Source organism: Pseudopodoces humilis, chromosome 5, assembly GCF_049639895.1.
Source record: "Pseudopodoces humilis isolate 2021_Gansu_Grassland_sample_001 chromosome 5, ASM4963989v1, whole genome shotgun sequence".
NCBI lineage: Eukaryota > Metazoa > Chordata > Aves > Passeriformes > Paridae > Pseudopodoces > Pseudopodoces humilis.
In genome coordinates, this window is record NC_142204.1 from 43,764,062 (window position 1) to 44,007,854 (window position 243,793).

At 39.1% G+C, this 243,793-nt stretch overlaps 3 protein-coding genes across 3 annotated transcripts; 2 read left to right on the forward strand and 1 right to left on the reverse strand.

Moving 5' to 3' along the window:
* The first annotated feature begins 31,335 nt into the window (after nucleotides 1-31,335).
* DBX2 (developing brain homeobox 2) lies at nucleotides 31,336-51,492 on the forward strand. The gene is made up of 4 exons (XM_005519295.2): nucleotides 31,336-31,882; nucleotides 43,795-43,890; nucleotides 48,450-48,637; nucleotides 51,025-51,492. Exons 1-4 carry the CDS (start codon nucleotides 31,549-31,551, stop codon nucleotides 51,346-51,348), a joined length of 942 nt encoding a protein of 313 aa, XP_005519352.1. The 5' UTR covers nucleotides 31,336-31,548; the 3' UTR covers nucleotides 51,349-51,492.
* Nucleotides 51,493-59,474: 7,982 nt separating this feature from the next.
* Nucleotides 59,475-63,115, reverse strand: LOC102100779 (prolactin-like). Its single transcript, XM_005519527.2, has 5 exons — nucleotides 63,079-63,115; nucleotides 62,802-62,953; nucleotides 62,548-62,655; nucleotides 61,341-61,520; nucleotides 59,475-59,669 (listed from the first exon to the last, which is right to left on the reverse strand). The coding sequence occupies exons 1-5, from the start codon at nucleotides 63,113-63,115 to the stop codon at nucleotides 59,475-59,477; spliced, it is 672 nt and encodes a 223-aa protein (XP_005519584.2).
* A 43,641-nt stretch (nucleotides 63,116-106,756) lies between these two features.
* NELL2 (neural EGFL like 2) lies at nucleotides 106,757-242,954 on the forward strand. Its single transcript, XM_005519293.3, has 20 exons — nucleotides 106,757-106,949; nucleotides 107,124-107,252; nucleotides 126,043-126,193; nucleotides 137,234-137,407; nucleotides 137,515-137,611; nucleotides 139,355-139,427; nucleotides 139,584-139,666; nucleotides 140,680-140,808; nucleotides 142,055-142,157; nucleotides 160,954-161,045; nucleotides 163,812-163,914; nucleotides 166,900-167,028; nucleotides 180,855-180,980; nucleotides 203,710-203,832; nucleotides 206,291-206,386; nucleotides 226,794-226,934; nucleotides 235,790-235,983; nucleotides 236,971-237,147; nucleotides 239,262-239,486; nucleotides 242,151-242,954. Exons 1-20 carry the CDS (start codon nucleotides 106,895-106,897, stop codon nucleotides 242,199-242,201), a joined length of 2,451 nt encoding a protein of 816 aa, XP_005519350.1. The 5' UTR covers nucleotides 106,757-106,894; the 3' UTR covers nucleotides 242,202-242,954.
* The last annotated feature ends 839 nt before the right edge of the window (nucleotides 242,955-243,793 follow it).

A 243,793-nucleotide genomic window follows, 5' to 3' on the forward strand; every position in this document is an offset into this window, starting at 1 on the left:
GTCAAACTATTTGTCACTCTTTCTAAAATGACATTAAAAATAATTAAACATGAAATGGCTGTGATTTTAATTGAGAAAAATTTAGGAAATGCCAAATATTGGCTGTCTGCACTTTCTTAGTGGGTTTACACAGTGTACAACAGCACATAATTATTATGTGGACAAAATGGTCTACATAACACCTAGAGTTCTCAGGAATGGAGCCTTAGCTAGTAAAAAAGAAAATAATATTAGAGCCCTACCTTGGGAAGCCTTAAGAATAAGTGTTTGTGACAGATTCACTTCAGAGGAGAAGTGTCAGATCAGAGCTCCAGGAAGGTAAGTTGAACACAGCACATGGACCACAGTAGATGCAAGATAGTGTGACTAAAGTAAAACACTGAACAATTTCTTCTCTGAACAGGTTCCAAGCAAAGGTCCTGTGGTAAAAATAGCACTTTTTAATGCAACTGCAGTTAGTGTCAAAATGTAGAAGTTTTTTCAGCAGCAGCCTTTGTGCATGTGCAATGCAAACAAATCTATACCATCTTTCAGTATTTACACTATTTACAATAGAGAACGAAACTTCTATAAAATAATTTCCCTGATAATTTCTGTCAGTGATGCATCTCTGCCACTGATTATATTGTATCTGTTCCTGAAAAATCATCTTTGCATGTTTCTGATGTTTCTGCCCTTGGAGACACAAATCTCCTGGTCCCACAGACAGTCCTAAACATACTTTTCCCCAGATATTTCTGGGGAAATTCCTCTTGGTGTGGCCTTCAAGGGATAAGGTGCTGTGATGCTCTGTGGCATGCAAGAGACATCCAAGTATGCAGATGAGATGCAGAGGACATCAGAGAGCACTGCTGTTTAAAATGACAGCGAGGCATGCCTGGCTGTGAGCTGAGACTGATGTGCTGATGGGTTGGTTCCTGGAGGAAGAAGCCCAGTTTAAGATGAGTCTCTGTGGTCATGACGGGAACAAGCCAAGCTGCTGAACTACCCCCAGCTCAATGTTTCTCCTTCTTTGGTGGGTTTCTTGCCTGTACAGGAGCTTGGGCTTCCTTTAGGAATGCTTTTTCCTTCATAATCTGCAAAGCTTCCTCATAGCATCATCAAAAGACAAAAATCTTCCTTTCCTGTGAGATCAAAGGGCCAGCACCCACAGAGCATCCCTTTGACTAAAATGGTCTAAGTTTAAGGAGATTCCTTACACCATGATATGCAAGAAAAGAAAGGATGGTTGTAGCAGAAAGCCTTTGGAGGTTTGTGCAGACAAAATGAGTCAAGGGAAGTTGTGTATTGTACTGAAAGCAGGTAGAAAGCTCAAGCCTGGAAGCACAGACTAGCAGCTCCTGTGGAGTTTGTTTGTGCATTTGTCAGCTTGAGCCTTGTGGGACTACTTAGTTCTTTAGTGAATTTCCATCTCCTAGAGTTCTTTGAAACTTTCTGTAGTTGAACACATCCCTGAAAATCCAGGCTAGGCTTAGTATTTAAAATGTGTTCATCATTTCTGAAATGCAGAACATGGGAAGAGGCTGCTGACACCCATAGGGTATAGAGAAAAAATAAAGCAAAATGATGATTTTCAAGCATATGCTTCCATTAAGAATGAATTACCAGATGGTTCTGGCTGCTTTGGTTATGGCCAGTGATACAATGCTCCCACAAACTCAAAAAAGATAGCTGCTACCTCCTGTGAATAGAACAGCTTAGTATAGGAGATAGTCTCAGAACACATACCAGCAGTACAAAAGAATAAAAGACTGCCTACAAGGAGCTAATAAAACTTGAAAATTGTTTTAAAGAAAATAGAGTGTTCCTTGAAATCTCCCTTTTTGATATAGGTATGGCCAAATAAATGTTACGGGCTTTGAATATCTGGACATCAAGAAGTTGCCTCTTCCTCATCCAGGAGAGGTGCCTGTCAAGTAAGCCAAACTTCTGGGATCTGTCCAACTTTTGGGAAGGATGGAGGAAGGCAGGGCTATGGGCAGAGGTAAATCGTGTGTTCTGGCTTCCTTTGGGTGCTTGGGACCCTTCAGCTGTGCCTGCCAGCACATAGGAACTTCATGCAGTTTTCCCCATTTTCCGCTGCCAGGCTCAGCATTCAGTGAAGGAGTCAAGTGTCTGCCTGGTACCATGGATATCTGAGTGTTTTAAGATGAAACATACTGCTAATCAGAACTAAAGATAAGCCCTTTCCCCAGCCATATCTGGGCTGGCTTTTCATGGAAACAGGTAATCTATCACTAGTGTTCACTAGGAGCTATAAACCAGTGTGTGTTGTGATGGTACTGAGATGGTCAGTGGGAAGGTGGCACTTGTAAGCTGCTGCATCCTATAGTGTCAGTCACCACTCTCAGAAGGAAGCTGTTACTAGAAAGCCTCAGCAGACATTATTGCATTATCCAGCAGAAGAGATGCCATTAGTTATTTTGGCTGGAGGGAAACGCCATTATGCTTCAGGACTCCTTTCCAGTCCCACGTAGGTTAAAAATTCATGATAATTATTTAGTTTATCTTGAACTAAGGATTACAAGGCACAGCAAAGCTAAGACATTCTCAGGACCACATGACAGATCATTGATAGACCAAGGAAAAGCAATGGAAAGAATCCAGGCTCACAGCCCGGCAAAGGTGAGTTTGTTTAATTTACGGACTGCTCGTCATAATTGCTTGTGTCTGCCTGTAGAAATGGATCTTTATGGAAAAGGTTACCTGAATAGTCCAGGACTGAGTAGTTAGTTTCTCTAAGGGAAAAAAAAACAAACAAAAAACCTTCTAATTAGCTTTGGATACTATATTGTCTTTATATTTAATTTTTCCCACAAAAAACATCAAGTAAACTATCAGAGACTGCAAGGGCAACTGTAATGCTAGCATTTCTACAGAGGCATTCTTAGAGAAAGCTCCTCAAGTGATTCATACTGAGGTAGCTCAAATAACTCCAATTGCATTAGGTGACTTACACCTACCCAATATACATGTGTGTGTCTGTAATCTAGAAAAATACTTAAATTGCTATTAAAAGTGACTGAAAAAAATTCCTAAACCTAATATACTGCTTTGGTGGTAAGATAAATTATATCAAGTTGTTATGATCCTTTATGAAAGAGTACAGAGTTATTTCATCTGGGCACTTGGTTTCCTGATTGTTTTGAAAGAGTCACCACTGGCATGGAGTGATTTCCACTGCTGTACTTGGCAGCGTGCTGCAGTCACGTTAGTGCAATTAAACACACATTTACTCCTGCATACCCAGCGCAGGCACTAACAGACACTTAACTGAAGTCACTTTCAGCCAGCATTTATCCGCAGCCCTGGGGCAGCTCATTAGCTCTCTCTCACCGCTGTTTGTACAGCCAGGAGCTTTGTCAGAGAGCCGGGGATTGTTGTCAGCTACCCTCGGAGCAGTGCCGGGGAGGAGCCGGAGGAGCCCGGAGGAGCCCAGGCAGCCTCCTGGGGGCAGCACGGTCCCACGGACCGCCTGCCCCCCCGCCCAGGAGGGCATGCAGGCACCCAGGGGGGATGGAAAAGGGGAAAACCCCCCCCCAAACCCAACCAAACCCCACCCCAAACCAAACAACAACAACAACAAAAAATAAAAACAAAACCAACCCAAAAGCAGAACCTAAAAACCCCGAAAAACCAAAAAAACCCACCAAACCCAAACCCAAAAAACAAACCAAACCACAAGCAAACAAACAAAAAAACCCAAAAAACAACAACAAAAACCCACAAAAAAGCCCCACAAACCAAACAAACACAAAAACAAACAAAAACTCTCCCCCCCAAAGAAAGGAAAATAGAGAAGACAGTAGGAAAGACAGAAAAGGGGGGGGGAGGGAAGAGAGGAAAATAAGAAAGAAAAATAGAAAAAAAGAAAGAAAAGAAGAAAAGCAGAAAGAGGGAAAATAGAGGATAAAGAGGAGGAGAAAAGGGAAAAGTAAAGAGAAAGGAGAAAACAAAGCAAAGAGAAAAATAGAGGAAAAAGAAAGAAAAGGAAAGAAGTGCAAATAAAAATTTAGGAAAGAAAGAAGAAGATGAAAAGAAAAAATATATATAATCTTGTTGGTATGACAGGTTGGAGTTCGGAAATGACTTAAGCAGAAAATATTAGGTGATGTCTCTAGGAAAGTAAAAATGCATTTAATTATTCATTTGAACCTCTGGAGACATTTAAACAATTCAAAAGTATTAGACATTTGTTGACATTTTGATGTAGATTTTACCACACACAATGTAAAGATGGAAGCATTTTGTATGGTTTATGTACTCTGTATTTGAATATACTAATTTATTTCCCCTGTACATAAATTCCTGTAATAAATAGGATTTAACTCATAACTTACACTAAGAATGATTTGGTATTTTTAACCATGCAAAGGATTAATACATAAGAAAATACACAAGTGCTGCTCAGATTTCACCTCCCAGTTACTTGTTTTAGTCCCTAGTAGACAATTTTTCAAAATAAAGCCTCACTTGCAGAAAATATCTTATTAAATTTAGGTTTGCCAACCCAGCAGAGGGGGTGCAACAAGGAACAGCAGTTCTGTGCACCACACAAGGATCTGAGAAACAAACCCGTGGAAAATTAATCCCCAAAACAGATGATGTTGGCCCTTTCTTGACTTCTGCATACTGGAAGAAAAATTGCAACTAGGAATGTAGTAGTGCAGTGTACTAATAGAGCTTCCATCAATTTCTCCTCCAGATCCTCATACCAAGAATTAAAAAAGAATCTCTGAATTCAACCAAGAGAAAATAGAGTGAAATCCTGAACATTTCAGTCAACTGCAACCTTTTTTTTTATTTTTATTTTTTTTCAGATTTACCTTCTTTCCTTTCCAAACCTTACCCACTGAAACCACCCCACCAAAGAGAAATGTCCCATATTGTCCTGTTGAGGTCTGTCTGGAGGTCACATAGGCAGAACCCCAAAGTTGTGAAATTCCAGTTGTTCTCAGTGCCTGGAGAGCTCCTTTCTTGACCCCATCTCCTGCTGCTTACCAAGGAAACCCCAGCCACAGACACACAAGAAGTGGCTTTCACCAGTTGGATCTCAATGTAGGTTGATTTTACAGAGAAGGAAGAACGTCCAGAAAATTTAAGTTTTGGCAGAGGAGCTCCTGTGGAACTTCCCTTTAGTAGCAGATAGGGAAGCAGGACTACACATGCTCACTGTTTTCTCTTCAAATGAAAAGCCTTGTCCTGACCATAAGTTCTGTGTGCTGGATAATAACATACTTTTGTATTGACTGGCATGTAGAGGTTGTGTGTTCACTACATTTTCATTTTAACATATCTTCCTCTGTCTCTGTCTGCAAGGGGAGCTATTTCCCCCCCAGAAAATAGCAATCCAAATGCAGGTTATTTTTGCCAAACGCTTCAGTAACAGCAGCTCCTTTAATTAACAGAGGAAATGGTCCTATAGGTCTCTATAGGACCCCATTTGGCTGTGGAATTTATTTCATGTTCAGTGTGCTGGAGTAAAGGAACTTTATTCAGAGTGTTTGTATTTTAAAGCTTTTTTTCTCTGCTCTCAGGTACTCAAAAATGTGTTATCTCTGTTTTCAGTGTGACAGACTGGTACTTAATCTACCTCGCAAGACACAAGACTGCAAATCTTTTTGTAAATAAAAGGAATTCAGACTGGATGCAACCATTATACAGGAATGATTCAGATATTTGATTTTTCCTACAAGAGAAATTATGTCTCATGGACTATAAAAAATGGAGGAAAGTTAGTGGTGCTGTCTCTCACAGTCCTGGCAAGACTTTCCTCTAACACAACACAATTCAGGGAAGATATTGAAGTGATTCTGCTCCAAGTGTAGAAGTAAGAGACCTTTGTGCAATTTAATGAATGGGAAAATATTTACTGTTACACATTTTGCACCTTCATGCTAGGAAGAGAAGATGCATTATTTTGATCATTTCAATGTAAAGTTTTGAGGATACGAATATGCTTGAAATGGAAGTATCTATATTTCACTTTGCCACTGCTTTTTATTCTGTGTAAGCAAATAATTGTCAGTTTACAAATATTGAAGAGACAATCTAAGCCCAGGATACTGACTATTGAAGAGGCAGGCTTTCCTTACAGGTTACCCATAGTCTTGGAAACCTTTTGTGGGCAGAGGTTTTGCTACCATTGGTACACATAAAAACAGTGTGGTTTTTTTTCATGATGAAAAAACAGACTCTGGATTTCCAGGAAAGGAATGGTACTGCTGCTTCCAGCTTTTACACTATAACTTTCAGTAGATTCAAGCCTTTTAGTTTGGGGTCACACCTCCTGGACTATTAAGAGGTGAGTTCAGAGTAAGTTGAGTTAGCCATACCATACCCATTCTTCTCCACCTGGAAGCTGCAGCCCAGGATTTTGGTGGCAGCTGTGTGAGAAAACCTGCCCACAGCCCTGAATGATTGTTTGGCAGCTGTCTTTTCTGCTGGCATTAGTGTGCAGCCCTGTCCAAAAGCTGTTCCTGGAAATGCATTTACTGAGTTCCCTTGTTGCAAAGGAATATAACAGCATAACAAGTTATAGCTATATTTTTCTTCAGTCATCTTTGTCAGGCAGAAGATTGGACTCTGTTTGCTGTCAGACTGTTACAAACTGGTATACATTACTCATCTAAGTGTATTGATATGAGAACACATATTAGACACTACATCATGCCAAAGGAAAGCTTCCTACAATGCTAGAATTCTGTGTGCTTTTGGCTTTTGCATCCCGTTTCTGTCCTCTTCATCACCAGAAGTGAGACACATCACCCCTGATAAAGTCTGTCTGGGCTCTCTGAGCAGTTATCGCGCTTCCTTGACTGCTGACAGTGAGAAATACTTCAGCCAAAATTTGAATATATTTTTGGAATTAAAATTTACAATGTAGGTAAAAGAGACACTGAAATCCAGGATATTAAGCAGCAAGGCTTAACCTGGAGAGTTTGCAGAGTTTAAAGCTGGAGAGTTGTTCAGAGTCTTTAAGCTCTCCCTTATTTATTTGTAACAGTGAAAACTGAGGAAAACAATAAGTTGGGTTTTTAAAAAAATTATTTACAGGAAAGCAAAGTAGAGCAGCAACTGCCTAAGTGACTATTTTACTAATACTAGTAGTTAGAATATAACTCAGAAGTCACATATTCCTTGTGTACAAATGTGATGTTCTGTTCTGTAAGAAACTCTGTGCGTGTTTACACTCCTGTTCTCCAGACCCCTGCATTATATAGAAGATCTTCAAAATAACTAGTTCCTTTTCAAAATTTGCATAGACACATAGGTCAAGCCCTCATGTCTAGCTGAAGAGATATACACTGGAATAAAACTCACATGTATAAACTTCCAATTCCTGTATTTTTCAAGGTTTATTATTTTTTCTAAATATGTTGTATAGCTCATATATATAAGAAATATATATGTGCAGATTGCTCTTATTCCTTAGAAGAGATTTTTATTATAGAAAATCTGTGAGACAGACAAAAAAGTATCTGCAGTCACTAATTCTGGAGTGGATTTTTATATTCTTAATGTCAGTCTACTGCATGCTAGACTGGTGTCCAGTCAAGTATGTGCCACTGGGTATGGACTGGTCTTTCTCATTGAGGTAGGAAACTTGGCACATATGGTTTTCTCTGGAAAACACCAGTTTCTTCAGGCCAAATGAGAACAAGAAGTCACATAACATACTACCCTGAGGAGTCTTGTGATTAAAGTAAATTGCATGGTATAAATTAGCAAAGAGGAATGAAATTGGCTGATTACAGCTCTAACCCTCATGCTCCAAAGACCATGCCATCTGAAGATGTTAGCTTTTCCCTTAACTACCAAATCATTTACACCAGACTTCAGACATCTGGTCTGAGCCAGACCATATAAATAAGAGCAGCACATCTCAAATCCTAACTGAAATTGTTCCTGAAATGGGATCTAGAAGACTTAAATTATGAGCACAAAGCTATCTAAGGGTAGCCAGTGGAAAATACAAGACAAAAAAAGCCAAAACTCACTACTTTTCTCTTTTGTTGATGTATATTCCATATATTCATATATATTCATATTTCAATACTTCATATACCACAGTTCAAGAACTAAGAGCATATTTCAAGCCCTCTGAGTGTGTTACATATATTCATGATTTAAAGCACATAGTGTTTCCTTGATGATTTCACCCACTGCTCAAAATAGTTTCTGACTTCATAACATTTTATTTATACAATTACTTTGATTCACATTGTTTGAATCATAACTGTATTGTTCCATTGTAGTTAGTTTTCCTACAATTGGAACAGTTATGTTCAGATTTTAATTGACTTTGAATTGCTAACTTCATAAATTTCTAATAAAAGGCTAAAATCCTGCAGAGTTGTTGTTTATGTTCAAGGCTGCAATATATGTTCACCAATCATGGATAATATGAAGTAACCTTAGATGATAAAGTCTCTTTGTTCTCCGTATGATCTGATAGTCTCTGGTCACTTTGCTCACATTGAAGTGGTGAAAAAGACAGCTACAATCCTGGATATTTGAATCTCTCCTCACTTACAGATAAAGCAAGCCCAAGTCAAATTCAAAATGGAGCAGAGTTCCATGTCAGAGAAGAGGTTACTTTTATTTTACTCAGTACAGATAAAATTTAAACTCAAAATTAATGCAGACATGCATATTCCTGCACTAGAGCTGCATTGTCACTAAGAATCCTTGACTATAATTTTGGTGTCTTTGGTCTTAAGGTAAGTTCCTAGTGGCGCTGCTACTGAAAAGTGCCAGCATCAACCTTAATTGGCTTCTCCACACAAGCCTAAAGCTTTGAGCTGTACCAAAGCTTGGGAAATTATATTGGAATACATGAGGAGTTCAATGTGCTTTCCTTCCCTATTAATGAAAATTGAATTAAAATTTTTAAAACACAGAGAACCATATTTCTCAAAATAACTTAAGAAAAATATTTTAATATAAATTATTATTGTAGGTTTTTATATTTTAATGATTAAATGAAAATGTTGAACCACTAACTTTCAAAAATGGAAGATGAATACCTAATATCATTGTGAGAGGCAGCAAATGGTGAAATCAGTAATAACTTTGGCAATTTTTTTGGTTTCCCATCTTTCTCTAGCAGTCACAACAGAGATGTCAGTGAAGCAATTTGTCTCTGCTTTTCATGGCCACCTCCTCCATTGTACTGCCTGGCTTGCTGTCCAGGCTTGAGCAGTCTGGAAATGTGGATGAGATCATCAGCTGGCTTTAGCAGCACCACTGTGGTGGGCTCAGTTTTTATGCTGGGCAGGGAGGTCTCCACCTGAGTCCTGCAGCGAGACAGCCACAGTTTAGTGCAGTTTATGTTGCCAGATGTGGATGTTGGACCAAGCCAGACCAGTTCCATAGCTCCCACCATCTCCCTGGCCAACCCATGGCCAGCCCATGGCCAGCCTACATGAGCTGCATATGAGTTTCTATACAAAGTCTCTGGGAAGAAAGACATGCTGGGAAGAGGTTCCTGTTCTCCATCTACCGATCAGTCTTTAATTAACCTCAGAAGGACGAAGAAAATCATAATTTAGGAAACCTGTTTGCAACTGTCCTAAGGCAGAAAAGCAGTCAATGCTGCTCCATTGCTTTCATTTGCTCACCAAGAGTAGAGACCAGCCCTTCTGTCCCCCTGGAGTCCCCAGGCAGGTCAGGGTCATTCTTTGTTCCCATCACCTGCAAGCACATACTGGTAAACATCTGAATGATGTCATTCATCACACATGGGAAATTTTCCTTTTTTCCAAAGTAGAAAGAATTTTTTATTTCTACAAAGTTAAATAAAATTACTAACTTTATCAGTATTTATTTTGACTAATTTTTCTGTTACCCATTTCAACCATCTGTGTGAAGCTGTATTTCAAAGTGACAACACACACATCTTGCAGGGTAGCTTCTTTTCAAATTATTTTATTGGAAAGCATATAGTTTAGTCATTAAAAGAGAAGTAAACTCTGCCCATTGAAATAAAGGGGTTCTTTTTAGAAATGTGTTTTTGCCACTTTCAGAAAGCTCATCAAATCGCTATTTATATCTACATTTTATTCTTCTAATGGTACAAAATGCAGACAATAATAAAAGCTCCTTACTTACAAATAAAGTTTAATATAGAGATATTTCAAATGCAGTGTTCTGGGTTTACAACTGTAAGCCTATGAAAAGAAATTAAACAATTATTAAATAAGCTGTTGAGTTGTTGATACCTGACCCCATATTGGTTCATAATTTACACTGAATTATGAATTAACTTCATCAGTCAGACAAAACATTAATTACACAAATAAATATTTCAGGGCTCAAATGAGAATGAGAAATCTCATTCACTTTCCAATAAAATCGTTGATCTCTCAGTACTGGAATCTCAGCCACTGAATGAATAAACTCTTTGCTTCTCATATGCAAATATTCTCTTTCTGTGATCTAATAGATTAGAGAGGTTTTCTTATACGTAGGTTTTCCAAGGTCAAAGATTAATGACAAGTTATGATAAATATTATTAGCTAGATATGACATTTAACACACATTAATGTAATTAATCTTTTAGGACACGTAGGTAAATTGTGGTGTTTATTATACAAGGATGCATTGCAAAGTTATTTCATACATGAGGGATTTTCAAAGTCCCACATGATGACATTGATATAGTGCTACTACTCTGTTATAATCTTTGTATATTATTTAAGTGTAACAAATACTTCATTCACTGCCTGCCCTAAACTTTGCATTTGATGACATTCTTGCTGCTGTGTTAATATCAGGTCTATTAAGCTGGACCTCATGGTCCATTACCCTTTCTTTAGGCCTGACCCCATGAAGTTTAAGGGTCTTGAGCACAGTGTGAAAAAGCAAAGGGTTTCACTCTCACCCAAGAAGCTCATTAGGACTTTATAGAAACACAAAAAATACTCACACAGTACCAACATTTGCACTGAGGGGTACTCACCAGACAAACAGCCTGGTGTCAGGAGGTGTTCATTGTTCTCTTTTTCCAGGACTGCACACCAATTTAGCAGGCTAACTAAAGGGATCACTCATTTGTAATCCCCCATTTCAGCCTTTGTAGCAGAGATTCATTTGCCAGCATCTTTTAACTCTGCTTCCTTGAAATTTCCATTTCACTTAGGACAGTGTATTTGAAATCAACTGAAATACACTGGCTAGGATTACACTTGCCAAATGCTACAGTGGGATTTGGAGGCTGTCTTTGTTTGCTGCCTCAAGGCAAGCAAACAGTGATTCACAGTACATCTTTAAAAGACCTTTTTGCAAATCATTTACTGACAGAGGGCCAGGTTCTGCTTTGTTTACCTGCGTTGAATAATGCTCCCTTTTTCCTAGATTGTAGCTGATTTACTGAAGGAGTAAGGAACTACATAAACTGCAGAGGGCTGTCAGAATCTGACCCTAACCAAGATAAGAATAAGGAACTGCTCTCTCTTCTGCCACTAACAAAACAAGTTTTTTGCTTCTTGGGCTAGAGTCCGTCTGTGCACCTGTCTCCACAAAGCTCAGCATCTTTGGCAAATATGCTGTGTGCTGTTAGCGGCTGATAGCACAGTTCACTATGGCTTTGGGTGCAGTGTAAAACATCTCCCTAATGATCAATAGATCATTAAAGCTTTTGCAGTATTCAGTCTCTGAGCACAATGATGTAGGTTGTGTCTCAACCATATTTTAAAGGGGTTTTCTTTTATTTTTAAGACTCTGACATGAAACCCCAAAGTACTGATTTTTAAATCATTCCCGTTTTTTTTTAAATTGATGCTCATTGCCTTGGACAGCAGCAGCCAGCTGTCTGGGTGGTAACCTTTGGTATACTTTTCAGAATTTCCACACCTCCCGTAAACACAGGAACAACAGATCTGCAGACCAAAGAAACTCACTTTACACCAAATCCAAAGGGCTTTTTCTTTCTGGCAAACAGAAAAATTGTGTAGATAATTTCTTGTGGCAAAAAAATTCCTTTCAATATATTACAATAAAGTATCTTTACATCAGGAGAAGTAATTTAACATCCTAGCCATTTCTCACATTCTTTGTGAGATGTTTTGCTCTAAGAAAGGGAAACTGACATTAAAATAACTACAGCTTTGGGTTTGGCCATGTGTGAAATCTGAAGAAAGGAAATTGATTGCACATAAATAGCATTTAGGTGGGTATTACTACTATTCCCTCATGTTGATATATGTTACACTATGAAATCAGTGGAGAAACATACAGCAATAATTTGTTAATTAGTTTCAATTAAAAACAACAGAAAAGTAGCACTGCATGACATCTGTATATTTTGGTTATGAGCAAAACTAGTTTTGTTTGTCCATGTATAATTTTAATTTTTCTGCTTCAGAAAGAGCTACCATGTAAGGCAATTTGGTGCCATCAGTGGATATGATGTAAAAGAAATACAAACAAAACAGTCTGCTAAAGAAATATCATATCCCTTCACATTCACCAGAATGGATTTGGGTCACTGTTACAGTTCAGGAATGCCGTACATTTTCTGACAAATAAGTTCACATTTAGTTCTTGGTCATTGAGCCCTGCCTGGAGTATTATGTGGGATTTATTCCCTACTACAACCTAGTATAGAAAAGTTTGCTTGTCAGACATTACAAAGCTAAATCCTCAAATCTCTATGGCCACAGTTTGGTTACTTTTTAGTTGCTGTGCCATCTCTGTGTCATTTTCTTGACCCATAAATTTACATATCTGGGAGCTTCTTAGCCCCAGCCCAAAACTGTTTCATCTCAGTTTACCATTAACTAAAATAGTGAATATAATATTGAAAGGCATTACTGAAAGGGGGAGATGAAAAGGCCAATGAAAAATTCTGCACCTCATTCAAAGGCAATCCAAAGGCTAAGTGGAAATGTTGAAAAGGATACAATCAGATGAGGTAGAAAAGGGAAGGAATCACCGGTCATCTGGGTCACAGGTAGACTAAATGGTGATTTTTGGAAGACAGCAGCCATCTACGCTTTTTCAGTACCTTCAGCAAGTGACAGGGCCAAAGGACAAAACACGAAACCAGTCAACAGCAATTTCAGCATAGTCTGTAACAACAGCATGTCCAAAATGGCTCATGTGAAGACTCATTTTGTCTTCATTGCAAAGTCACCGAGTTTATCCTAACAGCTTTTCACAGACAACTAGATTGATCTGATACTACTGATATTTGGATTCAGGAATTTGCAGAGCCAGTTACACAATTGATTTTGGCATCTCTGAATTGGGCATGCAGAGATGGGAGCTTGAAGGGCCACTGTCATTTCCACAGTGAATGTCTGACTGTTGCCTAGTACTTTGGCCTTTGGCCTCCAAATTTATTTAATCTGAGACATGGACAAGACACTGTAAACAGGAAGGCTCCTGAAGCTATCACATCAATAATCTGTAAATTTCACTTTGTTCTCTCACAAGCAAAACAAACAAACAAATGTAAAAGCCATTCTTCCAGCTGATGTTGTTCCTAAATACAATGCAGAGGAAGAGTTAAGTCAGCAGTTAATTGAACGGAGTCCAGTAAAAACCATTGCTTTTTAATAGCAAATTTATACTGCTTGAAGGCTTGGTAGATAAAGTGTAGCATAATAATCAACTATAGGTCATTGACAATTTTAATATTTCCTGTATGGATTTGTTTGCATTCTTACACAGGCAGAGGCTGTATGTAACATAATCTTGCAACATTTTTCAGGACAGTATTTGTATTTTAGATGAAATAATTTCTTGAAATAAGTGGCATCTTTACTTTGTGTCCTATTGTGTTCACCAGAATTTCATGCCGAGGTGCCTGGGGCCAAGTCCTAGGTGAGGTGGGAGAAGCTAAAAAAATAGCTCTATCTGATAAGTAGTGCTCAACTTGAAAGTTTTTGTTCAGACTTACTTGAAAGTAAGGCCAAGGCCCACATGGAATTAAATCTGGCCAAAGATGTCAAGGACAACAAGAAGGGCTTCTTCAAATACATCAATAACAAAAGGAAACCAAAGGATAATGTGGACCTATTACTAAGGGCAGGGGAGGGCCTGGTAACAGAGGACACAGAGAAGGCCAATGGGATCCTGGGCTGCATTAGGAAGAGCATTGCCAGCAGGGCACAGGAGGTGATCCTGCCCCTCCACTCAGCCCTGGGGAGACACATCTGGAGTGCTGTGTCCTGTTCTGGGCTCCTGAGTGCAAGAGAGACATGGAGCTCCTGGAGTGGGTCCCACAGAGGGTGACAGAGATGATCAGGGGAATGGAGCATCTCTCTTATGGGGAAAGGCTGAGGGAGCTGTGCCTATTCAGCCTCCAGAAGAAACAATGGAGAGGGGACTTTATCAATGTCTATCAATATCTGAAGGGAGGGTGTCAAGAGGACGGAGCTTAAGTCTTCTTAGTGGTGCCAAGCAATAGGACAAGAGGCACCATAAGGAAGAACTTCTTTACTGTGCTAGAACACACAGTAGGCTAGTGTGCTAGAACAGATTGTCCAGAGAGGTTGTGGAGTCTCCCTGCAGATATTCAAGATACTGTCTGGATGCCATTCTGTGCAATGTGCTCCAGGATGGAGGTTGGACTAATGACCCACTGTAGTCCCTTCCAATCTTACCCATTCTATGATTCTGTGAAATTGAGGTTTCTAAGCACTCTCAATGAATAGTTATAATGTACCTATGGCTAAATATAACTCATACTGACTTTTATGTCTGCATATATAGCTCTTTGTACAATGGACCATAACTAGCCAAACTCTTGACATTCCAATTATATTAACACCAAAAATGTAAAAGTAATATGGTATAGTAAGAATTATATAACAGTGCTTAGGATAACTAATAGGGCAACCAGAGTAACACTTTCCAGTGTTAATTTTGTAAAAAATAAACCAGATGTGCAGCACCTATAAAAGCTCATATATGGATCATATATGAAATTCAACAGAACCTCAAACAATGGTATGGTCTCATTCAACTATATAGGAGTAGTGGATATTCTAGTGTGGTATCAAATGGCAAAAACATCACAAAGGCAGGTTTAGATAAGAACAAAGAAAAGGATGCTCACATGAGATTTCATGTAATTTCAAGTGAAGAAATTAATGTATGAGGTGCAAAGATTGGGCTAAAGTCTAACAAGGGCGAATGATGCTGGGATGTTACAAATGCATCTTCAGGATGAGTTACTATGCAAAAATACAGCTATGGGTTTGATATCTAGGATAAAATCAGAGAGGTAACTGGACTTTGAACCAAAACAGCATAATATTTTTTAAGTTGGACACAATAATAAAAACACCCATGCTGCCAGCAGCTGATAGGTGTCGAAGAAAAGCCTGTAAGTGACAAAGAGAAAATCCTGTAGGAGTGACTGGCAAAAATGTATTTCAAGTAGCTTGAAAATAAAATGCCCTCCTGTTAAAGATGGCATGAGAACAGTCAGAAAACCACAGAGTCATAAATTCTGAAAGTGACCTATTTTGTGATCACTTCTAACCTTCAGAAATGGCATTCCAAATTGGAACACTATCAGTTCCTATGCAGGGAAATTTCAGGGGAGTACTTCCCCTGGAATGTGTAGATGATTTTACTGTTTCACACTGATTAGTGTGAAACTTGGTATTTTAGCATCAAATCAAGTGACGATAGTAACATAATACAAGTTTTCAGTTTTGTTAAAGAACTTCTAGGCAAAAAATGATTGTGGTATTTTCAAGAGAGTGTTTTCCAACTAAAACCATTTTGTCAGCAAGTGTTTGACTAGCTGTAATGACTCTTATATGGCACCATTAAGATGTTATTTTGTTCTTCAGAGTACAAAGTTAGATGTTTAAATGACATGCGTGTTTGGCAAAGAAAGAAGAAGTAATTGTATACAAAGGAATAGGTGCTATGCAAATACCTGGCTAGATTACAATCTACCTTAATTGAGTAATTGATCACATCCTTTTGACTTCTGTTTCAATGGGTTGAGAAGAGAGTTTAAATAGAGGTTGCCGGGTGCAGTAATTTTCTTATAGGTAGTTAATGCAGAATCAAAGTTTATGTGCATAGGACTGACAGAATGACAAACAGTGATAGGTTAAATAGCACATGGTAAAGATGTCAGAGTGCTTTTCCCCAGCAGCAACATTTTTTTGTAACATTAATATAGATCTCCTAAACAATTTCTTCTTGTTGGCTCAGTGTTTCAGTTAAGCGATCTCCCAAACACGTGCTACCTAGGTATAATTTGTTTTATTAAAGAAAAACCCAGAAAACAACAAAAATTGTTTCAGGAATTACTTAGAAAGATAACTGGCAAACATGAACACACTAGTCAATATGGATATAAAGGAAAATTGTGTTTAACTAACACGATTCACTTCTTCATGGGAAAGACAATGAAAACTGACCGGTGTGAAGTAGGAGACATCCTAAGTTGACAATGAGGAGGCATTTTGATTTAGCATCACATAAAAGATTGATATGTATCATAAGTAAATGTGGTATTGATGGTGGCATCTTACACTGGGGAAAAATGGTTCCCTAAATGAGATAAGAGAACAATATATATAAGTAATAAATGGATATAAATGTAGGGATGGCATAAGAATCGTAATGAGAATTATGTTTAGAATTTCCTTCAGTAATATATACTCCTTGAAAAATGCACACTTGTGCAAACTGGAAAAAAATATAAGCTTGAATTCTAGTGAAAAGAAAGAAAAATAATGTTTGAAATATAGATATTTTAAAATAATGAATCTTATGCCATATTTATTGTCAAAATTTATTTTTGCATTTCTGAAAAAATAATTAGAGAAAAGTTTTTTTAAAGTAATAACAGACACTCAAATAAAATACTTGATACCTGTAAACATTTGGGAAAGGAAATATCTTCTTTGCTATTTGTTTTCTTGAAGATCAAAATGTAAATGAACAGCTAGAGTTTGATATGTTAATTTGGCCTTAATTCAAAAGCAGACAGGCAAAGAATGCAAAAGACACAGAGCACAGGTAGTAACACAGAGAATCTCATATATGAGGACCTTCTAATCTACAGAAAAGACAACTCTTTCTGTAGCAGCCTGCAAGGAATAAAAAGAAAATAGGGTCTCTTATATACAGACCTGTATTTTCACCATAGCATAGCTTACACTTACAGCCCTGCACCTCATGATACTCAGAATCTCATCACTCTTAAAAAATTTAAGGTACAATCTTAAATGAAATCTTACCTGTATTAACATATGCTTGAAATAAGGGTCCATGTCAGAAAAAAGACATCAGTACACCAAGACAGTGAATGCTATTCTTATTTGAAAATTATTCCTAAAATATATAATGATCTTTTCACTAATTTTGACTTATGAATTTTCTAAGTGAAATTCCCAAATTGGGCAAGACCCATAACAGAGATTAGACAGAGATTTCATTTCTATATTTGTCTTCATTAAGCCTGCGTAACTGTATGGTTAGGACAAAAAGTAGCGATGCTGGTTCACACGGCTTATAAAACAGTTAATTTCCAAGGAAAAAAGTGACTATATTAGTTTTTGCCATTATTAGTTTGAGCAGAAATCCTTGGAAGCTTTAATCATACAGTTTCAGCCAGATCCTTCCTTACCAGATACAACCTTTGAAGCATGCTTATACACCCCTCTGTGTATGGCACTGACCCAAACAAATTTCTCACCAGCTTCAGGGCAACTACAAAACATGTATTTTCATGATTTAAACACCTCATGGACTCTAAGTTCTCATAGACTATGGGAGTCTGTCACCCCAAGGCAGAGGTTGGCACCCCAATGTCTGTCACAGGCCTAAGCCTTCACTGGAGCACACATGTAGGATTTGCTTCACCAAAATTTCTGTAAGCGTCCTTTTTGTTCAACAGAATCCAGGTATGTATAATGGATGGAAAACCAGATTAAACACAGTAGTTAGGGCCTCCTTTAGCCAAAAGACATCCAGTTACAAGATGATACCCATTTTTATGCTTTAGCCAGGTGTACAGCTAGTCAGCCTCAGGTCAGCTAATGCTAAACCTAGAAGCAATCCCACAGCAGAATGTGAGGAGTCACCCCCAGATCACAGAGTGGGGCTTTTCTTAATGCCTTCTCCCTTGCCCCACAGACCTCCTAGTCCTCACTGTGCTCATCTTAAATGTCATGGTATGTGATACACAAAATAAAAAAAAATTAAAAAAGAGTATTTTGGTTTAAAAAGGGTTATCTGTAAAAATATAAATCTATATTTTTTACCTAGAAGATGCCCAAATACACAAGGACTAGAGGTTTTGTGGATACTTGTCTTATCATAGTACAGGGACACAAAAGTAAAGGCTGTACAGAAAGATCTAGAAATATTGTTTCTTCACTACCTTCTCTCAGCTCAGGAAACTTTCTCTTGAGGTCCAATACATACTGTAAAGCCTGTTATATGAAATACTCACAATTATAACATGATTAAAAATTGATTTGTTGTTGCAGCACAGTTTACACAGACTTGTCATCAGGAACTTTGTTCCTGAACACTAGAATGATCTCATAGGATAATTCAGGTTGGAAAGGCCTCAGGATAGGTCCAATAGTCAATAGTCCAATCTCCTGTTCATAGCAAGGTCACTTCTGAGTTCAGACCAGATTGCTCACAGTTTTATCTGTAGGTCTTAAAAATCTCTGGGGATGGAGACTGCACAGTCTCAGTAGTTTCTACCACTTCCCAATTTCCCTCATGGGAAATTTTTTTCTTTCTATTCAGTCTGAATTCCTTGTTTCAACTTACGCCTGTTGTCTCCTGTTCTCTCCACACTCTGCTGTGAAGAGCCTGACTCTATCTTATTGCTAACTTCCCCAGAGGTACTGGAGGGCTGTTGGTTGCCCCCTGAGGCCATCTGTTTCCAGCTGAACAAGCCCTTCAGTTTCTGCTCACTGGGAAAGTGCTTCAGACCCCAGTCAGCTTGGGGACAATGCTGAACTCACTCCTGTTTATCAATCTCTTTCTTGCATTGGTGTGCTCAAAATTGGATGCAGTACCTAGATGTAGTCTAACAAGCATGGAAGAATGGGGAATAAATCCCTTCACATACCCCAAAGGCTTCATCCCTACTCACACCTAAGGCAGCCTGGCTGTCCTTGCTGGGCCTCCAGAGTGGGCCATTTTCCTGCAGACCTGTTCCCCAAGCTGGGCTGCTGCAGGGGTGCTTCACTCCCGGGGACAGCACTTCAACTTTTCCCTTGCTGAATCTCACAAGGTCCTGTTAACTCTTGTAGTTTCCCAGACTGTCCTTCTGGGGGGATGGTTGCAACATTTGCCTTTCTTGACCTTCTCCAGTTGTTAGGGGCCTTTAAATCTCTAGGACCTTCCAAAGACAACAGATAATAGAGAATCATGTTTTAAAGATGAGGACATAGTTAAATGTAATTTGCTCCTATTTGTTCCAGAAGAAAAAAAAAAAAAAATTAACAATTTTAGGAAGACATCATTTTGTTAAAAGACCTCAAATGCAGTGGGTGAAATCTAGGCTCTCTAGAAGCCTCTGACAAAGATCTTGTTGCCTCCAGACGGAAATGTAATGGCATTTATAGTTTGGTTAGGGCTTGGGTTTCCTTGCTCTGAAATTTCAAAGTAAATGAAAGCAACTTTCATTTTTTGAAAGGTACCTCTGCTTGCTCCAAGCATAACTCAAAACCCTGACAATGGAAAGACTACTTCATTTAGGTTAGATTAGATCAGATCAGATATTTAATATGAACATTTCTGTAATTAATTAACTCTGTTAATCAAGGGAAAAATAAAAAATCTGCAGGGAGCTTCTTGCTGCTGTACAAAGTTAGGAATGTGTGTACTGTGTCTTTGCTATTAGGTATTATTTTAATGGCAAGAACAGAGGAAATTTTCAGGAGAGATTAAAATGATGCAACAAGTCCTTTTTTTCTAATTAATCTCAGAAAACTATGCATATTTTACTGCTGCAGGAACACTCGGGCAAAGTGTATTTATTTAACTTAGTCTAAATCTAAAAGTTACTTTATCTAAAATTGTCTTTCTACCTGACAATCAAAGAATTTGTGTGTTCCTGTAGGGATTAAGTCAGGAAGCAGTTTTCAACAACAACAAATTGAAACGTTTACACAAGGAAGTGTTGCTTTTATAAGTGATGGGAAACTTCAAATTTGATTACAAGCAACCTTTGGCTTCCTATCTGTTCAACAATAGGCCATGTTGTTAAGGGCAATTTCCATGCACAGCATGTGGGTCCCATTTTTTCATCCTTAGACATGGTTGTTTACTGTTCAGAACTGTTTATGCATTTTAATCAGGCTTATTCAGCAGCCCTTAATAAATCACCACTAAGTGAATGTACCAAAACAAGAACTATTATACAGGATTTGTTCCCCTTATGCAGTATTTGTTGCCCTCAGGTTCCACTGGATATAAAAATAGAGAGTAAATGGGTAATTGAGTCAAAAGAATAATTATGAGACATATGATTTTAATGCCTTTTGCTGAGAAGTTGCCTCCAGCAACTTCCGTTAGCTACAGGAGCCTGCCTTTAAATTCAGCTCGGGCCAGAATGACTTAACAATTGGAACCTGCCTTCATCTCATGGCACTGGAAGGCTTTTTGACGGGATGAAGCCCAGTTCCTTCCTGGCAGACGTTTACATGAGACAAGGCAAAAGTCACAGAGATAAGTGCTTAAACATTCAGGTACCTTGGGGTCTGCAAACAACAGAGGAAAACACTGTTAGTAAGACACTGTTACAAAGAAATAGATCATTTTGGTTATTCCTATAAGAAACACCCAGAGAAGAATTCTTTTTGCACAGTCTGGTGGGCAAAAACTTTCCAAAAGAATTTCAATAAATAGTAATGGTTGCATTAATAAATGCTTTCTGTGATAGCTTTACTGCATAAATAGAAATATTTTCCAGGAATGAAGTTATTTAATTTTCAAAAAAGGCATATTTAATCTTGAAAGAATTTTCCAATCCTGCTTTTACTGGATTTCACTGGATTACTATCCCTTCCTGTGACAATCAGGGGAATTTTATAGGCATAGATCACGTGCAGGAAAGATGTGACACACATGGCATGGTGCCCTACATATGTCAAAAAGAAATGTCTGGGAAAAACAAAGTAAAATACAAGGACAAAAAGGGTTTGTACTATGTAGGGCAGAGCTTCTCAGAAACTACCGTTGAAATGCAAAATATAATTTTGGAGATTATTTTGCAGGTTACTGGCCTTGATCTGTAAGTTTGCCCTGCTGAGGCCACTAGGACAAATGAGGGTGGGTAAATTTGGGCTCTATTTCTCTTATTTGCAGAAACCCTGCTTTCCTTTGTTTCAGAGTTCTTGGTCAGGCTGTCCAGTCTCAATGCTGCTCGTAGCTATAAAAACTTTGTCTAGCAGCCATGCAGGACTTCTCACCTATTCTCCTGCTGGATCATAACCCCTACTTGTAGCTTTGCAGACCTTTTCTCCTCTCCCCCAGCCTCCCAAATTGTTTGTGTAGCACTTAGGCTGGTTTCCTAAGAAGCAGGATATTTGGGGTTTTTGCTTCAATCTGTTATTGCTACCATGATAATGAACATTTGTGAGCAGAAAGATTGCCACAACATAACAAAACTCTGATAGCTAAATAGCGAGATTTGCTTTGGGAAATTATACAGCTCAGTGTTCCATAAGCCTAACTAATATAAATTATCATCTTGACTTTAGTGGTGCTCAGTTATCATGATCAGCATGGAATCTAACTTTTCAGCTAGCTGGATAAAGGAAGCTCAAACCTTTCAAGAATACCACACTGAAACACCGTTTTCTTCATTAACACCTTGGCTAGGCCTACACAAAAGATGGTCCTCGAACTGTGCAGGCAAAGTGCTCAGTTACTAATACCAAACTGGCAATAGTGCCATTCTTCCTTTGAAAACAGGTTGCAGTCATTTCAACTGCAGAAAGAGAAAATACCTTGTCCTTTGATAAATTAATAACTACTCAACAATAAGGCTGTCTTATTAAATTGTTTGTTCTTAGGCAAAATGTGGCCAAACCTGTTTCTTGTACATAATTTTCAAACAATGCCCAGCTCAGATCATGTTGGGCTCTTAGCTCTGAATTGAGATTTCTTTTTGTTATTCTAGTAACAGCCTTGCTCCCTCAGTGAAATAAGCAGAGTTTCCATTACTCTATGCTGGTATGCAGTAAAGAGAAGCTGTCAAAGGAAACCAGTCCACTATGTTTCATGTAGTGTTACCTGAGTGGGACTTTTAGTTGACTAATGGACCTTGTAATTGTATTGTAATTGTTAGGTTGAGACCTAGCTGTATAGATTTTACTTCTTTCACAACTGCACAAACTATATGTGGTTTTTTTTGCCTTGAAATTTCATTATATTACCTAACACTTCAGTTAGGAAGTGCCATGTTTATTCAAGTCAGCCATTTGGGACCTAACCAAATTGTGAACCTTCACCTCAATAAAATACTTCTAAATGCAGTAACTCACCTCACATGCTCCCCTGCATTATGTTACAAAGTGTAAAAGAATTTAATTATGTCAATAAGTGAGCAAATATTCTTTTTTTCACACATATAACTGCACTTGAAACCCTGCTGTTTTTTGGTAAACAAGTATTTCTAATGTTTAAGGACAATGTTTAAAAAAATCACTGAAATCTCTCTTTTCAAAGGAAGCATGAAGAGAGTATGCACGCTCTGATAATATGATGGTGACTGATTTGTCTCCTAACAGCCTTATCCGCATGTATCTTATTGAAGGGCCCTTCTAGGTACAGCAAAGAAACCAGTACAGTAATAGAAATATATATAGGGAATAGAAAAAGACTGTCCATCTGTCCCAGTTACTTTGAGACAGACTCACCTGAGCTGGAGCAGTGCAGCAGCATGCTGTGCCCTTTGACCTGAAGATGTTAAAGCTTTGGAAACTGTGACAGCAGCTGTAAAATAGGAAATATGGGATAGATGGGCCATATGAGAGAATGGACAGAGGAAGCTGGCAGGAAAGGGAGGAGCAATAGAGAAAACTGTTACTCTCTCACCTTCTTTAAACTACTGAAATCTATAAATTGTTAGAAGAACATTTAATAATTAAGTCTTTTGCAAAACTGTAGCTTGGAACTATGATATGCAAGAGGACCACAGTGCTCTGATCACATAGGTAGCTGATACTTCTGACCACTATGTGGATTTCAGCTGGTTAATCCAAAATTTAAAAACTTTCCTTAAATCAATTGCACAAGTTTCTAACACCATCAGTATCCCCAGAGGACAAAGGTACACAATAGAAGTTGTGTGAAATACCCAAGACACTCAGAAAACACCTTGCTCTGATTTTTGTATCACCAGATACCTGAAGTATTAACACTGCTGTAAATCAGTATATGTAAATCAGTATGCCAAAGTATACAAAACAGTACTGGACAGACTACTGGATAAGCTCTGCATTTCATATCAGAAGAGTTGTAAATATGACTTATTCTTAGGAATATAAATCATCTTCTGAGAAATCACTGTATGTTTTAGATACTTTTTCTGGAATCCTTTGTACCAGAGTGGGGACAATAGATCGTGCTACTGTCTAATTTAATATGAATTACAAGTTCCTTTATATAAACTCTCTCACACGCTTTGTGTTATTCCTGATATGTCACAAAGGTGAAAAAAAAAATCCAAACCATGAAAATGAAATTTCTAAATAAAGTCCTGTAGGACTGAAGCATTCCATGTGTGGTTTCCGGAGGAAGAAGCATAGTTAAAAAAGTTTAGTCACATCCATATATCTAGCTTTCAACATGTGTTAAAATCATGCACAAAAGTCAGGGTGCATGCTGCAGTAAGATTTTGTGCACATCTGCAACATAACTTGACAGGGAATCAATTTCTTTTCACACTTCAATATTTCACTTCAGTGTATTTCTTTGCAACTTTCTGAGCTCTAATGCCAAGCCAGATTTGACGGAAATTACTTCAGTCATTTGAAACTGAGCTCTTGAAGCTTTTTATGGAACTGGATTGAAAGAATGCTAATTCCATCTGTGTTTGTTCAGAATGATGGTGACTCCTAAGCACAGCAGTTTCCTGGTGAATGGTTAAGTTCAGCCATGAGTGCTGTGAAATTCTTTAGCTAAATCTAGATTTCTCAAAAGCCTGACTAACCTGGCAAAGTTTACATTGCTTTCAGGATGTCAGGACTGTAAAAAAAGAAAACAGCAGGAGGTAGGAAGAGAACTAAGTGTCAAGGCAAACTGCCTCCTAAGAAATTAAGATGGCAACAACAGGGCGCCCCAAATCTTCTAATGTGGGCAGGATGCCAGTTTTGCTTCTCCCTCATAAGGCAGCTGTGGCTTGCAAGAATTGTGAGGCTTGCAAGTGGCTTGTGTGGGCAGCTAGAGCGGAAGCCAGTATCCAACACAAGCCCACCCAGGCTCTCCTTGAGTCTGCCCCTTGCTGCTGCAGGCAGAACAAGACAGCAGTGTAGTTTCCTACTCTGATTTCTGAATACGGACTATGTCTCCTGATGCACAGAAAATATTTACAAGGCAAATGGAGAAAATACTGAGCTGTGACAGGACTCAAGCCTGGACAGAGTGCAGAAATTTAATTTTCCTCTCCTTTCACATCCTTCCTTTTCCTTGAAAGGTAGACTGAAGGTTTCCCCAGGCCACCTATGGTACACCCAGTCTTAAAGTGGTGCAGGTAACACTCATATACCAAAACTTGCACACTGCAAGTCACCACAACATTTTTTGGTGCCAGCTTTGTTAAGAAGTTAGCTTATAACAGGTTCATGCCCCACATGAGGCAGCTGTCATACCTTGAACTGTGTCCTAAGCTTCATGGTAAACAAAGCAGCAGGTATAAGCCAGAATACTTTGGGGATGGTACAAGAATGTAGAAATTAAACATGTAGTCAAAACTTAAATCCCTCCTGCAAGCTGGAGTTTGCTCCTAGTTTGCTGAGTATTACTTCTACCATTGTTGTTCTGAGGTATCTCTGAGTTGGAGCTAACCTGAGTGGTTTGCATCCAGGTTAGCATAACCTGACAGTGAGTTACTTTCTTGGAACAGGACATCCACCAAATGATCATCACCAAAATGTCAAGGGAGCATTTTTGAATGGGGAAATTTAGAGCAAAATCTGCCTAAAAGTCTGCAGCAGCTCTGCAGTGATGACATAACAGAGGCTCAGATTGCCAAACTTGGTAATACTTTGAAGAACATACTTTAAAGACTGCTGTCTAACATGCTCAGGTTAGACAAAACAGTGTGAGACAATTATCTCCAAGAATGTAGAAAAGCCATCTAACTTGGAAAATGGCAGATAGCTATGTTATTACAAATACATTTCAATGTGTAAGTCCAAAGCATTTTTTGCCAGAGAAATTCAGGATCAATCTCAAAAAATGCTTTGATAGGATTCATGTATAATTCCTTTGGCTAGAATGTATCACTCCAAAGCTTATAACCAGAAATGTAGAGATAATGGCATTTTTTTTACTGGAAAAGCAAAATTGGAAATAATTAATGAGTTCAAACAGATGCTTCCAAAGTGTTGTACACAGAGTCCAGCAAAATTATGACTGGGTTGAGCTGCCTTTAGCACATCTAAGCAAAGACAGACTCAGAAAAGACATGTATTCCATTACCTCATCTATGTCTCCTGCAAGTGCATCTGTTTCTATATAAAGATCCTTGTTCTTGGCTTCATGGAAGCTATATGGCTTCCATAAACTTTGAGCATCTCAGGCTGCCAGAGAGGAACACAGTGTGGATGCATGGAGGCAGATGGCTCACACCATGTCAAGTCTTCACAACAGAAGACATGGCAGGTATGCTGAAGTTTTTGCATATCTGATTTTAATAGAAGGTAAATGGTATTTAAATGAACAATTTATCTTCTTATATAAATTTTAGGCATTTTATCCATGCTGATTTGAGGTGCCTTTGGAAAAACTTGTAGTCAGGAAAAACAGAGTGTGAACTTGCCCTGGGCCAGGTAGGACTTTTCCCCTATTTACATGGTTCTTTTGAATTACAAGGTTTTTCAGCTGCTGCTGTTACAAGGTTCTGGAAAATATCTTTCCTCCTGGGACACCTATGCTACCAGTTTCCAGCATTGGTTATGCAGTAAAGCAGCATCTCCATCATCCTTTGGATACTTTGGAGTAATGTAATTGAATCACAGAATCATTCAGGTTGCAAAAAGAGCTATAAGATCATTGAGTTCAACCATTAACCCAGCACTGCCCACTTCACCACTAAACCATTCCCTCAGCACCATATGTGCACGTCTTTTAAATACCTCCAGGGCTGGTTGACTCAATCACTTCCCTGGGCAGCCTGTCACAATGCTCAACAACCCTTTCACTGAAAAACTTTTTTCTAATATCCAATCCAAACCTCCCTTTGCACAACTTCAGGCCAATTTCTCTTCTCCTATTGCTTGCTACTTGGAAGAGACTGACCAACACTTTGCTATAGCCTCCTTTCAGGCAGTTGTATAGAGTGGTAAGATCTGAGCCCCCTTCTCTCCAGGATAAACACCCCCAGCTCCCTCAGCCTCCTCATAAGAATTGAGTTTCAGCCTCTTCACCAGCTCTGTTGCCCCTCTCTGGATATGCTCCAGCACCTCAATGTCCTTCTTGTGAGGGGCCTAGAACTGGAAAAAACTCTTGAAGTGTGACCTCATCAGTCCCAAGTACAGGGGGACAATCGCTGCCCTGGCCCTGCTGGTCACACTCTTGCTGATACTGGCCAGGATGCCACTGGCCTTGCTGGCCACCTGGGCACACTGCTGGCTCATGTTTACCAAGATGTTGAACAGCACCCCCAGGTCCTTTTCTGTCAGGCAGCTTCCCACATCCTGTTCCCCCAAGTGTGTAGTGTTGCATGTGCTTGTTGTGACCCACATACAATACCCAGCACTTTGTGCCTCATTGAACTTCATACAGTTGACTTTAGCCCATCAATGCAACCTGTCCAGATCCCTTTGCAGAGCCTTCATGCCCTCAACCAGACCAACACTTCCATCCAATTTGGTGTCATTTGGAATGTGACTCGATTTCCTTGTACAGATCACTGATAGAGATACTAAACAGGACTGGCCCCAATACTGAGCCCTGGGAAACCCTCTAGTGACTGGCCACCAGTTGGCCTCCATTGAACACCACTCTCTGGGCCTGACCATCCAGCCCCCATTTTACCACACAAACACTGTACCTGTCCAAGCCAAAAGCAGCTCAGCGCCTTTGGGTGGATCCCATACAGCCCGAAAGGCTTATGTCTGTCTAAGTGGTGTAGCAGGTCACTGCCCATTTCCCCTTGGATTACAAGGGCTTCATTCTGCTCCCTGCCCCTGTCTCCCAGCTCAGGGGGCTGGGTTCTCAGAGAACTTAGTCTTACTAATAAAGACTGAGGCAAAAAAGGCATTGAGTACCTCAGGCTCTTCCTCATCCTTTGTTACTGTGTTTCCTCTCCCATCCAACAAAGGATGGAGAGCCTCTACAGCCCTTCCTTTGTTTGCCACAAAGGTATTTATTGAAACATTATTACTGTCTTTTATGCAGTAGCCAGGTTAAATTCTAGTTGGGTTTTGGTCTTTCCAATTTTCTCCCTGCAAAACCTCATGGCATCCCTGCAGTCCTGCTGAGCTGCCTGGCCCATATTCCAAAGATCATCAACTCTCCTTTTCTTCCTGAGTTCCAGACAAAGCTCACTTTTCAGCCATGCCAATCTTTCAGCACCTGGGGACAGCCTGCTTCAGTGTCTTTAGAAGACCCTTCTTGAAGAACAACCAGCTTTCCTGTAATCCTTTGCCCTTCAGGACTGCTTCCAAAGGGACTATACCAGCGAGGCTCCTAAAAAAGACAAAGCCTGACTTTTAGAAGTCCAAGACAGCAATTCTGCTTAGCCCCTTCCTTAGTTTTCCAAGAATAGAAAATTCTATAATTTAATGACTGCTGTGTCCAAGACTGCTGCTAACCACGATATCACCCACATCACTCTGTTCACAAACAGCAGGTCCAGCAGGGCAGCTTCCCCAGCTGGCACACTCACCAGCTGTGTGGGGGGAGTTATCTTCCATGCGGTCCAGGAACATCCTTGAGTTTCCTCTATGCTGTTTTGCATTTCAAGCAGACATCTGATAGCTGAAGTTCACCATGAGGACAAAGGCCAGAGATGGGGATTTACTGGAGTGCAGACCTAAATGTTAACTGTTCAAACCTTAAAAAAAAAAAAAAAAAAAAATTGAGAGAGAGCAAGCTTGCATAAAAATCATATGTATGTAAATCTCTAAATCTCACAAAAAAAAAATGTAGATGCTGCTAATATGCATCCTTCCTATTAAGAATCAGAAAGGTTTGTAAAAAAAGTAATGGCAGGATTCAGCTTCATGGGAATTGTTCCAGGGAAGGAGTTGCAAGAGAGAAATCCCTCGGTCAAGGATGGAAATGCCTGAGGAAGGGAAGAGCTGATGTAGAAGAAGGATCATTAGGGAGACTTTGATGTAGTTGCACAGATCTTGTGCTTGGTATGTTACCTAAATTGTCTGCCCTGTCAGTAAGACTGTACTCTGGACTGAGTAGGGAAGGCTTAACTGAGTGCTGAGAAGTTCATGTATGTTCTATGTATCCCATTTTTTAAGTTTTGCAACCTGAGAAGTGTATCTTCATGTTTTTCAAACACCTGATACAAACCAAGACAGCCAGTGCAGACAAACTTTCTTCTCTTTTGGTCTGATTAAGGTAAATTAATAAATTGACAAAATCCAAATGGAGAGCAAGTACTTTCCAAGTTTGCATAATCAAATGAAAAAAAAAAATGTTATTCACCATGTGAATACCATGTGAATGTCATCGCTTCTTTCTGAATGTGTCTGGATAATACACATCCAACAACTTTTCAGGTCCATGGCTAAGGATCTATTAGTCATGCAATTCCAGGCTGCATTCACCAGAAAGGATCTGTATTTTAGGGATGCCACTTGTTTTACCCTCAAATCATTCCATACTCCAGATCTGAACAAAGAATCAGTATTTCCTGCGCTCTGCTCTCCAGCTTTTGACAGGTTACAAATCTTGGGCCTGACTGTACTCAATTATCACATGCCCAGAGGACAGATGGAATTTGGTAGCTACTGCTCAGTAGAGCTGCAGATGTGTGTGTCCCAGAGACCAAGTGCTCAGAGGCTGTCCTGGTTTAATGAGCTCATTTCGCTACTCTGCTCTACCACCCTTACTTAACATCACACAACCAGTTTGAGGTCTCCACTGGGAATCTCTTGAAAAATTGTATTTCCTGTCTTATTTAAAACCTGAGTCCTGTGAATTGTTCACAGTGTTTTTTTAGTACAGCTATGATGGCAAAGTCAGAAAAAGGGTGAGAGGCCATTGATAGATGAAAATCAGAGAGAAGAAAGGGATTGCTTAAACACACATTGTGAGGCAGGGGTTAAACCCTGGAAATAGAGATGCAACCTGACATGAATTGTTAACTCATCATGTGGTCGATCACTCTTTTCCGTGCAGTCAAATGTTACATTTTTGGGTCACTTCCAACTCAGAATTGCATTGTGTTGTATTTCAGTGTGTTGTGCTTACATCTCACAGAAACATGCAACTTGCTAATCATACTCTGCTGAACTACACAGCTGAGATGAACACATTAATAGCCATTCTGGCATCAAAAGTAGCCTTGGAGAAAACCAAACCCCAGGTCTGTCTTTGAAGGCTATGGTCTTTGACAACCATCATTTCCTTGGTGAATACCTTTTATTCAGGCAGCACAGCTGGATGGACTAACTACACTTCCCAAGTGTTGAATTATGGTTTTCAGTGTCTTGGGCCCTTGGGAGTTCTCTGAGAATTTGATCAGTGAAATGAAAGACAAAATAAATCCTTAAGTGTGAATAAATTTACGAGGCGTAATTGGAAAGGCAGCTACTTGCAATACTCAGACGTGGGTGCCCTCCTGGGAAGACTTGTTTCTTTCCCTTAGAAACATAATTTCTGCACCTTATACTACAACAATGCACAGTAGCTTCAGATGTAGTCTGGGATACAACAGCTTGGATCCTGTCCATTCTACAGCGAGAGTCTCAAAATGCTCACAAGTAAAATACTTCCATGAATATATTTTGATGAAAGCCTTCAGATTTGCAAATACAAGTGCTCAAGCTGTGGAAACTGTTTAAGCTGAGAACAGTTATGGGAATGTATCAGGACAAAACTATCAGACTCATCTTGGACTTCCTGCTAACAGCCACTGCTTTAAGACAGGTCAGAATACATAGGTCTCTGGCATGAAGCAGCTTTATCAACTCTTAGGCTCCCATTCACCACATCATAGTATCAAAGGAGTTAAGTGCCAAAACTCTAGCAAGGCCAACCCACCCAAAGATATAAAGGAAAGCTTCAGACATGTGAGCATCTAATTTAAATTCCCCAAGTTATTACTTAGTACCACAGCAGTTAAGACATCCTTCCCATTTCTCATCTGAGGGCACAGAGGATTCCACCAGTCCAGCTGGTTTTAGCTTTGAACCACACCAATGTCCAAGGGTTATGCCTCTGTTGCTATACAAAAATAAGGGATGCATCTCCTCCAGAGGATTTTGCAGGGAATATTGTCAAGATTAGATTGGCGAACAGCTGCTTTGAAATAAAAGGATTTCTCTGCAAAACAGGGAGGTGCTTTCAGGACTTTGGAACAGCATCCAATTTTAACTTTCTGCACGCATGTTTGAACTGCAAAATGAGACATCTTTGCCACATTACGTGATTTGTAAGCAAATAAAGAATACATGCAAGGAAGTAAAAATGGACTACGCTATTCCGGACAAAGAATGTTTATGCCCACACAAAGCTTTGTCCAATATCTCGAGAAAAACATGATTAACAGTACCGTGTTGATCTTAATCAGATTTATTAAGACAAATGTTGAAAATCCAGCGTGCATGTTCTGTGTGGGTAACTAAAGGAAAAAAAAAAAAAAAAAGGCCAGATAAAAATGCCCAGAGGGAGTGAGCTAATGACTATCTTCCCATTACCTCATGGGATCATTAGGTCGACATGATCTCTCCGCGGCCAGCACCGGAGCCACTTCCCCGCCGGGACGGAGGCCAGCGGCCTTGTCCTTCCCCTGCCGCCGCCTCGCACAGGTGCACCCCTGGGCGGGAGGCGCGACCCGCCGCCATGTCGGGGCGGGCACGGAGGGACAGCCACCTCGGCTCCCGCCCTGCCCCCTCCCCGGGGGGCTGCCGGGCAGGGCGGCATTGTTGGCCGCGTCCATCACTCCTCGTCCCCGGCTGACATAATGAATGCGCTTGGACACACCTTCCAGCCCGGCGGAGAGACGCCGCGTCTCCACGGACAGCTTCGCCGAGCTCTCCGCTCCGCTCCCCACAGCCCTCGGGGAGGCGCCCCGCCAGCCCGCCCGGCCCCATAGCCCGGCTCCCCGTCCCAGCCCAGTGAGGGGCCGCGGCGGCCGGGCCGGGCTGGGCAGGGCAGGGCAGGGCGAGGAGGGTAGAAGCCCTCGCTATGCTGCCCAGCGCCCTTTACTGGGACCTGGTGGGCTCCTCGGCTCTCCTCAACCTGCCGGCGGCGCCGGGCTTCGGCAACCTGGGCAAAAGTTTTCTCATCGAGAACTTGCTGCGGGCCGGGGCGCCGAGCCCTGCCCAGCTCCGTCCCCTCCCCGCCAACCCCGTGCCCCTCAAGCTGTGCCCCGCGGCGGAACAAATCAACCCCTCAGGGGGTCCCTTCCCGGCAAGATGGGCTTTCCAAGTGCTCAACCCCTCTGCGGCGGACGGCGGCCGCCCGCCAGCGCGGGCCGCGGCGGCGGAGAGAGCCGGCATCTTCCCGCCGGCAGCCACAGGTGAGCGCGGCCCCCTCCCCGCGTCCCGCCGCCGAAGAGACGGCACCGAGGGGCTTTCCGAGGGCTCGGCCCCGTGCTCCGCACGGCGGAGACGGCGGCGGGAGAGGCGCGGCCGCTCCGAGGAGCCCGCAGGCGGCGGCGGGACGCCGAGCCCGCTGGGTTCCGTACCGCCGGGGTGCGGCGGGGGCTGCCCCGGGCTCCGGCCGAGGGTCTCGCCCTACCGCTGGCAGCGGGACGCCGAGGAGCGGGCGGGGCCGGTGGTGGGGGCCGCCGGGCGGCGGCTTCCGAGTGCGGCCGGGCGGCGCACCTGTGGGTGCGGAGAGCGCGGCAGAGCACTGCGATGGCCGCGTCGGGTGCTGTTAAATGCCCCTGATCGCGGTTCTTTCGAGTCTTGACGTCCCGCAGCCTCAAGGGGTGGTAAAAGCTTCGTCGCCAACAGGCGCTCCGGGAAAGTCTGAAATGCCAAGTTTTGGGAGGAAGGCGAACGGTCCCATCTTCCTAAGCAGCGATAGCTCGGGAGGCAGCAGCCCCTTTCTCCGCACGCCCTGCCTTGCGGGACACCAAGGCGTGGAGGACCCTGCCAAAAGGAGAATTCAGCCATGTAGAACAGTTAATTTTCTGGAAGTTTTGACAAAACCAGGGACGGGGGTAAAAAAAGAAAAGTTTTAAAGCGGTGTAAATGTGCGTTATCAGCCGCTCGGCCCGCTGTCACAGTGAGAGCCAGCGCCCCGCAGAGTGGTGGGGACCAGCTCGCGGCCGCCGGGGCCCGCAGGAACCCGTGCCATGGAATTGGAAACAATCAGGTTTACAGAACCCATTCTGATTCTTGAATGTGCCGATTTTCGTATAAATACATTTTGTCTACGCATGAGCAACATATTTTAAGAAATATGTAGTTCTATTAGTCATGGAACTGATTGAAGTTGCATTCAATTAATTTAATTCAGTATTAGACTATCTATATTGTATTTTGCTTTTCTGTTAGAAGGCATAAATTTATTCCAATATGCGGTATTTTAAAAATTTTTATTTATGGTCACGAAGTTTTAAATGCATTTAAAATGAAAGTCATACAAGCAGAATTGTATTTATTGAATTAAGTCTTTGAGATGTGAAACCAAAATATTTGTTTCGAAAACAGAAGTAATTGTTTTCTTTTCTTTTCATAATTTTGTTTCAATTAAATCGTGCAAACTCTTCTTCAAAATCCAAAGCAGTATTTGATCCTTTAGCATTATGTTCTTTCAAGGTAGGCAGGAGAGAGTCAAAGTGTACATTAACGTTTCTGAATGTTCCTGACCTCTCAGGTAGGTGTTATCTTAAGCATATCAGTTACTTAAACATGTTTGTTTTAACTAACTATAGGCCAGGGAACAGGACAAGTATCATCTTCCTGCAATTCGATGAACATTATCCCTGCCTGCCCTTTGCCCTTACCCTGAAAAAAAGAGTTCTAGAGAAAATGCTATATTTATTTGTGAAAATAGAAACAGCTGATGCCCCAGCACTCTTATTTGCTAGAGGTAAAGGTGTTTTTTGGGTTTTATTTGTTGTTGTTAGTTTGTTCATCTGGAGTTTTGTTTGTTTGTTTTAAAAGGCTGTAGGTAAATTACTGCAGAAGGTCACAAATATCACGTTTTGCAAACGCTTGCTTCCAGGATTATTTCTTTTTTTGATTGACCCATAGTAGTAGTTGTGATTTTAGTGTGGTAGGTCTGCCTAGTGACTTGGAGTCCAGTCCTATTCTTCTTCTGATTCCACAGATCTTAGCAAAAGCACCAGGCTCTCAGATTTGAGCAGGGAGAAATACTAGTGTTTCCTCATTTGTTGTGCACCCACAAGAAAATTCTTCTGTGACTGTACACTTGCGACAATGACTTTTCTTTTCTAACAGGGATCTGTTGATTCTGATCTGACTTGTATGTCTTAAGGTGATGAGGACGCTTAGTTGTCTCAACGTTCATAAATTTGAATTAGATTGGAACTGTCTTGCTGGAACAGTTTGTGGTTTCTAAGGAGTCTCTTGTCTCTAGTGTAGGCATATACTGAGGAAACTGTTCAGTCAGACACTCCATTTGTGAGTAAGGCTGGGGTGGTCAGGCTGTGTGTAATTCTTGTTTATACAGTGATAGGGCAAAGGAGTATTTTGGCAGAACAAGAATTTTAGGCTTCAGGGACTAGTGAAGATATTTTAACTAAAGAATTTGTGCTACGTAGGTTTTTTTAATTTCCTGAGGTTTTTTTAAGAATAAACGCCTAATTGAAACCTCCAAATCACGTGGCATTTTGGAAAAATCTTTTTTGAAGTCTTCAGTAAGACTGTTGAAAATTATAAAGCAAGTTGTTTTCAAAAAATCTTTCTGAACTAGCAAGTGCTTTATAGATCAAGCAGGGACTCAAAGTCCCCTAATAAACTAGGTTGGCATAAGCCAAGTTTTCTTTTATTTTTTAATTAAAAAAAAAAACAAAGACAATTGAAAAAGTACCAGACCTTTTGGAAACAGTAATCTATATTACCCATAAAGTCCCAAATTCTGGTGAGGTCGCCGAAAGTTCTTAAAAAGAAGGAAGTGTAAAATCACACCAGGGGCTGAACTGAATAAGCTGAACTTTTTTATATGTATCCACATTACCTACAAAGGAAAGACATGAAGAAAGCACTCCATTTTAGGGTACCTTTTAACACTCCATAAAAGTGCTAAAGAATGTAAATCCTTTATTCTTTCTGTAAATTGAAAAACTCTTATCCATGGTGGCAAAGAAGACCAGGTGGGGTGGCTTTCTTGATCTGGACTATCTGGTCATGGTAATTTTTCCTTTTGTAACTCCTCAGCAACTGAGTTGTATCAGCAAGTTTCCTTCCCATAATTTATAGGCTTCAAAGTATTAGTTGGACTGTTTCAGGTGCTTGTCTGCATCTGTATTTTATTTATATTTCCTACAAAACTATTGTGAATAAAAAACTGAACAAGTCCTCAGAAAGTGTCACACCCTAAATATTACATCATCTAATGAGCATGATAGAAATAAATATATTTGTCTGTAAAAATTTAAATAATCACTTCCCATTGTTACATACATTTAAAAAAATTAAATCATCATAGGTGTTTGAAATGAGTTTGGTTTCATTTAAGAAGAACATGAAGAAAGAGCATGTTATATAAGACTTAGGAAGGAAAAGCAGAGGGAGCGTTACTGCAATACAATAAACTCATGAGCCTTCTGCAGTGGTATGCCAATTTATACTGGCTTGGCATTCCCACAGGCTTTCTTGCACTTTGCTTGAAGCCCCTTTGCTCTTTGCTGTCCTCAATTTCTTGCTAATCTGGGTTCTAGTCCCTTGACTCCAAGCCTATTGTTGTCTTCTGGATAAATTAGAAGACTTGACAGCTTTCTTCAGTGTTTTCTGACATATAAAAATTGTCCAGATGATGCTGAGATGCTGTGCCTTGTAGCACAGGTGCTGTAAAGAGGTCCACTCCACATATTTATTTCCTCATGACTTAGTTTCCAGAAATATTGGCTGGCACTAGAGCTGAGTGACCTTCTTAGGAAATATGAAGTTACTCTGCTACCTGGAATAATTTTTCTGAATATTTCTGCTCTTCTTAAGTAATTTGCCCTGGAGGAGGTTGACAGTAAGTGCTTTACAACCTGAATATGTTCATGTGGAAGGAATCTGTCTTTCTGCTTTAATTTTGGCATTTTTATAGATTAACTGAGAAAGGAGATTGCAAAATGCAAGAAAACCAACTGTGAGATAATTCCATTGTAAAACCTGCTGAGAAATTTATCTTAGGGGATTTTTACCTAAAGCATCAGAATACATAGAGCAGAATGAAGGACAGCACATGTAACACAAAAGAAATTGGAAGAACTATACAGTAAATATAAGTTTGACTTACAGTAAGCATCTGTACATGTACTTTATGCATATCCAGATACATTTGTGCTATATATTGTGCTATTTGTGCATTCTTTCTGTAACATTTGGGTACTTTACATTTTGATGAAGTTATCATCACAGTGTGCCAGTGAGACAAGAGAAATTTCTACTGTGTAGAGGAGAAGCTGGAGCAAAAAGAAATGAGGTGACTTACCTAAGATAATACAGAAAACTGGAAGGAAATTAATTGCAAGGAAATTAATCTAAGTCTTTCGCAGGCTAAGTCTCTGGAAAATTATGTCAGTTTTTTCCTTCTCAGGTAATGACAACAGTTCTATCCTGTATTACTTACTTGAATCGAACATACTTTATTTCCCATATTTAATAAACTGTCTTGTGTTTCTTTATGGCAACCAGGAGATAATTAAATTACTGAAATTTAAGTGATATTTTTTACTTTCCTTTTGGACCTCTTCTTAGTGAATTAATGCATATTAATTATTGATTTTGAGCCAACTGGCAGCCAGGGAGTGTCCTCAAGCGACATGTAACACTAGCTTTCAGTAAAATAAAAGACAGGAAAGAGCCCAGTGTTTTGTCTTGACTCCCTCTAACTCAGGCAACAACTTGACTGACAAGTGTTAGGATTTTCTTGTTTTGTTGGTGTTTTTTTGGAGATAGAAAGCTTCTTTAAGGAGGGGAGATCTATTTGGCATATTTTCTTATTCCCTGATTGCCAGGAACACTGAGACACCGTAATTGTTTTGAAAGTTTTTCTTTGGAAGCAAAGAAGTTTTTGTAACTATTAGAAATCACATACTCTGTCCAGCACGTTTCCTGTTTCCAGTTAACTTCGTGAGCCATTTAATAGAATTGGTCTGGAATTCCCAGCATATCTTAAGAGTGGCTGCAAAATGGCTTTTAAAGGACAAACTGTTGTCCTCATTGTGAGGTTGCCAGAGCTAGACTAGTGCCAGCTACTCTCCAACCCAGCCACTAGTCTGGCAGTCTGTGAGCTCAGTGAGGAATATGAGCACTGGCTGGACACTGCTTCTTCCTTTGGCTACTCTCATGATGCCATCTCCTAAAAGGAAGAGGATCCTGACTTTGGTCCTTAGCAAGATTTAGATACTGCCAGAAGATCTCAGAGCTGCACCAGGAAGACAAGTGATGGAGTTTGTAGAAAAGAAATTGACTGAGGGGAAACCATGGAATCAGTCATGCCTGCAGTTAGTAAATTAACTTCTGTAAAATGTATTTTGTACAGCAGAAAGAGCTGGTCTTCTGAAATCCTGTAGTATATTGCTCACGATTTTAGAAAACACATGACTGTGGTAAGGATTAATCTCATCAGTAAACTCAAGCACAGATTTCAGGTTTTATTGTACTGTCTTTTCTGTTAAGAAATCCTCTTAAATTTTGAAAGGCAAGTTCTTTGCTTCCATTGCCCTCTGAAGGTGTTTTGCATTATTTTATAAAGCAGCTCTGCAAAATAGCTGATGTTTTACATAGTACTTTTGCAGTCAATCATGATCCCATAGCAGAAAGAGGAGGTATTTTTTTCAAAATGAAAACAACTGCAGGTGGACAGTAGGAGGTTATTTCAAATGTTAGGTATGTAGACCCTGATATTTATAAAATTATGCATCTAAATATTTTCAGTAACCTGGACAGTGTTTCTTCGAGGTGACTTGTCACTTTGGAGAAGTGGCCTTTGCTTTGTGCTGAAAAGCTTATGAAAATTTTTCATGAGAGGCTGCTTTTGTCTGCAGTTGTAGCACATAATTCTCTTGAAGTATTCTGAGTGTGTGTTGACAATGTTACCTCCTTGTGACCATGTGAATATCTCAACTTTCAACTTGAAAAAGTATTTCCTTGTACAAATGTAATAATGCTAAACCCCTTGTGTTAAGAAAAAAAGAATTAACCATGTGTTATTTTTTATTCTAACACTGTTTATATTATCTTGAGACTTTTGTCTGTTTGGAGCTAGCAATACTGCAAAAAGTAAAGACTGCTCCAGGTAAAAAATTTTGGCTAATCAGTGCATACCACAGGAATAAATAGGCATTTTGGCCTATTGTAAGATTTTGAATTAGGGCTGCAGCAATGAAATACCAGTGAAATGTTCTCTTACAGCAGCTGACCTTAATTTTGCCATGCTTGAGGAAATAATTTCTAAAGAAATTGCAATATGTTGAAAGTCAAAGAAAATAACTAATGTCTTTCTAGCTGAATTTTTACATTTTTTAGAGTCTTTATGGCTGTACAGATGATAATACTCTTTTGATGTTACCTATGAAGGATATGAAGAATGTCATAGTAATTCAGCTGTTTAATAAAAAGTAGGAATCTTGTCTAATCTGTAGTCAATACAGAGATGCCTCCAGAGGATGAGACACTTTCTGTGTCTGTTTTAAAGTGATTAATTGTTACGTAGAGCTACTTATCCCTTCTGTACAGGACTGTACAGGAGGCCAAGACAAGGAGCTTGGGCAAGACATGGAACTTTCAGACAGAGAACTGACAGTGATGCCTGTTTTGACAAGAACTGGTAATCATAAAGTGCTGAGGCACACTAGTACATGGGCATCCTGAGGAAGGACAATGCCAGAAAAAAAGCAGGTAAATCCCCAGGTAGATTCCCATCTTCTCAATAGCAAGGCTATGTATGAGGCATGGAGAGGATAGAAGCTACAGTTACTCCTGACACCAGGGTACCCATGGAGTCTGTGGCGAACATTGTGGAGATTGGTTGTTGCTTTGAGTTGTAGAGGTGAGATCTGACAATGCATTGTCACCTGCCTCTGGCTGCTGTATTTCCTCAGGCAGTGAAAATCATGTACAACAACTTACAACATAATAATTAGGCATGTGAATGATGCCTCTGAAAACTGACATTGATTAATGTGGCTTCAGATAATCTAGTGTGATGCTCCTGGCCATTGCATTGCTGTAGATGTGGTGATTATGCTGTTAACACATTTCAAGCCTGTTTTAGGGGCTGCTCTGCCCATTTTTCAAAGCCCCACCATGACCCGACATATAAATGCAAGCCCATTTCTTGCATCCATGTTTTGTGTAGGATTTAAAAATATGTATATTTAGGACTTTAAAACCCTTTCCATGAATATTTGACAATTTTTTAAAACTGATCTGTGTATGCTACTCTGCTTTTCCTTTTTGGCTTGACTTCCTTTGAGCATTCATGTGGCTGTGTTTTCCAGGAATAAATAGGAAGCAAATGGTAATTTGAGAGTGCAGCTAAGCCAATTTTGAGGGGTCTTGCACCACAGGCTCTTGCAGTAAGTTTTTCCAGTTCCCTGTGATGGCAGTCGCTTTTGGGTGAGATATGGCAGTGGCTGCTGCTTTGTTCTCGCAGCTGGAGGCTCCTCTTCAGCTGGTTGAAATGCTTTGGGGGTGCACAACTGCTGCTGGAACATTGCACTCTAAAGACAGTAACTGCTAGGGAAAGAACCATGACTCATCATGAGGTCCAGGGCTTGTGGTTCAGGAGTGGAAATGCAGCTCAGCTGGATCACTAAGCTGGCAGAGCTGCTGCTGGACTGCTTTTCAGGGAGCTGTTCATGACATGAAACTTCCCTGCAGCTTTGGCCTGCTTTAAACGTTGCCAAGAATGATACAGGTAGGAAATCACAGTTGTGCTCATGTTATGGGCACAAACCATCCAAGGTTCTCAGATGAAATGTGATAATTTTACTGATGATATATTGAAGGGTCCTGCCAGGGCTGGATCCTTGACATCAAGGTGGAAAGCAGTTCATGTAGATTTAGCAATATTTGGAGAATTTAAGTGTTCATGCAGCTTGAGGTCTCTCTGGTCCTGTTCTTAGTTTTGTTATCTGGCTCTGGGCAGTTTTCTGAATGATTTTTTTTGAGGTGTTCCGGCTCTCTTCACAGGTTGATACCACATTTTTATCAGTTATCTTTAAAACCCCACAGCAAACTAGCAGCATGTGCCCTGAAGGAGCCTGTATAATAACAGAAGTCCAGAAGTTTACCACCAGTTTCACCTTCCCTCAATAGCCATTTTTCTTTCACTCCTTCCCACTTTCCCAATGGCTGATAGCCTTAGAATTAGGAAGAGTAAACAGTGTCCTTAATAACTTATAATAACCTAATAACTGAACTGGACTGTATTTGGGAACCTTACTCTCAAAATGATGGATAGTTGGAAGGAAAACTTCTGATCCCATTGTCAGTATGACTTTATAATGGAAGGGCTTTTGAATTTAGAATATTTTCAGAGCAGGCAGTGTATTTTAAAATACTTGTATCTGAACTCCTTTTTGAATTTTAGCACTAGATAAGCTTGAGGTTTAGTATAATACATGTTTAGTATTATTTTATTGTCTGTAAAATGATTTCTATTCACAGAGGTAAATGTAGTGCACATTATTATTAAAATTTTGCATGCAACACCAGTGTCAAAAGAATTTGTTTTGTGAAAAAAAACCAAAAAACAAAACCACAACACCTAGGTATTTAATACTTTTGTATGTATGATCCAATACATTTTCTTTTAAGGCATATAGTACAGTTTTTGAAGTACCAAAAGGCACTTACATCATACTTCAATGCTTTTCATGCATGTGTGAAGCTAAACTTGTAAAGACTGGCTTTTGTGAAACACTTAGTTCCACACAGTCTCAGTTTTTATGAAATGAAGATGTAAAGCGGGAAAAGACTTAAGTGTCCTGAACACAAATTATCAGGGTTTGGCCCCTGCTTTAAGTTCCTATACATATTTGGGAGCAATGGCTGCCTTTTTGGTTACTGTGTACCTCATTCTGAACAAAAATTGGCAGATTAATATTCTCACTTCTCAGCAATTTTCATCCTTATGTGAACAGCAAGGATTGTTTGCTTTAGGTCTCTTGATCAACAGATATTGATAGAGTTGCTGTGATATATGTGGAAAGAAAATAATAGGTAGTGCTTCCTCTATATTGTTCTCAAAACTGATAGGTATTATGTCATTTCTACAGGTACAATTCCAGTATAATTCTGAAATACAGTTATAACAAATATTTTTCTCTGGACAATTTTAATTCTGTTAATGGAGTTACATGCAGCTAGTGGAAGCCATTTATTGTGATGAACTGTGTTGTTTTTATCAAAGATAAAAAATATACTTGGATACATTATGTTGAAGCAGTAACATTTTTCTCTATGTAGAGCTCCCACAACAGAGTTGAGTATCCCTTGAGTATCACATTTTTTTTTACTGATGTAACTCTGCAAAACTGCTGCATGTTGGAGTGCAACAGCTGTAGTAGATGTAGGGATGTACTTTCATGTACATAATGTAAAATTCATCTGTGCATCAGTATGGCTGCAGCACATTAAAAAAGGCTATTTTTATACATAAATAGCCTTTAAAAAAGGCTATGGACATACATGTTGGCTACAGGTCTAGAGACATCGTGGCATTGTTTATTCCCCAGAATCTAGACTAAATCTGGAGAAGTGAGCTCAGGAACCTCTTTGTTCAGAGTTACGTGAGGATATCACATGCATCTTATTTCTTAAGCAAATATTCTGCTTCAGAGAGATATGTGCCCTGCAGGCAGAAAAAGCAGCAGCTGGTTGAAAGAATTAAGTAAAATACCTAGGAAAGCCAGGCTCAAGATTTCCATCAACTTGAGCAGAATTAGGGTCAAGATCTCTTCTGTTTGCATTGTGGTACTGTGCTAGTGTATTAAATCATTGTCAGCAACTTCCATGAAAATGTATTTCTTCTTTGGAGTTTGCTTAAACAAGGAGTTCACATAAGTTTTCACACTGATCCATCTTCAGACCTTTATGTATGCAGCTTACTTGTTGAGAGACATAGTGAATGGAGGAAACTGTCCTTTCCTATTCCTGTCATTACTTGCAGGAGCATGCTGTCTATCTAAATCAATAGCTTGTTCCATTCTGATTTATCCAGGTGTCTCTGCTTTTATCACATATCATTATGAACCCCACATTACCAAAACAGAGAGAGGAACTGGACAGAGTTAAGAAACTACAAGAGGGAATATCAAGGACAGGACAACAAGTCTGACCAAAATTGCATGTCTGAATAAGGTGCTGGAGCAATGATTGGAGGGAATAGGACATTATGGCTGCCAAGACATTAAAGACATTTAAGAAGAAAGCAAAGGAATGGAGTGTGGTATCTTCTGTATTCTAAGTTATATTTTCAGAAGTGGGGAGTTTTACCTGACTGTAAGGGAAATTTGATAAAAGCATGAGGAATGTGCCTCCTAAGGAAGGGAGGAAAAGCTCCTTCACATGGGATTCTGGGAATTGCAGAGCATAAAACATACTGTCAATGACGAGCTCTCATGTCCAGGAGCTTGGCTGATATTTATCTTCTACAGCTCCTGTGCTTCTTGACTTAGTCAAATCCTTTCCAGCTTACACACTTCCTCAGTTGCATTGAAACCCTTTGGATACATGGGATAGGTAGTATTTGCCTGCATGTTCTTATTATTTTAAGTTTCTAAGGATGTGATTCCACATTTCATAGTCTTGTGTGGTAAAGAAGCTTTAGAATACTAATGCCTAGTGTACATAATTTTTTTTTGGTAAAGTTTTTCAAGTATGTGCCTCAAAACCAGGAAATTAATTTGTATTTCATTAGAAACAGCAACATTTCCATAGAAAGCTGTTCCAGCAAAATGATTATCAATCAGCAATTGCAAGCTAATACTTAAAAAAATGTTTTGAGTTAGACCTGTACAACAATAGTATTTTTGCTCAGGGATAACAGCAAATTTAAGGCTCAGAAAACTTATTTTGAGGTCCTAATACATACTGAACAACCTAATTTTGAGTGATCTTTATTTTTAATTCCAGTTGAAAAGCTTTTAAAAATTAGAAGCATGGCTTAGATACATTTATCTATTTAACTTCCATTGTGATTATTGATTTTTTTTTACCTAAGTGTGCAGTAACTTTTTTTTTTTTTTACTTTTTTTTTTTACTTTTTTTTTTCTGGATATTTGTACAACTACAGTACTGGCTCTCGAAGCACTTACTTTCTGCCTAAACCAAAACAAGAAAGTGACAGAGGTGTTTTGATGCTGGCCACATTTTACAAGTGTAGAGTTCTAGCAAGCATGATGTATCTTTTTTCAAAACCAAAAAGTATTCCAGGTTTCATAGTTCACTAGTACAAGCAGAAATTGATAGGTAATTAATGGAAAAGCCCATGAGCCTTATAGAAAAAAATTAAGGGATAAATAGATAATTAAGACATTTCCATGATTTGGAAGCACTTTTTAGATATGAGAGACTTAGATTAAAAAAAAAAATCCTTAGAAAATTTACCAAATATTACCTAATCCTGTGAGTTGATTTTAAAGATTTATTTTTTATTTTTTTTTATCAAGCAGAGCCTTCAGCAAGTGGTTTATTTAAATTTACAGCACTTTTCCAGAAAGACTTAAGTTGACAGAATAACAGAATCAGGTCCTTTAGTATGTGCCGTTAGAGCTGAGCTGTTTCATCTCATGGCATTTTATAAAGTTTATTAATAAAGGTTTCTTGTTGAGGATGTCACTGGTTTGAGTGCTGTTAACAGCAGTTGAGTACCAGCTGATTTTTTTTTCTAAGATTACATGCTTACTAGAGTTATTTTAAATAACTTTCAGATTCATTATACTCATTATTTCAACAACACATTATTGAAACAATGTGTTCAATGCCAGTATTTAGGAAAACCCCCATAATTACAGCAATTACAGAGGGAAAGTTCTAGTCTGCAGAGCTTTATTCTCATACATGTAGGGAGAGTTTTACACATTATAGCTAAGCTACACATGTAAAATAACCTTGCTAAATTAAGGAGCAATTACTTGGTTTATCATTGTTTGCCTTAAAAATATCACCATCTTGAAAAAAGGAAAAAGAACTTGTGGGGCAGGACTTTACACACTGACTTTTTGGAGGACTGTTGTTATGAATATCACCTAAGCTCAATGGATAATCAATTAGATCTATGCTTTCTTTGCAGCTCTTTCCAAACACTTTTTTCTCCGAGCCCCGCCATTCTACTCGGCATGCTGTGGTGGGTCCTGTCAGCACCCTGCATCCCCCACTGCTTTTCCAAGTAAGTTTTTATGCTTCATCAGTAATGCTTGAGTTATTCTGTAAACCAAAGCAGCAGGATTTAATGTGTTCTGGAAAACTAATTGGTGATGCAATGGCAGCAGCTAATTCCTTAGTAAAATCACAGCAATCCTATTCAGAGGGTTTCCAAAGATTTATCAAACTTAAGTACACTGAGCAATTGTGAGAGTTTCTAATGGCATTGAGACACCCAGACAGAGCTAACCTAGGAAAGTGCCTTGTTTTCACTTTGCTAGAAACAATTCTTTAAAATCAGTAACTCTTAAAAATCAGTGTCAATAAACATTTGCAAATAAAATAGCTGGAGGATTGTAAAATGTGTGCTGCATTTTAATGTTTGTTAGGGGTAAATTATGATTCAGGAAGCCTTAGGATTATTTAAATACAACAGTCATTCTTTTTGTAGCAGTCAAATGTGTGCACATTTAATTTGTTTCTCTTTCTTTAATCATAATGTAAAAAATTGAAGAAGTATGTTGAAGAGAATTTTGTCCACTGTACACGTTCTATTCAGGATTAAGAACTGTAACACACTTCCATTTAATCCAAAACTAAATTTAACCTTGATTGGGAAGATTGCATGAAATAGTTTAAGAATGGACAGTCATTCATGATTTTGTGTTTATGGCTCAGGAATGCAAACAGAAGGAGCATTTCTTTTTTCTTCAAAACAGAAAAAAAGCACAAATTGCTTGTCAAATCCAAATGAAAATTGGAGTTTATGTATGCTCTGGCATATACTTTTTTATCACAGTTGCATTCAAACCATTCCTGACTAAAGTGCATGCTTTTTATGAATGTTTCAGAAGGGCAGTTGCTAAGTTGAATGATTCTTGACAAGTGAGGCAGCAAATGCTGGCAGTTTAATGAGCTGCAAGTTTCTGAGCACCTCTTTAGGGGGCTGACACTTTCCCACAGAGCGTTTTACATGGCCTAGGCTCTCCCACAATGGCTGACAGCACCATGACCAATCACCACTTTCACTTTACTCATCCACACGCGACCTCACCACAATTTTTCACTGTGCAGATGAACTTTAGGAACCATTTCACATTGAAAAGGCCTGGGCAAGGGTCAGTTGCCCTTTTGTATGGCCATAAAGCAATACTCTATGTGCCAGTCTTTTCTCCTGTCTCACATTCCAAGAGATTTTCTGGACACCATTTAAAGCACTTGACTGAAAAATAAAGCAGTGAATGAAACTGACTTTTATAGACTCATTCTAGCTCATCTTCCCATATAACCCTGTCTACCTGAAAAGGGATTTAGTGGATGAGCTGAGTGTATACAGGGACTTGCTGAATACATAGGCCCATTATCAACTGTGGGGATTGTTTATTAACCAGGACTGATACACTACTATTTTGGAAGTGACCTATTAATTGTCCATTTAACTAGAATGTATTGAATTCTAATGAAAAAATGGAAACCATGACTAAAGCTTTTACTTGCTCCTTCAAGGTGGTCTCTGCCATGAAGGCAAATGAAGATTGTTCCACAGATTAAGAGGACATTTATCACTATATATTAGGATACAAAGGGAAGACTTAACAAAAATCAAATCAGCAACCTAGGAAATAGTTGGTCACATTTATCTCAGCAGCACACTAAACCTTCTGTTGCACGTTCAGAATGATGAGCTGCAAGCTGACATATTTAATTTTGCTGGAATCGTTGAAATGTGTAAATAACTGCCTATCCCACTGCACTGAAAAATCCTATAATCCACAAACTGAAATTTAGTTTTTGTATAACAGTTGGAATGCATTCTAGAAAATGGCTTATTTTTAAAGAAATTCTTTAGGCTACTCATTTGGTGGTAGGTTTCAGATTTTTGACCCCTGTGCTGCTTGTTAATGCTTCTGAACATTCTGCTCAATATTACATTTTGTTTAGTTAATCTTTTAAAATCCATCACATATTGTGCCTTAGAGTGTAAAGATGCCTCACTATTAAGTTGGTCTAATATAGGCGTTAAACTGGACCCTACATACTGACTGTAGAGGAATTAATTGGTGCCTCAGGGCTCCAGCAGGAGGTTGTTTCCTTGCTGATTGACTGTTAACAACCAGCCAGGCAAGACAAATTTTAAGGGGTCACATAATTTGGTGTCCTCTGTCCTTGGCTGACAACTCCATTGTGGAATGGAGGCAGGGAGGCAAGGACCAGCCCTGTTACGCCTCTTCACTTGCTGGTGTCTCTCATCCCCCAGTGGGGATGAGAGAAGGTACCAGTTCTGCTTCTGCTGGACTGTACCTTCCAGTAAACCTCAGAATAGCTGACAATTCAGCTGAAACTAATAAGAGGCTACCTGGAAAAAGGTACCTAAATTCACTAAGTTTGAGCAAGGAAGAGAGAAAACATGCCTGAGGAAGGAAGGCTCTCAGCTTGCCCCCAGTTTTGTGGCCACGATTGGAGTATGTAGTGGGGGTTATGAAGAGACTCGGCAGTCCCCAGAGAGATATCAACCTGGCTTGCCCCTTGTGGAAACCTCCATTGTGATATTTTGACTTTTGCTTGGTTTTTTATTTTATTTTTATTTTGTTTTTGTTTGTATGGTTTTGGATGAAGTATGACTGTGTATCACAGAGTAATAAATATGAGGAAATTAACCAATAGTATGATTTTTGTATCTGGTCTTAGATATAATTTTGAAAATTGAAATACATCTGTGTAAATTAAAGGTTATTTATACTGTAACATTGTAAATCATAATAATTCTTTTTTACCACACACTGTTATGAGGGACATATATAAAGATCTTGAAAAGTACAAGAAAAAGTACAAGAAAAGAATTGGCAGAATGCAGTGGCCTCTAAAACAGTAATGTTTCACAGGGGTAATCTTATTTTAGGGAATAATCATTGTACACTTGCTCAGCTTCTGGTACTCTACTGGTCAGAGCTGGAAGCAGGATGCAGGGGTAATGTATGTAATATCAAACCGGTAACACATAGCTACAAAAGTATTTAGTCAACTCTCCAAGACATACAGATACACACTTCAGTGTCACATCATTATACTACAGTATCCTCAGTATATGTGTGTTTGTTTTTCTGTGGGTGTTTAAAGATACATATACCCATGTGTATATATATATACTATTCAGAAGTTGAAATGTGGTGTAGCCCCAAGGAACAGTTTGTGGAAACTGCATCTGGATTTCATTAATATTTTCAAGAGCACTATATCAATTGAAAAAATGTATTTCATTTTCCCCCCCCAGCCCATTACAGCTGAATAGAATTGATATAATTTTTCACCAAAAAAAATGTTTAGTATTTTAGAGAATCTGCTTTTCAGGGGGAATTTGCCTTTTGCTTCGATATGAAAATTATCAGATCTGTTGTAGGAATTGAGCAGCAGCACACCTTTGCAGCTGCTATAACTATAAGCTGGGAGGGCAGTCTAGGCCTTGGATGTATGAAGGTGGAGAGCAGGAGGGCAGCTTGCATCTCCTACAGCAAGACTGAGAATTGCAACTCCTACAGCAAGACTGTAGGTTTCAGTGGCTGTACAGCCATGGCACAGGTCTCTGAGCCAAAGTGCAGCTGTTTCCTGGCCTGCTTGCATCTCCCTAGTTATCACATGCCTCCTTGATGATGGGCCCTATTCAACTCGTCCCTGCTCCTGCTTCATGTATGAGTATTTGAGGAAGCTGGGAACACTGGAAGCATATGAAACTTCACCAAGGACTGTTTCTCCTACACCATATCTTTCTAGGGGAGAGGGAGCATGGCAAAGCTCTAAGGCTTTAGGTTTTACTGAGTGTGAGGAGCATGAGAGATTTATCTTGCGGTTCTGTGATCTTTGTGTGACCACTTCTACTTCACTGCAACTCTGTCCCCCAGTTTTGAGGCTGTTTTCCAGGGTAGGGCTCCCTCTAGCATACATTAAGGGGATGTGACTGGATTCACTGAAAACTGTCCTCCCAGGACTTACTATGAAATGTCAAGGGATTAGAAACCAGGCTAAAAGGAATAAGTCCAAGTACTCTCCAAATCCTCTAATAAAGAAATTGCTGCAGTTTCTAGACTAAGTGAATGACCAGGGATTTTCTGAGAAATAGTTCACTCTGAAAGCTTTTCCTTAGGAAAAAAAAAAAAAAAAAAAAAAAGAAGAAAAAAAGGAAGGCCTACTTAGTTTCTTTGAATCAATACCACTTTTATCTAATTTTACACAAGGAGTAAGTAAACTCATAGGAAAACTTGTTGCAGTTTATTCAGTGGCGAGCACAGGCAAAGAAAAGTGAAGTTCCTCCCTGACTGTATTTGAATTTTGCAGTAGAATGGGCTCTGTCCTAATATTCCTCTTTGAACTCATCTGATTTACTTTGCACCATGTCAGAGGGAGACTCTTGAGTACTGACTCTAGATCCAAGTGAGAATTTAATCCTTAATGAACATAACTGAAGCATTACAACACACTTATAACACCAACAAATCCAAAGTGGGGCAAGAGTCTGCAAGCATTGAACAGCACTTAATATTCTCTGGTATGTGCTAGATGTTACGGGAAACTCTCATCTATTTCCACTAGGGGAGGAAAGTGTGCTGCCTCTTCTGACCCAGGAATCTAACTCCAAATCCCGGAGAGGCATATTAAGAAGAGCTGTCTTTTCTGAAGACCAGAGGAAAGCTTTGGAGAAAATGTTCCAGAAGCAGAAGTATATTAGTAAAACAGACAGGAAGAAACTGGCCCTTAACCTGGGTCTAAAGGAGTCTCAGGTAAGGAATTTTTCCCTTTTGGGGAAAAATCTTTAAAATGGCTTTGAAGGAGGAAAAATGAACAGTTCAGGGGCAGCCCTGAGCTCCTCTACCTGCAAAGACCTCAGTAAATCAATGGTAGTTTAAACCAGGGAATACTTTAACAGTTTCCTGTATGTATACATTCAAAAATTGATCACTCCAGTTTCACACAAAGAGACATGACCTCTGCATTTCATTTTCAACTCCCTTTTTTTGCTGTCTGACAGAGCCCCCATGGAAGCTTTGGTGTAGGGAACTATGCTCCATCCCACTACTCTAAAGGCAGTGGAAAAAAACATGAGAGCATAGATCCTTCATTCCACTGAGCACCCTTTGCACTCACAGATGAACGACTAGGGATAAGGCAGTCAACAGCACTTCCTTTGGAATTGGTCTGCCCCAAGAGACAGGCAGCCATTCCTATGGAGAGACACTTGACTGCACAAAGAAAGAGATTTTCAAGCTGAGAGATACCTTAGGGAGAAAAACCTTGCAGGATGACCTTCTAAAACACTCCCATTTTACTTACCAATTCACATTTTATGGGATTTTTTGCTTGAGTCTGAGTTGGTTTGCAGGATTTAGAGTTTAGCTGAGGATCTAATACCTCCACTGAGCTGTTCTGACTGAACAACTACATTAATGGTGGTGCTGAGCAGCAGTAGCCCAGTCTGGAATCCTGGGGGTCTCATCTATCTGCAGATAAAAACAATGGAAAAGAGCCTGGCTTGAAGAGCACAAAATCTGAAAGAAACTGTGAAAAAAAAAAGTTTGTGAGGGCATGTAACAGCTGAAAATTAACACGGTAGTTGCTGACAGGTAGGATTCTGAAGGAGCTGGAGTAGATGCAGCCCTCTAGATTGCAGCTGAAAATACTGAGAGGTCACAGTACAATTTTGTTTCTTCGCATGCAGTAGGAGTGAAAGTGGTTAAGATATGAGTGCAGAAGCTGTCTAGGGGACAGAAAAGCCCGGGAATGGTGGTGAGAGCTCTCATCATCTTTATCTTGGAGATTTTCAGAACTTGAAAAGGCTCTCAACAATTTGATCAAACTTTGCAGTTGGCTCCAGTTTGCACAGGAGTTTAGATCTGGTGGTCTGTGGTGGTTCCTTGCAACCTGATGACTGACACCATTGCAAGCACTGCAACAATAAACAAAAATAAGCAGTGTGGTGTTTCTCAGTGTGATGTACAGAACTGTAATCTCTGCAGGAAAACTATTTCAATGGAAATGTGTAATTGCATTCACCAGTGTGCTGCCTAAAAAATTTCCCCAATTGTAATTCTTAATATTACAGTTATTTCCTCGAGATTATTTTCTGTGCTCATGTAATTCAAGAGAGCTTGGGGTTGTAAAAAATAGTGTAATGATACATAGATAACAACTACTACTCCAAGAATATAATTTCACGACAGTGACAGACCAGATGATATTCGTCTCTTTTTTTTTTATTCCCCTCATGAGAGGAAGAGAAGTTGCTGTGAAGGTTACTTTTTAAATTTTCTGACCAGTTGTGCTGGGGGAACAATGCCTGTCATCTAAGACAATGATTCTCAAACCTTTGAAACCATAGCCCCTTTGTCTTCATACCAAGTATCTGAATACTACACCTAAAAGCAAATGTTCAAGGGAAAAAGAGAACACAGTCTGAATAATTTGATTGATCACTCTCATTTTTTGTCTCTTCATGTAAAACCAGTTCCTGGTTGTATATTCCCTCAAGCTTTCCCCAGCATTTCATAAATGCCTTTGAATGCCTGTGTTTAAGAGTTGCAACTTAAAGTTTTTGAAAAGTTGATTTTATCTCAAAATCATATGGGTTCTAGACAACTCCTTAAAAAATGTAGTCAGGCAGACAAAATGTCTTTAAATCCTCAATCCTGTGTCCTACAACACATTTTTCAAAGCTGTATGGCCAAGGTGATTTTAGCTATGTTTGTGGAAGGTACAGTCATGCTTCTTCGTACACCCTGTGTTTAATAGAGGCCTTCACACCACCAGTAATATCACTTAGTTTTCTTAATAATGATACTAATTTTCTCTGGGAGTTCTCTTCTGTCTAGAAGGATGTTGCTATAGGAAGCTCTTCTATCCCTAGCTATTGGGCTGTCCATTTTCCAGTCTAAGCTAAGTAATCACCTGTTGTAGAGCGTGAAAGTCAAGGAGAATATTTGTTCCAGGTGTAATAAATAGTGATGGGAAAATCCTCAGATAATGTCAGTCAGCTGGCTTCACTGGTTCTCTACTGTAACAATGAATAAGGAAGGAATATGAAACTGAGAGGATGGAAAGAGAAAAAGCACTTGTTAGGGCAAAGTTGTTTAAAGCAAAGAATGATAATTAACTCTCATTAACTTGCAAACAGGTGAAAATTTGGTTTCAGAATCGAAGGATGAAATGGCGAAACTCCAAAGAAAAAGAAGTGCTTTCTAACAGATGCCTCCAAGAAGAAGGTCTTCAGGAGAACTACCTCTCACGATCCACCATGAATTTTACCTCCCCATGCCCATCTGTGTGGGAAATGTCTGAAGAGCGGGCAAGTCCAAGGTGGAGAGAGCATTCTCCAGGAAATTCTGAAAGACTGACTAGTACACAACCACCTCCAAGAGCAAATTCATTGCAGAGCCCACTCTATTTGTATCCTGACCAAGACACTGCAAACAAGTCATCATCAAGTGTGAGGGAGTAGGGGCAGTTTGTAAATGGAGCGGGAGAGTGCAGGCTTCAAATGAGCAGTCTTTTAAGATTAACAATATTTGAACATTGTAAAGTTAACTAGTTTATGCTTCAAAAATATGCTGAAGTCTAACACATTAAAATTGCAAACAACTAATGATTTAAGAAGTATTCGTCAATATTCAATCTTTTCTTGTGTCTTTTCCAGTGTTATACTGACCTTTAAGTAAAATAGGAACTGATGGTAAGTAAAATGAAGTGAAGAGCATGAAGCTGAATTTGTGCTCTGATTTATACATCTGCACTGTATGTGATGCTCATTAAAACACACACTAATAGAGAGTCACTTTTATTTCTCATTGTAGTCAGACCAATTAATTTCTTCTGTGCATGAGATAAGAGTTCTGTTTCTCTCAAGACAGTAAGTGGTTTTGGGTTCTTTTAGAAATTCATTAACACAATAGATTCATATGGACAAATATAAGCATTTTTGGTGTGTTTTCTCCATCTGTCCTCCCCTATGTCGGTATTCAATTAGCTTTATTATGATCACAGGTCAACTGATAACTTTGGTAAAGTATGCAATATTAAAAGGCAACCAACCTACTCTATAAATACTCTGTGTTTAAGGAACTCAGATGAGAGTGTGTATTGAAAAGTGCAATTCATTGACTTCTGTCTTTTTGCCCATGCATGAATCTACTAGCATTGTTAACACTGCAGCTTCTTTTTTTGGGATGTTGGCACAATCTTTTGTATTTCAAAACTGTAATGACAGTGTGCAGAATTGTAGTCAAAATGCTCTAAGCAACAGACCCGTAACTGGAAAAATTGCTACTACAGCTAATTCAGAAAATTACTTATGGAGATGACATACCATAGTAGCATTATTCCTGACTTACTGCTGTTTAAACTTGTGCCAGTAAGGACACATTAGCATGTATCTGTATCAAAGACAGAACAGTATTCTGTGTAATACAAGTAGCTTCGAATATTATTAAAGCTACTTAAAATTATTTGCTTGCTTAATCCAATTGAAGAAGATCTTAATGAAGGAATCTGTGAATTTAGGTGTATCTTTCTTTGTTTTATTTGCAAATCTTTATAGTTTAAAATGGGAGCATAACATTAATTTTCATACATTTATGGATGCCTTTGTTGAGAAGAGGGACTAAAGATATTTTATGTTACAGGCAAAACCTTTTGGAGAACATTATGGTTTTATAGGGACTATTTTCTTTCTGGCATTCATACATTTTATAGGTGAAAGATTATGATAATCTAGTCTGGCTTTTCTTATCATATATACCTTGAATGTTTCTGATTATTCTTGCCTAGAGCTCCAAATCCTTTGAACTGTATTGTACAGCTTTGAAAAAGCAGTGCAATTGTTGTGGAGTAAATTGTTATTTAATGTTTTACCTTTTGATAGAGGATCTACTATTCCCCTTGTTACATTGTATTATCTGGGAGGTGAAGTTTAGATATATTTGCAGCTAAAAAACTTTGATTTTTTACATTGAGATTGCAATGATGATGCTTGTATCATAATATTTATGCACGATCAGGTGAGTTTTGTATCTTGCCTTGTGCATATCTTGCCTTCTCAGTGTCCAAATATGCAGTCCTAGTCTTGCATTATGTGGCATCCCTTGCATGTGATTTCTTCTGCTTGATTTAAAGAAAAAAACAAATCACAGAAGAATTAAGATTTATAAATTAAGATAAATTATCTCTTCCTGCATTTACAAGTCTTCATTCGTGTAAGTTGCCTCAATACCTACCCTCAGAAAGTCCTTGAACATGTGTTATATACTGGTCAGTAATGAGTTTATTCCTGTCTTGCAATTGAAATCCTGGAACCAGCTCAGAATCTGTGAGAAGCCTTTGGGGGTGGGTGGGAACAGACAGATTGTGTACACATGGGGGTGAATTTGGTGTTGAAGTCCTGCTGTGTTTGACCAGCTCCTGCCTGAAAGACCAGCAAGGGTTAGTAGCCCAGATAACATGTATTCATCAGTGCTTCCTGTTTTGGAGGAAATCTGTATGGTAGGGGTGGTGCGTTTTTTTAATCTCACCTTTAATGGAAAGGGAGCCTTCCCAGCTGCTCATACTCTTTTACTACAAGCCAGTGAAGCATCAGTGTTACAGGCAACACTTTTGGAGATGGGAGATGCAATTCAGAATGCTCCTTGGGAAATTCTTGCAGTTCATGGTGTTGCAAGCACAAAATGTGAGCTACTGTCAAAACTGTGAGCTGATGAACAGAATTCATCTGAAGGCTATCTCACAGAGGCAAAGATCAAGCAAAGCTCATTCAAAATTGGTTTCACAGTTGTAGTATTACAGGTATTTTAAATTCAACAAGTTACAGCTTCACTGTAGTTTCACTGTGCCAGATAAAACATTCTTTACCTGAAAATGCTGATCAAGCTTTTTAAAAAAACCCTAAATGCATACATGCAATTCTTGAATTATATCTAAAATAGTCTGATTAAATTAAGATTTAGGCCCATGAGACGTACAACCTTGATTCCTCTGATTTTGTGCTACATAAAGGATATGTTTCCCTTCAGCCTATACTGTGAAAACTTGGTAAATGAGAAAAAGCATCCTGTACAAATAATATATTTAGGGTGCCAATCTTTCTTTGTAAAGGAACAAGTAGTATTGGGTTTGTTCAAATACGGTATGCATACTAGTTTTAAAAAGAACAGAGAGGGCACAAGTATGCAAAATGCCCAGCAGATATTTGAACTGCTTCATAACAGACAGTGCAGAGGTGAAAGGTGTAGTGCAGCTGGTATAGGGGAGTGACATGATAGATACAATTGACACCTAGGTTAAAATCAGCAGTGTGATACTTGGACTTCAAAGATTTGACCTGATAGATGATCTTGGTTGTAGGCTATCAGAGGTATTTCCTGTGTGTAGCATTTTGAGACTATAGTTACTGGCTGTGGAGTATTATGAAGGACATTTATTGGGATCCTGGGACTGAGGAGAGTCTGGGTACCTCAAATTGCAAACCACAGTTAAAAACCTCATCTCTTCAGAGGCCACAAACAAAGCAGATACTTATACTTGCTGGGCACTTCTCTGTTGGTTCTGGCAACTTATCAATGCTAATGTAATACAGAATACAACGCGGAAAGGGAGGAAAGGCTGAGACTCAGTACTCGCTTTGTTAACTGAGCTGCAGACGTCCATGCTCTCAGGCTGCACTGCTGACACAGAGATCTCTACCCAAACCAGCAGCCTCAGGAACAGAAGAGGCTTTTCTCATCCCACCTATTGAAGATCCTCCGTATGGGTCTGAATGTGCATCTTGAAAGTATGTTCTTAACATCAGGCAGAGGAGCTTCCATGATACCTAAGAAGCTGATTTCCTTTTAGACCTGGCTGTTGAACTTTAAAAATGTGTCGTAATACAGATTTTTGCAGTCTGTATCAGGCACAGCCACAGTCATATTTTACTGCGTGTGATGACTGAGAACCTGTGAACATGAGAGGACAGCAAGCTCCTCCATGGACCTCATAGAACCTTGTTAAAAGCTGGATTTGCTAACCGCAGCTATGTCAGCATTTAAACTTTGGTTGTACAGATTTACAGTATAAAATGATTTTCTGAAAGTTATCTTGTTTTTATTGATCCTTTGCCAAACAGGAAATAAGTGTTATGATCTTCTGAGGAGAACAGGGTTGCTTTAAGGCACAAAATCGTATTATTAGCTTCAGTGTCAGAACAGTAGTACAAAGGTCAAATGTCACTCCTGAGCTGCAGTAATACATCAGATTTGTTTTATCTGCTGTGATTTACTAGTACTGGGTTTTAAATACCAGTTGCCATCACTGTAGCCACACAGCTCTTCTGACGAATGTATGTTCTGCAGTCAAAAGACTGACATAAATTAAATACATTCACGTGCTTCAGCACCCTCTACCATCTAGACTCTTCCTGATTTTCACATACTAGAAGGAAAGACAAACCAATTTCATGATGATAGCTGTAAATTCAGTGCCTTTAGAAAGGAACAGAGAGAGTTCAATTAACTTGAGACTCAGCTTTGAACCAGGGAAGACCAAAAAATCCCTAAAGAGAAAGGTTCACAGTGAATGAAATTGTCATGGACTGAAGAAGTCTTTAAATGAGCGTGCTTCTAAGCCATGTACCTGGTAACTGCTGCTCACCTTTACTGTAAGGTAAACTGGGATAGTTAAACCTGAGTCTGATTTGCTCCCATGCAGACTTGCACCCAAATTCATGGCCAGAAAATGGCAACTCCTTGTTTTTATATTAGTTGTAATTCTGAGCGCTGAAGCTGGGCATGGTGAGCAGGGGTGTCAGCAGGTAACATCTCTATAGTGATCTTCCAGTGCTTGCTAAAGCACATAGAAATGCCACTTTTTATAAGCATCCAATCCTTCAGGAATTCTTCAATTTTTCCAAATAAATTTTATTTACAGGTCAATATTTGAATGTGGGTAGCTGAACATGGGTGTATTGTGTAAAGAAGACTGTTTCAATTTGTTTCTGTTTTGCTGTCATATGGGTTTAGATAAGAGCTAAACTACGAGTGACATTAGCCACTTAATCTACCATGGAAACATCAGCATATACAAGATTCAGTCTAAATTTAAGATACGCCATCAAAACCATTTAGCACATTATGAAATGAACAAAATTAATTTTCAGTCACTGGGAGTGTGTCTGTTGCATCCTTCATCATTCTGAATAAATGGGAAATATCTAATAATTGAAAAAGAATAATTTGACTGTACAAAAATGGCAGTGTTCTGGGATTATCCTGCAGTGCTTCATGGAATAAGGTCTGAAGAACAATGGAGATGCTTTTAATTCTTAAATTTATTTGGTTTACAAGAAAGTTTAATGGAAACAGATTGTTTCACAAATGGAAATTATACCATTACTTACCTATTTTGTTGCACATGATGCCAGTGCTTAACTGGAAGCCAGTCCTGATTTTCTGATTTTCCATTAATTTACAGAATTGTTTCTCCTAAAGTAATATTCTGATATAAAAGCGATGAATTCTCAAACTCCGAAGCATTTGCTAGTAGCACGCGATTTTGCATTATTAAATTCTGCTAACCGGTTATGCTGCTGTCTTGGAGGAAATCATGCAGGAGATGAAGTATTCCCCTGTGCAGAAAGCAACCATCACTGTATTTCTGTTTGAGGCATCGGTGGCCACAGAGCAGAGCATGGCCTTTTCAGCCCACTGCTCAGTTGTTTCCTCAGTCACAAGAGGAGGCGAGGCAATGCTAGCAATATAGGAAGGCTTTTGTTTTACCGACGTGCCTCGCTTCAGCCAAAGGCAAAACTGAAATATAACGCTAATGAGTATGAATGACTGTGGATAACACATCGGTGCGCTGTTGTTCCTCGTGTGCCGCCCACTATCTCATTTTCTGTTTTCACATTTCTGTACAACAGTTCCCAGGGTTTAGCACTTTGGCGGAGATGAGAGTTTTTTGTATGACCTGCTCCGTTTGCGACGTTTACCTCCTGATCCTCAGCTGCACCCTTCGGGAGGTGCTGCGGGTACGGCTGATTTCTGAGTCACCTTGCAATTACTTGTCACCAAGCAGGACCAAGGGGGTCACGGCCACCTCCCGTGGCAACACGGCCACCCCTCACCCTGTGGCGGCGCGGGGCCACAGCCAGTCCGGAGGGAGCTTCCTCCTGGACCCCGCCCGTGTGTGTGACCCCTCGCCTCTGACGCAGGGTGGCTGCCGTGCCTTTGCCGGTACGCGGTGGCACTACCCTGGCACCGCTTGTCTCCTCAGTGAGGGCGTTTGGGAGCCAGCAGTGACCCCTCGCTGGCACGGGAGGCACACACCGCCAGCGGGCTGCTGTACTCCGGGACTGAGGCTGCACAGATGGCCGCAATGCTACAGCTGTTAATGGCTACATCTTCTGTGATCACAGGTAGATGCAGACAGTGTGGGCATCCCCCTCTGGTTGTGTCTGCTTGCTCAGAGGAGTCTTCCTTTGCTCTCTTTGGAGCTGTGTTTTGTTTCCTCAGAATTTCCTCAAAATCTGCCATGAATGCTTCTATTTCATTATGTGTTTGTGGTATGTTAGTGCATAAGGAACTGCAGCTAGTAACTTCAGAGCAAGCACAGTGTAACCCATTGCCTTTCTACTACACCTGGAGTAGCAGGGACCAGACATGACTTGCGATCACTCACAGCTTCTAGCTGCAAAAGTATGGCATCCATCTACCAGATAGGAGATATCTGAGGATATTTTCAGTTATGAGGATGAAACTTAAATTGTTGTTTCTCTGGTCTGCATAAATGTTTCTTTGACAACTTTCTCTGCTAAGTTTCTCAAGCCCAAATTCAGTTTCATTATTAAATAATCATCAGCATTTTACTCCTTGTTCTTGCTTGGCTGACCTCCTGCTACTGTCAGCAACCATCAAGATCATGGAAGGCCAGAAAAGAGCATTTAGTGGTAAAAGAGTCAAGAATATTAAAGATAAATCCGTGTTGTTAAATCTACTTGTTCAAATGTCTCAGGCTCTGAATGCAAGGAAGTTTTGTTGTATGCACAGCCAGCAGCACCACCCTGCTGCTAGGAAAATGTGATTTCCATAAAATAACTGACAGCTTTCATATTTTTATTTGCAATGGAGTTTGTCATCATTACTGTAAAACCCAAGTCCTGTCCTATGTCAGCATGTGGAATGAGAAAGAGACTTATTGCTACTCCCTGCTCAGCCCTTAGACTGAAATGCTACTTGGACCAGAATTCTGACTTACTTTTCACAAACTTTTTCTTTAGGAGTTTCTACTGAAATCAGTGAAGCCATTACAGATAGAAAAGAGCATTCAAAATGAATAAAAATACTAGATTTTATGGGACACATATGAAAGCCCTCAGAAATCAGTAAAAGGTATGACATGAACATAGAAGTCTGGTATAGGCCCTGCAGTTAAATGAGCTAATCAACATCAATGCCACTCTTCTGTGTTAAGCAATACTCTACAGGTAGGTATGTATGTAGAAATGGGGGGAAACATTTTCTTTATGTAAAAATACACTTTATTGATAGTATACAGATATAGCAGGGTTTAACAAATTGAATCTTACTTTCAACTATGTTGTAACTATGTTATGTTTCAACTTCTCTAAGGCTTTCCACAGGGTCCCACTTGACACCCTTATTTCCAAATTGGAGAGACATGGGTTTGAAGGCTGGACTGGTGGTTAAGGAATTGGCTGGTTGGATGCAGCCAGGGAATTGTGAGCAGTGGCTCTTAGGTCCAGGGGGAGGCCAGTGACAAATGGTGTCCCTCAAGGTTCTGTCTTGGGACTGGTGCTCTTCAGATCTTCCTCAATGACACAGGGAGTGGCATGGAGAGCATCCTCAGCAAGTTTGCAGATACGAAGCTGAGCAATGCAGCTGACAAAACAGAAGGAGGGGATGTCAGCCAGGGGAACCTGGACAAGCTTAAGAAGTGGGCCCATAAGAACCTCACGAAGGCAGGTTGAGAGAATTGGCATCGTTTAGCCTATAGAAGAGAAGGCACCAGGGAAATCTCATTGCAGCCTTACAAGACTTAAAGATTGTCAAAGCAATCATAAAAAAGGGGGACAGCAGCTTTGTACATGGATAAAGAGTGATAGGATAAGGGGAAATTATTTTAAAACAAAATAGGAGAGATTTAAATTAGATGTCAGGAAGAAGTTCTTTATTCAAGTGCATGGTCCCTCACCAACCTGGATGGCATCCCTGCCAATGGTGGAATGGGGGCTGGAACTTGATGATCAATAAGGTCCCTTTCAACCCAAGACATTCTGTAATTCTGTATATACATATATACCTAAACTGTGTGAATCAGCCATAGTATAGTCTGCCACAGTGTAACATTCAAGAACATTTATTTATCTAATGCTAGACCACTCCTTTTTATTGGTGCATTAACTGACATACACACATGAGGCTTTATTTAGTATTTCATCTGCATTGCTCAACTGTGTCAGCTTCCAAAGGATTTCAAAAACATTTTCCTATTAAAATTACTATGAAAGTTATATTTAAGAAGTTCTATTTTTTAAATCTTTATAAGCAACATGCTGAAGACTACTTGTCAGGGGATTACAATTTAGCAACTATTTTCTGGCATAATCCTACATTTGAGAATTTTTAAGTAGCTTTGTACTTTATTGGAATCTCTCCTAAAACAGTGAATGAAGTCAGAGTCACTCATCATGTTTGCTTCATTACTAATTGATAAACCAGTGCCTTCAGATGATGCTATTCCATTTAATGAATTGCTGATGATCCCCATTGACTGCATCTGTATTGAAAACAAGAGAAGTACAACTTGTAACTACACATACAACAAATCTTGAAAATACTACTGCAAAAGACAACTGAGATGTAACTACATTAGGCTATGCTACTCCAGATCTTTCACCTACTTACGAAGTTACATGTAAAGTTCCTTACATAGAATAACATTGTCTTTTTTATCCTTATGGTATCACTGCAACTTTTAAACTAGACTGAAATTTCTTGATACACTAGTAATGAATACTTCATCTAAACGGATGAACCCCTGTTTGGTAATCCTTATTTCCTCTTGAAGTATTATAGCAAACCAGTCCTGAGACATTTTTAGCCATTTATTTTAATGTTTTCTGTGAAGGGAAGCTTCTAACATGAGTATCCACCAGTGCTGTTTATTTAACCTGGTGAATTCTGCAGACTGTGATCACTTCTCAGAGTAGGTGCTTCACAAGAAAAGCAAGTTTAGAATTTTCCTGTTTCAACAGAAAAACACAGATGCAAAATATGGAATGCATTAATTTTTGCAGTTATATTTCTACCCTGTGGTAGGTATATCCATGGTACAGAGAAGTAAATACTTCAAAGATTTCCCTCTTAGTAATACTTTCAAAGGTGTTTTAGAAAAAATAAAGCAGGTGAATATACCAAAAGTGTGTAGCTAGTTCAGAGTTTGCTTCAGCTACAAAATGAAACAAAGGTCAAGCTTTGAGGTTGAACACTTCTGAACTTTAAGGCCATTTTAACCCAGAACCGTGGCTGCATTTGGATGATAGATTTTCCATTTGTAACTCTGAGTCACTCTAACCAGGACTATGTTTTATTGTAGGGTACAATTCGGCCTATTCTAGTGATGAGCTGCTTACCATTTTAAAACTTGTATTCCCCAGCTGTGTTCATAAAGTTGAAAGGTGATCTACTGGTGTAAGATACTAGTTTATTAATCACTTTTTTAGTGACACGGACACCCTCGCAGCGTAGCCATTTTAGAGAATGGGCTCACAGATTTCATTTCTTCCAAAACCACAGTTAATTTTAGATATAAATGCAAAAAAATGAAAGGGTCAGGACTTTCAGCTAGTACTGAGAAGACTATGGAAATAACAAATAATTTCATCTAATGATTTGTATATGATGTGGCATAATTTCTAATGGAGTTTTGAAATGTTTTTTTGTCTGACACCAGACTTAAGGAATGTCACTGTTGTCTTCAAGAATTTATCCCAGCAGAAAAGGATTCCTTGCCTTAGGAAGGAGCTCTTTGCATCAGACAGCAGTGATACTTGAATTACTTAGAATGTAAATCCAAATAAAACAACACAATTATTAAGTATTTATCATGGTCTACCCACATCTTTTCTACTGGCCTAGAAAACTCAAGTTATTACTCATCTATGAAGCTATGAAAGGCTCTAGTCTTTGTACTCTTGCATGTTGTTCATATATTTCATATTAATAAAATACTGCCTCACATGTATGGACTCCTATAATGCCATCTACATATCTGCCAGTCTATAACTAAGTCACATCCTCTGACAGAAAGATTGCTGTATCTGAAACAAAATCCTGCATTTTGCTGAATAAGAGCCTCCAAACCCAAATGGGAGCAGACATTGCCCCCTCCCTAAAGTCACCCATACAACATAACTGGTATAAATAGAAGCTACATCAAAAATCTTACCTTTTCTGTTACTTTCTCAACTCCAGTCTTCAGCTCACGTACCATATTGCTGATTTGCTTAGCTTTGCTAAGGCTGTCATCAGGTAGCTGTTGATGGTGCTCAATATGTTGGTTAAAGTGGGAAAGTGGTTCTTTCCAGGCTTGCAAAAGTTTCAGTATCACATGAGTTAGTTCTTCTCTCTTATAAATTGAAATAGCAGAGAATGTCTCTGTTGCTTTGCAGCAGATCATATGAATACTCAGTCTCATTGTGAAATCTCAGTGGGATTAAGATTTACATCTGCAATTCACTACTTGAACACCACTCTGATTATTTTTATATATATAATAACACCCAGAAGTTGTATTTGTTGTGTTTTCAGCTAACAAAAGCAGGGCCTCATCTCCCATTGCCCTTCCAGGGGACCTTCTAGAAGGATGTCCTGGGGGAAGCTCCTTACTCCATCACAACCAAAAACCAAAACGGTAACATTTGTCTTTGTCTGTCTCCTAGAGACAAAAGTTTCTCTCACTAGTGTATCCCCAACATCACAATTTGCTTTTTCTCTGTGTGAACAAACTCTTCCTACTCTTCTCTGAACTAATAATGATTTTTTTCTCTTTGCCATCACATCTGTGATTTAAACAAATTTGCTGTTTCCCCCCCTTACCTAACTACTGATTCAGAGATGACTGTTACTTCTTTCTCCCGATTGCTTTTTGTACTTTGCAGTGATACTGATTGATTTAACTTCTTTGCCACACACATAAGTTTCTAAGTTTCTGTTCCACAGAGTTTACCTCAACAAAATCAAAGGGTGTCTGTCAGTCATTCTGACAAAGTACTACTGCAGTATCCTTATTATAACCAGTATATACGATCCAAGTATAGGTAACCGCATACAGATTTAAAATTAAACTGATTTAAAATTCGTATGCAATACCTCTGATGTGCACCTGTTTGGGGTCAAAACTTAGAAACCTCTTTCGTCTAGATTGTTGAAGCTGTGGAAGCATAAAAACCTCTCTGCCTGTCTCCAGCCCGACTGGAGTGGGGGACCATTACAGCATGATGAGACATTTCGGAGTTCTGACAGGAAAGGAGGTACATTTCCCTTTTGCCAGGGGGGAAGAAGAAGGCGATGTGATCCGCAGAGTCCCCTTCCCGTCCCCCAACCCTCGCGGTACCCCCTTCTGTCCTGTCTCTGCCCGCCGCCGTTGCTCTTACCGGGATTTTTTGGGCGTATTCTTTGCCGTTGGGGGTCAGCATCCCCGACGTGTGGCACTTCCGAGCGGGCCTTCCCAGCTCGTTGTCACGGGGAGGAAAGTGTTTTTGCTACGGGGGAACAACACCTAAACGTACACCTAGAGCACCACCACTACCCTACATCCTCCCACCTTTTTTCCTATCCCGTCCGTCGGCAGCCGCTCCCAGGGCGGAACAGCCCAGCTCCGCGGCGGCGGGGCCGGTCCGGCACTCACCAGCTCGGCGTAGAGCGCCGTGGAGAGGCTGTGGATCCTGCCCGAGTGCCGGATCACCCGGTCGAAGAGATCAGCCACGGTCAGGGGGTGACAGCCGCCGTCCCCCGGAGCGCAGACCAGCAGCCACAGCAGCGCCAGCGCCGCAACCGCACCTGCGGAGAGGGCGGCGGCGTCGGGGCGCGGAATGTCGGGTGTGCTCTCTCCCGCTGTGCCCCCGCCCTCAGTGCCCCTGCCCGCTGTGCCCCCGCCCGGTGAGCCCCCGCCGCCCGCCCCTCACCTGCTCGCTCCCCAGCCCGGCTGAGGGCCACGGCCATGGCGCTGCGGAGCCCGTGCCCGGCACGGAGCGGCTGCGATCGGCCGGCGATGCCCCCGCATCTCCTATATATGCCGGCATCTCACGGTGATGACGGGTGTCTCCCCTGACGTGCTCAGCCCGAGGCCACCGTGAGCCAGCCCGCCCGGAGCGTCCCTGGCACCGGCGGGACCGACTCCGCTCGGCAGCCCGGCAGAAATGGGTCTCCTGGGCTCGGTGGTGGGGCTGCTACCGACCCCCACAGCCGCCCGCCCGTCACAGCCCTCCCGTGGGCAGAGCGGGGGGCGGCTCCGGCCCCCGCACAGAAGCGGCGTGGTCAGGTCCGTCCCAGCACGCCCACGGCCGTCCGAGGGGGTAAGGGCGGGAGAAAGGAGACCAGGAGAATAAATTGCTTATGTCCGTGGTAAAGGGGTTTACAAAAGGGCAGGAAAGGTCAAAATGAGGGGCAGGAGAGAAGCCTGGTCTGATAACATTCATCTTTTAGCCATCTCTTCAAATCACACTGTTAAGATCATATCTGCTTTTCCTGCTCCATTACAGGTGATGAGGGCTAAGACTGCTGAAGGTGTAAGAGCAGGTGACTACACGTTTGGTGGTGCAAATATACCTCAGGGTGGCTGGTCCCATGAGGCCAAATGCTCAGGGGGCAGAGCAGCAAAGGACTTAGATCAGGGTCCCTAAAGGGGTGCAAGTCCTGTGGACATGGTTGGTGTCCTCTGTTTCGGGGCATGAGATCCTGACCGACCCCAGGACATGTAACCAAAGTTGAGATGCTGGTCATGAGGAAAATTAGTTGACTCTGCCCTTCTTCTGGGGTTTTTCACTGCAAAGGGAAAAGTCTACTTAGGAAGGAGGATACATGTGAAATGAAATTTTTATCTTTTCTCCCCAGCCATTATGCCAGAGTTATGTATCTGTTTTCTAGCCCCTGAATCCTGATTTCACTTATGGAAAATGAAAGGAATATACCTCTGCCAGAATGATGAAGATCATCCCTCTCCCCACCTTTTAAGGGCAGCTGGGTGACCAGAACTCATTCTGGAGGCAGAAGACATGAGTTTGACTAGTTCTTGGCCAAGGTAAAGTGGAACTCTGTCACCTATACTCTGTGTGGATACTTAAAAAACTGATAGAAAACAAATAGAGGTAGCTAATTCTCTAGCCAGATCTTAGAAGTAATTGTCTGCCACTGCTTCTGCAGAAAGTCAAGAGGCATTTCCAGAGGACTCACATTTTGAAAGCTTGATAGCCCAATGGGTCTATAGGATATTTTTAACCCCTTATTTTTTATAACTTCTAAAATTAATTTTAAAAACAGTTTACTAAAATGTGCCTAATGATCTGCAACATCCAGCAGTTCTCATTCTCTTACCTCTGCAGTGTCTCTAATGAATAAAACTGCAGTTAATTTCAGTGTTTAGTGCTGCTGAGCCAGTTCTTAATAGGGACCACACCAGTATGGCAATAGCTCTGAGCTCTTTGCTAGCTGATAAACTGATTAATGGCTTGAGGTCCAGCTGAAGGCTTGGAATATTAATACTAATTAATTCTAATAATTGTCAGAAAACAAGCAATCATGCATATGACAGGATCTGAAAAACATTGGACAAACTGCATATAGGAAACACATGGATCAATGACTTATTTTTATTGGCCAATAGTAATTTTCTTTTATTTTTCATGTTCTTGAAGAAATCCTGATATAATCATATCTTTAAAAGTTTCCTTAAAATATTAAATTTTTAAGTTTTGAAGGAGCAATGAACTTTAACTGTGGAAAACATAAATTACTTGAACAGCAACTCTGCCCCTTCCAGCTTGACAAAGATTTGTAGTGCAAGATAACTGGAGTCCATTATGTATTCAAGCATCACTCCTGAATTTACATCATGAAGGAGAAAAGGTGTGTTTCAACCAAATACTGTCTACTATTGATTTGAACCTTTTCCTATAACAACAGAGCCCAAGATGGGAATGTCACACACTTCTGCTCTGAAAGTTGATAATACAAGCTCTTGAAAAAACAGGATTAAAATTATGTAATCTGGATCTTAAAAGGGAAATGAAAAGAGTTGGCTACCTGCTTAAAGGAGTAAACCACTTTCTGAAAGCTGGATCTCAGATCTGTGTTTTATCTGAGTTCTGTAAGCAGAATCAATTAATGTGGAAGTGTTTGACTTTTCTTACTCTTTTCTCTTCTTTCTCTTCTCTATGGAAAGAGCTGTCCAATTCATGTCTCCCTGCTTTTGTATAGTAATCACTAAACTGGCTGATTTTGTCTTGATTTTTGTTGCTTTTTGATTGTTGCAATCTTGAGACTTCAAAGACACAAACAATACAATGTAAGTAAAAACACATGGTATTTTTCATTAGAGCTATTGATATAGCTTGGAAAATGGAAACAATGTTTTTAGGCAATGTGAACTTTTTCAGAGTGAAGCTGAAAAACTGTTTGCTTGATCAACTATCCATGTTTAAAAAAAATCTATTGTTTGCAAACCTCATCTTGCTCTGGGTTGTATATTTCTTGCCTTTATATTTTTCTACTTCTCCTTCCTCTCACTCTACACATTATAAACAATTTTTAGTCCACTCATCTTAAAGCAACTGGTTCTTGTCTCCAGTTGTCACTCTGGGCAAAATCCTTCCCTACCCTCCATCTCATTAAATAACTTCATTCACTGAGAAGTTGCTTCCATACACTAATTCACTAATCTCTGCATGGTGGTGCATGGTTTTGCCTGACTGTAGACTGAGGTAGGGCAGAGAAATCTCATTTTCTGTTTGCAAATGTAGTCCAGGAGCTGAGGGAGCAGGTGCTTGACACATCAAATGGAACAGGTGCGCTGCTTCTTTTTCTACTCCTCTGCTGGACAGCCTTGTACAGACATTGCATTTTTGCCTCCCTTGGGGCTATAGAGATGTGTACTCTTTGTGACTGTGATTGTGGCACACAAGTAGAAAGAAACATGTTTTGGAAACATCTGCTCTACTCCAACCCTCTGGAGAAGGATAGTTCCTTACCTTGTGTGCTGGCTACTCATGAGAATGAATTTCTGTGCTATTTTAGGCAAGACCTGTATGCGCACAAAGATTATGTAAAACTGAAGATACAGATCCAGTTTCAAATGCAGGTACTTCAAGTTCTGGAATCCTTCATTATTATTATAATGTGTTCTTTTACATCCTGCTAAAGTGGTGGAATCAATTGGGTAAGGACAGATTGCAGTCTATGTGGAGTGCCTGAGCAGAATATTGCCATGCTAAAAAGATATTCCTATAAATCAGTGATTTTCACCATACTAAGCATCGTGAAAGTCAAGTGGGAAAATCAATGTCTTAATGCTTTATTTATGATTTTTTAAGGATATTGTTTCAATTTATTTTTTAAGAGGAAACATTTCTGTTCTCAACTCTGTTGGCCTCAGTGGGCTTGCTTGTATGTGTGAATTTAGATCTATCTGATAGAAGATTTACTTAATATTGATTTATAAGACAAGCCAAATCACAGGAAAATAGGTGAAAATTCTGATCTTCACTGAAACTTGAAAAGGTAATACACCCTATGAAATCTTAACTTGGAATTTTAGGTCCTTTTCTACACAAATTTTTGTTTGTGAAATTTAATTATTTCAAATTTACATTATATATTTTACGTAAGATTTTGTATTTTTCAGTTTTGCAATTGGTCTTGGATGCAGCCTGGAGAAACAAACTGGATTCCAACATGAAAGGTAGAATCTATAATTAAAATATTTAATACTATTTAGACAATGAATCTTTAAGAGAAAAAAGGTTCTGCATTCAATTCCATTGAAGAATGCTCTTATAAATGCAAAATATTTCTAAAAAATATTTTAAAAAATATTTTAAAAAAGAGAAAGACATGAATCCTGCTACTTGAATATTTACAGTGTTCTTACTGTCTTAACATTACTGAGAAGGATGAGGTGTCATATTTTACCAGCTGCAGATTTTGGGAAATCCTACAATGGAATTTCCTATTCCTCTAAATCACTATAAAGGAAACCAGTCTTCTGAAATGAAGCTGCGCCCTAGTTATAAACATGCATCATCATCCTTTCTACTTCTTACAGTGTTCATAAAGGATAGTCTACATAGTGTCTCTGATGTGCTGAAATAATACTAAGTATTCCAAGCCTACCTGTATTCCTCCTGATAAGAAGTGTGTAATTTCTGTGCCAGGAGGATCTGTAGTAACATAATAAAAAGATGTGTTTAATTTTAGAGAAGATGGGCTTGTATTTGGACAATCATTTTTTTGGTAGAGAAAAATAAAATTATGTATTTAATGTTTGGAAATACATCAAGCAAAAATACATTCTTTAGCTCATGATCAGAAATTGCCTGGAGATAATTTCAGGCAAAGTCATTACCACAGTTCTGAAAATTTTAAGGAAATATAGATATCTCTGTCACACAAAGGTGGCAATTTGAAGGCCATGTTCCAGTGTCCACTCAAATTTCTCATCAGCTTTGGCTGACTTTAATAAACACTGGGTTAGACTATCATGCTGGTGTAGCTCCACTAACTTCAGTGTATTTACTTTTGGTTCACTGATGTCACAAAGATGAGGTTCGGGTCCCGAGTCTATATTACTGAAAAGCATCTGCAGCTGAAAATGGTCTGCATTACCCTGCATCCCAGGGTTAATTCTGTAATACCCATCTGGAAGGAATACATTCTCTGTTTAGGAAATCAAATTGTTTAGAGCATTTAGTGAAGTAGGGAAGAAGACACTATGGCTGTCCACAGATTTGAAATTATGCTTCATTTAAATTGTAACTTCCCATCTGCCACCATATTGAAGTCATCATTGTAGAACAGAATCTTGTCAGAGGTACCAAAGGTCCAAGTTCTTTATGAGGGTAGTATGGACATAACCTAACTGCAGTTAATTTAACATCTGGCTAGTTTCAAGTGTTGCCAAGATGTGCCTTCCTCACTGACATAATAATATTTTACAGGATAGACCAGTTGGCAATATCTCAAGATTTTCTTTTTTCATAGCAGGACTAACAGGAAAAATGACATAAATATATAAATCCTCCACTATTTAAAATACTTTGTAATTTCTGCTACATTCTTTTCATATTCTCAAATATTATCAAGGCATTTGTTATTATGAAATGCTCCTGGCTGAAGCTGGAAATACTAACTATGCAATGGAATCTTCCTTTACCCTATTAGCATAAAAGCTAACATGTTTAATGACGTGACTGAATGGTAATTTTTCTCATGGTTTCTACTTTGGCTTATTCAACTGAGTAAGTGGCCATTGAATTTTGGTTTTCTCCTGTTTTTCACTGTATGCTCTCATGCCTTCTTTACCACCCACTGTTCCAACCCATTCTGAATGCATAATCACCTTCCTTTTGGAATCTCTCTATTGCCCTCAAATACACGTCTGTTCACACACATTAGTTAATTTATTATCCCAGCATATTCCTGAGGTGGATGGATGCTATCATGCACATTTTGAGGATAAGTGAAGATGCACAGTGAAATTACATACTCATTTGGATAGTCAGCTTGCCATTCAAAGGATATGAATAGTACTTGAAGAAAAGCCTCACATCAGATTATGAAAAGCTTCATATATAAGTAATTTCTTTACTGAATTTAGATATAAAAGTCTTTTGTTTAGGTCCCAGCTCTACTCTTCTGAAGATACTTCCCTCACCACAACCACAGGGGAAAAATAGGTAATTTCACCCAGCTCTGCTTGGAACCCTGAGGCCTATTTTCATTTTTTTTTTTTTTAAGGCAAGAAGTAGATAGCAGTGGTAAATAATTATTCATCCCTGGGGAAAGGGGGAATTTTGCTGACACTAAGGTTGCACTAAGTGACACCTGGGAACATTTTGTTCCATCTCAAGCTGTAAAGGGGCTGTGCTGTAGTTAGACAGAACTGTCATTCTCGTCTCCAGTACTGAGACACTGATACATGGCAGGTATTCCCTTCACCAAATATTCCTAGTATGTGGATATTTTCTCCAGTTCTCCCCTGCCTTCTTGTTTTGAGATACCTATTCAACCTGTTGCATACTTTTTCCTATGTCTTTTAGAAGTCTTTCTCTTCAGACTTAGTTATCCTATCTGCCTCATTAATACCTAATCTATATTCTCTTCCTTGCACCAGACTTTTTTGCCCCCTTCTATTTGCTTTCTCACTAGTCAGGCCTGAAGCTTGAGAGAACATACCTGCAGTTCGGAAGGAAAATTCAAGTCTTGGCTCCTCTACCTGTGCTTCTCAAACTGCTCTACATGAGACTGGTGCACATCCTCTCTGTATTTGAATTGGGAAAATTCTTCTTTCAGGGTTTCAGAGCACAGCATGGAAACAGAGGCAATGCAGATGAGATTGTGCGTACTCTGAATTAAGTGTCATTGCCAAGATCTTTTATCCCCTGGTAGTTTAGAGCTGCATCATCCCTGGGATGAAGGATGCTGAGTGGAGTGGGGATTGCTTAGAAAGTTTCCAGCTAATACCAAGAAGGTTATGTTGCATGTATACAGTGTTTTCCTTTTCCATAAGGCTACAAATCAACAATAACAGGGTGAATTTGTACAAGGATAGAAAGTACCTATCTGAGCTTATAGTTTATAGTTGAGCTGTACCTGGCTTTTGTGGAACAAATCCTGTCTCCTTAACTTAAACACTTCTCTAGTTCCTGCCCACCCCACCCACAGCACTCAGGGGGTGAGCAGGCAGTGAACCAGATCTCACTCCCAGGAAGTACTAACGGTGTGCACTACCCCACTTACAGGTTTGGAGGTGTGTTTCAGTCATTTACAGAAGGAAGAAGCACCTGAGTGGAAAAGTGACTCTTCCAAGATGGTGCAAGGAGTCCTCCTGGCTGGGAGAAACCCCCATGTCTTTCAGTTCTGTGCTCTAACCTCAGGAATCCTTCCCTGGACAGGCTAGGTGCTCCATGCTGAGGAAAGACTAGTGCACATGCTTTTGACATTTACGTTACAATAAATATTGTATAAAGTGACAAATTATTCAGAATCAGGAGAGAAAAATTTCTCCTTCTTGTTCCCCAGAGGTTATTTTTTTTGTGTGTGTGTCTTTCCAAATCACTGACTTTTACTTCCATTTATATTCACATGCTTATAGACTTTATTCTTGTGTCATCCCCTGACTGTGGCCATGTGACAGCCTAGTGATAGGGAGAAACCCTGCAGGTTTTCTTACTAAACTGCTGCAAACCATTTAATAGATTGGAATAAGTGGCTAACCTTCCACTTTCTTATGTAAGATGATGAACATAGATATTTATAGAGGCTGCTGTCTCTAAATTTGTTTACTGTCACATGGAATGTGTGTCTGTCTTTCACGTGTCTCTGTCAAACTCCTTAGAAAAAATAAATCTACTACCAAATGTAAAGAGCCCACTGGTCTTGTTGTGTGTTATAGTTGACAAGGATGAAATATGACATACTTATAATAAGACTAATTGGAATGAGTAATGTGTATATATATATAATTATCATGCTCATATGTTGACATCTAACTCTTGCCAAAGGAAATAATGAAATAACAAATTACTGTAATGTAACTTAAGGCTTTATTCCAGCATTTTCTAATAATCCTTATTGTTCCCAGGACAAGAATTATTTAAAATGGGTGGCCAGAATATCCTTTCGAAAGGGAGAAGCATTCATGCAAATTCAAATTTACTTTCCCCTGTGTATTTGCTCTAACTGATCTTTGTGTGAAAGAAGTGCAGAGAAATAAAAATCCTCCTACCCTGAGCCAGGCATAAGCAGCCAGGAGTACAAGACCCCTCCAGTGTGCTCTCCTCATCTTCTCATCTTTCTGAGAAAATAAAGACTTACATTCCATACTGGAACATGGATCTGCAGGGTTCTGCTGGACTGTGCTGCAGTGTGTCACTTGCCAAGGTCTCCACAGCTCCTGGGAGCAGCCCTTCTTGCTTCAGCCAAGCCCAGGAGCAAGGGAAGCTGGAGGCCAAGCACTGCTCTTTCTTGTGCACTGGTCCTCATGTTCCATGGGTGCTGTGGCTCTGTGCTTATCAGTGTGCTCAGCTTGTCAGGGGACAGTGCTGTTTGAATGGCAGGCTTTAAATCACAAGTGATGGGAAGAGTCCTTACCCTGACAGTGTTTCTGAAAATGCCTGATGATGTTCATGATTTATATACCAGACACCCCATCACCTCTTAGTATACATCTGCTGCCGAGGATGTGTTGTTCCAGCTACAGGTAGGCAGGGGAGAGCCTGCCAGAAGAAAGGGAAATTGAATCTTTAAGCAGACCAAAGCCAAGTGCAACGCTCTTACAGAGACTTCTGCTCCCCCTGACTCCTGTCTGATCTCCCTGATCACAAATGGAAAAGAAGAAAAAACATGAGTAGAGAAAAAGGGACCATGGAAAGGCCTGTTATGGGGAAAAAGGATTTGTGTTTCTGATTAAATCCATGAAGTTTTAAGACTCCAAGCCTAACCAGTCTTGTGGTGTGGCATGAGGTCAAACTCCTCCATTCAACTTTATCCCTTCCCCAGGGGTTAGACAGACATAAATCTGTCTAAGGTGTAGATGACTGGCTGTTCACTAGCCCTAAGACATATAATAACAACATTCAGCTCTTATTGGCAAATCCAACAAGGTAAAGTCTATGGTATTGAAAAAAGGAAAAAAAAAATAGAAGAAAATTTCTGGAAAAAATAGGCTTGTGCTAAGAGAAAATCTGAGAAGGAAAAAGTAAACAGTGTTACAAAAAACATAATCCCAGCCAGAAGGAACTAATAACCGTTCCTGCAAAAAACATATCTGATTGCTTTTCCCTGAAATGACCAATGCAGTGAAGCTTGGAAAGAACGAATTCTTCCCTATTGGAAGGGAAGGCAGTTTGAGGCTAGTAAACCTGGTGAAAGGAGGAAGATCCCAGATGGCAAAAAATGTTCATCATCTCAAGCTCACTGCCTGGACTGGTCTGTCACTCAGCAAATGAGAAGAATGAGCAAACTTTTCCTCACCTCTGACACAGGCTAGAGAAACCTTTGTGTTCCCATCCATTCTGATTTAAGTTTCCCATTTACTTGACAAGAGACAACAGTATAGTTTTGTTGGGGATTTTTTTGAATGTCAGTAGAAAAAAATCAGTAGGAAATAGAATGATAAAATCTATCACTGTACTTATGGATATGTTATTGGTCCTTTCAGCTGTTCTTAGGTATGCAGGTGTTTTAGTTGATGTTTGTATAAAAATGAATGAACCATCACATGGTCAAATGCAAAACTGTATCTGGCATTAAGAAATAAATTATAATTGTGCATCACCAGCTATCAATGATCTTCAGGAAATGACAATTGCTATCAGTGAAAACTTGTCCTAGGCTTTGTAGTGGACCATGTGAACCCTGAAGGAACCATTACAGGCAGACTCATCAGCAAATTCTTCTTTCTTTAAACTACAGACAGAATATGTTGACAGTGAAACTTAATTGCCAAGAATTTTTTTGATTTAGAATTACTGAACCAAATATGTTGTCACATCATCTTTCTTGTTTATTTGGGGCCATTAATCATGCTACAAACCTAAGACTTAGCGAGAACAGTTCTGGTGGGTTTTTTAATGTGTATAGGTTTTGATCTATAGCTATTTCCTCATTCTTCTCTCCTGATGCGACAGTAATATTTTCCCCTCTGTCTCCCACTGTCAAGCCTATTGTGTAAATAGATGTAAATATACAAGTCATTACATTAAGTAGCCATATGAAGTTATAGTAACTATTTGTTTGAATAGCAATATAAGCCTGAAATAATGTAATTAAAATGTCATGGTTGTCTATTTCTTTGTCAGTGGCAGAGTATGCCTTTAGAAGGGAAAATCTGTCAGAGAAAATGAGTATAAAGACATCGTCTCTGCAGAGTATGTGTGGCTATAAATGTCTGCTAGCTGGACTGAGCAGTCTGACAGCTGCAGGATACTTGAAGTTACCCCTGAGTACCTCTTGGAATTCAAGCCTGAAATCTTAAGGGTTATATCCAGATAAGAACTTCTGCATCTGTGGAGAATCCTGGCCCAGTAGGGTGGTCTGAGGAGCTGACAGCAGCAAGGAAGTCCTGAAAAACCACCTCTGATGTTTTTGAAGATGGTAGCTGAAATTAAATTGTCTCAGTTGCCGTTTGCCATTGTAGTTGGGATTCTCATTCACATCCAGCACTAATGCAAAACTAACTCCAGGCAAGATTTAAAATAAACTCTTCATTTGAAATAAAGACTATTAATAATCCCAGTGATGTGACAAATTATATAAATTACAATGAGGATTTTTGAAGTCTGCAGTGATAGTGAATAGGCTGATTTCCAGTTTTCCCTGTAATGTGCATTGTATGCCATTTAATGTGAGAGAACTGTGCTTTGGAGTCACATTGTTATCTAAGTAGTCTGACATTTATCAGATGTTTTTTCAAAGGGACAAAAAAAGAGAACAGCAAAGAGATGGGAAAGTCAGTGCAAGCTCAAGTCAGGGTCTTTTAAAATGTTATCTTTAATTTAGTGTTTTTTAGGTAATATATAAATATTGTCTGAGAAGCTCAGTCTATTGTTTAACAAGTTAATATTTTGTCTTTGCCCATTAGCAAATATTTGACTCATACAATTCAAATCATTAAAAGTGTGCTTCAAGCATGAGCACGTGTGGAACTAATTTTTGTCTGGTGTCCTTATCATGTGGTAGATTTTCAATGATTAGGAGACATTGAATGAGTCACTTCATAATGCAAGGTCAAATGAGGATGCTCTTGACCAGGGCTTTTACTGTCTTGAAGGGGAGGAGGTCACAGTACAGCTTTTTCTCCATTATTCTATAAGTTTACCTTAATTTTGACCTGCAGAAGTAGCCTCTAGTTAGGCAATGGGGAATTTTGGTTTTATACTTAATTAATTTTTAGTCATACTTTGTCATTGGATGCTGGCCTCACTTTTTTTTATTGTAATTTGTGGCATTTGTCAGTTACATGACAAAGTGAAGTTAATATGAACTAAAGGCTACCAAAGGCCACTAAAGTCAAGTCAATCATAAGCAATAAATCCAAAGATGGTACAGCAGTAGTGGTTTATTTTGTAACTAGATCTTTTTTCCAACAGCAAACATGTTTCTTATCTATTGCACATGGCATGTGTTGCCTTTACTGTCCAGTTTTTATCATTGTTATTTGACACAGTACTACGGGGCTGTGTCTGCTTAATAGCAGTGGATCTTCCAACTCTGACAGGAAGATTTGATAATTTGCCTTGTGGATTACAGCTTCATTTTCTTTCCTACAGATAACTACTCCAAACCACTTCTGAAGAGAGAAAATCGAGACCAGCAAACTGAGAGCTGGGTGTTGGATAGCAGAAGCAGGGCAAGGATGGATATTAGACAGCAGCTAATCTTTAGCTGTGATCCTTTACATCCACCTTTACTCACACCCTAGTCAGCCCTTGACTCAAGTCAAAGAGTGATGGCGTAGTGTTTTGCACTCAGTTTGAAGACCTTAAGGAGGATCAATGACAAGGATGCAAGTCTGGAGGTGATGACAAAGTGTCTCTGATGAATCACGAACTAGTACTGAGCAACATCATGAATATGGTGACACCAAAGCTGATGAAACACAGCTTCAAGGGGAACAAGAATAAGGAGATGGAAAAAACTGTAGTGGGAATGTGAAGATGGGATGGCCAAGTGTAACCTGCCCTGAGGAACAGTGTGACTGTCTGTCCTGTGGCATTGTCAAATACCAGGATACCCTGACACAGGGCAGGAGTACAGACATCCTCAGCAGGGCCTCTGGGAAGCAGATGGAAGTGACACAATAAAATGGAAATTCAGAGGGGAAAGATGAGGCCATTCAGTCAATTTACTTAGATATTTGTTGACCAAGTTGGAGAGAAGAGCACTATTAAATGGAGAAGTGGAGAGTCATCTCACTTATGAGAAAAGTGGGTCACTGGTGGTGGCAGAATTACTGGAGGTGGACAGATAATGTTTGTTTTGGCTTGCTGAAGTCAATAGGCCACCTGCTCTGATAAAAGTTGCATAACATTTTAGCACAAGTTAAAAGGTAGCTGAAATTACATGGAATTCAAAAGCTGAAAGCAGATTAATTTTTGAGTCCTTCTGGGAAGAGTAACTCAAACCCAAATGAAAGTGGTAGTTTCCAGGTGCAAAGGAAAGACTTAGTCACTATGATGTCTACACAACCAAACATTCATCTGGCTGAAGCAAAAAGCCATTCAAACAACGTTTCCTCAATTGAATGCAAACATGCCAAGGCTCTGTGATACTTGGAGATGTTTTGATTTAATGTGTATATGTATTCCCTTTTCTTACACAGAAATGTAAAAGATACAAAGGGAAGAATCACTTCTAAACACTTTCACTGTTAGAAGAGTTTAGCATTTATTCAATTATGAAAAATATATAAAATCATATTTACAGCCATAAGGCCATAACAGAAGAAGACATTTTGCAGCTTCCTAAAAACGTCACCAGAGTCCACACTTTCTTCCCTTATCAATTACATCATCTGTCATTTACTAGAAAATGGATTAGATTTTGGGTGGTAGATTTTCCAGCAGAGTATTTAATATGGAAAATAACAAGAAACACATTAAAGCTTTTGCAGACATTGTTATTACAAGCTGTAAATTGTGTGAAATATTTCTAGAGAAAAAAAAAAAATCTTAAACAGTTCCACTGTCTTTTTTTCTTTCAGCCAAATGGCAAAAGGGAGAGCATTTTTGTATCTGACTCCCCATTGTGGTGACAGGCAACACTTGTGTTTGCAATCAAGGAGCTAAATGTCAGCATACTGCTTTTTATTCAGACATGAATTCAGAGGTGCTGGTGAGGGCTCTTCAGATATTGACCTACATGTCTAGTGTGTTACTGATAATAGATTTTTAGAGACAGAAAGCCAAAGGAGAAATTGAGATTCAGACCTACCTACAGCAGTTAAAGCAAAATGGTTGATGGGAAAAGGGTCATGGCTTCAGCAGTTGTTTCACTGCAAATTTACAAATTTTGTCTGTAAATACAGGTAGATAGTTAACAGAGGATTTGCAAAAGTACAATGTAATTCAGAATAAAGAAAAAAATCCCAGTCTCCTGAACAGGAAAACACTTTTTTTAAAAAAATTGTTGCATATTTTTATTTTTGCCAAGACTGGTACTGAAGAGTTTGAACTTCATTTCCATTTCACTCATTCTTTCCCTAAAAATGACACAAAAAAAAAAAAAGGGAGAAAGGTTATTCTTAAATTTGAAAGAAAAACTCCAGAAAATTTAGTGTGTTTTTTTTTTCCCCTCAAAAAAGTTGTATTTGCATTGAGATATTCAGTTTTATATACTTTGGTCTGAAAGTTGTCCCCTTGAAACATGCAAAGTATTAGGGATATACATAAGTACTTAAATGGCTGGAACTATACTTATTGTCTTTGATTTCTTTTGGAGCCACTAGATATGAAAGCACAATTCTTTAGATAAGTGTTGATTATGAAAAAATATACAGTGAAAGAAAACTTCTTGGGAGAACTCTCACCCTTGTTATTACTTTGTTTATACACCTGTTCTTTCAAAAAAATTCAGTTTTACTGTTTTTGTTGGGGTTTTTTTCTATTTTTTTCTTTCTAAAACTGTTTTTGTCTCTAACAGGTTTCCTGTATTGCTGATCTTTCAATTATGATCTTTTAATTATATGTACTCAAGGCATTCATTAATAATACTGTACTTCTGTTCCATGACCAGAAGATATGTCCTATGTCTCCCAAGAAAATGGTTATGGCTGTCATAAGGTATTAGCGATTTTATCCTCTCCCAATCCATAGTGCTCTAATCCTGCAATGTTACATTTAATTTTTACATTTTTCATTTTACACCTCTGTTTCTTTTCTTCTTCCTTTTTTTCCATTTAGTTTTCTGGTATTAGAGGGTGGTTGGGCCTTGGAATAGGCTCCTCAGGGAAGTGGTCGCAGCACCAAGTCTGACAGTTCAAGAATTTGGACACTGCTCTCAGGCACCATACTGTGACTCTTGGGGTGCCCTGTGCATGACCAGGAGTTGATGATCCTTGCGGGTCCTTTTCAAATCAGCTTATTTTGTGATCCTGTGAAGCCATTGCATGTATCTGCATCTGTGTGAAAAAGAAAGATGGGGGAAGGATGGGGTCAAGGTGTGAAGACCAGATGGTGTCAGGATCACCACACAGAAAAGGATGCTGTGGAATTTCTGGGCTGATGTGAAGGAAAAGGTATCAAGTGTTGACACATAGCACTGCTGATGGGTCTCTGAAAGTAGCCAGGCTTTCCAAGAGTGCAGTGGATGCCAAAAGCACCCTGAAGATGTGAAGCTGGGACTGTTTGCTTAGAGGATGGTACCTCAAGCTGCCAATATTGTCAAGAAGTTTGTGTGTTTCCACTGTTTAAAGTATTGAAGACCTTTTATTGATGGGTTTGACATCACAACTCAATGGAAGAATCTCTTACCAAGAAGAGACCACTTTCAACCACTTGCGAAACCCTTGCAGGAAATGTGATGAAGGGTTGAGAAAATTATTATCTTCTATCCCTTATTAATAAAACCTCTACTACGGGATATTTATTCCATAATTAATTTAATTTAGGCTTTTTGCTTAATTTCTGTCTCAACCGCAATCAGTACTCGATTTAAAATGGCTTTTCTTGCCACAAGATGGCAGTGCAATCCTTTAGATAACAACACGGGCGGGCAGCAAACTTTCTAGAGACAAACTTTCAGGACAAAACACCACTTTGAGGAGACAGTTTCCAGGAGATTTATAGTTTAAGGGAAAAGGTCATGATAATTGTTTTAACTGCTGTTATTCCTAATTCTGGCCGAAATAATTCACCTGATGTCTGAACAGGCACCACTGCTGTTTAATTATTGGACAAAGAAAACTAGTTCCATTAAATAGATTTGTACAGCAAAAGGAGGATTTTGTGTGATACATTTTATATGCATCCCAGATGGTTGCAATATATGGATGGCTTATTTTAGTACATTTCTTTTGCATGTACCAAAATGCAATCTCCTGCTGCCTGGAAGAAAGTTGGATCTCAGAGTATGCCTAACTGTTTTGTGGAATCAAGATACAAGACCACTTTAAAGCTTGACATCTGGCACTTCCTTGGCTTCCCCAACCTCCCTGCTGAAATGTAAAAATAACTGCAAGACCATTGTTGGGTTTTATTTTTCTTTTGTCAATGGCCCAGAAGTTTCCATCTAGATACCAGCTGGGATCAGCTTGGGGGGGAAAAAAAAAAGAAAAAAAAAAAAAATCACATCTCTGGAAATGATCCAAAAGCAGCAAGGTAACAAAATGAGTCCAGAACCACAGTGCACTCCTTCAAATACTTCCTTCATAGAGCTCTGGTAAGCTATATGAATTTAAAGTTCCTTGAAGGAGCTTTCCATACTTTTTAAATACAGCCAAAGACACAAAAGATAGTTTGAAAGGTGAACTTAAAAACCTGCTTTCTTGTTAAGAATTTAAAACACAATGCCTGTCATCAGCATATAATCGGCATATAATAAAGGCAATTAGGCAGACGCAATTCTATCTAATTAAGTATAATAAGATATGTCAAAATGTCTAATTTTGTTGTTGCATTGATTCGTAAAAGCTTCTTTAGGTAGAGTACGGTTGAAGCTTGGGCTTAGCACACTGAAGCAGCTGAGTGTAATTCTGTTCACTGGCATGATTCCACGCGACCTTGGTGTCAAGGAGATGAAGAGAAAAACAGGGAGAGTGGTTTTTCTCTCAGTGTGTCAGTCTTCATCTCTGAAAGGAGAATTACAGTTCATCCCTACTTTCTCATTTGGATATCTCATCTATTTTGAACATAAGTGCTTTAAATGCCGTTGTTTCTGTACTTTTGCAAAATTAACTCAGCTAAATTGCATCTTCCAGCAGTATGACAATACTGCGAACGTTGTAATTAAATGCACTGTCATTGTAAGAATTAAACTTGGATGTGACTTAGCAATCTTGGTTTAGAGAAGGCATTTTCTCATGTATTTATTATACCAGTTCAGTGTTACACGCTGTCCTTAGGTGCTTGCTGGAATGGCAATTTTTTTTAACTCAGAAGACTTCAGTTCTCCATTTTCTTCTAACAACAGCACATTTTTCTGGCAGTATAAAATGTTACAAACGGGTCTCTTATTTAGCTGAATTATCGACAGTCAGGACAGGCGTAAGTGAGGTTAACAGGAGACACACTGACCTGCACAGAGGATTACAGTCTACTACTTGCCCTATGATTTGTAAAACAGTTCCATCTTTTGGGAATTGCTTTCATAAAGTTTATCCTTGTTCATAAAAACCACACACTGTTGATGCATGAGAAGCATGTTTATTTTCTAGTTTAAACCTTTCTAGGCAAGCAGGCTACAAAGTTTCCTTTAGTGGCTGGCAAGGGTCAGATAGCACAGTCCCTGCCCCATTCTCTGCCTCCATCTCCTGGACATACAGAATCATTTAGGTTGTAAAAGGCCTCCAAGATCATTGAGTCCAGTCTTTGACTGATCACCACTATCAACGTGGTATGGTCAACTAGACATATTCCACAGGATAATCTACAGCTGTGCAGCACTCACTGCTCCTGCATCCCCTGGAGGTGCCTGCAGATAAACCCTAGCTGCTGCCATGAGGCTGACCCAGGCAGACAGCAGTGGCCTGTTAGTTACAAAATAATCAGAGTTCCTTCCCAGCCCACTAGTTTGGGCAGGTCAGGGCCACTGGATGGTTCAGCTGCACCTTCCTGGGGACCCCATTCCACAACAGGAGATGGATGAGATATGGAGCAGCCAAGCCTCAGGAGAGACAGTGACCCAGTGCCACCTCAGAATGAAGTGTTTACTCTGGGACTGTTGCTGGGGAGCACTCAAGAAGGGTCTGGAAGAAGGAGGGATGTGGGTTCTTGTGGGGGTTTGAAACCAGCAGGAGAAATTAACTCCACACAAATACCTTGCAAGAGATTTCAAGACAGAAATTATAATTTAATATAAAGATTACAGTAATTTCAATAATACAGAAAAACTGGCTTAAATACACAAAGTCAGACTACAGCCTGGCCCCTGTCACTCAGGGTGGTGGTCATGGTCCAGTTAAACTGTGTTTGTAGTCCTGTTAAAGCGGTAGTTGCAGTCCTGTCAAAAGCAGCAGTCTGTGGAAGGTCTGGTCCTCCTGTGGAAGCTCCTGTCCTTCTCTGGATGTCCAGTGGTGGTAGTGGACGGAGCCCACAGATTATATCTCCTCAAATCCAGGCAGGAATGTTCAGTACCTCCCCCAGGAGTTTCACAATGGGGCTGAGTCATTGGTGTGAAGAAAAAGAAACATTACCCTGCCTTGAAGGGTTGCCTCTTTTCCCTTGATGCAAAACCCAGCTCATAGCCTGAGAGGTGGGCTGTTCTCTGGGCAGCTGTTGCAAATTACCCACCATTAACAGTTCACCAGGAATCATGTAGACGGGTGTAGAAGACATAGTTTGGTTACTCCTGTATTGGCACTCTTCCTCCTGTAACCAGGACAGCCCAGGACATTCTGGGTTAGTTGTTTGGTTGGTTGCAGGCTGACCACCTCCATCATAATGAAATTGCTAAATTGGGAATGGTTTGTAAATAGAAGCAAAAAGTTTTCAGGCCTATGAGTAATGAGTCATGTCTCCTTTTTTCTTAACATTACCTTGTCCCCTTTCCTTGCACTGTAGGAGGAAGAGCATGAATGCATGAGACCTAATTAGAAAGAGCTGAGTTAGTGTCAAGTACACCTACACTTGTTAATGGAGCATGAAATAAAACCATGTATTGCAGCAAAAGAAAATTAATATTGGCCATGAAACTTTCTGTTTTATAAATTGGAATAAGTGTATCTGGCACAGTATATCACTTTCAATAGATTGCTTTGCTTCAGTAATCTTAGAGAAGTGACTCTTCAGTATACTTGGGGCCTGGAGCACAAAACCTGTCTGATTGTGAAAGACCATTTTAACCAATTTTTATGACCAAGTTAAAGACTGTTCTGTTTGAAGTTTTCCATCCTGAGATTAAAGCCTCTCATCAAAATTATTTTAACAGTTTTGGCTAAAGCAGCCTAGCCAAGCACTGAGAAAGAGATTGTTTTGCCTACCAAGATGGGGAAGGAGAGTAGGGAGTAAGAAAAGACATGATGAAAAGTTTGGATGATTCTAATATGAATACTGAGACTGGGTATTTCTTTGCAGGAAGAGACAGACTGGAGAGAGATTGAAGAAAGGAATAAATTCTTCTGTAAGTAAAACCAAGTAAAAGAAAGCACTGAGACAAGAAACTTGAGATATGGAAATAGAGTTTTTCTGTAAAAGAAAACATAATTGTACTGAATGGAGAGGAAAGAGACTGGCAAATTTGAGAGAAAACTAGAGCTACAGGAATAGCAAGAGCACTTTTTAGTCAAGAGTGGGTGAAGAAATAGCCTCAGGGCAAGGACAAGTCAGCAATAAGAAGCAAGTTTGGAGGAAATGGTCAAGGAATAGCCCTCTACTGGAAAGAGAATTCTAAGACTGACAGCAAAGATCTTTAGTATGTCACCCAAAACTTGTTACCAATTTTATAATGTACAAAACTTCATTGCACAATGTTTATTTCCCTCTTGTGCTTTTCTTAAAAGAGGAACGTATCTACCAGACTCCAAAGGAAAAGTTTTTGAGATTAGTGAAGGAATTAATCAGGGAGAGAGAAATGTATACATGCAGATGGGTCTAATTTCCTACACACTCTGAATCCTCTTAGACAATAAATTTTCATTTCCATCTTGATTTTTATTAACACATTAAAACATCCCATATATGCAAAACAATCTTCACAAAAGTCCCATGAGATAGAGTAATCAGGATACTATTCCTCAGATGAAGACTATAAGCTTGAAAATGTAATGAAAAAGTACCCACTGGTTCTGAACAGTTTAGGAACTGGTTTTCAGAGCCAAAGGTCTTTTCATAGCACTCTGACCAGCAGCTTCCACTCCAGAATCTGCCTTATGTTTTGGCTGGGGAATAAAGAAGTTCTCTAATAGCCCTAACTTTTATCTAGCTTACTTCATGAAACACATCCTGGCCATATCAGAACTAGAAACTTTATTCTTTAGTGACCCCACTCATCATCATACCTGACAGAAGAGGAAAATATCGGATCCAAGCTCCAAGAGTCTGACCCAAAGGTATGAGGTTGTTCGTGTTGTTTCCTCCCTCATATTTGTAACTCTCTACAGGTACTCTGACTTTTCCTCTCCTGAAGTATTAGTTGATATAAATCAGTGCAAGATGGTGTTTCCTGTGTTTTCTCAGTGTTGTTTCCCCTTTCCGACATTTTCTTCTGCAGGATTTGTCAGATGCACACAGCAGTGCAGGAGGCATACGAACTGCCCATGGATGTTTGGCTGGACCTCTCACCCCCTCAACTAACCCAAAGTTCCTTGTCAGGCACTTGAATAAACATCCAAGCATTCCAAATATACCTCTTCTCAGGTTGCTCTGTGATTTTTCCAGAAACCCCCTGTGTGTATATGTTGTATGCAGAGGATCAAGTCTAAGTAGGTGTAAAGAGCTGTCATATTCAGAAATGCACTGAGATTTGAAAATACCTGTTTACTGTGCATGAAAACACCCACAGAGAAGAGCATTAGATATAAATTATGTGCATTTGTTTCCACTAATGACTTCCCATACGCTTCTAGTGAATGCTTATTAAGCAATAATGGTAAATTCACCAGGACCCAGACCACCACCACACACCTGCTATGATGATCTTTACTCTTTACTGGGCTTTTGCCTTCCCCTTCACTGGCCAGCCCAGTCTGATGTCACCTGTCAAACAACATCCTCTTTCAACAGGGTTCTGTGTCACCCAGGCCATGCACCTTAAGAGGAATCTGCAAAGCTCTCATTCCATTTTGGTTTTCGTCAACATCTACTTAAAAAAACAAAACAACCCATAGTTTCTAAACCCTAAGCCTACGTTAAACAAGGTTATTCTGCCTAGAGGCTAAAACTTCACATTTACTGACTTAGGTTGTTATTGTTTCTCTCACCTGTGAGCATGTTCCACACTAGCTGATGAACTTTTTTTGCAGGAACTTCTAGTGCTATGATATAAACTTGCAGAGAGTTAGTAAAGGTTTCTGAAATTGCTAGATTGTTTTCTTGTGCATCCAGTCATGAAATGGCTTCAGCAATTAATGGCTGCATTGACATAATTTGGAGAGATTTTGCAGGAAATGGATAAGTCTTGGTTTAATTTTTCCTTGTATTGTTTCTGATTAGGACCAGGAAGGTCATTAATTCAGCGTAGCCAATTAAATTCTGAGGAATTGCATTTTTCCTTTCTGAATGAGAGTAATTATGCTGCTGCTCCACTGGCTCTAGTCTCTCATGGTAATAAAAGCCTGGAAAACAAAGCCACAAAATCCCGGTTGATTATACAATATTTTTTTTAATAGGAGGGAATTATAGAGAAGGTGTATTGACCATATTCACCAGCATAACAGAGAAACACATACTGAGTTCTGCTCTGTTTTGCTGAAGCTAGTGGAAAAAAAACAACTCCCAAATCTATGAGCCCTGCCCCTACATCAGGGCAGCAGAACAAAACTAGGTTCATGATTAACCATTGGAATGATTTAAGGCAAAAGCTGATCACTTCACTTTTCCTTTTCTGTACCACTTCACGGTTTCTTTTCTTCAGCCACTCTCTTCCTTCATCTCCATTTGGGATATATTGGGAAAGACATTAAAAAAACCCCATAAAACACAAAATTACTGAAATGAGCACAAGTATAGAAAGAAAAGGCAGCTGCAAGAGGAGAAAACAGTCAAAGTAAATACACCATAAAGAAAAAATCCAAAGAGCATATTAGAAATAATGACATGAATTCAGCTGACATGTAATTTGTCATTTGGGACATTTTACCATTGCAGCTGAAAGCTCTTCATAGAATGAATTCTAAGTGTTTGGGTACACCATTTCTAAAGGAAAGGAGGTCTGAAAATAAGTTTAGTTAGTTCACAGCTGATATTTTCACTAGAATAAAAATAGCTGGTGTGGGGGAAGGGATCATGGAGAGTGGCAAAAAGCAATGGCTAGTGGGTGTAAGCCTAAAGGACTGTTGGAGAAGTTGCTCTCTCTGCTGCAGCAACCTCCTTCCAAGGTGAACATATGCTGTGCAGCCTCAAAAAAAGCAAACAGTTTGTGGGAGGTTGTTTATAAATCACATTAAAAGAAGCTTTAGCAACCCCCTTCCCTATCAACAGCAGAGTGCACAACCTCCCTGTTGGTTTGTGGCCCAAAACGCTCATCAGTGAATTACCACCTGGGATTAAAAAAAAGGTGCATGCTCTGGCTGAGGCTTCAGCAGGCTGGGTTGGAGGAAAGTGAGGTGTCCAAATGACCTTTCTCTAAAATGTGGTGTGAATGTTGAGTGTACTCAACATTCAATTTTCTCACCTCCTCTTCTTTGATTCCATCTCTGACACGCCCTTTGCCATCTACAATTTCTTATTTTTTTCTTAGAGGATTTTGGAAATGTTGAGCTTTTGGAGATTTATCAGTGTCTAGTAAGAGATATCTAGTTTTGCTTTATCCTCTCTAGAGCTTTAGGGACTTAAATAATTTAGATTGCCTGGAAAACCTGGGAAATTTTATGGTAAGAAAATTGGTTGGTTTCACCAATGTAATTGTCCTGCAGAAGTTGACTGTCCAGATCATGGGGCATAACTGAACAGAGTAAGTTCTCCTACAGTATCTTTTTGAACTATTGCTTAATAGTCAGACTTCAGAGAGAGAGACAAAGTTGATACTTGGAAACTGGACTTAGTATTATAGACTTCATGTTCACCTCAGTTTAAGGAGACACCATTTCTTAAGATAATGCAGTGTGGTTGGTAAGGTTATTGGTTATTGATGAGGTTAAGACCCTTAAAATTACTCAGTCATTCAGAAGAGACCCATACATCTCTGGCAAGTACAGATGTCTCATTGCATAAGGAAAATGTGGTGGTAGAACTTGGATCCATTTTATAACTTGTTCTATGCTGTGAAAAGTTGCTCTTCCTGATGATAGACTGGGACACATCTAGGCCTGAGCTGGTGTTGTGGTTTAACCCCAGGCATCAGCCAAGCCCCATACAGCTGCTTGCACACTTCCCCACCAGCAGGATCAGGGAGAGAACTGGAAGGATAAAAGTTAGAAACTCATGGGTTGAGATAAAGAATAAGAAAAGCAAAAGCTGCACATAAGCAAAACAAAGCAAGGGATTAATTCACTACTTCCCATGGGCAGGCAGGTGCTCAGCCAGCTCCAGGAGAGCAGAGCCCCATCACATGTAATGGTTACTGGGGAAGACAAACCCCATCACTCCAAATGTTCCCCTCTCCCTCCTCCTTCCCCACACTGTATCCACTGAGCATGATGTCACACGGTCTGGGATCTCCCTGTGGTCAGTTTGGGTCACCTGTCCTGGCTGTGTCTCCTCCAAACCCCCCAGGCACCCCCAGTCTCCTCCCCAGAGTGGCAGTTCAAAGAACAGGAAAGGCCTTGGCTCTGTGTAAGCCCTGCTCAGCAAAAACAAAAACATCTCTATATTATTAACCCTGAGTTTAGCACAAAGCCAAAACACAGCCCCACACCAGCCACTGTGAAGACAATTCATTCATCCCCAGCCAAACCTAGCACAGCTGGTCATCTAGACTTCTTTTATAAAGAGAAATTGGGTCTTCTGTGCTATTATCATCTCACCCTGAAGCCAACTTCTAAAGTGGGTCAGATGACTCAAAACCTAGAAGTGCCTCCTCCAGAGGAAGGGAACTTAGTGTGATAAGCTCAGATGGAAGCACTTGTACTGCAAATGTCTCAGATTAGGGGAAATGAATATACCTATCTACCTTTTTCCTGGGTTATTTTGCAGAAGATGGAGAAGTTTTCTCTAGAATTCAATCCTTAATTTCTTTCTAATTTCTTTAGTACTATTGGACCATATTTCCTAAACTGTCTGGCTGAGATAGATTGTTGTGAATAAGATCTGAATTCCCTAGAGTGCTCAAATCCCAGTTATATCAAATTATTTTCTGCAGTGATCATGATACAGTTTATCTTGAACAATGTTTTGTTGCATTCCTAATGTTGATCCATGTTAACAAAAAATTATTCACTTTATCAGCTCTTCTGTGACAAGAGAATATTGAAAAAAAATTTGAATGTTTTCCTCCAAAGAAAGATAAGGCTGCAACCCAATCAAATGCAAACAGGAAGGTTGTGTTATATGACAAGGTCTTATGCCCTAGGATGAGAGGCATAAGTGCTGTAGCAGGTCATGGTGATGGTGAAGTAGGGTGGTTACAGTCCCTCTGAACTTCCCCTTCTTTCCATCTGATAAATCTGTACCTGCTCTATGCTCGTCAATGGAAAGTCCATGCCAACGAGAGCTGGTATAAAAACACAGTGTTCTGTTCATCAATTGCACTGGGGGAAATACTCCTTCTTTAGGGGAAGGCACAATGTCTATCACCCACTGGCCCTTATATATTACCTATTCACCCCAAACTCATACAAATGAAGTGTCAATCTACCTGTCTCATCTTCCAAAGTGTCCCACTGTGGCACTCCACTACCTGACACCCCACTGCATGCAGTGATCATAATATGATATGAAATATTATAATCTTCCACAAAAATACTAACTTTCCCCCCAGGTTTTTAATCAGTTCTGTGTCATGTTCCAAGGCACGCACTTATTCTCTTTTCTCACAGCAGCATTTGTATGACACAGAAGTCTAAGCAGGTAGAAAGCTGGCACAAACAATGGTAATTGCAGAGACACTTAGCTGTCAGGCAGGAAATCTAAAATGCAAAACTCTGGCCATTCAGTTGATACTGTGATGTGGTTTTCTTAATATTTTTAGAAACAAGTGTGCACCATGTAGAATATATACTAGATGGTGAAATACAGATCCATCTTCCTGAAGAAAATAGAACTCATGTAGAAAGTTTTTCTTTTTTTTTTTTTTTTTTTCTTGTCTGCAAAGGAAAATAGAGCTTTTTTTCCCCCTGCTCTCTTAAAAGATTGATGAAAACAATGCACGACGTGCACATCAGGAAAATGTACCCTGACATTTTTGCACAGGATATGAATTGCATGTTGAGAGATTTTTGCTATAAAACTGACAGTTTTGGTGCAAGCTGTTCCTGCCATAACCTTCCCATAACAGGGAATGGTGTGCAAAAGGGAAAAGTATGATTTACACTATACACATTTGAAATGAACCTGACAGGCTACAAGGTGGCTCGTGTAAAGGTACCAGAAGGTATCTAAAACTAGTTCCCATGCCTTTTATAGAACAGCATCCCTAAATATTGTACTTGCAATGCAGTGAACTGATTACAGTAAAATCACATGTCTCTTTACAGATTTTTACATGTATTATAAAAGTACTGGTGTGGACCAGTGAATTCAAGGCTTTTCGAAATTCCACTTCTTTCCTCAAACACTCATAGAACAAAAGCAAATTTCCTTTAACAAATTTACATGAAAGAAGACTGCTTGTTTATGAAAAGATTAACAAAGGTGGCCATGCTGTGTCTGCACAGTTCTGAAGACCTTTTACAAGAAATAAAAATGGTGGCAGCACTTGTAGCAAATTAAACATTTGGCTGCACAGAATATATATCTATCAATTTTAAATGAGACTACATAAAAATATTTCTTGTTGTATAAAGGTTATCATCTAAGCTATAATATATTCAAATTCAATACAAAATGTCATTTTAGTAATAAATTCCTTATGCTTTGAAATTTCAAAGAAGTGAAAAGATCTTTAAAAAGCAGGGATTAAATATGCAGATACAAGCCTTTCAGCCTTTTTTTTAGAGAGATGTACCTTTTAGAAAACTATTTATCTGAAGAGAAATCTTACTTTTTTTTCTCATTTTTCTTCTCTGACTCTTCCATTTTTAATGATGGATTGCTGTACAGTAGGATGAATACCACACAACTTCAGTCTTCCCTATTAATTTAATCTAGGGAGAGCATTAGATTTCTAATCTTGGACAGTCTCACTTCCATTCCCTCATTGCTTGAGGGCCCACCTGCAGTCACCTCAAGCTAAATCCTTCTCATTTATTCACATGAACCACCAACTTCCATGAGAATGCCAAAATAAATAAGAGCAGCAGGATATGGCCCCATATTTATTTCAATGACTGATTTCTTCAGTGTAACTGCTACACCGAATGACAGTAGGGCTCTGCTCCTCACACCCAGTAGATTCTAGGAGAACAACTGGATTTTTGTTTTCTTACAGCATGGACTATTTAGTAAAGTTGTAAGAAATGTGTAAGTTGGGCATGTCTTCCAAACCCAACTCAATATTTGTTTTCCTTGGTATTATGGTCCACTGCTATTCTGCTCAGTACCTCCTGGGGCTCTCTTTTTCTCCTTTTGACTTTTATTTGCCTGATCTAATTTGCCTCCTTCCTAGAGGTCTTGCTATAGCTCATGTTTAGAAAGATTGACAGAGCTACTCTGATGAACCAGTGACTCAAGACAGAAATTTTACAGCTCGCTCAGAAGGTGAACGACTATGACCAAAAAGAAGCTAAATAAGAATAAGAAGAGGAAGACAAAGAAGGAAAGGAAGAAGGATCCTTCACAGTCAGAGAAGCTGCTGCACATCAGTTGGAGCTGGATACCCACAGAGGAGCTGGAGCTCAGTCGCATCCTTTGGCATTTATCCTACCAGAGTTCAGGAAGTGAGTCCTTGATTACACAGAAGAAAGATGGGACAAGAACCATAAAGTGATTTAAATGCCCCTGTAGCAGCTTGGAATCCTCTTGCAATCTTTTTATTGGACCCCAAACTGTATGTCTACTACTCTACTAATCTAGAAGTTCTTCTGCACCTTGGTGGCTCAGCAGGCCACTACAGACAAGATTGCAACCAGCAGCATTGGAAGTAGTGACGTACTTGACATTAAATCTGGCCACCTTTCCCTTCAAAAATATAGTCTGAATAGTAAAGGAAGCTACTGCCCAGGGCATGAGAGAAGGCTCTGGGCAGAGAAGTACTCTGGATCAAACAACAGCAGAGTGTCTTGGCAAACCATCTGGTTGCTTTGCTTAATCACAGAGGAGTGGTTCTCTGGTTTACTTACAGAGCCCATACAGGATCTGTCTTCTCTCCTTACTGGAGACACAGGTTACAATCAGTCTTCCAATGCTTTCTCTCCCTCCCTTCCCTTTGTGCTTTACTGGAGCTGCTGTGCTGAGTGTCCCAGTACTGATGCTGCCTCCCTGTACCTCCAGCACAGTCAACAGCAGCAGGTCTGGGCTGCAAGGCAGTGACCCATGAGGGGAGGGAGGAGAGAGGGATTCAGCACAGCTGGTCCAGAGTGTGTGGGGAGAGACACTGAGCAAAAGGCACTGACCTACGCCTTTTCCTAATGCACCTGGTCAAGACACACAGTGTTGCATCTTGTTAAAAGGCAGCAGTAGGGCTAGAAAAGCTGCTGTTGCTGCCTATCTCCATTTCTACATTTGGTGTTATCTCAAGTGAGACCCTCTACTAAGGGAGCTACTGCTAGCTTTGTAAAACCAGCAGCAGTGGGAATGTAAAGTCTCTTCCAGTCTATATCTCTTCCACAGGAAGTGATACAATTTGAGGGCAGCTAAATCTTTAGATTTGCCATCTGCTTCTGCAGAGCTGTAAGAAGTAGACTATTGCAGGTCAAAACCAGAGGAGACAGACCAGTATAAGACAGAAATGTGCTGTGCAATGCAAAAGAACATGAATTTCTTTCCTAAAACCAGATTGCAATAATGATTCTGAAGAAGTCAAGACTGTGTAGTAAGTTGTTCAAAAATTATATTTTGAATGATGTTGAAGTATGGGATAATTATGTGTTGGAGAACTAGAAGTTATTCCTCACTTTTTTGAGCTCAGTCATTACAGTAGCTTCATCTTGGCCACCTGCTCCAACAGGACTAGGGACTGTCCAGGCCACCTACATCATGTCACCCAGAGAGCAGAGTTACCATTTCTCATAGGCTGGTTTCCAAAAGCATCTACAGGAAGCTACTGAGTTTTTGCAGAGCAATTATGAATGCCACTCAGGAGATGGCAGGAAGAAGTAGGAGGGGAGAGGAGAGAAAGAAGTAATACTTATTGTCATGGAAACATTTCTCCGCTGTATTGTTGCCCAGCACTGACAGATGTGGCTTACCAAATAGTGGCAGAATCCATCAGCGCTGGCACATGAGACCCAATGTTATGGTTTAATCCCAGACAGCAACTAGGTACCATGCAGCTGCTCCCCAACTCCCAACCTCAATGCAACAGGGAGGAGAACTGGAAAAAGTTAAAATTCATGGGTTGAAATAAAAATGGTTTTATAACTGAAATAAAGTAAAATATAATATAATTAATATAATTAATATAATTAATATAATATAATATAATATAATATAATATAATATAATATAATATAATAAATCCTGTAGTAATATCAGTAATGAAAAGGGGGAGGGGATGAGACAGAGAGAGAGACAAAGAAAGAGAGGAGGGAATAAAACCCAAGAAAAACAAGTGATGTGCAGTGTAAGTGCTCACTACTCAGTGACCAGTGCCCAGCCCATCCCAAGCAGTGATTGGCAGCTAACAGCAAACTCCCCCCTAGTTTATAGACTACAGTATGGAATATCCCTTTGGCCTGGCCATGCTCCCTCATGGCTTCTTGTGCAGCTCCTCACTGGCAGAACATGGAAAACAAAAAAGTCTTTGACTTGGGCTAGGCACTGATTAGGAAAAGTTAAAGCATCAATGCGTTATCAACATTATTCTCATACTAAATCCAAACCACAGCACTGTACCAGCTATTCAGGAGAAAATTAGCTCTATCCCAGCTAAAACCAGAACAGTATGCAGCTTTTATTCCATAATATCTTTGTCATGCCAGGTACCAGGCTTTACAATTTGTTGGAGCTAACATCATCACACTTCCAGTCCTTTGAGACATATATATCTATATACAAACCACACACACACACACACACACACACACGCACACACATATATATATATATATATATATATACATACAGACAATATTCCCTTAGGAACAGATCATCCCTATTAGAGTTTGTTGAGTTCATTTAGTCTGTGACTTTGGGGTCTAGCTGGGTGTCTGCAGTTTTGCCACTATTTCATAGCATGTATATTGCAATCAATAAACTACTTGATCCCAGAACTCCAAGACACTTGCAGTAACTTGTACTTCACTGCTGATGAAGACAAATGTAGGATATCTTCAGACAACAAAATCTGCTGTGGGGCTGTTCTACATTCTAATGGTTGATTCTAAGCAATGTATTTTCTGACCTTGAGCTCTGCATTTGTTTTTGAAGAAGCTTGAGAATCAGTTTCAAATTATTGGAAGCATAGTTGTAATCTCCATTTTCTTACAAGCACATTGCTTTCAATTTCCATCTGTCCTTTCAGACACTTCCTCTATTAAATGGTCACAGAAGATGAATAACAGTAGTGTGAATTCTTCAAAATGGCATTACATGTTATTCTGCTATTTATTAATGTTCTGTGTTCTTTTATTTACGATAGCCTTGTGAACATTACAGTAAGATAGCATCCACATGGTCTTTACATCCAGCTGAAAAATGACACAAGTGTATCATTAACATCCAGGGATGGGGAAACCAATAAAAAGTGGGAGAAGAGAAAGTATGTTTTAGGTGAGAAATGAAAGGAAGACTATTATTACTATTTTTTTTGGGATGAGCTCTTTCTTAGTTGTCCAGTTTTAAAATCTAGTTGTGTAATTAACGCAATTGTCAGAAGTTTATGGACTTTGCTTGTAACACCTATTTTATGCTAATCTGCCTTTTCCAGTTGATTTATGTTCAGACACTTAATACACACAAAAATGAACACTGCAAAATGTGTATTGCCTTTACTGGTTCCAAGCACAGTGTATCACAGAGAGCTTTGAGATCAAGGGAAGAGAGGTTTTGCTTCTATGTATTTTCTTCATATATTGGAGTGTTGCAGCATTTGCACCATTAGGATGATGTGTTTCTTATTTGGGGTATCTTAACAGTATGGTAAACTTTCCCTAAATAAGGAGCACACAGTAGTTGATTGAACCATTTTCTACATCACTGCACCTGTAATAAAATATTTCAAAGTCTATTACATGTGAAACTGTGTTCTGTACCACTTTCCTGGCTTCTTTAAAAGACTTTCAGGTCACGAAACCTGCTTCACCTCATGGTTTCTGGTGCTAATGATAGAAGATAATTTGTAATTTTAATACAAGGATTGTGATCATTCAGATCACTTCCGTGCACAGGTTCACCTCTCCCTTTCCACACTGCACACAGGCATTGAGCCGGCGTCAGTTGTCTCTCCCTCCATCTATCATGGTATTGCCCCCAGGTTCAACTCTTTAAAACCATGGCTCAGTCTCCAAATCTCTTGACAGTGCTCATGCTGGCCTTTAAGAAAAAAATAATTTCAGGTATCTCCTCATTTCATTTCTTCAGACAAAGATGCTTCAGAGTTTTCAGCTGCATCTGAGTCATATTTTCCAAGCTTTTATCTACAAATATAAGTGACAAACACATTTTTTGTTTTCTTTTTTAAAAACATTTCCTTTAATGAAAGCTAGTAGTCTCATGCAATTGCTTGCTGTTAGCTGTGGCCTTCAGAAAAACAGCAAACATCCCAGGAGTCAAAGTAAAATATGAGTGCTGCTGAGATAGCCATCAACACGTCTCTGCTTTTTAAACATTTTTTTTTTTATGGGGGAACTGTATAATCATGAAGGGCAAGAAAAGGTGCTACTAAGTCGTGCAGGGCTTTATGGTGGGAATAAGGTACAGGAACAGAAGCTTTGTGATGAACAGAAGGCACAGAGAAGAAAATATGTTTCTGTCAGAGCCATCTGTTGTGGATCTCCCCAGGCTCAGCTGTGGATATGGGTGGAGATCTCTGTAAGATGATGGAAGAATTATCTGTTGGTGGGAGTTTTTAACTTATACATCTAGTCTGGGAAGTTATGATACCAGAAATTGTAAAGTCCTGGTATTTTTGGATTATAAGGTCTGCATGTTCTGCTATAAGGTCACTATACCAACCAGAGGTGATCCTGCTTTAAACTCAGAATCTTACAGAGTTGCAAAGGAACTGGCTGTCAAAAATCATCTTTGATCAGGTGATTGTAATACAGTTGAAACAGGTCAGCAACTAAGGTTTTGAATTCAGAATGGCAATTTTTGTGTGCATGTGAAATAAGGCTCAGTAGAGTTCAGAGCTCCAAAATTTTAATGTGAAGGCTCAGTGGAGTTAAATTAAGTCAGTGTATTATTTAAGAGTTTTCTTGTATATTGCAGGCACAAGGGGAAAATGGTAGGAAAGGAAAGTTGACCTGCCTGGCAAAAATAAGCACCCTCCAAAAGTATTTAAGGGGAAAAAAACCTGCCTCTAATGGAAAAGGAACAAAAAGTTGGGATAGCTGGGTCTCAAAGGTCAGAAAATGCAGAGGTAAACCAAAAAACATTCAAAAGCTTTGCTGAGCTGCACCTTATGATGAAAACTAAAGAAAAAAAAAAATAGCAGGAGATACTATATCTTGTTAAATAGAAAGAGAACAAGAAGAGCTGCTGACTGACAGATAGAAATGAAAGGTTAATCCCAGGTATGGCCAAATAGTAAAAGAATCCCATTCCCAGGGTCTGGGATAGAGGTAGCACTGGGATGTGAATGAGGATGGCAGGGTGATGGCAGTAATCCCTTCCTGAGGCAAAGCCAACAGAGGGCACGTTGACACAATATGCTGCCATCAGGTGAGAATATGCTGCTGTGGCTCGGCCAGGTGGAAGGCAGCTGTGAAGTGGGCTCTGCTGGGCTGCACCACTGAGGCTGCAGAAGAGTAAACCTTGATTTCACGCACCCCCTCGCCCTGTGCTGCCTGGCAGCTGGAGAGGCTCCACCCAATTTTGAGGTATCCTTAGTGAAAACCTGAAGTAAGGCTGGCTTCACCACCCACTTGGAAATTTGGGAATCTTAGTTCCAGCCCAGGCAAGCAGCAAGTGACACTTCCCCACCTCCAAGCTCTAAGTTGGGCAGACGGCCTTGAGCAAACAGAAACTTCATTGTAGGGTATGAACATATTGAAAGGGGAAACCTGAGCAATCTGCCATGGGCAGGGCAAATATTTAAAATAATTTGCTGGCATTCATCTTGACTACATCTTCTCCACTGCTGTGCCAGGTGAGGTGAGAAGTGTTTGCTGGCTGCCAGGTTGATAATTATACTGGGGCAGTGAGAGGCTTGGAGAGTTGATGCTGCTCTAACCTATACAAACTAAGGCAGCTCTATATATATAGAACACTCAGCTAGTCCTGAGCCGTCGGAGCCCTGCACGTGCATCTGAAAGGCAACCCAGTTGACTCCCAGATCCAGATGAGGAGCTGGTGGATGTGGGAACTGGTCCCTTTGAGCTTCTTCTGCTCTTTTTTTGGGGGACAAGCATATCTGTTGTCATTGCTCAGCAGTCCTGTCTTCGCTTCCCTCTCAGGCTGCAGTTTCATCCTGCTTTCGGCATGGCTTGGCCTTCAGCCCTGCCTTTCCCAAGCATCTTCTCCTCTATGCTCCATCATTCTTTCACTTCAGAAAAGCTGCAAGGATCTATATGGAGTCCTTGCCAGTACAGGGAGCTTTTCCTGAACTCTTTTTTCCTTCAGGAAGAGTCTCGGGTTCTTTGAAAGAAATACCCCCAATAATATTGAACCTGAATGTTTGTAAAACCTATTAAAGATTTAGTGAAAAAGAAAAAAAACAACAACACAAAAGTAGGGTTGGGTGATGGCCTAAGCATTACTTCTATCTGTCCTGACACTTGGACAGTGTCCAAGCTACCTGATCAGTAGCTTCTTTACTCCCCAGGAGGTGGTGGCAGAGTTCTTGTCCTCTGCTGGTGCCATCCCTAGTGAGAAACATGCTGCTTCATGACAAGAGCAAATGAAAAAAGAAAGGAGTGTTTCAAGGAGATAATCACAAATCCTATTTGAACACCAGAGAAGATCTTAGGGAAAAAATATGGAAGATAAAAGCAAATAAAAAGTGGAATGAATCTCTCTAGCCTTAAGGAGAGCATTGAGACTGGGTGTGCTTCACAGGAACTAATATTTGTGTAAGAAACGACAGAATTCTGACCTTGTAGAATAGAGGAGGCTGCTGGATAACAGGAGTGCAGAGCAATAGTTATGTTGCATGTGAGGGCAGCCTTGGGCCCAGTCTGGCTCATTGTTTTCCTTCGTGACCTTGGTCTAAGAACTAGACATGCACTCACAAAATCTGCCAATGGCACAAAGCTGGTATGTACAGCTAATACAGTCCAGAGGAAGACTTGATTATTATGCAGGAAAAATTAGATGACCTTGTGGAACAGCAGAACAGAAACAGCATGAAATTTAATAATCCAAAGTGCAAAATCATGCCCTTGAAGACTAATCACCAGAACTTCTGCTGCAGGAAAGGGGTTCCTGAACTGGAGGAAGGAGAGATGAACAAGCTGATTGACCATAGGATGGCTATAAGATCCCCTGTGCAATATGGAGATGAAAACAGCTAAAGATGATGCTCCAACATGTACCTGGTGAGAATATGCATCAGGGTAGTGAAGGAATTAGTATCAGGGTAAAAGGTATTGAGCTCAGATCATATACATGTCTGCTCATCTGTGTTCAAAAGATACTTTAAAGTATAATAAATGCAGGGAAAGGCAGGTATGTTCAAGCAAGAAAGGTCAGTGGGGTAGCAGTGATTACCATTTCTATGTTGTGTGCCCTTTATTTTCCTCCCTCCCCTCAAGCTCTCATAAAAGGTTTGCTGCTCTGGGTTAATGTTTTCCCTATTGAGTTATTCTCATCCCCTAAGGAATACTTCAGTCAACAGGCAAAGAAGTGAATTACCTTTTCCACTGATGTATAACTTCATGATAGGGATGAGAAAATGTTTACCTTTATTTCATTTGTTAAAGCATGGCGACAGTAGGATATTAAGGCAAGAATGTAGAGTCTTATAGTCCTGGGAAATCAGACCATGCCTGTCAGCTGTATCCCCCTTCTACTCAGGATTGAACAGGCTTGAGCAGGACAGATGGACATGCCAGCAGCACCCATGTTGAGGGACTGGGTGCTGGCAATGACAGGACCCAAGTGCTGCTCTCTCTCCCAGCCCTGCACTGCTGGACTTTGTGGTGTGACTCCATATTTACATTAGGGCAAGGAGAAGAGGCTTGAACCTAGAAAAAGGTTTTCAGTGCAAGTGCACCTCTGGAATTTTCCTCCTCTTTCTTCTTCCTTTCATGTTTTCTGGAGTCACTTGGGGTCAGAAAATAGGAAGGAAATTCTTCAGTGTGTTGGCCAAGAGGAGCTCCCAGCAAAGCCCCTTCCAACAGCACTGTAATCTGTGAAAAATATCTTGCCATATGGAAAGGCTGTTCATTTTTTTCCCTCTGTGCACAGTTTGGCTTGCCCCACGTTAGCAGAGGCTATCTTTAGCATGTCGTCGGTGTTTTTTATGAAGAGATATAAAAACTCCCACAGCAGGAGTCCTCTGGCTCTGAGACTGGGTGATGGAAGGAGGCTATGACAGACTGCTTAGCTGGCCCCACTGTTCAGAACCATCTGCTTGCCAAGGTTTCTCAGCTATGAAGAGAGGCAGATACTGCCCTTCTCAGCGGTGGTATGTCACTGTGAGTATGGAGTACCACTCGAGAGTAGGAAAGATTCAGACAAAATTAAATCCAAACTATTTAAAGAGACAAACAGGAGATGTTTTGTATTATTTTCTATTGTAAAATAGTCCCTGTAGCTGTAAATAAGAAAGAAAATATAGTAGTTCTCTCTTACATGCAATTCAGCAATGCTCTCCCATAATTCTTTCAGACCCCATTAATGAGTATAAACAGTTTTAGCAGTTTGTTTAATAGCCATATCTTTGCAGTTGCTTATGCTGAACATAATTTCCTTTCCTGTTGCAAGCTTTGTAACAAGTCACAGGAGTTATTTACAGACACCTTAGTTTTATCTAATTTAACAGCTTTGTGTTGTCAGCAGTTTTGCCATCTCAATGTATTCCCTCTCTTCCTGGTCATTAATAAATAGATGGGGCTGGAGAAAGAGTGGAATTAATGCCAGCAGTGATCCTCTGGCACAGTCCCTGTGGCATCACACTCTTACCATCTTTTCATCCCAGTTATCTGCATTTATCACCATCCTTTTCTCTCTTTTAACCCATAAAAAACCTTATCTCCTACCCCAGGGCTACTGAGTTTCCTTAAAAGCCTTATAGTGAATGATATTATCAAATGTCTCTGTAAATGCATATCTTGTGATTCTCTTTTAGTCAATATTTTGCTACTACTTTGTAACATTTGAACTTGTTAGAAAAGCACAATTTATCCTCACTGATAAGTATATCAATTTATCTCTGCTGAGCAGTGCTGGCTTGCAATTTATTCATCTTGATTTTCTTTCTCTCTCCTACATATCACCTGTAGCCGTTTTATAAGTATTTTAAATGATTTTCTCAGCTATTTTGCCAATTAATGAATTAAGCTTTTTTAGATTTCTGATATGAGGGTCATTCTTAAGAGCTATTTTAAAGATTGCTACGGTGTTGGCCATTTTCCAGTTACCCAGAAGAGTGGCTGTTTTAATGATGAATTACATATTTTTTAATGATAAATTATGGTAGGCTGAAACTGTGCTCCATTCTTAGGATTTCCTCAGAGTCTCCACTGAATTCCATTTGGTACTATGAGTTATTGGAACATATATTTCTGACGTTACACCAGTGATAATTTAAACATCTTTTACCCAACAGGGTTTTCACACCATTATATGTAACTTCGGAGTAAAGATTCCCTCTCAGCCCTTCTCTTCTGACACCCAAATGAATCATTTACCTTCCCTGCAATATTTCCTTACCCTGTGATTTAATTCTTTACACTTAGCAGTCCAGTAAACCTACACAGTTTCCATATGTGATTTGCTTGCGTTGCTTCTTTGTCATCATGCCTTTGACTGGTTTTGTGTACTCTTCCTGAGGTTCAACTTGCTGTGTGAGTTGTATCTTGCCTGTCAAATATTCCATTTTATTTGCTAAGCTTTAACTGAGTATCCTTTCCTGAAGGATGCTTTGGGGATAAAAATTAATCCTGGAATTTTACCATTTAGTTATCCTATGCTTTCCCTTGTTTCTTTGTTCTGAACTGTGGAGATCTGCTAAAGCACAGGTTATAAATAACTTCCCCTCTAAAGTTATGAATAATGTTTTTAAAAAATAATTATTTCTCTGGAAGAAAAAGACCGGGTTCAAATGCTGATATTTTATCTTAAAATGCTGATATTTTACTCAAGTTATTGATCTTGAATATGAGCTTATTCACCCAGACTTGTAATTCTATCAGTTTCAAGTTAAACATTCATGTAAATCAATCATAATTATTCTCATCATAATTATTGTACTTGGGACCATACTCTCTGAAACAAATCCAGTAGTTAAAGAACTCCATTACACATAGTACTTCATGCTTAATAATTTTGATTCATGGTATGTGCTGTGTTTACAGCACTGGATTTGTTTTTTTCAGATCTAGAATTTGTGTGTTAAGAGTCAGTTTCTTGTACACACATTGAATTCTGTTCAGTAGTTTAGGTAGCACATTTTAACTCTTGTGTTTATCTTCCTCTAAACAAACTAATCATTGAACATCTTTTGATGTTCCCTTCTAATAAGAGTTTCTTATTCACAGCTGCTTCATTTCTTCCCAGCTTAGTACTGGTTTCTCAACCATCAATAACCCTCCCCTTCTGTATCTCTGTACCTTTATGTTATTTACACACCTGTAAATACTACTCCCCTCATCCAAGAAGATGGTATTTTACATGTCTAATTTATTTCTCAAGATTATACGATTTTTAGAACTCAAATCCAAGAAGGCAAGGAATTTCCAGCTTCTAAAGTTGTTTTTCCATCAGTGGTTGTGTACTGAAGACATTGACCACCAGCTGTCCCAATTAACAGTCTGCCTCCCGTACCCAAACCTGTTAAAATACATGATCTCAAGATTTGTATCTGCTTGAATAAGTAATGAGTAAAACTACAACTGATGTTCATGAGAAATGCCTAGTGCTCAGACTTTTGAAAAACAGACCACTTAGGTTAGGACCAATCAAGTGTTTCATGGTGAAACAACTTTCTGCTAGAAGTAACTCAAGAGTTAGGTGCTCATAGCAATAGACACAAACCAGGATGAAGAATAAGTTATAATCAGATGAAGCAGGTACTTGAATGTGGTCATCCTAGCCCTACATGCACTTTTGCTATTAAAGGGACAAGGAGTAGGATCTAAAACCTGTGTCTATGGACATACGTTTTTAAAAACATGCAGGCACAAATATTTTCCTTTTTTTCTTCAAAAATTTAAATAATGGAATTTATTTAGTATCATATTCAGTAATGATTTTGCTATATGAATAAAGAATTTCAATTTTGTGGCTTAAAAAGCAATGCCAAAATAATGTAATATTTACACTGTAGAATTTTGTATCAAATTCATTGCCAGACTGTTCTGGCTCTTTGGAATTGGGGTTTCTTTTATCCCTGTAGGACTAACCCAGGAAGTGTGGGCTGAGGTACAGCGTGCATTTATTCTTCCTAACGATGCAAGTCAGGGCTGCAGGGAGATTTGGCGAGTCTGGGACTGGGCATGTTTAGTCTCTGCAGTGACACAGGGTTCAGAAATCTCCAGGCACTGCCAGAGTGCTGTGCTCTTCTAAAGTACCTCCCACTGCCTGGCAGCCACCCAGCAAGTCCCAGCGCTGCAGGACCTGAGCTGACATGGCTTGAGAGGTCTCCTAGCAGGAGAGCCAGATGTGGCTCAGGTGTCTGCACCGGAGTGAAAACACATCCCTCACTACCCAACTTGCTCCCTCTCTTCTACGTATTTCTCTTTAGGCAGGAGAAATACAAAGTCCTTTCAGAATTGGAGTTCAATAATGTTACTGCTACTACACAATACCGCACCATTTGAAGGCCTTCTTAATTATTTGATAGACTGGTAGAATCACTGAAACTATTCCCTTTTGCCTGATATATATGTAACTCTGGGTGTGAAAACTGTATAGATCAAGTTTGACAAGCCTATTATTTGTCAGGCAGTTTAAGAGATCCTGTGATACTTTCTCTCCTGATACTGCAGAAGCAATGAGACTATATTAGGAGAAGTAAAATTTGTAAATTTAAGGTCACAACCATGTTTTAAACTATTTTTTCCCCTCTCTCTACATGCAAGAGCCAAAATCTAGCTCAGCTTAACTGGAAACTAAATGGATCGTGACTGTTCCACGACAGTCTCATCCAGGACACACCAGGCAGACTGGGTTTTTTTAAACTATCAGTGTTAGATTTGGCAAATTTGTTGTTATGGCAGGCTGAGCATATGGAAAGGGGAGCCCAGCATGACAAGTGTCTGTTGTTCTTTCTGAGTGAGTGGGGGGTCTGGGGATGGGGTTGGAGTCTTGGGACAGGGTCTGGATTTGGTCCCTGATCCAAAGTTGCCTGAAATCTCTCCACTGACTCTGACCATGACTTAATGGTGTAAAAAAATCCCCCAGTGGGTATGTGTCAAACACAAACCTGTGTTCTCTAAAATGGCATTTTCTTTTAACGGCAATAAACCTGGAGAATTACTTGAGCCTCTTGCTGCAGTCATTAAAAATTCTTCTGTCAAGTATGAATTTGTTCTAATTTGATTCTCAGATACTATATAGTGTTTTCCCTTTGTTTTCTACAGAAAGTCTTCTATTACCAGGAATTCTGCCTCTATTTTAGTACTTGCAGATAGAATTATCTTATTATATTAGGTGGTGGAATAAAATTACACCCACTTTCTTTTAGGGACTTGTACTCCAACCAGTGTCTGGCTGTAGTGAGGGCTGCATAGATTTTTTTTCTCTATTACAGGAATAAAACATACAAGAATAAAGTATTTTCATGACAGCTTTGTTATCAAAAATATCTCTGATGGATATGCTGATTCATTTTTCAATACGGGATAATACTTCAGATGAGAAAATGATCAAAACACAGAGCACAGTTAGGTCAAGGTAATTTAACTCTAATCTTGCCTAATTGTCATTGTGATCTGGACAGACAGAACTGACATAATTAAATCTTGATCATGAGCTATCCTCTTCTTATTTCATATGGTTCCATGCACCAAATACAATGCCAGCAATCTTATCTGACATTTTCTGTGAAAAGACATTTTTAGGCATCATAATGTGTGAAGGCTGCCAGCAGGGCAGTCTATCACTTCTACCTTACATCAAAGGGATGTTCACTCTCTTGGAGGAAGAAAATAAAGCTAGTACAAAAAACAAGACTTTAGCAAGGAAGGTTAATGTGGGGACCTCACAACTTGGAAGATTCTAAGTTCAAATTTGGGAAAAAGACAGCACAACCAGCACTTTCAGATTTTCTTCCTTGCCCTTGAATCAAATGAGAATCTTTGGGAAAACTCTGAAAAATACCTTAATCCCTACCTGTCATTAATGTGATTGCCTCCATTTCTCTTTTTGCACTCAGAAGAATGCGGCTGTACAACAACCTTGTGATTTCCACCATGCCTAGTGCTGCTTCTCCACTGCTGCCTGCACCAGTCTGCTTGCCAAAGCTGCAAACTTAGGCTCAGGATGTGAAGCATAATCAAGATGGTATAAAACATCAGGAAGACATGAAGCATTCAGAAACTTAAGGTGTGTTCCTTAAATAGCTGTAGTCTTTGTTTCACAGCTCTATTTTCTGATAGCAAGTAAATTTTGCAATTACAAGTGGGGCAATATCAAATCAGTATGAAACATTCATAACTGTAGCTAAAATTGGGTGATGTCTCCTCAGCTGATGCATGCTCGAGAGTGATGTCTTTGATGCCAAAGCTTTTTAACAGAGCTGATAATGTCATCGTTGGGTATGTAGCTTACTCAGTTTGTCAGTCTCTGCTGGGGCTTTGCCAAGTGCTGGATTTAAATCCCAAATTCTCCTGGTCAGAAAGGCAGAGTGTAGCCTGCAGTGTGCAGGATGCTAATACTGGTACCAGCTCTTACCTCGGGGAGGCTGCAAGACTAACAAATTAAAGGGAGAAGATGAGCAAAGGAGTTGCTGTGCACGCAAGTTTGTGTGTGAGAAGGAGGGAAAGAGAAAGCACCTGTGTGAGAAGACTTTGCTAAAGGGCAGAAAGCATCTGGGGAATTGTGAACAGAAGACTGTGCACAGTCTTCTGTGCTTTGCAGATACAAATATAGGGGCATATGTGCTGAAGGGAGAGGGTACCACAAAGGAAGTTCACAGATCTGGTCAGGAAGTTGGCAAGATAAAACTATCTGATAAACAACTGGGGATTATTGAAAAACAGCATCTAAGCTTTGTTCTTCACTCTTGAAGCCATCATTTAGAAAATGAGTGAAAATGGGTATGGTGACCTCACTTTAGTCCGTCATGGCATTTTACACACCACCCATCAACTATACAGTTTTTTACATATGTCTGTTTTCATAGACAGAAAATATGGATCAAAATGATACAATGGTGAAGACAGAAGTCCGCATTGAAGGGTACTAACAGAATGTGCTGCAATGTAATTTGCCTCCTGCATTTTCCCTGACTGTAACTAATAAAAAGTCCTCATCCCCAGAAGTATCAAATTTACTCAAATTAAAAAGCTGCTTCTCTGTGACAACAGACTATTCTTCTTGTTCCACTTCAAAAAGTATTAATTAGGGAACATCATGTTTTACAAGTATTTTTTTTTATAAAAGCTGCATTAAAGCACTATTATAGTGTTGAGTAAACAACTCTGTGTGATTTGCAATACACTCTCAGAAAAAAGTTGCATCAGTGTTTTATAAGTAGGTCAGTGACAATTCTTTATGTATTTCTTAAACTCACATGGACTATCCAGATTCCAGCATAGAAATACATGGATAAAACTACTGTGAATAAAATATTGATGTTTTTCTTTAAAAATAAATAGACTCACATGAGCTGCAGTAAGAGAGGTAATGCTTTCCTGGTGCAGGATTGTCTTCTGCATGCTTTAAGGGCTTTACTTGGTTCAGTTTATTGCCATATAATTAATGTGTGTAATTAATATGAGTGTAATTAATATAAGTGTAATTAATACAACTGTAATTAATATGACTGTAATTAATATGTGCATAATAAATATGAAATTCCCTTTGCAATGAAATCAGTAATGAGTTTGGAAATCATTACACATCCCTTATTTCTTCATTTGATATGAGAATTGTTGTGAATATTAGATCTGGTGACTGATTCCAGGACTGTCTCCTCAAGAAGCCTTTTTGCTTATACTTAGACAAAAGATGTTTGTGTTATTGTTGACATGTCCATCACTATGGAATTACAGGATGCCATTTCATCCAAGAGGTTTTGTAAAGAGAAGGTGGTTTTACTGTAGGTGTAATAGTATCTACAATGCTATTAGCAATAGTAGTACCTGTGACCAGGTGGTATTTCAAAGAAAGCCCCAGGAGAAGAATAGCAAGTGCAAAAGATTACTCTTGTCTTCTACAGACGTTTCCTTGAGTAATCTCACCTCTTGCATTTGTAGGGGTAAAAACCAAACCAACCAAACCAACCAAAAACCCAAACCAGCACAAAAACCCCCTCATCAACCAACCAACCAAAAATCCCCCCAGACCAAACAAAACTCAAACTACCTCTGAGACCTCTCCTAGTCTCTAGAGAGCCTTGAAAATTGCTGAGACATGTAAAGGTTAGTATCTGAAATGGACTTCTTTAGACAAAAACTTCACTTCACACAGAAAACACTTTCATTGAGGAATGGTTATTAGAGAGATGTGCTGCACCGTTTTCGTAGGTCTGTTGCCCTGTCCATGTGTGAAGTAGATTATGAGAGCCTCGGGATGTAGTGCTTGCAGTTCTCTTGGCTAAAACACATAGTTTCCATCAAAAATAACAGCATTCCAGCCATCTGAAAGAATAAAAGCCATTTTCTTTCAGGTATTTCCATAACATTCAAATTTAAGAAGGGACATGCCGCAAAAAGGCTGTGAAACTGTATGTTTTCAGAGTGCTCAGAAAGTGATTCCATGGTTACACAAGTATTTCAAACATTTAATCATCAATAGAATATTCCTTGTGTTGCGAGAAATCCTTCTATTTCTGTTCACTAACTTCTTGGTTAGCTGAATACTGTCACTATTGACATTTCACATAGGAGAAACACAGCTCCATGTAATGTGTATAATGTCTGCCCTGGGCTCCACATAGACTGGGGGAATAGATAAAGCAGGTTGGATGGTGTTTTGAGTGGTTTTTCATGTATGTGCATATGAGTGGCCACTCCTTGGAGATCTTTTGAGAAAGAAGTAGATTATTAAAGGGATGGACTTCCCCGATTTACATGCTTATGTTGCTTTGGCAGCCTCAGCAAATGGAAAATGTCACTGTCTGCTGGCAGCTGCAAAGGACTTAGGGCAGATGTTTGCCTCTTTTGGTTTGTTCACTTGTATGCCTGACCCAACTGGCAGCGGGCTCATTATGCACCATTATTGTTTTAGATATTGAACCTATTTCTTCTCAAATTAATTGCTTCTGGCTGACTTATCTGTAACCAATGTGATTGCAATAGCATGAAAACAATCAGTGATATGTGGCTGTCGCTTGTTAACTCTCCAAGGAAACCTTTAGGGCTGCTTTGGCAGCCAATGTATTTCATGAGTTCGGAAGCACAGTGCCATGTCAGCAACAGGCTGGAGACAAAGCTTTGGGGCAGAAGAGGTGCTAGGCTGATTGGCATGGGGGTGGGATGTCCCTGACGACTATGACTGTGCAAGGTACAGCATCAGAGATGCTGTGTGACCAGTTACACGGGTGGTACCAGCAGCATGGTTCCTTTAATTTTTGTTCGTTTTCAGACAAGTTGAAATGTGAAGTGGCTGTACTGGCTCCACCAACTGGAGACGAAGTCTGTAGCTCTTCTGAGGGTGACATACACACTGGAATTGAACCTAACACCTGTGCTCTGGATTTGGGTTGAGGGATGGATTGCATTTCCCACTTCCACATATAGACATTCTTCTCTCTCTCTCTCTCATATTATTTTTTTTTCTTTCTTATAAGAAAAAGGATGTTTGCTTTGTATGGTGCTTAGTATCTCAACGGGTTAATATAGTCCAGAAAGGAGATTTACCATGGACTCCCATGGTTGTCTTGGGGGAGGAAAAAAAACCGAAGGAAAAAACAGCTTTCCCTTTCAGCCTTCATAGTTATTGTTGAGAAATATGTGAAAGGTTACTTTTAAAGATTCTATTATTTGAAAAGACCAGTGAGGATGAACTTGGGAGAGGTCAATAAACAATACTGGAATCACCAGGTGACATCAGGGTCTTACTCACATGCATGTGAAATTAGGGGAAAAAAATAAATTAACCTCCCAATCCTTTATCCTGCAGAATTTGACAAACTGGCAACAAGACATTTCTGCCCTGCACATTGGGAGTCTGTGAAAGGGAAGGGAAGAATAAGGCTATTCTTAGCCCCCTTTATAGGCACACAAAGTACGGCACAGAAATGTCACTTGCTGGGGCGGGAGGAGGGTTTGTTAAAGAGGACAGGATCGCTCTGTAGAATCCTTTTTTACGACAGGGCAAATGAACCTGCCGTTCTCAGCCCCGCACCAGCTCTGCACGTTCCCATCTCAGTCAGCTACTGCAAAAGTCCTGATTTCTTCCCTTCCCCCCCGCCTTTCCTAAATTCTTTTTATTCACGCTCAAAGATCAGGCGGAGGTTGTGCCAGACCCTGGACGGCACCACCTCGGGACGGGAACCGAGCGGTGACTTCAGCACAGGGAGAGGAGAGCTGCCGAGAGGCAGGAGTGCGCCCCGAGGGTCACTGCCAGCACCGATCGCCCGCTGCCAGCCGCGGCCTCCCGGGCACCCCGGCTGTCCCCGCCGCTTCCCCGCGGAGTTCCCAGCGGACCCCGTACAGCGGACCCCGTACAGCGGATCCGCTCCCCGGCGGACGGGGCGCCTCCCCCGGCCCTGCCCAGCCCTGCCCGGCCCGGCCCGGCGGAGGCGGTGGGCGGCTCCTGTGGCCGTGGCATAAACCGGCGGCCCCTCCCGCCGGTGCCGCTGTCCCCGCTGGACGGCAGGGAGGAGAGGCGCTGCCCTGCCATCCGGGCGGAGGCTGCGGCGGCTGCTGCTCTCCAGCGGAGCGGCTGCGCCCGGCGGCGGCGGCGGGCCGGGAGCTGCGGGGCACGGGCGCGCCGCCCCCGGCTGCCCCGGCCTCGCTCGCAGGGCGGCAGCGGCGGGAGGCTCCGCCGGGCTTCCCCATTGTCTGCCCGCGGGCGGAGAGCTGCGCTGCCCGCACGCCCCCCGCCCTCGCCTTTGTGTGCTCCGGCCGGCGGCGGCGCGGCGCGGCGCCCGCCGTGATGCGCGCTGCGGGGCGGCGCAGGGTCCGTGCCGCTCGCTGAGAGGCGGGGAGGGACCCAGCCCGTGCCCCGGAGGCTTTTCGCCCGCAGCAGCCGGAGGAGGGGGACTATGGACTGAGCGCATCGCTCTGCCATGGAGTCGGGCATCCGCTTGAGCACGCTCTGCCTTCTCCTGTGCCTGGGACCAGGTAGGCGGATGCCGGACCCGCCGGGGGAGTACGCGGGAGCGGGGCCGCTGGAGCTTCGCAGCGGCGATGCTCTGGCCGCCGGGCAGCCGTAGGTGCGGAGAGCGGCGGAGGAGCTGGGTGGGGGCTCGGCAAGTTGCGGCGTCGGCTGGTGGGTGACGGCACTTTTTGGGTCAGTTTCAGGCTTTGGCGTGGACCCCTCGCTGCAGATCGACGTGCTGTCCGAGCTACAGCTGGGAGGCTCCACGGAGGGCGTGCGCCAGGTGCCGGGGCTGCACAACGGGAGCAAAGCCTTCCTCTTCCCAGGTACGGCCGCCCCGGCCCCGCAACTCCGGCCGTGGCCGTGGGGCCCCGGCGCTGCGCACCCCCAAGTCACCCCAACGCCAGAGGTGTGCTCGCTCTGAGACCTCGGCATCCCGTCCCTTCCCTTCCTGCTCGCTTTTCTTCTACTCTTCTTTACAGCTCCCCTCCCATTATTTTATAATTTTTTTTCTCTCTCACCCCATTTTTTATTTTTCTTTGACTGGTAGACGCTTAATTAAAGTACAGCAGGAATGGGGATGGCAGATGGCATGTTTTGTGAGTCGTGGGGTGCGGTGATGAATAATAGCACCACCCACTCTACTGCTTTACTTGGGAAACGCTAAACATATCCCAGTTCCAGCTAAGGAAAACCTCACTGAAAGTTTTATGTGAATCGAGCAAAATGCTGAAATGAAGTGCCCCGGAGGAGGGAGGCAGATGGCTGGAAATAAGAACACCCTTTTTTTTTGCTAGAGGGAAGTGGCCTTTTGGAGCTTCTGTGACATAACCCTCCTGAGAAACAATGAATGAGTTTTGGTTTCTTTAGTACTTGTGATTGTTTCTTTGTTAATACTGGGAATAGAAATAAAATAGTAGTCTTCTATCTTCCAAAAATACATTTAGGAGTTTTACTAAAGATTATTAAAATTTATTAAAATTTCTTATATTGTAATTCATAAAAGACTGTAAAATAACTCTTGATATCTCATTGAATATATTGGCATTGGTTACATTCCATACATTTGCTTATTATCAATGCGTTTTTGAATTACACTTTAATAAGATACTGATATGTTAAATGAAGCTTAAATCAACAATATTTTTTGGAAAAAACCACCAAGTCTATCTTAACAAAAAAAAAAAACCAAACAAAAAAACCCCACTTTAAACTGGCCTTTAGAAGCAAGTCTCTTATCTGAAAGACTATTAAATGCTCCTTATAATCTATGACTAAACAAGAAGAAGGAATGTGGCTCACCATCTGATAAAAAACAAGCAAATCTCCACATCAGCTTGCACTTATAAGATAGGAGAACTTAATTGTTGGCTTCTTGTGTCATGCCGGGAGTTTAGCTTGGATCTGAACAGATTTGTAGTGCAACAGGCAAGAGGCTGTGTTTCACGTACTGAAGAGTTATGATTCAAGGGAGATAAGGTCTGGAAAGGGAATTTCTCTTTCATGTTTGCATTAATGAGATAATTTATCAGGAAGCTAATAGTTGCCAAAGGCGTCTTCTTTTTTTTTTTTATTTTTTTAAGGTGACCTCTGTAGCGGTGTTCTTCCCTGGAACCGCCAGCATGTGTCACTATGGACATAAATGTGGAGACGCATGGGCATATGCATTCAGCAACACTGGCACATGTTGGCTTTAAACATCTGTGGCTTGTGGCTGCAGAGCAGAGACCTCCGTGAAGGGGGTGACTGCTTAGAGTGGCAATGCATTTGTGTGTCAGTGGGATTGGTGTCCTAAAATAGGTGTAATTTTTAAGGTATGGTTCTGAGTTGAAGCCCCATTGTGCTATAGGGGATTGGGGTGAGGGAGTGGGAGGAAGGTAAAACTCACTGCCTTCACTGGTAACAGAATTCAAGGTTTGGAAGAATAAGACTCTCTGGTATATTTTCCCAGGATCAGGACAAAAAAATTACTGAGTTACTGAAGAATTTTTTTTTTCAAGTTTTTCCCTCTTTCTTTGCAATTATGAGTGCGCATTGTCCCCACGTGGGTTAGCGGTTTATTTGTAGCAAAAGAAGACAGGAGTTTTAAATTTTCACAGCAGCCTTTTTATTTTGTTGAGAACAATTGGAGGAAAAACAAGGATGAAAACACTTGTGTCTAAATGATGGTTGAAGTCTCTGTGTCCCTTAGGAAGCCTTTCATGCCCTGCAGGACTGGAGATAATTTTCCCTGCTACTGCATAAGAGGACTACTGATTTTCTTATAGTAAATGGGGTCCTTACTGAGCAGAGAGATTTTAATTTCTGAGCTTGCATTTAGAAATAGAGAAATTTCCTTCCTTGATCAGACCACTGGGTCCACTTAGTCATTTTTGTTTTGCTCTTAGAACTCACACTTTGGGAACACTGCTGCAGTGTGTGCCTCCTAATGTATGTATTTGCAGTGTGTGAATTTCAAATACATGTGTGTACATTGCCTTGAAATTTGGCTTTCCTTATTCCAGCTAAAGCCTTAGTCCTAGACAGAAAAGATTTTGTGAGAATGATTGTCCTGGTTTAGGGCAAAATTTGGGAGAAAACCTCCAGTGGGGCTCCCCCTGGAAAGCAAACCCACGTGGCCCTTTTTTTCCCACCCCCCAACCGGTTCGGGAAGAGATTTCTCTGAGAGAAGTGGAAAAAACCTGTTTATTTCACAGGCACAGCACTACCCAGCACAAAAATGAACGATATCAAATTACAAAACCTCTCGCCCTTCAGAAGAGATGACAAACTTCAGAGGGTCTCTTTCCTGTAGGTGTTCGCTCTGTTATCAGTCCCTCTGGCGCTGGAAAATGCCACTGCCCAGGCTGGGCTCCCGGTAGTCCACAGGTGCAAGCTCCCGGTGCTCCCCCGAGTCCCCAGTCCAGAGCAGGTTTGATTCGTTTCAAAAAAGGGAAAGAAGACAGTCCAGGAAGACCTCTCTGCTCTGGCTAGTTGGAAAGCCAAGGCGATCTGTGTCTTGTTGTCTGTCTGTGCTGTAGTCAAAACTCCCGATGCGGGGGGAGCAAGTACAGTCTCTGATAACAGACTGGGTGCTTCTTTTCCACTCACTTCTACTCTGAGATGGAATTTTAAGAATACAAAACCTGTGTCTGGGTTAGGTGGACGAATGGGGATACAATTTAACATCATAATCAACCCAGGACAATGATGTAAATTACTTTAATTGATCTGCGAACTTACTCTGAGAGCTCCAACTTATGATCCTTTGCCTCTCTATTTCTTCAGATAGTCAATCTTTTCTTGTATCATACACATATTTACAACACTTAAGCATGTTGCCTTTTTGATAGACCATATTCTCAACTGATGTAAAGCCTTACTTTACTTAAACTTAAAGCATTCAGAAGTCCCAAACGCTGTTCTATATTTTATAAGGAAATTATGAATGTGGCATGTTGAACTGCTAACAGGTAATAGACAATTAGAAGATATATGATGGGAAAATTATACAGCTAGTTAAAGCAGAATAGTCTCTTTACTTCAGTTTCTAGGCAAAAAAGTCAGTTTTGACTGCTTAATTAGATGTAGCATCAATTTTCAGTGTAGGGATTTAGCATCTGATTGGCTGTTCTGGCAAATCCTCTCTTGTGTAATTGACTTTTCAAAGGTACTTGTATTCCTAGGCCATATAGAACAACAAGCAGTTACTCTCTAAAGGTAGTTTTAGTCTGGCACTGTCCAGTCAAGATAATTTAAATTATACTCCTTATACAGTTCCTGATTTAGAAATAATGTTAGCCATTTGAAATTTGCTGTTACTTGGACTTTTTTTTTTAATTTTTTTTTTTTTGTGTGTGTGTGTGTGTGTGTATTTGACTTCAGGAGATTCAGGTGCTTGATTCTAAAACTTTTTAGGTGTCTGATGCTCCTTGGTTGTCATGAGTGGTAGCAACAGAATGCCACTGTAACCTGAATCTAGTTAGTTGCAGGGACTTCTTTTTCTGGAAATATGATTTGCAAAGTAATTATAAAACGTTCCAGTGTAGCTTGTGGGAAGATACAATTATGAATGGAAAACAGGAGGAAGTCTTCAGAAATGTTAGTGTTGCTGTATGTGAACATCTGCCTGCACTTTCTAGCCAACAGCAGATAGTATTATGTCAAAATATGTTGAGAAGAAAATTATTCCTCTGCTGGTCAGAGCAGCAGAAGTCAGAATATGTCCTAAATATCTCTCTGTTGGCAACTGTTGACATAAGTCAGTGAAATTTTCAACACCTTTGTTCTTCCCTTTGTAAAACAGGGATGACACTTGGGTAAAGCCCAAACCAGATGGGTGGACTGAAGTGTAATTAATGTAGTTAAAGAAAGCTTTTGGAGAAATACACATTGTCATTTTTATAATTCTTTTTTTGTAAGTATACTGCATTAATGCGATTTGAGGAGATGGGTGAAAATAAAAGTCCAATGTATCTATTTTCCTATGCAAATATGGAAATCATATTGCTTCAAGAGGACATGTTGCATATATAACTGCAGGCGAGTTTGAAGAAGTAGACAAAACCACAGCTAGGGATGCTGAAGGATGATGAGGATTTTGGATGACTGACTCAAGTCTGTGCTAGGAGATACAATATTAAGCTCATGCAAGGTACCAGTGAAGCCAGGTTTTTCAGCTGGAAATGGTGTTCTGAGGTGTGACAGTCTAAAGAAGGACTGCAAGAGTAACTTGGTCTCCTCTGGCATTTCACTAGGCAATAACATTTTGTCACCCTCCCTTTAAATTCTGTATTATATGTACTTTATAGTTATTTTGACAGTCTTCCTGGGTCTCTCTTGTTGAGAGCAGGTACTATTCATCAGACTGTCCAAAGAGAGTGTGTGTGTGTGTGGAGTAATTGAGACACCTTCCAACTGCCTCTAGCACCAGTGGAGAGTACACTGTAAATCAAGGAAGGAGAGGCTACAAAAATGAAAGCCGGGTGATGTGTAAGGACAATATATGCCCATCAAAAGATGTATATTCTGCTCAAAGGGAAGGCTAAAAGGTGGACAGAAGAGTGCAGTTGGATGGTTACAAACACAGAAACATGCATTTAAGGAAAAGGTAAAAAAGGACATGTCAATTATGAAAATGTGAGAGCTTATGTCTCTGAAGGCAGAATTTGGAATTTATTCAGGGGAAAGACAATTTTAGAGGCAAAATATGGTGGGTATATTATAAAATATTCTGATGGGGATCAAGATGTGCTATAAACCATCAAAAAATAATTTAATCTGTCAGTGGGTTGAATGAAAGGACTTGGCAGTATTGTCCTTTGAATTGGTGCTGGCTGACCCAAAATGCAGGCAGAAAAAAGCCCCCTAAAACAGGCTTCTTGGTAAAAGTGATGTGTTACCTGTTGTTGTATGAACGGATCATTACTGTGTTATATTAAAATACTAGCAAGACAATATTACTCTATCTTGTATCCCTTTGGAAAGTTCACTCTATCTCATGATGTCATCTCTGGGCGTTTGCTAAATAAAGAAGCTAAAAATAAAGCCTTAAAAGCAGAGGTGAGTAAACTTTTTGTCACAGAAACAGGATTTACATTGCCTGTGCACTTCACACACACTGCTTTTTCCTTGCCACCTGTCATTGAAACTATGGACAGATGTTTTCTCCAGGTTCCAGCTGAGCCTGCTGAAAATATTACAGTTCCCAGCTGCTCAGCACTGCCCAGAAGCTAGAGGTTACTGTCCCCACAACTCTTCCAAAGCAAGAGATTATATGAGTGTTCCCATGTCTGCTGATGGCAAAACCAGCCAGCTTGAGGAGTGAACCTGGCTGACTGCAGTGACATGGATTAGAGAGTCCTGTAAAATCCCCTTTCTCCAGCTGTACCCATCTCCCAGAGGAGTGGTAACAGACAGCTGGGAATGAGGATGTTAATGTTGCCAACTGGCTTAGCTGACTGCAGAGTGAACACCTAGCTGCAACTTCTCTTTTGTCTTGAATGCAAACTGGTTTCTCTCAAACGCACCGAATCGTCAAAATGTGAGACCTCCATCGTAGAGGTTGTCTGGATAACAAAAGTTTTAATCCAAGTTTAATTTTAGTAGGCACTAGCATGTTTTTTTGATGTTAGAAATGCCTAATGTAAGCAATTGCTCTATGACAATGTAGTAGCCAGAAAGGTTTTGGTATATCTGGAATAACAGGATAAGCTTTCCCTTTTCTGCCTTCCACTTCTGAAACTTTCTGAAGTCGCCTCTGCACCTGTGCAAACAGTAACCACTGTGGCAGGGCACTGCCAGGATTGTGATTTATGCTGCTGGGGAGCCAGGCTGGGTGCAGAAGGAGAGCAGGAGAGCCCTGAAAAGCTGGACTGCTTTTGCTGGTCCAGCTGCTCCTCCGAGACATACCCTTGCTCCAGAAGAACTTAATATTCAGCAACCTCTTCTGGGAAAAAGTAATTGTAGCAAGAGGTGGTGTTTGTGAAGTGTCTGCTGCTTGAGGACCCCGCCCAAAAAAGGAGATAGGATGTAAAGATCCTGCATCAATTTTCCATCCTAAACCATGAATTTCAATGCATGGAGATCTATGATGCATTTACCCCTACATATTCATGAATATTCCCAGAACTGGAGATTGTGTTGCTTGCTAACTGGTTGTGCTGGTTTATCTGTAAAATAAAGGGGAAAAAGTTATGGGAAAAACACTTACATATCTTGAGCTTTTGATTGATGCTTGTAATTGTACAGTGGAGGGTAGGGCTGAGAAATGGGAAATGAATGGGAACCTAATGTATGGCGGATACAGAAACTGAGAGCAGAAAGTTTGTAATCCCTGAATGTAGTCATTAGTGCAGAGCTGATACAAAGTAATGTTACAGAATGACATAAAACTTGGCCTGTGGCATTTGGGATTTGCAACTGTTTTATGCTGAAAGTTTCTAATAAATACTGTGCCTGGGAGTGTGTATGGGGCATTAGTATCATGGAAGTATAAGTGGCAAGCAACAAGGTTGTTTTACATTCAGCTCTAAAAGTAGTCATTATTCATCCCGAGGAAAGGTACTTTATACAAAGTGCTGTTTTGTTGTCCTTTTTTCATTTTGTTTTGTTTTCTTTTGATTTTCTGAAGTGGGCTTTTTCTGAGGAGGGAAAGGTAATAATCTCAGAGATTAAATATTCCATTTAGAGCCTTTAGGGTTGCTGTTTTTGGGGTTTTTTTTTTGGTTTTGTTTTTAGTTTACAATTTGTTGGGGTTTTGTTTGTTTTTGTCTTTTTTCTTGCATCTCTTTCCATGTGTCTTCATATGGGCTTTTGTCATTTTCAGTCTGTTAAATTCTAGCATGACTTTGGTGGCTTTGCCTGGGCTTGGTAGGACAGTTAATGTCTCCAGTCTCTGATACTTCAGCCTTTGGAGTGAATTAATACCTGCATTTATTTATCAGCAGGGTATGACTCCATTTAAAGCAATGTTGTGTTTTACTGTGTTCTTGTGGACTTGAGCCTGTGCTTTTCATAGCCAGGTTCTAGCTGATACCTGGAACAAATTGAAGTCCCTGGGACAATGATGAATCTCCAATTTTTTTTTTAATGAGTGTCTGGTTGTTCAGGTTAATGCAAATAACCATGAATTGTTTATGCATTCAATATTGCCCCAAACAATTCATACTGATTAACAGCAGACAGAATTATATTTGCTTCTTCCTGCCTTTACAATGAGGCCTCTTCTAGAATATTGCAACTACAAAATCCTTGTTGAGGCTTGTATTATCTCAGTGCTCAGCCTGGCATTTTTGTTGGAAATCTGAAGATGAGTATGATGCACATCAACTCTAAGGCGGTATGAAAGGGGAATACATTAAGATAGTGTTGGTGTGGGCATGTGGGGCAGAACCCTGGTGGGTGAGAAGAGACCTGATGGTTGGAGGAGTGGGGCCAAAGAGCCTCTCTCCATGTTGATGTCCCCATCAAGAGCAGGCAGGTGCAGATGGCTGCTCACCTGGCAGCCTCTCCTGGTGGTGTGGCAGGGGGCAATGGTGTTGGCTGAAGTTAAAAGATGTGATGTTGACAGCAGGACAGCATCTGTCCTGTGTGCCAGAGAGAACCCAGCACACCCAGCACATGTGCCCTGAGAGAGAGGACAGTGACCCTTCTAGGTAGCTGTCAAGTGCATCTTTCAGTATTGCTGGGGGAGGATTGCATTAGCAAGAGGAAGTGACAGAGGGAAATGAGGTCTCTCTACCCTTATGTAATTACTTTTGCTCTGGCATAGTTCTGTAGTCACAAAGTGTGCCTGAGACTTGCTAGGTTAATCTTTTTTTTATGGTTTCTTCCCCCACTGCAGCATGGCTCATTCTCCAGTGAGATGTCACAAAGGACAGCAGCATTTCCTACGCATCCCTTTTAGATCAATCGCAATGTCTGTTTTTCCCCTACTTCTTGCTTATAAGATGTGGGAAATAGGTTTTCTACTCTCCCCTCCTCCCCAGCTTATGTTCTTCTAGTCTGTATCCTCCAGGGTATACAGGTGCTACCTTGGAAAAATAACTCCAAGTATGGTTAACTTCACTGTTTCCACTGAGACTTAAGGGAGGTTCAGGACTGAGTTCGTAAGTTATTCAAAAGGGTTGGATAGGGGTTGGAAATTTTATATAGCTGTCATGGAACACTTTACTTCTTTGTAGTGACTCTTCCCTATATTTCATCCTGTTTGGTTTTGTGCCAAGGTGCAGGTCCACTAAGCAGCTGTATTCTCCTGCCCTATTGCTAAGTTATAGCTGAATGAAAGGTGAAAAAGGATTTTTCACAGTTAGGTTTTCTTTCTTTTCTGTCCATGTATTTTGCCTAAATTCCTCTATATTTTGTCTCAATGTTTAAGAAATTATATATTTTTTCATCTTGGCATTGTCCAAATGATTTCCTCTCAGGAAAATCTGAGGAGAAATATAAGAAAGGGTATTTTAGTTTTTAATTTTTTTTTTGCCTGGACATGTTTCCCACAATAAACACCTTCTATGAATGTTCACTTAGATATTTTAGATAGAAAAAATAATTTCTCGTAGCCATTTTCAACATGGGAGAATTTTACAGCAAAATATTTCTTATTGTTAACTTTTTATTTGCTTTTCTTTTTTGGTGCATACTTTGTTTTTGGGGGTGTTTGTGATGCTGATGACTTCAGAGAGACACACAAACTTAGAAAATTGACTTTTAGCTTGAGTCATCTCATGAGCTGCTGCTTGCAGCTCTGGGCTGTTGCAAGGTGTTAAAGCAATGGGCATAAATGTTCTAAAAGGACCAGCAGACCGAAAAGAGACTTCCAAAGACACAATGTCCAAAAGGCTTTTAGCAGATTAACATATTTGCTGCAGCACCAACTTTGCTATGATAGACTGTAATGTTTCCAAGGGAGCCATTACAATCAATATTGCTAGCGATCCATAACTGAGAACTCTTTTAGTGGAATTTGAGTGGCTATTTCCTTCTTTGAAAACAGGGAGTATAATAAGAAAAAGACCTCCAATTGTAGAGTTAGAGCAATGTTTATACAGTTTCCCCAGCATAAATGCTTATTTAAGTATAATTAGATTGTGGTAACATCTGTAGTGTTTATCCTAAAAGAGAAGATGACATGTTCCAGCCTTGAGTCTGTCTGAAAGTCCACCAGTCTCTAGATACAGCTGTGTAATGATCCAGAAGGGTTCCAAAGGATCTTTTCTAGTTTTGAGGTCAATAATCTGTGTTTTAATAGCTCCCTAAGCATGCATTTGATTATTGTGCCCCAGCTGTTCCAAAGGCACTCTTAAGATTTTCTGTAACATTAAGTAATATGCCTCAAAATTGAAATAGTTCCTAGATTTGCTCAGCTCTCATTCAAGGAAGAGGGCAGACTTTAGGAAAACCTTGTGTACCTTGTGTTCAGTGTTGCTCTGATTAGGAATCCCTGCATACACAATTAACATAAGGAAAGCATAAGGCAGTAAGAGATCTGGGAGGTTGAATTTTAAAAAAATACTGTGTCTGGGTTATTGAATTCACTCTGGGTCTCTGCATTTCAGAAAAATATCAATGAATTGCAGAGACTGAAGAGAAAAACAGCAAACCTGATTATACAGTAACAAAAGGACTGGCTTAGTAAGAAAGTTTTTGAAAGAACTTGAGCACGTACAGATTGTCCAAGAAATGACAAAAGTGTTGCATGATAAGTGTTTAGTATTAGAAGATTCTTAGAGGTTTAAAATGAAGGAATTATTTATTATTCAAAGAGCTAGAGGTAAGAGTAATGTAATGATACTACAAATTGAGAGGATTTAAGATAAAAGGTGATGTTCACAGAGAACTAGTTTAGATTGAGGAATAGCTGCTGAAGAGAAGTGGTGGAAATCTCCATACTTTTGACTTTTTTTAGATGATAGTATGAAATAAAATGTCTAGGAAACATTAGCTGTGTTGTAGTCATTGTACATAATTGTTCAGGTAATAGGCTAAGGAATGGGCGGATGACCCTTTAAGTCTTTCTGTACTCTGGAGAGTGGGGATGTTGGTGAAACTGATCTAGTATAGGAAGAGTTTTGCAAAGACAGAAAGTAGCATCAAACACCAGGTACACAATTATCAGAACAGTGTCTTTGTCTTCTCCTGAAACTTGTTCTTTGGTGCACTTACATCTATTTTGATGATGCCTGACTCCAATAAACCTAGAAGAGAAAAATAAAGCCTGGAAACATTTTATAATTTTAACTCATCCAAGCTTATAAATTGGGCATGAGTTTAAATCTGTAGCTGATTCATCAGGGGTAGTGGGCACATTCATAGAAGCATGGACTCCACTAATACCTGACTTAAATAAGAACTTTTGGAGAATCTGAACTCTGGTCTTTCCCAGCTTTCTTGAAATCTCTGGTAATGGTTGGTTTGAGTCTTCCAGGTATTTTCTACCTGTCTGCACTGCTCACAGCTGAGCTGTGTATACGGTATCCCTTGGTATCTCTCCTCTTTGATGTTCCCAATTCAAAACCCTAATCTTTCCTTTTTCTGGCATCAGAACCGACATCCTGTGAGTGGAGATTTTTCCAAGTATGCCAGTATGGTTGGTGTTATTGGCGTCCTACCTCTACCCTCAGGTGTGGTCTCTCTGCCGCTTCCTGTTTCTGCTCAAATTCTATTTACAGTTCAGTCTCCTGCCTTTCCCCCCATCTGCTGCTGTTTGCTCAGCCTGCTGCTGGAGACCTGTGGCTAGCAACAGAGGTGTTGGATGTGTCCATATTCAGATACAGTTTTTTGCAGTGGTTGCCTCCCTCCCCCTGGCCTGCCCTATTTTTGCTGTTAGGAAACAAATTTAAGCTTTCTGGCACTTTCTATCTGTGTCAGTGACTGTTGGCTATTCTCTTGGGTCAGAAGTTAAGATGCAAAAGTTTGCATCTTTCATGCAAACTGCGTGGTTGTGGTCATCTGCAAAATGATCTCGTATGGTAAGCTTTCTTAAACTCACCATTGTGTTGTGTGAAAAGAAATCAGCACTTAAATTCTTGACACACAGAGTTTTGGTTAGCTGAAGACAATTAACCCTAATGTGGGCAAAACCAGGTATACCCTAGAAAGCCAGAGATGAAGGAAAGCTAGGATGAGAGATCCAAATCACTACCAAGAGAGAGAAACAGATTCTTCATAGAGAAAAAGAGGTAAACCTTCTAGGTCACAAATGATTACAGTTGGGCTAGATGATCTCAAGAGGTCCTTTCCAGCCTAAATGAATCTGTGAAACACAGGCTGTAGGAGTTAGGTCCTCAGGAGCTGCATACTTGTCACAGCAAATGGAGTTTTTGAGAGAAAATGACTGAGCAGAGAGCATGAGTAAGTCTTACTGACACTTGCACAGTGAGAACCAAGTGAGGGGGAGATGTGGTGTGCTGCTGAGAGGGTGTTGGATTGCCTACACCAAGCATGATCCTAATTCATAGGTGCCATGGTGGGTGCTGATCTTATACAGTCTGCCACTGTATGATAGTTCACCACTGGAATATGATATATTTGAGAATCTGAGTTGTCACATCTTCAGAGAGAAGGGTAGGGTATGTAATGCAGCTTGATCTTTATCTAGAATAATCTGCTTCCATGATTTATTATTGCCATTAATTTTATACTTGATTGTTTTTAATTGATTAGGCTTTGTTTACCTTTGGTAGCCTGCCTTTTCATTTGGAAAAGGCTGGCAACACTATCTCCTCCTCCTCCTTCTGTCCTCCCCTTTTGCCTTGAATTGAATACCTGTTAAAATCCTGGCCATGCTATATACAATGAGGAACTGAAAATAAAATCAGTGTTTTAGCAGTTCTCATATGTGTCATGCCCTTATTACAGTACTGGTAGGGCTGGAAGACATTGCATTGTTTTTCTTCTGCTCTTCAATGTCCCAGTGTTAACAGCATTTCTTGGTGTGATATTTCTGTTTGTTGTTAGGTCAGTTTGACACAAAGTGCTCATGTGACAGTAGGCAACCAAGCATAACTAGGTGCATATGCCACAGATGGCAGCTGCAAGGAAAACAAGGCAGGCTTGATTTTCTCCACAGGTTTCAAGGTGTTCTCAAAGCAGCTTCTAAAAAGCTGTTTTGTGCCTAAAGGGAGTTCTTATTTATATACACATATGCATTTATAAAGCTATAGTACCTGTAACCTTTTAGATATTGAAATGAAGAAACAAAAGAAGTCCCACTCTGTGCTACATCAGTGTCCTTGTTCAAACATAATAGGTTTTATAACAGTATTGGCTGTGAAAAACCTAAACAACATAATTCTAAGTAGCAGTATGTGATTCTACCTATGAGGGAGCACATACAAAAAAATCAAATCAAAAAAGCATCTTTAAAACTTAAAAAGGATTTAAGAATAGTGTTGGAGTATAGGCTAGGAAAAACTGGTAATCAAAAAGCCTATTGCATCATATAATTGATAACCTGGAACCTATAAATCACCAGAAAGCATTACAATAATAAATACATGGTGTGGAGCATACCATGCAGCACACATTTTAATTTCCTAGCAGTGGAATTTCAGTAACTAGAACAGAAGTATTTTATCTTCATTATTTTGCTGTCATGTAATAGGTTCCCAGTGAGTAGCACCCTCTCTCCTGATGATAGTGTCTAGCATGATGACGGCTTCTCTGAAAGGGGTAGTATTTCTGGGGTACAAGGGACAGAAGTTTTCTGTATCATGTATGCCTTTAAAAATCCCTGATAGTACTTTTGTATGTATGGCGCTTCCCCGTGTGTTGATCTATACATTTGTAAAATTCCTTTCAGAGATGTTCAGGAGAGAACATTTTCTGTGGCAGTTCAGTAGGAGTTGTTTTATTAACAATCTAGTGTGGCAGGATCTGTATTGCTTATTAGTAAATCAGCTATTTCAGCCTCCTGTGCTGGGAATACAGATTTCTAATCTGGAATCCTACATATTCAAAGTTCAGGTTTGCCTGTGATAAGAAACCTAAGTTTCTTATCCTGTCATTTGCAAAAGGTTGGGAAAATTGTCAGAAATATGCTATTACACTAGCAATCACTAGAACCTTTTCCATAACTATTTATCTTTTATTTATTTTTTTGCTTTCTGAGTCCAATAGTCATGAAATTCTTCTTTGTGGACCTGACATTTTTGAGGAGCATGCCTGACTTTTTGCAGTGCAGCTGGACTGCTTTACATTACAGGAAATTCTTCCCTCTTGTAGTCCTGGTGCAAATTCCCTCCTTGCTGAAGGGACAACAGCCCAAGGAAAGATGAAAGATGTGTAAATGTCTCAGCATTGTGCTCTGGCAGGTTAAGACTGAGATTGAGAGAGCCGTGGTACTGAGTCCATCGCAGAACGATTCAGTCACGTCTGACTTGCCTCGGTTTCTAGAAGCAGCTGGTTAGTGTATAAGCTCAGAGGCTTAACCCAGCCACTAGAATAAACACCCCCAAACTTGTTTTGTACCATCTCTTGCAGAATGCTTCTAGGCAGATTTCAGTGCTATTATTGTCAGTTCACAGGGAATGTGTGTTATATTACAGCTGTCGTTTTCCACAGAGAGTCATGGATTTTCGAAGTCTATCCTAATTGTCCCTGTTCAAGCCTAGCTGTCCAGACTCTCAGTAGCCTTCTCTCCTCTTGTCCCACAGTAATTTGTGTTCTCAGCTGTGCCAAAATGACTTTAAACATCAAAGTATGTAGCATATAGGTGAGACAGAGTTTTGGCCAGTAGTGATATGGTTACTGTTTTTTAAGGATATAAGAATGAACAACCAATATAATGGGGAAAAAGGTGTACAGAAGCAGGTCTTCTAGTCTTTTGTGTTAGTCCATTGTGACTCGTGGGATTTTGCATATGGTTTGAGCTGGAGGAAAGCCCTTGCTGGATGACATGCCAATGTAGTTGACATTCAGAACAGAGGAAGCTACAAAGCAAAAGCAGTTGGAACCTCCCCAAATGCTTCAAGAACAAACGGTGACATTTTCCCCCTTGTTTTTATTTGATTTAATGATTTGGCTTCAAGTCAGTTTTTGTTTCGATTGTTTAGTTTCAGCTGAAGAGCATTTTGCCCTCTTCCTTTTCTCCTTCTCATCCACTGCATTTCTATCTGCATGCATCCTTGCTGAAGTGTTTCTTTAGTGGAAATAAGGCAGACACACCACACTATGGGGGTGTCAAAACTGCAAGGGCTGTTTGTGGGCTATGTCCCTAAACGGTCTGTGAGGTATCCCAAGGTCCTGATCATGCCACTTGGGAAATTAATTACTAGAGTCCTTGTTTCTGGCATTTGTGAGTGTTTGTGCTGGGGACACCAGGCTGGATCCAGTTTACAGGGCGTGCTTGTGTGCACAGAGCTCTGGATCACCTGGTGGTATCCTGACTGCATTTCAATTGTAGTCCTGGAACTCACCCAGGCTTGGGAATTAGGCAGTGCTCCTGAGCCCTTGGGAATGGCCCCAGTGGGAATCTTACAGGGCTAGTGTTTACCCCACTGCAATCTTTTAAACTTCAGGTAGAGCTGCAACACCTTCCCCCAAACCCTTGCAGAGCCCCTTCCTACAGCCTTGGGGAATCCAACAAAGGTTCATTTGGGTTTGGAAAACTACAGCTGCTTTTTCTGCTCTTCTCTCTGAAACAACTGGGAATCTTTGAGATGGGAATAGAAAAATTTATAGATAAAGTAGCTCAAAATGTTTTATGAGCTGATCTTATATATCAGTTTAAATTGCAAAACAACCAGCCTTTCTACTGAAGGATTTAATTCATATCACGTCTAGCAAGGCTTTGGTCTAATAAAGGTTATTTTACTTTATATCTTCATTTTTTATTAGAGGAATGCACCTCCTAAATTTGAATGCACTGTGCTCCACTTAAAAGCCTGCTGTGCTCTGTCAGCCCTGTAAAGATTCTGCTTTTGGAGTGGCTTTGCATGCTTCCCCATTGGCTGGGTGCAGTTTAGTTTTTATTTGTTACCTAAATGAAAGAACCATATAAAGTAAACAGTTGTCCTTTGAAGGCTGTGTGAAATCCCTAGTTATGAAAATATTAACCAAAAACTTGAATATGGGAAAGTGACAGGATGTGAATATGTGCCTGTGACACTCATCCCTACTAGTGTAGGAAACTGAAACAAAAATTGAGCCAATTATATTTTTCAGCTTCATTTTAGCCTTCAGCCCTCTTTCTTCTCACGAAGCACTAGAATTTAATTTGGATAGTTCAGCAGAGCTACAGTCAGATGCAGAATTGATTTATAGATGCTGCTATTAAAAGCTGATTATGTGCCCATGAAACAAACTGTGGAGCTCAATTAGTTAGAATGCCTCCTTCAAAGACTATTCTGCAGGAATTGTTTTATAATTCAGTTGTACTGTATGTTTACTTTGAGATGCTCTTCAAAAATTTGAGACCACCCTTTGCTAGGAAAATTTATGCATTCTATTTAATAACTGTTTTCTTTTATTGTGGACTGGAAAGGAATGGTAATGAATGGCTTGTCCTAAGTCTCTCCACTGTGTGATTTGGTATGCTGCTGGTGCTGTGTATGGAAATTTTCCTGCTTACCTCTCATAACTTGTTTGTGGCTGCTTCCAGCACTTTTTTTTTTTTTTGGTGATGAGGCATGGTTGGACTAGTTAAGAGTGGATCAGTTGCCTCCAATAGTTCCTCTTCTGTTTTTATGAATGCAGTTATCACCACAAGGTTGATGAGACCAGTAAAAGGCTGGTGATCACAAAGGATAAAACTGCTTCTTTCTCCAATACCCATTTGGACTGGTGGAAGTCCTTTGGACTTGTGGAGTGAGTCTTGGTGGTAGTTACTTACTATCTTTGTTAAAGTGCAGTTATTATCTCATGTGCATGACTGAAATGACAGTGTCTGTCTGCTCTTGACATCTCCAGGAAACACTGGTGTGGTACTGGTGTTTGCTGCAGAGCTCTGACTGCAGATTGTCTCTGAGAGGGGAAAATGTCTCCTATTAGTGAGGGTTTTTGGGAGCACAGGCAGCTGCTAAGCTTGTCTCCTGAAGGGCTCAGTTCCTGCAGGTCTTAGGGTCAGTGGTTTTCTTCACTGGGCTTCCAGACTGCTTTGCAATGTTAGATATTAAAGGATCTAGCCTGAACAAGGAGTGAGACATGATTTGAGTTTGGATTTTTGATTCTTTAATTGTCACTTTCATGTTTTTGTAAGTTAAAGATGGACTGATGACACTATGGATTTGTGATTTGTTGTGGTGTGGTCAAACCAAACACATGGAATATTCTAGGAAAATAAACCCAAAACATCATGGTTAGAGATAAATTTCTCATTCAAACTAATAATTCTCTCCTTATTTCTGCACTCTAAGTTGAAAAGATTTATGCCTTTGGTTTTGTGTATTAGAAATGTTCACAGTGTGAGGTTTTTATGTAACTATTGAGGAACTGCAAATTATTGTCTGAGATATACCAGTTTGATTTTTCCAAGCTATTATGGAAGAACTCCAGTTCCAGTAAAGTATTTCTGTTGGGTCTTAAACTGATTACTAGGAGCCAAATATCAAGAAGAAGCCTGAAGCAATATTTATTGAGCACAGCTGGTGATCTATCAAGCACCTACTGCTAGTTTTCAAAGGCAATTGGAAGGAGGGATTTGCACTCTTGTGTTAGTGTGAAAAGAATGGATCTGACAGATCAAGGACTTTTCAGTCATCTTGCTTTTAAAAGTTCCACCTGGTGCCTGCCCTGAGCAAAGAGTGTTGTGCATCATAAGAGTAGTAATAATTCAAAAGGCTGTGTAGCTTTTTAGAGCAGCAAGTATGATCTGACCTATTTGCAGTACCAAAACTGAGTGGCCATGTGTTTTGGCAATGTAACATTCCAGCAGTTAGTGTGATGGCAATCTTAGTGTATAGGCTGCCAGCATGGTGCAATCAGGTCTTGATGCTATTGTCTGTGTGCAAGAAGGTTATCTGAGGCAACAATGAATGATTATAGGGTACCCAGGTAAGGTTTTATAGAATAAAGGATGGAAAATTCTCATCTGGTGTAGTGATCAGGTAATGATTCAGGGTGACATGAAGAGACCTCATCAATTATTCCTGCCTTGTGGGTGTTGTGGCAGCTCTGTGTTTCCTGTGCCTGTCACACAGTGGTGAGGACTGGGGTGGTTCTGGAGAGCTCCATGTGATGGTGAGGGCTTGTTTCCTTGTGAAAGCACATGCCATCTGTAGCGCAGTCTTTGCATCCCAATAGCTCTAGTTGGAATAAAAGGGCCTGTAGAAGATGGGGATAGTTATAAACTTATGGGCTGGCCTTCTTTAAGGGTGGGGGTGTTAAACATATGCTTTCTTTCATCAGTTGCTTATGAAGGCATCACAGAAATTTGGTAGAAATTAACTTTTCCTTTTTTTCCCTTTTGGGTTCCCCTTTGTGAAAAACGGAATTCAACCAGCTGTGACATTGTTCAGGAACTTGGTTAGGACTTCACAGTTGCACAGGTTGTTGCATTTCCTAAACAGATATTAAAAAATTCCTGATCCAAAAGCCAAAATAAACTGTTGTTATTAATGGAGAGCAGCATCTTCATAGTTCCAATTTAAGGAATAAAACTGTTTCAAGAACAGTGGTGTAAGCTGAGAGTGATTTACTTGAGAGCTCAGCTCCAGTGTTGCTGAAAGAAAATCACCAGTTCTATTGCTTAGCTCTCTACTGCTGCTCCTGAGCTAGTGTTCCCAAGTAGAGCAGAATGGTCAAATTGCTGTGACAAGAAGCTTGTGAATTGATTTGATTCTTACACAGCTGGTTACACATGCTAATGAATTGATTTTGTGCATTAAAAATGTATATTAATTTTTTTCTTGTATAATGTATTCTGGAGATTGGGAATTACTTTTCCAGCATTTGACATCTTATTTTGTAAATTATCTCTCTAGACATCTTAAGCTTGAGCCTTTTTTATTTTCTATGCATGTTATGTGCAAATTCAGTAGAAATATTTCATTGGTCTAGGCATTGTGTTGGTTTCTAAAAGTAAAATCTTTATTGTATGTTTGCCACTACTCTAACAAATGTTCATGACATACTGTGCAAGAAGCAGCAGGAAAATTCCATCCAACTGGAGTATAGAGCAATGAAATAGTGATAAAATATTTTGAAATTTCATGGATTTTTAAACTATTACTTAAAGCTGAGTAAATTTGTTTGGGTTTTTTTTAAATTAGTTTATTTATTTGTGTATTTATGCTATTAGGCATAAGATATTTTAGAAGTCATTAAAAAGTTGCTCAGGTCACGTGTCCGGATTTAGGCTCACGTCTAGTGTTGTCACTGTGCTTCACTGCTAGTGAGCCCAAACTTTGGATGGGATATTAAAGGTACCATCTGGCCATCCCTGAGGAAAGTAAGAGTTATGACCCTGGATCAAAACAAAACGCCATTGCTCCCAGAATAGAATAGGTGTCCTAGAAAATGTGTTCTCTTTCAATGAAATGACTCCCATTGCATGCAAAACTAATGTTTTAAATACTTTGGCCCTGACTTTTGCCTGTCTGTTCAGTTGTGCTTCTCAGAAATAGCCTGTTATTTTAAATGAGGAGGTAAAGTAACATGAGATTTTATACTGAGTGTTTTTTCTTATGTTTATTTTAGATACTTCAAGAAATGTGAAGGCATCTCCAGAAACAGCTGAAATCTTTTTTCAGAAGTTAAGAAATAAAGGTGAATTCACAATTCTGGTGACCTTAAAACAAGCCCATTTGAATTCAGGGGTTATTCTCTCTATTCACCATTTAGATCACAGGTAAGTACTGATACCTGTCTGCTGGCTAATGAAAGCATATGAATTCACGCATTAAAAGTTTGAACATAAATTAGAACAAAATTGTTGTGTAGCAGATAATTCTTAAATATTTACTGTGTTTGGATAGGCACATTGTGCAGGTTCATAAAAAGTCACAAGGGAAGGGCAAGAGGGGTTTTTCTTTACACATCTCTTACCACCGAGGGCATGGAAAGCCAGTTCTCTATTGTTCATAACCACAAGGACCAGATTCTCAGCTGGTGTAAAACTGTCATGTCACTATAGCTACACTGATTGGCAAAGCCTGGCCTTGTAAATCCAGCTCTTCATTGTTTTTAACAATATAAGCAGTCTTAAAAAGAAAATAAATCCTCCAGTTATGAGTTTACATCTTCCCATGAATGGCAGAGCACTCTACTCAAAATGTTGTCAGCCTTGAAAAATTAAAGTGAATGACACATAGCATTGATGGATTATCATTTTGATAGAATAAAGACTGCTAGAGATACAAGATACTTTTTATACAGCTGTTTGAGTAATAGCTATTAAAGATAACTGCCCTATGATTCTCTGACAGAATAAAATGGAGTTTTCAAATGTGCACTTTCTAAACTGTCATTAGCATGAGAAACAGGTGATCTCTGCTTTAGGTTCCTAGTTATTTTTATTTTCTTGTGTACAGTCCTATAATTCTTTCTTGACAGTCTCACTGCAAAATAACAAAAAAAAAAAAAAAGAAAAAAGAGACATTTCAAGCACAGCAAAATGTCTGTTCCTTTTACATGAGTGTACAAATTTTCATTAGCAAGCATGGTGACAATTATTTTGTGCTGGAAGATGCTCCAAGTCAATCTTTATTCTGTTTCTCAGAGGCCCCATCTTCTGCAATTTAGCTGCTTGTAAAAAAACAAACAAAAAGACCAACCAAAACACAAACCACAAAACAAGAAGAGGGAGAACATTCCCAAGGATCATTATGCCAAGTTTATAAAAGGATTTTCAAACTTGTAATGGGGTAGTTGAATGTCTCCTGGATGGCATTAGAGGTGCCCTTAAGCTTTTAATAAACACATTCAGGTCTCTTCTGTGCTAGGATGTGTGGGGAGATGTCTGTGTGCCAGAGTAGTGTTTGTTCAGTTTAACAGTGCTAAAGTGAGGGCTGACCTAGGTGTGGGTAATACTGCAACCAGACAAGCATCTTGTGTAGTTTCTCCTATGGTTTTGATGTTTTATGATGAATGACAGTAAAGACAAGAGAAAGTAGATGTTAAAAGGAGGCATTTGGATGGCTTATATTAAATAGTTGCTTCTTCAGTGCTGGAGCTCCATCTCTGACCTTGCCCACCTCTGACCAGGGACTTGGCTGTAACAGTTCTTCCAGTTCTTAAACAACTTCTTGGAAAATTTCTGTCACAGCAGTCATCATAGTTAGTGGGAAAAGGAGCAACGCCAGACCTGACTTCACTCCTTTGCACTAGCTTTAGCCTTTTATCACACTGATGTCAAAAAACTTTGCACTAGCATTGAACTGCTGCCTTGCAGCTATATTCCTAATTTACAGAGGTCAGTATTAGCTCTTATGTTTCTGCAGTGAGGAGCTGAACGTTGGTGAGGAAGGCAGAAGGTGGCAGTAATTGAAGGATGTAATTAATTATCACACAGTAATTTTTAATGTGCTTTATTTTACAGAGCTTTCAAGGCAACTAATGGTTCTAGGGTAAAATCATTTCTATGGTACAAGAAAATAAAAATGTTTAAAAAGTGGGAAAAGGTGCATTTATTCATACTTTGTTCTTTTGGAAATAAATCGGTGTAAAAACTCATCCTGTCTTTGCATGGGTCTAGGGACATTGGTGCAAATATGTGAATTTACATCAAGGGCATTTCCAAAATTGTAGGATTTTTAAAATTTTATAATTTTGTTTATAAACTTAAAATAATTTATGTGATTCAGAGTTTACTGATTCAGTCTGTGTTGTCTAGTTTTATGTAGTTGTTGTTTTTGTTCCTTTTTGCTGGCTCCCTTTTGAGAATCATAAAAAATGAATACTTGCACTGAGACATGGTCATGTAACTATTTAAGGCTTTGAGTCTTAAGAAGATGACAGATCTGGTCTCACAATGTCATGTCATGTGTTGAATGCTGTGCTTGGTCTATCAAAGAGATTCTCCACATAAGTCTCAGGCCTGGGCATTTGCTGAGGCTGGGCTGTTGCTGTCACCACAAAAAAATGTTCGCAGAAATTATCTACTGAAAATACAGTCATCTTCTCATACTCTCTTAATTGCTTTTTTCTTTTTCTGATTGAATATGAAAGTTGACTTCCCCTCTTATAATGATTATGCATTTCTCTAGTATTAATTATATTAAAATATTTTTAAATTAATCTTAAAGTGAAAGTATCTGAAACATTACCTGTAACTGTCCTTTCCTAACTTACCCACACATTTCCACAGGCATCCTTTTTTTCCCCCACTGATTAGAGCAGCCAAGGAGTTCAGGCAGTGGTAGTTTTGGGCAAAGTGTGGAGGTGATAATTTCAGAAAAAATTCTTGTGGTGTCAGGGAATTCAAATTACACATCAGTAATTGTTCAGATGAATCTCAAGCAGGTGAACATGTCTTTTAAATATGGCAGATTTATATCACATATGTCTGAAAGACAGAAGTTATAAATGTCTTCTTAACTTCAGGGTTTTACCTTGACCACAGACAGTGCCTTGCCTAAAATATGTTGTACTTCATGGTAACAAGGTAAATATTTTTAATTGTGTTAATGAAGGGATACCTTAAATCTGAGTAGAAACACTGTTAAACACTGATTGCTCTTTGTTTCATCTCTGTTTAAGCTGTATTATCCTCCTCGCTTCTGAATTTGTCTCACTTTCTTCTTGATGGAAGAGTCAGCAGAGAGAGGATTTTACTCTGTGATAGGGTTTTTATATATATTTGGTCTTGCTATTCCATCATATATTGTTATTTAATCATCAGCAGAGGAGCTGATAATAATAAAGCTTTTTCCTCCTTTTGTGGTTTTGTGGCTTTTGTGGTTTTGTGGCTTTAAGTAACCAATCTTACATTCATATCTCTTGAGATACTGCATATTAGGCCCTTAAAGGATGAAACTGCTAGGTTGTAGTTTAACGATTCTTTCCTTTGGTTAGTGCTTTTTATATCCTGGAGCAGAGAACTGCAATCAATAGTATATTACAGACAGGCACTTCCTACCCTTAATTTGTGTCTCTACTAATTTATTCAATTTCTGCCTTCCTTAGTATTTGTTTTCACAGCAGTTGGTGTCTTGTGATTATCTGCCGTCAAATGGGCTGTACTGAACCACAGTTTCAAACCTCTTTCAGTATGTAGGAGGAAGTTATCTGTGACATTTTCTCTCATGCTGTTTTATGCTACAAGGAGATAAGTTACAAGAGGTGAATTCCCGATGCATGAATTTTGTTCTCTCATTTGACCATTGTATTAAAATAGAGGTGGAACTGTACGTTCCCTGCTTTTGATGTATGAGTGCCAGTGTTTCTGTACTGCAGTGTGAAGTGTCCTCTCTGACACCACAAAATCTGCTGCAAAACTCTTACACTGAGAACAGCTTCCAGTATTTACCACTGAAACCAATATTTGCAGAGCAGGTGTTAGGTAATATGGGATTAATTTTCAAAGCTGTATATGAATGTATATGTGTATACATAAATACATAGCTTTATATGTATATAAAGCTGCATATGGCTGTTCCCTGTGCCAAAAGAGGTAGTAGCTTACTTCTTCTGTTTAGAACAGTCCATGACTTTTTTGTTGGAAGAGTGGATGTTTATATTGTTCAGTTTTTTTTTTTTATTGTTTTTGATAATAATTATTAACCCTCTACAATTTGTTCATAACAGCACTTTTGAATTCCTCTAGTGGTTTTAAACTTCTCGGGTGTCAGCTTTCTATTCTTTTGATGAAGTTTGCATGTTTCATCAAAGGTGTCAAAAAAAAGGTATATTCATTCATTCATTCATTCATTCACTGCTTTTCCAGTGCGTGAGAAGATTCTGTGGGACAAAGGATTCTCTGTGTAAACACTGACAGCTTGACCAGGCTCTTTATCCCAAAAGAAAAAAGTTCCTTGTTTATATTGGTTTGGGAGATTTAATGTCTATCCCTCAGTATGGGATTGGATGGAAATATTTGTAAAGCAGCCGTTTTGTGTTATACTCTGTTTAATGCCTTCGTGGTGTTAGCAATCACCTGTTTCTTTAAGTGTTGGCTATAAAGGTTATCATAAAATTGATTGACACCATGTCACTCTTGCTTGGATTTGTTTTTTTTGTTGTTTTTTTGGGTTTTTTTTACTTCAGTTAGTTTATACTCTGTGACCAAAAAGAAGAAACAAAAGGGAGTAGGATGTAAATTCCTATAGTTCATGCACCTTACTATTCCATAACTTTGGTTAAATTAAGTGAGGCCAGCCTGTCCAGTGAAAATCATTGCAGTACCAGTTAATCCAGGGTGAATTGTGTGAGCACATCTCACAGAATGCTTATATGAACCTGGAACCTATTGAATTGAGACTAGTGACAGGCCTTCTTGAATAAGAGACAAAAGATTTTTTTCCTTCCTATGACGTTGAAAACCCCCACTGAAATAGCTGAAATGTGAGTTTTGACAGATTTTGTTATTCTTCCAATGTTGTTTATAATACTTTCTATGAGTAAACAAATAACAAAGAAATCTGTATTCTTTTGGGGTAGGAAATGGAAACAGTTATGTTGAAACTGCCTTTTTCTTTTACTAATGCATCTACTAGAAAGTTGTTTATTGTATTTGCAGTCCTCTTGCTCTCCTTGGAGAAACTTTGTCAAGAAAAGGGAATGAGGCATGGTTTACGCCGTTTGTTTTTACAGTGTTTGAGTTGAGAAAGTTCTTCCCTTGTTGATTTTTAGTAGAATAGGAAGCTTCAGGCAGATGAGATTGATATTCCTGGGACTATGTGTTACTGAGAACAAAATGAAAATAAATATATTGATAAATGGGGTTAGTGAGAGAGATGAGGGGAATGAGAGCAATTGCTCAAAGACATGAGTTAGTGTTTCAAAATTATTTCATAATTTGTGAATTTGATTTCATATCCATGGCTCACATAGGAATGGCATGGGCAATGTGCTGTAATATTGGGGTTGAATTTTTCCAAGCCAACATCATTTTGCAAGAATAGTTTTCCTTGGTGAGCTTTGAAGAGCTTGGTGAGACCTCAGTTCCTGCTTCTGGCTCCTTCGAAGCTCCCATAAGCATTGTGGAAAGGTTATCTGGGAGCCTTGCCTTGTCATCAGCACTAACATTGGATGAGCTGGAGTGTCTTGCTCTTGTGATGGCCATGGGCTCTTGGATCATAGCATTAAACCCAGCAGAAGCTGTGTAGACTGCAGTGGGGGTAAGGCAGGATTTTGCCTCCCTGATTTGGTTGATCTCACATTTTGGGAGGTAAGCAGAGAGGTCTCTCAGGCAAGAGGCAAGATCTTGACTTCAAAGCCTTCCAGAGCAAAGGCTTCCAGACCACAGCAGTCCCACTGAAATCAGATGAGGGGCTGCAAGGAGTGGATAAGAACAATATCCTATTGACATACATTTTTTTTCCCCACCTGCTTTATTAGTTTGAATCGGGTACAGACACTGAGTGGCACAGTGATGGAAAGGATTTGAGCAGCTTCACTTGTTTGTTTCCTAACCCCCACTTCCACATCAGGGTATTGCAAACTCACTGTCCTAGCTGCTACCTTGTGCTGTGGCTTCTTTCTGTCTAGAGAGAAGCTGTGCAGTAGTAGTTTGTGCAGGTGTGTGGATGATGCCTCTGCCCTGTCAGTTGTCTCTTGCCTGGCTGTTCTGTCCCATGAGCATCCCAACAAGGATGTTCCTCCACGCGTGTCCCAGCACTGGGCTCTATCACCTGAGCACGTCATGAATACACCTTCCTCCTCCACTGCTGTTCTCTATAGTTATGTGGTGCAAGGAGCAGTGCTGTGGTGAAACAAAACTGCAGTGATTGACTGTTTTTGTGGTGGAAGAAAATAAACAAGAGAAGTGTAAATGCCAGAATGATCAGTATGTGTCTGACTGGGGTGTTTCAGAGGCAATTTCCCCACACAGTTAATTTCTACTCTGCCTGATTTGGAGCAGGAAGTTGAACCTGTTTTGTTTTTTTCCCACCTGAGACAAGTGCCCTGAGGAATGTCATTCTCTTTTTTTTTCCCCTACACTTGATGCAGTGGTGATGCAGATTTGTTGGCAGTGCCAGGCAAGGGCTTGCTTAGTAAACCAAACAGTGCCCAGGCTGGAGTACTGGCCTGCTGTTGTCCATTTTGCATAGTTGTTAGCATCTTCTTGGCATGCTTTTGTCTCCTGCAGTTAGTACCCTTGCAGATGATGTCAGGGCAGTCTGTGAAGCAGCATTGGCCCAGGCCTGTTCCCACCAGTCAGTGTGGAAAAGCCCACCAGTTTCAGGGAAAAAGTGTGAGAGGTCACCAAGATGCCTAGGAGTTGGAGTGGGGCACCAGTGTTATAATATAAATTTGAGACGATGGTTTTGCTGTCCTGCTGTTTATACACTCTGTGTTGATATGGGTAATACCCTCTTCTAATTTTTGAGTTCTCTTCACCTGGGATATCTGCTTTCATATAGGTAATAATCATGGCATTAAAGATATTTGAAAAAGATATTTCAGAGGATCTTATATTTGATCTGTCTCTCTCTCTCCCATTTAAGCAAGCATGTCATCCTAGACCCCACAAGCTTTGCTGTGAGGTTTTGTTAATGTTTCAGAACACTTAGTGTTACTTCCAAATGAAGTCTTCTGAAACATAGAAAAATAAAGCTCACGCTTCTGGCCACCCAGTCATGATACCATGGAAAATAGCAAATAATGCATTGCTGAATGTGGAAGTGGTACTGCATGATTTGCTTTTATACCTTCATAATCTACACCTAGCAGAATTGCTTGCTGCTATTGTGAAATGAATAAGGTCTACTGAGTAGGACCCCCATTTTTTTTAATGTTTTATTAAAGCTAACAAAAAAGCTAACAAAAAAGGCAGAACTTAGATAGCAAAAATTTTCAGATAAAGATTTTTTTTATAAGTAACGGAGATAAGGATTTTTTTTAAGTACATATTGCTCTTTAATTTTATTGATTTGCCTTTTTTTCAGTGTAGATCAAAGAACCATGAATACATATTTTAGCATTATACCTGTAAATGTGAGTAGGAAAAGTTAAAAAATTCCACCACCCTGTAATAAATTCATAAGCAGCTTCTGAAATACTTGTCTACATGCTGTAAATTGAAGTTGAAATTATTAGCTGCTTGGAGTAAGTGTGTGCATTTGTTGTGTGAGAAAGGATGCCAAATGGACGAGTGAGCCATCAAAGACCTGGAGTTGCCAGCACTGCCTGTTAGCTGGAGTGGCCATACCTCCCTCTTCTCAAAGACAAAGTGTGTGCACTGGGACCATCTGGTGTTTCACCTCCTAAATCTCTAACTTTTTGCTGTACATCCTGACTTCTACTGCCAGTCTCCCTCGTGCTAGTCTGTCACCTCCCAAAGAGCAGGTCTTGCCCAGGCTGGCGTGACCACATGCCCTTTGCCAGGATGGTCATTAGAGCTCCAGAGGGAGCAGATCTGCTGACTCCCACCTCTTACCTAGAAGTTACAGCAGATCAGTGCTGAGCAGCAGAGCAAACATCACTGTTTTCTGTCTCAGATTCCTCCAGGGCATTTGAAACAAATTTCTTCCTGTTACAAAGACAGGCTCATCCTTAGTCAGTACATTAGGGATCGCTGTCTGGCTGGTTTCCAAGCAGAGCAGCTGATCTGTGGCCTTGGCTGTTGCCTTTGCAATGATTATGCACGCACAGGGTGGTCTGCAGAGATGTAGCGGCCTTTTATTCCAGGTTGGCATTTTCTTCTCCACATGTCGAACACAGAAAAACCTAAGTACATATCATCTTCCTGTGAAGTAAATCCAAGTTTAACCCAAGGTGGGTGTGGTTTTTTGGGGGGTTAAGATCAAGTAGGCTGGTATTGATAAAACAACCACAGAGACTATGGATGTTAGAAAGAGAGGTGCAGCTTCTGCTGTTGCATTGGGTTTCTCATTGTGGTTTATTTTTCACTCTAATAGTCATTTGCCTTCTGCAGCACAGAACACCTTGGAGCTGTTGGGAGAAGCATTAGCGATGTTTAAAATGGGATATCTTTGGCTGCTGCTCTCCCTGCAATGAGTGGGCTAGGCTAGGCTGATGTGGACAAGGAACTGGTGACTCAGCTGATGAGGTTCCTGGAGCTTTTCAGTAATGAGATTCTTGGCTAGGACAAGACTGCAGTACAATGCAGTTACTCTTTCCTTTGGGAGCAAGTCCTTCAGGAGTTAAAAGCACTGTTCTTTTTCTCTAAAATGATTAGCAATTCTGAACGTACAGAGAAGTATAGAGTGGTTTTGTCATCAGACATGAATTTCTAAAATGCAGGTCTATTTGTTAATGCTTAGCATATTTTCTGAAGGACTCTTCCAAAGCTTTGGAAACCATGCACCCAAGTGTCACAGCCTCACAGATGTTATGAGAAGCCTCACTGTGGGCAGACTTTGCATTTTCACCCATATGTGTTTGTCATTGCTGAGTCTTGTCCTATCTCCTGAAACTCATGAGGCTGAGAGAGAGCCGTGTAAATCCAGGCAGTTAAACAAATGTACAAAGGGGGAATAGCAAGCACAGCATTTTGTAAAAAATGGAGTGGAAATGATTTACTTTCACTTCTGTGTTTCAGTATCATGGCATTTGCTCAAACTGAAAGCAATATTGCTTTGGCTGTCATTTCACTTGCTTTTCTAATTGTGTTTTGCTGCTGCCTCTACAGATTATTAATAAACCATAAATTATTTTCCTAATAATTCTCCTAATGGCTGTTATTTTCTTTTTCATTTCGATTCATGTTTTCTCCTTTCAAAGGTAGTTATATTTGTTAGTTTACCAAATGGAAGAACAAAAGATATTGTCTGTGAATGTCAAAACAGTGTGTTAATCACCATTAAAACAAAACCACAAGTGTCCACAGTTTCTGTGCAGCTTTGTGTAGAAAAATTTCTTTGCTTATTACAGCGTCACCAATTGTCTTCATCCTCTCTCAGCAGTTCTTAATTCATGAAATTTGTACAGCAATGTCTTATTTTTATTGGCAAATCCATGATTCATCTGAAAAGGTTTCATTATCTTACATGCATAAGGGCAACACGAGTGTTTGTTTTATACCTTCTGTAGTGACTGTATGTCTAATAGTGTAATTTGTTCCCTGCCTGCCTGCATCTTTGTGTGCTGCCATCAGTTCTGCTATTGACTTGGAATGAAGGAGAGCTCTTAATTCTACCAGGATGTAAAGCTTCAACATATTCATGCCTTTTGTTTTCCATTTATTTTCTGCAGCTGGGTGGAGACAATTAAAAGTTGCTGGAGGAGCCAAGATCTCTAGTGTTTCCCTTCTCATTTGGGTTGAGAGTAACCTTATTTTTATCCTAGAAGCTTGAGTTAGGAAGGAGGTTATTAAGTTGAGTGATATCCTGCCACTATTGTACAATTTTTCCAGCCAGGTCTTCAATTAGTTTCCACTTCTTGCCAATGTAAAAATTATTTTTGAGCCATGAGGAGGTAAATTGATTACAAAATTGATATCTGATCTAGTTAACTGCTTTCCTAATAATGGGGAGGAAGAAAAAATTGTCCTTTGCTAGTTTTGCAAAAATCTAGTTGTTTTTGTGCTGTACTAGGTATGTTCCACTGTGGAACACCCTGAATGAAACACTGGTGTGCAGTAAGCCCAGCCTTCTCCTAGAGATGATGATTGTACAAGATAGTTTTGATTTGGTCTCATTTTTACTCTTCAAAACCACAATCATTGTCTTTTCTATTCCTTAATATAGATAGCCTGTTAAAGCAAATGACATCACCCAGGAACACATTGTACACTCAGGTTATAAGCCACTGTTATGTCTGATTGCAGATGTAGCAGAAAAATTAGAAAAAAAGTGAATTGTCCATTCTCCCAGTTTTTGTGTATCTTGCCTCATCTGTTATTTTCCTTGCTCTTTAGGTTGCATATGATTATTAGAGAATTTCTATTTCTGTTCCTTTTTCCTCTGTAAAAATAATTTTCTTGGGGAATTTAAAAATAAGAAACTTGTTACTTTAAAAAGACAAATGGTTAGTCTGGCTTTTTCCCAAAAGATGTCCAACATGTGAGAGACAGCCTGTCTAAGAACCGAGTTTGGTTATGGAGTGCTTTTTAAATTGAACAGCTGGAATTTCACTATCAAAGCTTGTGTTTGCAATCTGCTAGGTTCACTTAGCACAGCTGCACTGCTGGGTTTTTGCTATAAAGATATGTCCATATTTACATATATATGTCCATACACATATAGATGTGTGTATATATGTGTGCATACACCCAGCCTGCAAATGCACATATATAAGTTGTTCTGAAGAGTTGGCATTTCTTGATTATATATATATATATTTTTGGAGAAATTTTATTGCAGAAAATGAAAGAATATGTAACAGTACATATAAAAGCAAACAAAGTAGTGTTCAGTCTCAGTCCTTACTTCCCTTGGTAATTACTAATGATGTCCCTATTGCAATACTTGGGGTTGTCTTTTGTGCATTCATGCCTTCAGGGTATCCCTATTGTGCTTTACTTGTATAAGGCAATTATTTATAATAATGCAATTCAGATCATGTTATGGAAAATCGTTTTGTTAGAGGAAAACATATTTGGCTTGAAATCTTGCGTAGTTACATGAAAGTTTGAACCTGCTATTATTTGTCACTGAGAAGAGAGACACAGTGGAAATCTGAAAGGGTCTACTTTTGACTTTGTATCTGCTTGGGTTTTTTTTTCTCTTTTAAATAGTTCTTGCATGATGATGAGAAGATGTCTTATGTAAAATGTTGCTGTGCTGATGAGAATGGTTCATGACATGATGATGCATTTATGGTACAGGTACCTGGAGCTGGAAAGCAGCGGTCATCGAAATGAAATCAGGTTGCATTATCGTTCAGGCAGTCATCGCTCCCACACAGAAGTGTTCCCATACATTTTGGCAGATGATAAATGGCACAGACTTTCCTTAGCAATCAGTGCCTCTCACTTGATTTTACATGTGGACTGCAATAAGTAAGTAGTGTTGTTTCGTAAGAATTTGTCACATTTGGAATATTTAAGCTCTGAGTAAATTAAATAATAATAACAACTTGGGATTCTGTTTTCCCCTTCCTTTTCAGAATTTATGAAAGAGTTGTGGAGAAGCCTTTCATGGACTTACCTTTGGGTACCACCTTTTGGCTGGGACAGAGGAATACTGCGCACGGTTATTTTAAGGTTTGCATTCCCTGAAGGATAAAGAGTGAATTGATTAAGGGATTGAATCATCTTTCTTATGATGAAAGGCTGAGAGATTTGGAATTGTTCAGCCTGGAGAAGAGAAGGCTCAGGAGGTATTGGAAGGATCTCATCAATGTGGATAAATACCTGAATTGTGAGGGGAATGAAGATGAGGTATCCAGACTTTTCTCACTAGAGTCCACTGACAGGCCAAGAAGCAATGGGCAAAACCTGAAACACCTGAAATTCCATCTGAACATAAGAAAACAATGCTACTATGAGGTTTGTCAGAGAAAGACGACTATGGAGATAGTCAAAAGCTGTTTGGACACAGTCTTAGGCTATCTGCTGTGGCTGGTCCTACTTGAGCAGGGATCTCAGGAGCTGCCTCCCAACCTCAATCAGTTTGAGCTTCTGTAATCATAAAACAGCTCTTGGACTGCTTTGAAATTGCTCTTTGACCTTTGCTATTGGAGAGTAGGACACTGAGTACTAATTATATCTTAACTAAGCATGTAAGATCTGCCTGCAAGCATGGGATCTCTTCTTCTGCGTGAAACCATCCCTTTCCAGACATCATAGTTGAATTTCATGCTGAAATTTCCCCAAGTTCTTAACTACATGCAGCTCTGCAGCTGTGTAACAGACATGTAGCTTCTCAGCATTTTGCAAGCTTTATGGAAGGATCCCCATCAGAAATTGTCGTGCTTTAACACCAGCTGGCACCACCTAGCCACTTGCTCACTTCCCTCCATTGTAGAATAGGGAGAGAATTGGAAGGGTAAAAGCTAGAAAACTTATGGTTTGAAATAGTTTAATAGGTAAAGCAAAGCCACACAAGCAAAACAAAACAAGGAATTAATTCACCACATTCCATGTTCAGCCATCCCCAGAAAGGCTCTGTCACCTGTAAGGGCTACTTCGGAAGACAAATGGCACTACTCCAAATGTTTCTTGTTTTCTTCTTCTTGCCCCAGCTTTAAATGCTGTGCATGATGCCCTGTGGTCTCTGATATGACCCCTTCTTTGGTCACTTGGGGCCAGGTGTCCTGGCTGTGTCTCTCCCAACTCCTTGTGCACCCCCAGGCTCCTCGCTGTTGGGGTGGTAGGACGAGCAGAAAAGGCCTTGCTGCTGTGTAATTTCTGTAACATCCCTGTGTTATCAGCACTGTTTCCAGCAGAAATCCTAAACACAGCCTCATGCCAGCTACTTTTCTGTGAAGCAAATTAACTCTACTCCAGCCAAAAACAGCACAAACTCATTAAGGGTTTGCATTAATGTATTTTTTTTACTCTAGTTCCTTTATTCTTCAAGTCTATTTAAGAGTTATATCTTGTAAAAAATTTGCATTTTCTTTAAAAGAGTATTTCTAAGTAACTGAAACTGCAGCTGTTTTCAAATTACTTTTTAAAGGTCATTTCCAAGCTTTTCTGCAGTGACTAACTAAAAATAACAATGAATTCAAAACCACCAAACTCTTGCCACATAATTATATCTTGACATTTAATCTTCAGTCCTTAAAAATTATTCAGTATGCCTGTACATCTATCTATTTTTATTTCTGTTTGTTCTTCTATCACTGAATTCAGTCCAGGCAAGAAGCTGTTTATTCATAACTGTTCTTTTTATCAGGTAGTTTTTCCTGTATGGGCTTTAATGTTTTATATGGTGAATGGAAAAACATGATTTTGACAGGTAAAAATAATGTATCCTTTTGTTTTCTCTCCACTTACACATAGGGCATAATGCAAGATGTGCAACTGCTTGTCATGCCTCAAGGATTTATTTCTCAGTGCCCAGATCTTAATCGCAGTAAGTCTATTAATTCTTATATCATAAGGCGTGCTTTTTACCTTCTTGCCGTCCTACAAGCTCTATAAAACCTTGAATTTAAGTATATTGTTTGTCAACTTGGCATGATTGAACCTATTGTGAATTAATTTGTTAACAGATATTTTATTATTCCAGCATGCCCAACTTGTAATGACTTCCATGGACTTGTGCAGAAAATTATGGAACTGCAAGACATTTTAGCAAAAACATCAGCTAAGGTAATGTTTACTAGGGCTCTAGTCATAGGAGAAATGAGGACTGTCAGTCTTTATTTGCTGTGTTTTTAGATTTTTCATGCTTGTATGGGGTTGTGCACGTGGCTGTGTGCAGAACATCCCTTCATGGTATGTTTACATCTTTATACACCTGTGCCTAATTTATATATACAAATTCTCAGTTCAGAGAATTTTATTGTGTTTAAATACTTCTGTATGTATTTTAATAGTAAAGAGCATCCAAATCCCTGAGCAAGGAAAGTGCTTATAGATATCCAAACTCTATCTATAAGGCTAATAAATCAATAACTTAGAATAAAATAGGGAATTATGCTTATAGTGCTTATTGCAGCAAGACTTACCAAGACTTTGGAAGACCTGAGCTGCCAAAGGCACGTTCAGACAAAATACATGCAAGACAAGGAACTAAGAATCCAAACCAGGACTACTAAGAATCCAAACCAGGACTTTCTTCTTTCTTTCCTTTAGAATATTGCACCCAAAGCATTAATGTCTGCTGTGAAAATAGACTATTCTTTAGATATCTGCAGGAATGCTGTTACCTAGCTGATTTGATACACTAATGTTAAAAATGCCTTGGCTGAAGTGCAGAAAAAATTGCTGATGTTGGTTTTGAGCTTTACTTTCATTTGGCCTTTCTCTCTGCGAGTGTTTTATGTGGAGCAAGATTGTTGATCAGTTCGCACATACAAAGACGAGAAATCAAGGGCTGTACTCATTTTGACCTGCTTATTTAGTTTCATGATGTCCCTGATGTCATGATGATAAGAAAGATGAAATGCATTCTGTCTTGCTTCTCAGTTTCCATCTCTGAATGACTGGTGGTTTAATCATGCTGTATTTAATAATAATTGTTTTATTGTCCCTGACTGTGTTTTCCTAAATGTATTCTCTCATCTGTGTACTTGATGATAAGGGGGGAAGTTTGAGTTGTGTTTTAACTAGTGTAGAGACCACTTAAAAATTCAAAACGTTTTTGTGAACTGTGAATACAGTTGTCCCAAGCTGAGCAGAGGATGAACAAGTTGGATCAGTGCTACTGTGAGAGAACCTGCACAATGAAGGGCACAACCTACAGAGAGTTTGAATCCTGGACGGATGGCTGTAAGAACTGCACTTGCATGGTATGGCTATGGGTTGAGTGGAGAGTCAGGAACTCCAGTGTTTCCTCTGACTAGTTTTATTGAGGCAAATAGTCAGAACTTCCAGATGATGTGTGCTAGGTACTAGTGAAGAACTTTAAAATCTGTTCCAAAATCTAAGGAATAGTACCAATAAATATGTTTTCCTATATTTTCAGCATTACTAGCATGTGTAGCTCCTCTATTTTGTCACCATATGCAGGTGCTAGGCAATATACTTAGCTAGCATGTTATTCCCTTGCACTGAGTTGTGAACAGTTCCTCTGGAATTCTGATTCCTTGATTTTTGTCACTACAAACACTGCCTTTTTCTTAGCAAATGATTTAGTATCTCCCTTGTGACCGATTTCCTTTGGTTGCCTTTCATTACATCTCAATAAGTAATAAAAAATAAAATGTCAGGGTCATTTGCCAGCTTTGTCATATTAGAAATGGAAAAGATTTGCTGGATGGAAGATTCCCAAAAGTATCACAAGTCTAGATGTGATTGCAAGTATCCTTTCAGGTACCAAACTAGGGTGTCTGTATTATTGCCCATTCATATAAAACTCTTTCATTCCATTTGAGCTCATTAAATGCTTAATCCAAAGGCCATTAGAAACCAGTGAAAAGGCTGTTGTTGTCTGTACTACACCTTAGATTGAATTGCTGCTATCTATAATTGGCTAAATGGGTCACTTTAAGCTTAGTATTTTTTTATCTTTGTATATCTGGAGGGATATTAGTTTTTCTTTTAGTATTTTACGGTATCAAATCTGGCTGATAAATGTTTAAAATTCTTTGAATTTAGAATTAAATACATTACATATTTTTGTCTTGGATTTTTCTCACAGCTATAATATTGCTACCTTTTAGAAATATATTGTCTCTAACATGAAATCGGAAGGTAGAGTATTGTTCTGTGCTATTGTCATTTCACAATAATCTGTCAGGTTTTTTTTGCTGATTGGCAGAATGTTTTGCCTCCAAATAGATTTGCCTCTAAAAAAAAAATAGATCATTATCATCTGAAAGAGCACATCATTCATGTTAAAAGATTGTATGTTTGACATTCTGAAGGTATGGTTTCTGTTCCTGTAGTTATTAAAAGACCTGCGTTAAACTGTCTTTTTTGGATGTTGTTAGAAAGTTCACTGCATTTAAAAATAGATTTTCAAGTTCCTGTGTTTGAGAACATCTCTGCTATTGCTAAAGAAAACCACCAGTTAAGCACCTTTTGTTCTCCTAGAACGGTACTGTGCAGTGCGAGGCTTTGATTTGCCCCCTTGCTGACTGCCCACTTAACTCTGCCCTGGCCTATGTGGATGGCAAGTGCTGCAAGGAATGTCAATGTAAGTTCTACTCTTGTGCCTCTTGCTAATGAATGCTTTGAAATCTTAAATAATGTCAACCTTTCTGTAAGTATGTCAGTTAAAGAACTGGTCATTAAATAGCTGGATTGAGGAATCAGGGAACTTGGACTTCTCTGAAGTGTTCTGGGAAACTGATAATCAGAAGGTTTTAATATTTCACGTGGGATATTTTGTTTCATTTTAGTTATTTTTTTTTTTAATTTAGCACAAATATATATATTATCAAAATTTAAAAAGAAAAAAAGTTACTTATAAAGGTTTCTGCAGACTTCCATTATCTATGTTTTGGATTAAACTGCTGGAAATTCAAGAACAATTTCCTGGTGTTTGGTTTTATCACACGAAGAGTGTACTATCAACCTCATGTTACTGAGCTTAGAAATGGAGGTTCAGATTTGATTCTTCTTAGTTACGAGAAGAGAAAACGAGAAGCCTGCAAAACCCAGACACCCAGAAATGTAATTTCACAAGAGGTCATAAAAGAATTAAAGGAAAAATGGAAAAAGGTGATTTAATATTGTCATTTAGGACTGGATACATGATTAACTTTAGGTTTTATAGTATTCTGGTTTTGTTGTAACCAGAGGCCAGAGAAGGGGAATTTCAGGTTAATCACTATCTAGATGGACTATATTTAGTATTTCAGATGGAGTATGTATGTGTATTCCATATGTGATGGTCAGTTATTTCAGACTATGGTAGAGTCCATTCTTGAAATTGAGCATGAGATGCACACGCTTCTTTATTTATCTGTAGATATTGAGATTTTTCTGTGTGGTTTCATCACTGTTCTACTGCTGTATAAAACCTGTTACAGAGTACAGGGAAATACATAACTGGTTAAAGTGACATGTTGTAAGATAAAACTCAGGAAGACGTTTTGTACTCTTTGATCTGGCTCCCACCGAAGTTTATTAATATTTAATTGTGTTAGAAGTTACACAAACCATCCCTTTTTATGAAACCTTATTAACTTACTCAAGTAGATTAATTCTAATTAAGAGGAAATAAGAATTCAAATACTTTTTTAAACCAGCTACACAGAATCTCCATGCATATTAGATGACTTAGGGTAATTGGTAATTCAGGAATGTGGGATGTGTGGCATTCAAGTCTCTGTTAGAGGCCATTTGAATCTCTGACCATGTTGTTAGAATTTGAAAACCTGATCCTCTGAAGCATGTTTTTGTAATGTTTTACCTGTAAATTGAGTTGAGAATTCTCTATCCAGGTGTCAGTGGGAAAGCACTCACATCATGTGACTTCTTCCAAAGTTGTTTTTATTGGGACTCTTGACAAAAGTTAAGAAATGTGAATAAGCATATGGACATTGACCTTGTTGTAGGGCATTGATTCTACTTTGAATTAAGATGCGGTTCTGGTACAGCACACTGATATTTACTCTGATAGTTCCTGTTTGATATTCTTAATATTATCAAAGTGTCTTGGTTTCAGTGTTGCTAATTTGATGCCAGTACATAATTCAATTTATAACTAACATGCACGCATGCTACTTTCTTGACAAACTATCAGAGAAAATAATTAGATCAGAAAATATAAATTAAAATTGCTTTTGATTTTTTTTTCCTACTCCCATCTAGGTTATTTAAAGTGACTTTTAAAATAAATCATGCTATTTTTTAAAGTGGCTAAATTCTGGGAGCCAAAGGACAAAGAATGTAAATTGGAGTCTCATTGACAGGGTAGTTAAATTCCAGTGAAAGAGTAGAAGTTAGAGGCAATGGAGGCTACAAGACTCTCACTTATTCTCCAGGCCACTTTGTTGGAAATGCCAAGTTGTCTCTGAGTTCATACATACGTGCCAGCTGTATTCTGTCTTGGTGTCTCTGGGTCTCTGAGCTGATTGAGGTCAGTGTGCTTGTTGAACTTAGTTCTTGCTGGAGGGGTTCAAAGCTGAGCTGCTCCATCTGGACAGGTTCTGAGAATAACTTAATTGTTCTCTGTGCTCAGGACAACAGCAAGGGATATAGCTTCTGACTAGATAATACAGAGCAAACACAGATGGCTTGTAATTGGGAAAACAGCTAATCAGGGGTCTTGCTCATGGAGCCATATCCTTGGTTTTGGACAAGCAATCATAAGTGCTGAGAAAAAAATGATGCCTGATAGACTATTCTTTAGCTGGATTTAGTATCTGTTTCAGGATAGAGCATATATGGATATTGATGTTTCCTTTCTGGTATTTGTTTTCTCATACCAGATGATGGGTAGTTCTGCCAGACTGTTGTTTGAGTAGAAGTGCCCAGGCAGTGACAGCTGCTGGAACCTTTTGGCTGTGTCTCACTCCCCCAGGGCTGAGTGCTTCCCTCCACACTTCTTCCTTTCTTCTGCTGGTGTTAAAACAATGCCACCAAAAATCAAAAGAGTGAGATTGGATTTAATGACAGCTGGCAGAGAAGAGTTAAGAGCACAGGTTTTTCAGTGACCAGCAAGGAGGCTTTTTGGGATTTTTTTTTTTCTTGGTTGGGGTTGTTTTTTTGGTTTTTTTTACCCCTCAGTGACTGAGAATGGAGTCATTCTTCACGGCTTTAGGCATGTAGAATTTGGGAATACAATCTGAAGTGACTTCACTTATGCTACTAAATAAAATACAGGGCAGGCACAGTCCTGGGGCACTTGTGGCTCACATGGCTAAAGCCTCTTCCCCTTTCCCACCCCCAGCAGATTATCTGCATCCAAATGGTTGACTGGGAATGGCCTCTGATCAGCCCTGTGCCCTCAGCTTGTGCCTGGCACTGCTTCAGAGCATCTTGGCTGGTACAGCTGACATGGTGCCATGATGTGTGCTAACACTCAGACTGCAGGGAGTTACACACTGTAACCAAACATTTTCAAGCCTGCTGTCATTTGCTGTTTCATTTACCTGTTGTGTTTCATTTACTAGTTGTGGGCATCACCAGTTTGGCTCCCTTGATAACCAGCTGCAGAGACTGGCACCTCCAGAAGGCACTTGGTGCAGAGAGGGGCTGGAAGGGGTGGGATTAGCTGTCTTCTGGAAATGGACATCTCCTTCCATGGCTTGTGTACAGAGCCCAGGTGATTAGATCAGACACTGAACTTTTAGACAGCTGAAGTTGTGAGACTAATCTTACATCAATTACTGCTATGTATATTGGGTGTGTAAGATAGGAATGTAAAGTGCTGGATTTTTAAGCCTGATTCTGGCATTAAACTGTTATGCTAACAGACTTTCCCACGCTGCCAAATCCTAGGAATTAAATTTCAGCCCAGTCCAGCATTTACGTTTTGGACAGTGAAGCTTTGTTTTGTCTTGTTCTATGACATTTTCAACACTTAGGAAATTTCAGCACAACTGATTCTTCATGTTTTTTTTAATGTTTTGTTCAGGGAAGAACACTTAGTGAGGAATGGTTTAGATATTTTTTTTTAAACCAATATTTCTTTGACTTTGGTTCTTTTTGTGAGCCAAAAGAAAAAAAGCCACAAAACAAACAAAAACCAAACCCTGACCTTCTCTCCTAACTTCATACCTTTGTTTCAGGCCATTCAGACAACTTGTACTGTTTTGTCTTGTGTGAAGGTCGATGCTGGTAGCATGAGGAATGGCAATGAATGCAAATTATCACTGTGTTTTCTATTAGCTGAAATGGGCTAAAAGAAGCAGTAATCTTCCAGGGCAGATGAATGGGCCAGTGTGTTGGATATATGTTTCAGCTGTAGACAATGTAAAATTCAGTCCAGCTACCATAGCATACATCTCAGCTCAGTGGAGCTTTCTGTGGAGAACTGTTTGGAGCTGGAAGCCAGAGACTACTTTTTTCTATGCTTAATGCAATTTAGAAGAATTCTGAGAAGGAATGTGCAAAAGATCATTAATTTTTTTTTTTTTCTGCAAAGGCAATTGCTTTGTGTGGTGATAGGCACCAATAGAAATTGTGGAGAGATTAAGGTTGCCTACTGACCACATAAATATTGCTTTAGACCACAGGCTTGGCTTAAGAAGTACCAAGGACAAGTTCATTTATTTTAAGTGAATTGTGGAAGGACTGCCAATGTCTTAGCAGCTGAGAGAATTGATGCATAGTCAGCAGATCTTATTATGGTAATGTTTTTATTAGTCGATGTATTAACACCAAGGCATCACCTCCAAAAGCTATACGCACTCTTTATTTTTTTTAAATGGAACTAGTGTATTTTAAACAAACTAACTGATTTTTATTTTTTTTTTACAAGACCAGAAGTGATATTTGTGCCAGTGTCTGGTGCAGTAATAATTCCCATCACCACAACTGATTTCCAGGAAGCAAGTGCTCTCTTCTCATCACTCTCTTCCTGCCAGTGATGCTGCAGATACATACTGACCTAGTAGAAAACTATTAAAATCCATCCCAACAGATTCCAGTATAGGTTAAAATCTGAGCCATTATGGTCAAATCTGCAGGCTGTGATTTTTCCATATACCTGTTTGCTTGTTTTTCTGCTGAGACAGGATATTTGATGGGTTTCTGGTGCATCTTAGCCAAATCTACAGTCTAACACAAGTATTTTAAGCAACTGTGAGAAGCATAGGGTTGTACTGGATCAGCTCACAGTTCTGGTGCTAGCAGGTGTGGAGAGAGAGTGTGTAAAGGGGGATTTATAACTTGGGAAGGATTTTTAAACCAAATAATTGAAACACAAATATGGACATTGTAGCTCTTATTAACATGTGTGGGTTTCTCATGCAGTGATCTGTCTTGATATCTTGTAGAAACTTTTAATGTTATGATTAAAATTAAAGGGATTTACCTACCATCTTGCTTGTCATAATTCACCCATATTTTTTCCTCTAAAGCTAGACACTTCTGCCAACTCCAGCACTTATAGCCTACTGACAGAGAGAGAAGGAGCTGTGAAAGCCCACCTGCTTCTTTGTGGCAGCAACTGACCATCAGCAAGAGCATTAACATTTGTATCTAGAAACTTAAGGAATATTGGTTAAACTTACTCTGAAACTCAAAATTAATCCAGGTGGTTTGAAGCATTGTGGACTTAAGCCTGTGCTGTTTATTGAGGTCCATATTTTTATAAAATTGCCACTTTCTCCCTGGGCTTTTATCCTCCAGCCTTAGGTGACTTCCATCAGCAGCAAAGTGGGATGCCAGCCCCCTGCCTTGTTCAGCCAAGGGCTGGAGAAGCTTCTGCATTCAGTGTGGCACAGAGAAGAGGCTGTAGCTTGGAGAAGTGATTAGTCACTGCCTGAACAGGTCATCTTATCCTTGCAGTAAATCAGAAGAAGGGAAATGGAAGAGCATCTCCAGCAGGCTGGCTGGAACACAGCATGAATCTGAGGGCTGAGGGCAGCCAGCAGACTCGGGGTGTCAGAGCAGGCAGCAGTACTGGAGGAAGAAGAAGCAGTTTTTATCAGTAAAACAAAGATTTCTCATTTATCATAGTTCTTTAAAAAATGCACACTTTAGAATATAGAGGAAAAGCAACATTCTGGCTAATACAAAAAAATAGTTGCTTTTTGATTTTAAATATAGTTGCTTTTTGATTTTAAATACTTGTGTGGCTTTTGAAAGAACATAAGTGCAAATAGAGCATAAATTTTGTTCTTCTGAGATTTCTTTTTAATATGAAAATTCAGATAAATTAGCCTACTTCAGAATAGTATTAAAAGATATCTTGAATATAGCCAACACTTGATTGTTTCATAGAGCTGTATTATTTACTATAACCTCATGTAGTCAGCATGCAGAACTTCTGAATGTTATTTAGCAGAATAGTGTACATTCAGCCTCTACTTTTTGGATTTTCTGTGCTGAAATGTCTCACATCAGCCTTGTTTTTCAGGCTTTTGAATTACATATAATGACAGTAACACATTGGGATGACAGATAAAAAGCATTATAGACCCACTTGTACTACTGAGATGAATTACATTGTACTTTACCAACTGTTTAAACCATTTTATTACTTCTCATGACTTCAAAAGAAAGTCAGTATTCATATTAATTTAGAAATAGGACATAAATAATTTTTCTAATTAAATAATTTTACAAGAGGAAAAACCATGTCCTTGAGCTCGTGTAAGTCAGTAAAATCAGTGGAGATGTTTTAGATTTACAAAGCTGTAATAGGAAAACATACTTGATGCACCTGTCATTTGTGAATCCAGCACAGCTCCTAGAATGTCAGTCTCACAAAAGGGCTGAGGTTGGAAGGGATCTCTGGAGATCTGGTCCAGTCCTCCTGCTCAGGCAGGGTCATCTCGAGCAGGCTGCCCAGGACTGTGGCTAGATGGCTTTTGAGTATCTACACAGATATTTGGGATATGTGGGACTCCACAACCTCCCTGGGCAACCTGTGCCAGTGCTCAGTCACCCTCACAGAGACAAAGTATTTTCTTCAGTCCAAATTTTTTTTATGTGTTCTGATCTGTGCCTGGTGCCTCTTGTCCTGTTACTGGGCACCACTGAGAGCAGCCTGTCTTTCTCTTCTTCATTCCCTTCCATCAGGAGTACACACACTTTGGGAAGATCTCCTCAGAGACTTCACTTTTCTGGGATGTGTAACATCTCAGGAAGCTGAGACACTCTAAGAATGTTTTGGTGCCTTTCCTGTGCTGAACTCAAAGACAGCTGAAGACAATGGAAGGATTCCCTTGGCTTTGGTAGGCAGGGCCAGTCTGACCCCAGACCCAAGGTGCTCAGTCTCTGCTCTATTTTCCATTGTAAAGCTATAGAAATTTTCAAATTACTCTTACACCACAGCAATATCTGGTTTATCTCTGTTAAATAGCCAATGACAGAATTGTTAGGGGATTTTTGCTGCTGAGCATGTAGTCTCTCATGGCTTTTCTAATTTGTAAGCTGGCCAGTATTTCTCATCAGAAGGAAAACGGAATCTTTTGACTTGCAATTTCTCTCTGAGCAGGAAACCCATTCCTTCTATGTCTTTTGTTCTCTATAAATTAAAATATAGCTTATAGTAAATTGAAATACAGCTTACAGTATTTGGACTTCGCAAAATATTTTGTTCCTATTTTGTTTCCTTTCCCACTTCCCCATGTGCTTTGAATTTCGTTGTTCCTTGTTAGCAATGGAGAACTGGAGCAGTCAGTGCCTGTGCCTGTCTCAGATTTTCATGCCTCAAAGTGTGGCTTCCTCCTAGCTGAGTGGCATTTTAGCTGTTCTGGACCCCATGCATTATGGAGCTCCACTAGAAGACTCTAGATATAGAGACAATGTATCAGTAGATGAGGAGAACTCCAGTTAATGGTAAAATTATCTGGTTTTAGTCTTACTGTGTGCCTGAGGAGTGAATGCTAAAATAAAGTATGCTTAAGAAAATCCTTATTCATTAAAATACATTACACTGGATATACAGCAATCTGCACTAAAGAAGAAATTGGAAACATAATATTGGTAATTTTATTGGTAGAGAATTAAAAATATTTTTTTACATGGAGAATTTTGCTGTAGGCCATGCTCTGCTCTCCTTATAACCTATTTTGTCGAGGTTGTGTAGGAAAAGAGCTAATCTTTTCCATTCCTTTTTCATTATATTCTTACCAAGGAGTTCATAAAATACAAAATACCTGCAGCATATTATTATTTTAGTTTATCTTCAGTGCAAATAAAACATTAACATATGCTAGATATGAATATATTTGCTTTCAGACAGCTGGGAGAGGACAGATTGGCTATGTTCCAGCTTCTAATAAGTTGGTACCCTAGCTTTAGTAATGCTGATTTCACCAGAATTTACTTAGGTAGCTATGAAATAATAATTTATAAACATCTGGTTCTATTTATAATTACAAAAATCATCTAGAATATGTAAGTATTCACATGCATGTGTGCTGATTTCAATGTTTGTTCTCAGCAGTGATGTGCTTATGTCACTGTATATGCATTGTTGGTATACGAGGTTCTTTATTGTTTGATTTGTTTTTTGGGGGGCTGTGGTGGGTTTTTTTTTGCTTTGTTTTAGGTTTTTTCTGGGAGGGATTTTTTGTTGGGGTTTGTTTTTTTTTGTCCCATAACCAGAAGCACATTGCCAAATCAGCAGCTTGTAGCTGTTATCCTAGTTTTTGCCTGAACCCTTTATTCTGTAAATCTTGTTAATACCTATCAAAATAGGTATTATTTTTATATTTATCAGTATTATCAGTAGCAAGCATCTTCAGTGGGTATGTGCTGTGGAAAAAAGAATAAATTTGCCTTAGCTGAAAACCCTAGAACTACAGGTTTTGGACAAGGTCCTAGAAATGTTAGAAGTGGGAGCCAGAGAGTACTGATGGAGTCAAGGCTCTACAAAATCCAGCCAACCAACTGAATGAGATTCCTGGCTTGTACAATTTTGCAAAGACCAGTTTGCACTTGACATACTCGTGTTCAGAACAGGGTTGCCACATTGACAAGGATTGTTTGGATGGAAAGCTGGCCTGGGGGAGACACTGGCAGGAGATATGGGAGTGTAGAAGAAGGCACACATACAGTTTTTTGACAGTGCCTATGTCTGTGAAATGAAACAAATGGGAAGGTTGTGAAAGCTGAAACTCAATAAATAAATTATTGGAAGGAAATCCACCACAAAACTGTCAATAAATGTGATCTTATTTCCCCTGGAAGGGATGGTAAAATATGAATGAAGTTGATTCAGTGAGATTAATATAAAATGATGCTCACTGTTATCCTTTATTTGTCTTTTTATGAAGATAATGATTTAAACCCATGGCTTTCAGTCTCTTGGACTGCAGAAGTTTGACATTTTTTCAGTGGAAACATGTAGTGAATTAAAGCATCTACTTCTTGGTTTACTTCTCTTAACTACTGCTTGCAGATATCTGAAGTGTGATGTATAGACCTCCAGGCTGTTATTGATTGCTGTTTCTACATCTGTCAGCTCGTAAAATACATCCAGCTTCAAATAATGGTCACTTAGTCCCATGTGAAACACAACTTTAAAATGAAAATCTTGGCTGATATGGTGTAACAGACCTTTATCCTGCTTTCCTCTTCTGCTGCCTTCAAAAACATCATTGCAATCCTCTTTATTTGAAGAGTTTCTGCAATTTGCTTTTGTCACTGTACCAGGACTGTGTCAATGATGTTTCTGTAACTTTGTTCTGCCTCTCTGCCACTTCAGAGAATTTTTACTAATTTTTGCCTTTTTGGGGATTTTTATTTGTTATCAGTTTCCAGTAAGAAGAAAACCTTGTTCATTTGTTTGTGAGGGTGTTTGACCGTCCTAAGCCTTTTTCTGCAGGGTGGCTGACTAGTTTATTTTCATCTTCTACTCACTGAAATTATTTGTGTAATTTTCTGATTGTAAATGAAAATTCTGGTTTCCCCTTCTTGCTTTAAATTATTTTCAAGTATAATTTTGACTGTTTCCTCAATTTCATTTTAATTCATGACATTTGGTTAAAATCCCTTGACATTATTTTACATCTAGAACTTTTTTTCCCCAACAGATGAAAAAAATTGAAGTTATTATTACGTTTGCTTTTTTGTTCTGGTCCAGTGTATACATATATAGTGGTGTTAGAATTACAGTGACATTAGTGTTTGATGCAATAAATTGGTTCAGAAAACACCTGGTTTCAGTTGGAAGTTTTTTTCCTGCCCCCCATCCTGAAATCAAAGCAAGTAAATATGCTTGACTCATCTGGAAAACAGGCACATAACCTGTTTTTTCTAGTAAGAATACTTTGAATACTTTGAAGGTTGGGAAGATGAACAGCCATGCTTCTCTCTATGTTGTTATTACTTTGACAAGGACATGTAAATTTAGGTATTGTTTCCTTAAGATGTCTCTTTAGGTTATATGCATACTGACTAAAGTGCAGTATTTTTCTCTGGGCAAATTTCATAGGCTTGTAAAGGGGGGGTTTGTAGATGTTTTCATCTTGTTTTATCTAGAAACCTTGTAGATCCTCAAGGCATCTAAAAGAGCAATCAAATCTGAGTATAGCATAGAGGAGATAACAATCTTGCATATGGTTGTTGTGAATTTCTCGGGCAGGCTTCTTAATAGTAGTAGTGTATGACTTCAAGATGCTTAAATGTTGTCCATTGTCTTCTGTGACTCTTGATGAATAGAGTTGGTAGTACAATGTAAGCCTGTAACCACATGCTTTTCATTTTACTTATTTTGCAGTATTCTGGTGGTGAGTTTCTGTGAAGAAACATGGGAATAAATGAAGACATTTTAGAAGTAGAAAGTTAAAATAGACATACAAATTAATAAGGGAATCACATCCTTGGGGAATCACTGGTTCTATCAGTGCTAGTCATTTTTTAAACACCCTCTCTCAAAAGCACAGGAGCAGGCAATTCCAAAATGTTGGAAGTCAAGTAGATGAGGCAGAAGGTCAGCTTGACTGAAAAGGGATCTTCTTTTGGATGAAGCTAAGGCAAAGAAGGAGGGTATATGCCCAGTGGAAGCAAGGTCAGCTGACATGGGAGGAATACAGAGATGCTGCTTGCCACTGCAGGGAGAAAATTGCTGCACCTGGAGTTGAATACAACTCCATACAGAGAAGCAGACTTAATTGCACAGTGTGTGAAGTCTGTCTAATGTATGGAAAGGTCCTTCTAAGGACAGTAGGAGTATTAATAGATATGATTCTTTTTTTAAAAAATTATCAGTGACTGTAAAGCTTTCTTTCACTAATGTAGTTCCCAAAGACAAAAGGAGTAGTTATGTTAACAGTTGTTATGAACTCCAGTTTACTGGTTTTCCGTGATGAATCAGCATATCAATAGATACAGTTGGGAGAAATTAGCTGTGACATAGCAGAATCTGTGAACATCTGCTCCAGCTGCTTTTAAAATTTTAATTATTTCAAATCCTGAACTGACTTTAGGCATGAAGAATTGTATTGTTTGGGAATGTACAATGGATAATAGTTATTTCTAGCCTTGAGTAACAGCATGTTAGATGTACATTGGTTTCTTTTAAAAGTTGTCTTTTGAAAATTTCCAAAACTATTGGTAATATCTGATTTTTTTTTTTAATGTTAGTTTTTGGCTAAATATTATTAGATAATGAACATTGGGAGTGAGTAATAAAATAATTAGAAAGCCAGTTCATGTAGCCAATTTTAATCAAGATTTCCAAAAATGTATTTACACTGCTGTCTGCGTTAAAAACCTTTTGCTGAACTAATGCTAAAGACTTAGCTTAAGAATGTTAAATACAGTTATCTGGAGTGTTTGTGATTATGCCAACTAATCCTGTCATTCTGGCTGAAGGGAGGGATGGAAGGATTGGCAGATTCCTTATGTGGGAACAGAAGTGGATGGAAGAAGAGTTGGGAGCATGAAACCCTGTCAGTTGCTGTACAGAGCTAGATGCAGGTCCTTTGAAAGTGAGATCTAACAACAGCAATGGATGTGGTGCTCCACTCCTGGGAATGTCTGAGCACATTAGACTGGCCTGCACCAAGAAGGCAAACGTGAGTATTGCTGAAACAGCCAACTTAACCAGGGGCTGCTGTTCACAGGAGAAGGGAAAGCACATGGATCTGAGAGGAAAGTAGATACAGTGAGATGGATGCCAGGTCACAGGATGCTGTGCCTTCACTAGGGAGGTGTGTGCAGCGAAGTCACAGTGCAGAATTTCTAGCTAAAACATCTGTGGAAACTGTTCTGGAGATTCTGATTGAGAGTGGAAGCATCTGTAGGGTCCCTGATAGTTGCTTAAATATGACTTTAGTCTGTGAGTACTTGATATGGCAAGCTGTTGGTAAGAAACCTCCAAACTGTTGGAGGTAGCAGTGAATTTCTGGAACAGAAGCTGTGTGGAACCTTTGACTTGGGAGCGTGGAAACTAAACATCACTTCCAAGTTTTTCTACCCTAATAAATGCCTGAATAGATGATGGTGGAGCTTGTATTTGCATAGGATATTTTTTAGTGCTGTCAAATTAAACTGTCTAAATCTGGGAAAATTCTGTTGCTCAGAGGCACTTGCCTTTTCCTGAACATGTTCATGTGACCTGTGTCCACAAAGATGCAGAAAGCCACGGTCTCAGTAGTCACGTGCAAAAATTGTGTCTTTTAAAATTATGCATGATTGGTGCCCTCTCTTTTTCTTTATGGAAAATATGGGCAAATATCCTAATGAATAAAATGTATTGTTTCCCATTTGAAGTCCCTGGGGAGCAGAGTAGCAGTAACACCCTGTAAGTACAGCTGTAGCAGTAGGTGTGTGTCTTCCTATCCATGTCATGTCCATGGATGGTTTCATCTTATGGCAATGGAGAACACAAGGCTCTTTTTATGTAGTAAATTAATGCTGCGTGGTGATATCTGTTTAGCTCTCACAGATTTCAAAATACTGACTCAAAAGTGTGCAAGTCTTTAGCAGTTTTTAATTAATTTCATAAATTCTTAATACTCAATCTGAATCAGTTAATTTAATTTCATCTTGCATGTGAATGCCTGTGACTTGAGGCATTCTGATGGGTGTATGGGTGAATTTAAGCATGTCTTGAAGCATAAGGTGCTCTAGGGAGGTGTTTAGTTTTCCAGCTCTGCTATTTTTCTCCTAACAAAGTTTTCAGAAAAATATCTTTTACAACTTGCCCAGCAGTCCAGCTGAGAAAAGATGGAACAAAGTACAAATTTCCCTGTCAGCATTTGATAAAGTATCTATTTGCACCTTCACTAAATATAGCTATGTCATTGGTGTTGCAGGTAGCTGACATAAAGAATGTATCAGATAATGTCTAATCCCATCTTTATGGGGATTAAGCAGACCTGTAATATTTGCATTGGAGTTCTCTTGGTCTGTCAGACTGTTATCCTATTTCTAAACCTTTAATATAACTTTAATACAGTTGTCATTTAATTAATATTAAGCTCAATTGCTTTTCTTCTCTTGACACCCTCTAAGGCTTTTGTCTAAGATGTTTGATTTTATAGTTTGATGTTTTGCTGTGAAAATTATTTGAGTATTGTATTGTCAACACAGTGAATTTTTCATAAAATGGGTGGGCATTTTGTTCACATTAGGCAAGCCCAAGCTTTTAAAATACTATGTAGGCCAAAATATTTCAGTTCTCTTTAACAAGCAGAAAGAATATGGTCCATTGCACTAAAGCAAAAATTTTTCGTGTCGTTCAGTAGAACTGTTTTGGCTGCTCTGTTTAACCAAGCCGAAGTTGCATTGTGAATAGCAGTAATGCCCTTTTTAGGGGAAGCTGGCATCAAACACATGGTCCAGTTTGGATCTTTGCTTACCAAGAGATACCTCGATTTGTGCAATTAGTGTCCCTTGTCTTTGACTGGCTGTAGGCTCTTTCCCAGACTCCCCTGTCTGACAGCCTACTTACAAGTTTTACTCATCTGTTAGGTCTATTTGTCTCAGCTGAACAGCTGTCAATAGAGTTTTTAGTCATGTTTTCACTGCTTTTTCAGTGCTCAGACTACCTCTTTAGTCTTTAAGGATGACTCAAGGAGCCTGTATTCCAGGATTCAGATGAATTCTATAGAACACTTCTCAACACCACCGCATAGGTTAGATGAATTATGCAATTTCCTGGTAGCAGTTGATGGAAATATAAGGAACACAAGAGGCAGGGGAAGGAATTTAGGATTTCAGATTGTCTTCTTGCCAGTGTGACTAAACAGCCTGTTAGTGTTGGAGGTGCTTCACACTATAGATACTCTTAAGTTATTCTAAGACTAGTGTAGAAAAATGACTTTGTGTTTTAAATGTAATAGAAACATTTAGCTTTTCCAGCTAATGAGAAGACATGAATTGTAATTGATTCCTTGTCACGATAAAATTTCAAATGCATTTTTCTTTTTTTTTAGCTGAGGAAGCAGAAGCAGATATATGCAGCTTTTCAGCAGTGATTGACTGGAAAAAATTGCAATATATTTTTCAGCTTGAAATTTGGAATAATTTTGAATTGTTGAGGGAGATGGCATGAAATGAAGTAAGTCTGTAGCCTCACTGACTGCAGTAACAGAGGAGTTTGTGCTTTCCAGAAAATGAGCAAAGGAGAAGTAATGTTCAAATCCCTGCAAAGATAAATGAGAAAGGGGTGAGAGCCATGCCTAGTAATGACGTGGCTGTCAAAAGAAAGAAATTCAGGGAAGGTGACGATCATCTCTGTGTGTACTTCTAAGGATAAAACCACACTGTGGTTTTGCACTATGTATGCTTGCAAAGTAGGATTAATGGGATTTACACAATGCCTAGGCCTTAATCTCTGAACAGTAGAAAATGTAATCAAAGAGATTCCAAAGAGGAGGTAGGAAAACTAAGTGAATGAGACAGGTTTGAGGTTTTATTTGTGTGAAATAATTTTTGGGTGAGTTTCCTCCCTGCCAACTGACCAACATAAGTGAACAAATAATGAGGCAACTTAGGCTTAATTACCAGTTTTTAGGTTGTCCACTCATAATTACTGACAAAATTCACAAAACTGCAAGTTGTAGCTCATTGGGCAGTCGTGAATACAAGAAATTAAAGTGGTTAGAGGAGTTGACCGATGTGCTAAACTTTCTGCTTTCCCTTGGTGATAAGTCTGAATCCAAACTAGCTGAGATACCACAGGGAAGTGTACATGCAAGTGTACATTCCTCAGGGGGAAGGCATGTGCAATCTAGACAGTGAAGTGATAAATGCAGAAATGAGAAAATGTACTACTTGGGATCCTGAGAACTCAGTGAATGGAAGGCAGGAGTTCACTGATTCATGCATTTTGCATCGACAGTTATAATAATACAAAAGGAAAGTATCATTTGGAGGCCAGTGGGAAGAAGAATGGATTGTGGAAGAGAAGGGATGGTTTAACAAACTGTTGATAATTCATTGAACAAACACAACAGCAAGTGGGCTCCTGAAAGATTCCTTCTGCTAGAGGAACATGGAGAAGATTCCATGTCATCACAATGTGTTAAATAATACTAAAGGGTAGTTGCATTATTAATACAGCTATGTAAATATAAGCAGGCCTTGCTAATAATTATTTTCACGGATGCTTACCAATGTAATATTTGATCACTTTATGCATACAAATACATCAAGAGTAGTCAAACTTGTAAGTGGTTTTGTAGGCTTCCCATTTCTTCTTCTTAGAAACCTGTGTTCTGAACAATATATATTATTTTAGGTACTGGGGGAATGTGGAAGTTGGATGGGAAGAGGAAGTGGTTGATGTAATTCAGCTGTAGATGAAATCCTACATAGGCAATAACTATCAAGATCTGGAACAGCTAATCATCGGGTAATGTCTTGACTGTGACTCAGTCTATTGAATGAAAGGATTTAGGAAGATGAAGGATGATACACTTCCCCAGAGAGATACCAATCACAAACTAATCAAAATATCCTGGGAAGCATCTAGCCAAGCAGAAATTAAATCTTCACTGGACTTTTCCAATTACACAGTACTAGTCCAGATGTTCATGTTGCTGAAACATTTTTATTTCTGAAGGAAAATAAAGACAGGAATCACCAGCATCATGGGATGTTTACTGGCTGTGACAGTTGCTGTCAGGAGGCAGGAGGAACATTCTGTTCCACATTGCCTGGGATCTGGGTGCCAATGTCTTAGGATGAAAGGCGTGCAGAAAAAAGTTAGTAGATTTGTCTTTCTAGAAATCTTTCCATGTGTGCTTAATATTCATCTAACCAGACAAAGTTTTTAGAAGCCTCCAGGTAGCCTGGTGCAGATCTGCCTTTTACTGTTTGTCAGGATTCTTCCTCAGTAGGCAGCGGGAGTGGGCTGGCAAGAGAGTGGGCAAAAGACGCATTTGTGGCAGCACTGGGAGAAGAAAAGTCAGTGTGCACTGGCAAACTTATACCATTGCTGAACCCACCAGTGCCTGCCATGATAAGTAAACACAGAGCCAGTGGTGCTGGTGTGGATGAAGTGCCTGTGTGTTTTTGGCATGGTTGAGAAGAAAAAAAAAACAAATGGTAGTACTCCAAATTAGAGCTTCAGTGCATCCTTTGGAAGGAGATGCCCAAATATGACAGGATCATTCATGTATTAGAGAACACTAGTAGGAAAGTATTACTGTTTGATGATTTTAAGAAGAAATATCCCTTTTGAATGTTGTCAGTGAGAGCAGCAGTCCATAAGAAGACATGCTTAAGCTTGTGCTTAGATTATTCAGTTTAACAGGTTTTTAATTCAGTTTCAATTAATTCTTTTTGACTGGGCAGTTGTTTGTTGGATTTTCTCTCTTTTCTCATAGTTTGATCATCCTATATAGACAGGTCCCTGATACCTGGAAGCATTATAACCTTGCTGACAAGGCTGCAGCAAAATGCTTGGATTGTTTATTTAGGGGAGCTCAATGGATGAGAGATAATTTTCTTAGCTGCATGATGGCCAAGTGTTGTGGTTGTGGAGGTGGGCATGTGAACTGTACTTGAAATTTCTGGCACCCACACAGGCTTTAAACATACACTCTGCTGCCATGTTCTAACCTTTGAGGAACAATCTTTGGGTGCGTGAAGATACATGGGAAAGGGTCAAGGGCCATCTGGGCAGAGCCATCTCTCACAGACCCAGAATTTCTAAGTTTTTCTTGTTTCCAAGACTTTATGGAGAAGAGCTGATTTTCTTGTTGAAAGCAAGTATTTGTGATACAGTGTCACTGATTAGAATGGTTTCATATGCAAAGACTTCCAAAGCCTGTTGGTGAAATTAAAAATTGGCTTTATGATTTCACACTAGATTGATGTGTCCTTTTGATGCTGCTTCTGTGTACGTTATTTTCTATGTTTCTTTGAAGAATCAATTTTGTTGCCATTAATAAGGAGACTGGATTTAGTGGACATATTTTCTTCTAAGATAGAATGACAGCGATTTTGATGTCTTTTGCCATTTCTGTGAACAGTCATAGTCTGCCTGTTGGGAACATGAGGATGTGTTAACAGTTCATTGCCATTGTGTGATCCTCAGGCATTGCTATACTGCATTTTTTCCTGTCACGTGTAGTTCTTAGGAACTTGAAATATATGGGGCAAGGGAAGGGCTGAATATTTGAATATTTCAGTTTTGTGTCGTGGCCTGTAATGCACAGGAGGTGATATGTATGACTGGATGATTGACTTGTCTTGCCTAGAGTTAAGATCTGCTAGTCCCTGGTAAAGAAGTATATAGAATTATTTCATGTACTTCCTTCTAGAAGAGCTTGTTTTGGGGAGAGGAAAGAGACACAGTGTTGAGCTTTTATGACTCTGTGAGTCACACACTCTGGGTGTAGTGGGATGACCCTGGCTGGACTCCAGGCACCCCCCAAAGCTGCTCTCTCACTCCCCTCCACAGCTGTACTGGGAAGAGAAAATGTAACAAAGGATATGTGAGTTGAGATAAGGACTGGGAGAACACTTTGGATGCTTGTATCACACAAGATAGTTTATATTTTATAACATAATAACTAATATTTCTGAATTTCAAAAACCCCATTTTTGTTGCTATACCCATTACTTATTTTTCATCAGTTCCAAGACTTTTTACATGCTGACCAAGTAATAAGAAGGAGCTACAAGTTAAAAATGAAAATTAAAGTAGAAATGAAAATAAAAGGAATAATTCATATAAGTCATTCAAACTAAAAAATAAATAAAATTAAAAGTCTTGTACTTTTAGATATTTTTATGTTGTCTACAAATTATGGTCTATTTAAACAGAATAGATAAATCTCTCTGTGAAAGGATAATTGATTTGCATCTCTAAATCAATGATTAGCAAATTAGACCTCTTACATATAATCTGGAACTTGAAAGTTGTAACCTACTCCTGTTATTTCATGATTATGCTTACTTGATGAGCCTTGACTATGTCCTAAGCAACAGAGACAGACATCTGATTTTCTGTACCTAGCAGTTATGTTACTCAGCCTTTATACTTTGCATAATGTAATTGCAGTAATGGAACCATTAAATAAAAAAAAAAAAGGCAAGACAGTTTGCTGTGAAGATGTTTTATGTAAGTCTTAAACACTGAATAGGAGCTTTAGTGAGCAATCCAGTACGAGCTGTGTCAGCATGCTGTTGTAAAACCTGGTGCTGCCAGGGGGCAGGAATGGCACCAAGGCCATGGTACGACAAACACTGATCCTAGTGACATCCATCTGTCATTTGATCATTGGAGACTTGATCCTGTTTTTGTTGGGGGATAAAAAAATATACAGTCATGAAAAGTCAGTTACTTAAATGTCAGTACAATGAAATTCATATACTTGAATATGTCTCAGCAGTAATGATAAAGAACTGGGATAATCAAGATTAAACAAATCCATAATGTTTAAACAACCGTGTGAGGTGATGAAACATCAAAGGACTGTGATAACAAATAAACATGTGTCTTCAGTGATCACCCTTCATCATGCAACGTTCCTCTTCAAGAAACTAATTATGTATTAATGCCACTGGTGCTGCTCTCACAGCTCCATTTTCCTGTGCACACCTGAAGTGTGTTGCAGGCAGTCTTTCTGCCTTACACTTTCTTGGTGTAACTCTTCTGTACTCTTCTGCCATCTCAGTAGCTATCTGTACTTCATATTGCTTCAACATGCTTCACCTTTCTACTTACGTGTGCTTTTTTGGGTAGTTTGTGGGTTTTTTCTCCTCTAATTTATTTTCTTATGATAACCAAGAGTCCTGTAGATGGGTTTAGAATATGCTTGCAGTATTCTCTATACTGAATCAGTATTTTAATTTTGAAATGGTGTTCTCTTTAAGAAAACGTATCAATTCTATAAGCAGTGTGCCGACACATTTATACAAAATCACTGTGTTGTGTTTTGTTTTGTTTTTTCCCTCTGAAGCGGTGTGTGTATTTGAAGGCAGAACCTACTTTGAAGGACAAAGAGAAACTGTGTATTCAAGCTCAGGGGACTGTGTTCTGTTTGAGTGCAAGGTAAGAATACTCTTGATGGAATAAAAATTCTTGCATGTTAGAAATATCAAAGTCATGCTGAAAGAAACTTTTGAAATACAGACAGGTGTTCCTTAGGAAGTGACTGAAAATGCATCTAATAGGTCCTGTGTTTATTTTGTCTGAGTTCCACATCAAATTTTTGCAAATAGATTTACTTTGCATAGCTGCTAGCTTTGATGATACAGCTTGACAATCAAGCAGCATTCTTTCTTCCCTAGGTGTCGTCCCCACCATCAGTAATGAAACAGCAGCAGATTACCTTATGTTTCCATCTGCAGTGTTATTGTTCAAAATTATGTGTTCAGGTGTAAGAGATACATGAATGTGATGGGGACATAGTTTGGAATTCTGGATCATTCTTAGAGGAAAAAGAAGGAAAAAAGCTGGTACACTGGTATCTGGTATTTCTAGGGATGGAAATGGGGTAGGATTGGGGTTTTTATTTGTAAACAGAACATACCTGATGCTGAGTCAGTTTTGCCCTGCTGCATGAGTAGAGCTGCTCTTCAGGACACAAATACACTTTAAGGGCAAAATATACCCCAGGGACAGCTGTGGGTTAAGAATTACACAAACTGATGCAGAGAGTTGTGGGGTGTCTCTCCAGGGGAGGGATGGGGAAAAAAAACCTGTCTGGTTAGAGCTGCAGGCTGTGGGTTGGAGTTGAAAACCTGAACACACGTTTCTAGGGAAGAGAAAAAGAGATGAGCAACTCCTCTTGCCATGCAGCTGTCCATCAGACCAGTTTCTGGAAATCCCAGACATTTCCATACAATTGTTAAAAAGCTGATCTTACAAAGAAAAACTGTGAACTCTTGTCTAGCTCCTGTTGTTTTTAATCTTTATGAGCTTAATTCCTGCAGTAGGGGCTTTGAAACCCTTTTGAGAATGGAAAGGAGAAGCTGATCAGAAATAATTTTTGATTCAGCTGTAGATGCTTTTTAGTGCTATGAGCTTTTATTTTCAACATGGCACCCAGGACATAAACACTATGAGTAGTCAATGGATATAATTAACAACAATCAAAAGCTACATGACGTTGCCTTGTGTTCCTTGCTGCTGACAGTTGTGATACTGTATTGAAAAAAAAGCCTCTGTTGGCTGGGCTAGTCTGTGTTTTGTTGATTTGAATTGTTTTCTGGTAGGCTGCCTCACTGTCTTGGTAGAAATAGTAAGCAGCAACTTCAGCTGACTGAAGTGTTGCTTTTTCAAGGACTGAAGTAAAGACAGTTTCTGCTGAACAGTGAATGATAATTCAGAGCATGAAATCCATATACTGTCACCTTTGTTGGTCAGTTAGGAATTCATAGATGGGCATTAATTTTATTATTATTACCAGAGTTCTCATAAAAGGATATAATTAATGACTTTAAGTCAAGAGGAATTAATAGGAATGGCACAGGTACTGGTTTCATGCTTGATAACAATGATGTTATCAAGGCAATGTATGGAATTTTTTCATTTTGTATGGATGTAATTAAAAGTGCCATGTTTTGTTTTATTGTCTGCTGCAGTTGTGCATGCTGTAGGCATGCACTTCTCTGAATATTATAAATAAGTAAATGAAAAATTATCTTCCAAATTAGAGTTTATAAAAGATTAAAGTGAAATTTTGGTGATAAAACATTAAAGTGAATTTAAAGTGACTACCCTAATTGATGTTACTTCTATCAAAGGTTAATTTAGCTTATGGGATTGTTTGGTTTTGTTTGTTCTGGTGTACAGCACATCTCTGTCTGATTTGCTTTATTGTATTATAAGATTAAAGCTGGTTCCTCTCTCAAGATTGTTTAAGGGAAACTTTGAGCAGTAATTTTAATATTGGCCATTGTGTACATGTTTCATCTTTATATTTCATGCTTAAAGAGGATTTAAAATTAAATGCAAGATGAATAATAATAGTAGTACTCACATACATGCAATGGTATATGGATTGTTTTAGTCACTTTTCTTGCATGCAGAAGTGTAAGGGTCCTGAGTTCATTGATGTCATATTTTAACCACATTGCTTATTTTGCGGCAGATGCCTCTGAGGAACATGCTGCTGTTTGCCTTGTTTTCTTTCTGTGCCCTATCATAACTAGAGCACTGCAAGATAGATTATTTATGGCCCGAGGGAGCCTAAAGGTGCTGTACCCATGGTAGCCAGGTTGCTAAGGCAAGCATTTCGTGTGCCATACTGCAGCCACCTCATGTGACCTGCTGAAGATACTTAGATACCATCTCGTAGTATTGTACCCTTCCTGATGCCTGATCCAAACTTAGCTGGGAAACCCTCTCTTTCCTCACAGGGACTCAGTGCCAGTTGCTTTCAGTGTTACTGCCACAGCAGTGAAATCCAGAGATGTTCAAGCTGGATTTTACGTTCTGTACATATAACGAGCTTCTTTAGGGAATTCATTATGGGCACCCTTGACTCTGGAATCTGCTGCCTCAGTTTTTGAGAAATAATTGTAACACTTTGAGGCATAATGCTAAGAGAAACTTCTAAGGCAAATTACTTGACAGCTAGGATAAGAGAAGAATGAGAATTTTTGCCATACTTCTGCTTGCTTGAAAAGGTTTGGGTATAGGAGAGTTCCTGATGCTTCTATTGTGCTGTGTTGTCCTCTCAAATGGTTTTTGAGGCTACCTGGATTTTGGCCTAGGCATGGGTTTTTTGTACATTATTATGCTGAAACTCCACTAAAGTTAGAACTTCCTTTATTTCCTATCTCACAGTAATCAATTACCTCAATTTAACAGGACCACAAAATGCAGAGAATTCCAAAAGACAGCTGTACAGCTTTGAACTGCCCAGAATCTCAACAGATCCCCTTATCTCACAGTTGCTGCAAAGTCTGTAAAGGTAAGGTAATAGCAGGATATATGTATAAGCTCAGTGTAATCTTTCATTCTTATAGATTACAAATAGACTTTTTTTTTTCCTGATAATTTTGAATAGGACAGTCCTATGCACAATGATCACTGTAGATCTTTGGAAGCTGAATAAGTAACAACTGCACTGTGACATCTGAAAATTTTTTGTAAAATGTTTAGTAATGTGAATTCTGTGAAACAAGATTTTGTGTTTTATTCCAGCCAAAATTTTGGTGGAAAGTCTAAGAAATAATATATATATATATTTAGTGATTTTTCTGCCCTTCACTCTCTCCAGTGTCCAAATTAAATAGACTGGAGAAATATTCATGTTTGCCAGCATCTTTCTGGGGTGCTTTGAGAAATCTCTCTCAGACAACTGTTTGTGCTATGCAGTTGTTCAAGTACTTGGGTAACTTGTTCACCTCTCTGGGGTTGAACATTGTCTACATCTATAAGCAGAAACTTTGGGAAATATTTTTGTATGTTGTGCACTTTTGCATGTTGCACCCAGTCTGATCCTTGCCAAAGGAGATGTAGGAAGTGCTCTGAATCCTTGGCCCACCCTTTTGATCTGGACTAACACTGGTACCTTCAAAGCTATTAACATTTGCATCTTCAAGCAGCTACATCTGTTTCTTCTACAGCTAAATAAGATAAATTGATACTGGCATAGAGGAATGTGTTGATACTTGGCATGAAGGAATGTGTTAGGCTCTTGGACTGATTTCAGGTAGACATCAGCGATGATTGCAGCTCTGGCTATTTCTGTGCTGCTCAGCACAAACATGAAGGATATGATTAATGGCATCAAGCAGAGCGATAAGAAAGTAGAAGAAAAGAACTTAAGACAGGTCTTCAAGTCTGTCACAGCCCAAAAGGATTTTTTAATGATAATTTTCTATAAAATCTTCACTAGCTTAGAGAAAAGGATTCTATGTTTCTTGTGCCTGTTATACCTAGAAGATTTTAATATATGTCAGTTGGTTGCTTTCTGAATATTTTCAATCGTCCCTGAACTATGCTAGCTTGGCTTCTCATGAGGTGAGGAGCTTATTCTTTAAACAAGAAGCTGCTGTAGGCTATTATTCAGTAGCATATGTTTTGTTTACTAATACAGCTGCTGTATGAGTGTTGCAATCTTAACAATAATAATCAGTATGAAAGCCCTCATGCCTTCTGGATGACATGTATTTTAGTTGTTAATGTCAAAATCTGATGCAATCCAATACAGGCCAGGAAATCCAGAAGTAAGCCTCTTGCTTTTCCATGAACTCAGGATTCAATGAGGGCAGCAAAAAGGCAAAAAGTAGATGTTGCCATGGCCAGAGGTTGCTCTTGACGCACATGGTTCTGCTGACATCAAGGAGTGTTGGAGACCCTTTAGCACAGTCAAAGTGTAGAAAGTTTTGCTCCATAATGTCCTGTGTTAGATGTCATCACTGTGGTAGCTGTGGTGAATGATAATATCTAAGTAACATTACCTAAGTATATCTTTAGGTTAGAGAAACGACCCACAGCAGGAGGAAGAAAAACATTAGTCTGTCATATCACAACAGGTTTGTGATGTTTCTATCATAAACATGTCACTGGGTCTCAGTACTAAAACATTTTGTCTTTATGGGATATTGTGCTTCCTTGTCTTTTGCTTCATCCCTGTTGCTTTATACTGTTCCTGAGCTGTCCAGGTACAAAATACTTCTTTGACATGACCTCCAGCATCTCTGCTGCCACTGTCCTGCTTGGGGTCCTTGTTTAACTAAGCTTCTGTGAGGTTAGGGTTAGAAGCTCTTTTATGGCAAAATATGAATTGGAGACCAGGTGGAATGATGAAACTAATAATCTTTACTGCCAAAAAATACTTCTTTTGCTATTTTGCAAGAGGCTTGTGTTGCAGCCTGATGCCAGCTTGCATTCTGGAGCTGTTGCTGTTACACCAGTCCTGGTTCCCTGAGCCTGGCCCACGTTCCCAAGGTCTCCTGTGGTTTTGAGAGAAGAAAATAATTATTGGAAAACACTACTGCTGCTTGATCAATTAATACTTCAGTGAAAGAAGGAAACTTGAAACAAACAGAATTAATGAGAAAAAAGGGAAGGAGACAAGCTCCACACCTTTACATACAGATCTGGGAACTGTGGAAGCTTCAAGTCAGTTTCTAGAACCAGCCAATGTTGTTCAACAATGTCAAATCATTACATTTCATGAGAGAAAACAGAAAAAAATTAAATAGAAACATACAGAGTTGAAAGGTTCAATCTAAATTTTACAGCCTGGAAAAGAACTTCATTACCTTAAAAATTTATAATTAGGGTGCAAAATGGCCACACTCAGGAAAAATGGAAAAGAAAAAATTAGGAAATTTGGATGCTAACAGGTGAGATTTAAAAATAAAATTCTCTGTAATGGAAAGAATGATGCAATAAGGGAAGAGTATTCACTTAGTGGAGGAAGGGATGAGATAAGGGGAGAGGAAAGGAAAACAAGTCAATGTTAATCAAAGACTTTTGGTTAAATATAGAAGGATTTTATAAATACACCTGGGAACAAAAAGTGCTAAAAGTAATATCACTAGTAAATAAGATGCTGAATGTCTAAGCTGTTAAGCTCTTTTATAAATGTACAAACAAACAAAAAAGAAAATGACAAGAACTATACAATTAAGACATGTCCTGTAAAAGTAATTAACAATGACAAGGAGACAGTAAGGGGATTTAAGCAAGCCTCCTATCCAGCTGCTTCAGATCAGTGCTATAACCTGAAATTGAATTGAAGACCCAAAGACTGTCTGGTCTGGTGGCCTTTACTACTCCTCTCATCCATTTCATGCTTGGTACAATTTATTTTTCTGTATCTCACAGACAATAGAAAGGTATTCTTTGACCTAACTGAGAAAAAGATAGGACTGTCTTTGACAGGTATGTTTTGTAATCCCTGGATTCTTTTTAACCCTCAATCATGCTTGTTTCTGTACAGGCCATGACTTTTGCACTGAAGGACATAACTGTATGGAGCATTCTGTCTGCCGAAACCTAGAGGACAGAGCAGTCTGTAGCTGCCGGGATGGCTTCCGAGCCCTTCGAGAGGACAATGCTTACTGTGAAGGTGATGCCTTGTACACAGGCTTAGCACTTCTGTATAAATTGTTTATGATGTGTATCACCTGTGGGCTGAGTGAGTTCATTGTATCGAATGTCTATCCATTTATGAATCAATACAATGTGCAGCATGTTGATCAACTAAAATAATAACTCAAATTAAGTTCTTTAAAAGAAAATTTTAAAAAAATCTGATCAGCATGGAGGTGACCAGTTAATATGGCTGAGATCTTGAATTAGAAGCAGGCTTCCATAGGAAAATTTGCCTTTTTTTTCATGGTATTTAGATACTTGGGCAATCTAAATTCAACCATTTTAAAAATATATTAGTGTAACATTTAGTTTCTCTTTTCACTGCTGCATGTTCCTATTCTTTCTCTCCAGAAAGTAGGAAATGCTATAGACTAGATTTTAGCATTGTTAATCACACTGAGTAAAGATTTGAGTTGCTCTATTGGTACAACAAGATACTTAATCAGAAGAGAATCATCTATACAATCTAGCATCATCAGGTGAAAGGAACCAGCTCCAGCAGTGAAAGCCAAAGTCCTCTGCAGTCTCAGTGTTTGTGCTAACTGTTGCTCTGCCTCAGGAAAACCCCGATTCTGTCAACACAAAACACCAGTTTGCTGTCAGGCCACTCTTACCCTAAAGCTTAAGTGTTGGCAGCAGGATGGACTTTGACTAATAAGCAGTTCTGTTCAGATTACATTGAAAGTCAAGCACCTGTGAGTAGATGTAGTTTAAGGTACTCTGCAGTCCCACCTAATACCTGCATTATTCTCTGGTGATGCACAATAAATGGGATAAATTGAGGCCTTTTAAGATTGTTCCTTTGGCTGGACTCAGCCAAAGTTAATGCCTGCAGCTTGCTTGAGTTAGTAGCTGCATTAGTGTCAGTGGGAATGCTCATCTGTAGACTTGCCTTTGAGAATTTGTGGCTGTTTTCAGGAAAGGAGCATATAATTCATTCAGCTTTATATACATCTCTACTTAATTTTTATGGTAAGCCCCCTGATGTAAGCTGATTTTGAGAAGAAGAACTAAAAATCTTACAGAAGTAAATCCCTTGTCCCTCATCATGTTCCAGGAGGTATCTGACATCAGGACCTGCTGTGAAACTTGTAGTATCAACCACTTTTTATCTCACAGTCCCTGGAGACTGCTGTGGCTTAGGATGTGGATCTGTGTTTCTGGGAACTCATCAGCCATTCCCTATCTGAGGGAGTCACTGGAGCAATGGAGTTATCATGAATTTAGAGGCTTTAAGAGTTGTTTTTTTTTCTGCAGCTCTATTGTCACTCTGCCAAATGAAAGCAAAAAAAACAAATTACACTTTCTTAGTGATCTCCATGTCTCTCACATTAGAGTCTGTTGCTTTATATGTAATTTTTCAGGCATGCCATAAGCAAAAAAAGGAAAAACTTTATTATCAGCATTGTGGGTGAAATGTTTGATGAGGACACAGTAGATTATCATATGTGAAGCCGATGCATTCTTATTATAAGAGGATTTACTAGTTTGTGCAGTACCTGATTTCAATATCACAATTTTTGGAGCAGATTTCTTGGCCCAATTGTTTCTGCATGGGCAAATTACATTGGTTCTGGGTGGTAATTATGAATCTGCTTAACTTCTTTCAGAGAACATGCGTAAGTGAATAAAAGATTGGGACATGGTATTTACATAAAAATATTAATTTTGCTTATTACATTTGAAGGCGTTGAATTGTTACTTGACATTCCTGATACAGGAACATTTGCTCATGTTGAAGGTCATGGGAGCAAGTTACACCAGGAAGATGTGCCCACATGAGCAAAGCTGAGGAGATTGGGTCACTTCCCAAGAGATTCTCCCTGCCAGAGGTGAAGCTGCCTCAACAGGCAAACCAGCCTGGCTTTGCTGCTGGTGCTGTGCTGTAGCTGCAGTGCTGGCACCACGTTTGAGCACAGCTCCAGACCTGGTCCTGGCTGTCCATCCCTGACTGACTGTGAGGGTCATGTGCTGGAAGGATGGGAAGTAAGGCTACAGATTAAAACATTAGGATTGTTTTTGTGCAACGGACAGGGGACTAAAATACCCATGTTTCTTCGGTGTTGTACTTTTATTACTTTATCCTTTTTCCAGTTCAAATGTCTCTTTGAGCAGAGGTTTTTATTTCTGGAAAGAAACTCTTCCTTTATATACTAAACTAACAGCAAAAGGCACAATATCAATAGCGTAACACCAAGTCTTTTCAGAGTCCTGTGCCTCATCTTGAAAGGCTGGAATGGTCCCAAGCTCCCTTTCTCAGTGGATGCCCTTTCTTCACTCTGCTATTATTCTGTCTTTAATTGCAAGCAATGCCAGGCATAGAAATGTTGAGTTAACACAAAGCCTTGCAGAGAAGGCTTTTTGTAATGGCTAGAGACATAGATATGAGAGCTGTTTGTGTGTTTGCAATGCACAAACTTCAGATATACTGCAAAATTGGATGTCATTGGCTCTGTGTTAGAGACAAGTTTCACTAAACACAATCCTGATTTGTGCTCTAGCACTATCAAAATTGAAAGAACAAACAGAAGTAATGATGCTCCCATTTGCAGAACTTCTCCTTAAGGAGAAGAACAAAAATAAAATCACTTAAATCTGGTTTCAGTGTGGGTCTGGAAAAGCTGCATAAATTTTACCTGAATGATGGAAGAGTTTGGTTTCTGTCCTAGAATGCACCACTGTTTTTCCAAAGCTATGTGTTGTCTCTAGATACTTTTATGGTGGATAACTTCCTGCTATATTATAATAATATTTGTTAATATTTACATCACATTTAGCTTTCCCTCAGAGTACTGTGTAAAGCAATACTTAAAGAATTGGTATTTCTTAATCTGCATGCTATACATGGAAGCCTTCCATGGGACATATTCCAAATTCTTTTAAATCTGTTTTCTGCCTCAGGCTATTATGCAGATTGAGATACTTTGTGGGCAGGTTGTGTATGGATTATGCTGTGCTGTCCAGGTGTAGGTGCTTTTAATACAGCATCCTACCTAACATCAACAGCTTACTAAAACAGGTGTTCTGGTGACGTGGAATTAGTTTTTCCCAAGGCCACGTCTGCAGTACTCTCAAATTGAAGATTACCCTCTGGAATATATTTCAAAGAGTGTTCAATACCCAGTGTTTTTATGATGGTGGAGTTATGCTGAAAAGGCTTTTCAGGATAAAGGTTGTGACTCTTGGCTACCAAGGTAATCTGATGCATCTAGAGGAGCATATTTTAACTATCTCTGTGCAAAATCTGATTTCAGTTCAGAAGTACTGCCAAGGATTGCTGATTAAATAGAGAGCAGAGGAAAAAAAGAAAAAAAGACAGGAGAATACAGTAATCTTTGTGGAGATCAAGAGAGAACATGACCTGAGAAAACTGTGTTATTTACTTCTTTATCAAGAGGATTTTGCCTGATGCAGAGACTATTGTACATCACATATCTATCTTGGCTGTGATAATTTCTTTTGTAAATTTCTTTGTAGCAGCCTATGTGGTGCTGTGGTTTAGGTTTGTGATGTTATTCTCAGTAGTGAAAACAGGAGTACAGTGTGGCTGTTTCTCAGAGATTGATTGGACATCAGTCTGCTGGAAAGCGTTTTGATTTCTTTTTTTCCCCTATCTCCCTTCACTTATTAAATGGTCTTTATATCATCTCATGAGTGTTTTTTCTCACTTTTGCTCTTTTCATTAATCCCTCCATCCCACTGAAGGGTTGAGCAAGAAAGTAATTGCTGGGTGCTAAATTGCTGACCAGGTTCAGCCCTCTACACATCACAAATTTATGTTATGGGTATGTGGGTAGTAAAGTTTGTTTTTTGATATTTGGAAATTTAGTTGTGCTATTTACACAGTATACAACATAGCTAACTTAGAACAATTTTTTTGTGAAGCAATTTTCCATTTATATTCTAATTCATTCTTTTTCCTCAGTAACTCTTCTACTTTCTCTGCTGTTGTCATGTTTGTCCCAGTTTCAACTGTAGCAGATTAAATTAGACCAAAGACTGAATGACTTTGTCTGGATTTGAGAATTACATCAGCTTCACTGATGATTGTCCCTTGAGGGGAGAAGGTTTTCAGTTGAAAAATCTGCTTTTGAATGAGCTGTCTTGATTTGGAATCATTGTCAGTGGAGGGGGAAGTAAGCAGTCTTAGACAAAAAATTGCCTCTTTCCAGAGATTTCTGAAGCATGTCAGAAATGACACTTGGTTAGATCTTACGAGGTGTCCTTTAGCTCACTGTTGTGTTATTATTCTGTTTGGAAAGATTTACTAATTTGTCCCTGTGTATGCTTAAAAATACTGATGCGTTATTTAAGCCTCTTCCCCAACAATATGAATATTGCACTTTTTCACATACCTGATTAGTACAATCTGTTGTTAACCTTCTTGTTAATCTTGTTGGTTTGAACTACTGGATTACAAATTAAGTACATTTTCAAAATTAATCTGACTTCCATGGATTGTAATGAGGAGAAGAAATCCTATAAAGGATAAATAGTGATAATCAAATTGCAATGGGATACGTGTTAAATTGTACTGGCCAAGTACAGTTATCAACAACATATTTTTTTTCTTAAGTGTAATATTGGGAGAGTGTAAGTAAGAGACTTCCATAATGGAAATAAACCTCAGAGTATTAGAATATATTCTGTTAAGCCCTCTGGCTTTTTAATAGACAGTACTGGGCTATTTGCTAGCTTTGCTGTCTTCATGGCATGCACCATTTTTTTGTGTGTAAGAGTCCTACTTAAAAGCTGTACAGTACTGTCAGCTTTGTGAACCTGGGAAGGCTACTCATACTTCCCTCTTCAAAGAAAAAGTATTTTTTGAAAGTGAAAAGTGTCAATAGTATCACTATTGAAAGCTAAGAAATAAAGATTTCCATCTCCATCAGCTGGCAGTGTTTGAGTCAGTATCTAGTCATTTGGAGCTGGATTGGGAAACCAATAAAAGAGAAAGAAAAACTTTCACTCCAAGAGGGCAGAATGTTATTTCCAAATTTCTATTAAAAACTAATTAAATTGTATTAATAGTAAAAGGAAATATTAAATAGTATTAATATATTATCAATTATTAATTTTTTATCATCAAAAGCACTAAATGACATCTTATTTCCATTGTTATGCTAGTAAGAAATCTTAATATGAAGAATTAGAAAAGCAGTTTTAATGTGTGTTGGAGTAGGACCAATCCTCCTTGTCTGGTATAGCTTTAATTGAAGAAAATAATAAAGTTTATTTCTAACTTAAAGTGCACAAACAGTATCCCTGACATCAGTTCATAAATTGTGGTTCATACTGAGATACAGATTTTGCCACCACTTTTAGCAGTGGGATAGTTTGTGTGTGTACAAATTGTAGGGTGAGATTCAGTGTTACTTGATGTTATTTACTGCAACATTTATTATGTTCAGAATGATTCTATCATCCAGCCATAGCCAGAACTGAAAATGATGTTACTGCAATTAATAAAAACCAAACAGCTGAAACTAATCATATAAAGGGAGCTTCTTGAAAACTCTTTTAAACTTTTCTACTAGTATCTGGTAAGGAGAGGTTTTATTGCACTGAGAGCAGCCCTTTTCCACTAGCAATAAAAACATAGGATGTAATTTGTCTTCAGATAAGAAACTGAGGTGAAAGTTTCTGTATAAATTAAGTAGACCTGCAGGCGAAAGAGAAAAGAAAATAAAACCCTAGTTTTGTTCTTATTTTACTTTTTGTCCAGTTCTCACTGTTAGCTGAGAGGTGACTACTGAAAAGATTAGGTGCTTTCACTGTGAAAAGTACCCACAGCCAAATGGTTGGGTTTCTTTTGTAACTTTTAAAACCTCAGTCTAAAAGTGTGACACGTCTTAACAATGCATAAAGGCTGGATTCCCAAGAGTTGTAACAAAGAAATGCCTTGCATTAAGGCAAACTGAATTTAAAATAAATATTCTTTCATGAAGAGTGCAAAGCAATAGCAGCCACAGTATTTGTGTCTGTTATGGTACTCATAACCAGTTTGGCACAGTTTGAGAGACACCTGAGTTGTGATACCAGCACTTTTCTGTGAAAGAGGCAGTAATCTACTGGGTAGCTCACAGGAATATGCTGCATGGTTTAGACCCAAATACAGTCTAACACACACAGGGGGCTTTACCACTGCTTACAGGTACTGTCTTTACTGTCTTCCAATAGGGAGTTTTAAAATACATCGGTGCAATACAATCTGTGCTGTGTCTTCTTGAGAAGAACCCAAGAGATATTTGTAGTCACTGTATAAACATATTAATGCTCCTTATTACCCTTTTAAAATAGGGTACAAAACAACAAAAACATGATGAGTGGCAAGTATTTGAAATTCTTGACATTCACAGCTCAAAATGATGAGAAATTGTCATGCTTAGATAAGAAAGGAAAAATATTATTTTACCATTCAGATTTAAAGACCTATTTCTAACTAAGTGCAGTGCTGAAGAGGGTTGGATCATGAGCTGGAGTGCCAGTAAGTTGTTCTGATTTTCAGAATTGACTAATTAGTCATATACAACATCCTTTTTATTCTCAGTATGCAACTGTATCAGACTAGTTATTTAGAGCCTAAGGAAAGGCCCCCTGGGATGCTTTCATGTCTGACAAATAACTGTGTATAATTACTTGTTTTGTCACATATACACAACTATATGAATTAATTATAAGATATTAAATAGTAAGAAGATGCAGTTTTCCAAGTAAAATATTCCGTGATTGCAGACAGTATTTGTTTTCAAAATTGTCCTGTGATATGTATTTTTAAATCTACATCATGTGTGTGGAGTCCAGTGATGTTTTCATAAGACCTAGATAAAGACTTCAATTCCTTCCAGGAGTCTCACATTCACGAGTAGCTGTTGAACAGTATCTCCTCCTGCATGTTTTAACAAGGACAGTTTTATCTCAACAGTCTGTCTTCCTTTCCAAAAACTGGGGCAAGTTGAAATAAAAACAACTCTTTGTACTGTTAAAAATGATATTTCTGAAATGCTGTAATGTTGAATTTTGTCCTTGCAAAGCTATATAGAACTTTTGTCAAGGAATGTAGACCTTGAGTGCTTGGCTTTTATTTCAAGTATTTTTTGTCCTGATGGCCTCCTCACAGGCTGCAGAAGATGGACAGAGAAATCATGAACTTAAGCAAAGATCAGAGATTTCAAATAGAATGAAGGGAAAAGCACCAAGATGTGTACAATATGTGTTATCTGTGCAGTTTAGTTATGGGCTAGTAAAGAGCACACCCTGTGTGAAGAACCAACAGTTCAAATTTATTTTTAGTCTAATTGATGCTTTACCAGTCTAGTCAAATTATGAAAACATCTTACTTTATTTACAAGAGTGCTAGCTGACAGTGATAATCCAATTCACCCAGTTTCTCTACAGGTCTATGAATAATTCAATAAAAATCAATATACACTGCCCAATTCTTCTTACCCTCCCTATGCATTGCTACATGACTTGCTAGTGTCCAAGTTCTTTTTTGGGATCAGCATCGTGGGTATAATGGAAAGTTATTTTACTCTTTTCTTCTTGGTCTTTGTGTATGCTTGAGGTAATTTTTGTATGCTTTAATTCAGTATGAGGGGTATGTTCTTATAGTTGATTCACAGGGCTAGATTAATTGTGACTCCTTAGATTGTAGTGCTTTTCTCTGTGGGGGAGGAGAGACACACAGGTCTAGAAAGACAGACAAAAATAAAAATAATAAAACTCTCCAAGAGCAAAAAACAATTTTGGACATAGATTGTATACATGTTACCTCTTGATAATTTTGCTGTTGGAGCCAGGCTTTTTACTGGTTGTTGGTAGCACCAAAGGCACAGGATATAAAGAGAAGAAAAAGTTGAAAATTATCTATAGAGGGTAAGTGTGATAACAACTATGGTGGTGCTGTCAGCTGGAATAAATAACGTGGGGCACTGTGAAAAAATACACAATTTTGACTGAAGTTGAAGATTATATCCTTTGTGGAATATGTCAGTTGGAGAAACTGCTGCAGTGGATTTGATAGAACAAAACAAACAAAAGTGCAGTGATTGTTTTGTGACTGACTGGAGGTAACAGCAGTAGTTAAACCATAGACTTGACAGGTGATGGAGAGTCTAGAAATAGTAGTTGGAGGAGGAGGAGCAAGGGCTGTGCCAGGGCCCCAAGATATTTTGTCATCTTAGACAGCAAGTGAGAAAGGGTTTACACAGAAAGAGATACATAGAAGATGATGTTATGGAAACCAAAACACACAAGATATTGAAACCAGGCTGTAGGTGAAAATGAAGGGAAGCTGAAGAGAATAGGAGCTTGGAAACAGTTAAGGAAGTGTGAGCGACCCTACTGGGAATGTTTTTATTAGAGCAATGAGCCAGGAAGTTTTAGCATACTAAACATTTGAGCAGCTGGGAAGGTAGTGTTTGGTGGTGGAAATAAAAAAGCCCGATACTTTCACAGATGGGTAAGCTGGTGGGATCTTGCTTCAAAGTTATGTTCTGTTCTTTTTTTTTAAGGAGTAAGAGCTGATGGGTGAAGGGATGAATTGAGTACAGGAGGACTGAGCAACACCTGAAGGCAGGACTAAACTTGGGTAGAAAGTGGTTGCAGGAGGAAAACAGCAGAAAAGCTTGATGTCAGAGGTAGAAAGTGAGAAAAGTAGGACTTCTTGGTGGAGGGATGACAAGAGAAAGTAAATGGGCAGAACTTCTTTTACTTTGTGATCCTGTTCCAGGTGCAGAAGAGGTTATGTTTGTTCTAAAGGTTTTAAATCCTCATTTACCTTTTTAATGGTATTGATTGCTGTGATTGGTCACTGTTCATTTTCATAATCCCTTAATTGTTGAGTAGCATCTGCTGACTTTGTGATGCCCTTTTTCTAGGTCAGGGTCCAGAGAAGAGTCTCAATCTTTCCCTGCTTGTCTTTCTATATGAGTCAGGTTGCTAGTGATAAAGCTAAGGGCCTGAAAGGCCTATGTTGTGCTCACTGTTACTGGTATCCATCCTTGGGATTCTCAGTGGAGAGGCTCAGGATTCACAGGAATAGAGGGTGGTGATGCCCTTGCTCTTACCAGTGCAGCCCTCAGAATCAGGATGGAGGTGTGCTGATGAAGTTGTGCGAGAGGTGAAAAAACATTAGCCTCTTGAACAGGTAAATGTGGTGCTTGATATTTATAGGCTGTGGAGACATATTTTATTAACATAAAACCCATGGGAGTTCTATTTGTTTTATTTTATATTGTAGGTCTAACCTACTCTGCTCTTCTATTCAGGGTAATTTTTAATGTGTTTATGAAATAGGTGTTTTTATAAATCAAGCTTTTTGTGTTCCTGTTCCCTTTCTTCCTGTGTAGTTAATGTTATTTGTTGCAAAAAATCCTGCAAGAGTCCCAGCACTTCCCAGAAGATTCGATAGTGTCTAACACCAGTGATCTGCCTGGCTACCATATACCTCTCTAAGTGTGACCAGGGAGATCTCTGGTGGTAGACACTATCCATAAAGGATCCTCAATTCTGGGAGTAGCCTCTTCTCCTAACAGCTGATAATTACTGACTTAGTAGCAGACTCATTTGTTCTGGCAGGCTTTTGTGGTGGATAAGGGCAGTGATGCATAGGGAGGCCTAAGGAGAGGCTTTGTTTGTTAGTCCGAGGCTTTGGTCAACAATGATTTATAGATTGCAGGTCAAGTTCTCCTTGTATTAATGGGATTGTGAAACATAACTGGGAATTTTACTCTGGGGAAGCAAACACTTTAGGGTGCAGGAGGAAGGGATACAGGGAACGTTTTCTTCAGTTATGTATTTTGCATAAATTTTGACTGCTTGGGGGAATAAAGAAAGGCAGGTTTTTCAGGTTTTTTCTTTTTTCCTGTTTTTGATGTTTTTTGCAAGTATAAATAAATCATTGAAGTGCAGATTCCAAACACTGTTGCACTAACCAGTTTTCCCAGAGGTGCCCCTTTTATCTGTTCCACTGGGAATAGAGCAGGTTGATGATCTCCATGACTACACTGTTGTCAGTACATCACAGCTGGTGGCTCAGTATCACATCACAGACTTCAAGCACACAAGTCTTTATTGTTGAATGTGTCGAGCCATTGGAGTTGTGCATTCATCCTATTGAACTGACTTCAGTATCTTACTGGCTGAACAGTAAGACCTGAATATGCATTAATATGCTAACTAGGCTTTTTGGCAGAAGGAAATAAGGATAAACGTTCTTAGATATGGAAATGCACAAGATTTTCTGTTGTGCATTTCTATCTAAAGGTGGCATGCTTGTTTTGGCTGGGGTAGTGTTAATTTTCTTCACAGTGGCTAGTACAGACCTGTGTTTTGGACTTTTGCTGAACATGGTGATAATAAAGATGTTTTTGTTTTTGCTGAGCAGGGCTTACACAGAGCCAAGGCCTTTCCTGTTCTTTGAACTGCCACTCTGGGGAGGAGACTGGGGGTGCCTGGGGGGTTTGGAGGAGACACAGCCAGGACAGGTGACCCAAACTGACCACAGGGAGATCCCAGACCGTGTGACATCATGCTCAGTGGATCCAGTGTGGGGAAGGAGGAGGGAGAGGGGAACATTTGGAGTGATGGGGTTTGTCTTCCCCAGTAACCATTACATGTGATGGGGCTCTGCTCTCCTGGAGCTGGCTGAGCACCTGCCTGCCATTGCAGGGAGTTAACCCCTGGTTTTGCTTTGCTTGTGTGTGCTCCGCTTTTGCTTTCCCTATTAAAGTGTCCTTATCTCAACCCACAAGTTTTCTACCTTTTATCCTTCTGATTCTCTCTGTGATCCCACTGGTTGGAGAGTGAGCAAGTGGCTGCCTATGGCTTGGCTGCTGACTGGGCTTACACCATGACAAGTGAATAAAAGGCTACATCATTGTTTTCAACCAGTAAACAGGTTGAAAAGGCTTTTATTTTGGTAGCTTTGAAAGCCAACAGATGTTGGGCTCATTCCCTGCCCTAGTTCAATGCTCCTTAATCTGTAATACCTTAACCTAATGTACATGAAGCTCACATGTGGAATGCCAAAGGGGGAATGGAATTGCAGGGTTTTAGTATGGTCAATCCCTGTGTGACTAGTTGTCATTTGACTGATCTTTTGCCCTTGTTTGTATTAATTATCTTTATTTAGTATTAAAGTTGCAAATTGTTTGTAAAAGCATCTTCTTATCTGCTCTGTGTCCATGGTGTAGAGGGTCTTTAGGTGCCAATGTAATATAATCTTGTGATAGTAACAACAGAGTTGGGTGGGAGTTTTAATTTCTAGTGAACATTTAAAAAATGTGAGCAATATCTTTGCAAATTGGCTTGAAAAAAACAGTACATCAGATTTGTCCAAATGAACACTTCAAAGTTAACCTGAACAGTTTTTGTATCAGTTGAACTAGCAAGGTTTGGAAAAAAAAGACGATTATAAATAAAACATTTTTCAAAATCTCAATATGTGGTATGTTGGCAAAGTGAAAGCTTTTATTTAGAGCACTTCTAAATTAGGAGGTTTGAATCAAAGGAGCTTTAAGTTTTTCCCTGCAAAATGAAAACCATTGGCATTTTGGGTCTCCTGTGGCTATTTACCTGACAAAGCAATCATCATTATAGTTTTCAGAAAGTCCTATTTAATGGTTCTGAAGCACTGATTTTTAAGTAGAATTTTACGAGGGTGCCAGAGCTGGATTCTAGGCAGTCTGTTGATTCTGAGAACATAGGATCTCTAATTACTTGAAGACTGATGTTGTTACTTAAATATGAATCAACACAATTAATTTAATGTGTAGTTAACTGGCATTATGAAAGACACAAGTTGCATCATTTGTTGTAGAGGCTGAGTCATATGTTGTAACTGCTGGCTGCTTTTGTGAACTGCATACATGTGTTTCTGCAGAACATCTGTAAGTCAGGAGATCTGTGCCCTATTTCACTCTCTGTGTAAAACCAGCTGTGGTAGTCTTATGATGGTTTAAGGGTTTTTTTGATCATCACTCTTAGATGGAGTTCCAAAAAGGTGTTTGGAGCCTTAGTGTGCTCACTGTGTTCTCTGTAAATACACACTCATTTGTGCAATTACACATGTACATAGAAGTTGCAAGATTAGCTTTTCCAAGCTAGCACTTTAATACACCTGCATGAGTTTACATGGCTGTAGAATTCACAGGGTAAAGGGAAGGAAACCAGCCAAAATATATCATCCATGAAATTCTTTTGCAGTGGACACCTTCATGTTTGGTAGCCAACTACCCTCAGCTTCTCCAGCAGAATCCAATACATAGAGGATCTGTGGAAAATTCTTTTTTTTAAAACTGAATGGAATTAGGAACTTACTACAGAATCACTAATATTCAGCGTGTCAAACTGCTTTGTACAGGAAGGCAAATTTCCTTCTAAAAGTGCAAAGGGGGGAAAAAAGGACCAGTCAGTGAATGCAGTTAGTAAATTCCTGTTCATTTAAAGACACAGGGAAGATAAGAAATGAGGGATAAGCATACAACCTAAGCAGGAGCGAAGTACAGGAGTTAAGAATGTTGACGTTTAGCACCACAGCATTAAGAAATTAACTCTGATTTCAGTTTAGATATACAATCTTTTGTCTTGAGCCATCATTAGCCTCTGCAACAATATGCTTTTCCATACAGAGATTTTATTTTCAACACTGAAAGCCATAAACATCATTGAAAACAAGAAAGAAATCAAAACTGATGAGCAGGAAAGAAAACAAGCCAACAATCCGCCCATTTGATTTTCAGCTTACTTTGGTATCAAGGTTCAGTGACACATTGCATGACAATATAAATAGGTGTACTGAGCATCTCAGTAATGATGTCTTTATCATTACTATTACAGGAACAGTGTGCTACTGAGCACTTCCAAATTAATACAGCTTTTCTTTTATGCAATATAATAATATTATGCAGAAGGTCTTTTGTTATCTGTAGTGCGTTCTCTGTCTTCCCATTGAATTATAACCTGATACAAGAAATATGTCTAATTTTGAAGCCCAAGAGAATACCAAAACTAATTAGGTTTTAAATTCCATGCCTACAGTCATTTATGTGGGGAGTTTGCTCTAGGACCTTATACTGCAACAGGTGTTCTGCCCCAACAAGTATTTTATCAAGTTGCATTTTGTTCTGTCAGAGCAGATCTTTATATGAATGAGATTCTTACAGGTTCCTTTCCTGTGTTTATATGTGTCTATATACATATGTATGTAGATATTTGCAGATACAGATACATGTTTTTATTAAAAATACTGATCGACTACTTTATTGTTCTAAGAGAAATTGATACTAAATTTCAGAGTATTTTCAGATCTTACCATGTTCCTTACAGTTTCTTTCTAGACAATAGTTTCTGTTAGCTCAAAGGCATGTGGTGTGCATATAGTTGTGTGTTATGTGCACTGATGACTGAGGTGACTGCACAGGGTGCAGTGATGGATGCCACTGTAGTGCTGAGGCTGTTGATCAGTTGTTTAGGCCTCTGGTTTGTTTTTTGTTCTGTTCTATTTAAATCATAGGAATAACATCAGAAGCACTTCAAAAGGAAAGATGTAAGCTGGTGTAATCTTCTTTGTAACTCCACTAACAGCTGTTCACAGAAACTCGTGGTGCTTCTCTTGTTTGAATATTTCAAACAGTTTTTTTAAAAGGACAAAGCCAAAAAGCTTTCCAAAATGCACTGGTATTTAAATAACTCTTTAGTCTAGCCCACTACTGATGGAAGTGAACAGCAGTACACTGAGAGACTGCAAGAAATACTGCTGAATTTGACTTGTGTTCCTCTTTGCCTTGTTCACAGATATTGATGAGTGTGCTGAAGGGCGGCACTACTGTCGTGAGAACACCATGTGTGTAAATACACCAGGATCCTTCATGTGTGTCTGCAAAACAGGATATATACGCATTGATGATTATTCGTGTACAGGTAAGAGCTGTGTACTTCTGGAAGGAAATAACAGGATGCTGGTATTTAGGAATACTAATGATTCTGCTAAAGTTAATCTTTGTTGGAGCTGCAGAATATCTAAATGAAATGTTGAACAGAATAAACACCAAAATCTGGTCAAGAAAAGTTAATGCATTTTACAGATTATGTGTAGGATGTATTGTTTGCCTGAAACTGTAAAGTAGGCTGGATTGTCTTATGGTCTGTTTTGGGTGCTGATTAAAAAGGCAAAGGGAGGAGACTGACGACGAAAATAAGAGAGCAAGAATAGTACTGTTTTCCTTGGTTTTCGTGTTCCATACCAGTACAACTTCTCTTGGAGTATAGCTACTCTTCTGCAAACTTAGGGTGGAGTTAGATTTTCTCCATATTAAGAGTGGCTGTGCCCTCATTCTGAACTCTCCAGGCTCAGTTCTCCCGAGTTCAGAGCGCAGGAGTTCTACTTGCCTTGAACCGCTGGACAACATGGTCAGTCTTGCATCTGTATCTTCCCTTTTTGCTCTACTGCCAGTGGATGTGTTTGGTTCATAGTGACTTTGTCTTCTACTCTTCTTTTATTGCAAGGTAATTTAGGGTTATGGAATGCTAAAAACAGCCTTTGGTATCAGGCCCAGGCTGACCCTAAGTGTTTCTGTATTTTTTCCTACAACATAGATAAAGAAAATATGAATCAATGATGAATCAATGATCAGTGGACAAAGTACTATACCCATTTTGTGTGCACAGGGTAAAAAATTAGCTTTTTCTATAAAAGGCTACATTTTTTCAGTAAAGCTTTCTTTCATTCATATTATCTAACAGAAATTGGCTATAAATGTATGAGAGTATTCGAAATGTGAAGGTAGCTTTGTGAAGTTCATTTCTAATTTTGTTCTGTCCATTTCATCTTGGCATTTTTAACATAAATGATATGTCTTGATACAGAAACAGCTTCTTCATGAACTGGCATGCTTTTCCTTGGCTGACCATGCACAACACTCAGGGACATGGAATTCAAATCATATACATGTGATTTTTGTGAATACTGTCTTACCTGTATTGTCATTCCTCTCGTACATTGGCAAGCACTGTTTTACTGCAGTAAATCCACTTCTTGAAGGCCCAAGTTATAAAGCCTGCCCACAGCAGGTCCTTTCTGAAGCAACCAGTATGTTTCTGATCATTCTCTTACATTTTCTACGCTCTCTGTTGAGTAAAGAAATTGTTTCACTACCTCCTGAGTGTGAATATTGGGATTATTTTAGGACTGACTGTATCTAAATCTGTGTGATACTTTTTCTGCTTGGCTTCCCTTAGCTTGCTGTTCTGATTGAACTTTGCAAATGGTAAACCATCACCAACTTTGCAGGGGCACTGGGTGCCTATAAATATGATAAAAGTAGTTCTGGAGACTCCTCACGTTGCATTCTTCATACTTGCTGAAACATACTGTTATAAAATACAGAGTAGTTAAGAGCTTTAGACAGTCATACTTCTATAAGAGGTGTTGGAAATCCATTTTAGATCTCACACTCCAAGCTGAATGTGGTTCCACATTTGTAAATCATAGTTTCCTGTGAAATCAGCCTGCTAGGTGGCAAAATGAACTATTTCTTTTCCACCTTTGTCTTGATCAAACGGAGAAAAGTCAATGCTAAAAAAAGGGAATTAGATGAAAAAGTTTTGTAAGATTTAAGACCTGATAGGCCATCTGAACTGTAAGTCATGCTGTGTATGCATGTCAAAGACTTTGTACGTATGAGCAATGCCACTTACTATTATTTGGGACCTGGAGTTTTTCTGGAGTTACATCTTAGTGAATTTTGGATACAGGCAACCATGAGGATTCAGTCCCTGCTGGATAACAGAATTTCAGTGAATGGCAACCCAATACCATAAATTGTATATGTCACAAAATAACTGCATTATTTTTTCTAGTTCCACAACTATTGTGTGAGCACCTCTGGTGGAGGCACTGGTTCATTAATTAATATGTATCCAGGACTATGTTGGTGGGGTGTATAATATGCACTTCTGTCCAGATCTCTCAGTACTCATATAGAGTCCAGTGCACTTTGAATTTTGTCAATATCTGCAAAAAAATGTAGTCATTCAACCCTCTTTTTCCCTCTGCAGAGTTGAAAGTTCTTAGCAAGTCTCTATTTGCCATATTGGCAATTCTGGGTTTAACTTACCAGCTGAAGTATCAAGGAAACTGAGGAGGAGGCTGTTTTTTAATCCGGTTCAGGAATGACAAGAATAGGGCAAACAAGCAACAATTGACCCTTTGTGTTACTAAGTGTTAAATTTTTAAAATGTATTTCAGGTCACAGTTTCTTGTAATGCTTCTTGTAATGTAATGTTTCTTGTAATTGAATCAGTTTATGGAATTGTAGTTGTGTGTAAAATAGCTGACACTGTAAACTGGAGAGGAAGCTCTGGTAGCACATCCTCTGGAATATTACTAAGCAGGAAAAAAATGTTCTGTAGCTTGGTATTAATATGTCATTGTTTGCGCAGGATAGCTGAAGCCCAGGAAGATGTTGAAAGATTATATGTGAACCTTGATTAGACAGATTATGATGTAAGTGATGTCCACAACTTGCTGGCAGACTAACATACCTTATTGTTCCATCCCATGAACATACATATAATTTAGCAGTCATTGATCAAAATAGAAAAGAGCCATAAAATCAGTGACATTGAAGAGTTTTTCTCCTGCACAAGACATTTGAAAAGAAATCTGTGCTATCTATCTCTGTCAGAGTCATGCACACAAAAGACTGATTTAGACAGCCTATAGCTGCTTCCAAAACAGCTCCAGTTGCTTTTGTCCTGGCATGTTTATTTCAAGTTTTACAATATATCTGAATTACATTTTTTATTTTCACAACAAAGGATGTAATGAAGGCATCAATTTGAGAAATTGTTATTTGTATTCATATGGGAACCAAGATTCTCAGGGTTAGACTGAGTTAGTCACAACCATATTTGCACAGAAATCTGTTGTTCATGACTGATTTTTATGTTCAGAAATCAATCATAGCTATGAGAAGGAGAGATGACTTCCATATGCCAAATGGATGCACAAACTGCAAATTAAAGGCATGAAAATATGCCCTGGGCTACCATGCTTTGGTATCCTACAATGATATTGTCTCATTCCCCTTCCACTTTGCTTTCCAGAACCTGGAATGTAATGATGTTGTGCCAGGGGAAGGAAGGTAGATAATGGTATGAGTCTCTGCTGGGGTAGTTTTATATGTGCACTAGTATGCTGCTGCACCATCATTGTTAGCTGGGATCAAATCAGAATGCTTTAATTATTTTCTGAAATAATATCACTCACGTCTTTACTTTGCATGGGATTACAGAAGTGCATGGGCTGTTTTCTTGGCTTTAAAAAATGAAAGTTTTGCTTCTGGAAACAAGGAAGAGCCCAGTGTCACCTCCAGTCTCTCAGGCTGCTTTGTAATTCGCAGCTGGTAGCATTGCTCTGAGCAGCATGGTGGATGTCCTTTTCCTCCACAGTTTGTTATGGGAGCAGTTAGGAAACGAGAGATGAAATCTCTTTTTCACACTTGGCTCTAACAGTGAAGAGTTCATAGCAGCAATACTGAATGGTTAATCATGTTTAGTCTCAACAATTGTCTTTAGTTTTCTGCATAGGGACCACCCACCTGACTGAGTAACCCAACAAGAATTGAACAAAAGATACAAGACCCTTGGAGACTTAGTGCATCCTCCATAGACCATATTAAGGCAGAGGAAGGTGCATTCCCTGATATAAAGGAATGGATTTTCTGAGCCCTATATGACTTTTAAGGCTCTGTTTCTGTGCAAAATCACAGGCCACCTTTTATTTATTTTTTGCTCTCTATTTGGCATAAAAGGTGGAAATAGCTCTGATGGAAGTACTGGTGGTGTGCTTTGCCTCTCCTGTGGTTTGGAGTCACTGAGATGATGTGGGGGAGGTAATGCAGCTGATGTTATCCTCTTAGAGACTTCCTCCCATGTTTCACATTTGGTGGTACTGCAGGGGCAGGTGTGGGTGCTCCCAGGAATACCTTAGGACAGTATATTCAGTTCTCCCTGTGTGTGTGTGGTCTGGGCAAGATGATAAGTGACTGACTGCAAGAAGCAAATATGAAGTATTAGTATATAAGCCAGAATCTTTGAATTAATGTTTGTATATTCTGCCGTCTGGGGGTTATGAAATTGTGTATTACATATTTCTGGTGGGTTTTTTTTCTGTTTGTGGTTTGCTAGGGTTTGGTTTTGGGTTTTCTTTTTTGAGATGAGTAATCTACAGCTTTGTAGCCAGACAGCAGTGAGACTTTACAATTGTGCTGTACTTTGGCAGAAAATACATGTGAATTCCTAACTTATTAATTATTAAAAGCACACAAGGCATGTTGCAAATTGTGGACTACTGCTTCCAATGCTCTGGCCACATTAACAATGATGTCCATCTGAGCTGTGTGGGACCACTGCCACATGTGGAGCTGGATGCTGACATACATGTTTTAAGTGTCTGCAGACCATAGAACGTTTTTTCATAACCGTTTTTGTCAATCCATTTCAGATTTTTTTTTTTGTTTTCTTTTCATTTCCACTTTAGCCAGGTCATGCTGATTTTTTGCCACTACTTGTAGAAAACAGTAACTTAGAAGCCAAAGGATTTGGCAAACCAAGTGGAGATTTTAAGTCTGTAAGGCCATTATTGTGCCTGGTACCATTCATGGTTGTGCTCCTGGTTTTTCTGAAGAAAATGGTGAAGGATTTTTATATAACATCTCATCACTGTGTTGGGTACTTTGGGGGTTTTTTTCTTCAGAGTCAAAATAGAAGAGATGAAGTAGCTCTTTAGAATCGCAGATTCACAGAATTGTTTAGGTTGGAAGGGACTTTGAAGACCATTTAGTTCCACCCTTTTGCCATGGGAAGGGACAGTTTCCACTAGATGAGGTTTCTCAAAGCCCACAGCTTTGGTCTTTGGCCTTTTTGACTTGATCATATGGAAAAACCTACTCAAAGCAATGAGGAATATGTTGAACTCACCAGGCACTAACTAGCTGTATCCAGCTGGACTTCCCTCCTCCTCTGCCCCAGTTCATGTGCCTTTCTGAGTCTCAGAGATTTTCCTAACAACATTTTTCTGAAAATGGTGTCAATACATTCAGCATAATTTAATTTTTTTTTCTGAGATAGCCTCTCACAGTAAACTGAAGTCTAATAATAGTTTTCACATAAATTACTGAGAAACATGGTTATGCTAAGTTGAGTGACACCTGAAATGTTAATTCTTGAGAATACTGGCAGGTCTGCGTACTTTGCAAATCAAATTAAATCACAAATCTGTTGCAAATTGGAAGGAATTCCAAGATCAACATTAAAATAATTAAGAGTCTGGGGAGATTGATTTGACGTATGGAAAAGATTTAAGAGGAAAACTACACATTTAGCTGCATAACGATGATGAATGTGCGTAAAGTAGGGATTATGATAACAGCAATACTAATTAATAATTACTTGGGAGGTTTCAATATAAAAGGAAAATATAGGGGAAAGTACCAGCCTGCAGATACGTGGCCAGTACCTCTTGACATTGATTTTTCAAGTCTGACCCATATTCTTTACTCTCTAATGATCCCGTGGGATGACTGGAAAAATTCACCTCGACATAATGCATAGAAAAACTGATTGACACGCTTAGCCCATTCAGCTCTCACGCATCTGATACTCTTTTGTCCACCTTTCTGCCATTTTTCCCATGAACCCAGTAATGTTTTCCAGCTGGCTACATCATTTGGATTCATTTTACATTTGCTTTGACCACAGCAATCAAAACTGACTTTCCTAAGCTCTCCTGTTTGGCTCTATTCTTCTAGCTATCTGTGACTTATAAACAATCTACACATCTGCTTGGTTTTCAGCTAATGCCACTAGTGATGTCCCTGCTTAAGAAGATCCCTTTTCATTTTGTATTTTGCTCCTTTTTTTTTTTTCAAAGACTGGGTCTTCTTTTCCTTCATTAATACTTTGTTTGAAATATAACTCCTCTGAGGGTGCTTATGAAAAAACAGAGGTGCAGTCTTTGCAGTGCAAATGCAGCCCAGTCTTATCCCCCAAGTGCAGATGCCTCCACTTTGGGAACCAGCAGTCCGGTATCTGGAAGTATTTTAAAATGCCAGTTATAAGGACCTACAATTTCATTGGAATTGCAGCTCATACCATTTCTAATTCAGATGCCCAGATTATCAGGACTTTAGTTTTTCCCCAGTTGTTATTCTCTGTTTCTTAGAAGCTACATTTATTTTTGAGAGGAAATACAGTCCCTGTCACATGGGGTTTTTTATTAACATAGTACTCTGACACACTTTGGAAAAATGATTCCTCTTGGCATCTAGAAACTCAAGTTCATAAAAGTGCATCTGCCTCTGGGCTTCTGTTCAAATTTCATTGGTTTATTTTTGACTTATAAATCCATCAATTGTTTGGGACACAAACAGTCTGAGAAATCACGTACTTTTTTCTATACTGTGCAGTAGAAGTGATGTTTAATGGCAGGGATATTTGAGAAAAAAGTTTTGTTGAATTTCTTGTGAGAATGCTGAAGGTAAAATCCATCTTTATTCCCTAGAGCACAGACCAATTCACATGTCCGGGTAAAGTTCATTTCTGGGTTCTGATGTGGGTTGGAAAATGGTTTTGTACCAGTGTAAATTGGTAGGATTTCAGCTAGCTGTGAAGTGTGGGTATTTTCCAATATCATGTATTACTAGTTGTTTTTTTTTCTAACTGAACATTTAAGATCCCACAAATATGAAAAGGAATATTTTTATGTATTTAAAATGAGAAATAAAATCTAGCTTACATGTGAGGCATGTGTTTTAGCACCAACACTAGCCTCTTTTAAGAGTAATGTCATTTTCTGAGTTTCCATGGACAAAATCTACTGTAAGACTGATGTGATCCAGAGTTGAATGAAGTAATCTATCTTCTGTTTAAAGCTGCATGTTTGTCCTCAGTTAATTAAAGCATAAAATTTGCCTGCTTTTTCAGACACACAAGTGTATCCACAAATCATCCTGAATAAGAACGGATAGTGCTTAGTACGTTGGCAAATGAGACCACATTTTAATAAGTGACTAAATAGTGACTTGAGAAGCAAGTTTATTCAGCCCTCCTATATGCCCTTTACCTTTCACTGGTGCAAAGAAGTTAAAAAAATAGTGTTGTCTCAGAGGAGTCATAGGCTTATAGAGTCCCAGCTTGGCTACATGAAAAGGCTGTAATGTGAGACATGATAACAATCAAAAAAGCTAATTTCTTCCTATTTATTTCCCTTGACTTATTTTTGATGAATTCAACAGCATTCAAGTCTTCCTCAAGTTCTGCAGTGTATAGAGGAGCTGAGTTCATGGATGCTGCTTAAATAAAAGCAGAATAATTGCTCAGTATGGTGCAAGGGACAGAGCAATAAACAAGCATGCTGACAGGGGCTGGTTGTAACATCACTGTAGTGACGTACCACGGCTTGAGTAAGGAAATGTTTTAGTCAGCAAACCACCAGAGAATATAATGATGTGGGCAAATGAACCATCTGTCTCTGCATATCTGATTTTGGCTACACCCCCACCCCAGTTCTGTTAGAAGTAATGCACAGAGCAATGCAAGCTCCTCAGGGGCGGTGGTGTCCAGCTATACTGCCAGGCTCGCTATTAGTAATGAGCACTGTAGAAGTCAGCTTGTGTGCACGGAGCATTTTTAACTCAAAGCCTATTTGATCTTGGTTTCTATTACTTGGCCCAGTTTCCATTCTGCTTTATAGTATGTCAGCCTACACGAAGCTCTCAATCTTCTTTGAGGATAAATTCTCTCCAATATCCACTTTCTGGCGGTACGATAATTCACAAAGCTAATAAAGGAGTGATCGCTCAGACTGAGCTTGTTGCTATGCGACCACATTACTAAGATAACAACACAAGTAATTTTTATATATCTTCTGTATCTTATACAACTGAACTCAATTATGCTTTATTTGGATTGAATCAGGTTATCCTTGGCAACTTAGTTTGGACTCTGTTTCAACTTGGAATGAGAACTTTTTTTTCCTAGAGGATACTTTTTAGGTCCCATTTTCTCCTTGGTTACTGACCCAGTTCATGACAACTGTGCAATTATAGCAGGATGGATTTCTCAGCTGATCAAAATCCAACGCATTTTTAAAGGGAACATGATTTGAGTTGTTAAACAGAAAATGTATTCCCTTGACAAAGATGTGAATGTATGATTTTCAGTACTAAATGTTTAATTCTTTTACAGAAATAATTCTTTTACCAAATATATATATATATATGTCTGATATGTGTGTGTGCGTGTTAGTGCTTATTTATGTATCAGTGCATAGCATATAGCATGGATTCCCTATTGGCCTTGGGAGCAAAGGTTAGTTAAAGGTATTGTATCAAAAGCAATCTCTACTTTGCATTTCTGCAGTTTCTGTATTCTGTTTAAAATTTATCATTCTGCAGAAACAGACATCAGAATTGATTATTTTGTTCTACAAGGAATATATTTTGCATTCTTTGTGCAATGAGGAATTTTTCAATATATTAAAGGAGTTCCAGATATCAACTTGAAAATATACTCAGTTTACAACTAACTCAGAAAAGAGCGAAACCTTTTTTTTTAATGTAAAAATTTGAAATGACAATATTTCCAAGTATTAACCATTGCTTGATATTTATATCACAGCATTATGACAAACATCCAGTGTACCTCCTGTTTCTCGGTGTTCTGAATCCCTCTACAGCTTTTCAATCATCCAGCATCCCTCACTAGCTTCTACAGTGCAATTATGTGCTGTCTACAATATGATTGGAAAGTAGAAATGTAGAAGTATAGCAAAATTAACACAGTATATTGTAAAAATAGAAAATCTGTCAAATCATACAGCACTAAATGAATTATTAATTCCTAAGGTAATTCCATTGACTCTTTATGTTAGAATTTTACTGATGTTGACACAGGAGGTGGCATTTAGTTTGCAATTAAGACACCCTAATGCACATCTCTTCATCTAAGCTCACAGTCTAATCAAGAGGGGTCAAGAATTCAGCTGGACCCAACTCAGCTGTCTATTTACAGGTTTGAGGCAATGATCACAATAGGATTAGCAGATCCAACCCAAGACCTTGATTCATTGACATCCCTTCAGAGCTGGACCTCCCCTGGCCTGTCCTTCTGAGGATGATCACAGGCTGTGACAGATAGACTGCAAAGATCAGGAAACACAGTAGGCAGCCTTGAGGACAGTGTGTTTGAAGTCATAAGGATCTTTCTGGCTCAGGAGATGGGAATCTGCTGCTGTCTCCCTGAGCGAGCCAGAAGTGAGGGAAGTTGGATGGCTCACATCTATCATGTCTGAGCCAGCTGGTGATTGCCTCATGCCGGGAGAGTGTTGCCTGTTCTCAGAGGGACTCCAGCCAAGGTCAGTGAGAGACTTGCATGAAGCAAGACAGTTTTTAAAAGAGGAACATTGGAGTTATTTAAGGTTATGTGATATATGTGTTGTATTGAAATCTATTTGAAGGTGGTTTTCTACACATTCACAGTACCGTAAGTTGTCTGTAACCATGGTACCATTTAGCTGGGGTTTAAGGGTAGTGGATACTGCTGTCAGTATATGGATATCTTTTATGTGTCTTTTGGCATTCTAATGTTGAAAAACATTTCTAATCTAAGACAACACAGATTTTAGAAAAGACAGGAGGTAAGAAAGCTAACTTCCAAGACTGGTAAGGGGAGATATACTACTTTTCAATATTGTCCAGGGCTTCAGAAGTCTTTTCTTTCAATATTATAGTTGCAAGTTTTTTCTTTGAATGAAAATGGAAGATGCCTGTTTGGATAGATAGGAATTTCTGAATTATTTCTGTTCAGACAATCTGTGGGCATGAAAACCTTTAATTCTTTACAATTTTTTTCCTACTGCATGCCACATGGCATATCTTATAATCACTGACTCCTGAAACAACTTGAAAAGTGTCCTTTCTTTTTCATGAAATGTTTATGAGAGATTAATCTTCTTTATGATAATGCAAGACTATTTCCTTAACTCTTGTTTTATACTGTCAGTCATTGCAATTTAGTATGTCATCTTCTTTGACAGTTTGTCTCTGCAACAGTTCTCTATCAATATTGCTACCTTTTGTCAGTCTTTTGGACTGATGATTCTCGACTAACAGAACCATACCAAACTATTTGGTACTTCACCATACCAAACTGCTTTCTTGTGGTACAGACCCCTTGACCAGAGCAGGAGTTGCATCCTTCCTAGTCCTTATTTGCACGCAGAATTATGCTGAAGTCTACCTTGAAATGCACAAAGTAAACATACTGGATTTTTCCACTTCACTGACTCACCCAGTGTCTGTGTTCCTATGTCTAGTCCCAAAGAAGGGCTTATATTTTTAGCTTTGCATGTAACTTCTGATTCACACTGAAATGTGCTGATGATTGTGCAGCCAGGCTGTGGTTGGTCATGCACAAGTGCATAATGTGTAAGTTAAACTCACTTCTGCTGCCCTCCTAATTTTGTCTAAAACTAGTTTCAGTTCCTGAATTTGCTCTGTCAGTGCTTGCCAGCTCACGTAAATGAATAAAGGCAGCAGAGTCTTTGTCAAGACCGCCCTATAGCAGTCAAAAGGAGCAGATCAACAAGAAGAAACAAATACTACCTACTGAGATAATATGCTGGCCATGCTTAGGGTTGTGATCTGCTAATGCCCCAAGGAAGACCGGTGAAATCATAAAGTCACATTGATACTAAGGGAAGCACTGGTGTCTATGTTGTGCTGGTGTACAGTATAATCCTAAGGGGTTTGGGTGAAATTTCACTTTTGTTAGTGAAGTTGCATTGTGTGAGGTAATGTTTCTGAAAGTACTGAGTCTATGAAAGATACTTGATATTTTTCCTGAGGACATTATCAGTACACAGAACTCACAGAATTGTTTTATCTTGGTTTATTTTTAAGAAAACTCTAGTGGGTTTGTGGCATCTTGAAGACTAAAGTAGAAAACTGAAAATCAAAATTATTTCAGAAATTATATCAATTTACCTTCTTGAAATGATGCATTTTACTCTTCCTGTAGTCAGTTGGGCAAAAATGGACATACACCCCACCTCATCAAATAACAAAAAACCACTTTGAATATATAATTGTTTCTATCAAGGACCAAGAGCCCTGTCAACAAGCTTAGCCATAAAAGAGGAAGCTGCTCTACCTAAATGGTTAGTAGGAGTTTCTGTGGGAGTATTTTTTCATTCTGACAAGCTTCCAAATTATCTCAAAAAGACAGTATCTGCTTCTTTCTGTTGTTATAAGCTGCAGTCTTTTCACATCCTCTAAAACATATTATTTGGAGAAATGGTGCAAAGAATTGTATCTATTTCATATTTTTAAAGTAAAAGGTTTTCCAGGGAAAACACATGCAGTGAGCTAGCTTGATTAGCCCATAACTCACACCACTTAAAATCGAGTCACTGCTGTCTTCTGTAGCTGTTCTTTAAACTTGTCATAAGAAAACAATTAGAATTAATATCTAAATGTTTTATCCTTTTATAAAAATTAATTTTGCTTTAAGAATGAGCATATTTAAAAAATATCAATGTTCTTATTTATTTAGATTTTATTCCTTTATTATATTCACCTGTTTGAAGTGTCTCCCAATACTAATAAAGGTGCATTTAATTTGAATGGGGCACAGAATTTAATAATTAATCATTATTTTCTAATGCAAAATAATATTAGAGTGGTAGACTGCTTAAACACGCAATAAGAGATGAATTTATACTATCCTAAGTATCTGCCTTGGCAGATATTGGAACTAATTTGTAAATACTTTGTAAGTTAATGTCCAAGTCACATGGAAATGGAAATTTGGGCTGGACTGACAAAGATAAGCAGCTCTGAGTCACACAGACCAATCACCAGGAAAAATATATTGTCAGCAACAGTAATTACAGCAGGTAATTGTGTCATTTACCCTGTTACAGACCAGTAAATGTGATGAGTTTGGAACACAGCAGCTGTCACACAGTGTTAACTTTGATGTTTAGGATTTGGAAACGTGTAGTAGAGTCTTTTAATGACAGTGCATTTAAAGAAACAAAACTAAAGGTTTCATGCTGCTCAAAGTGGGGATAAATGGCCAGTCTTACTCAAGATAAGACTGATTTCTAGAAAGGTGAGGATTCATCAAGACTATCTGTTCTAATTTGTTCAAGTGTTTTCAAAATTTTGGAGAGTGCAAATACTTGTAAAGAAGTTTGTTGCCTTGTTCCTAACCCTTCAGAAGGTGAAACTGGATGAACTTAAATTCTGCCTGCATCATTTTAATGCGTGAAAAGTAAATAAAGTTTGTTGGTGGTAGTCTGAACAGATACTACAGTGTGCTTTGAATACCCTGTATGTACCTTAATATATCTTCCATAGGATGGGCTTCATCTTAGTTTGAAGTGCTTCAGAGTTGTTCACAGAATCTCTGCTTAGATCTTGACTTTTCCAAAGAGCAGACTTGTGAAGGAAGTAGGGTTACAGAGGTGAAGGCATTCTGGTATGATAGTAATAGTAGCAAAATTGAATATCTGGTCAATGTTTACTTTCTTCTTAACTTCATTGATTCTAAATTAGTATTTTAACTTCTTGGGACCTGAACAATAATGTAGACTTCATATCTTTGGTTCTGCTTGTTCAAACAAGTCATGGTGTTCTTATACAAGACAGCAAATTTGAAGGCAGAATTTTTCAGATATGTAAATTTTGCTAAGATGTGCCTATGCAGATATTTATTTATCAATATAAAATACACATAGCTATCTTAAAGCTTATTCCAACCTTAATGATTTTATGATGCATGTAAGTACAGAAATAATTATTTGTAAGCTTGATAGACACTAGCAATTGAACTGTGGCAACAAAAACGTGGTGTGGTCTGGAAAATCTACTCTGAAACAAACTAGCCAGTGTCAAGTTCCATACCATTACAGAGGTGGGGGAAGGAAGGCGAGAGCACATTTCATTGCATCTCCTTTACTGTGCTGTGCAGCTTATTGTTAGAACCACTTCAGACAGCTCTGCAGGTTATCTTCTGACATCAGGGGCTCTATCTGAACTGCAGCAGCCAGGAGCACTTCGTGGCTTTCAAGGCTGGCTGTGTGTGTTAGCTCCTCCCTGGTACTGCGCAGTGATGAGGACTGGCTGTACCATTCCCCATTCTCAAGGCTTCTGTGTCCAGGGAAGGCAGCTGGCCTGCAGTGTTCACCAAGGATGTGTTTGCTGTGCTGTTTTGGTGTGCCTTTGTAAACTATCGCAGGGGATGTATGCTAGGAAAAATTTGGTGTATCACTGGAGATGGCATCAAGGCAGACCAAAGGGAAAAGCAGTAATATTGCTCTACCTTACCACCAATGAAGCGTAACTTTCTCCCCATCTTCTAGTAGAGAACTCTCTTAAAAATCAGGTGAACAACACTTTAAAGAAGGCCTCCTCTCCCTAGAGAGCTCGAGCATCTTGTCTCATCAAAAATAGTGCTGTCCTTGATATACAGTGAGTGATCTGAGTGTCTTGGTCACACCACTGCCAGGAAAATGAGAGGAACAACTTCATGCATTAAGAATGTCTCTGCTGCATGAGAAGAAAGAAAAAAAGCCCATTTGTTTCCTAACATTTCTGGTGTAGGCAAGTTGCTCCAGATTCCTGTAGACAAAAGCAGGATCAAAGCAGCAGCAGCATTTCATCCACCACTGTGGTGCCTCTCATTTTCTTTGCCAGACAAGTGCTGACTTAGGTAATGGTGCTGTAATGTAACTGACTTTCCAGAAACCCCTGAAATGTGTTGACAAACCCTGGTCTAAAAGAATAAAGCAGCACCAGCTGTTTCTAGAGAGTTTTGAGAACATTACTGTTCTCTGGCAGTTTTGATTGCTGAGACACCTTTCTTCTACCACTTTGTGCATATCCACCTTCTATTAACTTTGTGCTGAGAAAGTGTGCAGAGGTGGGCACTTTTATGGAGCCTTGTGGGCATGTGGGTAATCTCTTAGTTGCTACTAATGAAGTATGAGAACAGGCAGCAAGTTACCAGCCTCAACAGCAGTCAGGTTGCTTTACAGCTTTTATTTGTGTAACAGGAATATGTGTGGGAGGGAGGCCAAACATCCAACAGGTACCTATTACTAGTGGCAGACTTGTTATAATGTGGAGCCTTTTAGTAAGGAAGCAGTAAATAAAAAGGTTTGGAATTAGAAGAACTAAAATGAACATTTTTCCACTGGCTGAGGAAATTGTATTTGCAGCTTTAGTCTGGTTGTTCTACTAGTAATAAGGTAGGGAGCACCATGAGAGATGCAGAATTTGCTATTGTTATCACTTTCTACCACATAACAAGATTTTGAAAGTTTCAGTTTATCATAAATGTCTGGGAGGTTTTGTATACAATTAAAGTTGAAATTAAGATTTATCTAGAAATAAGTAGGGCATCTGCCTAGATTTAAAGAAAAAAAAAGAGAAAAAATAGATGAATCTGTGGAGAAAGTCTAGAAAGTGTATACAATGAAATACCTTTTAAAATATAGAAACCTTATTTTAAAATGTCCCTGGTAAAAGATATTAAGAGATCATTTTGAATTAAGGCAAAAAAGAAGTGGGTGACAAGGTCCTTGTCAAAGTCTAGACTGAAATCTCTTAAGGTGGGATTTTCAAAATAATTTTTCATTTATGCTACAGTCCTGCCATTGTAATTAGTCGGAGTTACAGACGTTCCTTTAGGGGAAACAGTTGAGTCTCTGCTAAATGCTTTAGAAAATCCATCTCTTAAACTCTTCTGTTAAAGATGGAATATAGAAAATGGCAGACGTTGAAAGAAAGTGGAGAGAAATTAAATAATTTTTAACATTAGCTGTCGGGCAAAATATTCTTCAATATATTTACTCTGCCTCACTGATTGAAAAGTATAAAAATTCACAGGATGTTACGTGGAGTAACACTGATTAATATTGCAATAGAAACCTCCATTAGAGGAGTGTACTTTGTGAAAATATGTATTATTCCATGAAATTGGAAATTACAAAACACATTTTGAGGAAGAAGAATCTTAGGTGGGTTTTATCAAAGTCTAAGTGATTTGATGAAGAGCTACAGAAGAAGATGGAGGAAATAAGCATAGGTCTGCCACAAAATATGTATTTTATCCATCAACTTGTCTTTTTTGGTCTGAAATTACTTAGTATATCTTTGTCTTCCCAGTGTTGCAAGAGATCTTGGCACAGACTTCTTGGTGTGTAGATCCCACACAAAATGTGGACTGGTCAGCATTTAAGTTGTGTTAACCTTTTCAAGTTGAGTCCTAGATGAGAGTTTATCTTGTTTAGAGCCATAAAATTCATTATTAGAGCTATAGAATTTTGAATTACTAATGGAGAATTCAAAAGGACTTAAAAGTAGGAGTCATGTATTCCATAAGTCTAGGAGGAAAATCCAGAACAGGAACAACCAAAAAGTAAAGAAAAGAGATTTTTGCAAAGAAAAAAGTCTCAAAAATCAAAGGATAGGAAAAAAAGTGTGCACTTCTTGTAGGCTTTGGTGTGCAAAATAATTTTCTTCAGATGAAAGTCTGTTGTTTTTTCAGTTACTTTTAATCCCACATCAGTAATTGCCAGTAATATAGATTGCTTTTTATATTTTCTTAGTAGTATAACTAGGATGCAGTTCTGGAGCTTTTTTTAAATTTTCATATGGATATGAAAAGGAACACTGGATTTCACGTGTATCCCCAAGGAGATTTTCTTCCTAAAGTTTCCTTACAGTTGCCTTATTTTCCCTTTTTTACTATATTAACACCAAATATAGAATAAGTAAATAAGCTAATAGCTGGAAGAGAGAAAAGAGATCTGGATGAGTTAATGAAGAACAACAATGGACTAAACAATTGCCAACAGAAACAACATCTCACAAACAGGTTGATCTCTAAAACAGACCTTGAGACTAGAACCATGTGCATGCCAGAGCTATTTTTATTTTCTACATAATTAAAAGAAAAAAGTAGGAAAGTTCTGAATATAGATGTTCTGGGTTCAGTTGGGGTAGTGTTAATTTTCTTCATAGTAGCTGGTCTGGGGCTATGTTTTAGATTTATGATAAGCTCAGGGTTGATAATATAGAGATGTTTTTGTTTTTGCTGAGCAGGGCTTACACAGAGCCAAGGCCTTTCCTGTTCTTTGAACTGCCACTCTGGGGAGGAGACTGGGGGTGCCTGGGGGGTTTGGAGGAGACACAGCCAGGACAGGTGACCCAAACTGACCACAGGGAGATCCCAGACCGTGTGACATCATGCTCAGTGGATCCAGTGTGGGGAAGGAGGAGGGAGAGGGGAACATTTGGAGTGATGGGGTTTGTCTTCCCCAGTAAGCATTACATGTGATGGGGCCCTGCTCTCCTGGAGCTGGCTGAGCACCTGCCTGCCATTGCAGGGAGTTAACCCCTGGTTTTGCTTTGCTTACGTGTGCAGCCTTTGCTTTCTCTATTAAACTGTCTTTATCTCAAACAATGAATTTTCTGGCTTTTGCCCTTCCGATTCTCTCCCTGATCCTGCTTGGGGAGGGAACAAGCAGCTGCTCTACAGAAATCATCATTTATGGCTACACTGAAGAAAGAATTAGAAAATGAGGATCAAGAACAGCATGGATATATGGGAGTAGATGAATATCAAAATCAGTCAAGTAACAGGATTAGCAGGAAACACTCTTGTAGACCTGGCTTTTGCTGTCCCCAGCTTTGAACTGAAGCTGCTGATGGTTGTTAATAATTAATGACTCAAGCATTAACTAAGGGCAAACTATGTGATGGTAACCCTATGAGTAATTAAAACACAGGTTCTATTTTGCACTTAAATTAAGAAATATATATAGAAAAAATTAATTGAGGAACACCAATCAAAAATTTTAACATAAATGTATGGAAAATATAAAATTGTAGATTCTTTTAGGTTGGAAAAGGCCTTTAAGTCCAAGCCAACACTGGGAAGTCCACCACTGAACTATGTCCCTAAGTGCCACATATATATGTCTTTAGATGCCTCCAGGGATGGTCACTCAAACACTTGGGCAGCCTGTTCCAGTGCTTGACAGCCCTTACAGTGAAGAATATTTTTGTAGTATTCAATCTAAATCTCCAAGCACAAATTGAGGCCAACTTCTCTTGTCCTGCTGCTTTGGAGACAAGACTGATCCCTCACCTGTGTACAGTTTCCTGTCAGGTGGTTGTAGAGAAGGTCCTTCTGGGCCTCCTTCAGGCTAAACAATCCCAGTTCCCTCAGACACTCCTCATAAGATTTGTTCTCTGGTCTGTTTACCAGTTTCAGTGCCCTTCTTTGGACACTTTCCAGCAAATAGTTCAATAAATTTACAGCATTTGCTCTTTAAAAAGAGTGTGCATATACTGTGATTTAAATTAACTCTGCCAATTAGAGTTTAAATGAGTTAATATGAAGTCTTAAAGAGATTAACCATCTGCCACTTCTCAAATGATCTTAATGGAATAAGTCTTCCATATTACACATATAATCGCTACTAATTTTTGTCTTGTACATGAACTATAGGTGGGGGAAAATCCCCTTGTAATTAAGGTAAGCTGCAAGTGGGCATTTAAGTGTGTTGGCTATTGATAATTCAATAAATAAGTAAATCTTATCTGTTGTCACTGCCACATCAGATGGCCAGCTGGTCATCATGGTTCGGTAGCTCTATACCAAATCAATGAGAAGGAGACAGAAGGCAAAAGTAATTTCAATTCTTGAATGTGGAAAAAGGGAAAATACCTAATATATTCTCTTTATTTAAATGATTTTTATTTATTCTGGGTTCACAAGTTCTTCACTCAGCAATGAATATCTGTTGCATCATGTTACAAGATTACAGTTGCAGGGATGTATTCTATTTATATTTTTGGGAACTTACATGCATTTCTGCACCTTAAAGATGACCTCAGGTCTTATTTTCCAGTGCTGTTAAATGGATGGTTCAGGAAAACTGCTGGCATATTATTCATCCCTAAGCAAGGGATGCAACTCAGTCATCATTGCTATTGGATTGGATTATGATTATTTATTTTTTTTAGACCTCTGCAGAATTTGGATACACAAGGCAAGTATTGGGAAGGCTTGCAGTATGCATGTAGGAAATGCTATACAGACATTTATTTTTAATCATAACATACATGGTAGGAAGGATAGGGGTTGATGTTGTATAGTGCAGATGAGGAGACAGGTGCCACACCTTGTGGACATGTTAAATTTTACTAAGTTCAGCAAAAATCTCTGCACAGATAACACATTTGGTAAGACAGGTCCCCAGCTGTCATTGCATTGAGATGCATTACAGCATCTAGTGGGTCCTGATCTATTTGGCACCAGTCTCACTTTGTAGGATGCAATACTTCACCCTAGATACCTTCTGAAGTAAAGTTTTTCTCAAGCAAGCAATATGGAATATTCTGAAATAGTATTTCAAAATAAACCAGAATAAAATAGAATTCTTGATTTTTACTGTATGTGCCTCTATATATAGATATGTATGTATATATATATATATATTTGTCTGTGTATACAATGTATTTGCACACACAAATATGCAAAAGTAAATCAGTTACATCCTCACATAATTTCTGCCTTTTGAAGTTGTCTGTGTTGTAAGAACTATTTAATGAGACATTCATGTGCACTTACTGTTACTGTTGTTATTACTATGAGGCAATAGGGAATTTTGGAGTTAAAATTTTTTCTCTGTCTAGAAGGATCTCATTTCAGAGATAGTTTAGTCAATATAAGTAGAGTATTTAAAGCTTCATTTGATTCCCAGAACAGAGATATTATTAATTTTTACACTGTTGAGCCTGACACATGAGTACTGAACAGTGCAAAATGGATTTCAGATATATTAGATAATAAAGCTTTAGAATTCATCATTGCAACTGATGCAGTTGGTCTTTGTACAAGAGGTTTATGCAAGTTCAGGTTGGTAAATCACTAAAATTTCTCTGGAAAAATATTTTTTTTCTTTGCATCTGTAATATTATTGTACCTGGCTTGTTCCTGTATTCATTATGGTGTGCAGTGAAATAAGTATGGAACATTCATTAAATGTGTCATGTGATTTCTAAAGATTTTTGAAATAAATGGCCTTAAGAAATAAAATTTTAACATTTCTAAATTAGTCAAATAATGTTTCTAAACTGGTTTTTGAACTTAAAAACCATACTGCAGGTTCTCTTTTAATGATTCTTTTATAAATTGCTTTTTTTGCTTTTTTATAATGCATGGTCTTATCTGCTTCTGCAGTTTCTGATTTGGTATTTAAGATTGCTCAGCTCAGGCTCTGCAATTTTCTCTTTTTCTTTTAAACACTTTTCCAAGTGTTTTATTTAAAAAAGAAACCAAAGTGACAAGCATGAATTAATGAAGAATTATGAACAGAACACTACCCTTTCTATTAATAATAAGTATTTCTGTTTTAACAAAGCTGAACAATCTGTCTTGCTATCACTAGTGATAAACCTGTTTCTGGTGGTCTCTTTGAATTGGTGTGGATAGTGTGCCAAATGCTGAAGGAGTAGATGTAGTGACATGGTTTATGTACAGGATGTATTCAGATGTAGTTCAACCACGTAATCAGTCCAAAAAAGAGCCACTTCTGAAGTGCAAGCTGTCTGCTCTGTTAGGTGTCACTGTAGAAAGCAATATGAAGAAACACTGTGTTTAAATGGTTTTAAGTATATTATTGAAACTAAGATCAGGTGATACAGAGAAACAGATGGATTGTAAAACACACTGTTCCATTTTTTTCTGATTTTTTTGCAGTCCAATCATCTAAAAATCTCCTTTAATTGAATCACAGATCTTCTCCTTACTCTGAAACATTTTCCTTCTAAAAGTGACATGTAAACTTCAATCCAGGAATCATTTATCAGACCATGAATTTTTCATGAGTCAGTAATATGTGATTTCAATAAAAATAGACCTAACGTTTGAGCAGATAACCACAGAAGAAGTGATGGCTGTTTCAATACAGTTTTTACAGAAGCATCCTCCATGAACTTTCTTAAAGGAGGATAAGAAACCTCAAAGCTTACATAGAGTAGAATACCAGGCATATTACCTTTGCATCCAAGTCCTGTTATTTAGCTGATGGAAAATTAATTTCATTGATATTGTATGCTTTAAGGAAAAAAATCCATCTTGAAAGATATAAGTTTTTCTTACCCCCGAGAGAGTAAATGTTAGGAAGGCATACTCAAACGTGGCAGTCATCTCTTTATATGAAGGACATACATCTGTGCAAATGGCTCTGGTCCTGCAAACCTTGGTGGGCTTTCAGATCTGCTCCAGCCACACACATAGAGCTCTTCCTCTTACTGTGGCAGTCTGCAAACGCCTGCTGCCCTCCAATATACTCTTTTTCCTCGTTAAGAGCTGCTGTAGGTGCCGGGGTGCTTCTGCATTCCTAATGCATAAGATGGATGACTGTGCTTCCTCTTTGAGCATGATACTTAATTTGTCAAATGTAGTTATTTCAGCTGAGTTTACAAGTGTGATGTATTGTTGTAGGGACTCTTCCTCCTGAGATACCATTTTGCAGGATATTTTGGCCTGCTGAATATGTTTCATGCATTCCCATAGTTATTTTCTTCTTGTGTGCTATTTAAAAATTACAAAATAATTAATAATTTTTAAACAAAAACCATATTTAAATAATATCATAATGTTAACAGAAAATAAGAAAGCCAGGATACTTTTACAATATAGATTATACCTTTTTTTTTACCTAATTTGCACGACCCTTGCTTTATTTTTCTATTATAGAGTGGTTTCATATAAAGTACTGTTTCAGCCAGCATAAGAAATTTCACTGTTAGGAGGTCAGAGTCAAATATTGTTAAGTGGATTTTAGAGTGGCTGGATCATTTGGTGAACAATAACAATTTTAGTTATTCATGCTGAGAGCAAAGTAATTAAATCTCATGCTGGAGGGTAGAGGCCTGCAGCTTGTGCTCTGCTGAATCCAGTGAGGGTTGAAGAGAGCATGATTAGTTATACAAGAGACACAACTCCTTGTTTAGAAGAGGGATGTTAGGTTAATGTTATTAAAAACCAAACAAATAAACACTCCAACAACAGCAAACCCACAAAAATAAAACTAAACTTGTGTAGCATTTAAAATTTATTAGTTACATTGAGGTGAATATTTCCCCATTTTCAACAACAAGTCCTTGCCATTACTGGAGGAAAATTTACCTCTCCTGATGGATTGGATATGTGCCATTCTGCCAGTTTTATACTCCTACAGTTTATGGCCACTATTGAAATAGCAAGCTGAAAATTTCCATAGTGATTTGCAAATGTTAAGAAATTAATTTTCCTGACAACTCAGTGGGATATGTGCAGACATTATTTATATGGAGGAAGATTCGGAGCAGTCTTCCCCCTCAAAATGGGGGAAGAAAGAGCATCTGATTCCAGATTTAAGACTTGTGCTAAATAGCTGGAACTGGTCTAAGCTGTACTAATAAAAATCACTAAAATCTGAGCAGAATGATGGCTATGAAAGCTTCACATGTGGCTTAGTCCATGTGTGCTGATTAAAATTAGATGTCTTTATGTTCTCCAAACAGCTGGTTTTCCTGAGATCTAAATTTCAGGGCTCTGAAATTATATGTGGGTAGGTAGATGAATGCTGTTGATTTAACAAAAATTCAAGATATTTCCAGAAGATGGAAGCATTTTATTTTGACGCCTACAGACTAAGATACTGCATTTTGAAAATAATGGAACCTTTCATGTATCATTTTGAAATGACATTTTAGGACATCTTAAAATAAGATTCCATATACCATTTCTTAAAAATCACAAACTGAAATATTAAAATGTTCTGTAACCTAAATACTTAAGCAATGTTGGTTTTGTTTTTTATGGATTAAGTAGTGCATTGCAAGTCAGCACAAAATCACATTCTCCAGACTGTTAATTTATTCCCAAAAGGGATATTTCCTAGTATGTCCTACTCACCAGACTGAGGAGTCTCATCAATCACACTCTGGTGCTAGGACGTACCGTGCTAGAAATCCCTTTTAAAGCAGGCAGACCTCTGTTTTCAGGTTATTTGTTTCATCTAAATAAAGCACTTTGTATGGGCTGAAGGGAGGGAAAACACGGGCTGCACTTTGAAGACCTGCCTTCTGCTACCCATGCCTTTTGCAGTTTTGGAGCATGTGTCTGGCACCATTAGTCAGCTTTCTGAAGGAAACCCTAAGAATCCCTCATAAGATAAACCTGCATGAATAAATTATACAGTACAAGTTGCATATGGATTTTCAGTATGCTAGCCAGCTCTTCAGCAAATGTTTATGAGAATACTGTAGCCCACATAGAAAGTGTAATGATGGTGGCTCCCTGTTAATGAAAGTGGAATTATGCTGCAGTGCAGTTATCACATACTAGTCTGTGATAAAAATAGATACCTTGGCTATCCCATGGTTACATATTCCCATAGCCCTATTGCCAGAAAATAGTACTGTGTTTCTCTCTTTTTAATCTGGAAACCTATACAAAGCTCCTATTTCATTGAGGTTTTAAAAATTCAGGATCATCCCATTCTTGTTTCCCTTTTCAGAGCATGACGAATGTGTAACAAACCAGCACAACTGTGATGAAAACGCGCTCTGTTTCAACACCGTGGGCGGGCACAACTGCGTCTGCAAGCCGGGCTACACAGGAAATGGTACCATCTGCAAAGGTAAGCTGCTGGAAACTTGAATGAGATGCTCTGTCATAGTTGATGCAATTCTGGTCATTTGCCTCGGATGAGACAGACAAAATGCCAGGCTAGACACTTGGGTCCTGCACCTGTATGATCTTCACAGGCACATATACACTGGCTTTGCTTTTGGCAGTTTGCAGTAATTTAATGGTGATGCATACATAGATAGTAGGCTCTAAAATCCAAAGTAGTTATGTTTCATTTTTTTGTGTCAGCAGTTTCTATATATGATACGCCATTCAAGGAAGCCTTCAGTTAAGAAAGTTATGTCTGTGAAAACATTGTCAGATTTGCACTGTCCATGGTCAGTGACTTGCTGTTTTACTTGGATGAACTAAAAATTGTTTGGTATGTCTTGCTGTAAGTGAGAAAAACAGTGGAAGTGGGCACACGAAACCTTTACTACAAGTGAGGTGGTGTCATGTTTTCTAACATTCTGATTCATTGCTAAACATTAGAACTTAAATTTCTAGTCTTAAAAGGATGCTTTCCCAGAGGTGCAATGCTGCTTTTATTCCTGTTGCATTTCACATCAGAAGAAATTATACTTGGTAGTTGGGCCCAAATCCTTGGAAGATCTCATGCTGTGAGCAGAGGATATATATTGAGAATGCTTGAAAACACAAGTAGTGTAGCTGTAGGGGAATGAGCTCAGACATGAGAAGTGGGACAGATGCAGCAATATCATTCCCAGTGCTCCTTGAGGTTGTGCCTCGGTGATCTTGATCTCTTAGATGTCAGAATCTAAGGGTCCAGAGATAACATTGGTAATGTCACATAGATGCCTTCTGCTGCTGTCTGTTGCCAAATCTAAGCAACCCAGAATTTCTTTAATTGCTAAGTATGATTAAGGTCTTAGCACTAGTTATTCCATCACCTGTTAGCAGTACAATTTTTCTATATATTCCAAAGACAAGCTCTTTGTGAAACATGGCAGCCTGGTTCACTTCCAGTCAAACACATGAGTAGAGGGAGACATGTCAGCAAATATATCCTTTTGTGCTGGGCTCTCTGGGGAATGAGAAGAAAGTCTTATCCTGATGAGGTTTAAACCCAGGCCATCTTCTTTCAGAAGAGCACAACTCATTCCTGTGCTGTGCTTGGTAGTAGTCCCAAATTATTCTGCTGGAGGTGAGTCAGCTACAAAAGATTTCTTTGGGTCAAAGAGAAGGTGTATAACCCTACAGCACTGTGTCAGCTCTTCTGAGTAAGAGCTCTGACTGCAGATCTGACAATTCAGAGTGCACCTGGCCTCACTGTGAAAGAAAAGTATATCCCTGCCCTCCCTCCTCAATACTGAGAAGACAACAAGCAGGAGAAAGCTCCCAGCCTGTGCATTGAAATCTGAGAAATGCACTTCTCTTCAGCCCTGGCTTGGATGCCGGTGTCCTTCAAAGGGACCTGGATGCACCCTCTTGTCCCCATGCCTTTGCCAGCTTTTCATGCACTGTGCTGCCAGCTGCTGTCCTGTGCACCATGTACCCCTGGGGCAGGAAGCTTAGATGTCTCAGTGGCAGTGGTCTCACACCAAAGGCTGGTGTCTCAAAACTGAGAGCTGGATAGCTCAAATCTGTAACATTTTTCTCTCAGATGAGCCATAAGGCCTCATCAGTGGTGCTGTTACACAGAGCGGCTGCAAACCAAAGCTTGGCACCTCTGGCTGGTTACGAGTGCAGGGCCAGACCAGTGCCCCGAAGCAACTCTGTGTGTTGGTTGTAACTTCCATCTGTCTAGTTTCACCTATAGTTTCTTCTGGCCAGAACATTTCCAGTTCCATATTGCAGATGCAATCAGAGCAACTAACAGCTACTATGTTTTCAATCAGAGGTGGTTGCATTTCTCAGTCCACAGAAGCGGCACTTTAAAGCGAACACTTCTGGAGAATACTACACCAAAATATATAAGCACGTCATGCCAAAGAACAAACCTAAGGATTGACTTTAAGCTGTAAATGCTAAAAGTTTTGAAGTTCTTCAGAATCCCATGAGACAAAATTAGTATTTTTACCGTTTCTATTAAATTACTTCATAAAGGACTGAGGTAGCCAGACAGTTTAATACTCAGTTGTGCCTGTAATGTTCAGGCCTTTGTTTGGGCAGCAGAGCAGACCAGCACTGCCCCAGGAAGAGTCTGTTCCAAGGGAAGATGTTGTCTTTCACTGCTTCCCAGTGCATGGGAAGGAGCACATATGGGAGCTGTTGTCTTCAGATGATTTACTCTAATCTCCTCCTGTAGCTTGTCAGCCCATCTGGCAGTGAGGCAGGGGGGCCATAAACCATCTCTTTGTGACCTCTGTCCTTAGGAGAAGGCAGTCTCTGCGCTCCATGCCGCATGGACGGCGCTCTGTGCCAGCCTGCTAGCAGAGACTGAGTTCACCTGCGGGATTGCTGAGTGTGACCCTCTTACCCACATACTGTGATTTTGCATTTTGCAGCATTTTGCAAAGACGGGTGTAGGAATGGAGGAGCCTGTATTGCTTCCAACGTGTGTGCCTGCCCACAAGGCTTCACTGGGCCCAGCTGTGAAACTGGTAAGATTATAACTTAATTTACAATGAAGATAATCCATGGAGGATGTTTGAAGTAATCCAAGAATAAAGGAGAATTAAAGTTTGTACCCTGAAAGAGAAAACTGCCACTAAAATGTTACTCACTTTTCTTAAAGGCTTCCCAAGAGAATATATTACAGCAATTCTAATTAGAACCACATGGACTGCAAAAATTAGAACATGAATTAAGACATCTTGGGTTTTGATGTTTCATAATTAATAAGATTATTATGGACTTGCTTTTCACCTCAAATGGCCTTTGGTGTCTCATATAAAAAACAGATAATCTGACATCTGGAAATAAATTCAAGTAACTGATTACTTCTGTGTTCCTGGTTCAGTAACCACCTTCATTTGCAACGTTATTTGAAGACTTGTGATTAACCCAGGTTACTTTACTCTGTCAGGGCAGGTTTCTACTGCTACAGTAGAAACAGTGTTCCTACTGCTTTTACCTCCTTTCACAAGCATTCCTTTATCTTCCCCTGCTACTCCTGAGGATGGCAGTACCACAAGACTTTGTTTTAGAACTTTATCTTTTAAGTCTTGGATCTAATCAAATTATATTGCCCAGCAGAGGATGTAGAATGTTAATTCTTAGCATCTCAAGTGCCTGTAAATAATTTTTCAAAGTTCAAATGAATAGCTTCAGCACCTTTATTTATTGCTGCAGAATTTTTAAATGCATTCTAAGCATACTTGCCTCCAGGAGGTAAAGAGAGAAAGCTTGCTTAGATTAATTGGCTTCAGTATGCCTAATAAAAGGGCAGTCTGCCACCTATGATTGACTATTGTTGCTGTTCTATATTGCCTTTAATAAATCTTCCAAACAGTAGGAAGGAGGTCATTTGAGCAAGTATTGCTTTCATCTGACTTGTAAACATATCCAGTTTAATGAAAAACACAGACCAGTCTGAATTCTGTATTATCTGGTCTATTTGAGAGGTGAGAAATGTGGTTGCTTTCATTCTTCTGTACTTGAGCAGATATTCCCACAGAGCACATGAAAGAAAAGGAGCATCCTAATTGTTCATCTATTTCTAAAACAATGTTAGAAGAGCAGGTTTTCAAGTATTGCTCATTATTTATTGTGTAAGTATCTTATATGTATTTTACAGACTGCAAATACCATAGTACAGGGCACCAAGGTCTCTCCATTGTCACACTGCTTGGAATAAATTGTATGCTAAGATAATGCTCAAGTATTAAAACAATTAATTCGTTTTAGTAACAGCTGTCTTACACACTCCTTGAACTATTCCTGCTCTCAACTAAATACAACATGTATAGTTTCAAAGTGCATAATCATCTTCTGCAGCTTTATACTCCTATCTAAAATGTGTAGACGAAAAGCATATTTGTTTAATCTCCTTTTATAGTTAACAGCCACTGTCAAAGAGAGGTTTTACTAGCTTTTCAGAATTGACCCTGGAAGTCCTGTCTGTGCTCCCTTCTTCATAGGACAATCCAGGGTCACTCAGTCCTCAATCCAGTAAATTCAAGTACCTTAAGCTAACTTTAGTTAGATTAACTGCATTCAGCCCCAAATGTCCTTCAAAAGAATCTGAACTGCTGGCCTAACTTCCCATCCTTCCTGCCCTTCAGGAAGCATATAGAGAGGCAGGTAGAGGCTTGGAGCTCATCTTATGCCTTTCTAAATACCTGACCTCAATCTTTAACATCAGGTTAGTATGGTGGTGACCTGATACAACATAGCTAGTGAAAATGCTGCTATGATGTGGAGCCAATTTGCCAGCCCCAAACCAATTTCATAGCTCAGTTTTTTGAGGAGAAGATTCTCTCCTCCAGTTTAATTTCTATTGAACATGATATTTTTTTTCCTATGGAAACAGTAGAAATAAATAATGCTAGAGGTCACCCACAGGAGCACAGATCTGGTCACCTCATGTGGAGACTGATATGCAGAGTAGGATTGTCATCTACTTGTGCATGGCTTTGAAACATACAGAATGAAATATGATCAGAGTGGCATGGAAGAACTATCTGGTGGGTAAAGAGTAAAAGCTGATTTTTTTTTTCTGAGAGTGCACTGTCAGAAAAATGGTGCTGTATACAGCCATAAAAGAAATCTGGGGCTTCAAACAGTACACATTCACTCATAGTGAATGCAGCAGAGTTTTCTGAAGGTAGTTCTCGTTAGGCTTGAAATGTTTCAAGATGTTCGTACTACAAATAATTTATGCTGGAAGCTTGCCTTTGAACTGTCTCTATATCTACAAAGGTGATGCAATCTTCTCTAGGCAGATATCTTCCATTTGGATCACATACAGAGAAGGAGGAGGATTGATGTAAAGGTGTCAAATCTGTTTTAAAATTGCACATCACTTATTTCTGTTTATGCTACACGTATTTTAAAACTGCTTATTGAAGTATCTTGTGATTTTAACTTAAAATATATAGTTATGTAGACATTTTCAGCAGCTGCTGAACCTATGAATTAATTAGCAGGAGATTGAATCCATAACCCAGCAATAACCTAGAAAATGCAATAATCAGTTCTTACTGTTTCCTTCTGTAAAAAGTGTTTTAAGAGTTCTACTTAAATAATTTCTCAGAATCATAGAAAAGAAAGGATGAAGTTGGAAGGGACCATCTTGTCTAATACCTCTGCTCAGAGCAGGGTCAGATACAGATGGCTTCTACAGCTCGCATACAAGACTGTGCCCTGTTGGACTTGGAGTGTTTTCAGGGTTGGAGACTCCACAAGTTCTCTGGGCAACCATTTCCATTGTTCAATCATCCTCAGAGTACAAACAAATTCTTTTCATTATGTTCACATGAAATTTGCTATTCCCCTAGTCCCTTTTCTGGACACAACTGAGAGTTTCTAGCTTCCTTCAATGCTGTTAGGTATTTATAGACATTGATAAGTTTCCCCTCAGCCTTTTCATTTCCTGGCTGAACATCTCAACTCTATTAGCCTCACCTGGTAAGACAGATGCTCTGCCTCATTAATCGTCCTCATAGCTCTGCACTGGATTTGCTCCATGTCTCTCCTGTACTAGGGAGTACGGTGCAAGATCCAGCACTCCAGAGAGGATCCTAATAACATGAAACAGGGGGGCACCATCATGTCCTGTGACCTGCTGGCAATCCTCTTCCCAATGCAGCTCCTGGAGGCTGTTGGCCACCTTTGCTACAAGTACACAATGCTGCTTCATGTTCAGCCCATGTCCACCAGCATCTCCAGATTGTTTTCTGTCAAGTAGCTTTTCCACTGCTCTCCTGGTGCCTGAGGTTGTTTCTTAATACTTGTAGGACTTTGCGTTTCCCTCTGAACTTGAAGATATTCCCAGTGGTCTGTTTCTCCAGCCTGCTGAGATCCCTCTGAATAGAAACTCTCTCACCCTCAGTAAAACTATCTGGTGTACCAACTTCTCCTCTAAATTTTGTATCATCTGAAAACATGCTGTGGGTGTTCTCTGCCTTATTGTCCAGATGTTAAGCAGTTCTGGCCCAGTACCTGGTGTTTTCCCAGGTGGATGTTGATTGGATGTTGATAATCTCCAAATGGATATTGTATAGCTGATCAGATCTCTCTGATGCTGGGCACTCAGCAGGTTTTCAGTCTATCTCACTGTCCATTTATTTAGCCTGCACTTTTTAGCTTGTCTCAGGATGTTATGTGAGTAACAAAAAACCTTACTAAGATAACCAACATACACTGCACTTCTCCTGTTCATCAAACCTAGTCATCTTTAGAAGGCTATCAGTTTGGTCAGGCATGATTTCCTCTTCATAAATCAGTGTTCACTGTTACAAATTATGTTCTTGTCCTTAATCTGTTTAGAGGATACCATCATCTTCTCAGGTGGGGAGGTGAGGCTGACTAATCTGTAGTTCCTCAGATCCTTGCCTTTTTCAAAGATATGAAGGATATTTGATTTCTTCCAGTTCTGAGGAGCTTCTTTCAGTCATCATGACCTTTCAAAGACAATTGAGGTTGGCCTCAAGTGTGACATGACCCAGATTCCTCAGCACTCCTGGGTGCAACCAGTCAGGTTTGATTGACCTGTGTATTTTCCCAACTTATTTAGATGTTGATCCTTCTCCACTATGGGTAGATTTCTCTTGCTTCAGACAGAATTTTCCACTGGTCTTGGTGACCTGGGACACCTGAATGCAATTCTTATCTATAAAGACCAAAGTGAAGAAGGCATTGAGCACCTCACTGTGTAGAATTTGCTTTCCAAAACCCATCCTTGCATATCATCATCAGTATCTATATTTCTATATTCTCTACGTTCTATATTTCTCCCAAAGCCTGAGAGGGCTGATGCTGTCCATGCTTAGGTTCTGCCTGTGCAACCCAAACTCAGTGCAGCTTTTGCAAAGAGAAGTGAAGTCCTGTGTAAGTCAGAATGATTGTGTACAAATTTTGCTTCCAAAATTGTACTTCTGGGGTGTCAGTAGTAGTCTCATTTCTTTTGGAAACATAAGAAGGAGAATCAACTGTTGCTGCTGGTCGGCCATTTCAGTGTGCTGCATTCACTGTGGACTGTCTCACAGTTAACAGAGCACAGAGCTGCTACAACACCTTTGAATGATTTGTTGGGAGTCCTTTAGATTCATCATGACCTGTGCCCTGTGGAAATTGATCAGTGGAATGAGGCAGCAGATGGAAGAATCATATGCAGATATATCAGCCCATACTACCTTTTTAAAGAAATTGGTATTAAGCCATAAAAATGAGACTAAAAGTCATCAGGTCACAAAAATTAGTGGGAGAATTTCTGTGTCTCCTCCCAAAGGATATGGATTGAGACATTATTCATAGTGAGAATGTATTCATTGGTTTAGGAAGGTGGGGTTTATATATTAAAATTTTTTTAAGTCTTAAAAGGCACGCCAGCAGTTTATCAAGTAGAGCAGCTTATGCAGTGTAGAGGTGAGACTACAAAGCAAATCTAAAAGTATTTGTGCCTGGTAAACTTTTTCAAAATACGTGACTTAATACTGTCTTCTTTAATTGCAAAATTATGAATTCTTCAATTGACATTTTTAAGTGCTGTCTTAAATTGTATTTGAAGTATGTCATATTATAGAACTCAGATCAGGATGACTTTGTTAGATTTGCTTGATGTTACTGCCACTCCTTTATTTTGGTGACAAAGCATTAAGAATGGATTTGTTCTCCTACTGTAAATACATATCTACTAGTGTATGCACACAAGATTACTGCATTTTTTGCTGCTTGTCAGCTTCTTTTTCTGAGTTTCCACTGTTGTTTTGTGCCTTGAGTATTCCTATGGACAGCTTTTTATTATGCATGACATCAAAAAGCAGAGTATTGCTGCTAGTAGTGTTTTAATGTAGTTTCTGTTAACAGGTGGCTGCAAGTTTTTGGATTATTTTCTGCTATTTGAATTTCCTGCTAATGAATTTTCCTTGGTTATTGCAGGAATCATGTCCACCTGTTACTTGAACAATCCATGTTCAAGCTGCTGAAAATAAACTGGCAGACAAAGCTGTTACCTTTGAAAACAACAACTGAGAAAAATTTTAGCTTGCAGATTCTACATTAATTCAGCCATACATTATTACTAACATTTGGCTTAATTAAAGGTGTAACTGAATTTATGAAAAAAAATGGTGAGTGATGGATGAAGGTGAGATGACACTCTCTTACCTGAGCTCCTATCAGAAATAGCCAAAATCAAGGAAAAGATATTATTTGGGTCTCTGCATTTTTTCCTTTTTCTTTTCCATGTATGTAAAACTTCCCCCTCAAGGGATGTTGCTAAAACAAATTCTTGTAACATTTGTGGTTCAAAATACTGAAATATTACCAAGACAAATGATTTTGATAAATAATTGTTATAGATCAGATCTTGTCAGTTTTGTGCTAATTTCTATATAAGCTAAATAATTAACATGCATGACTATTACTCTTCTCAGCAAATCCCAATTAATTTGTTCATGTGCACTGACCCTAATAATAACAGACCTCAGGTTATTAAAGACTATTATTATTCCTATTTCAAAGAAAGCTCATGAAAATCTTCTAATTATGATTTCCCAGTTATTAGGAAAAATGTTTTATTGGTATTAGAAAAGAAGATTTTGTCAAAGTAACTGGAGAGCTTGTTAACTTGGCTGAGCTTACAAAAATGAAGTGTTTTAGTACTTTTAGCAGGACAAGAGAACTGCTTCCATTTAAGGTCTCGATCCTTGTGTTCAGTTAAAACAACCACAATCATTTTGTGGCCAGGTAGACTCTGGAGGTAAAGCAGTGACACAAAGGGTATTTGAAGGCTATAGAGTTTGAACCAAGGCTATAAGAACCAAAATTACTTTTGGCAGAATTCTTAAGAATTCTTGGCTACAGTATCCGTAAGCTGTGAGAGTATCACAGTCAAAACTTTTTGAGCAACTCAGGAATCTGCCATTTGCTCAGTTTTAAATTACTGATAACAGATTTGGATTCATAACAATAATACCAAAAGGCTCAAATTTGAGGTATAAGTGTGCAAGGTCCTGCACAAAGCTAGAATAAGAGGTTTGCCCTTCACAGTGTAGCAGGAGAAGTAGTTTTTGTGTCCTGGGGTAGATGAGTATAATGACAAACTCTTTGAGCAGAAAGCATATTAGAGTTAATATTTTCATTCTGAACACCTTAAGGGATTACTGGGGGGTTTAATGAAGGAACAAACAAAAGAAGGGAGCCAGAGAAGTGGAATGAATGTAAAGGCAGCATAGGCATGGACTGCCCAAAGCAAGAAGAGAACACCTCCCCTGTTTCATTCATTTTCATAATCCACTTGACTTGTTTGGAATTTGATGTCTTGGGTATTTAGGCTCCTGGTTTTGGGCTCCTGAGTTTGAAATGTAGAAGTTAAATGCTACTTTTGTCAGGGAATGTTTTGTTTACATTAGGGATCTGACTTCTATTCATGGAAATAAGAGAAAGTTGAGCTACTCTATAGAGTCTGGAAAAAACTTATGCAAACAAATAGTTCTTAAGCATGATTTGCAGCATAAAACATTTTGATAGATGCCAATGTGCCATAGGAATTCATTATGTTCTGAAAGTCAGGCCTCTGGAGTTACTGAAATCTGGCATTTCAGGTACAGTAATTTTAAAAGTTTGTGGGCTATTATAAACTTTTCCTTTGGTGTAGGCAAAAAAACCCCCAAAAAACAAAACAAAAAAACCCCACCAACATTTGCCCAGGACAGAGCCCAAAGAAGCTCAATTGTGCCTTGCAAGTAGTTGACATCCAGCCATCCAGCTTGGATGCTGAGCTGCATGCTGCTATTGAGCTGCATGCCACTATTGCCCTGCAGCAGCACTGAGGCTTTAGTGTCAGGTCTGTGTAACCCAGAGCCCTGGCTGTGGTTAGGGGTGGGAAAGGAGAGATGCTGGAACTACGTGTCCAGCTCATTGCTGGACTTTGTTGCCATAGCACTGGGGAATCACTGCCATTTTTCTTCTTTGGGTACTTCCAAGTGCTCTCCATTTCCTTGGCAAGTCTCCTAGCTTCCTGCCCTGTTGAAATTTGGATATGTGGCCTGTTGGGTTCAGAGGTTTCGCCTTTCTAGCCATAGCTTAAATGTAGATGAAAACACAGAGTTCTCAGTATCCTGTTTAACCATGCTTAGCTTAAACTTTAACAGTAAATATCTATCTGTGGTTTTTATCCTTGGGAGCTGAATCTCTGAAATTAAAACTCTTCTGAATTACACCTGCATTCAATTAATATCTTCTGTGATTTCCATTTCAGCAGAAAGAGACAGGACCCAGCTGCTAAAAATAATGTCATGGTTGTGCTGAGGATGTTGAAACATGCTTTATAACTTGCATCTCTGGTACATAAAGTCACTACTCAGCTTGCACAGGCTGTGTAATGGGTAGTCTTCATGAGACTCTTACCCTTCTCAAAGATGGCTATGTTGCATATCAGGTACTTATTTCAGAAGCTAAAACAGTGTTTGATCTAGCCTCGGTTTATTGAGGTAATGCATATAACTGGTGTTTTTAGTGTTGCCCATAGGAAAAGCAGATAGTAGAATTATGAGCAAATTTATGGGAAGAATCCTATAACATCAAATTCTGTCTTCTTTAAGCATAGTGACTAGTTCTAACTTAGACTAAAATGTCACTATGATAAATTTCCAGTAAGTTGATATGGAACCCTAATAATGAATTTTGAGTATGTAATTTGTGTTCTGCAGTCCTGTCACTGAACTACAGTTATGCAGTGTGAAACAAGCATTCTTGGGTAGAATTTTTTTGGTGACTTGAAGAGAGGTTAGCAGGATATGACTGTATGAGGTATTTCCTTACAAAGCCATGGCAATGTATCAGTCATCTGATTGATAACATTACTGCTTTCCTTGTGGTTGAAAAACTTTTTAATGCTTTCAAAATATAAGGTGACTTTTGAAATTTAAACAATAGCTTGTAAGGAGTAGGCTAAAATCAACACAGTAATTTGCACAGTCAGTTTACTATAATTTTCATGTTGCCCACGGTGAAAACGATTAAATTTTACCTTCTGAACTACTGTATATAGTAGCTACTTAGGCACTGTATGCGCATAAAAGCAATGACTCAAATACTGAACTGTGCTCCCATGAAGTATCTAATCCAATGCCTTGGTGGTGTCACCCAGTCCTTTCAGAGCCTGGAAATTATATTTTTTTTACTTGCCTCAGTTTCAAAGAAATAGTTTCTCAGAACAGTAATTCTAGGAATTTGTACTTCTGTACTGCTTACATGCTTCTGGTTAATGCAGTTTCCTGATGTAGTGCATAGGACACAGTATCTGTATCTGTTCCTGACTGGGGATAAATAGGGAGAAATAGGGTCACTCACAGAGCATGACTGTTCCAGGCAGACAGGCCTAATTTGTACTGTCAAATCTGATATTCCTAGAAAGTTTCTGAAAAATCTCATTTAGCTGCTCTAGAGCAGAGAGTGCTTTTGGTTCCTGTATTTTTGTTCCTGTACTCCTCATGATAAGCCTTACATAAATGATGAGGTTAGGAGCCATCATCCTTCCAGCTTCTGTTCTGTTGATAAGCTATACAAGTAGTTAATTGTGCTGTGACTTTCCCCCCTATTTATAAATGCACTGTTCCAGCATGGGCTTGGCCAGTGGCAGGTCCATCTTGGAGCTGGCTGGCATTGGCTCTGTTGGACACAGGGGAACCTTCTGGCAGCTTCTCACAGCAGCCTCCCTGCCTTACAGAACCTGGCCATGCAAACCCAACATAGCATCCTGTTCCCTTTGTCTTCTCCATTCTCCATTCATTAGTCTGAAGGGCATGAAGTGCTTAAAATTTATTCTCCAGCTCAAAAGAATTTGGAAGATCCTTCACAGAGAGTACCATAAACTACAGCACAGTTTCTGCTGAAACCCTTCTCCATGATGTTTTTTCCTCATGATAAAAATTAATAGATTTGAAGTTTTTTATTCAGAAACAAGCATAGAAACCTGAGTCTGTGATGATTACAGTCCAAGTTTAGATTCAGGAAGGACTGTTGCTGAAAAGAGAAATAATACTCCAAATTTCTCAATATTGGTAAAAATCTAGCAAATCATTAATTATTGTAATTTCAGTTGTTATTATAATTAATAATTTCAGCACACTTCAGCCAACTATGTTCCAATAAAAGCCAAGTCTTTATATTTAGTAATAAGGGGAAGTTCAAAACAGAAAAAGAAAGCATGATTGGCAATCTCAGAAAAACTGTGTTCAGCTAACCCCTGGAGATTGTGCCTTTCCAGCAAGGAATGCTCTATGTTAACAATGTTCCAAGTATTAATTAAGACTACAGAAAAATGGATGTGCAGCCACTGGATGGGTTGTAAACTTGACATAAATGGTATAGATAAGCCATTTGGGAGATTCTGAAACTCATCGTGTTTGTGTACAAAGCAACTTCCTGCTCTTCTCTTTCTCCAAATATATTCCTTGAAAATGTATAATAATATGAAGTTAATGGCTGGTGCTGGTGCTATATCAAATTAGTATTTCAAGTATCCATAAAAATCAAACACCGTTAGAGGGCAGCAAAACTGTATGGGGGCTATTATTCTACAAAAAACCACATGTGGTCTACATTGTGAGATTTGTCTGAAACAAATAATGCAAGACTTCAACCACAGTATCACAAAAACATACAATGATTTAGATTAGGAGGGACCTTTAAGACCATATAGTTCCAGCCCCTTTGCCATTGGCAGGGACACTTTTCCCTATACCAGGTTGCTCAGAGTTCTGTCCAACCTGGCCTTGAACACCTCCAGGAATGGGCATCCACAACTTCTCTGGGAAACCTCTTCCAGAGCCTCACCACCCTGATAGTAAATAGCTTCTTCCTAATATCTAATTCAGACCTACCCTCAGTTTTCAAGCCATTCCCCTTTGTCCTGTCACTACATGCCCTTTTTGAATAGTCTTGTCCAATCTTTTCTTTAAATTCCCTTCCGGTACTGTAAGGCCACAATTAGGTTACCCTGAACTCTCTTTTCCTGAGTGAACAATTCAAATTCTTCCAGCTTTTCCTCATAGGAGAAGTGCTTCATCCCTCTAATCACCTTGTTGGATCTCCTCTGGACTCATTCCAGCAGGCCAATGTCCTCCCTGTGGTGGGGACCCTAGAGCTGGATGCAGCACTGCAGGTGGGGTCTCTCCAGAGTGGAGGGGCAGAATCACCTCCCTTGGCTGTCTAATCATGTCTCTTTTCATGCAGCCCAGGATGTGCTTGGCTTTCTGGGTCATGTCCAGCCTCTCCTCCACCAGCTCCCCCAAGTCCTTCTCAGCAGGGCTGCTCTGATCTGTTCATCCCCAGCCTGTGCCCATACCAGGGTTTGCCCCATCCAGGTGCAGCACCTTGCACTTGGCCTTGTTAAACCTCATGAGATTCCCACAGGCCCAGTTCTCAAGCCTGTCCAGGTCCCTCTGGATGGCATCCCATCCTTCAGGTGTGTCATCTGCACCACTCAGCTTGGGGTCATCTGCAAACTTGATGAGGGTGCACTCGATCCCTTCATCCCTGTCATTAATGAAGGCATTAAATAACACCAGCCCAATACAGACAATTGCTGTCCTTGTGATTTCTGTGATCTATCTGTGCTACCAAATAAAGCAGGTGGGAGAGAAAGGGCAAGGTAGGAGCACTTTCTCCCCATTTTACAGATTTGGATTCAAGCCACATGAGGAGAATTCAGTAGGTGACAAAGTTTGCATAAGAAGACAGTAGCAGAAGTGCAGATAAGATGTAGGTCATCTCATTCCTTCTTCCCTTGCCCCTCTGTTAAATATGCCAATAACTGAGAGAAAACATGGTGGGGTTTATAGCATATTGTCTGCCAGTGAGAAGTACAGTGAACTAGGTTTTGTAAAACCTAAAAGAACCCTTTGACCTTCAAGGAGGACATATTCAAAAATGGCTATTTTATTATAGAAAAAAGGGTTTTAAAACTTGTCTTTGAGAGCAAACAAATGAGATCTGCAGCAAGCAAAGAGGAAAGCCAGAGTTCTGCAGATCAGATACTTTTACATGGCAGCAATGTTTGAAAGGGAGGTCATTCTCCCTGTTGTCACCTGAATTTTTTCATATGAAAAATAAGCTCAAAAATAGCAGTGAGACAAGGACTGGTGACTTTAGAAGCTTGGAATGTTTACTTGTTTTACTTTGCTTTACATTTTTATTTATAATTATTCACAAAGAAAGTATTTGACAGAATTTAAGCAAAAAATGCCCATGATGAATTTAATGTGCATTCTGGATGTAGGCATGAACCCTACTTACCTCATCCTTTCAGTTTTAGAGCTAAAGATGCCTTGCAGCTTCATCCTTCTGTGTCTTTTTCTTCATTTTCCTTGCCTGACACAGTTTCTTGGGTACATATAATTTCTTTCCTCCCTCAGTGTCATCGGTTTTAAAACACAAAATACTTTTTCTTTGCTGAAGAGTCGTGTACTGGTACTTATCTTTTTCTCCTTATATCTTTCTTTAGCTTGTTGCAAAACTACAATCCTATATGTAGCACCTTAAGGAAAAAGAAAAAAAGGGGGGAGAAAGAAACCAGGGAAGAGAGAATACTACAAAAGAGCTCCAAGGAGACCGAATTTTCTTGTTATTTGTAAAAGACATCAAAATGCATCCACTATTTAGCTATTATTTGCAATGGGGAAAAAAGTCCTCTATTAAACATGAAAACTAAAGTTCCAGCTACATTCTTAAAATACAGTGGGCTATAAATAGAATGTGAATAATGCAGCTGGGCAGCATTATAATAGAATTTTCTTCTGTTATATAAGGGAGATAGGGATGACCTTCATCACTCACTGTAAGCTCTCTCATGAATTATGAGTTGTTCAACTATTAGTGGAATTAAAATCTATAACACTGCCAATCATTGTCCTGTATCCCTGTGGAGCTCTTCCTTTTGCTGTCAACTTGAGGATGTCTGCAGTCTCTGCACATACCATGCCAATGATATGTTTATAGCCCAAGCAAAGGAATAGTGATTTAGTTTCAAGCTGCTTCTACAGCTTTTTCATATTTATATTGAGAATATTTATTGTTTTCTTGATGAGTTGTTGTCAGCTGTAGCATGAAAGAATGATGTGTGGGGGTTTTTTTTTTTCCTTTTTTTGTGCTTCAGCACAAAATTTTGTACAATCTCTACATGATTTGACAGTTCAGGAGTAGCAGTGCAAATTATTTATCTATGGACTAAGAGTCCTGGTAAGAAGCCACTGGTAAGAAAATGTAGATAAGAATGTTTTAAACTTTAGCACACATATACTATACCCTGGCCAAAGAGTAGAGGGCTGTAGCAGGAGACCAAGCTCAAATCAGGGTGTCAAAAACAATTCCTAGTTCCTTAAACTGCGTTTGAGTTGCTTTGAGGGCTCTTTTTTTCCTTTCCATGACTTAGCTCTGAACTAAATGCTTAGAAATTTACTGCAATTCATAACAGAGCTGATTTGAGAATATGCTGGTTGCATCAGTCTTTCATGTATGTAAACATCCTAACTCATGATTATGACTGACTTGACTCCTCACTTGAGGAAATTCAAGATCTTTTGTCACTACACTGTGCAAGGCTTCCTTCACGCCCACTGGAAAAGAGGTAACATTTGGCAAAACTAGCTCTTCTCTTTTCAAATTAGTTCCCTTTTGTTTAGAACCCTTATCCATCTGTAGCGGCTAGCCACAAGTGTGTTAGTCCTGTTTCTCATGTGCAGATGGAGCGATGTAACTTTGAGATGATACAAAGTACCTGAAACTGGTATGTCAATGTGTTTCAAGGTATAAAAGTGGTTTTGCAATCTTGGATAAAATAAGTACTTTTTGTTTTCAAGATAGGGCTTATGAGGAAACAAGCATGTGTTACAGATAACATGAGATGCTGTACTGAGAATGATAAACACAATGAAAGCAAAACCACCTCTATCAACAGCTACAAATAGAGGCCCAATTCCTCCTAATTAGCCTTTCTAATGAGGATTGGCATAACCAGTGTTAAACAATAGAACTGAAAATATTTTACAGTATTCATGGATGCACCTAGTTCGTCATGGCCAGTTAGGTGCTCTGAATTTCAATTGCCCCCAAATACCCCTTCCTTTGATGATATTGGGTGTGCAATCGGAGGCATAGTTTCAATTATTGGTGTGATCTGTGATTGATCAGTTTTTGACAACAAAGAATTGTTAGCAGGGCCACATGGTGAAGCAGTAAGTGGAAAATTCCCTTTGATAATGTTTCTATCTAATTTTGGAGCACTGCCACTGCCACACATGAAATACCAACACGATTGAATTTCTTTTTGCTGGCATTTAGCAGGACCTATGGGGGTGTGCAGAAATCAATGGGGGATCAGGAGTCTGGAAAATTGCATACTTGAAGAATTAATGAACTATAATTCTGTATTACATTCTCAATCACATTTTGCTTCCTTTTCATTAATGTAACTAAATTAGTTTTCCATGGACAGGGTACTTTATAAACTGCAATCATGGTCTTGCTGGGATTAAAAAGGAAAAAAAAAAGACCTGTTATAATTGTAGCTATTTTTTCATGCAACATGACAGTTGGAAATTTTTAGTGAAGAACATGTCATCTGCAGCACTGACTCCACCTGTCAAAGCAATTATAAGATGACTTAACCAGAAGTTCTACTAGATCTAGGAGGTGCTGAGATAGCAGCAGCAACTCCAAGGACATTCCAAATATTTTTTTTATTTTTTTTTCCCCAAAAATTGGGCCTAATTCATTATCCAAGGGAGCATGGAGAGTAAGTGCCATGGTCTTCACTCTTCTCTAAAAGCTGTATCTGAGATAACTGGTATTTCTAGTGCAGTGTTGACAAAGTTCTTTTGCTCATGGAACTGTGTTATAGTAGGATAGAACTGTGGATGACTCCTCTCCTTGCTGCATCCCATGGGCCATCTGTAATCTTGCACTTTATGATTTAAACTTGTAACTGAATAAAATGTTGGGATGAAATTATATTCAAATCAAGAATATTCTAGGCTTTAGAATAGACATAGACAATAGACAACTTTGATGTCAGAACCCATACAATGAAAAGAATGCCCTAGTACTCAAGATATGATATCATATATTTAAAGAGTTCCTTGAAGATGACAAATCAGAGTGAGACTGTAAACAAAATCAGGCTCTAGGACTGTGATTGACAAAGCAAGAAAGTTATTTTTGGAGTCAGGCACAGTGTTAGGAAAAAAAGGGAGCTGATCAAACTTTACAAAATAGATTTAAAAGTCATCCCAAACAATTTAGATTTTCTGGTATAACTGATATCTTCCGGTATTATGTCAGATTTCTTAGCCACTATAGTTTTGAGGGTTTTATTCCTCTTTATGATATTTATATACATATGGTATATGAGAATGTAGTGGGATGGAAATCCCAAAAGCTGATCTTTTGTTTTAACAGTAAGATAGCTCCAGTATATTGAACTTCTTTCAGGATCTTACATTTCTTCACCTTGACCTGTTTTTTGCATAAGATCTTAAATCAAAGGTCTGGTTGAACAGGAGAGTCTTCTCAAATATCATCATATCAGAAATCTGTTGCTGCATGAAAATCAGCACAGACACTTTTTGGTTCTTAAATGCAAGAGATGGGACTCTAAAATTTGCAGTAGAGATTAATCCTTTTCAAGGCTAGTCAAGAAAACTGAGTCATTGATAGCAAATTCTTCACATAGTACAGTGCACTTTCATTTAGTCTTACTGAATAAGGTATTTTCCTCTTCCATATGTATTTACTAAAATTAGATCACCCAGACATCATCTTAATCCTACTGTATATTCTGTTATCTGAGCACAAATCTGAATAGTTGAAACATGACCTTTTACACACAAGCCAGACATAATATCCTTGAAAGTGTATTGACATATGCAAAGGCATATCAGAGTCTGACTGTTCCAAATGTACCCATGAAAAAAACCCAAACATTGAAGATTTATCTCTTTAAACAGCTTCAAAGTCTCCTAAACCTTTCTTCAGTAATCTGTTTCTGAAATTATTTCCTTCAGTTGTTTGGACTTTATTTATACTGTATATGGGGTTGGGATGTGGATGGCTCAGAAGGTTAACATTAGGCTGGAAAGGCTGTTGCCATTGAAATGAGATCTCAAATTTGGCCTGAGTCATGAGTGACTGAGCATTTTGGAAGCTGTCCGCTCATTAATCTCTGTGACCATTTCCAGTGATAAAACCCAATTAGCACTGGGACAGATTACTGCAGTTGGGAGTCTCTATTAATTGGCAGTCTTAGCTAGCCAACTAGTCGTAGCTACTTTTTCTGTTGCAGAAAAACTTCCAGTGTGGAGACAACTAAGTTCTAAGTATTCACAGCTCCCAATCTGTGGTGTTGACTTCTTGACAAGCAAGGACTTTGGTTTGTATTGACCTGGTTAAAGCAGTTTATGACAGAAAATATTTTAGGTGTTGTGCTCTGTGTCTCTCTAAGTTTGTGAATGCAGGCTTTTCTAAGAGGAGGATTTGGTGATTAACATTTAAGTCTTGAAATGAGTAATATAAAATGGTAGCAACCCCTCCCCCACACCATGGTTTTTGTTGAGTGCAGCTTGATTACATTAGAGCTTGGTCCTGTTGCAGGATGAAAGAGAACTGCTATCTTTCTAATTGGCAATTTTATACCACTTTCAGTCTTCAGAAATACTTATTATACAGAAATTCTCTAATAATATGAATCAGAGAGCTAGTTCTCTTTTTCTTCTTTTTGTACCAGTGGATAATTTGCTAATGATCTTATTTTACTCTTCAGGGAGCAGAGTTTTCTCAGTGTTCCCAAGAGAAAAGGGTATAATAGCTAAAACTGTTGCCACGGTTAAGGAAATGAGTGATCCTGAGGTATAAGGAAGGTATTTGGGAAAGCAAGGCTTTTTCATGTCAGGGGGAACTAGGCATATACAGCTCTTACTTTCAAAATGCCTCTGATTATGTGTCTACTTTATTAGAGCGAGGCCTCAGCAAAAAAAAAATAAAATTTTCAGTTGAAAAATGGATAAAAAATATGGAATTAAGAAAGGCTGACAGGTATAAGTGAAAATATAAAGCCTTTTGCTAACCTTGTTTTATAGAGTAATATTTCATCTTCCGTTCTTTCCTGGTACAGCATCAAACAGGACTTCATTATCACTGTTAATATTCCATAAAGCCCACTGATACACCATAGCCACTGGGCAAGCAAAACTTCAATCAGTTTTTTCTTCTCTTGTCAGCTCATACCTCTCACTGAGCAGCTGCAAGGTGATTCATCGAAGAAGCTTTCACCATAGGACAGGGGAAAATTATTTCTGTCTGCTTTTCCCATACTAATAAGATAATTTCAGTTGTAGATACTTTTGCAGCACTTCCTGAGCCATGCTACGCCTGTTTGAAAACAGAAATCTTTTTATCCAAATGTCAAGAAAATTTTCTGTGAAATTGGTGCTTTTGCTTTGTAAGACACGTTTCTGCTGCGTTTTCTTGTTTAACAGTGTTGCAACAGTCATATTTTGTTCCATTACAGAGCATGTTTCTACTAGAATTAATAATCAGCATTAGCTGTGAGAATTAAAACAAAATTCTTTGTGTAAGGAACATCTATATTCTGAAAACTGCTGGCATGTGTTTAATGTATTAGTTGCCTAAAAAGCTAGTGGTAAGAAGTGTTTCAGTTTTCTTTTCTTTGCTGCAAAATCCTGAAAGGAGTAATGGCTTATGTAGCATGGATGCAGCAATGGTTCCAATGCAGTGGCAAACAATCTGTGGGGAGTAAGACACTCTTCAAGACCTGCAGCATGCTTCCATACATGCTTACGATGGAAGGCTTTCTTATGTAACATCCAACTTTGCATGCAGTCATAACAAAACCAGAAGAATGTGTTTCTCTGTTTACTGATGTCAGATAAAGCATTTAATCCGAAGTAATACTTCTTGTGTAACAGATTCATCAGCGAGTTTGGAAATAAATACAGAGAAGCTGCTTTTACTGTCACTTTACCAATACTGATGTGGCATTCACGGCTTGTTTTTCCTGAATAATCAATGAGTTCATCTGAATGCATTCCACTTGTGCGTGCGATACTGCGCTTACACTTACAAGGCTTATAGATTCACAGATAAATTCTTCTGAAGAGAGGAACACAGGCTTTCTTTACTTCATATCTGTTACTTTGACCTAAATAACACTTGTTTCTCCAGCTCATCACCAGTAAATCCATTCCACTTTCCCAAAGAAGAGTATGCCATCCAGTGTCTTAATGCAATGTTAAGTAACCAGTATGAAGAGTGACATCAAGTCTTTACAGCAGCTCTTCTCTTTCAGGCTCTGAGTGGACATGCACTATTGGTTCTCTGGGGTTTGAGCTTTAGCCAAGCCCAACAAGTTCTGTTGCACTGACCAGGTGACCCCAAGTGTTTAGGGTGGTCGCTTCTGCTCTGCCTGGCCAGCTGTCTGCCAGGCAGCATATTCCCCAGTGGTAAGAGAACTGCCAGCTTGCAGCCCTTTCTTCTTTTCTTTTCCTTTTTCACGAGTAATCTGTGGCTTTCCGAGCAAGTAGCAGTAGATAAGACACAGACTGCAAGCCAACCTTTTCTCACTACTGTAACATAATTTTCATTGATCTTCCTCTGATCTCTCAAACATCTCTGAGGTCCCACTGGCTCCTGGCTGCTCACAAGAAAAAGGCCAGAGTTCATACTGATTTAGAAAGAAGCACACTGAGTAGTGGAAGATTGTAAAGGTTTGGCATTTCTCAGTCCTGCAGCACAGCTACTCAGATGGTTATCTTGGAATTCATTGTGGAGTTGAAAATTCTGTTTTAAACCGATAGAGACTTATGACTTAATTTGTGGTGCACAAAGCAGCAAAATATACACTTGCTACAATACTGCAGCAGGAATATTGGTAATTGTTATCATCATAAATACTGATAATGCGCATCAGGGATGCCTGTTTAGAGATACTGTTGATAGAAAATCAGACTAATGCATCATAGCAAAAATTTCTAATGAGATTTTTTGAAGGATCTGTAAAGCTTTTAAAAACCAGAACACTCATGAAACAGTTGTACAGTTATTCCAGAGAAATTTTTAAAACAATTATATGGCATGTAGATAAAATACCCAGAGCACATCCCACATACCCCCTGACATGTATTGAAAAAAATGCAACTCAAAAGCAAATGTGGGTGACTGCTGTTTGTGCAGGTGTCCCCTACACACTAATATTTTTATTACCTTCAAATGTGGAACAAAGTGTTCTCATATAAGGAAGTCTCAGGGTTTTATAAAGTTTGTGTTTGACAAGCTTTCACAAAATACTTGACAAGAGTATGTCTATCTAGCCACACATTATTATTCTAAGAAAAGAGATTCATTACTTTATTGTAGCTCACAGGTTCTTTTCTTAGACAGTTTACACTTTCTCCTATGAAAATTGTAAATGACATAGAAGTTCATGAGGAAGCAGGGACTGTGGGCAGAATTTTGACATATTTCACATGTATCTCATTGGTCACATCACACCTCTCCTTCATATCTGCATTCTAGAGGATACTAGGTCAACTGCTGATGTACTTCAAGAGTTTGAGTCTTAATCTGTTACTTCAGTTCTTAGTTTTAAAGATACAGCCTTTAAAGAAAGGTTGAATCCTAGCTGTGGCCAGTACACTGAGAGTTTATTCATTGTTCAAACTCATGGTGGAGGGTGATTAGAGCTTTTTGTTTCTGAAGGCAGTTTGCACATGTCTTTGTGTTGGTTGGTTCTACTAGCACCTCTCAGTCAGCTTATGCTCAGATAGGTATGCTACTTCTGGAATAAGACATAGTGATAAGGCATGAATCTGATAGGGAACAACTCAGTTTAGCTCCTGCTTGGCTCCATACTTCTGGTATTCCCTAACTGTTGGCAGCACTCATACTCTGGGACCTATTCTTTAGTACAGCTTACTGTCTACCTGGAGGCACTGGAAATGAACATGTCACAAAATTCGCTGCATCTCTGCTAAATCTGTGAGTTTGGGTGTTTTTAGAACATACGTTGGTGGATTTTGCATCTAGTGAGAGTATCAAAATTCGATTCTATGATAAATTGTTATTGTAAAGTTTAGGTAGTGGAAGTTGTTAATTTAAGAGACACACTTTCCAAAGCAACTTCCAGGAGAGGGAGAATGTGTTGTGTTCCACCCTCATGATTTAAGTATTTGTTTCGAAACCCAGTTGTTTTTTTTGATGATTAGAGATGAGCCTTCAGTCACCTATGCTGAGATTCAGAGGTGCTGGTATAAATCAACAGCAACTCCACAGGATAGATAAGCCCTTCCAACCCAAAGTTGGTGTCACCAAAAGCATAAGCAAGGACCAGGCTAAATATTTAATATTTTTATATACCCCTAGAAAAAAAAAATCTTTATTTTATCAGGCAGCCAGCACTACCCAAAGGTTTAACATCTTATTATATGAACTGAGCTAATTCTTTTCTTCAAATTATGGGCAGTTTAAACAGATGTCAGTTTACCTGTCATTTATTGTGACAAAATGAGTTGTTAATTTGTAGGCAGTAAATTGGGATTAGCAATTCAAATTGCTAATGAATTAGCAACCCATTATCTGGATTGTTAATCCCAATTTAACAATCTGTTAAAGAGTTTGCTAAATTCTCTGCTGCTGGTAGGCCCAAAATCATTACCCAAGTACTTGTATAGAAACAGTTCAAAACTTCAATAAATTCTGCAAATTCAAGTGTCAGCAATGAAAATAATTCTGTGAAACCCAGAAACACCAGGGATATTGTTCTTTCCTTGGATGAATATAGCAATTTCCTCTGTGTGAATTTTTTCCTGTTTTGTTTTTCTAAATAAACAGACATTGATGAGTGCTCGGATGGCTTTGTTCAGTGCGACAGCCGTGCCAACTGCATTAACCTTCCTGGGTGGTACCACTGTGAATGCAGAGATGGCTACCATGACAATGGGATGTTTTCACCAAGTGGAGAATCCTGTGAAGGTCAGTGTCTAAAAAAGTTGGGGTACTGTTATGGTTCATATGAAAGTGTCCAGAAAATGTCTAGTGTTTCAGATTGTACTGGTCAAGCATTGGCTTGAAAACTGCAGTGAAATTTAAACCTTGACCCAAAAGAATTACTCTAAATAAGTATAATCATCAAAGGCAAAAGAATACAAAGTATGAATATTCCTACAATGTACAGCATTAGTAGAGCATTTCTGTGCTTTACTAACATAATATGTAAAGTCAGGCACTGTGATTAAAATGCAGTTTCTCTGGCTCTGCATCTGCTTCGGTGCTTGTCCCTTGCATAAGTGATTTCCCATGGGCTGATAGCATGCACTGTAATCTGTCACTCCACAGTAATCTGTTTATATGTCAGATTCTTTGTACATAGAAATGGGCCTCAATCCAGACCTCATTTCCTCCACTTTGTTTTCCTTGTACACTGAAATAGTTAATGATAAAAATATTTCCCATTGCAAATCATGATTATGCATCCCTGAGACCCTTACCTATACCTTGGTGAAGAGTGTGGTGTTTCTCCTGTGTAATGGCTAACTGCTTCTAGAAGGCTGCAGTTTGCCAGGTTGCATTACAAGCTAGGAAGCTCGGTGGCCACAGGGCTGGCACGAGGTGTAGGGGACAAGAGAGTGACAAGGGGGACAAGAAGATTGAAAGGTTTTCTGTGTTCATCAATGATGTTAGAGGGAACAGCAGAATGATAAGAACACAATTATTTTTCAGAAGCAGATCTCTTAGTGTGGAATTCAGCGCTCTTAAGACATTTCATGCTGCTCTTAAATAACAGAACAAACTAGTCTTTTTTTTTTTTTTCTTTTCTTTCTGTGGAACTCTCAGGGCAAAATTATCACCTTTTCTCCCTTGTTTCTCTGACTGCTGAAATATTCAGTGCTCACAGTGTAAGCTTTCTTATTGCTGTTTAAACTCACATTGGTGGGCTCCATTGGTCCCAAAGGGAAGCACTTGAATTAATTTCTTTAAGGCAGACACACAGACAGTTCTCCAGGAGTGAGAATGACCTTTCTGGTATACCCATCATCAATACTTAATTTCAACACATTTTCATCACAGCTGAAAGCCTGTATCCCCAGGAGGAATCAGCAATTTAAGGCAACCACTGCTTTCATAAGTCGAGCTTTCTTTGTCAAGAACTAGCTAAATGTCAGTGTTAGCTGGGCAGGAGTTAGGACAGGAAGGTGCAAAGAATAAGCTGTCCATGTGATTATAACATTGCACTTCTATCACTCATGGTACAGGAAATAAATACTCCAGCCAGGCATTTATGGAAATATTCTCAATATCCCAAGTTTTATCTTCAGTGTCAGTATAACACTTGCCTCGTAGTTGAAGATAGTGATTTGTCTCAGGAGAGATATATGATGCAAAGTGACTGTGTTAAGATGTGTGCAAACAAGTATCAATTAAGCAGGAATTTCTAAACAAATGAAAAGCCAAGGGAAAAGAAATGTGAGGATTGCTACATGTATACAGAGTGGCAATTATTAGACTGTTTTGACCTTTTCTACAAAGAGCCAGCAGCTCTTTATTAAACGTACACAGAGGATAACAAGTAATTAGAATTAAACCACAGATGCCAGGAAACTATCTTCACTGCTGATAAACCTAATGACTAACAGCGGAACACTTTCAGTTTGATTGATTGCAGCTCCAAACATTGGAATCCTTAGCAACTTGAGATCACAGAATCATAGAAGGGCTTGGATTGGAAGGTACCTTAAAGATCACGTAGTTCCAACCCCCTGGGCAGGGACACATCCCCCTAGACCAGGTTGCTCAGGAGCCCATCCAGCCTGGATGTGATTGGGAGGAAGGTTAGATATTTGGTTAGTTTTACCACATCACTTTTTATTGGATTGGAGCTTGTGACATGTTGTCTCAGATCAAAATACAACCAGAAATGGTGTGAAGTGACAGCCTGAAATCCATTGCAGTGTAGAAAGTTGAACTTGCAGTAGCAGAACACAGCAGTGCAGAAGCAATCGTCTTCTCTGCTGTCAGATCTTCCCACTGTAAGAGATTTCCCTATTGGGTTTAAAGACAAAATAAAATGGATTGCTTTAGATAGTTCTTCAGTAACCCCTGGTTAGATGAGATTAGATTGAGCTGTTGGTGGAAGGTCTTTTAGACAGTCACTTTAACAGGGCAGCAGCTTCCAGGCTATACTAATCTCAAATTTCAAATCGCGGTTCTCCAATTCTCCCTTTCAGCTCTTTCCAGGACCAGCATCTTCTGAAACTTTCTGTCCTGTGCAAATGTTTCATCTTGCAGAGCTGTAGAAGGAACAATGCAAACTACTTCAAAGTAGTGTTTTATATAGAGTGCATAGTAGGCTTGACTTGACTCATCTTTTATAAGTTTTAGTTGCTTTGAAGTAAGTTCCTTCTTTTAGAGGAAAAGAACTGTAAAAGCCAAGGAAGTGTGGATTTAGGCTTTCTTTCTTGATTGTTCTATGTTCTCTTTCTCAAATCTGGGTCTGTTTGTGTCCCCTGGACATGTGCTGATAATACCACATAGAGCATTTCAGCGATAGTGTAATGAGTTCTTTGTTTCCTTCAGCAAAGCCTCCGATTTTAAAAATCCACATGGAAATACCTCTGTGTTAAAATCACAGATGCACAGAAGCATTTCCTTAAAAGCCTTATTTTAACAGAATTCCAAAGCTGCACCTACCCCTTTTAGGACATCACACTAAATAGTCCTCCCAAGAACTGGGCTCCTTGGTGACACTAGACTTTGTCAGTGCTTGATAATGAAATAATACTTACTGAATTGCTTATTTTACACATCTATTGACCTTGGCTACTGCTGCCTCTTTGGCACAACTGAGAATTTTGAGTATTTTGACAAATGTACTTGAATGCAAAAATTCATAATCCTATTTTATTGTAACTACAGGCAATGGAAGACCTAGAGATCCCTTTGCTAATAGTTTTGCTTCACATTATACCCCTAGGTAGACCTATGGTGTCTATAAAAATTGCTGAGAGAAATCATGGGAAATACAGCTGTAGGGCTTCAACCTCTTAGCAGCACTTGCTGTTTTTCCCTTGGAAATATAATTATGTTATGCCTCATTGTATTTCCAGGAAAAGTGAAATATCAGCTGTGTAGTCCTTGAGACTGTATGGCTTTGGGAAGTCTTAAACTTTAGATATGAAAATATAGCATTCAGTATGATATATTAACTGGTATCTTCCTCTTCGTTCCCAACAGCTTTTTTTTATAGTTTCTTTAAACTGTCTTATTGGTACTGAAGGTTGTGTCTTAATGTACCATTTCATAAAGAGAGCTGGGCTAAGGGAGCAGATATTGCATCCTCAGGCTCCATTGCAGTAAAAAAACTAGAACAACTCAGGGCAAAATCCTAAAATAAGAAAGTTCAGGCCCCATTAATGTTTGCCCTGCAGTTCTTTGTAACATTCTGGTTCCTTTGAATTTGTCCTTTGCAATGTCTCAAAGCTTCCATAATCAGCTGAAGAGGTAGGCTATATGGGTTCATACCAGAATAGTGCAGGTTATGCCTCATCAGTTGTTGGACATTTGGCACACATCCAGATCCAAAGAAAGCTCACCTAATTAAGGCAGCCCCTTAGGACTTACCAAGAGTACCTGTCAGGTACCAGCTGTTGTTAGTGAAGAATATGAGATCAATTTACCTTCAATCTCAGCAGGTACTGCATTCTTTAAATGAGACAGATGCAAATAAAAGATTTGGATAGATAAATCCAGAATGCCCACTTCATAAAAGAATCTTTTTTGGTTGTGAGGATTTATCCATATGTGAACTCCCGTTTAGGTTTTCTGTTCTGAGGTATCTTATATTTTTTTTTTCTACTGTCCTGCTTCCAGAATTAGAATCACTTACTTCTCTGTGTGACAGAGCAGCCTGCCTGCGAGCACAGAGGCTGAGGCTCGGCTTGAAGTCTGTTTTCAACAATCCAGGATAATGAGGGATGGAGGCATATTACAAGCCTCAGTATGCTCCCCAGCCTGACTGACTGAGTGAAGTCCGAAACAGTCACTCCAACATCTATGTCTCTGGATCTGGAAGGCAGAATTGCTGGCTGTCAGGATGTCTCAATTTATCTCACACTGCATCCAGTATTTTAACTAGTACATGACAGTACATGAGTAATTTCTTGGAATTGAAAAACCACTGTCAGTTTGGAGTCCTACACTTAATGTTTATCATAAGTTTTGGTTTTGATAGCATTTAAGGGAAACAGGAGATAAAAAATCACTACTCTTCAGCAGGAAACCTCACTAGCACTCCCAAAGCTCCATCAAAATCCTTTTGCTTTTATTCGTGATAATTAAAGGTCAGTAAATAAAGTGACTTAGAATAGAACTATAGGCATTAAAGCTTCAGTATTAAATTGGGAGCCCAACTTAAGCATCACCAAACAGAAGGCAGATATGGAGACACATTACTATTTCAATATTCTGGAGTGGGAGAAGGATACAAAATGATCAGAGTTTCTTGTCTTTTTATAAAAGAAAGGACTGATAAAACAGAAACTTGACCACTATATTTTGTAATACAGCAATTTGAACACTTTTACTGTATAGGGAAACAACATTTCTGTCAAGCTGATGTTACCAGCATCTAAAGTCTCAACTCTTCATCTTCCACATCTGGTAAGCACTCTCACAGGGTGGCTTACATGAACTCACAAATAAATTATTTACAATTCACTTGCTCTTTGAAGAATGATTACACCAGTCAATAGTTCTACTCAGGACAGAAAAGAACAGAAATAGAACTTTCTTCTCAGACAATCTTGGGTTCCCTAGCAAATGCACTCCTTCCTTTTTTGCCTTAAGGCAAAAAGTACTCAGGTGTGCTGGTACTTTCACCTTGCTGAGTTAGTGCTATTCCTCAGAGCAAAGGTAACTGAGAAACTTCAGTTGCTTCAGAGCAGAGGAACTCTCCACCCTCCCAAACCATCTCTTCTGATATTTCTCAGTGACAAAAATGTTCATCTTTTCTTTACAAAGATGAAAGCCTAACCAAAACCAGAATTATTCTGATCTCAGGCAGATCCTTTAGGACTTTATTAGAGTTCATCAGAGGACAGACAGCTGCGACTTTCCATCACATATATCACTGCGGGTCTCTGAGCCTTTTTGTCACTTCCTAGCAAGGTGTGCACAGTTTTTTGTTTGTTTTCTAATTGTGCCTTGTTTATGTTCCTTGTGAGTTTATGATGAATTTTTGCATCTGCCACTTGTGAGGCTTTTGTCTGTATAATTCAGCTATTTTTTAAGAGCTATCTCCAGTAATTCCAAGATCTTCTCAGAATACATCCAAAAGACTGATGATTTTTGAACTGCTATTTCCCCATGCAATTTTCAATGGAATCTCATCTGACATATTATTGTTTGCTCAGTCAATATCACACAATACTTCTATATTTCACTTTAAATATTTGGGTTTAATACTTTATTATCAACAGTGCTACTCATTGCACTGTTCATCCATTTCTCCAGGTGACTAAGTATATTGGGCAGCACACATTCTGGCACAGATTCTTGTGGAACTCCCTTGGCACAGGTCTCCATTCTGACAACCTGACCATTTTTTGCTGCCTCATTCAAGCTGCTGGATTCTTAAGCAGTGTGTTGTAAATAGCCTGAAGTGAACCATTTGTTTTTCAGTGGTTTGTGGGGGGACTCTTCGGGGGTTATTTTGGCTTCTTTTGGGAGGGGGGTGGGGATTGTTTGTGTGTATGTTCTGTTAACAGCATTGGAAACAGCAATAAAATGGCTCTGTGGCTGGATATAGTGGAATATGCAATCTGTACCCTTTCCATCTTCCCTTTACAAACACAAAAGATGCAGCACCCAGTGTCCTTTGTCCACAGCTGATTATGGCTGTAAACACAATTTCAGAAACATGATTCACCATCTATTAAAAGTCGAAAGTAAAAAAAAAATTGAACAAAATTTTGCTTGGTATGGATGATTTGTGTGCAAATTCTTAGCTGATAATGCCTGAAGTTTGATGTGGATGAATAATGCAGATGAGAGTTTCATGCATGAAGAGTTGGTGTTTCTCTTGCTGCATCATAAACACACCGCTGTTTCTGATTAGGTTAGAATCAAAATGTAAATAGCTCCTGCTGTGACTAGGGATATTTAAATTGCCCTATCCAGAATATTTATTTTCATGAATCAAACAACTGAAAAAAACAAGATTGGGAATTTCCAGAAGTTCTCAATGCCAGATAAGCTCAGCTCAATACCAGAGTCAATGATGACACCCCCATTATTTTCAGTTACTGTAACTCTGTTAAAATATAAACCTCAGAAGCCTTTTTCTCATGGGAAAATTGTGAGACAGACTTGTATATAAGTGCCAAAAGCAGAGTCAGTGCTTATAGGATCGCTATTTGTTGTTTAAAGGAGACCTTTCTTATTTACATGACAGCTGAATTTCATCCAGTTATCTCATTAAGTGTGTCTGCCTTCTTTTAAGTATCTAGGTTGCTGAGAAGTGACATTTTAAATTTATGACAGCTGTGTGAAAGTTATGTACAAAAGAATGTTCTAAACAATAAAAGTTTTGGAAAGTAATTTATTAAAAGTTACTTTGATAATAAAGATAATTTGCTGTTAATCAGAATCATTATATTTAAACAGAATTTGTGTCTTTTCTTGTTATTGCATGACTTAAGAACAGCTATACCTTAATTTTAAATTGCCAGATTATATTACTTTCCAGCTGGATTTAAAAGAAAATATAGGAAGGAGAGAGCAGCTCTTCCATCCCTCTGCTCTGGCCTAACTGGCATCACTCAAACCATTCCTGTTAGCTACTCTTCTGAAAACCTTCAAGCTCAGAGTCTGGACAGGCTCTGCAGGGCCACCTGTACCCCTGGTTATGTACCCTGACTGTTGGGGTGGGTTTCCCTGTCTGATGTGCCAGTGATGTTCAGCTGCTCAGCCACACTGAATTAGGCTCATGGTCCCAGTTATCTTCTGCCCTGTTACAACAGTGACTGCCTCCAGGTGCCTCAGAGGGCAATGAGGTAGAAGATGTAGAGATCTGATATGATTTTCCTGTTCTGGATTGTCTGATACATAAATAAGTGAACCCTGGGCCCTAATATATGAAACGTAATCTGTCTCCCAAAATCTGTTAGCACAGAAAATTGAGTATTCTTGCTAGCTTTATGCACTTTTGGCTATGCAACTGTTCTTTGCCTCTTAGGATTCTGTAGCAGTGAGTGTTGTAGTTTGTTTATGCATTTTATGAAAAGTTCTTTCCTTTTATCAGGCATAAATTTGTTGTCTTTCAGTTCCATTCACTGTCCCTTGTCTCGTGTGTTAGCCAATACGGAGAAAAAAGTTCTCAACATGTCTTCTTTGAAGTTTTCATTTTTTTTTTGGTTATTTCCCTTCTTGCTGATGTTCTTTTAGAGATGAGCAATCCATGTCTTTTCATTTTTTCTCAAATTATATTTCCCTCAATCTTCCCATAAGCCCTAGTAATTTTGCAATTCTTTTTATGATGATACTACTGCACAAAGTATTTGGAGGAAACCCAAAATGCTGATGATTTGTAAAATGGAGTTCTAATAATTTCCCTGCTGTTTTTCATCCCAATTCATATTCATAGAAATTTATTAACTTTTTTGGATTTTTGACCATAGCCACACTTGGAATTGAAATGGTAATTAAATTATTTTGCTTTAAACTGAATGTGCTTGAGGTGGATTGGAGGTTTCATTTCCATTGATGAACCCAAAGCTGAGTGGTTTTTTTTATTTGATTTTTATGCTGGTGTTGAAAGATACATGCATGACCATATTGCTTATTTTATCTCATTCCTCTGGTGGACATTTAATTATAACAAAAATACTTTTTAATGAATTTTGATCAAGAACTTGGACCATACTGTTGAGAAATTGTATTTAGAGTTGAACTCGATATCTCAATATTTACAATCACTGTAGTTCTAGTCTTTACTCTGTTTTCCACTTTTTATTGCATATATCCATTTACTTCATGCCCCTTTGAAGTTTATTTCCACAATCATTTTTCTCCATTTGAACAGCTAAAAAAGCTAAATAAAGACTATTCTGTTAAAAGGTAGTGTGTGCTGCTAGCTTGTCTGCAAAACACTTGTGTGTACCTTGATGAAGTAGGCCTTTAAAGGACTTTTTAATTCTTTGGGATCTATTTGTTTCAAAGTCATTTATTTTTATTCACTGGAGACATGAATTTGTTTTCTTTATTTTCTGTTCTAGGCACAAGAGCTATAGCTGTCACTGCAACTTAAATATATAAAATATTCTAGTTTTAACATTCTAATAAATGATGAAATTTAAGGCATACTTAAATGAGATTACAGGTCAGACATCACCTTTCACATTAAATTCTCATCGAGTGAACTCAAATATGCTACACAGAACCAGCAAAAGCTTTTAAGAACAAATTTCCAAACTTGTCTCACATAGCATGTCTCATGTATGGTTACCACAAACCAAGGCTCTTTAGGGAGCTAAGAAATATTCTTTCTCTCATGTTTCTTGTGGTTTCTTCATTCTATCTACCATACTCAATAGCATCCACTTAGGAATACCTATAGCAAAACTCAAAACGTCAGGTCGAAACATGATCAAAAAAAGCTGATGTGACTTTTAAAATACTTTTTGTGAACTTTTAAGCTCTCCCCATTCTGGTGAAGTACAAATTAATTTTCAGCTGAAGGCCTTAATGGCTAAGAATCATTTATATTGACTGCCACAAGAACATTTTTGTTAATTGAATGTGGTCTAAGAGCGTTCCTTGGCGTGTTTTTGCAGACATTGATGAATGTGGAACTGGAAGGCACAGCTGTGCCAATGACACCGTTTGCTTTAACTTGGATGGTGGCTATGACTGTCGATGTCCTCATGGCAAGAACTGCACAGGAGACTGTATCCATGAAGGCAAAATCAAGCACAATGGTCAGATTTGGGTGCTGGAGAATGACAGATGCTCTGTCTGCTCGTGCCAGGTCAGTACAAATGGAAGTAGCTGCACCTGCAAGTTGGTGGTAGGGATGAAGGGCAGAGCATCAGGATTCAAGTGAAATTCCTGTTTTAGCTGTCTTCTCAGAGGTGCATGTGTGGAGCTGCAGAAATAAAATCATACATTGCACAGGGTTTTGAAGATAGCTTCTCTCTCCAATCTGCATGAGTAAAATATTCATTGGAAGTTTATTATATGATACTGGGAGAAGGATGATAGTACTTTTTCATTAGCTGAGATGCCACCTGTGTTCTCTGGGTGGGAGTAACAGCATTTTCATGCAAATAAGCTGTCTAGACACCTACTGGGGCTGGAGACTGACGCCAGTATCTCTAGCAGGTGGTTATAAATAGAAGTAGGTTCAGTGTCTGCAGAATAATTCAGTTTAACTTTCTCAAATGTTTGCTGTGGGAAGTTTGGTCCCAAGCTAAATGGTGACAGATATGAAGGACCAAAGCACTGCTGACAATATCCTGAACATTTCAGCAGCTCAACTTTAATGCACATGGTTTAATTTCAGATCACCTATCTGTGAATAATTACAGAACAGAGGGGTTGATCTTCCTCTACACTCTCCAATCTTGTATTCAATGAAACCCTGATATTCTGTGAAATTTAAAGCAAGATTCATCAAGCATTACATATCATGTAATATGAGAATTACAAACTTAGTGCAATCCATTAAAATCTAACCCTTGGGAAAGAGGCCTTGGGTTTCACCACCTCAGGAAAGAGCTGCCTTGAGATTGGTTGAATGAAGGATGTGGATAAAGGGGAACTTTATGGTTGTTATTGAGTGTGTATTAGGGTTTCTGCCTTGGTTTGAATTGTATTTTGACAAAGAAACTGTGTAGTGGAAAACTTGTGAGCTGCTAATGACTTAGACTCACGGTAATAAATAAAATTTTGGCTGGAGTATGGCTAGAGTTGTGCAAATTTCTGCCATTGCTGTGTGTCTCTCTTCTAAAATCAGAATGGATATGTGATGTGCCGGCGAATGGTCTGTGACTGCCAAAATCCCACTGTTGACCTCTTCTGCTGTCCTGAGTGTGACCCGAGGCTCAGCAGTCAATGTTTACATCAGAGTGGGGAGCTTTCCTATAACAGTGGTGATTCCTGGATACAGAACTGTCAGCAGTGCCGCTGTCTGGTAAGGTTCCTGATTACAGCAGCAGAGAAAAATGCAGGAAGGAAAAACTATATGAGATATGCTGATCTGTGAATAGTTTCATTTTCATGCATTAGCATCCACTTAATTTTCCCTGAAGAACATGTATAATTAAAATCTGGTTTTCCTGGATTTTTGTCAGTATTGTACAGTTTCTGTCAAAAATGTGTTTTGACACAATAGACATAATATAAATTACTTAATCATGAAGGTGGTTTCAGCAGAGTGGAGGTCATTTGGATATGGCACCTAAAGAGCAACACTCGTGTTCACTTACTCAGAGACTGATGGAGCTCTATAAGGAAATTCTAAATATGTATTTGTTATCACAGCTGATAATTTCAAGGATGCTGGTAAACTAAAACTTATTTATTCATTCAGACATTTTGAGTAACAGAAAAATAATAAGACTTTTTGCATTTTTCAAAACAGTGAAATGAAGTTTGAAAAAACCTCACATCTGTTAAAGCTTGTCATCTTTTTCCTAGGCATGTATCTTTCTCTTAGGCATTGGAGTCTAAGCAAAAAGTATTCTGCATAATGCTGCTCATGAAGTGTCTGCGACAGAGAAAATCCCGGGATAAAAACAACTATCAGAAGTTATCTCCAAATATAAAGGCTGGTCCATGTAGCAGCTTTGGCTTGTCTGGGTATCATGAATAACAGCCAGAAGCTCATTCCTGTAGACTATGTTTCAGTGTTAGCACTGCTAAAATCCAATGAAATAAATTACCATGTACTTCATTAAATTTCTTAAAAATGAAAAAATAACCAACCTGCAATTTAGGATCTCAATAGATGTTTATTTTTTTCAAAGATGCAAATCTTCTGTAGCAAATGTTGGCCTTCTTTCAGTGATCATGGATTTTTTGGAGTGACAAAGTATTGTCTACTCCTTATACTGTCCATCACTGCAAAAAATAGATTGAAGTATCAAGATCAGTGACTGGGTTAAAAGATCACTGTCATTCTTACCATCACACAATTCAAGAAGAAAATAGATCTAGATGAGAATTTTTTATAAGACTAACTTCACTATACTTTCTGCAACAAGTGGAGGAAATTTGGAACTAATACAAGTGTCTGTGATTTTTTTTTCAGCTTCTGCTTTGGAGATAGTGCACTCCTCATTCTCAAACTCTTAGATACATTTTTTGTGAATAAACTGATTTCCTAGGGCTAAATGCTGTTCTTTTTGCCACTCTTAAATCCAGACTATTAAATCTGTGCTCAAATGAATAAATTGGAACTCTGAATAAATTGGAAGTCAGAAACTGACCTGCTCCAAAAAAAAAAAAAAAAAAAGTGCATTATTGACTTCTGTGAAGTCTTTGACCAATAGATCTGCAACTTTGGCCTTTGTCCAGAGTGAAGGGAAGCTGACTCCAGCTTCTAGTAACTGATATGATTCATTAAACATCTTTAGATTTGTGTTCAGGCATAAAGTAATTTCCCCTAAGGATATGCTAGCCCAGCACAAGTCTCTGCTTGGACCTCTTTTTACCCTGACTGTACTAAACCCATCATGCAGAAAGTGTGATAAAATTTGGAACTGTATCCCAAGTGGATGGTAAGTGGGTGGAGATCCTCTCATTGAAAATGTGCTGGTGTTCCCCATTGCACTGGGCTGCTGGTGGCTTGACACCCTTAATCCAGCCAATGCATTTGTCATCATGGCAGAGATAAATTTGAGGGCTTTCTATGGCAAGCCAACAGTCCAAATTGTGAGTAAGAAACTGGAGATTTTGGCACTTTTGCAATCGTGTTACAACTTATATCCTCTGCAGAAGCAGGGTCTCACAAGGAAAGGCCACAATCCTGTACTGCATAATTTTATGGAGATTTTTCAGCTGCAGCTTGATGGAAAGTGTACTGAGCTAAGTTAAATCTAATATACTTCCTGAATGGCATGCAGAAAAAAACACCTGATCTGCTGTGCATCCCACAGTCAGTGAATGTCAGTGTTTTCTGTGCTGAATTCTGAACAGCACCAGATGGGAAGAAGTAGCCAGCTAGGAACCATAATGCTGATTCAGAGGAATGGGTGAGGAACAAAATAAGAGCTAATAATAATATCTTGTTCTTTCTGAAAACAGCAAGGAGAAGTTGACTGCTGGCCCTTGCCATGCCCAGAGGTGGACTGTGAATTCAGCATCCTCCCCGAGAACGAGTGCTGCCCTCGCTGTGTCACTGACCCCTGCCAAGCCGACACCATCCGCAACGACATCACTAAAACGTGTCTGGATGAGACCAATGTCATTCGCTTCACTGGATCCTCGTGGATTAAACATGGCACAGAGTGCACCCTCTGCCAGTGCAAGGTAATAAAGGTTATAAAGATGAAGCTGAGATGCTTCTTCCCAGCTTGTTCTGTGGCACATAAATATTCATGCACTGAGTCTGGTCAGTGAACAGTTGGTGCCTACGCTTGTTTTAAAGCAGCAGAGATGACAGTAAAAGTGTTAAGCTCAGTTAACTGTACTCTTGCAAGTGCTAGAAGCATGGTTTGATGTGCTAGCAGATCAGAAGCAGGACAACAGCCCATGCTGCAGAGTGCTGTGGACACGCTTTTCCACCAGGATAGCTCAATTAGAGTTTAAACATGGAGCTCCAAGCTCCATGCTATCTTGGAAACATGAAAGTTTGGCTAGGTAAGCCTAAACTTTGCACAAGAAATTTTTCAGTGTGATACTATAGTATTACTGGAACTGATTGAATTGCTTTTTGAAAATAGCAATAGTTTTCAGAATAAGAGGACTAGTTATATGGTTATATAGCTTTTGTACTTAAAAATTAACATGTTTAGAACATTTTTTGTACTCAAAGTAATTGATTGTCTGAGGAGAAAAATTAATGGCTATGGGCATATGTGAATTCTGGCTTCATTTTTTGAGGATGAAAAAGAAAAAGGGCTTAACCTAAGTGTTTCTATTCAAAATAAGATCATGAAGTGAATTGTGTCTTTTGCCACCCAATAGTGAATAGTGACAATATGTGCTTCTACAGCAGCCAAGGAGAGAGAGCAGGTTTCATGCATAGTTCTTTAGTTATTACTGAAATTCATAGTTGATTTTGGGCTTTATTCTGTGTTCTTCCCAAGCAGGATGCTTCCCAAACTCCAATACATGGTACAATTAATTATTTGAAAAGGTGTTCATAAAAAAAAATCTATCTTCAACACCTTCTTCTGTGAGAATTGTGTGTGGTCAGGCATCAGCTCCCTCCTCTACTTTGCCTGACTCAATACAGTGTGCAATAGGTGCTGCTCTCGAGGCATGGTGCTTTTTTCAAGGGCAGTGGTATGCACCAAGCAAGTGTCAGCATTTGTCCTGATGGCAGAATGGGTCAGTGGACAGAAGAAAATGCTGTGATCTGACAGACTGGCTAATGGTTAGAAAGCCAGCTGCTGCCAAGAGGATGTTAAAACAGGCTTGCAGGCAGAAAGCTCTACTTTTTGGGGTCTGTAGCTGATGCAATACACCAGCTCCAATGCTAGAAGTTACTTTTTTGCTCAGGCAAGTTGCTAAGGTTCTTATGCATCTGGTTCCCATCTGTGAAAGAAATTGTGTGTGGTTCCTCCCTAAAGCACATTTGAGGCTAAGTGATGGGAAGTGTGCTCTTGTTGTGCTGCTAATCAGAGGCAGTGCAGAAGGCATGTATCAGTTGTGATCATGGCCACCTAAGTGCTCCTCCCATCTGGCCTTTTGTGTTAAGCAAAGACTGAACCTTAAGCATTGACTAATTTGTATTCAGTGTAAACACGTACACAGACTAATCAAATCCATTGCTGCCTTGTGAACATAGCGAGGATTAAAGCAGAAACTCTGCCAAGCTCCATAATTTTAATGACTCAGGTGTGACTCTGCCTAACAAAACCACTTCATCCCTAAACAAGCCCAAATCTTGTTCAATTCTCTTTACAGAGCAGCGTTCATTTTGAAATACACTATCTGCTCGTATTGCCAGCATTTTAATATTGCAGTTCTGCTTGCAAGCAGCCCACTCCCTCCAGATCAGGGTAGTGGTGTGCCCAGCTAGTATAGTGCTCCTTCTCCTTCGTCCTGGGTCACCCCACTCCTCTCTTGTAAAGCATCTCAGGGAAGGTCAAAGCCCCAGTCTAAGCCTCTCTAAACAAGCTATAGCAAAATAGGTTTAAACAAATCCTTTAAGAATTTAGAAACCTGGGCATCAGCTAAAGCATATTTAGCCACAAAAACAATTCTAATCCCAAGGAAAAAAGGTGAAGAGTAGGATTATAACCTTCTTTAACAGAAGGAGTGAAAGAAAATGCTTGAATTATTCAGACCTTGGTTTTAATAAGTCCTGTTGGTTTAGTCAATTGGATGTATTTGGACTAATTTATAAATAATACTCATTTTTTATTTGCACTGGAGGATTAGACTTAAGAAGTAGTAGAGATGCAGAAATGATTTCTGCCGTATTTTAATGATGTCCATAGGCAATCTGTTCCTTTAATTGCCCTTAGTATTCTCATAAGAATGTCTGGACTATTTGGAAAAAGTTCATGGATTAATGTTTGCTGGTGTTACAACCAGGATGAATGAAATTGAAGCATTCAGGGCTAAATGAAACCCAGAATCCCTTCTGCCTGATCTGAATTAAACTCCCAAGTGCCTTGTCTTGTTCAACAGCTTTATGTATTTGAGCATATGCCTGATACCTTTATGTTGGGAGCATTCCTTCCACTGATCCCAGCTTCTTTCAGTTTGAGAGTTGTAGCTCTGGGACACAGACCGCAACAAGCCAAGCAATTAGAGGAATCATAATAACCTGCTCCCTCGGGCAACATAATGACATGAGGACAATGTTGTGAATCTGATCCAAGTCTGTGCATGTTTTGTATTTTACAAGTCTGTAGGTTCAAATCTGATGGGTATTTGCAAACAGTTGAGCTTGTTAAATTTACTTGTTTTGTATAAAATTTAAATTGTTTCAATTTTTCTTTCTGTTTTTCCATCCTTTAGAATGGCCATGTCTGTTGCTCAGTGGATCCACAGTGCCTTCAGGAACTGTGACACCAACAACTATCTCTCACAAGCAGTTTCTGCATAATGAATTTTCCTTCACAGAAATAGACCTTTAGACCAAAAATTGTTCAGAATTAAAACAAAATTAGGTTGGTTTTGTCTATCTGAAGTGCAGATATGGGATGAACTTGGTTACCTGAATCAGAGTGAAATTTATGGGACTCAAACTCAGATGTAAACCTTTGTATGAGGTTAGGCCCAAGTCTTCTGGCTATTTGTCTGTCTGGCATCCTTGTGCAGAATGTTTAGGTTAGTGTAAAGTGACACATTGTAATGCTGTACATAATGATGTCAAGATCAAAAATCAACTAGGAGCTCTTACAGGGTCTTGCAAAGCTTTGAGAGTCCAGCGCTTGACCAGATGCAGCAGATTTACCTAATCATATTTGGAACTGCACAAACGTGTTTGATTGCTTACTGCAGAACTTAGCAGATGTTTGAGTAAAAGGATGAAGCCTTCAGGAATAATGAACCTAGCAGCTAAGATGTGATATGTACAGTATGTGCGCTGAAAAAAAAAAAATAGAAGTTATTGTAAAAAACAAAAAAAACAAAACAAGAAAAAAAACCCCAAAAAAAAGAAAACCCGTGATGCACAGGCATGGCTTCTTAATGTTTTCTGATGGGAAAAGTCATCAATATTTCCTTGTTTTACTGCACTTACTATTATTTCTTGATTGACTTTGTTCAGTATAAGCTCGTTCTTGTGCAAATTTAAATAAATATTTCTCTTACCTTAAGTTTCTGTTTGTACCATCTTTCCTTTTCAAGAACTTAATTTTCATGTGTACTGTTACTTCTTTGCCAGTATTCTGGGAATGTGGACAATACAGGTGAAGTGTTGCCCATCTAGCTCCTCTACATGTGGGAGCTCATGCCCAGCACAGCCTTGTGCCTACCGTGTCTTACCTTTGTTAAGATACACGTAAGTAATTTGTCATTGCAGTGGATTAAACAGCGAGTTCACATGCCTAAAGATCAGATCCTGTGTACCAGCGGGGTGTTGTCACACAGAGTCAGTAGAGAACATTTGTGTGTGACTTGGATCTGTTCAGATTTACAGGGGATCTTCTCCAAATTCCTCCTCTCTCCAGCTGCCAGGGGTTGGTTTGTCTTCCCTAAGCTCTGCAGCTGTTTTTTGCTGTTTGTGTGAAGTATCTTAATGCGTGGGGATTACTGTAAAATGCAAACACTATTGTCACTGCTGTTCTGTTGGGACAGTAAATAAAGAGGCTACGTGACCAAAGCTATGTTATTCTCAAAGAGAAATAAAGAATAAAGCAATGCTTACAAATTGCAGGTTGAAAAGGCTGGATTTGTAAAGAATGCACCATGAGCAGTGGAGACAAAGCAGGAGAGGAGGAAGATGCCCAAGATGACAGCATTCTTTTGACACTACTTTAGTACTCATATTCTTTTCAAAGTGCCTTATTGCTCTTTGGCATCTCTCTGAGGAGTTCAGTAGATTGTTGTGAAACCTGAGCAGGCAAAACTTCCATTAATATTGCTCCTGTGTGATATGAAGTTTTAAGGGAAGTCCATGTATGTGGTTTTACAAAACAGAATTATTTCCTGCAAAC

What these genes read in the sequence shown, in the direction of transcription:
- DBX2 (XM_005519295.2), top strand. Translation starts at nt 31,549, where the DNA reads ATGCTGCCCAGCGCCCTTTACTGGGACCTGGTGGGCTCCTCGGCTCTC. An exon ending in ATCCCCCACTGCTTTTCCAA is followed by an intron (nt 43,891 to 48,449) that starts GTAAGTTTTTAT and finishes TATTTCCACTAG; the next exon opens with GGGAGGAAAGTGTGCTGCCT. An exon ending in TGGGTCTAAAGGAGTCTCAG is followed by an intron (nt 48,638 to 51,024) that starts GTAAGGAATTTT and finishes ACTTGCAAACAG; the next exon opens with GTGAAAATTTGGTTTCAGAA.
- LOC102100779 (XM_005519527.2), bottom strand. Translation starts at nt 63,115, where the DNA reads ATGGCCGTGGCCCTCAGCCGGGCTGGGGAGCGAGCAG. An exon ending in CGGCGCTCTACGCCGAGCTG is followed by an intron (nt 62,656 to 62,801) that starts GTGAGTGCCGGA and finishes GTTCCCCCGTAG; the next exon opens with CAAAAACACTTTCCTCCCCG. An exon ending in TTGAGAAAGTAACAGAAAAG is followed by an intron (nt 59,670 to 61,340) that starts GTAAGATTTTTG and finishes TTTTCAATACAG; the next exon opens with ATGCAGTCAATGGGGATCAT.
- NELL2 (XM_005519293.3), top strand. Translation starts at nt 106,895, where the DNA reads ATGGAGTCGGGCATCCGCTTGAGCACGCTCTGCCTTCTCCTGTGCCTG. An exon ending in CAAAGCCTTCCTCTTCCCAG is followed by an intron (nt 107,253 to 126,042) that starts GTACGGCCGCCC and finishes TGTTTATTTTAG; the next exon opens with ATACTTCAAGAAATGTGAAG. An exon ending in GTCAGCAGTGCCGCTGTCTG is followed by an intron (nt 237,148 to 239,261) that starts GTAAGGTTCCTG and finishes TTCTGAAAACAG; the next exon opens with CAAGGAGAAGTTGACTGCTG.